This window comes from Myotis myotis, unplaced genomic scaffold (assembly GCF_014108235.1).
Source record: "Myotis myotis isolate mMyoMyo1 unplaced genomic scaffold, mMyoMyo1.p scaffold_m19_p_6, whole genome shotgun sequence".
NCBI classification, from domain to species: Eukaryota; Metazoa; Chordata; class Mammalia; order Chiroptera; family Vespertilionidae; genus Myotis; species Myotis myotis.
Genome location: NW_023416368.1, coordinates 93,051,586 through 93,339,943, shown reverse-complemented (window position 1 = coordinate 93,339,943; position 288,358 = coordinate 93,051,586). Strand labels below are relative to the sequence as shown.

The window sequence follows — 288,358 nt, the reverse complement described above, 5'->3', positions numbered from 1 at the left end:
AAATCACCAGTTGCAACAGTCTCCTAATGGGTTGCTCTCCATCCACTCTTGCCCCACTATAGTCCATTTGCCAGAAAGAACTTTCTTAATTCAGACCTCACCCACTAAAATCCCTTCAATGGCCATCCACAGCATGGCCCACCAGATAGCACACCATCTATCTCTACCTAACTCTCCCAGCTCATCTCCTACTCTTCTCTATCCTTTTATTGGCTTTAGCCACACTGGTCTTATTTTGGTGCCTGGGACACTCCAAAAGTTGTTTCTGCCTTAGTGCTCTCTCAGTCATTCCTTTGGACTGTGTTCCAGTTCTATGCTGCTGCATAACAGATTACCTCACAGTTTAGCAGTTTAAAACAACAACCATTTCATTATTTACCACAATTTTGTGGGTTAGGAATTTGGGCAGGGCTCAAATGAGCAATTCTTCTATTCCAGGTGGTGCCAGTGTTAGTCACATGCTGGTATTCAGCTGAGGGTCTAGGACAGTGGTTCTCAACCTTGGCTGCACATTAGAATCACCTGGGAATCTTTTTAAAATCCTGATTTCTGGGCTTCAGCCTCCGGAAATTCTGTTTCTTTGTTACTAATGTTGTGGTCTCACCCCATAACAAAGAAACAGAATTTCCAGAGGATGAGGCCCAGAAATCAGGATTTTAAAAAGATTCCCAGGTGATTCTAATCTGCAGCCAAGGTTGAGAACCACTGGTCTAGGATGACTTCACCCACGTGTCAGACCCTGGGTAGGGATCAGGAAGGTTCTAGAAAGGTCTGGAGGGTTTTGGAGGACTGGACCCCTCTCTGCCTCTCAGCATTCTTAGGATCTCTCCACTTAGAGTCAGGAGTCGGACCTATTAACTGGATTTCTGAGTGAGACCTAGGCAGCAATATATTGTGAAGCTGTCCAGGTGACTTCATTGCAGGCTAGGTTAAAATACATGATTTACAATATTTCTTCCATTCTGTAGGTGGTCTTTTCACTTTCTTGATAGTGCTCTTTGATGCATTAAAGTTTTAAATTTTGATGAAATCCAAATTCTCTACTTTTTTTCATTGCTTTTATTGTCATGTCTATGAATCTACTGCCAAATCCAAGGTCATGATGAGTTACCCATATGTTTTCTTCTTGGAATTTTATTGTTTTTGTTCTTACATTTAGGTCTTTGATCCATTTGGATTCAGTTTTTGTAAATGCAGATGGGTAGGCATTGGAATCTTATAAAGCTTTTGTAATGATTCTACTGATAGCCAAGGATGTGAATCAGTGCTCTGAATAGCTGAGGAAGAAGGGCCGCATAGGAGCTGCGGCCTTTTATGGTGCCTTAAATCATCTCTGCGAGCATGTTATGAGGCCACGTGTGTTAGAATCCCTTAGTGTGCTTGTTAAAAATGCAGTTTTCTAGGCCCCAATCCAGACCAGTGAAACAGAGTCACTGGAATTCGAGACCAGGAACTTGGATTTGAGAACACACTTCCATGTTTTAAAATGTGGCTCTTGCATGCACTACTTGAGAACTACTGCTCTAAATTCCCCACTATGAACCTCAATAATATTTGTGTGGAAGCTATAGAAAGTAGGAGGTTGAACCTAAAATGTTTTGATTCTCTAACATAATTTCCTTCAGAAAAGAACTATTATAAATTTTTACTTTGTAATTTGCACATTTGCCTAAAAATAGGGAGTATAGAGTGCAATTATGTAATATTTTAACAGTGTACAGATTGTCTACCTAAAACATTCATATACTCATTCCATAAAGGTACCAAAATAGTTTTATCCAAATGATTTTGTATCTTTAAGAAATTAAACTCCTTTCTTGTTTTTAGCAGAGTAATTTTTTTTCTTATAGGATTCCAAACCTCTCTAATGTCAATAAAAGACATTTAATCCTCTCTCCATTTTATTTTTCGGCATTTCCATGGCAGGCAGCTTATTCCCCTCTAGCTGGCGCTCCTAGGCTGTGCACTGGGCTGCAGTGACATTAGGAGTACCACCCATCATGAGCACACAATACAATAAGATGATAAGTTATAGAATTATACACCTGAAACCTGGAACTTTATTGATCCGTGTAACCCAATAAATTAATAAACATTTATTTAAAAGATGCAAAAACAAACAAACAAAATATAAAAGGGGCAACACAAAGGAGTTCTTTAAAGTTTTAGAATGGCTCTGTATCCTGTCTAGTTATGGTGGTTACAAGAATATGTGTGTGGGAAAATATTCATAGAACTGTGTGCCAAAAATAGTGAATTTTACTGCATGTAAAAATTTCATAAATGATTCAAAGGAATACCGTGGTCGGCAAACTGCGGCTCGTGAGCCACATGCGGCTCTTTGGCCCCTTGAGTGTGGCTCTTCCACAAAATACCACGTGCGGGTGTGCACGTACAGTGCGATTGAAACTTCGTGGTCCATGTGCAGAAGTCGGTATTTCAGAAGAAGAAGAAAAGGGCACCACCCATCAGAAAAAAATACTTGCAGCTTTATCAGTTGCATTTGTTTATTATTCTGAAGATATTTTTATCCTCTGAAGTGACTACAAATTGGAAAGCATCTAGACTTTTTGATTGTTTTAAAGAAAACCACTTACGTAAGTGTAACCCTTGTGCGAGATCTAGAACAAAGCATGCTGGAGCAGAGAGGCAAGAGAGCAGAGGAAGGGTGAGCTGGTATGGACTCAGGGGCAGGGTGTGGCTTGGGTAGGAGCACTGGATCAGTTGTCCACCAAGGTAGATGCACAGTATAAGGCACAATGTCCCAGATGCATGGCAAGCTTAGGCTACATTTTACTAAGGATCAAAACTTGTATGTCCAGACCAGGGAGTGGTGTATGACAGCTAGCGGTTCCAGACATGTGCCTCCAGCTAGAGCAGCAATTTTCAACTGGTGTGCAGCAAGAACTTTCCCTTAGACAGTCAAATGAAAAAATGACAACAGCCAACACAGTAATAGCTTTCCGGTGTGAACGAATCAAAATTATACCTATTTTTTTTTTGTCAGATTGGCAAAAGATATATTTTTTGGTGTGCCACAGAATTTTAATGATTTGTTAATCTGTGCCATGAGACAAAAAAAGGTTGAAAATCGCTGAGCTAGAGGAATATATGTACATTTGTCACGTTAACCCCTCAAGGGCAGGGAAAGCAGGAAATAGGCAGTGAGCTTTGACACTCAGGGGAGCTGACAGAGGCATTGGGAGCAAAGCCAAGCAGGCCAGGTTCAGCGCAGGACACGGGCCTTGGGGGCAAGTGGGTGAAAAGCATGGGAACTGGGAATTGAGGCCGAAGCCCAGGCAAATGAGCCAAGCAGATGCCATGTTTCAGGAACCCAGTGGCCACAGCATCTACTGTCATACTAGCTTGCCTGGGACTCCTAATCAGAAACCTGGCCAATGCACCACACGAATGGCTGGATATACCGCTTACAAGTAGCAATTCATGCTTTGGAAAGGGATTACTTTGAAAAGAGAAGAACATCAACAAATCAAGGTTTTGCAGTATTTCAAAATGCCATATTGAATTGTACCTGAATTAATTATGGTTTCAGGAGGGGGAGCTTTTTAGAGTCTAAGAGAGCACCTTGGTCTCATTTGATGCTTGTACTGTTTCTACATCTCTCTCCCTGCCGCCTCCCCTTCCCCCCAACCCTCCGTCCGCCCACACACACACACTTCGGACACTGGATACTCACAGGGAAAGTTCTCTTCTCATGGACATTTTCAGTACCTGTTTACTAGAATACTCTGTCTTCTTCCAGAATTATGTTTCCTTCCTCCTCAGGCCTATTCTTGAGCCCATCATTTGCAGATTTACCCAAGTGATGAGTAATGTCATTCTCTTCCTCATTTCCCTGGACTGTCTTCTCTAGCTCCTGCTACTGGGTCTCCTGATAGTTTCCACTCCTAGGTCTGAACCTAACGTAGAAATTATATCCGTAACTTTATTCCTGGCACCCAACCCACTCTGCGGAGCAAGCCCAGGGTGCCAGCCCAGGCTCCATGCACAGGGCTCCTTCCTCCCAGTGTTGACCTAACTCACACTGTTGGGATTCTGTCGTGGTTCATTTTCTATAGTTTTCCCAATTTCTCTACCTACTGCCTGAAGCTCCCTGAAGAAGCTGGGTTTTGCTATGAAGCAACGGAACTTGGCAACAGTCCTGATTGCCTGTCTAGTTCTTGCTAGTTACATCCTCAGAGGCAGGAGAGCTAAGAAGAGCCCTAGCCACTAGCTGGTCATCTGGTGCTTCTTGGCTAATCTTACAGAGTGCCACTCTGCTCCGCCTGTGTCTCTCTCCATTACTGCCATGAAACTCTTCTGGCCGCATCCCACCCTCCCGATACTATTGCTTTGCTTAGTAGTAACATGAGCTTGCCATGTTTTTTAGCCCTTCCTACCTCCTTTCAGAATGGTTTTATTTTTTTTGCTGCTGTTTCTAATTAAGTTAATTATCTTAACTTATTTTGCACAGCTTGGACTGTGTAAAACGCCCAGCTGTCCAGTTTTTCTGCTGTGTTGCTTGTGCTCATAGTGGTCCCCATAGCTTGTAAGGAAAAGCAGTCCATACCAGAGGCATCACACTGTGGTGAGTAATGTTGGCCAGGAGGATGTCTAGCTCAGAAAGAGGCTAGCATCCAACTGCAGAATGGCCACCTGCTCAAGCAAGTCGTCTCCTAGAAGGTGACCCTCTGGCCTGGTGTTTGTCTTGACGGTCGCCTTGGCAGAATAGCTGCGAATGACTGTGAAGTTTATGCACCGCACAGCTCCAGGGGGGAGCATTCCTATAGACTCCAACAGCCGTGTCTCTCCTGTGGTTGTGGAGCATATGACCTGCAACTGAACTTGGGGATTCTGAGCCTCAGTCACCAGGTGATGCCTGTCCCCAACTGGCCTTACTCTGCTCAGAAGCACTGACACCTCCTGGGTGGCAGGATAATACTGGAATTGCTGTTTCAGGAGCGGGCTTAGGGACCCAGACTTCCTTTCTGCCCCCCACCCCGCCCACTCCCTTGTGCTGGTTTGGCCCCAGGATACTACTCCCTCCTCTACTGAAGGCCTCTGAAACACAGGAAAGATTTCACTCATTCCCAGGAGATAAAGTGTAATTGGCGTTTTAAAAACCAAAGGCCAAGGAAACTAAGGCGAAAATAAACAAATGGGACTATCTATATATATAAAAGCCTAAGCGACCATTACGACCAGACGGCCAGGCAACCAGTCGGTAGCTATGATGCACACTGACCACCAGGGGGCAGACACTCAATGCAGGAGCTGCCCCCTGGTGGTCAGTGCGCTCCCACAGCCAACCTCCTATGGCCAGCCAACCTCCCATGGTCCCTCCCCCGGCCGGCTGGCCCCGATTGGCCCCGATCACCGGCCAAGCTGAGGGACCTCACTTGTGCACGAATTCGTGCACCAGGCCTCTAGTATCAAAATAAAAAGCTTCTGCACAGAGAAAGAAACCATTAACAAAATGAAAAGGGAGCCCACTCTATAAGAGATCATATTTGCCAATGATACATCTGATAAACAGTTAATCTCTAAAATATATAAGGAACTCATACAACTTAACAAAAGGAAGACAAACAATTCAATTAAAAAATGGGCAGCTCTAGCTGGTTTGGTTCAGTGGGTAGAGCATCTGCCTGTGGACTGAAGGGTCCTGGGTTTGATTCCCATCAAGGGCACATGCCCAGGTTGTGAACTCGATCCCCAGTAGGGGGTGTGCGCAGGAGACAGCCAATCAATGATTCTCTCTCATCATTGATGTTTCTATCTCTTTCTCCTTCTCCCTTTCTCTCTGGAATCAATTAAAAAATATTTTTAAAAAATGGGCCAAGGACTTACATAGACACTTTTCCAAAGGAGACATACAGAAGGCCAAGAGACATATGAAAAAATGTTCAGTCACTGATCATCAGAGAGATGCAAATTAAAACGATGATGAGGTATCACCTCACACCTGTCAGAATGGCTACCATCAACAAATCAACAAATGACAAGTGCTGATGAAGATGTGGAGAAAAGGGAACCCTAGTACACTGCTGGTGGGAATGCAGACTGGTGCAGCCACTGTGGAAAACAGTGTGGAGCTTCCTCAAAAAATTAAATATGGATCTGCCATTTGACCCAGCGATCCCACTTCTAGGAATATATCCTAAGAAACCCGAAATACCAATCAGAAAGAATGTATGCACCCCCTATGTTCACAGCAGCGCAATTTACAATAGCTATAATCAGGAAACAGCCCAAGTGCCCATCAGTAGATGAATGGATAAAAAAGCTGTGGTACATTTATACTATGGAATATTATGCAGCAGTAAAAAAGAAGGATCTTTTACCCTTTGAGACAGCATGGAGGGACCTGGAGAGTATTATGCTTAATGAAATAAGCCAGTCAGAGAAAAACATATTTCACATGATCTCATTTATATGTGGAATCTAATGAACCAAATAAACTGATGGACAAAATAGATCCAGAGACATAGAAGCATGGAACAGACTGTGGAATCTCAGAGGGAAGGGGAGGGGGAGATGGTGGATGGGTGGGAAGATATCAACCAAAGAACTTGTATGCATATATGTGTAACCTATGGACACAGACAATAGTGTGGTGAAGGCCTGGGATGGAGCGTGGGGGTGGGTTAGAAGAGGTCAATGGGGGGAAAAGGAGACATATGTAATACTTTCAACAATAGAGAATTATTAAAAAACAAAAAACACACACCACCCAATAAAGATGAAAATCTATCTATCTATCTATCATCTATCTATCTATCTATCTATCTATCTATCTATCTATCTATCTATCATCTATCTATCTAAAAGCCAAAGTGACCATTATAACCGGTCGACTGACAACTGGTCATATGATGATTCACTGACCACCAGGGGGCAGATGCTCAATGCAGGAGCTGCCCCCTGGTGGTCAGTGCACTCCCACAGCCAACCTCCCTCAGTCCCTCCCGCCGGCTGGCCAGTCCTGATCGGCCCCAGTCGCTGGCCAGGCCCAGAGACCCCACCCATGCATGAATTTGTGCACCGGGTCTCTAGTAAATAAATAAAACACCAAAGGCCAGCCTGCCCCATCTGCATACTTCTCCTTTTGGACCCTTCATCACAAAAGGCCAGTACAGCACCCCATTCCAACACAGGCACTGTCATCCCTTTCATTTCTAGAATAGGAACCGAACAAAAAATGAATCCTTCGCAGGTGTTCTGTCTGCTCCTATCAAAGACTGGTATTCTGAGCCTCACAATAATGACTGTGATTAAGAAGAAAAAAACAAAAAACAGGCTTCCATCTTGACACTGATGACTCCTGGAACTCGAGCGGGAAGTGAGGATGGCAGTGGCAGCATTTTCAGAGCTTTTCTGGGAAGAGATCCTCCTCTCTCGAGAGTGAGTGAAGGCAGTCTGGCTGGTTCGCTCAGCTCTCAGCATGCACCCCATTCATAAACCCTCCTGCTCCTCCATCCCCCTGCAGCAAGGCTGGTGGTTGGTGAACTCTTCTTTACTTGCTGACGTTTATTGAAAACCATAAATTGTTGGTGATGAAGTTTTCCTAAAGAGAGGAAGTAAAGAATACAAAGAAGGAGTAGTGAAAAACAGGGGCTACTACCACATGGCACCCGACAGGAATAGATTTCTGGCAGTTCTATCAGGAAAACTTGCTTAAGTGCAGCGTTTGCAGAATCTGAACAGAAAAGACCACACACAAGCGATTGTGAAGATACACTTTTTTTTTCCAGTCAATCTCCCAACCCTAGTTCCAGGAAAAGGTTTATCTGATTTCTTTTACTATATATCAGAATTGTCTTTTTAAGAGTTTCACATTAAGTGAATCATACAATATGTACTTTTTTGGTGTCTGGCTTCTAAAGAACATAATTATATAACTCAACATAATTATAGTCATGTGTTGCTTAAAGACAGGGGTATGTTCTAAGAAATGTGTTGTTAGGCAATTTTACACAAACCAAGATGGTATAGCCTGCTGCACACCTAAGCTAGATGGTACAGCCTATTGATCCTGGACTCCTAGCCTGTACATCATGTTACTGTACCGAATACTGCAGGCAATTATAGTACAATGGTAAGTATTCGTGTATATAAACATACCTAAACACAGAAAAGATACAGTAAAAATATGGTATAAAAAATAAAAAATGGAACACCTATGTAGGGCACTTATCACGAATGGAGCTTATAGGACTGGCCGTCAGTGAGTGCGTGGTGAGTGTGAAGGCCCAGGACACTACTGTGCACTGCTGTACCAGTAAACGTTATAACACTGTACACTTGGGCTACACTGAATTTATTTACTTAGTTAGTTTTAGTTAATCCTCACCTGAGGATATTTTTCATTGATTTTTTTTTTTTTTTTAGAGAGAGAGTGGAAAGGAAAGGGAGAGCAGAGAGAAACATCGATGTGAAAGAGACACATCAATTGGTGGCCTCCTGCATGCACCCTGCAATCTGTGTCCTTGACCAGAATCGAACCCAGGACCCTTTTGTCTGCAGGCCGATGCTCTATCCACTGAGCCAAACTGGCTAGGGCTAAATTTAATTAAAAAATTTTCTTTCTTCAATAATAAATTAACTTTAGCTGACTGTAACTTTTTAACTTTATAACCCTTTTAACTGAAAAAATTTTTGACACTAGCTTAATACACAAACACATGATACAAATGTACAAAAATATTTTCTTTCTTTATGTCCTATTCTATAATCATTTTTTATTAATTTTTTTTTTTGCTTTTAAACTTTTTTCTTAAAATCTAAGACACAAGCACGCTCATTAGCCCAGGCCTAGCAGCGTCAGGATCATCACCATCACTGTCTTCCACCTGCACACCTGGCCCCACGGAGGGTGATCAGGGGCAGTAACACTCCTGGAGCTGCCCTGCCCTGTGATGGCAGCGCCTCCTCCTGGGGCTCCTCCTGGAGGACCTGCCTGAGGAGTGGCCGGAGGGGGTGTCACTCTTCAGAAATATGCCCGTGGTGGTTTGCTTGGTTCCGTTCTCTTTTTTTAAACCACAGATTTGCTTGTAAGTAGCTAATGCACCATTAACAGTCCTCAACTTTTCAGTGTTGGGGTCCATGTTTTCAAAATGTTAAAGGAGCTTGTTGAGTTCTGCCCCAGATTCTGCTAAACATTTTTAAAGATATATATTATTTATTGATTTCAGAGAGGAGGGAAGTCTACCTCTCGGGAGATAGAAACATCAATGATGAGAGAGAACCAGTGATTGGCTACCTCTTGCACGGCCCCTACTGGGAATCGAGTCTGCAATCCAAGTATGTGCCCTGACCAGGAATTGAACCGTGACCTCCTGGTTCATAGGTCAATGCTCAGGCACTGAGCCACCCCGGCCAGACTCTGCTAACCACTTTACTATGAACTTTCTTGAGGGTTCTCCTTGTCCTCCTGCAGTTTCCTTTTCTCTTGCCTCTTCTTCAGCTATGCCTTCCTGCTCCAGTTCCAACAACTCCTCATTAGCCAGCTCCTCAATGTCACCCTCATCCACACCCAGGTTACGGTTGTTTGCTGTCCCAACCACACCTTGTTGACTTGTGCAACCTTTGTGCCACAACCTTAGAACGGCTGTGATGTCAGTGGGCGATAGGGACTTTTTGGCTCCATTTTAATCTGATGGGACCATCACTGTCATGTGTGGTCCGTCGCTGACTGACACATCGTTGTGCAGTGCATGACTGTCTGTTGTGATTAACCCGTGTTGTTTTGTGTATCAACAGTTTATTCCTTTTTATTGCCCAACAGTATTTCATCATAAGAATATATGACATTTTGTTCAGCCATTCATCAGTTGATGCAAAATTGGATGGTTTCCAGTTTTTTGGCTACTGCAAATAAAGCTACTATAAATATTTGTGTACAAGTCTATATGTAGACACATAGTGTGTTACAAAAAATGGATGCACACACTTTAAAAGCAGTGTTCATTAAAATACATTTCATTTTTAAAATTGAGCTGTCAGCTGTTCAAGTGTGTATACATTTTTTGGGGGGGGAACACCCTGTATGTTTTCATTTCTCTTGGTTAAACGCCCAAGAGTAGAATTGAGTTGTCTGAAAAGTGTGTGCTTACCTTTAAAAGAAACTGCCAAACTTTTCCCAAAGTAGTTGAGCCACTTTATTTACATTAGTGATATGTAATAATCCCAGTTGTATTATCAGTCTTTTCAATGTTAGCCATACTAATTGGTGTGTAATGGTAGCTCATTGTGGTTTACTGACTTTGGATAATTTTTCATGTGCTTATACATCTTTTATTAAGTGTCTGCTAAAATCTTTTGCCCATTAAAAGTAAGTTGTTTTATTATTGAGCAGTAAGAATTCTTTTAATAATCTGGACACCTAATTTTTAAAATTTATGAATATTTTCTCCCAGTCTGTGGCTTATCTTTTCCATTTCTTAATAGTTTCCATCAAAGAACAGCCATTTTTAATTTGATAAAATATAATTTAATCTTTTTTTTTTTCTTGTAGTATATATTACTTGTGCCTCATCTAAGAAACCTTTGCCAATCATAGGGTCAGTTTTTCTTTCGAGAAGATTTGTAATTTTAGCTTGTATATTTAGATCTCTGTTCCAGTTCAGGTTTTGTGTGTATGGTATAAAGTATGGGTGAAGGTTATGTTTAATCCATTTGATATGGTATGGGTTGAAGTCTACCAAATTGTTATTATTTGTTTAATCTATTTTTGATTCCTCTGTTTCTCCTTTCCTGTCTGCTTTTGAGTAAATAAAATTTTGTTTAGTATTCAATTTTAATTCATTTATTAGGCTTTTAACCTACACTTTTTAATTTTTTTTAGTGGTCACTCTAAAAGTTACATTATGCATCATTTACTTATCTTAGAGTTAATATTGTACTATTTCACATAAAATATAAATATCTTACAAAAAATTAGTTCCATTTGCTGCAGTTGTTCTAGTTATTATGTCTACTTAATAAGTGACCCCAAAATTTAGTAACAGACATTTATTATGCTTGTGGATTCTTTGGGTCAGTAAATAGGGTTCCTGGACCCAATTCCAACATGGGGTCAACACACAATCTTGGACATCAGCAGGTGTCTCAGAATTGAACTCAGTTCTGACACTATATACCCTGAGATTGCATCAGATTCCACAGGTTAAGGATTCAGTTCTGCAAGACTATTCTCCCCCCGCCCCCCCCCCCCCCACCACTACCACCATATTTCAGATGTTAGCCACAAGCCTAGGCTCTTACCCATGCTTCTGACCAACAAGTTCTAGATTGGAGGTTCCAAAAACTCCTCCCAACTCAGAATGGCAATCACAAGTCCAGGTTGTTACCTGTACTTCTAACCATCTGGCTGTAAATCAGAGGTTCTCTCAACCCTCTCCTTGGTTTTGATTAATTTGTTAAAATAGCTCACAAAACTCAGAAGAAAATTACTTACTAGATCACCAGTTTATTATAAAAGGATATAACTCAAAAACAGCTGGATAGAAGAAATACATAGGGCAAGGTTTGTGGGAAGGGGCACAAGGCTTCTAGGCCCTCCCTGGGGATGCCTCTCTCCTAGGACCTTCACCAACCTGTAAGCTCTCCAAATCCTGCCCTTTTGGATTCTTATGGGGGCTTTATTATATAGTCATGACTGATTAAATCATTGGCCACTGGGCAATTGATTCACCCTCCAGCCCCTCTTCCCTCTAATTACATGGTTGGTTCTCCTGGCAACCAGCACCCCCATCCTTAGATGCTTAGTAAAAGTTACCTCATTTAACAAAACAAAAGACACCCTTTTCCACTCTCAAGACTTAGGACATTCCAAGAGCTGGGGAAGCTGTGAGTCAGGAATTGTGGATGAAGACCAAATAGGCAGGAAAAATATATTTTGGTCATGTGACTTATCCTATATAATAAAGAGGTAATATGCAAATTAACCCTCATGCCCTCACAAGATGGCTGCCTATGACCAGGCCGGCAGTGGGGTTAGTGAGGGATGACCAAACAACTGTACAAGCAGGCTGCATGGGGTGACAAGGCTGGCGGGGGGGCCATGAGGGGTGACCAGGCCTGTGGGGGGGGGAGTTAGGGGTGACCAGGCCAGCAGGGGAGGCAGTTGGGGGCAATTAGGCTGGCAGGGGGGGCAGTGAGGGGTGACTAGTTTGGCGGGAGGGCAGTTGGGGGCAAGCTGGCTGGCAGAGGCAGGCAGTTGGGGGCGACCAGGCCAGCGGGGAGGGGGGGGGCGAGCAGTTAGGTGTGACTAGGCAGGCTGGCAGGTGAATGATTAGGAGCCAACAGTCCAGGATTGTGAGAGGGATGTACGACTGCTAGGGATCGGGCCTAAACAGGCAGTCAGACATCCCCCGAGGGGTCCTGGATTGGAGAGGGTGCAGGCTGGGCTGAGGGGACCCCTCTCCCCGCCATGCACAAATTTTGTGCACCAGGCCTCTAGTATCTCTTATAAGTCACAATATTGCAGTTAGGAATTTGGAGAAGGAAGAGTGAGGATAAATTGTCTCTGTTTTTTAACATCCAGGAACTCAGCCAGAAGACTTGAATGCTGGGGCTGGAATTATCCAAGGGCTCTTTAATTTGTATATATGGCAGTTGACTCTGGCTGTTGGTTGGTACCCTAGCTGGATCTGTCAGCTGGAACACCCACACATGGCCTCTCCATGTGGCTTGAGCGGCAGCATTAGGGCTGCATTGAGCGGCAGCATTAGGGCTGCATCAGAAGGATAATTATTTTGAGAGAAACATAGAGTCAGGTGAAAACTAAACTACCCTCTCTGACCTCACTTTGGAAGGCACGCAGGCTATATTTTGCCACATTCTGTCTGTCAAGGCAGCTGCAGCATAGACCAGGCCATATTCAAGGGGAGGGACTTAGACTCTGCTCTCTTATGGAAGGAGTGTCAAGGACCAGCTCAAGGACCAAAGTATTGTTATGGCTTTTTTTGAAAAATGTAATCTACCACAGTCTGTCCTCTAGCTACAACAATACATCTGTCTCACACGCCAAATATACTAACTTCTCCATGACTTCCTAAAGTCATCGTTTTATGGCATCAGGCTCAGTCTCCACGTCTAGGATCTCGTCACCCAAATCAGGTCCAGCTGTGGATGAGGTGCCGTGGGTGTGCACCTATCATATCTTGAGCTGAAGCCCTGTAAATTAAAGGCACAGTTTTCTGCTCCCCCCACACCAAACAAATACTGGTGGGACGGACACATGCTAAGTAGTACAGACATTGTCATTCAAAAGGGGGGAGAACGTGGGAGGCACACAAAAATCACTGGTCCGTGGTAATTCTGAAATCCTACCAGACACATTTCCATTTCCTTGATCAGATTCCTGCCCTTCTGTCTGCGAATGAATTTCCATTTTTCTGCTCTTTAAGTCATCCTTTCCTTTAATAAGAAATACCTAGTGCTTGCAGCTGTAGTTTTTCAGCTGTTTCTTGTAGTGGTTTGAGGTCTATGGGCTTCTTTTCATTTTTATGTCTCTTTTAATTCAAGCCGGTAGTGTTTTCACTACAATTCTTGTTACAACTTTGAGATCTTTCTATGGATTTATTATAGATCACCCTAGGGGCACTGTGCATGAATTCATGTACCTTGAAAGGAACTGTGGGCCATGAGGCTGCAGTGGGCACAGGGGCGCATCTCGGCCCATCCTCACCCCCATCCAGCCCCTCCTGCTGCTTCCCCTGGTCCCATGTCTGCTGGCAGCCCTGCTCCCACCACCACCGCTCCCACATGCTGATGGTGCAGAGCGATTGGGGCCGGTGCCATCAGCAGGTGCAAGTGGCAGCTGCTGCCCTGATTGCCCCACAGGAGCAGGGGGAGGTGGAGAAGCCCTCAGGTGCAATTGGGGCTGGCAGCCACACTCACACCTGCTGACAGCGCTGAGCGATCAGGGCCAGCATCGGGTGCTGGCAGTGGGTGCCAGTGGTGGCTCCAGGGCCAGCAGCGGGTGTAAGCGCTGGTGGGACCACAGTGCATGGGAACAAAGAATTTTCAGAGGCTCCCCCGATGACAGCAACTGGTGCTCCACCTTGGTCTGGCGCCACTGCTCACCTGCTCCACTATCCCACTGTGGCTGATGCCTGCCATGTTCTGCGTGCACTTCCTGGTGGTCAGCACACGTCATAGCAACTGGTTGTTTGGTTGTTCGGTTGTTCCGCCGTCCGGTCTATTTGTATATTAGGGTTATGTATATAGACTAGGGGCCCAATGAATGAATTCATGCACCTTGAGGGGAACTGTGGGCCGTGAGGCTGAGGTGGGCACAGGGGTGGGTCTTGGCCCATCCTCTGTGCCCCTGCCTGGCCCCTCCTGCCGCAGCCCCTAGTTCCCTCTCTGCCGGCAGCCCCGCTCCCACTGCCTCCTCTCCCACTTGCTGATAGCACCGGTCCCACTCCCACTCAATGATGGCAAGGAGTGATTGGGGCTGGAGCCAGCAGTGGGTGCGAGCAGCAGCTGCTGGCCCCGATTGCCCCTCAGGAGCAGGGGGAGGTAGAGAAGCCTTCGGGGTGATCGGGGCCGGCAGCCACCGCTCACACCTGCTGATGACGCTGAGTGATCGGGACCAGCGCTGGCTGCCGGCAGTGGGTGCAGTGCCAGCTGGGACCATGGTGCGTGGGAGCAAAGAATTTTCAGTAATCACCAAAGGCTCACCATGATGGCAGTGATCGGTGCCCCGCCTTGGTCTGGCACTCCCGCTCACCTGTTCCACCAGCCCTCTGCGGCCGGCACCTGCCATGTTCCACGCGCGCCCCCTGGTGGTCAGCGCACATCATAGTGACTGGTTTTCAGTTGTTCGGTTGTTACACTGTTCAGTCTATTTGCATATTAGGGTTATATATATATAGAATTATTATACAAAAGTCATACACTGAAATTTCATCGAAATAAATTATTCTCTTTTTGTAGATTCCTGTAAGACTGCCAAGGGCCAAAACCCTTAAAATTCTTAGACACATTATTGTTACAGGAAAATATTTGTAGCACGTTCTTAAGAGAGCCTTTGGTCTGACGAATTCTTAGAAGTACCCACTTAGATCTTTCTGAGGTCTTAACAGATTGGGAATATAAACCAGATTTTTTAACCCAGTAAGTCCTGGATCCTTCATATTTTCTATATATTTCACTTGAAAATAGAATAATTCATTTTTTAGCTCATCTCTGTCCTCTCTCATTTTACTATAGGAAGCTAGAAGAATGTAGGCAGCACTTACAACACTGGACCTGGACTGCTTAGATGCATCAGAGATTATTAGATCGCTTTACATTTTACACATTATCACAGGCAACAGAGTTTCAGGTTTTTCTACTAATGTATAACAAAGCTCTTTTCTTCAATTTCCAATATTTCCTCTATGTGTCTTTAAGTCCTTAACAACAAATTCCTGAAGAGTCATCAGACTTCTGTTAATAGTTTCTGAGGCCCTTTACACTTTCATTAACACTCTTCTCAAGATCCTCCCAGCCTCTACCCACTGTGTGGTCCCAAAGCCATTCCCACATGCCTTTGTTTAATTAGATTGTTTTGTTATTACAAAGCACCCTATTCTCTGTTCCAGTAAATTTGGTTGCATAACAAATTAACCAAAAATTTAGTGACATAAGTAAACATTTATTATGCTCATGAATTTTGTGGATCTAGAACTTGGACAGGAGACAATGGGGATAGCTTGTTTTTGCTTCCTAATGTTGGGAACTCAGCCAGAGGACTTGAAAGGTGGGGCCTGGAAACTTCCGAAAGATCTTTCATTCCTATGCCTGGCAGTTGATGCTGGTTCTTGGCCAGGACATTGGCTGATGCTATCGGCTGGAACACTTGCACCTGGGCTGTCCAAGTGGCCTGGGCTTCTTCGCAGCGTGCTTTCAAGGGTTTCAAGAGGGAGGCTCTCTAGAGACAGAGAACCAGGTGAGAGGCACACTGCCCTTTATGCCTTAGCTTTGGGAGTTGCAGTACATCTGTATCAGTGATATGCTCACAGGATTTTAATATATAGAAGTGACTGAGGGATGACATTGAGAAGTCAATGTCATTGAAAGAAGAATTTATTCCTTACAGTTTTCAAGAGAAGGGAGCATGCCATGCTATTCAAGACCAGGTGGGGAAGCACCAGGTTTGGTTAGGAGGCAGAAGCGGGGCAAGGGAAAAGCATGGCTGAGAGTTCTTACTGTGTTTTCTGTAGAAAAGGCCGGGAAGGCCAGGGAAAACAGTTTAGGATTGAAGAGTGTGAGTGTCAGTGGGCTCTGGACTGTAGGCATGGCTTTTAGTTGTCTACTAGTAGTATCTGACTCTAGGTGATTCAGAGCAGGGAAAAATTTGGCTGTGTGTGTAAGAATTAGATAAAGGAGGTGTTTGAGAATATGGACTCGGGCATGGTTGGTTCGCATATAAAGGCATGTTTCCACCCAATTTTTTATTATCTTGGGAATTGGCGAGACCTACGAAGAGCAGTCTGTCTTCAGCCAGCACAGCACCCTAAGATGTCAAAACATAAAATAAAAATATAATATTTTTAACCACATTCTAATGATTAAGGAAGTCATAAAGTCCAGCTCATATTCAAGGAGAGGGTAGACACCAACTTTTAAAAGAAATTATCTAGGGTCTGGAAGGGCATGTGGAACTAATATTTTTGTGGACATTAAAAAATATATATAAATTACCACAAGTGTCCTTTTTACTATTGTTGCCAAGTATTTTATTTCTGGATAGGTTATAAAACTGTGCTATTCTATTTGCTTTAAACAGTCAGTTGCTTTAAACAGTCAGTTGCCTTTTAAACAAACAGAGAGAAGAAAAAGAAGATAACACTTTATATTTATTCTTTTATTTACCTTTTCCAATATTTTTCATCTCTTCCTGTAAATCCATAATCTGTAGACCCGGAATCAGTTCCCTGCAACCTGAAGAGCTTTATTTGACATTTATGGTAGAGAGTGTTTATTTAAAAAGTTATTTTAGCTTTTGTTTATCTAATGATTTTTTATGACAGTCTCATTTTTGAAGAATATTCTCATTGGATGTAGAATTCTGGACGAAGAGATTATTTCTCTTTACCGCTTTAAAGATGTCAGACCCTTAGCTTATGGCCTCCCTTATTTCTCATAAAAGCCAGCCATATTTTGGATCATTGTTTCTCTGGATGTAACGTCTTTTCTCTCTCTCTCTGACTGTTTCTTAGGTTTTTCTCTTTGGCATTTTCAAGAGTTTGGTTATGATGTTCTAAGGTGGTTTTTTCTTTGTATTTCTTCTTCTAGGGGTTTACTGAGCTTTGATTTATAAATTGATGCTTTTCATTATTTTGAACAAATTTTGATAATTATTTCTTTAATTTTTTCTTTTTCTTTTCCTCCTTTCTTTCTCTACCTCTATTCACTAATACCTTAGATGACTTTATATTTCCCCAAAGGTCATTAAGGCTCTATTAATTTTTTCCCTAAATGTCTTTTCTGTTTTTTGGTTTGGACAATTTGTATTCATCTGTCACTGATCATTCCTCCTGTCGTTATGCACATCCAGTAAACTTTTCATTTCAGTTATCACAGAACATGAGAATTTTTTTTTGTGATTGATTTCTTTTTTTTGTTATTAGTTAAGGTATTACAAATGTGTCCTCATCCCCCCCATTAACCCCCACCCTCCCCCCCCCCCCCGCCCCGCACACTCATGCTCCCATCCCCCTGTTGTCCATGTCCATTGGTTTGGCTTATATACATGTATACAAGTCCTTCGGTTGATCTCTTCCCCTTACCCCCGCCCTCCCCTACTTTCCTTCTGGGGATTGATAGCCTGATCACTATTTCTCAGTCTTTGGATCTGTCCCTTTTCATCAGTCTATGTTGTTCTCTATAATCCACAAATGAGTGAGATCATGTGGTATTTATCTTTCTCTGACTGGCTTATTTCACTTAGCATAATGCTCTCCAGTTCCATCCATGCTGTTGCAAAAGGCAAGAGTTCCTTTTTTTTTTTTTTTTTTTTACTGCAGCATAGTATTCCATTGTGTAGATGTACCACAGTTTTCTAATCCATTCATCTACTGATGGGCACTTAGGCTGTTTCCAAATCTTAGCTATGGTGAATTGTGCTGCTATGAACATAGGGGTGCATATATCCTTTCTGATTGGCGTTTCTGGTTTCTTGGGATATATTCCTAGTAGTGGGATCACTGGGTCAAATGGGAGTTCCATTTTTAGTTTTTTGAGGTAGCTCCATACTGTTCTCCACAGTGGCTGCACCAGTCTGCATTCCCACCAGCAGTGCAGAAGGGTTCCTTTTTCTCCACATCCTCTCCAACACTTGTTGTTTGTTGATTTGTTGATGATAGCCATCCTGACAGGTGTGAGATGATAACACATTGTCGTTTTGATTTGCATCTCTCGTATAATTAGTGACTTTGAGCATGTTTTCATATGTCTTTCGGCCTTCTGTATGTCCTCTTTTGAAAAGTGTCTATCTAGGTCCGTTGCCCATTTCTTTATTGGATTGTTTATCTTCCTTTTGTTAAGTTTCATGAGATCCCTGTAAATGTTGGAAATTAAACCCTTATCGGTGGTATCATTGGCAAATATGTTCTCCCATGTAGTGGGTCTTCTTGTTGTTTTGTTGATGGTTTCCTTTGCTGTGCAAAAGCTTTTTATTTTGATGTAGTCCCATTTGTTTATTTTCTCTTTAGTTTCCATTGCCCTAGGAGCATTATCAGAGAAGAAATTCCTTCGGCATATGTTTGCAATTTCACTGCCTGTGGATTCCTCTAGTATTTTTATGGTTTCCCATCTTACGTTTAAGTCTTTTATCCATTTTGAGTTTATTTTTGTGTATGGTGTGAATTGGTGGTCTAGTTTCATCTTTTTGCATGTATCTGCCCAATTTTCCCAACACCATTTATTGAAGAGACTGCATTGACTCCATTGTATGCTCTTGCCTCCTTTGTCGGATATTAATTGGGCATAGTGGTTTGGGTCGATTTCTGGGGTCTCTATTCTATTCCATTGATCTATATGTCTGTTCTTGTGCCAGTACCAAGCTGTTTTAAGAACAGTGGCTTTGTAATACAGTTTGATATCTGGTATTGAGATCCCACCTACTTTGTTCTTCTTTCTCAGGATTGCTGCAGCTATTCGGGGTCTTTTTTTTTATTCCAGATGAATTTTTGGAACGTTCGTTCTAGATTTGTGAAATATGCCGTTGGTAATTTAATGGGGATTGCATTGAATCTATAGATTGCTTTGGGTAGTATGGACATTTTGATGATGTTGATTCTACCAATCCATGAACACGGTATGTTCTTCCATCTGTTTATGTCTTCCTCTATCTCTTTTTTCAGTGTCCTGTAGTTTTTGGCATATAAGTCTTTTACCTCCTTAGTTAAGTTTATTCCTAGGCATTTTAATTTTTTTGGTGCAGTGGTAAATGGGATTGCTTTTGTAGTTTCACTTTCTGTAAGTTCACTATTGGTGTAAAGAAATGCCATGGATTTCTTAGCATTAATTTTGTATCCTGCTACGTTGCCGAATTCATTTATTAAGTCTAATAATTTTTTGATGGAGTCTTTAGGGTTCTCTATGTACAGTATCATGTCATCTGCAAATAAGGACAGTTTTACTACTTCTTTTCCAATCTGGATGCCCTTTATATCTTCTTCTTGTCTGATTGCATCGGCTAGTACTTCCAGTACTATGTTGAACAGGAGTGGTGAGAGGGGGCATCCCTGTCTTGTTCCTGTTTTTAGGGGGAATGGTTTTAGTTTTTGACCATTGATTATGATGTTGGCTGTGGGTTTGTCATATATGGCTTTTATTATATTGAGGTATGATCCCTCAATTCCTATCTTGCTGAGAGTTTTTATCAAGAAAGGGTGTTGGATTTTGTCAAATGCTTTTTTCCGCATCAATTGATATGACTATGTGGTTTTTTTCTCTCAATTTGTTTATGTGATGTATCACATTTATTGATTTGCGGATATTGTACCATCCTTGCATCCCTGGGATAAATCCTACTTGGTCATGGTGTATTACCTTTTTGATGTACTGCTGGATCCAATTTGCTAGGATTTTGTTGAGGATTTTGGCATCTATGTTCATGAGGGATATTGGCCTATAATTCTCTTTCATTGTATTGTCTTTATCTGGTTTTGGTATTAGGGTGATGCTGGCTTCATAGAATGAGCTGGGAAGTGTTCCTTCCTCTTGGATATTTTGACATAGTCTGAGGAGGATAGGTTTTAGGTCTTCCTTGAATGTTTGGTAAAACTCCCCTGTGAAGCCATCTGGCCCCGGGCTTTTGTTTGCTGGAAGCTTTTTGATTACTGCTTCGATTTCCTCCATAGTTATTGGCCTATTGAGATTTTTAGATTCTTCCTGATTAAGTTTTGGAAGGTTGCATTTTTCTAGGAATATGTCCATTTCCTCCAGGTTGTCTAGTGTGTTGGAGTAGAGTTGTTCATAGTATTTTCTAACAATCCTTTGTATTTCTGTGGGGTCTGTTGTTATTTCTCCTCTTTCATTCCTGATTTTGTTTATTTGGGTCCTCTCTCTTTGTTTCTTGGTGAGTCTGGCTAGAGGTGTATCAATCTTGTTTATCCTTTCAAAGAACCAGCTCTTGGTTTTGTTGATCTTTTGTATTGTTTTTTTGGTCTCTATGTCGTTTATCTCCGCTCTGATCTTTGTTATTTCCTTCCTTCTGCTTACAGTGGGCTTTTTTTTTGTTGCTTTCTTTCTAACTCTTTGAGTTGTAGAGTTAGGTCATTAATTCTCATTGTTTCTTATTTCTTGCAGTAGGCTTATAGAGCTATGAACTTCCCTCTCAAGACTGCTTTTGCTGTGTCCCATAGGTTTTGGATTGTTGTGTTTTCATTGTCGTTTGTTGCCATGATGTTTTTTATTTCTTCTTTGATCTCACTGGTAACCCAGTCGTTGTTTAATAGCATGCTATTTAGTCTCCATGGAACATGCGAATTTTTAATAATTCTAGAATTTTTATTTTATTTCCACTTATAATGTTCATTTCTCAGTTTAGATTCCTCATCTGTTTCCTTGTTATGTCTGTTTTTTCTTTTAGATCCTTGAACATCTTTATAATGGGAGTATAATAATTTAAAGTTCTTTTCTGCCCATTCCAACATCTGGGTCATCTTGGAGTCTTTCTATTTTTTAAAAATTATTATCATAAGGCACACTTTCTCATTTCTTTGTATATCCAGTAATTTTTTATTATATGCTGGACAGTGTGAATGATATGACATAGATCCTAGATTATGTTATCCACCACTAAAATTGATGAGTTTTGTTTTCGATCCTGTCAGGTTGTTTTCATTCTTTGTTGAGATTATTTTGACTTTAGCTTTAGAGCATTGCCCTTACTCTAGATAGGAGTCAGCAAACTTTGGCTTGTGCACTAAATCCAACCTATGGCTTATTTTTGTGGAGCTTATAAACCAGTAATAGTTTTTTACATTTTAAAAGGAAATATTAAAAGAAAAAAATATAAGAGCAAAAAGAAGAATAGACCAAGATTGCATGTAGCTCACAAGTCTAAAATATTTGCTATTTGGCTTTCCATAGAAAATATTTGTCAACCACACCTCTAGGGCGTGGGGCATTTTTAAAGGTTTGGCCTTCAGGGTCTCAACTAAATAAGTGCCCAAGATTCTCAATGAGGTCTCTCTCTTATGTAACAGGCTGAAACTTCAGCTTCCTTCAGAGGCACAGACTCTGCTATCCCTTCAGCTCTCCACCCCACAGCGATTGTTGTTTGCTAAGCCTAATGGAATCTCACTTGGTACGTGCACAGTATGGCCAACTGCTCACAGGGGAGCCTCGTGCAAACTTCTGTGCTTCCCACCCCATCCCAGTGGACTCTGTCCTGAAAAATCTAGCTACTTTCATAGCCCTAAACTCAAATCTCTGTCTCCTCAGCTCAGTGAGGTTGCCATGTTCTCCTAAAGCTCCATCCTCGCACCCTGGTCAGGAACGTTCCCCTCAACTGAAAGCCAGGGCCACTGAGGGCTTCACTGATGTGCTTCCTTTCTTAAGAACCACAGTCCTTCTCTGTCTATTGCACAATATTTAAGAACGGTTGCTTCATACATTTTGTCTAGGTTTATTTTATAGTTGTGTGTTTTAGGGAGGCAATTCCAGTGTCTATCCTTTTGTCTAATGTGGAAGTCTTTGGTTGATATGTCCTTTAAGTCTATAGTACTTGAAAGGCTTCCCCTTTATCTTTTGAAAAAATATGTATTTTTATTGATTTCAGAGAGGAAGGGTGAGGGAGAGAGAAATAGAAACATCAATGATGAGAGAGAACCATTTACCAGCTGCCTCCTGCACGCCCCCTATGGGGGATGGAGCCCACAACCCGGGGGCGTGCCCTTGACCCCAATCGAACCTGGGACCCTTCAGTCCACAGGTCGATGCTCTATCCACTGAGTCAAACTGGCCAGGGCCCCTTTTATCTTTTTATCCATCCCCGCCCTCTGAGATTTATCTGTTGAAGGAACTGTATTATTTGCTTGATTTTTTTTCATGGCTTGAATTTGCTGTTTTCTTTTCTATTGTGTCATTTAATTTGGTTTCTGATTTCCTGTAAATTGGTAGTGGAGTTTAGAGGCTTGATGAGATTTTAGAGGCTTGATGAGATTTTAGAGGCTTGATGAGATTTGGTTTTGAAACTTTTGGCAATACTTCTTCACAGTAGCTGTGTGTTACTCTATCAGGAGGCACACAAGATCCAGTGATCTCTCTTTTTTATATATTACTAGTGCCCTGGTGCACGGATTGGTGCACATTGAAAGGAAATTAATTAGAAGGTGGCCGGTGGGGCGGACCTGGGCAAGATGGCCCTTGGAAACTGGTATCCTTAGGTTAAACAATATTCAGAGACTAGTTGCAATATTTTAAAAGGATTTTTAGACTTTAGTTTATCCTTTAGAAAAAAGGTTTATTCACTATAAAACTCAAAATGTTAACTATGTATTTTTTAAACTTTTGATTAGAATTTTACCATTCAATATAATTGAGCATTGATTGGGCACCTGCTGTGTACTAGGTCCTTCATGGCAGGGACATTGGCTATCCTAGGAAAACACAAATAGGGAATAACCAATAATTGAAGTTTAATGAATAAATTCTTTCAAAACATGAGGGCTATGGAAGAAAAGCAAGAAGATGAGAAAATGTTATGGCATTTCTTGCTGGCACGGACCGTGTCTACTTATTTCTGTGTGCTCAGCACCAAGCTCAGTGCCTGGTGCCCGGCAGGCACTCCCGTGATTGATTAAATAAAACGGAATTGACAGGAAGCTCTGGATGCTGACGAGGCTGGGAACCACTGCACCACAGACTCCCTTTCTCTGGTGACAGAGTTTTAAGCTCCTTTGGGAGGCAGTGAATCAAAATGTTGTATATTTGAGCCTATTTTTTAGAGAGATAACCCATAATTTTAATCAAACTCTGAGATGATTCTATAACCACCCTCCTCCCCAATTAAGAAACATTATCTTTACTAAAATATACTCCTGAAAATAGGTTTTTACCAAGAAAAAAATATTTTATTCACTCAAACACTCCCTCAGACCTAGATTTTAGGAAGAAAAGCTTTCTCCCTTCCCAAGTGCTTCAGAGATTATTGGTGAAGAAAGAACCCCAGGTGGAGGTTATGTGCTAATAACATTCACCAGCCGGAAGCATCACCTATTCCTGGGTGTTCTGAGCGGCTCAGCAGTGTGCGTGAACTGTCATCGTGGGCTAGACATCTGCAGAAAGGTTCTCTCTGAGGTCACACACGCTGGGAACAGTCCCTGCAGTGACCCAGCCACTGCAGGGGATGCATGAGCCTGTGGGAAAGATCAGGCTGGGTACCTGCCAGGCCTGGCTTGAGAAAATTGCGCATATCACAGCATTGCTGCCCACAGGCTCCCGGGTGGGCTGTCTCAGGGTGGTTCCATTTGCACTAGCTGCTCTGGGCGTGGTACCCTACCGGTCATGCTGCTGCAAATCATTAATCTGCGCACACACACGCACGCACACACACACGCGCGCACACACATGTCCAGGATCAACGGGGCCTTTTTATAACAAGCAACAAAAAATCTCCCAAAACCCAGAAATTGAAACTCATAACTTAAGTTTTGAGGAAAGCTATATGCAAATGCATCTTACAAATAAAGAAAAGAAATACTGACATATGTTTTTGTTTGTTTGTTTTTTAAATTAAGATCAGTTTTTACCCCAAAAGCACTGTCGAGAAACCTTGAGAGAACCAGCAGGCCATCTTGCGTTCAGTGGGCTGCTAGCTCTGCAGGCTGGTACCAAAGAGGATGTGGAAATGTCCACTAGATGGCGCCCCAGCCCAGGCAAATTGTCCCCAGCCTTGGCAAGGAGGCAGATTTTGGCATTAATGCCAATATCCTGCAGGCAAATTAACACAAGGCCTATTGATTCCTCACCTAGATATTTCAGTTTCTACTACAAGAATTCCCTTTTCTCTGCCACTTTATATTCAGCTTAAGAAAAAGCAGGAAAAAAAAAGCCAACCACTGATGTTTCCTCATTTATTTGACTGTGTTTCTAAAAAGATGTTTGTAAACTCATCTTACACACTTAGGGAAATGAATCTCAAATTATTGGCAATGATTCCTACCATTTATCTGTGTAGTAGGAAGAGCCATGAGTGTGGAGCTGAAAAAGGCATTTTGGGGACTTGGCTCTTCCTGTGGCGTGGGGCCTCAGTTTCCTCACTGAGGGTCACAGTAATACTTACCTGACTAGTTACAGAACAACGGTGACAAGAAAGAACTCTTCTTTATTCGTTGGTGATGCAGGCTAAAACATTTACTGCTGAAACCAGATGTAGAATTTATTTATTTATAGGGAGACAGAAGGGGAGTGGAAGAAAGAAGAGCTAAAGTTTGAAAATGAGTGAGCGTCCATATTAGTGTGCCTACTCTTTTGTATGTTTAAAATATTCTGTATAATAAAACCCTAATATGCAAATCGACCGAACAGCAGAAGGACCGGTCACTATCACACGCACTGACCACCAGGGGCAGACACTCAATGCAGAAGCTGCCTCTTGGTGGTCAGCGCGCTTCCACAGGGGGAGCGCCGCTCAGCCAGAAGCTGGGCTCACGGCTGGCAATCGCAGCCACCACTACAGCTGCAGGTGGGTGGTAAGGAGCGAGAGCCCTGGACTGCAAGAGGGGTGTCTGACTGCTGGCTTACATCCCCTGAGGGGTCCTGTACTGTGGAGGGCACAGGCTGGGCTGAGGGACCCTCCCCCCAGTGCACGAATTTTGTGCACTGGGCCTCTAGTTCCGTAATAAATGACTAGAACCAATTCTTTCAGTACAAGGTTGGTGTAAGGATGGAGGGAGGTATTATAAAGTGCTAAGCAATTGTAAGTTATTGTTTATCTCTTCCGGACTTCAATTGTCTGTATAGTGAGGGATTTGGACTAGCAGAGCTGTAAGATCCTTCCACCATCTAATTTTTATGATGGTCTAATGCCAGCTTATCTTGTAAGTGGCATTACAAGAACAGGCTCTCCTCAGTCATGTCTCTGCTCTCCTGGGGATGCCTTCCTTGGCCTTCCTATCTAAACCCCTCACCCTGTGACCTCACCCTCAGTCTTAGATTTATTTTCTTCATATTATTTGTTACTCCCAGTGTTATGGATTGACTGTGTTTCTTACCGCCCCCCCCCCCCCCCAATTCATATGTTGAAGCCCTAACCTCCAATCTGACTCTATTTGGAGATAGGGTTTTTCAGGAGGTAATTGAGGTTAAATGAGATGATAAGAGTGGGGCCCTGCCCTGGCTGGTGTGACTCAGCTGAGTGTCTTACCATGCACCATCACTGAAAGGTTGCCAGTTCAATTCCTGTAGGGGGTGTGCAAGAGGCAACCAATCAATGTTTTGTTCTCACATCGATGTTTCTTTCTCTCTCTCCCTTCCTTTCTCTTATAAAATAAAATAATAATAATAATAAAAGAGTGGGGCTCTAGTTCAATAGGACTGTTGTCCTTATAAGAAGGGGAAGAGACACCAGGAATGCACAGGCACAGAGCAAAAGCCATGAGAGAACACAGCAAAAGGTGGCCATCTGCAAGCCCAGGAGAGAGGCCTCAGCAGAAACCAACCCTGCCACCACCTCCATCTTGGACGCCCAGCCTCCCCAGAGCTGTGTTTCTGCTGCTTAATCCACTTAATCTGTGGTTTGTTACGACAGCCCGAGAAGACCAGTATAACCAGAAGTCATCTTTCTTGTTTATTTCTGTGTTTCTAATCTGACTCCCCAGCCAGAATGCAAACATTGTGGGACAGTGCCTGGCACAAGGCAGAGCACCAGTGAGCAAGCTGAATGCACCTAGATGGACTGAAAAGATTTGAGGCACTCATTCTACACTTATTTATTTTGTAGGGGAAGGTCCTGTGTCAATTAGACTTGCTTCCCCTTGAATTGTGAATTTTATAAACATGAAGGCACATGAGATGCTGAAGGGGTGGTATCACTAAAAACGTTGTGGTCCTGCCCTGTCAGCCACTCTTCACCATGAGCACCTCGGGCCCCTTAAAAAATTCAGCCGGGGTTTAGGAACCAGAATGTTCTGCATCTGGGCATGATGCCAGGTTGTCGAAACACACTCTAGCCATGATCAAACCCCTGTCCTGTTTGTTTGGACCTACTATATAATTTCACTGGAATTTATATCATCAGAAGAATAAAAAATCAGGCTTAAAACCAGGACGATCGTGTTCCCACTCTCCTGCCAGGGTGTTCGAGGATAGATTTCTCCTGTACAGCCGAAGGATCTTCTCTGAAGACAAGACTGTTAATCACAAGCATTTGCCACTGTCACAATTTAAAATAATGAAACATTTTATTTATTTGCATCTTCAACATCTTGTTTTTAAATAAACTTTATTTTGAATTCATTTTTGATTTACAGAAAAATTGCACAGATAGTAGAGAGATACACCCTTCACCCAGCTTCTCTTAACGTGACCATCTTACATTGTGATGGAACATTTGTCAAAACTGAGAAACTGGCATTGGTGTGTTAGTGTTGACCAAACCCCAGACTTTGTTTGGATTTCAGCAGCTTTTCCATTTCTGTCCCTTTTCTGTTCCAGGATCCAGTGAAGTCGCACACTGCACTGAGTTATTACATCTTCTTAGCCTCTTCCAGGCTGTGAGAGCATCTCAGTTTCTCCTTGTTGTTAATTATCTGGACATTCTTGAGGAGAACTGGTCAGTTATTTCTTAGAGTGCCCCCCAATATGGCTTTGCCCGATAACTTCCTCATGATTAGAGTGGGGACCTGGGGATTTAGAAAGGTGCTTATTGGCATGGAGCACTGGTCTCATCACAGGATGGCCTCAGGGCATCTTGAGTGATGCTAACCTGACCACCTGGTTAAGGTCACGTTTGCTGGGTCTCCCTATTCTAAAGTTACTGTTTCCCCCTTCCTTGTCTATTCTTTGGAAGCAACTCACTAATCCCACTCCAACCTCCTGGAGGGGGTTGGTGTCTATCCTATATAATAAAAGGGTAATATGCAAATAGACCGAACGGCAGAATTACCGGAATGCCTTTGACCCCTTGCTCTGCCTGGCCTTTCCCCCCAGGGGCCCCCCATCCCAATCGGAGGCAGGGCTTGCCAGCAAACCACCCAGGGCCCTCCTGCCCCAGCCGGCCATCCCCAAATGGCCCCCATTGGGGCAGGCTGGCTGGATCCCACCAGTGCACAAATTTATGCACCGGGCCTCTAGCCCTGCATAATAAAGAGGTAATATGCAAATTGCTCTCATACCATCACACAAGATGGCCACCCCTATGTGGTCACAAAATGGCCACCATAAGATGGCCAGCAGGGGAGGGCAGTTGGGGGCAACCAAGCCTTTAGGAGAGGACAGTTGGGGGTGACAAGGCTGGCAGGGGAGGGCAATGGGCGGGGGACCAGGCCTGCAGGGGAGGGAAGTTGGGAGCAACCAGGCTGGCAGGGGAGGGCAGTTGGGGGTGACCCAGCCTGCAGGGGAGTGGTTAGAGAGTGATCAGGCTGGCAGGCAGAAGTGGTTAGGGCAGTGGTTCTCAACCTTCCTAGTGCCACGACCCTTTAATACAGTTCATGTTGTGGTGACTCCCAACCATAAAATTATTTTCGTTGCTACTTCATAACTGTAATTTTGCTACTGTTATGAATCGTAATGTAAATATCTGATATGCAGGATGTATTTAGGCGACCCCTGTGAAAGGGTTGTTTGACCCCCAAAGGCGTCGCGATCCACAGGTTGAGAACTGCTGGGTTAGGGGCAATCAGGCAGGCAGGCAGGTAACATTCCTCTCACAATCCACAGGGATCGAGCCTAAACTGGCAGTCGGACATCCCCCAACAGGTCCCAGATTAGAGAGGGTGCAGGCTAGGCTGAGGGACACCCCCCATGCATGAATTTTGTGCACCAGGCCTCTAGTATATAATAATTGGAGTTCCTCTGTAAGCAAGATATATCCCTTCTTCTCATTTATTTATTTATTTAATTATTTATTTCCATCATTATTGACACTTGTAAAAACTAATGATTTTATGCCATTGGCACAATTCAGTCTACATGTAGACAGATGCTGAATGCTAAGTTGTTAAAAAGTGAACATTAATTGAGGTGCTTCTTAAGGTGAGAGCAAGACCTGTCCAACTTTTCCCACTAGGCACCAGCTCCATGCTCTGCTCAGTGCCTCTGGGGGGCTTAGCTCCCTGTGCTGCGTTTCCTGACCTGGCAGGTCTGGCACCTGGTGACTGCAGCACCACCCTGCCCTCATTTGGGTCCCCAATTTTCATTCCCTTCCACTTTATTTATTTATTTAAAAATTTATCTTTATTGCTGAGAGTATTATTTATTATTGTTCTTATTTTTAATCTCCCTCTCCAACTCCTTTTAATAAACTGTTTTTCAAATTCTTAAGGAAAGTATATTTAGAAAGTTACAGGGGTAGTAGGAGGGCCCTTGGCACTTAGGAGAAACAGGGAGAGAGATGGACCTTGAGCGAGCGTGAAAGAGGGAGGACAGGTTTGGGCATGCTCTGGACAGAGAGCCCCTTTTGGGGAGAAGGGGGTGGGGAAAGGCATGGGTGTGCTTCAGAGAGCGAACCACCTAAATCAACTTTTAAAAGAATTAATTTTAGATTAACAAAAAAGTTGCAAACATATTGGACAGTTCCCATGTACTCCTTGGCCACTTTCAGGTTCCCCCATTATTTACATTTTACATTATCATGGCACATTTGTCAGAACTAAGACAAGCGACATGGGAGCACTTCCCCACTGACCTGAGTCCCAGGGGCTAGGCCTGCCCACTTGCTGACCCTCCCCTCAGGCATCCCAGTCTAATCTAAAGCCCAGTTCTATTTGCCCAAAGCTGGAGCCAGACCTGGATACCCCATCAAATCCCATGTTCAGACAGAAGTTGCTCCCAAGACATATATCTCAAAAGATTAACTAACATGCACCAAATACACTTTAGGTTTTGGGGAGTACTTCCTGGTCTTTAATATTTCTTTCTTCTTATTTATTTATTATAATTTTTAAAATTAATCTTTATTGTTGAGAGTATAGATGTCCCTCTTTTGTCCCCACCACCTGGTTCCTGCCTCGCCCCAGGCCTTTGCCATCCTATTGTCTGTGTCCATAGGTAACGCATATCTACACTAATAAAAGAGAAACATGGTAATTGGCGTACGACCGCTACCCTTCCCATTGGCTAATCACGGCGATATGCAAATTAACTGCCAACTAAGATGGCAGTTAACCACCAACAAAGATGGCGGCTAATTTGCATACTGCAGGCAGGATGGTACAGCACCATCAGAGAGTGGGTTGGGGGTGTGAGTGTCGGCGGTCGCCCGGGACCGATCCCGCCGGCAGACCTGGACGTGGGCTGGCGGGGCGGCTGCGGCGTCCGCCCGCACTCACGCCCCCAATCCGGACCCGATTCCACCGGCAGACCCGCATAGGCCTGGCTGAGGGACCTCCCCGAGTGCACAAATTTTTGTGCACCGGGCCTCTAGTATTCATATAAGATCTTTATTTAAACTTTTCCTGCCCTCCACCCCTTCCCGCTGAGAATCATCAGTCTGTTCTCTTTCTGTTCATTAGATTTCTTTTTTGTTTATTTTGATTTTTAGATTCAATTGTTGATAGATGTGTATTTATTGCCTTTTTATTGTGTGTGTGTATATATATACATGGCCCGGTGCATGAAATTCGTGCATGGGGCGGGTCCCCGATCCCGGGAATTGGGCCTAAACCAGCAGTCGGACATCCCTCTCACAATCTTGGACTGCTGGCTCCTAATTGCTCATCTGTCTACCTGCCTGGTGGCCCCTAACTGCCCACCCCCGGCTGGCCAGATCGCCCCTCACTGCCCCCCCTCCAGCCTGGTCTCCCCCAACTGTCTCCCCCCCCCCCCCCCGCTGGCCTGGTCGCCCCATGCAGTCTGCTGTTTAGTCATTTGGTCATCCCTCCCTAACCCCCCTGCTGGCCTGGTCATAGGCAGCCATCTTGTGAGGGCTTGAGGGCTAATTTGCATATCACCTCTATTATATAAGATTTTGTTTTTCAGATTTAAAAAAAAATTCTTTATTGTTTAAAGTATTACATATGTCTCCTTTTTCCCCCATTGACCTCTCCCTGGCCATTCTGACCTCCCAGCACATGCCCTTGCCCCCCTACTGTCTGTGTCCATTGGTTATGCTTATATGCATGCATACATGTCCTTTGGTTACTCTCTTAACCCCCTTGCCCTCCACCGTCCCTCTGAGATTGAGTGATCTGTTCAATGCTTCTATGTCTCTGGATCCATTTTTGTTCATCAGTTTCTGTTGTTCATTATAGTCCACAAAGGAGTGAGAGCATGTGGTATTTATCTTTCTCTGACTGGCTTATTTTGCTTAGCATAATGCTCTCCAGGTCCATCCAGGCTGTTGCAAATGGTAAAAGTTCCTTCTTTTTTACAGTAGCGTAATATTCCATTGTGTAGATGTACCACAGTTTTTTAATCCACCTGTCTGCTGATGGGCACTTAGACTGTTTCCAAATCTTAGCTATGGTGAATTGTGCTACTATGAACATAGGGGTGCATATATCCTTTCTGATTGGTGTTTCTGATTCCTTGGGCTATATTCCTAGAAGTGGGATTACTGGGTCAAATGGGAGTTCCATTTTTAATTTTTTGAGGAAATGCAATACTGTTTTCCACAGTGGCCACACCAGTCTTCATTCCCACCAGCAGTGCACGAGGATTCCTTTTACTCCCCATCCTCAGCCAGCACTTGTCATTTGTCAATTTGTTGATGATAGCTATTTTGACAGGTGTGACATGGTACCTCATTGTCATTGTGATTTGCATCTCTTAGTTAAGTTTATTCCTAGGTATCTTAATTTTTTGGTGCAATGGTAAATGGGATTGTTTTTGTTTTTTGGTTTTTTTTTTTGTTTCTCTTTCTGTAAGTTCATTATTGGTGTATAAAAAAAGCCATAGATTTCTGGGTGTTAATTTTGTATCCTGCTACCTTGCCAAAATTTTTATTAAGGCTAGTAGTTTTTTGGTGGAGTCTTCAGGGTTTTCTATATACAATATAATGTCATCTGGGAATAATGACAGTTTTACTTCTTCTTTTCCAATTTGGTGCCTTTTGTTTCTTCATCTTGTCTGATTGCTATGGCTAGCACTTTGAGTACTATGTCAAACAGGAGTGGTGAAAGTGGGCATCCCTGTCTTGTTCCTGTTCTTAGGGGAAATGGTTTTAGTTTTTTCCCATTGAGTATGATGTTGGTTGTAGGTTTGTCATATAAAGTTTTTATTATGTTGAGGTATGATCCCTCCATTTCCACTTTCTGGGAGTTTTTATCAGGAATGGGTGTTGAATTTTGTCAAATGCTTTTTCTGCATCAATTGATATAATTATGTGATTTTTGTCTCTCAATTTGTTTATGTGATGTGTAACATTTATTGATTTGTGGATATTGTACCATCCTTGCATCCCTAGAATAAATCCTTCTTGGACATGATGTAAGAACTTTCTAATGTAATGCTGGATCTGATTTGCTAGAATTTTGTTGAGTATTTTAGCATATATGTTCATCAGGGATATTGGCCTATAATTCTCTTTCTTTGTGGTGTCTTTATCTGGTTTTGGGATTAGGGTAATGCTGGCTTCATAGAAAGAGCTTGGAAGTGTTCCTTCCTCTTGAATTTTTTATTGTTTATATTTATTATCTTTATCTTTTTCTTCTTCTTTCTCTTCTTAAAGAATGCTTTTCAACATTTCATGTAATACTGGTTTGGTAGTGATTAGCTTCTTTAGCTTTTTCTTGCCTTTGAAACTCCTTATCTGACCTTCAATTATAAATGATAGCTTTGCTGGGTAGAGTAATCTTGGTTGTAGGTCCTTGCTATTTGTCACTTTGAATATTTCTTGCCACTCCCTCTGTCCTGCATAATTTCTGTTGAGAAATCAGCTGACAGTCATATGGGCACTCCCTTGTAGGTAACTAACTGTTTTTCTCTTGCTGCTTTTAAGATTCTCTCTTTTTTGTTAGCCCTTGGCATTTTAATTATAATGTGTCTTGGGGAGAAAACCAAGATGGCGGCATAGGTAAACACCGGAGTTAGCTGCCTCGAACAACCACTTCAAAAATACAACTAAAAGATGGAACGGACATCACCCAGAACCACAGGAAGACTGGCTGAGGGGAAATTCTTCAACTAGAAGGAAAGAGAACAGCATACGAGACTCAGAGGAGGTGCAGTGCGGAAAATACAAAAGTACGGAGGTAGCGGGCTGGTATCTGAGGGTGCGGTTGTAGTTTTCAATCGGGAGGGAGTCACAGATTCTGAGCTCCAGTTCTGGGCGAGTCTCTAGGGACCCAGACCCAAACGGTAGAAGCGGGACTGTCTGGCATTGGTCGGAACGCGAGGGCAGCTTTCTCTCCGAGGTTTGCAGAGGTTGCTGGGACTCTGAGAGGCAGAGACTCTGGGGACGGGACTGAGAGCAGCCATAACTGCTCCCTCCACCCGCTCTGTTGATCCCGTGCCACCTGCCCTGCCCAAGCCCTGCGCAGAGCCATTTGCCAGATAGCCTCAGGCAAAGGCTAGATTAGCACCTCCCTAGAGGACAGAAGTTTTCCCACTGAAGACACAGCTGATTCTCACAGCCAGTTGGCCTGGAGGTCAAATCCCCCCAGTATTAACTACAACAATCAAGGCTTAACTACAACAAGACTGCGCACAAAGACCACTAGGGGGTGCACCAAAAAAGCATAAAAAATGCGGAGACAAAGAAACAGGACAAAACTGTCAATGGAGGATATTGAGTTCAGAACCACACTTTTAAGGTCTCTCAAGAACTGTCTAGAAGCCGCCGATAAAGTTATTGAGATCTACAAGAAATCTAATGAGACCCTCCATGTTATGATAAAGAACTAACTAGAAATTAAACATACACGGACTGAAATAACGAATACAGACTCCCAACAGCAGACCAGAGGAGCGCAAGAATCAAGGCAAAGATTTGAAATGTGAAGAAGCAAAAAACACCCAACCAGAAAAGCAAAATGAAAAAAGAATCTGAAAATACGAAGATAGTGTAAGGAGCCTCTGGGACAGCTTCAAGCGTACCAACATCAGAATTATAGGGGTGCCAGAAGATGAGAGAGACCAAGATATTGAAAACCTATTTGAAGAAATAATGACAGAAAACTTCCCCTACCTGGTGAAAGAAATAGACTTACAGGTCCAAGAAGCGCAGAGAACCCCAAACAAAAGGTATCCAAAGTGGACCACGCCAAGACACATCATAATTAAAATGCCAAGAGCAAAAGACAAAGAGAGAATCTTAAAAGCAGCAAGAGAAAGAAACTCAGTTACCTACAGGGGAATACCCATACGACTGTCAGCTGATTTCTCAACAGAAACTTTGCAGGCCAGAAGGGAGTGGCAAGAAATATTCAAAGTGATGAATGCCAAGAACCTACAACCAAGATTACTTTATTCAGCAAAGCTATCATTAAGAATTGGAGGTCAGATAAAGAGCTTCACAGGTAAGGAAAAGCTAAAGGAGTTCATCACCACCAAACCAGTATTATATGAAATGCTGAAAGGTATCCTTTAAGAAGAGGAAGAAGAAGAAAAAGGTAAAGATACAAATTATGAACAACAAATATGCATCTATCAACAAGTGAATCTAAGAATCAAGTGAATAAATAATCTGATGAACAGAATGAACTGGTGATTATAATAGAATCAGGGACATTGAAAGGGAATGGACTGACTATTCTTGGGGGGAAAGGGGTGTGGGAGATGCGGGAAGAGACTGGACAAAAATTGTGCACCTATGGATGAGGACAGTGGGGGGGTAAGGGCAGAGGGTGGGGTGGGAACTGGGTGGAGGAGAGCTATGGGGGGAAAAAAAGAGGAACAAATGTAATAATCTGAACAATAAAGATTTAATAAAATAAAAAAAAAATAATGTGTCTTGGTATGGTACTCTTTGGGTTCCTCTTGTTTGGGTTTCTCTGTGTTTCCTGCACTTGTAAGTCTATTTCTTTCACCAGGTAGGGGAAGCTTTCTGTCATCATTTCTTCAAATAGGTTTTCAATATCTTGCTCTCTCTCTTCTGGCCCCCCATAATGCAAATGTTGGTACACTTGAAGTTGTCCCAGAGGCTCCTTACACTATCTTCATATTTTTGGATTCTTTTTCTTTTTGCTCTTCTGATTGGTGTTTTTTGCTTCCTCATATTTCAAATCATTGATTTGATTCTCTGAATCCTCTACTGTTGAATCCCTGTATATTAATTATTCTTTATTTCGATCCATGTATGCTTAATTTCTGACTGGTCCTTTTCCTTTTTTTTTTTTTTTTTTTTTTGCATTCTTACTTAGATCTGTGAAAGTGTCACTTTCATTGAAGGTCTCATGAAGATTCTTGAGTAACCTTATAACCATTATTTTGAACTCTATATCCAGTAGTTTGTTTTCTTTCATTTGTAACATGTTTCTTTGTCTCCACATTTTGGCTGCTTCCCTGTGTTTGTTACTATGTATTGGGTAGAGCTGCTATGTCTCCTTGAATTGGTAGAGTCGTCTTGTGTAGTAGGTGTCCTATAGTGCCCAGTGGCTTAGCCTCCCCAGTCACTTGAGCTGGGCACTCTAGGTGCATCCCTTTGTGGGCTGTGTGCACAGTCTTGTTGTAGTTGAGACTTGATGGCTGTTGGTGTCACTGGGAGGAATTGACCTCCAGGCCAATTGGCTGGGAGGACCAGCTGTGGCTACAGTGGGAGAGCTGCTGTGCAGGAGCCACCCCTGTGGGGCAGGACTTGCTTCACTGGGGCTTTGGTGCTCACTGAATCTGCCCCTTGAATGTGTTGCTTATGGATGTGTAGAGTTGTAATCTGATATGTTCTGATGCTGACCACTGGGTGCACTGGCTCTTGGGTTTCTAGGGAGGTGCAAAGTCAGCCACTGCCTGGGGCACCTGACAAGAGCTACAATGAGATCTGCAGATTCCTCCTATTTATATTGGTTTAGAAGTGTCCAGGCGAGGCCCAGCTGTGAAGCAAGGCGGGCTGGTGCTGATGCCGGGTCTTGGGCCTTTTATTGATAGGGTCTCAGGGAATCACCAGGGTGGAGTAAACAGAAGTGGCTTCCAGTCAGCCCTGCAACTGGAGAGGTCCCAGCATAGGACCAATGACCCCTGTAAGCACTTCCATCTGGGAGAAAGCTGCCCCTGAGTTCCTGCTCAATGCCAGACAGTCCAGCTACTTCTTGTATGTGCCTGGGCCCCCCAGAGCTTTGCCCTGATGCTGGAGCTCAGAGGAAGTGGAACCTTGTAAATTCAGTTCATGTGCTGGCCCTTTAAGAGGAACAGCTGGGTCTCCAGCAGCCTCTGTGTTACTGAGACCCAATCCCTACTGGTTTTTACTGCCTGTAGTTACGGGGACTTCTTTTCCCAACATTGGGTGCCTGGGCTGGGGATCTGGTGTGGGGCTGGGACCCCTTGTTCCTCAGGGGGGCCTCCACAGAGATGAACTCCTGATTAAAAAAGTGGCACAAGCGAGTGCTGGACCAGCCCATTCAGCACCTCCGCACCCACTACTAGTCTCAGTGTGCTTTCTTCTTTAATTCTCTAGTCGTAGGACTTCCATTCAGCCAACTTTCAGGTGGTTCTGGATGATGATTGTTCTGTATTTTAGTTGTAATTTTGATGTGGTTTTGGGAGGCAGTGAGTACAGGCTATGCCACCATCTTGGTTCTCCAATATTGCTCTCTTTATTTTTATTTTTTAAAATATATTTTGTTTGATTTAAGAGAGAAAGGGAGAGGGAGAGAGAGATAGAAACATCAATGATGAGAGAATCATTGATTGGCTGCCTCCTACACGCCCTATACTGGGGATCTAGCCTGCAACCCCGGCATGTGACCTAACTGGGAATCAAACCGTGACCTCCTGGTTCATAGGTTGATGCTCAACCACTGAGCAACACTGGCTGGGCTCTTTTTGTTATGTACAGGACGATGCTCCAACCAAGACACACCAGCCAGGCTCGTCTTTAATATTTCAATGAACCAATACATGCATGTAACTTACTGTTGTCCTTTTTGGTTTCATAACCTATAGTCATGCAGTTATTAGCTTTCATCTTTCAGAATATAGTGACTAAAGATATTTTCTTTCCCACATCCACTTCTATAAACATTTATTAATTACCACAGCTGCTCTGCCATCCAGTCAGGATTTGGGGGACTAAAAAGGCCTAGACCGGCATGCAAGGAAGTTGAAACAGAATGAGGGAGAGAAAAGGCCCATAATCATACCTATGATGAAGGCAGAACACAAGAGGGAAGTTTCAAAGGCATACAAACTAATTGTGTCACTGTTCTGTAAGGTCCTGCAGGGGCTTCCAAATACCTTCAAGATTAACAGTGCTCTTGGAATCCAAGTCCTCCAAGATGTGTTGCTATTTTCCCTCTTATCTTCTGAATGCCAGCCATGGAGCACTTCTTTCAGATCCTGGAAGGTGACGCGCTTATCTCTGGACACTTGCCCCTGCGGTTACGGTGCCTGGACACCATCACTCCTTCCCTGACAACTGCTGCGCATGTTCAGAAATGCGCTCAGAACTGGGCTAGGTTAGAACCTCTTGTCACGCCTCCCAAAGCATCCTGATGGCTCCTTTCCTAACAAACATTACATTTCATGGTGACCACTGTATACTGCCTTCCCGGCAGGAACTCCATACCGTATTCTCTGCCAGGTCTCCCGTGCCCAGAACAGAGCCTGGGCCATCCTGCATTCAAGAAATATTGTGGAATGAATAAATGAATGAATAGAATGAGAGATAAGTGGATAAGAAGTATAAAGAAAGTGTTTTTAGGGTTTTAGAGGGGAGAATGGTGATTTAGTTGGTGAGATCAGGACACTTTCCTGTGGGAGCTGCTATCCGCGCCACCTGGCAGCATGGAAAGGCTGAGGGGCCCTTCCATGACATTTCTGATAACAATCAGCAAAAAGGAGAGTGTGGAAGCAGGAGAGAGGGGCAAGTTAGGGCAACAGAGAGTAATCTAACTTGGCAAAAGTCTGGGAAGGATGCGAGGCAGAAAAGGAAAAGAGCACATTATACCAGGGCGGCTCTTTTGTAGGTAGGTGAGCTCAATTGCCATTTAATAAATATTTTTCTTCCTTTTTTGTCTCTAGATGTGGCCGGCATGGTTGTCTCCTCAGTCATTGTCCACAGGACTCAGAGAACCAGTAGGAAAAGTGGCACAGACTCAAGGCCCGGCTTTCTCTCCAACGGTGAGAAAAGGAGCGGGTACTTCCTGGGGCCTAGCCCTGTGCTCCTCTAGTCGCCCGGATAGAGCCTCATGGGGTACCCATGTTGGGTTAAAATGGAACAAGGCACTTCATGAAATACTGAGCCTCTCACCACTGCAAACATTTAACCCAAGGCCTGATGACAATCTTCCCCCAAGTACAGTGATAGGATCAGAGTTTAGACTAGACAATGATTTACTTTACATTAAAGTCTCCTTCTCATGTAAGATCAGAAGAAGAAAACTAGTGGGGTCACTTCTGGAAGGAGCTTGCCTGCAGGTTTGGGGCTTGGAAGGACGTCGGCAAGAGAGAAGGAGGGGGCTTCATCTTGTTGGGAGAAGTGAGAGTTGTAACTGTGGTGTGAGTGAGTTCACCGAGGGAAGGAGTGTGAAAAGACAGGGAAGAGAGCTGAAGGCAGAAACAGGAGGTGCTCCTGGGACGGCGGCAGGTGGGGGATGTGCAGAAACTCACAAAGGAGATGCTATTCCGTGCGCTCAGGTCCACCAAGGACAGGGTGGTGGGTGGTGCTCAGAGGATCATTTCCTCACCTTTGAGAAAGCAGTTTCAAGAGACTCGCGGGGAGAGACCAATGGAGAAGGTGAGGGAGAGTAAGGGAAGGGGGATGGCGAAGGTGACTGTCATTTTCAGAAGTTGGGTGGTTAAGAGCTGGGAGCAGAAGCCTGTGGAAGAACTGGGTGAAGGAAAAGGGCTTTGGTTTCATTTTAGTAGAGAGTAACCATGGTCCTTTTTAAACACGAGGAAGGAGGTACAATCAGGCGAGAAGAAGCCAACGAGGGTGGGCAGAGAGGTGATAGACTGTGGCTGGTGAGAAGCGCTGGGTGAGAGGTTGGCTTTGGCAAAGAGGACAGTGCCATCCTTCGCAGAGTCCACAACATTAGAGAAGAGGAAGGTGAGGATTCAGAGAGATGGGCCGGCCAAGGCAAGATAACAAGATCCAGTGAGCTCAGTGAAATTGGAGATGAAGTTATTCCTAAGAGTGGAAAACAGAGAATGGCCAGGAGTCTTCAGACAAGAGATATGGAGGCATTTGATAGCAGAAAATGAATTAAAGAATTACCACGCATCCATGGGGACGCATGCAGACAACGGGTTTGTGGCCTTTCTTCACTGTGCTCTGCAGCAGAAAAGGAGGAGATGAAGTCAAACCACGTTGGGTTCCCTGGGTAGGAGTCATCAAAAAGGAAGAGGTGAGTGAAGTCACAAGGTGAGCCATGAGATTAGAAGCCAGGAGGAGGAAGACAGCACATTCAGGTGAGGAAGCAGGAAGGAATGTGTTTGTGATGGGCCACCTGTAGCAGGTGGATCTGAGGCTTCAGTAGTGACTTGGGGCTCTGTTCTCGATCCCAAGCTTCCACATGGCACAGGAGCCAGACACTCAGACTCTGTCGATGGTGGGGACAGCATGGTCATGGAGGTGAGGTTTGGGGAGGATGAGAAGTAAGATGGCTGATGCCTGGGTGAACCAAGAGGATGGTCCACATTTTGCGGATCTCAGAACGATTTGGGGGAATCCAAGGTGGTCTGGAATTCCCAATAAGGCTGAAGCCAGAAAATATAGTCTTTTGAGATTCCTATTGTGGGGGTCATCTCCGAGTTTCAAACTTGCAAACACAGAACCGCCTGGCAGTTGTGATGCCACATGAAAGCCAAAGCCATACCTCCCCCTTGGTCCCTCTGGCCAGCTGGGCACCTCAGATGAGAGCTGCGCCCAGGGCTGCACCATCTGCTGTTGGCTCACCTGCTGCTACACCCTAGCAGCCAGATCTAATGGCCCAGATGGCAACCACTGCAGCTGGTGTGGCTGTGGGCTCTGCTGTCGGCCCCACACTAGTTCATGCCATTGCTGGGGCTTCCGTGAGGAAGTAATGCTGAGTCCTCCAGGCCTGACCTCACCCAGGAGCCTCAGGGAACTCAGCCAGCTAACCACCACCAGCAGCAACAACAGGCTAGTGTGGTCACCACGAGATGAAACAGTGCTCGGCATGTGCCCAGAACCAGGGAGACCTCAGTGAAGTGCTGAAACAGTGCGATTCTACAAATAGATTAGTCTAATCAAGAAGTTAAGATTGAAAACATGAGAAATCATCTCTCATGATCAACTTCATTTAGTATAAAAATATAATTCATAGGAAAAGTATAAAACTACTTTATACTTTATACTCTATCATTATTACTAGTAGTTTCCTTGCATCAGAATTGCAATGGACCCGGCCAGTGTTGCTCAATGATTGAGCATCGATTCATGAACCAAGAGGTCACTGTCTTGATTCCTGGTTGGTGCACATGCCCAGGTTGTGGGCTCGATCTCCAGCAGAGGGAGTGCAGGAGGCAGCTGTAGATGTTTCTCTCATCAATGTTTTTTATCTCTCCTTTTCTCTCTCTCTAAAAACTAATAAAACATTTTTAAAATTGATTTCAGAGAGGGAAGGGAGAGAGAGAGAGAGAGAGAGAGAGAGAGAGAGAGAGAGAGAGAAACAGCCTACCTAATAAAAGAGTAATATGCAAATAACCATCACTCTGTGACAAAGATGGCGGCACCCATAGTGGCGGGGGATGGAGGGGACGCTGGTGGCATTGCCCTGGCAATACGAGCCCAGCATTCTGCACCCCAGCCGTGTGGAGGGAGGGGTCAAGGACCCAGCATCCCATGCTCTGGCCATGTGGAGGGAGGGGCCAGGAACCCAGCATCCCATGCTCTAGTGGTGTGGAGGGAGGGGCCTCTGGCCAGAGACCAGGGCGTGGGACGGTGGCATCATTGCAGGCCAGGCTGAGGGACCGCGCCCCCTCCCATGCACAAATTTTGTGCACCAGGCCTTTAGTCAATGATAAGAGAGAATCATTGATCGGCTGCTTCCTGCACACCCCACACTGGGAATCGAGCCTGCACCCCAGACATGTGCCCTGACCGGGAATCAAGCCATGACCTCCTAATTCATAGGTTGATACTCAACCACTGAGCCATGCTAGCTGGGCAAAACGTTAAAAAAAAGTATTGCAATGGAAGAAGGTGTTTTTACTGTATAGAAGTTTACTGAGATGGTATTGAGTTTGGGGCTGGACAAATGTTTGTGAGGTCTCCTTAAATTAGCTTTTGTGATGTTACTTTCTATGAATCAATGAGAATAAAGTGATTTTCTTTAGAAAAAAATCCTACTGTGACTATTTTTACTGCCATGCTGGTGTGGATGGAGGAACATAGAAAACAGTAACTACCTCATAGAACTGCATAAGAGTCAGATTTGATAATACAGGTGAGCCATTCACATGGTGCCTTCTGGGCACTTGGTTCCTTCACCCAGGCACTCAGCTTCATGCTAAGTTTTGTAGAGAAACAAAAGAAATGACACATGGGTGCCTTTTACAAGGAGCTTGTGTTCTAGTTGGGAGAGAGAGCAAAGGTGTGCCACACAGGCCTACCCCACATGGCAGTGGTGCCCAACTGCCTGCCTGTGTACTCGGCCCCTCTCTGATTGACACATGCCAACCCTGGTACAACTTAGGCACAGTTGTGGATACAAGAATTCAGTGGAGGGAGTTGGATTGGCTTCAGTAATTCAAACGGCTTCAGGAAGGTCCCATTTGAGGTGGGTCTTGAAATAGGGAGGTGGGACTTCGAAGGCTCACAGCTGGAGAATTAGGATAGGTCAAGACACAGTTTGTTTTAATGCATCTGGAATGTATGTAATACTAATAATGAAAATACTATGAATAGTGATGATGACAGACACATAATGAGAGTTTCCAAGGTGTTAGAGAATGTGCTAAGTGCTCAACGTGAATCATCTCACCTCACAGCAATCCTAGGAGATAAATCATTAGAGTCCTTTTGGCTGCAAGTCACAGAAACCTCAACTCAGTTCAGAGATAAGGATTCTCTTGGCTCATGTAGCTGGATATCTGGACGTAGGGTGGGCTGCGGGCAGGGTTTTGTCATAGTCTGGCTCCATCTCCCACTTCTCAGTGTACTTCCTCGTACTGCCCTCCCCACGCATCGGCTTCAGTTCCCCTCAGACAGGAAAGCAGCGCATCCTCTACCTTCCTGGGGAGAGGGATGCGGCATCCCATGGCTTTCTACCAAGAGGCAAGGAGCTTCTTTTCTAGAAGCCACAGCAACTTTTTCCTTGAGTCTTGCTGGCATTAGTCATGACTGTTCTTAAACCAGCTGTCAGCAGTGGTGATGGAACTAGTATTAGCCCAGAGCGTGGTCCCCTGGCTTGATCCCCGATGGCCCAGCACTGCCCGTCTGGGATGGGCCCAAGACTGGCATTTCTAGCAAGTTCCCAGGTGATGCTGCTGCTGATCCTGCAACTGCTGTTGACACATGCTGGTCACACTCATCTGCTGGCACGGCACAGAGGTCAAGCTAACTGCCTTCCATGGCCATCATCACCTCTGCTGTGCACACGAGGAGACTGGGGCTGAGAGGGTGCAAGCATCAAAGGTCGCATTGCCTGTGTTCCAACCTGAGCAGCCTGATGGGAAAGCCTGTGAGCTTCACCGCTAAGCGGAGGCCCTTCTAACCGCAGCCGGCCTCAGCAGTAGGTGTGAGAGGGACTAGACAGGCTGCAATTATACTCTGGAGGGTTCTCAAAGCCAGACAAAGGAGCTTAAAGCTGAAACCATGGGCAATAGGGAGCCATCACAGGTTCCTGAGGGGAAGTGTTTTATAAAGATTGGTCCAGAGGTAAAACTTTTATTTATTTTTTGATACGCAATGCAATTAATAGTTATGTCAAAAGTCTATTTTGTCCCTGAATTACAACGAAAGTTGACTTTATTCTCTTTTTTTATTTTGTTTAAAGTCAGATTGAGATCTGACTATAAAGTAAAAAGTTTCCCCTCTGTGTGAGTTTTCACAACTGTAAGCAACAGAATTCAGCTCTAGCTGCTTTAAGCAGAAAGGGAACTCACTAGAAAGCATTCAGGCAGCTCTCAGAATTACAGGGGGGTCTAGAGAACCAGAGTTTGAGGCTAAGCAGCCAGGAACCGTGCCCAAAACCGTGCTGTGGAAACTGGAATCTCTGTAGTTGAACTAAGCACCAGACACCACTGTGCTCAGTGCTAGGGCAGGAACACAGACTTACTGACATGGCCTCCCCTCCCCTCTTCTGTGCCAGGAACATGGTCTGGTTGCTCCTGCCCTGCTGCCCATGGCACCAATGGGAGTGAGAGTCCCTCTGCCCTGGTGCCCACCTCACTTCCTTCAGACCCCACGTCCAGAGCATGAGCTTTCAGTAGCAGAGTGTGAATCCCCCCCGCTCAGCCCAGTGGCAAGGGAGGCAGGAACAGAGAGAGCAGGACATCTTAAGCTTCCACTGTGGAAATCTGACTCTGTCTCCTATTCAGACTTATAAGAAGGTGTTATGGGCTGAATTGCAACCCCCCAGCCTCCAAAGCCCTAACTCCCGGTGCTTTAGAATGTGTATACATTTGAAGATGGGGCCTTTAATGAGGTGAGTAAGTTAAAATGAGGCCATTAGGTGGACCTGATTCAATCTAACTGGTGTTCTTATAAGGAAGAGGGAAGCTGGACACAAAGAGAGATACAAGGCATGCACGCACAGAGGACAGACCATGTGAGGCACAGTGAGCACACAGCCATATGCACATTGCCACTATGGCATGTGTGTGTGTGTGCGTGCGTGTGTGTGTGTGTGTGTGTGTGTGTGTGACACTTTGATCTTGGACTTCCAGCCTCCAGAATTGTGAGGCAATAAGTGTCTGTTGCTTTAGCCCCGAGCCTGTGCTATTGCTTATGGCAGTTGAGCTGACTCATACAGAGAAGTGCCCGACCAGGGAAAGGGTTGGGATATTGGAGAGTTGAAATGGGTCACAATTGCACCCCATGCTCTCCCACCTCAACGCGTCTGAGGCTGAAGGAGGATCTTCAGGAAGAAAGACTGGGAGGATGAGGAAGGACATTGTTTTAAATAGGAGGACGTTTGAGGGCCCCTGCAGACGACCCCCCAATGCACCTTTAATCTGCGTGGAGAAGCCTGGGAGTCCTGCGCCTGTGTATTTTTGGGAACCTCCAAATCTGGAAGGACCCAATCAGATTTGGCAAGCACACGTGCCCCTGGCAACCGAAATTCACAAGCTCCACGGTGCACACCCGCGGGCCTGGGCTCCTTCCCAGGACATGAGGCCACCGGCGCCTGGGCTGCCTTGCCAGCCGTACAGCTCCCTGGGAGAGCCGGCAGAACCTGTGCTTTGACTCAGGGGACCTGCTTTCTGAGCTGAGGTTTGTGGCCTGTGGCTTTTGTGCTTCCCTCATTTGCCCAGCTGTCATCCTCACCTCGCCTTCTTCTTTTATTTCCTTTTTACAAGTAGGTACCACCTCTTGCTTATATTCAGCCGCAAATGAAGAGCTGGGGGACCAAGGAGAGGAGCACAGAGTGTCAATGCAACACCCCCCGCCCCTCCCTATGAGGGGCCAGAGATTCAATGGGAGCTGCGTGTGGTCCAGCATCGTGAGTGGGGAAGTCAACAGAATAGAATCTAGTTTCCTCTGCTCGGCCTTTGGACTCTACCTGGTGACACCAGAAGAGCCTGTAGCTGCTGAAGTCCTTTCTAAACTGCAACCTAGCTACACGGGGGCAACTGGAATATTCCACCAGCTAGTGGAACCAAGGGAAGAAGAGAGATGGTGGTGGGAGGTGGGTCAGAGCGGGCTGGGGGGTGTCACCCAGAAATAAAACTTTGTATGCTGCCCCCATGCTTATATCTATCTGGCCTCCTAAGGTCTGACTTCCAGGACCTTCAGAGCAACTGCCCTGGAGTCCTGCATCACAAATCGTCGTGCTTTGTCCCAACAGGTAGGCTGGGGCTAATTGTCTTATCTCTGCCTCACACAGGCTGTGTGGCCTTGAGTGGAGCATCTGATCTCTCTGGGCTGTTTTCCTCTCTGTGAAATGGGGTTGATAGCACTGACCTGTCCCAGAGCGTGAGCACAGGAGGCGTCGCTAATAAAACTTGTCATAAAAGTCTTTGTTCTTCCAAGGCTCCTGGGCCTAGAAAAGAGAGGATCTGGAGGCTGTGACCACAGCCCGGGGAGGCAGGGGCTGCTCCGAGCGTGGGGGCCGGCTCTGAGCAGCACAGCAGAGAATGGGGTCTGATGGCAGCAGCAGGCTGTGCAAGGCCTCACAGAGGACCGGCAGGAGGGCAAGGCAGCTTGGCCTCTGATGTCCGGGCCTTGCCATTGACCCACTCAGGACATCTGCAACAACTCACAGAAGTGACAGCAGCTTCTTCCAGTTTCTGCCTGTCAAGTCCAAGAGTCTTTCCAGCAGCGCTCAGATGGAAGTTGCATGCAAATCACGAAAGAAAGCCTGAGCTTGGCTGGGAGTTTGTCTTTGTGCAGAGAACAATGGTCAGAGAAAGAGTGCTGTGTCCTGCGGTGTTCAGACTGCATGGACACAGTTCCCTGCGGAGGGCCAGCCTGCCCAGAGCTGCGTGTGTGTGTGCATACGTGTGAATGTATTGTGTATATGTGTACACATGTCTGTGTACATGCCTATGTGTGGGTGTATTGGATAAGTGTGTCTGTGTACATGTGTATGTGCAGAAGTATGTATCTTTGTGTGTGTACATGGATCTGTGCATGTACATGTGCATATACACATGTATCTTTACAGTGTGTGTGCATGCATGGATGTGAGCACACATGTGTCATGTGTATGTGTGCATATATATGTGTATATAGAGGTGTGTATTATGTGTGCATGTGTATTGTGTATCTGTGTATGTTATGTACACTGGTGTTGCAAGTGTGCATGTGTGCAAATACATGCATACACATGTGTGCATATAGGTTAGTATGCATGTATGTGCATGTATATATGAATATGTATTTGTGACATGTACATGGCAGCAATTTTCAGCTGGTATGCCACAAAAAAATTTAAAACATGCAATACCTGCCCTGGCCAGTGTGCTCAGTGATTAGAGCATTGGCCTGTGCACTAAAGGGCCATGGGTTATATTCTGGGTCAAGGGCATGCATCTGAGTTGCAGGTTCCATCCCTGGGCCTGAACCTGGATGCATACAGGAGGCAACCAATCGATGTGTCTCTCTCACATTGATTTTTCTCTCTCTCTCTCGCCTTCTTCCTCCTTCCCTTCTACTCTCTCTATAAAATCAACGGAAAAAATATCCTCAGGTGATGATTAACAGCAAAAACAAAAAGACAGCAGCCGACACAACCAAAATTATACCTATTTTTTCAGATCAGCAAAAAACATAATATATTTTTTGGTGAGCAGCAGAGTTTTAGTAATTAGTTTATGTGTGCCGTGAGACAAAAAGGTTGAAAATCGCTGGTATAAGGGGCTGGCTGGAGGGCATGTGCATGACCACAAACCTTACCTCAGGCCTTCACAGCGTTGTGTTGGAGTCAAAGAAGCAAGCACACTCAGGCCCAGCAAACACCACCCACACTGAGGGGGCTGTGGGTGGCAAGGCTTGGATGTGAATAGGGGCTGCCATAGCGGGTCAGAGCGCTGTGGTTGCTGGAAAGTTACTGGCCAGCCTTTCCGTTTTCATAAGCCAAAAGTTGTACACGCCAGTCAGTGTTTTATGTTTAAAATCTGAGAAATGCTGTGAATGTGCCAGAACCATTTTAGTTTGTATTTTGTGTTTTTGACAATTAGAAAGGTCTCTTGAGTTTCATCTTATCAAGATGTTGTTTTAAAAATATATTTTTCAGAGCGGCTCTCTGAATCTCCTCTTACGTTGCCTTCCTTGTGATATTTCCTCATATTAATAATTATGAAGCCCAGAACTGAGAGCTGGCACCCTCGGGGACTCAGTCTCTGCGCCAGAAAGTTGTATGGGAACCCAGCAGCTTCCTAGAGCTGTTCGGCCATTGGGAGGTTACTGGGCCATTCTAAGTCTCAATGTTCTCACCTCTGAAATGGGTATGCTAATAGTAACAGCCTCATAGGATTGCTGTAAGGATTAAATGAGACATTGCCAAGCTTCCTGATCTGTGTGCCAATGTGCAGTTTGCTGGGAGGTGCCAGCCACCAGCCTTAGGTCACAAGCAGTACCTGGGGGGCTGGCAACATAATGGTGAGCATCACGCACGGTTCCAGGAACACCTGTAAAAGGGTGGAATTCTGAATCGCTATTTCAGACATAAAACGACATGGTTAAGAAAGCAAGCTGGAGTTTTTCATGAAACATTTGAAAGTTCTTTACAAATCAACATTGAATACCTACCCTTTTCCTTTTCCTTCTATTTTTATCTTAATTACAGAATGTAAACTGAGTGTAACGGATGGTTTCAGATGGCACGCTGGAGGGGTGCAGCTCACCCAGCCCCCTCCCCACCTCCGTGGGCCATGTCTAAAGTACTGTTTTCCTTGAGCACCACGTGCAGCTGCTGGGAAGCCCTGAGCTTCCTGACAGAGCGAGCCGTCCGTGTTGGTGATGTCGTTAATGTATTGTTGTCGTCATCGTTGTTCAGATACCGGAGCTAGCTGCCATAACTTGTGAGTTGGAAGCATGCTTCTGTTATAAACTGCCTAATGACTCTAAAGGATCCTGTTTATCCTTCATATGTCTGCTTAAAATGCAGGAATAGTACCTGCTCCTCCAGCCCAACGGGCAATGCTATGAGCCTCAGAGGAGAAACTGGACATCAATGATGGCAGAGAAATAACAACTATTTTGCTGGGTCAATGGTTTCTCTTTCTCCAACTCAGTGGTGTCCAACCACACGTGACTATTTAAATTTAAATGAATTAAAATGAAATATACTTGAAAATCCCAGTTTTTCTCAGTCTTCCTGGCCACATTTCCAGTGCTCATAGCCACATGTGGCTGATAGCCATCATATTGGACACTCAGCTTAACTACTCATATAAAACGTTCACCCTTTCTCTTCTGCTTCCTGCCGCACTGGTGGATCAGGTAGGGAAGATTTAAGTTTTTTCTACTGTCTTAATCCATAAGAGGTATAAAACAGTTAAAATGATGAGCTCTGTTTCGCTTGGTAAAGGAAGATGCCACTGCTAGTACGATATGGGCCTGGATGGATTTGGCTGGACCTCCCTGAAGCCTCTTCCCTGACTTTTGCATTTTCAGGTGCCTGGGCGCTGTAAGCAATAACGAAGGAAAAGAAAGCTAACAGGTGCAACGACGGTTACATCCATGTGGCTTAGTGGGAGCATCATGTTCTTAACATCCTGGCTGCCATCTTGATCTTTATCGTCACCAAAGGTAAGCATCAGACTTTCTGCTGAAGTCACTTCCATGGACCTTTTGCTTCTTTCATACTAAGGAAACCAAAGTGGTGGCAGTCCCTAACTGTGACCATAGCCATCCATTAGCCTCCACCCATAATTGGGTATCTGCTTCCCCAGCTGTAAATGGAAATAGTTTTACTGAGGATTCTGAACACAGTGTGGCTAGCTGTGGATTCCAGGGCCCTGCTGGAGTCATTGCTGTTGCATGCTGATGCACAAGAACATCTTGATGAAAAAATAGAGGGATAGTATTGAGAAGTGTCTCAACTGTGGTTAAACTATGTCCACGCCACTTCCCCATTTCATCTAGGACATGAAACTGTGGGCCAGCTTTTATTTGCATGGTTGCTGTGAGGGGAATCTTCTCCCTGAACCATTCTGGAACAAAATTGTATTTCTCTTGGCTCTTGGTTATTATTAAGTCTAATCGTCTAGGGCAGTTTGAGAAAACATTGGCTTTCTCCAATACCTTTGGGGAAAAGTCAAAATAGGTTAATATACTCCGGAAACTTCAATGACCACATTTTCTTTTTATTGATAGACGTTGCAAGCGAAAAACTGATATAGTGCAGTTAACCACATAACTAAAATTTCTTTTATTGCCCTTTAAAAATCATGGTGCTGGCAATATTTGTGATAGACTAAATTTTTACACATAAGGCTTTTTAAAGGCTTATAAATGTTTAGAAAATAAAACTGGTTTGGCCCAGATGGTGAGGTTCACTGGTTGAATATCAACCCATGAACCAGGAGGTCACAGTTTGATTCCCGGTCAGGGCATGTGCCCGGGTTGTGGGCTCAATCCCTAGTTGGGGGCATGCAGGAGGCAGCTGATCAATGTTTCTCTCCCATCATTTTTGTTTCTATCCCTCTCTCCCTCTTCCTCTGAAATCAATAAAAACATATTTTTTCTTACTTATTTGGATGTCTTTATTTGATTATCTGTTTACTTGCTATAGTTCTTTTGTTTAAAGAATTGCATATGTCTCCTTTTCCCCCAAATGACCGCCTCGCCCTGCCACTCCTGCCCCCTAGGACAAGACCCCATCACCCCAGTGTTCATGTCCATTGGTTAGGCTAATATGCATGCATACAAGTCCTTTGGTTGATCTCTTACCCTCCCTTTCCCCTGTCTTCTCTCTGAGGTTGGACGGTCAGTTCAGTGTTTCTTAGTCTCTGGATCTATTTTTGATAATCAGTTTATGTTGTTCATTATATTCCACAAAGGAGTGAGATCATGTGATATTTGTCTTTCTCTGATTGGCTTATTTTGCTTAGCATAATGCTCTTCAGGTCCATCCAAGCTGTTGCAAATGGTAAGAGTTCCTTCTTGTTTATTATAGCAGCGTAGTATTCCATTGTGTAGATGTACCACAGTTTTTTAAATTCATCTGCTGATGGGCACTTAGGCTGTTTCCAAATCTCAGCTAATTGTGCTGCTATGAACATCGGGGTGCATATGTCCTTTCTGATTGGTGTTTCTGGTTTCTTGGGGTATGTTCCCAGAAGTGGGATTACAGGGTTGAATGGGAGCTCCATTTTTAATTTTTTGAGGAATCTCCATACTGTTCTCCACAGTGGCTGTACCAGTTTGCATTCCCACTAGCAGTGCAGGAGGATTTCTTTTTCTCCACATCCTCAGCCAGCACTTGTCATTTGTCGATTTATTGATTCTGACAGGTGTGAGATGGTACCTCATTGTTGTTTTGATTTGCATCTCTCAGATGATTAGTGACTTTGAGCATGTTTTCATCTGTCTTTCAGCCTTCTGTATGTTGTCTTTCAAAAAGTGTTTATGTAGATGCTTTGCCCATTTTTTTGATTTGATTGTTTATCTTCCTTTTGTTACATTGTATGAGTTCCCTGTAAATTTTGGAGATTAAACCCTTATCTGAGAAAGTCTTGGCAAATATGTTCTCCCATGCAGTGGGCTTTCTTGTTGTTTTGTTGATGGTTTCTTTTGCTGTGAAGAAGCTTTTTATTTTGATGTAGTCCCATATGTTTATTTTCTCCTTAGTCTCCATTGCCCTAGGAACTGTACCAGTAAAGATATTGCTATGACATATGTCTGCTATTTTGCTGCCTATGGAGTCTTCTAAGATTTTTATGTTTTCCCATCTTACATCTAAGTCCTTTAATCATTTTGAGTTTATTTTTGTGTATGGTGTAAGTTGGTGGTCTAGTTTCATTTTTTTGCATGTATCTGACCAATTTTCCCAGCACCACTGATTGAAGAGTCTGTGTTGACTCCATTGTATGCTCTTGCCTCCTTTGTCAAATATTAATTGAGCATTTTGGATGCCTTTTATTTCTTCTTCTTCTCTGATTGCTATGGCTAGCACTTCTAGTACTATGTCGAACAGGAGTGGTGAGAGTGAGCATCCTTGTTTTGTTCCTGCTCTTAGGGGAAATGGCTTTAGTTTTTGCCCATTGAGTATGATGTTGGCTGTAGGTTTGTCATATAAGGCTTTTATTATGTTGAGGTATGATTCCTCTATTCCACTTTGCTGAAAGTTTTTGTCAGAAAGGGTGTTGGATTTTGTCAAATGCTTTTCCAGCATGGATTGGTATGATTATGTGATTTTTGTCTCTCAATTTGTTTATGTGATGTATCACATTTATTGATTTGCGGATATTGTACCATCCTTGCATCCCCGGAATAAATCCCACTTGGTCATGGTGTATGATCTTTCTAATGTAATGCTGGATCTGATTTACTAGCATTTTGTTGAGGATTTTAGCATCTATGTTCATCAGGGATATTGTAGGTCTCTTTCTTGTGGTGTCTTTATCTGGTTTTGGAATTAGGGTAATGCTAGATTCATAGAAAGAGCTTGAAAGTGTGCCATCCTCTTGAATTTTTTTGGAATAGTCTGAGGAGGATAGGTTTTAGTTCCTCTTTGAATGTTTGGTAGAACTCCCCTGTAAATCTGTCCAGACCAGGGCTTTTGTTTGCTGGAAGATTTTTGATTACCGCTTCAATTTCATTGGCAGTAATCAGTCTGTTCAGATTTTTTTTCTTCTGATTGAGTTTTGGAAGCTTGTATTTTTCTATAAATATGTGCATTTCATCTAGGTTGTCCAATTTATGGAGTAGAGTTGTTGGTAGTATTTTTTTTTTTTACAATCCTTTGTATTTCTGTGGTGTCTGTTGTTACTTCACCTCTTTCATTTCTGATTTTGTTTATTTGAGTCCTTTCTCTTTGTTTCTTGGTAAGCCTGGCTAGTCAATTTTGTTTATCCTTTCAAAGAACCAGCTTTTGGTTTTATTGATCTTTTGTATTGTATTTTTTGGTCTCTATGTCATTTATTTCTCCTCTGATCTTTATTATTTCTTACCTTCTGCTTACTATGGGCTTTTCTTACTGCTCTCTTTCTAATTCTTTAAGTTGTAGGGTTCGATAATTTATTACCATTTTTTCTTGTTTTTTTTTTTTTTTTTTTAGTTAGGACTGTAATGCTATGAACTTCCCTCTCAGGATTGCTTTCACTGTGTCTCATAGATTTTGAATTGTTCGTTTTCATTGTCCTTTGTTACCAGGATTCTTTTTATTTCTATTTTGATCTCTTTGGTTACCCAATCATTGTTTAATAGCATGCTATTTAGCCTCCAAGTGTTTCATTTGTTTTTATTGTAGTTGATTTCTAATTTTATGCCATCATGCTCTGAGAAGATGCTTGATATGATTTCTATTTTCTTGAATTTGAAGAGACTTTGCCTGTGTCCCAATATGTGGTCTATCTTTGAAAATGTCTTGTGTGCACTTGAGAAGGATGTATATTCTGTAGCTTTGGGGTAAAATGTTCTGAAGATGTCAAATAATTCCATCTGATCTAGTGAGGATTGATGTTTCTTTGCTGATTTTTTTATTTAGAGGATTTATCCAGTGACATCAATGGAGTATTGAAGTCCCCTACTATGACTTTATTGCTGTTGATCTCTCCCTTGATATCTTCCAGAAGTTTCTTTATATATTCGGGTGCTCCTGTATTGGGTGCATATATGCTTACCAGAGTTATATCCTCTTGTTTAATTGCTCCCTTTAGTATTATGAAGTGGCCTTCCTTATCTCTTGTTATGGCCTTCACTTTGAGGTCTATTTTGCCAGATATAAGTATTGCTACCCCATCTTTTTTTTTCTTCATTTGCCTGAAGTTTTTTTCCCATCCCTTCACTATCAGTCTGTATAGATCCTTTGTTCTGAGGTGGGTCTCTTGTAGACGGCAGATATAGCAGTCATACAGCTACCCTATGTCTTTTGATTGGAGCATTTAATCCATTCAAGTTTAAGATTATTATTGATAGGTACTTGTTAGTCACCATTTTTATTCTTTATACCTGTGTTCCTTCTTCCTTTCTTATTTCTTCTTTTTACAGCAGTCCCTTTAACATTTCTTGCATTGGTGGCTTGGTAGTAATAAAATCCCTTAGCCTTTTTTTTTTTTTTTTTGTCTATGAAGCTCTTTATTTCACCTTCAATTTTGAATAATAGCCTTGCTGGTTATAGTATTCTTGGATTCAGCCCATTGCTTTCCATCACTTTGTATATTTCATCCCATTTCTTTCTGGCCTGATGTGTTTCTGTTGAGAGATCAGTTGATAGTCTAATGGGAGATCCCTTGTAGGTAACCTTCTGTCTCTCTCTGGCAACCTTTAAGATTCTTACTTTGCCATTGGTGTTTGCCAATTTAATTATGATGGAAGTTTTTTGTCATTATTTCCTCAAACAGGTTTTCTATTCCTCGCTCAGTTTCCTCTCCTTCTGCCCCCACTATTATATGGATGTTGTTTCGTTTTGTGTTGTGCCAAAGCTCCCTTAGGCTCTCCTGCTTTTTATGTTTTGTTTCTTTCCCCCCAGTTGCTGCTCTGCTTGGGTGTTTTTTACTACCTTGTTTTCTAACTCACTGATGCATTCCGCAGCTTCTACTAGTCTACTGTTGATGCTTTCTGTTGTGTTCTTTATTGCAACTATGTCATTCTTCATTTCCTCCTGGTTCTTCTTCATTTCCTCTTGATTTTTACATGTGTTGTTGAACTTGTCTTCCATCCTTTTCAGAGTCCTTATGACCATTACTCTGAATTCTTTCTCTGACAAATTGCTTGTCTCTATTTTATTTACTTCCTTTTCTGGTGATTCCTCCTTTTCTTTCATATGGGGGCTGTTTTTTTGTCTCCCCATTTTTGTTCCTCTCAGGGTGTTTGGTTATGTGGCTCACTCTCTACCATGTTGACCAAAAGGCACAAAATACAACTCAACAGGACACAACACAGGGGGAACAAAACACAAGTGTATTCAAGACACCAATAATGCCAATAAAGGTGACCACCAGAGAAGAGAGAATTAGGGGAGATAAAAGAGCGCAAAAATGATATTGAGAAAAGGAAAAAGGGTAAGAGAGAAAAGAACCAGAAGAAAAAAGAAGGGGGAAAAAAGAAGGTGGAGTTTTCTCCCCATACATGTATGGGGAGAAAACAAACAAATAACCCAAGCAATGCAAACAACAAACACCCAGAAAAAAAGAAGGGAACTGAATCTGAAGAGACAGAGCTTATTTCCAGAAAGTAAGATAAAGGAATTGAATGAATGGGAGAATGGCCACGGTTCAGTATAGAAGTGGTAAAAAGAGAATGACTGGATAAGAAGAAAAGTAAAAAACAAAATAATCAAAAAAATTTCCCTTTCTTTAATCTTTCTATCTATATATTCATCTATTTTAGAAAAGGAGAAGAGAGTAGAGAGCAAATAGGCTTGAATTTGGTGAGTGAAACTAATTAAGCAATTAAGGGAAGAAGAGAGCAAGCAAGGAGAGGAAAAACAAAACCAAAAAGAAAGAAAAGAAAAAAAATTGGCTAGTGAAGAAAGAGAAAAGAGAAGGGTGCATGGACTTGGAGCAGGGAAGAGGAAATTATATATATGATTAAGCCAACAGAGACTACTATAATAGTAATGTGTCAATAAAGCAGATAAAGAAGATCTATTTTTAACAAGGAATAAAAAGAAAGGAGAGAGAAAAATTAAAGTAGGAACAGGAGAAGAAAAACAGTATGAAAAAGGAATCAGTGAGGAAGAAAAGGTTGGTAAAAAGGAAAAAATGAGATAAAGTAAAATAATGATAAAAATAAAAATAGAATGTAGAACACTAATCCAAAAAATAAAAGGTTAAAAAATAATAATAAATAAATAATTACAAAATTAAAATAAAGTGAAAAAAATTTTTTTGTTTTCCCTTTCTTCCTTAAGTAAACGATAAAAAAGTGAAGTAGTGAAGTGTTGTTCATTTCAGCTAAGTTTTAATGCCCCATGGGGACTGGTTTAAGACCCCTCTCCACTGTCTTTCCTGGCACTTCTCAGTTTCCTGTTAGGTAATCAGCACCATCTGATCCACTGCTCTTCTGTGTCTGCTCCATAGCCTTGGTTTCAGGCACGCAGGACCTATCTTCCCACATTGTTTGTCTATTTGCTTTCAGTCGTATTTACACAAGCATCTATTTCTGACACAGGCTCTAGGTGGGGGTGTTGCTGTATTAGTTTCTGGGACCAAATGGCCCCTCAACCCAATCCCCGAAGGCTCCCTGAGGGTATTCAGAAACCTTGTTTCCATGCAGAGTTCCAGGCTGGGTGCGGCTGCACTGCTAGGAGGAGCTGGCTTTTCAGGAGAAAAATGGCTGTTTAGGGTTGGAGGGACCAGACTGTCCCAGAGCTGGATTCCTGGTTGCCTCTCCCTGCTTTGCTCCCCAGTCTCCACAAAATCACCTCCACCTGCATGCACTGCAGCCTTGGTGAGTGTTTGTAATTGAGAGATACTATGTAATGGGTTTAGCGAGTAAAAGTGAGGAAAATATAAAGACAGAGCAACCGCGCAGCTGCACGTTTCTCTCCCCATGGCTCTGCGCGGCCAGTGCAGAACTTCAGGCTGCCTTTCTGGGCGCAGCCTCCCATGCCTGTGGACTTAGATCTAGATTCCCTGGCTCCCAGCAGCCCTGTGGACCCCCTTTCACAGTCAAGTGTTCGTGTGTCCCAATGGGACGTGGACTTGGTGCAGCGCAATTTCCTTCTGACCCTCTAGTCTCAGTGGTTGCATGTCTCTCTCTCTCCAGCCCAGATCCCTGATCTTACCATTCTCCAGGCGTCCTTTCTGGCCATAGATTGTGTCACCAGCTGTGTCTAACTCGCCAGTTCCAGGTGGATGTTATTTGATTTAGGTGTTTCTTCTATCTGCTCCATGAGAAGGCTCAGGACATGTCTGCCTATTTGGCTGCCATTTTGTCTCCCCTCTGGGCAAACATTTTAGGAGCCAGCAGCCAAGGAGACTGGAGTCTCGGTGTTCGTGGGTTTGTGCCGGGAGCCAGTCCATGCTTGCTGTTTCAAGGGACCTGGCATATATGGCATACTGTTCTTAATATGTTTGCTCACCTTCTTGGCACTATGTGTTTTAACCAAGGTCTCTGAGAAAGGTTGTTTCCCCAGGTAGGGATTTTCCCCTGAAGTTAGGGAGGGAATAAAACCTCTTAACTAAGTGCCAGGTGGGTAATTAATCACTTTAACTACGAACAATCATGCTTAAGCTACATAATCTTTACTCCCTGGAATGGAGATAAGAAACGCCCTAACCTTTGAAATAGAGATTGATAGGATTGGAATCAACTGGTATAAATACAGATGTAAGAAGACAGAACCAAGAGAGACAGAACCTAAGCACAGAACCTACACAGAACGTTCTCTAGAGACAGAAGAACTTCGCTGGAGAACATGGCAAAAGTTCCTGGACAGAAACTGGCCTCAGAACCTAGAGACAGAACCTAGCGAGAGAACATGGCAAAAGATCCTGGACTGAACCTGACTACAGAAATTGGCAAGAGAACCTGACTAGAACCTGGTAACTGAACCTGGCTGGAGAACCTGGACAGAACCTGGCTGGAGAACCTGGAGAACCTAGCAAGAGAACATGGACACAGAACCTGGTTGGAGATCCTAACCAAAACTTCGCTGGAGATCCTGACCAGAACTTGGCTAGAGATCCTGGCTAGGCTGCTGATCAACTGAATGCTGTCTCTGTGTCATTCCTTCTTCGCCTACTCCGTCTACACCTTTGGGGACCTCTGGACCCGCTGGGGCAGGACCCCAGCAGTTTTGCAGCAGAGGCAGCAGGTCCCTGGCCGGTGTGGCTGTAGGTTCTCAGGTGGTGTCTGAGGGCTCCCCTGGTGGAGGTGAGGCTGGGCTCCCTGTCACAGCAGCTCTCCCCTTCAAAATGGCACAGCCTCTGTGGCAGAGCCGGCTGCCCCAGGAGAGATTGCAGCAGTAGCAGAGGCTGCCCAGCTAGGGGAGCCTGGTCTGCCAGCCCCCAAAAGGCCTGCGGAATATAACTGTCCCTCATTCATACACACACATGCCCCATGCATTCATGCACTCCCCTTTCACTCCCTCAGTCACTCACACTCTCTCCCTCACTGCTGTCCTGTCAGCTGCCATCTTGGATTCTATCAAAAACATATTTTAAAAAAAATGGCTTGGTTATATTTTTTAAACACCAAATGTACCTTTAGTAAATAATAGGTACAAAATGATCAGCTGTTGTCTCACCTTCCTGTCTGATATTTACTAGGAAAGCACAAATATTTTAACACAAATCCTGGCAAGCATTATTTCATAATACAATGTTTCTGACTTATTATTGGTCTACAGAATTACTGATCTAAAAAATTTCAAAATTTAAAAGCCTAGTTCTGCTAGTTGCTTAGCTTTCATATACTCAACTTCTTTGTGACCCAGAATTCATTTGTTAAATGGGAATAAGCCTTCTTTCTACTATTTACAGAGATGTTATAAAGTCAAATATGGGATAACCGGTGAGCAAGTGCTCTGGAGACATTGGAACGTACAACATGAATATAGCTTAAGTTTGTTCTCAATTTCACTCACTCTGCTTGGTTACTTAAGAAATAGAAATCCAAGAAGTGGTTCTTTCTGCTGCTTGAACAGGGCCATGCACTTTCTCTGGAAAAACTGGGAGAGGGTGAGAGGGGAAGTAGTTGAGGTGGTGCATTCTTACAGATGAAGAGTTCATATTGGCTCTCCACTTCATGGAGCCGCTGCCCCCAAATACCACTGCTCAGGGAATTCCTATGGGGAAAGCAGAGGAATATGGCAGGCATGTGAACTCCACCCTCTAGGGCTTCTGAGGACCAGTTCTCCAAGGCAGCAACAGATGTCTTGGCAAGAAGGAATTGGCAACATGAGTGTGAAGGTCTTTCTTTTGCTTTTGCTCCCTCCCTCCCTCCCTCTCCTTCCCTCCATTCCCCCACCTCTTCTTCTCTTCCCTCCCCTCCCCTCCCTTTCCTTCTCTTCTTTCCTCTCCTTTCTCCTTTTCCTTCTCCTTCTCCTTCTCCTTCTCCTTCTCCTTTTCCTTCTCCTTCTCCTTCTCCTCCTCCTCCTCCTCCTCCTCCTCCTCCTCCTCCTCCTCCTCCTCCTCCTCCTCCTCCTCCTCCTCCTTCTTCTTCTTCTTCTTCTTCTCTTCTTCTTCTTCTTCTTCTTCTTCTTCTTCTTCTTCTTCTTCTCTCTCTCTCTCTCTCTCTCTCTCTCTCTCTCTCTCTCTCTCTCTCCCCCCCCTTTCCCTCCCCCTCATCCTTGCATCCCTGCTAGGGATGTTCCATTTCTCATATAGCACTCCAAAGGAGCATTTGAGTGTCCAAGAGGAACTCATCAGGGCCAGTAGAGATATCCTGGGTCAAACACACTTTATCTAACATACTCTGGGCACAGTTAAGAGAATTTTGCTCTGCAGTTTGGATCACACCAATGAAACTGGGAAAGTTGAGCTGTTTTCCTCTGGCCCTCAATTTTGACAGGGCAATTGCTGGGGGGACACCAAATGTGCCAAACCCCTTACTCTCTACACCTACTTTGTTTCTTTGCTGCAAACTTCCTATATTAGTTTGCTTGGATTGGGTAACAAAGTGCCATAACTGAATGGCTTAAGCAATAGAAATGTATTGTCTCACAATTCTGGAGGCTGGACGTCAGAGTTCAAGGTGTCATCAGGGTTGGTTCCTTCTGAGGCCTGCGAGAGGTGATCTGTCCCTTGCCTCTCCCAACTTCTGATAGTTTGGTGGGAATCCTTGGCATTACTCGACTTGTAGAAGCATCACCCTCATTTCTGCCTTTACCTTCTCATGACCCTCTCCCTGTGTGTGTCCAGATTTCTTTTCAGTTCTCATAAGGACGCCAGTCACATTGGATTAAGGGTTACCTTAATGAATTATTAATTACATCTTAATTAATTACATCCATAAAGATCATGTTTCCAAATAAGGCCACATGTTGAAGCACTAAGTTAAGGCTTCAATATACATATTTGGAGGAGAGACATGAACATTCAGTCCAATAACAGCCAGGGTAGTTGATCACTATTGCTGAAAGTAATGGGCACCTTAGAGAAGACAATGAAAGGCTAAGGGCAATTATCCACCAGCTAAAGGCTCAGTATAGAATCCAGCAGCTTCCCTGGCCACATGCAAAGAAACACTCATATTCTGTAGGTCACAGACAGAAAAAGCGTGGGGCTAGATTGTAAAAGTACCACAGCTCCAGAGGTTAAGGGTTTTGATCAGGAAAAATGGGACCCTGCAAGATTGAATGGTGAGATCTACCCTTGGACGTGTCCCATTCCCAGAGTTCCTTGAACATCTTGGGCCTGAAGAAGTGGCCACTCCTCCTTGTTAAACGCTGGAACTTTCCATTTGCTTGAAGACCATGCAGAAGCCTCAACATTTCAAAGCTGCACACACCCCTCTCAGGACCTAACTCCGCCTCCAGTCCTGGCCATCAGGCCAGTAACTAAGGCCAGGTCTCAGTGGTAACCCAGCCATGGCAGTGCTGGGCCTGCTGAGAGACGAAGAGGACTATGCGCCAAAGGAGCTGCAGGATCTGGGCCCTGTGCACTAGCAGGAGCCAGGAGGGTTTGTAAGAGGATGCATCCTGAGGGCACTGCACAAGGCGGGCAGAACATAAAGCTCGGTAAAGGAGAGATTGTAAATATGGGGACACACTGCAGTATTTAATACCCTGGCAAGGACCCTGGGACTCATCCTGGGAGACATTGCTAACACACTTAGGATGATTTGGGGAAGCTTATATAAGATAGTAGAAGAAGGGATCAAGAACTTCAGTGAAGAGAGCATGCCATGTAAGGCTGGAAAACTCACCAGCCAACCATGTTTCCTGGGAGAAGCTGAAGGGCATTCTGTTCACAGAAGTAATAAGAAATGAACCAGAGAGAAATTGATAAATTGAGGGGGACTGTTCTCTGACCGTCAGGACAGATTCTGTTAGGTGACTGGGCTTTCACAGCAATGGAGATGGTAGGGTGGCTAAATGGTAGAGCCAAGTAGAGACACTTAACCATCAGGAATAAGATAAAGGCGGTGATATCAGAGTGACAGCCTGGGGACCTAACCCAGGGAGAGTGACAGTGACAGTGAGGAGAACATGGCATTGTTACATAAATGTGCCAACGATGGCCCCTGCATATTGTCACTAAGCTGCTTACTTCCTCAGAGCAGGCTGAGACCATTAGCTCAAAAACATGCCAGAGTCAAATTCAAAAGTTTACATTTAATGAATCCAATTTCTTTAAATATAGTCCAAGTAGATTTTTTTTTTTTTTTTACCACTTAGAGCCTGCTTACTTGGCATACCCTTGCCTGACCTCAGCTAGCCATACACAAGACAACCCTTGGGGTTATAAAATATGCCAAGCCTCCCCTCTGGTGGTTGCCTCTTGCTTCTGAAAGGTCTCCTGATGTGAGGTACTTCCTACAATTTTGTCAAAGCCCTGCCCAAAGCAAGCTCATTGTGTGCTACTGCCCCCTCATGGTCAGATTTTTGTCCTGGACCATCAGAACTTATTACAGGCATTTGGAGGGACAAGACAGATAAGCACTTCTTCCATCTTCTGGTCATAAGGAACCAACCAACCCCATGCGGCCAGAGGTAGAAGCAGAGGGAGAGGCACTGCTACAGAACGGTGGTGGGTTCAATGGAGGTTTGGACCATTGACACCTGTAGCTTTCTGATGCCCTCGGGACTTGCATATGCCCAACCCCAGGTGCCCACTTCCATCTCATAATATACTGCTATTACATTGGGAAAAGGGAGTAAGAAGGGATATGTTTGGCTCCCACGTAATCCACCAGGGAATCTCTTGGTACTCTCCTACCCAATTCTGATGCCCAAATGGAAAAATCCAGCCACCACAGCCTGAGCAAAGTATGGTACCCAGGGACTCACTCCTCATGGATGACACGGATGATGTTCCAAGCCACCACGACCAGCAGAAGTGCTATTTGAGAGTGAGGTGAATCTGGAACGGGTTGTAGAGGAAGAAGTTAAGTGTCAGTTGTGACCTGGAGTCCAGCTGCAGCAGCAGGGCTATAGTTTGTCACATTGAATCTCTAGGAGCACTCCAAGATGGGGGTAAACTTACTCTCTGAAGAAGGTGATTGAGTAGCACAAAGGGTACATGGGAGTGGCTTTGGTGTGCTGCTTGGTCCTCCTTCAGGCCCTGGTACACCCTCGCTGCTGGGTGTGCTGGCTGGTGCAGGGCATAACTGCATCCTTCCGAGGGAGCTGACCTCCATAGAAGGAAGCCTCCTTCTAACTCCAAGGTTATACCACCTTCCCATGTCAGCACATATCCCATGACCGGTTAGTTCTGGAGTACAAAGACACAGGTCCTTGCCTTGACGGGCTATCTCTGAAGGACCATCCCAGTTTCAGAGCTCCCTGTGGCCCATCAAAATTAACTTTTCCCTTAGCCCAATCCCATGTCTCTCACACTCCCTCATTTACTGTTGACAAGAGCATTCCTCAGTCAACTTCCTGCATCCCAGCCTCCATCTCAGAGTTGGTTTCCCAGGGAAGCCAAGAGTGCTATTTTTTTCTCTTATTCTTTTATCCTACTATTTTTCCTCTTTCTTCCCCATTTCCCTTATGCATAGGGTGATCATATATCCCAGTTTGCTGGGGACAGTTCTATTTTACTCCTGTTAATCTGGTGGCTCATCTGGTCAGTATCCTCTTTAATTCTCAAAAGGATCCTGATTTAGACTATTTATAATGTGATCATAATTCATCAAGCTCATCTCTTCTTCATCACACATACATTCTTTACACATTATATTTTACTAGGTGCTGGGAATATAGAACTGAGTAAGAGATTCCAGTCCTCTGAGCCCAACTTCCAAATTCCTATTGAAATTGCCAAAATAATATTATAATAAAAAGACATATTATTGCTGGGAACTAGAGAAAGGTGCCATTCTCATACATTAAACTTCAGGAATTTTTCCAAGACTGAATTGAGGGGAGGACCTGCCTAGACAGGTGTTTCCTTTGCATTCATTTCATGCATTTTCTTTAGTTGAAAAACTACTTAGGGACCAATGGCAGTCACCCCACGAGCCCTAACTCAAAGTAGCCAGGACTGGAGATAATGTGGGGAGCTCTCAGTTCTACCTGTGTCAGAGCCATGCACTGGGCACATGAGAGTCTCAGGGTGAGGGGACTGCTCCCACACTCATATTAGTCCTCTGTTTGAGGATGTCTCCCAAACATGGGGTGGGCACTGCAGAGGCTGCCCTAATGAGGGAAGAGGAGCCCCTAAATAAAAGGTCACTGCTTCAGTTAACACTGGGTTGTCATAATAAACATGAAAATAGAACTCCCAGAAGAGCGTGAGGCTCATTAGTACAGCTGCCTTCCTATTCTCCATAGACCACTGCAGAATCTAGGAGAGTAAAATGTACAATAGTTCTGTGTCTCTCTCCTTTCTTTACTGAGTCCTGGAGGAGTTGAATGAAATCCATACAAGACTCGATCTCAACTCCCATTACCTGAAAACATAATAAAAATAGCTAAAATATATCCTTATCACATTTTGTAGATAAAGAAACAGAAACACAAAAATGTTAAGTAGCTCGTCTAAGATATGGAAAAATAACACTTTAAAACAACTATCATCACAGTGAGAGTAGAGGATTCACTGGGAGCTAACCCTTAATGTCAACATTCTGTGAAAGGATTCTAACAGTTCCTGGGGATTATTACAAACAAAGAACTGTGATATTGTTGCAAAAAATAACAACATCCACATATCATTTCCCCAACTGACAACTGTATCTAAATGAAGAGCTGGAGACTATATCGGATATTGTTAAAGCACATTTTCTGAGAAAAATGATTTTAAGTCCCTGCCAAAGTTTTATATCAAACTTTCCATAACGGAAGAATGTTTTGAGCTAATCATTTTAAAAGCTTTTCTCTTGGGCCCGGCTGGTGTGACTCGGTGGTTGAGCATTGACTCATAAACCAGGAGGTAAGCGTTTGATTCCCAGTCAGGGCACATGCCTGGGTTTTAGGCTTGATTCCCAGTAAGAGGCGTGCAGGAGGCAGCAAATCAATGATTCTCTCTCATCATTGATGTTTCTCTCTCTCTGAAATCAATAAAAAAAATTTTTAAAATTAAAAACAAAGAAAATACAAACTTTTTTCTTGAAAGAGAAAGACAGAATTAACAAGAGAAAACTGTAGTTCAATTTCTATTTTCCCCACTTGAGTATAAATTTCACAAGGGCATGGACTTGGCATTGCTCTGGTGTCACCAGCAAAGTTAGTGTTCAATAAATTTGTAATAAATGAATAAATGATTGACCCAGTTGGTTTATTATACAAATGCAAGGATGGGCCAACATTAGTAAATGTATTAACATAATTAATCACAATGATAGAAAGAGGAAAAAGTTCTATACTTATTGAAAGAATTACTAAAAATGTATTTAATACAATTTAGCATTTATTTGTGATCAAAATTCTTAGTATCCTAAGGGAATCATATATTTAATAGTATCTGACACAACAGTTAATTTAATAAAGGTATATTACAAAAATAATATTCAGGTGTAAGACAAGGTTTATCTCTAACACTTCTTTTTGCCATTGTGTTAGAGGTCTTTGCCAATGCAATAAAATAAGTAAAATAAATTAGGTGTATTTATTGGAAATAAAGAGACAAAACTACAATTAATTAGGTAATATAATTGTCTATTTGGAAAGTCTAACTGAATCATTAAAGGAGGGGAAATGGGAGACATCTGTAATGCTGTCAACAATAAATTAATTTTTAAGAAACAATAACTCATAAAGAGTAAGTGAGATGATTGCATAATAAACAACTTCCCTATATGTCAATAATAATTAGTCAGAAAGTATAATAGAAACTATATTCAAAAACTACTCATAAATAATTTGAACAAAATTTTTGCTATACCTTCATGAAGAATACTGTAAAGTTTTAGAACATAAAAGAAAATGAATAAATTGAGGAACATATGGTTTTCCTAGTTTGTGAATATATCATAAATTTCCAGTTACTATTTTAAAATATCAATATTTATTTAAGATATACATATGTATATATTTCACATTTTGGGGAAATTATGGATTATTTAATAAATGCTATTGGTACAACTAACAATTTGGTGACAGAAGTTTGATTTCCACCTCATAACATAAACCAAAATAAATTCCAGATGGCATATAGTTGGTATATAAACAGCAAATATGTTTTGAATAAAAGAATACATTAATTAAATATGTAAATGTATTTATAACTCACCTTAGATTTGTTAGTCTTCTAAAATGTTGGTATTTGCTGTTGAAACTTGAACCAAGACCACAAGAAACAAATCTATTTACTGATGGAAAAAAATTTAATAGAAAAAATAATATGAAAATATAGGTCAATATTTGAATTATTTTGGAATGAGGAAAGACCATCTGAGAATGACATAAAAAGAGGATATTATATAGAAAAAGATAGGTGGATGTAACCACATACAATTAAATACAATTTTGGGGGTGGGTGGGCTTGATTGATTGCCAATCCAACTGCCATTCTCTGACCCCATTTCTGAGGCCTATCACATAGATGATGGATAAGTGGGTACTTGCTCTCTCAGTTACCCATTTGATGATACATAGTCTATATGACTTCGTTATAACAAAGGAGACCTAAGGATTATTTCTGGAAAAGCTTTTACCTTGGTCTACAAAGGGATAGAATCTTCTAGTACCTCTTGTGTCATGCTTTGAATGTGTGGCTGATGTCTGCTATTTTATCAATCATCTTATCACCAGAAGATATTAAACATGGGACTGAAAACTCAACATGCAAAAGATTAGGTGGGGTGAAAAGGAAAAGAACCAGGGTAGTTTATGGCATTAGTGAGGGCTATACCTACCCTGGGGCTTTTTGTTATGTCAAGCAATAAATTAAATATCATTATTGCTAAGCCAGCCATTGTTACTCAGTTATTTTGTTACTTGCACATGAAAATATTCTAAATGAAATACATCTATATCTGCCACTAAAAAATTACCACAAATAAAATTAAAAGCAAAGATTGGGGAAATATTTCATATATATATTATATTAAAATGCAACATCTTTAATACAATAAGAACTTGCATCGCCCCAAAGATATACAGTGGCCCAAAAAATGAATAAAAAATAAATTCCCCTTAGTAGAAATTTATGAAATATAAATAAATACAAATAAAAACACCAAAAGACATTCCAATACATCAAATTGGCAAATTTTTAAAATAAGAAAATAATTCAAAGGTTAAGAAAGGTTGAGGTGGGGAAGAAGAGATTGTAAATTTAGTCTTTTAAGAAGACAATTTTCCAATTTATAGCAAGGCTAAAAAACATGCATAGCTTTGCTTTCGCATTTTTATTTCTAGGACTTTATCTCAAGGAAAGAATCACAGTACCTGGAAAGCTACCACTACAAAGATGTTCATCGCAGTGTTGTTTATAATGGTGAAGAATTCGAAGCAACAAATGCTCCACAATAGCAGAGTGGCTAGGCAAGTTATAGCACATCTTTTCTGGATGATGAAATACTATACCAATATTAAACGTTACCGGAGGAAAATATACAATGGTATGGGGAAGATGTTATATTAAGTGAGTCAAAACCAGCTTATGAACATAGGCACAAAAGAAAGGTTGAAGAAAACCCACCGAAATATTGTTTTTAAATGTTCATGAGGTTAGGGCTGGATATGAATCTCTTCTGTTGTTTTGTTTTTATATATTTTTGCAATAAATATGCCTTTGCATAAAAGTTTCCGTTTAAAAGGGGCTTCAAAGAGGCTTTAGTCCTATGGAATACAACATTTTGAAATCTCTCTCTTTCCCGGTTCCCCAGCCCTTTTCTGCCTCCTCTGCCTCGGATCCTCCGCCTCTTTGCTTCCCTGTCCCCAGCTTCGCGCAACGCGGGCTCCGGAGAGCGCAGCTCCCGCCTGGCGCTGCGAGACCGCGCCCCGCAGCTCCAGGAGGCCGCACCTCTGCGGAGGCGCCGGGCGGGAGGGGCCCCTCGCGGTCCCGTAAGCCTCCAGCCCACGGGTGTCCGCCGCCTACCGTGCCCGGACTCCCCGAGGTCTCCTTCAGTTCCCTGGAGACTCCCCAGCTCAGAGCGCCGGCCGCCCGCCCGCCCGCAGCGGCCCCGCAGCGACCTGCACGCGCGCGCCGGGTGCGACCTGCCAGCTGCGGCCGGAGGAGGCCTCGCGGAGCCCCGAGCTCTGACTCCTCGGAAGTCGCCTCCGCTCGCGGGTAAAGCCGCACCCGGTTGCTTTCCGTGCCCTCTCCCGCTGTCCACTGCGGTCACCAAACAAGTTCAAAGCAACTTCCTAGACCTAATTCCATGTTTGAAAAAAAAGAAGACTGAGCGCCCACTGCAGGAACCAGCCCCGTGCCGGCCCAGGAGCTGCGAAGACAGGAAAGTCGGAAGCCTGCCTCCAGGAGCTCCCAGAGGGGCGGGCGGGCCGGGCGGGAGAAACCATCCCGGTGGGACTCAGGACCTAGTGAGACAGCCAGCCCGCATCGTGCTCACTTCACAGACGCGAATGGGGACGGGAAACGAGCGTTTCTTGAACACCCACCACGCGTCAAATGCTTTCCCTTAGCTGTTTTCTTATCTGGAAGGCAAGGGCAGCTCCGGGGGGCTAAACCCCACCCCCATTTTACCAATAAGGAAACTGAGGCTCAGAGGAATAACACCCCCATTTTACCGGTTAGCAAACGGAAGCTCAGAGGAGTCCGATCAAGTTCCCCAGACCTCGCCAGTAAATGCGAGGCTCAGTCTGGGTCCGAGGACCCCAGAGCTGGGAGAGTTTCTCCCTGGTCACGCTCGGAGCGGAAAACATTGGAGCGCGGGAACTCGCCCAGGGTCAGAGCTGCGGCAAGTGCGGGAGCTGTTTCAGGCCTGGTCAGCGCCCCCTATGGGACGTGGCCAGCATCGCCCAAAACACGGTTCAAAGAGCTACGGGTCCCTGGGACAGTCACCGCGCGGAGACCCGCGAGTTCCATTTCTGGTCCCCTTGGGGAACCAAAGCGAGTGCAGGTTATGCCGCCCCTTCGAGGGCGGGGCGAAGCTGCCCGGGCCCGCGAGCTGGCTGTTTTCCCAGCGGGTTCTGAGGTTTCCCTCGGCGCTCTGTCCTGTGCGGCAGGCACGCGACCCCCCCGCCCCCCGCCCCGCCTCCAAATGCGTCCCTCGGGCCGTGGCTGGGGAGAGCCCACGGTTAGAAGTCCAGTCTACACAGTTAAAGACCCCGGAAAGGATGCCTTTTACTCCCGTGCCTTACCCCATGTTCTCTCTTGCCATCTGAGGTGTGTGGTGTGGGCGGAGGTGACAGTCGTGTGTGTGTGTGTGTGTGTGTGTGTGTGTGTGTGAGTGTGTGTGTGAGTGTTGCGCTGGAGGAGGAGCTGCCTAGTGCCAAGTGGAATGAAATTCTAGCTGGTGCCATACTTATAGCTGCACCCCCAACACACACACTCTCTCACACACATTCTCTCTCTCTCTCTCTCTCTCTCTCTCTCTCTCTCTCTCTCTCTCTCTCACACACACACACACACACACACACACACACACACACACACACAGCCCAGGAGGGGGGAGTTGGGAAGACAAGTGCGTTGTGGAGAAGGGAGTCGGTTCTGGAAGCCGAGGGAATGTTTCTGGGGACTTGGAGGAAGAGCGACCTTTGGAGGGTTTGTCACCCGCCCTCTAAGAGATGGATGGCCTCTTAGGGAGGAGAGCAATTCCCGTCCCCCCCCCCCCCCCCATCCTGCGCACAGAGCCCCGTGTGAGCACCAGCCCACGTGAGCGCGTGTGCGTGTGTGTACGTGAGTGTACGTGTGAAATGTGGCGGCGAGTGTGCGCTCTGCAAAAATATGAATAATCAACACATCGCTCACACCTCCGCCGAGAGCCAGGAGGGAGCGGAGGTCCCGCGGGCTTTCCCCTGCCGGCGGGCGGAGGCGGGCGCCAGCAGGGAACGGGGACATTTCAGAGGAGCCTTCCGCTCTCTCTCCCCCGCTGAGCGGAGAGGCTCTCGGAGAGGACGGGGTGGGGGTGCGGGTGGGGGCGGGGAGGCACAGTGAACTTTTTCTGGTTAAAGGTCTTACATCGCACGCCATTGCGATGTATTGGAACTGGAGCTCCGGAGCGAGTCTTTGTATCCCCTTCGCCAGCTGAGATGCCACCCTCATTTTGTACAGCTGTGGAGCGGGGGCAAAGAGCCCCCCTAAAGTGCTGCTGTCAAGTTTAAGGGCGAGAAAGTGTGTGGCAGTGCTGGGTGACCCTCCTGCCCGCGTTCGTTTGCACTTCTTCTTGCCTTGAGACCTGCTCGATTGGGTCTCCTAATGCGGCTCCATCGGCCTTTGGGCGCAGCCTTGCGCGGTGCGGTGACGGGAGCCTCCCTCTTTGTGCACAGGTACCTGGAGGCCGCCGGAACCGCCGGTTTACACCAAAGCGGCCAAACCCGGGGCTGGGCCGCACCCCACCCCTCCACCCAGGAAATCAGGCCCCCAGGTTTAGGGGAGGCCAGGCCAGGCACCTTTCTACTGATCACCTGCCCCCTAAGAGACATGCCTACCCACAGCCTACCGGCCGCCATTCCCGCCGCCCACTCCCAGGTGGGGCCCAACTCCCACGTTCCGGCTCCAAAACGCCCAAATGCGGCTGTTCCTGGGAAAATGTGTCTTGACCTTTCGCGTCAGTGCCTCAGCGAGGGCTCCCTCGCGAGTTCTGCACCCAGAACAAGGGAATGAGGAGGAAGGGTATTTTTCAGGGGGAATACTGAGGCGAGAGAAGAAAAAGAAGAGAGATGAGCAAGAGACTTCCTGGAGGTACCCAGGCTTAGGGTAGATGCAACTCTGTCGTCTTCAGTCCATTCGGGTAAACTCGATGCAGCCACCCCGGGCCTGGGTGCAACACCATGTTTCTACCTACTGTCCTTCCAGACCTCAGGTTTCTCCAGCTGTTCCCTCTGGAATCCCCTTCACTAGGTAAACACAGAAACCAACCAAACGAACAAAAAAGAAAAAAAAAAAAGCGAATCTAACTGCTTACTAAGTTGTCCTAAAAGGAGACAAACTCTTCAGTGTGGGTGGGGAGTCTCCCGGATGTGTTTGCCATGCACTTAGGGGTGGAATACTTCTCCCCTCCTCTCGGACACTCAGAGGTGGAGTGCACAGTCCAGTTTCGTAAGAAAAATGCCCGAAGTTGACATTTGGAGCGGGTGTTAGTGGGGCTGGCTATTTAAGAAATTATTTCACGAGAAACTGTGAACATAAATATTCGGCAGGATTCTGAGATGGCGACCAAATTTATGTATTTCTACTCGGACGAATAAACAGCAAAGGTTCCAACTAAAACAAACAAATTGGAAAATTCACGTCTGAAGAGGGACTCGCGGAGACCTGCCACGTATTTAATTTACAAAACCCAGACTGCTGTCCCCGAGGGTCGAATTCCCTGGGCACTCGCCAGGCTAGGTCCTTGGGATGCAGAGACCCTGGCGCCGCAGTGTGTGTGTCTGGGGGTGGGGGTGAAGGTCAGACTGTCAAGGGCGGGGGGGGGGGGGGAGGAGGGGTTCTCACACCTGATTTCACCCCAGGGCCCTGCTGGACGGGAAAGAGGCCCCGAGAGCAATCTTCTAAGAAAGATTTCGGAAACTCTGACCTAGAGGAGAGGCGAGGCGCCCAGAAGACTAGACCTAACGAGATTGGGGAACGGGGCCCTAAAACCAGCCGGGAGGGACGTGGACACGGAGGTGCAGATGGGAAACATACAGGGGAGACCCGGTTCACTGGCAGAGTGAACAAAGGAGGGGTCGGGGGAAAGGACGAGTGCCGCCAACCCACCCGGTTTTGTGCAAATAGCTTGGCGTGAAGAATTTTAATAATGTTCCTCTTGGATTTTTCTCGACCCCTGCAAACGGGGGAGCGAAGCGAGGGCCGGGCAGGGGTGGCGCGCGGCTCGGCACCCCCGAGGAGCGGGGCGCCGGGCTTCCTGGGAGCGCAGCTGCGCCCGCCCGTCCCCCGCGAGGCTCAGGACGGGTTTTGTGCGGCGCGTTCGGGAAGGTTTGTTCAGGGGTAGCCTGAGGCGATAGAGATGGGAGCGGCCCTCGGGGCCTGCCGCCGCCGCTCCCTCCATCACCAACCGACGCCTCTTCCTCGCGGGTGGCCTACTCTCTGCCCACCCCTCCCCAAACCCTACACAAACCTAATTAAACCCAACTGGGCCGGCAGAATTGCTCCCGGCTCCCTGAAGGCCGCAGCGCCGCCGTGCTGGGCCCCAGGCTGCCCCCCTCCCCACACCCCGGGTTCCCCCTTCGCCCTCCTCCCCGTGCCAGCCGGGAACTGGGTCTCCACCAAGAGCGAACTTGGGCGCCGCGGCTCGAAGCCGACGGGGCTCCCAGCAGAGCGGCCGCTGCTCGCTCCTAGCGCCCTGCGCGGCCGCCTCCAGCACAGCGGGCGAGGGGGCGGGGCTGCTCCCCCCTACCCAGGTCCATATTTCGGGGCCTTGGTTTTCCAAAACGACCTCCCCGCGCGGCCCTTTGGCCCCTGAACTTGTCTTTGAGACGTGCGGTGGGGGCGTCCTCCGAGTGCGGCCGTCTAGTGTGGGGAGGGCAGCAGGGAGCCCTGAGAAAGGACCAATTCATTCACTCCCTGGGGGGCATATTCGGGTGGCAGCTGTTGTGGGCGAGAAGAGCCGGCGTGCTCAGCCCTGGCTGTGCCCTTTAACCCCAGCCAACCCGGGCCTGAAGGGCAGACGGTTCGGACCAGACCCGGACCCACTGCTGCCCCGCGGCCCCTAGGGTTGCGCTCGGTTCCTGTCTTGGCCAAGAGAGGAAAAAAAATTGCGGGGCTCTTCAGCACATTTTGAGGGGCCCACGGGCTGTTCCACACTTTCCGCCGAGGAATCCGAGGCATTACCTCTACTGAGCGCCGTCCACGGACGAGGATGGGGTGGGTGGTTACTTGAGCTGCACGGAGGTTTATAAAGAGAGCGATTCAGGGTAAAAGACTCGGTGCTGAGTTTTTGTAGGGACCGACAATATCCATAAAACCTGCATATAACAGAGAATTGCCGAATTGAAAAAGGGTAGTTAGTTTCATCCCTACAAATTTCGCTCCCGTCCTCCTCTCTTTGCTCAACTGCCATCTCACTCGGCTTGTGCAGCAGTTGTGATACCTATTCTGGTGCCCAGTCGCCCTTTATTGCTCCCCTGCCCTTGTTACCTAACCAGGAGGACCAAGCCAGGGCCCTAGGGTGGGGGTGTCACGGTCAGCACTATCTAAAGGCGGGGGGTTCACATTCTCGCCCCCTTAAATAAAATCACCCCAGTCGTTCGTCCTAGAGTTTGTACAGATGGGGTCCGCGCACCCTTTCCAACCCCTTCAGTTTTCAAGTAAATCTCCGCAGGAGAAACTTGCGCTTCCTGAGCGCAATCCCCGGCGAAGCCTGGGGACGCCGGCTGCTCTGGGCTGGAGTGCCGTCGCGGACCGGTCCCTTCTCAGGAGAGCGGCATTTCCCAAAGTGCGAGCTTCTCGTCCGCCCAGGCAAACGAGTTGTGTCCTCTAGCGGCAAACTCTTGCAGTTCATTTGTGAGCGCTCACCTACACCTAAGGGATCTGGTCCGAAGTCAATTCACGCTCAAGTTGCAGTCCCGAGTGGGGGAAGAGCCCTGGACGCAGCCCCGGCTTCGCAGAGCCCTCTGCGTAGAGAGGCCGGGAGGCTGGGCGCAGCCGCTCTCACGGAGGAACAGCTGATTTGTCTCCTCCACGGCAGATGGTCTTTGAGCACAGATTTGCATTCATTGTCTTCAAATCTGTTTTCGCGCTAGTGTTCTAGATCTCAGCAGCAGATCTATGCACAGATCAGAATACAAAAGCGGAAGCAAGAAAATAGCACCCGGCCAGGAGGATTTTTAATAGGCACCGCGAGCTGCCCGGTGCAGCTAAAAAGCCGTCTAAGGTTTCAGCTGTTGGCGGAGCTGCCGCCGCCTCCCGGCCACCAGCCCACGGCCAGCACCTCGGCCACCGCGCGCCGTGGGCAAAGTTTCCGCGACTCCTCTGCTGCCTCCTGGCAGCCCCTCTGCGGCCTCCCTGGGCTTCGGGCACTGGGTGGGGAGGCGGAGGGGGCGTCGGGAGGACGCCAGGCAGCTCTTGCACTAAGCCTGCAACGATCTGTCGGCAACCTCTCGCCCGCACGGGGGTATTTTCCTTAGCTCCATGACCATTTTCCCCGACACTATTTATTTGAAGAGCACTTGAGCCTTGTTCGTACTCCTCCACTCCACCCCCCACCCCCAACACACACTTTCATTCACACACCCTTCTTGTAAACCGCACACAAAATCTGAGTGTCACCGTGTAACTCCAGGAGACTTGGGAGAGCCGTTCAGGGAACTGGGTTGCTCTGGGGAACGTGTGCACAAAACCTAAGTACATGTGGTCACACTCTCCGCTTCCTCGCACACACGCCCACAGATCCTAGCTCCGGGAATGCGTATGCCTTCCGGCAGGACACAAAAACCTGCATCTGGAGGCAGCACCCCGGAGGCTCCCGCTCCCGCACCCAGACCGAGTGGGCGCGTCGCAGGCCACCTCGCCACGGCGCACGCACACCAAGGACGCAGTGTCCACAGCTTCCGTCCCCTTTCACCTCCGAGCGTGGCGCGCGCCGCCGGAGGACGTCGCCCGGCCTGCCCAACGCTGGCCAATCCCGAGCGTCCATGCAAATGAGGCTCCTTATCGGGCCGCGGCTCCGCCTCCCGCGGCCCGGGCCGTAGTAACCCATTCATGGGGCCCGTGCGCGGCGGCAGCCCGGCTCCGAGGTGCTCGCAGCCACCGCCTCCTCTCCGCTCCGGGTCTTCCCCTTCTTTTTACAACTGATCCTGTTGGGAATTTTTTTTTTTTCCTAAATTGCAGCGGTGGTGGGGAGCCGGGAGGGTGGGGGACCAGGAGGAAAGGGAGAGATTAGGCAGTCATCAATCTCCTCCTGTTTCTCCCAGAACAGGTGATGCTTCTAAATTGTGATCACTTTCTGCAGGCAGCGCTGCCGCTGGAAGGATGCGAGCGACCTAGGACCGAGGACCCGAGGCGGCAGATCTGAACTTGCGGAGGATAAAACCCAAACTTTAACTGCACCAATCCGCACCTCACGCGTGAAGCAAACGACGGGTTATCTTTTTTTTTTTTTTTTTCAAGAGAGACTCAAACTTCAGTACTTGGTCCCTTTTTTTGGATTGCTTTGGAGGAAACGGTTTGGTGGCGACGTTGGGAACAGTAAGGACAGCGTGGTAACTCTTATTTTTAAAGAGACAGATCATACTTTTTAAATGTTTGGGATTCAAGATACTTTAGGAAGAGGGCCAGCTCTGAAAGAGAAATCACTGAGCGCCGAGATGGATTCGGTCAGGTCCTGGGTCCGGAATGTCGGCGTGGTGGACGCCAATGTCGCGGCGCAGAGGTAACTAGACGGTCGCACAATTATGCTCTCAAAGTCTCTAGCTCGTTTGCTCTCCCACCGTCTCTGTATTTCTCCGTCCCCCTCCTCCCGCTCGCTCGCTCTGTCTCGTTCTCTCTCCCCCGCGTCTGTCGCCCTGGCCCCGCGCGCTGGGGCTCGCCCTCGGGCATGCAGGTCGCTGCAGCCTGGGGAACACTTACCCCGCAGCTAATGCTGGAGTTTCTCCCCACTCCTTCCCCACAGACCGCTCTTTGGAAGGAAAAATAACAAAGTAGCATCTTCCGCCTCGCAGCTCACTCCCTGGCCCTGCGAAGAGGGGCTGGACCGGAGTGGAGCTCGAGGGGCCGGAGCCGGCGGTGACGGCCGCGGGAGAGCCGGCTTCCCCGCGATGCCGGTTCCGCAAAGCCGCCGGCGAGCGCCTCTTCTGCCGCTTCTTGCCCGCGATTCCTGGAGGCCGGGAGCCTAGCGGGCAGATGGCGGCGGCGGCGGCGCGAGGAGCCGGACAGACCGGATCAGTTTCCTGGGAAGGCGAAGCGGCTCGGAGCTCCGGGAGGGGGCTGGCTGGAGGGTCCGGGCGCAGAGCTAGAACGGTGGGCCAGAGGTATCGAGGCGGAGTGAGGGGAAAGAAGAAATCAGAGAGAAAAAGACGAAGGAGTAGCAGTAGAAGAAACTGCCGAAGAAGAGAGGCGAGGAGAGGAGCTGGCCGCAAACGCTGGGCATCGCCAACCTCTAGTTTTGCTGGTCCCAGGAGTTGAGGGTTTCTGAGCGTCCGCGTGCTGAGATGGTAAACGCCTGGTCCCGAGTGCCACCTCTGGTTCCCCTCCTCGTCGTCACTGCTGAACTGGCATCTGTGGTCCCCACGTCCTTGTCTGCAAGAGAAAGACACCTTACCCCACGGAGCCCACGAACTTCTTCCCACGACTCCAGCCGCCCTGCCCACTCTCCTGGTCGCCCTCTCTACGTCCCGACGCGTTGCCTAGAAATCCCTCTTTCTTAGCAGGCCACGTCTCCAGGTGTCCCGGGTGGAGCGAACCAGCTGCCGCCCTTGGAGGAGAGGAAGCAACACCCGCACCCCCTCCCTGGCGTCCAAGCCCGCGGCCCCGGCAGCCGCTCTCCGCCGCCGTCTGGGCTCGGGGGCTGCAGGCCGGGGCAGCAGGCAGGTCCACAGAGCCGTCCGCGGCGGGTGACCTTAGCTCCTTAAAGACGCCACCCTCCTCCATCCTTTCCTCGGATCAAATACTGGCTGCAATGGGAACCGGCAGCTGGAGCGGGGCATTCCAGCGAAATGGTGCCCCCTTCAAAAGAGGGGAAAGTGCTCGCGCCCGGGGCAGGAGGCCCACAGAGCCAGCGCCGCGGGGCAGTGGCAGCCATCTGCGCGCGCGGCCCGCCTCCTGACAAATGTTATCTGGCGGCCAGTAGGTTCTGGGCCGGGACAGGTCGGCAGGGAGGTGTGTGCACACACTCGGTACCCTCCAGGGAGCCTCTCGGGTCCTCCAGAAAGGGGTTCGCGGTCAGCGCGTTTGGCCTGCGCCGCCCGCAGACGCGGCTGGAACAAGACTTCCTTGGGCCGCCAGCGAGGACTTTGCCGGCCTCGTCCTAACATTGTGGCTTCTCCAAGCTTAGCAGTTTGGGAGGCGGGTCCCCGGTATCAGGTCGATCCTTAGGGCTGGCTTCGGGGATCCCGCCCTGCCCTGGTGCTGGGCAGCTTTTCGGAAGAGCGAGGGAAACAGGAGGCGAGGCCTCTCCCTGTAGGACGCAGGCTTGGGCTCTGGGCTACCTGCGGGCCAGAGTGTTCTCACGCAGCCTTTCCGAGAGCGCTGTGTGTGTGTGTGTGTGTGTGTGTGTGTGTGAGAGAGTGAGTGTGTGAGTGAGTGTGTGTGAGTGTGTGTGTGAGTGTGTGCGTGTGTGTGTGTGAGAGTGAGTGTGTGAGAGAGTGTGTGTAGGTGTGTGTGTGTGTGTGTGCGCGCGCGGGCGCGTGTGTGTGGGGTTATGTGCAGTAGTCCTCGGACAGGTAACTCAAGAAAAGATCAAGGAAAAGGGTCACGTCTTCAAATAAGGAGGCACTTATTCCCCAAACCCTGGGCCCAGCTCCGACTTTTGACCCATTCAGCGGCCACCGCCACCGGATAAGATAGGTGAGGGCCGCCCGACAGGACAAGAGCGGGGCCCGCCTGGGGGCCCGCCCGGCCTCGGCCTGCCGCTGGGCTCCTCTGGGCTCCACTTGGGCCGGACAGTGAGCCGCCGGCCGGCTCAGCGCGCAGAGCTGCAGAGGCAGCGCCGGCCCTGCCGCTGGCCCCGGCCCCGGCGACTCCTCTAGAGTCTAGTCTCCTCCTCTTAAGCCGGTTGGAAGGAAGGTCTGAGGGTCCAGAGCTCTTGACCTGGGACAGGCCCCTGGGCCGCGGGGGGTGGCGTGGCGCGTGGGTAACTGGTGTCCTTCTCTCCTCCCGCGCCCGCCGCCCCGTGTTCCTCCCGCAGCGGAGTCGCCCTGTCCCGCGCGCACTTCGAGAAGCAGCCGCCCTCCAACCTGCGCAAGTCCAACTTCTTCCACTTCGTGCTGGCGCTCTACGACAGGCAGGGGCAGCCGGTGGAGATCGAGCGCACGGCCTTCGTGGACTTCGTGGAGAACGACAAGGTACGCGCAGGCCCCTTCCCCTCCGGCGGGTCGCCGCCTCCTTGCAAAGCACGAGGATTCCATCTGTCACATCACCAGGGATGACAAATCAGGCTCCTCACTCGCAGCCTCTCCATCCGTCGGTTTCCCCACGCCCCCCGCCCCGCCTGTGCGCCGCCTGCTGCGGGCTGGCGGCTCCGGGTCCTGAGCAGAACCTGGTGCTGCACAGACCGCAGCGAGCGCCCTCCCGCGAGAGGGTCGTTTACAGGCACCCGGGCCCTGCTGCCCGCTGCGGGTGTGTTAGTTCTGTTCCACCTGCTGCTCCGGCGGAGCGGGCGGGTACCAGCGGGACCCAGAGCGCCGGCCCTCCTCGCGGACACGGCTCCCACTCTCGCTCCCCGCGCACCGCTCCCCGCCCAGGCCTTTGATCTCAGAGGAAGGAGGCGAGACGAAAGGAAAGTCTCTTTCCCTCTGAGCCGCCGTCTCTGTGAGCTTCGAGCAGGCGAGCAGGCGCCCAGAGGTCCCTCTTGCCCCTGGGCCCATCCCTGCAGCTCGTGGCGGAGGCGCTGGTCCTGTGGGGCAGGGACAAGGTATCGCCTGCATATGACAGGCCCCTTCACCTTTCTGCTAAGAGAACTTGCAACTTCCTCCGGACGGACACCTGGGCGGGTTGGGTGGGGACTGGTAAAGGCAGCGTTGGTGCGGTGCCCCTTTTTTGGGCCTCAGAGGGGTCACACTCCTGAGGATATTTTTAAGGGAGAGAGACAGAGGCTTGGAGAGGGTCAAGTGCCGGGACCTTGGCAAGTTTTGGCGGTGGTCCTTCAGCAGAAGCTCCTGTCCTTTGACCCTGGGCTGAGGCGGAGTGGTGTGGTGGAAGGGGTGAAAGGCAGGGGGAGGCGGTGTAAGGAAGTGCTCTCTCCTCTTTCCTTCATCTGGGGGCTCCAAAGCCAGGGATTCCAACACCGCCTGTCTTTTTAGGAACAAGGCAACGAGAAGACCAACAATGGCACCCACTACAAGTTACAGCTCCTCTACAGCAACGGTGAGCGCCCCCGCCCTCTGTGTCCAGGTGCCACACAGGCCCCTTTCAAGGAAAGCAGTTGACCTTTGTCCAGGTAGCTTGCAGGCAGTCTGAGGTCCAGGGAGAACAGGTTTGGGGAGGCTCTGTCAGGGCCCTGGGGGGCGGGGAGGGTGGGGGTGGGGGTGGCCTTTGCCCCCAGGACCTTGCAGCCTGCGGCAGCCCTGGGCAGCTTCCTGGGCCTGGCCCTATAGCAGGGCCACTTGGGGGGTTTGCAGGAGAAGCTTCCAGGGCCCTTACCTTGTGCCCATTGCCTCCCCACAGGTGTCCGCACGGAGCAGGACCTGTACGTCAGGCTCATTGACTCGGTCACTAAGCAGGTGAGCCCGTGGCCCACTGGGCTCCTCCTCTGCAGGGCCCCCTCTGACCTCCCCCCACCTTTACCCGCCCTGCCTCCACCCTCCATGAATTTCTGGGTCAGACTTCACATGCCCTAGAACATCAACTCACACCTTGTTCACTATGAAAAAAAATTTCCCCCTCTCTCCTCAATTGTTCTGTTTCTTTCTGGGTGGGGAAGTGAGAAAAATGGTGAAGGGAGAAAGCAATTATTGGGAGATTTGGTTCCCCAAACATTGCCTTTTGCAAGAAATATGTTCTCGCGGGGGCAAACTTGTCTATATTTCGCTTGAGTTAGTCAGGCCACAGCTTGGGGTCTGTGCTTCCAGTGGGCACACCTAATGAAGTGGTGGGCAGAGAGAGAGGAAGATGGATTCTGTGCTTGCTCTAAAGTCCTCTTTTCCTTGTTTCCTCACTCCCCTCACATTTCCCTTGTTGCCCTTGCTTCCTTCGCAGCCCATAGCATACGAGGGACAAAATAAGAATCCGGAAATGTGCCGAGTTCTTCTGACACACGAAGTCATGTGCAGGTAAGAGCTGCTTTCCCCGCGGGCTTTGCTCGCACGCTGGGCAGGGGAGCAGCCTCTGCGCTCAGGAACGCCCCCACAAGGATTTGCAGGAGGGATGGTGCCCAGGGAGGGAGGCTGAGGCACTAGAACGTCTCCTTTACTAAAGGCCAGATGCTTAGAGCATCTCGGAAAGGACACCCAGAACTGCGCAGGATTCCGTCCCCAGGCATCTGGGGAGTTTTCTCCGCCCTGGACAGTTTCTGTTGTCCAGCAGTCGCGGCAGCTCAGGGAGGCATGGGCAGCCCCAGCCAAGTTTGGAATGGGGACTTCCGTACACCAGGCTCATTCCCACTGGTCTGGCAAGCTCCGGGTAGATTTCCAAGTAGGGGTCACGTGTGGCATTCAAGATCAAAGCACTGGAGACTCAGTCTGGGCAAGGACCACCAGAGAGTCCAGTGGCCCATTTCCGGGGCACCCCACCTGAGGCACATGTATATGATGCCAAAGTGTTTCCTTCCTCCAGGAATGTTGCTTCTCCGACGATTTCTCATGTCAGAGGAGTTTCTTAGGTGAGGAGGAACCATGGGGAGAAAGATCAGAGTTCACCACCAGTGCTGGGAGGGGTGGGAGAGGACCCCATCCCGCAGAGCTGGGTTTGGAGCAGCAGCTGGCTTCTCCTGGCTGAGTTGTGAGAGGAAGTTCTCACGGCCAAGTTGTGTGCTGGAATTTCTGCACCTTTCCCCACCTTCTTGCAGAGACGGATCCAGTCCATTTGAGTCTTTCTTCTGCGTGACTAGAAGAAAATAAAACAATTAGAAGAAATTCATCCACACACTTATTCTTTTAACAAATGTTTATTGAGTTCCTAGTTTTTTCAGGTGTTGGGGATCCCTCAGTAAAGGAGAGTTTTCTATAAAAAGGAAACTCTTGGAAGAGGTGGTGATTTTGCTATAAAAATGTAAATCTTTGTTACACACTCGTTTTTCTTCCTCCAAAATTTCTGATCGGAGAGAAAGCCTCAATTCTTCCTCGCTTCGCGATTGCTTCTGTAAATGTCTTCCAACTCCAGACATGCCAGTCTGGGGTAATTGGAGGCCGTGGCTGATGTAGCCTGGGACTGTTTTATGGTCAGCTTCTGGCAGTGCTGTCTCCCTCACAACCCAGTCAGGAAGAAACATAACAATTTGACATGTTTGTTTTGGTTTTGACCAAGTATTAGAAAAACAAACTTTGCCAAATGCAAAGTTGAGCTCTGCCAGAGGTGAGGGGTCCTGGCTTCCTTGCCTGAGTAGCTGGGTGAGGCACTGGGTGTTGGAATAAGCAGATATCCACTTCACCATCCCAGGGCCCCTTCATAGATCCATTTAGAAAGAAAAATACAATTGCAAGATGAGCTTGCATGTGATAACTAGACTAAATAGTCAGAACACTGATTCAGGTGGCTAATTGACGGATGCTTTTTAATTTCTCTCTATACTTTTAAATGTCTTTGTTTGGAGAGATTATCTTCTTAAAAGAAAAGAAAGCCCCAAATTGGCCCATTGTCTGATGAATTATACCTCTCATTTTAAAGAATACTTGCACGCCCCATCCAGTGGTATTTAAAGCTGACATTTTTATTTTTAAGCCCAATCAAATCCTCCTCATTTTATGCTGTTTAAGTAGCAGCATCAATTTTTAAAGCCTCTAGTTTAGTCTGCATTAGTAACACAATATAAAAATTTAATGTACTGTAACTTCTCTGTATTTGAGACCTGGGAAGAGATGCTCTGCTATTTTCTTTCCAAACTAGAATTTAAAACAAATATTAATTAATGGGTAAATAAATGATCCATTGGATGGGTACTGTGTGTGTGTGTGTGTGTGTGTGTGTGTGTAGATGAACGGGGTAGTGACAAATGTTGGATGCAATGTGTCAGTCTGAGCTGACTGATTCTGCAGTTAGGGAGAAAAAGTCTCTTCTCCCACATTTTAAGAGCCCGTTATAGCAGTCAGTGGCTGAGGGATGAATCAGATGCCCCGTTCGCAATGGTTAGGGCACCCGGTTTCATTTGTGGGGTGAGTGTTTTGGGGTTTACCTGGGAATTTCCCTGCATGGTTTCATGTTCTGTGATCTTTAGTCAAAAAAGCTCATAAACTAGCGTTTAGCTTTGAGGAAGGAAACAATATTGATATCGTTAAGAATAACTTTTTCTCCCTTCTCCAATTGCTTCTGCTCCCTTCTTCCCTGCTTTAGTTCATTTTGACAATTATTAGCAAAGAGAAATCTAGTTGTTATGTCGCTGCCAGCCACCCCTGCCCTCAAATGCTCAGAGGGTTAAAAGATATTATAATTTGAACAGAAGTCGTCTCGAGGCCTACAGCTGGCTAATAACAGAGTTGTATTGAGTGCGAGCAAACCCCACAGCTGTGACTTTTCGCCACAAGGCGCAGGCTAGACAGGGCCCTAATCAGATGGGCCAGCCGGGCAGTGGGGCCAGTGTCTTTATCGGCCAGATGGTGTGAATTTAGACACTTTTGTTATGCAATCGCAGGGAGGAGTTGGGGAGAAGAAAACAAAACAAAAGCCACCATGCTGTGCGCTTATTTGAGTTTGAAATTAGAGACAGATTTTTGAAAGTTGAGGGTTGAATTTTAAAAACGATTTTGGAGGGGAAAGGGCATATCCACTTGTCTTGAGCAGGAGTTTGCTGACTGGACACCCTGTGTCCATGGCTGGGCCTTTCTCCTCCAGCCCCCCCCCCTCCCTTTTCTTTCTCTCTTCCTGAAAAATCCAGGGAAGATTCAGGATTGGGATAACATTTCTCATTTCCCCAACTTTTTTTTCTTCTCTCTTTCCCTCTCAAGATTCCATGAAAAGATAGGGAGGATGAAAGAGGCCTGTTAACGAATTGCGAGTATTTCAGGTAAAAGGTTCTCCAAATAAGCACCAGAATAAAACAAACCAAACCAAGCCAATAGAGAAAGAGCTTTCATTTTTATTCATGAGGATAAATGGGCACTTCGGAGCCTCTCCGTGGTAGTTAGGACCACAGTCTTAACCTAGGGCCAAGTTTGGTTTCCTCTTCTCTTTGTTCAATTTCCCCTCCTTCTCTTCCTTTTTTCTTTTTTTTTAAAGTCTTGTTCACTGAACAAGAACTTCAGACTTACAGACTTGCTTGCTGAGAAATAACCCTAAAAGCCTTTTTAGCTAAAGAAACTGAACTTGAAGTTTGTTATCTGCACAATTCAGGGACCCAGTTCCTTCTCTCAACTAACTATCCACACACCTGGGCCCAGAACGACGGTTTGGGGAATGTGGTTCATGAATGTCTTCCACCCTCCACTCCCCTTTGCTCATCTTAACATTCTGGTGTGACGACTGAATGTCATTTAAGCAGCCAAACGAAGAATAACTAGGACATCTTTTTTTTTTTATTTTTTTTATTTTTTATTGCTTAAAGTATTACAAAGGGTATTACATATGTGTCCATTTTATCCCCCCGCCCTAGACAGTCCCCAACTAGGACATCTTGATGAGAATTTTTCTTTAAAAAAGGAAAGAAAAAGAAAATTAGCTTTGGCTAACCCAGAGAAATTTTAAGAAGGGCCCTAATGGGGCAAATACAGTCCACTCCTATTATTTTTATACCTTTATTTTTATAGTGCAACAGCCAAGTAACTGCCTTCTACATCTTTTCTGTGCTATTAGCATTAGAGATTATACTTAAATATGTGACTGTTGGAAAAGAGAAGATTGGGTCCTGAAATCCCTGCATTTTCTTTAAATATCATTTCCTTCCCTGAGCCGAATCCCCACATTGTATTACACTGGCACCAGGCTTACATTTTTATCTGTTTTCTTTTCCTCCGAGAAACTCCCCATGGAAAGCAGCTGAATTCAGCTGAGCAATTTTGCAAACTTACTCAGCCTCCTCGAAATCATTCCTTCTCAAACTAAACAGATTGGCACATTCTGGCAGTGTGCGCTCTTGGAATTAGATTGTACACGGCATCAGACACGCATTTGGGTTAGGTTGACATGCCGGTGATGTCAAAGGGGAGTCTAGGTAGAAGGCTTTAGGTAACCAGCATGGATGGGGCTTTTGAAATTGTGTTGCTAAGAAAAAAGGTTTGCCTGAACTACAAAGGTATCCCATGACAGAAGCCACTGAAAAAGGAGAGGTGGGAGACAGAAATGGGTGGGGGCAGGAGTTGGGAAGAAAGACACAAGCTCTGGGAGTGGGAGAGCAGCTGGTCAGCATTTTTATTGGTGTTAATCTTGGGATGGACTGAAATTTTAAAAGTTGAGACCTAACATAATTTCAAAGGCAAAATATTGTTTCAGAAAGTCCCAGGGGCAAGCTCTGTATTTAAGAAAGTTGAGACACTTTTTCTTTTACTTCTTACTAATTTGATTAAATTTCTTAAAACCTCATTGTACCCATTTGGTGAAAGTTTTTTTTGAAACATCTTTCAAGTATATTCTACTTTTTGAGAATGGTAAAATTATTCACTAAATAATCCACATGCCCCTGCATGAGAGAGATGGATTTAAAAAGCTGTAAAGTAGTTCTTTGTTTGTTTGTTTGTAATTCTGTGGAGTATCCGAGATGGTGAAAGCACTGCAGAGAACCAGAAACTAAATTTATCCCTGGGCTGTGCTAGGCCTTTGAGTTCCTGCTGCCACATGGCTTCCCTCTTTTCCTTAGCCTGTCATCACTTTCGAAGGGTGCTCAGGGAATCCCATAGCCTCCTGGACTTATACTAGAAGAAACTCTGGAGATAATCCAGCCCAACATTTTAATTTTATATATAGGGAGGCAAAACCCAGAGGGGTTAAAGAGATTAGACTAAATTCACGCAGCTGGTTTGGGACGGAGTTGGGTTAGGCACCAGAGCTCTGATTCCCACGTTAACATTTTTTCTATTGGGCCACGCCAACCTTAAGCTACAGAGGAACTATCAGGGGAAGGACCGCACTTACATGTAATTTTATTATTGCTAAGGCTTATTAGGCATAGTCTCCAACCAGTGCGGATGATAATGCTTTTCATATACACCCTGTCAGGGTGATAGTCAGTGCTGGCCATGTGCTTGAGTGAGCTGAGAGGTATTCAGAAGTTTGTGGTCCTGACAAGCAGCACTAGGACAACTCAAGGAGGTGGTGTCCCATTGCTTCTCCACCACCAAGCTGCCTTTGCCCTTTTTACATTCCTCTAGCTCTCCCATACAGGGCCCTTTGATTGGAGTGTTTTGCTTCTGCAAAGTCAAAGGACCTTCTGAGTACTTCCTACCTATTGCACTTGTTCTAAGACCTCTTCTTTGTCTCGTGCATTCTCCAGCATCATCCAGCAGGTGCAAGTTTTGGGAGGGAGTGTTTTCAAGATGGGAACTGTACATCCAGTCCCATTTCGGTTCCATGACTTGGTGGAAAGGATTGGAGCTATAACTTCACAGCTCCCTGCCTCATTTTCTTCCTATTTTAAAATACATGCCATAGTTCTGCTCTTCCTCCTTCATATTTAGAACATAACGGAAATGGATGAAGGCATAAATGTTTATAAAGTACACTGAGTTTTCTGGAGAAAGATGTTATGTAAATAAGGTTGGTAAAAATCCAGGCAGCTATTTTATACATTTTCCTTTCCCTTCTTTCTCTAAATATTTGTTAAGACACAAAGATCTAAAATATATAGTCATTAAAATCATTCAACACTGAGCTGGAAATAACCTTATAGATTTTTAAGTCCAGCTGTCCATGGTTCAGATTACAAATACGATTCTTGGGAAAATTGCGATTTGCTAAGAATTACCTAGTTTATAAGTCACAGAGTGAGAATTTAAATGAGTATCTCTGGGCTTCAAGTTCACTATTGTTTTTAAACATGGCCATAAATTCTGCTCTCAAGCAGCGGATAGTGAAGAGGCTACCCAGGACATACTAATTTTTGTGAACATTCCTACATTGTATGCTTATTGTTTTTTCTTGATTTTAACAAATTTCTTTTACTTTTTTGGTTCCTTCCCGATCTACAGTCGATGCTGTGAAAAGAAAAGTTGTGGAAACCGAAATGAGACTCCTTCAGACCCTGTCATCATCGACAGGTAGGGGGAAAAAGTGATTTAAAAAAAATCATTTCCTTTATGAATCTCAACTCTGAGCACTGATCACTTGGGCTTTGTCGTAAGGTTGGTTTTATGTTACCTTCAAGGCATGATGCTAGTTCAACATGCATTTTCTTGTACTGGTTGGCCTTTCTTGGAAGAAGTCAGAACCTTCCCTTTTGAACTTAGGTCTCTAAATCCACGACGGGATTCTTTTCCAGGTGCATTTGCCTCAGCCTACTAGGGAGGGCGTGGGTGGTAGGAGATGCCATCTCTCCTACCTGGCAGGGCAGGACCTCAGTCAGTTTGCTGAAAGAGGCAGTGTATCCCAAGTTAAGTGGCAACCCCTGTATGGTTCTCAGTGATTGCTGTTGGGCTTGATGACTTCCAGTTTAGATTACGGCTTAGGGGATTATGACAAGCTCTCTATTGCATTGAGGGAGATTCCTTTCTACGACAGAGGATTGCATTCTGGGTCCTGTGTTATATTCCGAGTGGATAAAATTCTTTGGGACAAGATGCTAATTCATTGAAATGTGACTTAGGCATCCTCAGCTGTCTGTTTTTGTGATTGGAAACAGAACTTATAAACCAATGAAGAAATACCAAATTAACTTCCAGCAATCATGTAATTTTTAAGAAATCCCATATTCCCACCCCTAATTTTTTCTCTTTCATTTAAAAAACGGAATAATTCCCTGTTGCTTCTTTCTTTGGGTTTTCATGTTTCTAGCCAGGTCCTGAAATGGATTGGAGAGACCACAGTCTCCAAAGTTGTTATTCCAATATTCCAGTGAATCCTCAGCTGGGAGAATGAAACCTCTGGCATTCTTCCCAGAAACCCAGCTCGGTTTCTTCGTGGAAAGTATAGCATAGACTTAGGAACAAGGGGGCTCGAATTCTGATTCTGTCCTAGCTTCTGACCTTGGACAAAGCACTCAGCACTTCTGTTCTTTAATGGTACAGTGGGAGAAGAGTTGGAGGGCACTGCCTACTTGCCCATGTTTGCACAGCTGGTTGGAGCAGAGCTGGCACTAAAGAAACAGTTGTCCTTACCTCCTCTCACTGCCACAAGCACCTTCTCCCAGCCCTCTCTGTCCTAACTGATGTGAGTTGGGTGTGCTGATTGCATGGGATGTCCATTCCCAGCTTCCTAGGATAGCCTTGGGATCATCTGGGGGAGTTTGAAGGATATAAGAGCAGCCTAGACACAGATCCAGTCCTTCCAGCGTGTACCCTTAGCTTTTTAATCTTCATGTAGTCATTTTCATGAACGTTTGCTGTTCTTTTAGGAAGGCACTCTAACCTCATCATTGTTACATGTTTTCTTGCAATCCTTAAATCAGTTTTAGAAATATTGGCAAACCTGTAAATGCTCACCTGCATCTTGCAACTCGGAAGCACACATCCTAACGACTCTGAGCTTAGCAGCAGCTCTTCCTGCAAGAAACTACATAGAGTTATACCCACAGATAAAGCTGAATGTGCTGTGTTTTCTGCCTATGCAATACACATGTTACAGATACAAAAAAATGTAGTCCTTTTGCATCTATGGGAGAAAATATTTTCATATTTTGTGCCTTTGTTGTTGGTGCTAGAATGCCGTAAATTCTTCTGAGGAGGTGGAAACTGTATCTTGGCTGCTATATTATGGAGCTTTATGTGACTGTGGCACTTATTTTTACTGTCCTATGCATAATAAAACAAGCCAGTGAAGTCTCTGCATCACTTGAAATATGTGTTACTTCCAAAATATTCCACGTCTACACATAACATACCAAAGGGTACTGTAAATTGATCAGTATCAGGTTTTTAGAGAAAGCATTTTATTATAAACAGATGTATTTATTTGTTTTGCTCATTGTAGGTTTTTTGTTGGAAGAGGTTTTTCCTTCACCAGAGTCTTGTTTTATTGCTGTTGAATGTCTTTTCGGTGTGCCTTAGCCTTCTTCCCTTCATTTGTGGAAGCATAAGTGGATGCAGCCAGGTTTCCATTTGTTGAAGGTGGGATGGGTGTCATCAGAGGTTTGGTTGAGTTGTGCAGCTGGTCCCTGGGTTCAACGCCTGCTGACTTGGAGATGTCGAGATCACCCATGAACACCAAACGGGTGCAAAGTAGTCTATTTTGGATTTTCTCTGGGTAAATATAGGACTCTCTTCTTTGCCCTTGTTCCTACAATGCCAACTAATTATCTCCTCCCCCTCCTGGCTCAGTCTGGCCAGATGCAGTTAATTTACACTGTCTCTCCCTGAGTTTTCTCACACAACAGGCACGCTCCACTCTGGCCCCAGGGAACTTTGTTTATTCCCCAGAATTGTGCCTGTTTGGGGGAGGGGATGAGGAGGCTCAAGAGTGGTTCCCCAACTTTTCATCACCCAAGACCTCTTTATTTTTTCCCTTGGTGAATCCAGGGTTTTGCAAAATTTTGCTTGCCAACCTTGCAGTTAGCAAGTGCTAATTTACTTGTAAATCCATTTTTATTAATTAAAGACATGTACCAGAATGGGAAAGAAGAATTTCATCCCAGAAATGCCCTTGATCTCATCAATGACGGACCAGAGTTTTTGATCCTGGTGAGACATGATATGTCATGTTACCCACTGACATGATAGACTTCCAGCTCAGCCAGAAAACAACTTGACCTTTCACTTAGCCCATGTGACCACATCCTGAGCAGATAATCAGTTTCTAACAGGATGCTTGAAATATAAAAAAAATAGCTTTTGCTACCTTGTGGCCCCTTAATTGAATATTATTGGATTTTACAATAGGATGCCCCCATAGAGACTTAGTTCTCCCTTTCCGAAGACTTAGCCCCAGACTGGGAATTCTTTTTCTGCACTAAATTACTCCCTGACTGATCTCTCTAGAAACATAAATTTAATTTTTACTTTCAGTTGTCTGTTCAGCATGCTTTTGTGAATTCTTGGGCAGCCACACCCCTCTCCCAAAAGCCGGGCCAGCAGCACTTGCTATGAATCATAGCTTCAAGCAAAGTCTTTCTTCTACATAAATGTGTATGTGCATAAAGAGGGGGGGGCGCTTATTAACTTTTAGTGTAAAATTCCAAAAGTCCCTATCTGGGGAAAACCCAACAAAACAGAATAGAACAAAGCAAAAACAATGAAAACAGAATCCTTACTGTGGTCATCCACCTAAATCTTACCCATAAAGACCTGTGTGTGGTAAATTTAAAAAAAGGCTCACACTGATTTACATTTTGTGGTTTCAGAGGGAAGCTCTAATTCAACCTTGTTTTTCATGGGTTGTACTAGCTCAAACCCTCTTCTCTCTCTGGAAGCTTCTGCATATCTACAGACTCTCTGGGGCTCAGGATAACCTGGTGGTCCCTGGGAAGAGGACTGTAGGGACAGTCTCATTGATGTGAGGCAGGAAAAAGTCCTTATGGCTTCTATACTTGCAGCCCCATTAAAAGTCAGTTGGGCAGGCAGGGCAGTATTTCTTTTTGAATCTTTGAAGGCTAGCCCTGCCCATGTGGTAGGATATTTTCTATTAAAAGGGTAGTTCCAACCTATTTCTCACATGCTACATATCCCAGTCTTTTGCCTTGGGACATGGGTCTCCAATATTTCTAAGCTTTGTTCCCAAGGGGGGCCATTTTAAGTACTGATGTGTTTTTGTTCATTTTCTTTTTCAAGAAGCCAAATAAACAACAGAATAACTCTCATTCAAAAAGTTTACTCAGAAATGTTTGGTGTTTAGTTGCCCATGAGGGGTTTTCCTGATATTATCTTCCTCTTTTTAAAAAAATTAATTGTGGTAAAATACACACAATGTAAAATTGGCCATCTTAACCAAGTGTTCAGTTTAGAGCTATTAAGTATATTCACATTGTGGTGCAACCACCACCATCCATCAATTTATCTCTGCTCTTTCCATCTTGCAAAACTGAAACTGTCACCATTAAACCACAACTCCTCATTCCCCCTTCTTCCCAGCCCCTGGCAACCACCATTCTACTTTCGGTCTCTGTGAATTTGACTCCTCTAAATACCTCATGTAGACGGAGCCATGTAGTATTTGTCCTCTTATGACATGCTTATTTCACTTAGCATCATATCCTCCAAGGTTCCTCCATGGGTCAGAATTTGGCCATTGTGAATAATGCTACTATGAGCATGGGTAGACAAATATCTCTCTGCTTTCAATTTTTTTTTTGTATATGCCCAGAAGTGGAACTGTTGGATCCTATGGTGGTCCGAGGAACTGCCACTGCCACACCTTTCCATTGTGGCTACGCCATTTTGTATTCTCACCAACAGTGCAGGTTCTAATTCCTCTACAGCTCCACATTACTTGCTATTCTCTTGTTTTTAGATTGTTGTTGTGTTTTTATAGTTGCCGCCCTAATTGGTATGACTCTTCTTTTAGATGATGTTTTCTCCTGCCGTCATGTTGGTAGGCATCTTCACCTGATGCTTTCCCCTCTGGTCCAGGCTTCCTGTGTACATTCCCCTACCATCTAGCTCATCATCTTCCTGCCTTCCTCTGCCTCACCAACTACCTTGTCCTACGTGCTTGAATCCTCTCCCCTTTGGGTCATTCCTTTCTCCAGTGCGTCACTTAACCCCAGGAAGAGTTATTTGTGGGATGGGAAATTCTGGAAGATAACTGTGAGGAGTAAATCCCTGGCTGACTATCCATGCATTAATCCTGAACACTGGAGTTTTTCTTTTTGTTAATTTATCAAACGAAATCTACAGTAATCTATTCTTGATTTGTGGCATAGATTCTGCTTGTAAACCCCATCTCTTTCAGCATTGAAGCAGTATTTGGATAGTACCGAGCTGTTGGTGAGGTTTATGTCCATAAAGCCCAGCAGATCCCTGCCATCCTAGGCCACTAAGGCTGGTTTTCATTCCTATTCATTCTCTTTCCCCGAAATAGACAAGTCAGATATATTAGTAATGACATTTCCTGAACAAAGAATTCTATCTCTGAGAAGGATGGATAAGACCAGTCAGTACTCAACATTTACCTAACATTTTAATTGGCACTTATTGTATGCTGGGCATTGTGATAAGAAATTTGTATTAGATAATCTTAATTGATCTTCAATGGTTGCGAAAATTCTCAATTTTGCAGAGGAAAAAAGTAAGTCTCAAGGAGTTAGGTAATTTGGCCAAAGTCACATAGCCAGTTTCAGTGGTGAAATTGGAGTGTAGCCAACATGTGGAAGTTGCGGAGAAGAAGAAAAAGCTCTCCAGAATGCAGAGTTGTTGAAGAAGGGAAAGATGTGGTGAGCATGGTCTGGAAGAACTCCTGATAGGAACATGAGAGAGAGGTCTGTTCTCTGGGTAGTGGTGGGTGCCATTTGTCCCCAGAGTGTCATTTACTCTGAGACTGTACAAACCACATTCAACTGTGTGACAGTTGAAATACCAGTTCCCAGTGTGACAGAGAGACGTCACGGTGTAATAGAAATGGCCCTGGACTAGGATCAGGACACCTGCCCTGGCCCCAGATCATTCACTAACTTGTTCCTAATGCGGCAGAGGTCCCAAGCTGGCTCATGGGCCCTCCGATTCCCTGTCTACAAATGAAGTGCTTTGGATTAATGGGTGATCTTAACATTACCTTCCAGCTCTGAATTCTCTGGTTCTAGCTGAGGGCCCAGGTTTGGGTGTCAGGCATGCTAATTCATCATCCTTGCTCATCAATAATTTACAGGATCTATTAATATGTGCCTCCTCTGCCCAGACTCCCCATCTCCAGTGGAGGGGAGCCCAGTGCTGTGAAGAGTCTACAAAAGCCTGGCCCCGGGCAATTTTTTTTTCAGTGAAAATTCCATTCCCATAGGGAAGGTTTAGATTTTCTCACTGAAAACACAGATTATCTATCCAAAGTGAATGCATCATTCTTTCATATTCTTCTTCCTTTGTTTTCTGGTAAAACCTTTGCTGGTTTCTTAGTCATTTCAAGGAGACACAGGTATAGGAGAAATGACTCTTCTACTTGCTGGTGAAGAAAAAAGTGTCCCTTTGGGTTGAAGTACTTCACTGGGTGACAGCTTGAGCCGAGTGGTCAAAACAAGCTGGAACTCCTTTGAGAAAAGGACTCTCCTTTTTCTGATTAAAGAGGTGGTGCTGAGAAGTTATGATGTTCACTTCTGTGGTTGGGTTAGTTTTTAAGAATTACAGTTTCTCTACTTGACTGACCCATCTTCCTAAATGCACAGAGCTTTTGGATTTGAAATAAACCAACTCAGTCATCTATACATTGGTTCACACCATCATTCATTGATGTACTAATTTTTTTCTGTTGTTCAGTTATTAAGCAAATATTTCTGAACTATTCCCAGACAACCAGGGAATACAACAGGCATGGTTCCTATTCCTATGGAGTTGACAACTTAGAAAATCATACAAAGAAATATGTTTTTACAAACTGGGAGAAGTGTTCTGAAGACTAGGTAAGTGGATCAGACAGGTTCCAGCTCTCTAGTTCTCTGTGAATCCAAATAGAATCAAAATATTCATTCCATCAAATAGACCTTGAATATTCCATCTTCTCTCTCTCTGTACACATCATTTCTACCTAGAATACCCACCCCAAACTCTCTGCCAGTATATCTCATACTCCTTTTTAAAGACCTAGTTCTGATTTTACCTTCTCAAAGATATCCATTTTTTAAAAACATTAGTGTGTGTGTGTGTGTGTGTTTTTAATCTTCACCCAAGGATATTTTTTTAAAATTGATTTTTAGAGAGAGAGGAAGGGAGCAAGAGAGAGAAACATCAATGTGAGAGAGAAACATTGATCGGTTGGCCCTCATACACATCCTGATCAGGGATCGAACCCACAACCTTTCGGTGTATGGGATGATGCTCCAACGAACTGAGTCATCTGGCCAGGGCAAGATATCAATTTTTGTAGCCAAAGTCTTTTCACTTGATATTTGTCACATGTGCTTGCTCTGATTAGGATATATGGGTATTAGTTTTGTTTGTTTGTTTGTTTTTACCCATTTGGATTTGCGTCACATTCCCAACTATATTGTAATTCTTGAATGTTTGATACCACAGGTCATTTAAGTGGACTCTAATATTTATTAGCTATGTGATAATGTTGAGTTGTTATAGCAATACTTTAACGTATGTAAGGTACCCACATAGTGCATGATGGAATAGGTGCTTTCAAAAAATCATAGCAATTAACAGCAATTATTATTCTGTATCTCCCCCAGTGTCTGTTCAGTGGCTTGGGTATTACAGGCACTCAGAAAATATAAGTTGGTAGGTTAATCTCAGACGACCAAGCATCAAAGAGTTTGGATAACTGAGTCCTTTGCCAGTTCATATAGGACCTTTTCTGTAACTACTTGCTTTGTTTTTTGTTGTCATTGTTGTTAATCCTCACCCAAGGGTATTTTTCCCCCAATGATTTTTAGATGATTTTTAGAAAGAGTGGAATGGAGGGGGAGAGACAGAGAGAGAGAAACATTGGTTGTTTCATGCATGAGCCCTGACCAGGGATGGAGCCTACAACCAAGTTATGTGCCCTTGACTGGAATAGAACTTGCTACCCTTCAGCCCGAGGGCTGATGCTCTAACCACTGAGAAACTAGCTAGGGCTATAACTACTTGTTTTTGACAACTGCTTGGCATCATACTCCCCAGTGGCAGGTAGGTATAAAATAATGCCAAGAACAGATATTTAGGGTTGGAAGGCAGAATGAATCTATTTAGTCACTCAATATTAATTTTTTATATGTTTTCTTTTTAAAATTGATTTCAGAGAGAGAAAGGAGGAGAGAGAGATAGAAACATCAATGTAAAAAGTGTCATAAAAGAGGTAAAGAGTAAAATTCTGGAAGATCTGAAGTGGGCAGATACTTTTAATCTAAGAAGAGGTGTACTACACCTCATCAGTAGGGTGATGGCTGTAACTTGGACATACACAGTGAGGTCAAAGGGCATTCGGAGCAGGAAAGTGTGTAGAAAAATGCATGTGGAAAGAAAAGGATTTTCTAAATCTGCTTGTAGTTTTAGAAATGCATGGATATGTGTGAAGGGGAAATAGAAGTTGGAAAGATTATCTGGGTTCTGATTTTGGGAGACTTTACATGCCCCTACAAAAGCATTTTGACCTTGTTTTGTTTGTGATGGGGAGACATCAAAGGGTTTTAAGTAGTGAAATTTCATGATCAGGTCAATATTTTGGAGAGAGAACTTTGAGGATGAATTGGAAAATGGAGAACGGAAGTAGGGGAACTTATTAGGAAGATGTTACAATAGTTCATGAATGCTTTTCTTTTTCTATTTCTGGCACTTTTAGGAATTTATCAGTTTATCTGCCAAAATTTGGACATTATTTCCATCACCCTATACTACTAGGTACTGGGAAGATGGGCACAGACTTCAAATATTGTGACTTCCTATAAAAATATCCCAGGTTTTGAACTAGTTTCTTTTAACTTCTTTTGAACATGTCCTTTCTTACCACCATCAGTGGTTGGGATGTTTTCCCGGCCAATACCAGTTGCTGGAGGTGAAAGGCCCATTTTCTCACTTCTCCATAGCCCACTTCCTTCCCCTAATACACTCACCACTCGAAAGCTTTTGCTGATGTTGCCACTTGTCCCCATGAGTATGCGTCCTTTGTTCACTGGGAAGCTCAGATCCTTTGCAAAGAACTGCTGTTGTACCATCTGGCAATCTGTGAATTTTTTAGTAGCCTGGATGTTTGTGAGAAAGGAGAAACGCAGAGGGCAGAATCCAAGTAGTTCTTGGGTTTACAAGTAGTTCTTTTTTTAAAAAAGAGAAAAGACCAAAACTGGTTCACTTTTTCTAGCATTCTCTCATTCAGAATGCTTGTGTAGATTCCTCTGGATTAATTCCCAGTGAAAATCAGAGGGCCAACTGGATGTATGGGGTTACTTAGAACAGATGATGGTATGCTACAACTTCCAGCTTCTTCCTGGTAAAATTTCGTGATGTGATTAAATAGCAGATTTGCCAGGAAGTGGACAAGTCAAGAGGAGAATAAGAACAGTGCTCTGAAATTGTGCTATGCTGGAAATAAGAAGTAGATATTTGTTTCTGGGAAAGGTAACTCTTTCCAGAATTATGTGGCTGGCTTTCTGGGAAACAGAAGACACAGAGCTTGGGAAAGATTGATAAGATTATGTGTTCATCCAGAGAGAACCTTCTAGAAACAGTTATTTTCTTTCTATTTCTATTTGAGCAAATGGGGATGGATAAGTTCTTCTAGGCTTATTTTTGACTTGGCCAAGAGGCTAAAAGACAAGTGTTTGGGAACTAGGACACATATCCCAAGTTACCCAGAGATGACTTATAGATTTAGGGTTCTACCCACTAAAACTTGACTAGATTATTTCTTGATTGTAAGAATAGTTTTTTGTTGCTTTGTTCTTCATGTTTATCTAGAATTGCAATCTGAAGGGGCATTTGATTAGAGAGGAAAGTGGCTGGGTGGCAAAGAGGCTCAAACCAAGTCAGGCAGACCAGACCCAAATCTACAAGGAGTCAGCATTTCATCAGTCTGGGCCAGGTAATCAATTAAATGAATGTCCTCCACGAAGTTTGGTTCTAAACTCAGTCTCCAGTGAAGGCAAACTTTCCCAGATCCCTCAAGACCACCAGGAAGCCAGACCTGGGAAGAAAGGCTGCAAATGCTCCCATATAACAGGAGCTTTTGAGAAGGAAATAAGGGAGAAATTCATAATCCCACTGATATGATGGCAGGAATGGAAGAATTTGCAGGGATGGAACCACTGGGTTCAGGCCAGCTCTTTGAGGTTAACACCTCCGTATTTTATGGCCCATAGGATGCCGGGACTTTTAAAAAAGAGAACTCAAAAAAGGGTGGTATGTTCAGGACCACTGTACCTCTGAATGCCATTACCCACATGTAATCCCTCCAGTGAAGCACTGAGGTGGGTCGCTATGGAGACAAAGGAATATCTTTTTTGTTTGTTTGTGGTCCAGCTCTGCACAATTGCATGGGACATTTTCCTGATTAATTTAAAGCTATGCACAGGACTCACTTTAGTTATCTAGTGGGGCTGTCATCCCACATTTCAGGTGAGAACACGAAATTGAAGAGGGGTCGTGTCAAAGACCCAAATGTGATTAGAAACAAGATCTCTAGTTCCCAGGACAAAACTGAGATGGTCTCTGCAGGTAAGGAGCAGGATAAAAGGTAGCATTCACATTGAATATGTTGTGGCTGAATTGCAAATCTTCTCCCCCCTCTTTTTTATTGATTTTTAGAGAGAGAGAGACAGGGAAGGAGAGAGAGAAACATAGTTTTGTTGTTCCACTTATTTATGCATTCATTGATGAATCCTTATTTTTTTTGTTTGTTTTGTTAATCCTTACCTGAGGATAGTTTTCAATTGATTTTTAGACAGAGTGGAAGGGAGGTGGAGAGACAGAGAGAGAAACATCGATGTGAGACACATTGATGGTTTGCCTCCCACATGAGTCCCGACCAGGGCCGGGATCGAACCCAGGACCCTTCACTCTGTGGGCCGACACTCTATCTACTGAGCTAAACTGGCTAGAGCCATTGGTTGATTCTTACATGTGCCCTGACAGGGATTGAACCCATAACCTTGGTGTATGGGGACAAAGCTCAAACCCACTGAGCTGCCTGGCCAGGGTTGAACTGCAAACTTCTGACTGGACTGCTGCCTGTGCCGTGGGCCATGCTGATAGCCTTTTACTTCACATTAAGCTGCGATTTTGTACTTGGCCAGTTTCTCCTGTGGAAAGGCTTTGTCTTACTTCAGAAGTAAGGTTGTACATTGAACACAGATTTATGACATGTGGGTTGAGTCCTTGAAGTGGCTGTTCTTCCTGTAGTGTGATAATGACTGTAGTAAAATCTGGCTTCAGATCTGGGTTTGACTACTCTTGGCCCACGCACGCATTCACCCAGTCATTCATTCTTATGGATCTGGAGTTGCCGATGGAGCAAGTAAAATTATAGGATGCCCAATTAAGTTTAAATATCACATAATCACGAATAATTCTTTTTAGTACAAGTGTGTTCCAGTTAAATATGAATTCCTGATAAATAACAAATACATTTTCAGGATAAGCCTTTCCCATACAATATTTGGGATATACTTACACTTGAAAAAATTATTTGTTGTCAGTTTGACGGGGCCATTCTGTATTTTTTCTGAAAGCCCTATCTGAATCCTGGTTTCTTATCTGAAGAATAGGGAAGCAAGGGCTGCCTCACAGCCTGGGCGGAGAGAGGTGATGTGTGAAAGAGCCTGAGCCACTGGCCCCAGAGCTAATTAGCAAGCCCTCCTTTCTTCCCTTTTAGTGTTGTTGTTGTTTTTCCTTTCCTACTTCATATGGTAGGAACCATTTTCTGGTCTATGTGGAAGTTGATTCACACTTAGGAGATTCATTTGGACCGCTGTTAGGTGAGCAGAAATAACGGCATTTTTTTGTCCCCTCGTCTTTGCCAGTTTTTCTGCCCAGAACCCCTTCCTCAGGTTTCTGTCTCTTCTCTCTCTCTCTCTTTTTGTCACCTCTCAGTGCCTTGGTCTCATGCTCTGTCTAGACCCTATTTTATGGACTTGTCGCCTCCCCTATTGCTTGTGCGTAGTGTCCACTGTCTGTCTCCTGCTCACTTTCATTCTGACTTCCCTGAAAGCCTTTGTTCAGCGTTCCCGAAGTCTCTCTCTTCAGCGCCTCCAACATGTGGGATTGTTTAGGCCCAAGTGATAAATTGCGCGAAGTTAGAGGTAAAGGGGAAGCTCCCCTCTCCCAGCTTGGTCTTGGCTGACGTTTGAACAAGAGCCAGACTTTGCTTCAATTTAACGCTAACAGTCCACTTGATGCTTGCCCAAATAAATGTAGAGTGGCTAATGCGTTTTATCATCCAGATGTTGAATCACGAGATGAAGGATAACCACACTGAGACATATATCCAGGTAATTTAGTGAACTTGAGAAAAAGAAATTTAGCTTTGAAAGTTTGGTTTCATGTCCAGTCAACCTACTTAGAAAAACAAAAACAAAGAGGTGGCAGATACCTGCCGCCCCACACTTGTCCCCATCTCCCTCTCTTTCTTTTGTTCACCTTTCTTTTTACTTCCTGCCTATGGTTTTAGGGTCCCTTGCCTTGCATGTCTAGTGGGACATCTACCTTTGATTCCCTCACAGGCAGTAAGAAACGTTTCCATGAGCAGCTTGGACCCTATGCCTTTCTCCTCACTCCTCCCTTTCTTCTTTTCCTTCCCTGATGAAGAATGAAGTGCTGGCTTCACTGTAGGTGTTCTGTTTATAACTCTGGGCTGGCAGTTTCCACTTCGAGTGGAGTCCATTGAGCTTGTAAATTGTGTTGGATCAGTAAGCTCATAACAAGACCTCCAAACCCAAACACTGCAAGTCTGCTGGGATTTTATTGTTCCTAAAGCTCCTTCCTTGGGGAGGGGGTAGAGTCATTAGGTGTGCACTATGTTTAATATTTTGGTCATGACAGGAAGCAATATTTTTCTATTTTTATAGTGGCTTCTGAGTTTTTAATGCGATTGTCTAATTCCCATCACTGAGCCTGGAAGCAAACTAACCAGACAGTGAGGGACGCGTGTGTGGTTTTGGTTGGGACTTATCTTGTTTAGCATTTTCCTCTATCCTGTGCCTGACCTTTGCCACCCGACGGCCGGCTCCTGTTAGGTAGATACGTTCCTTCTCTAAGGAGTAGGTGGGGCTGTGGGATTCTCTTCAAGAAGCCCTCCCCTGTCTTTTAAAACATTTCCATCTTTAGGTGAGAGAAGTTTTCAAAATTGGCGTCACCCTAAAAACCCCTGCTTCCCTTTCCTTAGCCCCCGGTCAGACAGGTGGCTTTGAGTATGATATTCGTTCTGAAGATTTCCAGTCTAATCCAGCACAATGGAAGCCTCGAGTCAAGGCATAAGATCTCCTTGCTGCATGTGGGGTGGGGGGGGGCGGGGGGAGAGAGGCTCTGGCTTAGAAACTTCTGCAACAGGCCCAGGTTCTGCACTAAACCTAAGTATCTGGAGCCAAAGCAGAAAGAGCAGTTCAGTGAGCTTACATGATTTCTATCAGTTGGGCCAACCTGTGATGCTGGTGAGAATTTCCGAGGGCATGGCTCAGCTGCTCCCACCCATATCTGTAAAGGGCCATTACTAGTAGGTTTCCTGATAGGTCCTGAGGCCAATGGTTCAGTGACTTCTGGATGCTAGCCTGCCCTGCCAACAGAATTTGTATGTCCCTGGGACCGGAATGCTGGGATGTGAATCCCAGGACAAGGAGGAATGAGCAGGATTCCAGTTGTTCTGAGACCTATTTCGTTGTTAGGACATCTTGGTCTCTTCAGCATGTTTTCCCCTAGTAGGGAACTTAACACGAGGCTTCAGCGACAGGCTTCTCTGAGAGGCACAGCCTACCCTTTTTTGAGTTTTACAGAGCATAGTGGGAACCAGCTGGGCAAAGTGTGTCAGAAAAAGCTGCCGTGCCTGACCTGACCTGCGACACTGTGGAACTGACTCTCAGCTGCTAGTCAGATGTGATGACCTTGAGAAAGACTTCTTGAAGCTCCCTGGTGTCTGAAGCCCAAGCTTGTTGCGTGTTAGAGAGTTCCAGGCAAGGCCAGGAGCCCTTGGCCCACAGAAAGCCCAACCAAGGGAGTGAATGAAAGGCTCTCCTTTCCAAACTGAAAATCATGTGCCCCTATCCTCTGAAATGTTACATGTGCAAAGGGAAGGGATGCCTAAAACCTTGCCAGCGTTTTGGAATTCTTACCCCCCTTTTATTATTTTACCGTGAATCTCTTGGCAGTCCAGGGAAACCTATGGATCAATAATATCATTGGGGCTTGCCTATATTAAAGTGAAAGGAAATGCTAAATCTCTGTTAGTGGTAAGCGAAAATAAAGATCTAATGTTCACTCATCCATGTTCACAGTCCTCTTCAATCTCCAAAGACACTGGAAGTGCCACCAGTGACACCTCGTGCCCTTTCTCTTCTCTTATCCTGTCACCACCCCTTTGTTCTCTCTCACCCCACTCTGGCTGTCTTGTTCTTTCCTCCTTTGCTCTTTCTTCTTTTCTCTCATTTGAGGTCGTCTCTTTCTGTGTCTCTCCTTCCCCTCGATGCCTGTCTTCCCCTCCCTGAGTTATTGAGGACTTGTGTGGAGCCGCCTGCCAGCGTGTTTGCGGGTAACTTTGTCTTAGCCGTTCTGTTGCTCTCAAAGGCTCATTTGTTTGCTCCTGTGAAGGAAAAAAAAAAAACAACTTTTCCAACCTATGAGTTCCGTTGTCTCCCCAGGGATCCTTGTTTGAATCTTTGCTGTAAGATTTTTTTTTCCCCGTATGAAGTACCAAAGAAATAATTGCCTTATCGTTAACAAACAGAACCTGGCTCTTATCACCCCATACCCCAGAGCCTTGGTGCAAAAGTTGGGCCGTGCCAAGTGCATGCATTAACCTGATACGCGAAACCCCTTTTCAGAGCTGGTCCTTGGAGGACGCTCATTGAGGGCGTTTTTGTGGAGAGGTGGCATGGTGAAAGCACTTCTTACAGCTCTGGGTGCCAAGAGAGATTGGCTGGCGTTTACACCCCTGTTACAACAAAAAAGGTGTATTTTTCTGGGAGAAACATTTTCAGATTGTTCTAATTGTCACTGGCAACGAGCAATACTTGGAACTTGAGTCTTGCAGTGGCCGCATTGGAGTTTTAAAGCATCCCTTGGCACAGAGACTCTTGGTTCTGTGGGTGAGCTGTGCCCTGTGAAAGCAAACCGATCATAGAAAGCTGCAGGCCTGGCTGCCCACTCACTCTGTGAAAGGCTGTGACATAACCAGAGCCTGGTGCGCTGTCAGAGTGGATTCCAAGTTTGTTTTTGGAGCCATGGAGGCTCCCCTGAGAGCACATTTGCATCTCGTGAGTCTTTTAGCTTCGACCTGCTCAGGCTGTATTTTATGAAAAGCAGGATCTTCCTTTGGAACCCGGGTAGATTGTGGTGTCTTCTCCTCTCTTAAACCGATGGTGTCAAGTGCAGAAAAGCTGAGTGTGAGGCCAGCCTCTTTCTATTCCAGTCTAGTGTTGGAGCAACACAACTGCTGGTGGCTTCTGGATCTTTTCACAAGGCAGCTGCAGGAGGGACTTGGGGAAATGCTTGCTGTGGGGTCAACTTGGATTGCCTTCCTTTTACACAAGTTTCCCCATCGTGTCTTCTTTGTTAAAATGAAATCAGTAAATAAGAGAAACTCACAGCAAAACACAAAAAAGATATATGATGGTGCATCGTCATCAGATACTGACAGAGAGTCTCAAAAAGATCCTTGGGGAAGCTTTTGTTTGGGGTGGGAGAAATCTTTCTCTTACGCGTTTCCCAGCATTCCTGCAGGACATCTGGTTCTCTCATTTTCTCTCTGACTTCTGTGCTTTCTTTTCTTTTCTTTCCTTTTTTAAAAATAACTCAACTACTGTCATTATTTTTATTATTTTTAACCATTTAACGAAATGTGCTGAATGGCGATCCCACATGACATCTTGTCTAAAACTCATTTGGCCTTCAGAAGTGATGGCCTTAACCAATTTTTACTGGCAAGTGTCTTGACTTTATTACTCAGGAGACAGTTTATTTTTGTTCCTTAAAGAGAGAGTGATCGAGAGAGTGAGCGTTTCTAAAGATCAAAGAAAAGGAAAGAACGGGGAGGTTATACCCACCGATCTCTAGGCTGGAGCAAAAATTTTCTCTTTCCCATCCTGTTTTATTATGATTCTCAGTGTCCTTATGAAAGCATAAACAAACAAGGTGAAATCTCATCCGTACCTCCCGTAGCCACATTTCCCCCTGGCAGCATTTGGGAGCTCCTCTGCATTTGGAAATTGGGTTGCTGAGCTGAAAGCATTATCTAATGGAACCATCATATTATTATTTTTTTTGCCCAGTATAAATAGAAGCAAAATTGATTTAATACAAAGAAAAAATAAAAGGAACCAGACTGGGTTGATCAGCCTTCCGCTCTCACTTTAGTAAACATAGGTCCGAGTTAGAAGATTTAACTTTGCTGCTGTCTCCTCCTGCTGCTAGTCTATATCACCAAAACCAAATATAAGTAGGCAAATGGTGTGCAATCTGAAGATACTGGGGAAAGAGCACAGTAAATGAATTGTTCTTCTACTCAGGGCCAGGGAGGAGTGAGAAATACCAGAGGAATAGGGCAGGACTGTGCTGCCTCACCCTCCCTGCACATTTAGGTTTCTGGCATCATAAATCTCAAAGAGCTGCACCCTATTGGGAGCAAAGGACATTTCAGCTTTACCGTCCTACCTGGAAATGGAATAGCCCCCTTCTGGTTACTTGTGGTACTATGTTGGGAAGAATTTTAAGGCCTTAACACAGAGCATTTCTTCTGGTGGGGGGCCCAGTGAGGCTTTCCTTGGCAGAGGGTGTTGTGGCTTTGGGAAGGGACTATATCAAGTTAGAACTTAGAAAATGCTTCCTAGTGTCATCTGGCATCCACCTTCAGCTGCTGTTCTCAGGGTCTCTTCTCTCTTGAAAGACTTGCATGAAGGGGCTGTTGGTCCAGGGTTTGCCACATGTCAGGAAATCTAATGATGGCTGGCCAAGAGCTTGAGCAAGGCACCAGGGGTTTCTGCAGTATTTCATTGATATAAGGGGCTAAGGAGAAGATCACCCTTATAGATGCTGTTTAAAGTTTGGATAGCTAGAGGATCAGTAAATACCATTTGCAATAAGAATAACTACCTTATAGCAATGGGAGCTTCTGCTGTATTCTGTGTCAGCCCACCCCAATGCCATAACGCTCACACAGCCTCAACTTATTGAAGGCAAGTAACATCATTGAGTCACTTAATCAACCAGGCACTTGGTCAACTCACAAATGTGTAATGAACACCTAGAGCATTTAGCACTGGGGTACTGTTAGGAAGACTAGGAGTATTTCGGGTTCAAGGGGGAAGGGCACAGACTTATGGCTGGGGGCGGGGGTGAGCATTGATGCTATCTAAGCTTATCTCTGTATCTAAGAACTCTTGGAACACACTGCGTGTGTCTGGGGCTCAAACTAAGCCATCCGTTCTAGAAGTCATGTTGATATTGGTGCTAGATTGTTTTTTCTTCTTCGGTCACTATTATCTTTTTGGTCCACCCATCACAAAACAGAGGTTGTAGCACTATGACCTTTTCCTGGTGGGATGGACTGCGGAAGAAGTCACATGGCCAAGTTTGTATCGGGGGTCCACATTTGTTTCCTCCACTCTTTTAATCAGAATGCTCATTTAATTCTATTCCAGCACCTGTTCAGCAATTAACACCCTACGATTTGCATCTTACCCTGACATTTGCTATCTTTCCAATTAGTTTTTATATCAGTATAATTAGGTAGGGTTATTACAGTGCATCAAGCAGGGTCATGGTTATTCCCAAGCCTTTAAGCGCTTTCCCAGATTTGTTTGGGGAAGCCACTAAGGGCAAATGGTTGATTAGGATCACTGTTTTTCTTCCTCATTCAGATCAGGAGAAAACTGTTTCCCCATGTGGCTCATGAAAGATCAGGGAAATATGTCAGTCTCTAAGAATTAGTATTATGTAGTTCATGACTTTTGGGCAAATTTACAGAGGATTATAAATAAGGTTCATAAGGTGGGTGTCCTGCGGGCGTTTTCTGCTCAGGGGCAAGGCAGGATCTTCAGTCACTTGCTTTGGGTTCTCAGTGGCAGGGACAAAGGGAAAATGTTAAGAGAAACTGAAATCTTCGAAGTCAACTTTTCAGCATGTGTGAGAGCGAGGAGAAGGGGAAGTGTTTTTTAACGGACAAGGGGGTAAAGAAAAGGAATTTTAAAAATTCAGCCAGTTATCTTTTCTTAAGCTTAAGCTTGGTTTTGTAATTTCCCCCACATTGGGAGGATTTGATGAAAGAAAAACAAAAAAAATCTCTACAAAAAAAAAAAAAAAAGAAAAAAGAAAGAAAGAAAAAAAGAGGTTAATTCAGAAAGCAGAGGCATTGCTGGATCCATTAGTGTATCATCTACCGCTTATGTCCTGTGCCTAGATAGATGAGCCATAATATGGGTGGGTGGGGGGGATTACTGCCGGTCATTAAATGGAAGGTCCAGAATAGGAATCAATTTTTGATAAGTTAAGATTGAAAGTATATGCCACTCAATAATATATTACATTATTATACTATATATTATTATATTATAATGTGTACATAGCATTGCTTCATATTGCCTAGGTCAAATTCATAGAGTATTCTCATAAATTTACATGTATAGGTCATACATTAAATTTTAGGTCAGATTCCGTTATGCCCAGTACTAAAGTCCTGGAATATAGAAAGTTGATAATAGTTGGAAACGAAGGAGGACTTTAAAATCTCCTGGAAGAGTTTAGATTCTTGTGGGTTCAGAATTGTTTGTAATGGTATCTGACTTCCCTGCTGAATTGGTAGGATGACAGAGCAATATCCGGACAGTGCATCTGATACAGTTGTTGGAGAAACAATACCATGATTGATGGGGGATGTAATAATGCCAGATTCCTCTGGGAGAGAATTTTACACTGTCTGATTTCATACCGACAAGGTTTTCTTTTACCTGTGATACAAAATTGCATGGAGACATCTTGTTGTGGCTTACCTTGATTTTTTAATATTGAGGAGAAATGTGATTTTAGGGAGAGTGTATAAAAAAAAAACCAGGGAATTGGAATAGTTATAACCGGAGCATGTCTGTTTACAATTTGGGGGTGTTTGGAATTAAAAATGCCAAGTACTGAACTGGGATTTCTGAATGTTTTTGCCTTAAGAAGAAAAGGAGAGCAAGTAGGATGGGGATGGTGGGAAGACAGATGATTAGAGTTGGGGAAAGAGTTATATGACGTCGCAGATGCTGCTTCTACATCACCTTGATATTTTTTCCTCAAAATCTTGACATATAGTAGATGCTCAGCTAACATTACTTAAAGGGATGACAGAACCTACTGCTAAATCAGCAGGAACCAAATGGTGCAAGCTGGGCGGGAAAAGAAGAAACAAGTGTGGGAAAGTACAATCTGGTCTCTGGAAGGAAAATGAGGAGAAATACAGCTGTTTGACCATTAGCTGTGATTGGAATGATAAAAACTAATGGGGAAATCATTGTCATCAGCTAATCCACATCTCCTTTTTAACCGGGACTGTATGTTTCAGGGCACAGTGTCTGCTCAGATGGCCTTTGGGCCTTTGCTTAAATGTCACCTCCGTGGAGCACCTCCTGCCCAATCCCAAAGTTCCTAAGCCCCTTCCCTACTTGATTTTTCTCCTCACACTTTTCACCAATTAATGTGCTATATATTTTACTCATTTATTTGTTGATTGTCCCTATTGCTCTTCCTGACGGACATTTTTGTCTTTCTGTTTAGTGGTTTATCCCCAACATCTAGAAACATGCCTAAAACATCGTGGGTGTCAATGCATTTTGTTTGCTGAATGACCGCCAGAAGACCCGCCTCATGGAAGGCCGTTTAATGTTTCTCAGGAAGGTCAGGAGCGCCGGGGACACTCGGAGTGTGTCCTCTGCACACTGAGCAAGGAGGCAGGACATTCCCCTCTAGCAGCAGCTAGTTGAAATCTGGCAAACACCACAATTAGTGAAATGTCTCAAAGCCAGAACATATATATATAAGTTCAGAATAAAAACCAGACTATGTGCATGAGTGGAAGAGTTAAGAACTCTATCTGCCCATCTCCACTCACACTTCATCTTTGTCTTAATAGATTTACCTTGGAATGCAAACATACATAGAAATGAAAGGGCCTGCTTAAAACAGGAGACCCCCACTCTAGGAAGAAAGCAAGAGGGAGGATGTGAGTGAGAGGGACAGGCTTAGTATGCATCAGGAATCACATGATTTTCAGTTTGAGGTCAAGGAAAATTTCTGTTTGAAGCTGGTTATTTTTTATTGCATTCCTCTAAACCACTATTTTTATATAAATGAAAGTACACTTATCCTAATGTTCCCTATACTAGTAAGTATGATATGAACTTTACACACACGTACTTATCTATACAAACAGAGGCAGCCACCCATAGAAAGTCCTTCCAACACCGCTGACCTGTGGTTCCCTTTCTCCTCCCCCCACCCTTCCCCTGCACACACACCTTTTGACTTCAAGGACAAAAATAAAATCTCGTTCTTTAGCCAAGATCCGTGACACCAGAACTCTAGGAAAACGGTATGCTTGCAAAGAAGTGGGAGAAGTAGAAAAATAAACAGGGCATGATTTTTTCATTTCTGTTTTGAGAGGAGCAGATGGATTGGCCTTCCGTGAGGTGCTGAGGTTTCTGTCCCAGCTTCAGTTTCCGGAGCTTTGGTTCTCTCAAGGCTGCTGTTGGTAAGCCACCTGGGGAGGTGGAGAAAGGTCCATGGCTCTGGAGGGGAAGCTCTGAGAGGCGGCGCTGGCCCAGGCATCAGTTTTTTATTGATATCATGCCTTTTTGTGCAAAGTGTCCCAGAAATTGGATAACAGGTTGATTAAAAAAAAAAAAAGTCCAAATAAATGTTATTCTCCCCTAAGGAAGCTGATGGGATGGTGACTCACGCCCAGGAGGATGCCACAGCGTAGCAGGGAAAATGGGGACTCTATTGTATCCAAGTGCATTTTGGGTTCTCGGATAGCGTCCTTTCCAGCCACGGTGCCATCCGTTTACTTCGGTGTCAGGTGATGGAGGCCCCTTTGGAAGCAGATGGCTGTGTGTGTTGACGGGGCTCTGCCTTTGGCACGGAGAGTGTTACAGCATCGGGCTCAGGGAAGGTCTGGCCATTCTTGTTGATTGACTGGCAAGAGTAGGGTGGGGAGGAAGAGACGGGACCTGAAGGCATGTCTTTATGGGGATAGCATTTAGAGCCATTCAAAATGGAATTTCAAACGAGAAAAACAGGGGCTTTTCCCCATACAGAAAACATAGAGGAAAAGGTTTTTCCTGTTCCTCCTCCTTCCTTCCCTGTTTTTCTTTTTTTCCTTTCCTTTCACCGGAACAAGTTGGTTGTTTCATAAACACAACCTAAAAATCAGAAACCAGAGGTTTGTGCGAGTGGGAGCCAGATTAGCAAAATAATCAATATAAACAATATTACTGACTCCATGCAATTTCCTTGGGAACCACCCCCAGTTACCCGGGTGCAATTTCAATTGCTTTGGTCAATGCACTTTGCCTTTTTCCCTGGGTCAGCTGCCGAGTACTCGCTTGCAGCCTGCAGCCTGAAAGCCTGCAGCAGTGGGGAGAGGCTTAGGCGCGTTTGCTCCAGTCTGAAGGTGAAGGCTACCTTGGAGACCCACGTACACATATATATTTTATATAAACATGCACATATATGCACCCATGTGTACACACATAAATACATACACATAAAATCAAGTGAATGTGCTTATGCCATGTAGGTAATCCTGTGTTGTGGACTTGCTTCATGTGGGCAGGTACCAGTCTACGCACCAGTGACTCCTGTGTCCACACCTTCCGGCGGCCACTCACCGGGGCCCCCGGGCCTGCTGCCTGGCAGGCCTCAGGGAACACTCGGCAGCGTGCTGCCTGCCCTCCAACCCGGGGAAAGCTCTCCAAGATGTCATAAATAAATAAATAACATTTGCCGTTGTTTGTAAATCAGTTAATTGGGAAGTTGCAAGGTCAGGCACAATATTTAGCGTTTTCCGAGGCAGCCCGAAGCGGCGGCGGCGGGAGCAGCAGCTGTCAGGATGGTGCCCCGCTCAGCTGCCGCCGCGGCTGCGGGGACGGGACGGGTGACCGCTTGATTAGTCGCTACTGGGTTTTGTTCAAGGGAGAGCTCTGCATGGTTGCATTTTAACACCTTCCCCGCTAAGCAGGAGGCCAGCGCAGGGTGCTAAATTCCTGTCTGTGGCTGTCTGTGAAATAAATCTGTGTGCGGGGCCGTTCCAAGCTGTCAGCAGTGGTTCGCCCTGATGGGCCCTGAAAGGAGTTTCCTCTCGTCTGTGGAGCAGCGAGCAGCCGCTAGGGAGCTGTCTTTAGCTCAGATTTCAGAGTTAGCTCATTAGGCCAATCACAGCAGACACTCTCTTAAACATATTCACAAAGTTATATTATGAGAAGGAAAAAACCCACGCGGCCAGATAATGCTCAGATTGGGTTTCCCAGCTTCTCCTGTCGCGGCCGGGCAGGGGGAAGGAGGGCTCCCTGACCTCGGGGTCCTTCCAGGTCCCCCCCCCCCCCCCCGACTTTCCTTTCTGATGTGTGGCCCATCTCGGTGACGAGTTTATTTATAAAAGCAGCTTCTTCCCTTCCTGGCCAGGCGGTATCTCTCCCTCCATTCTCTCCGGTCCTTCTTAGCAGAGTCCCCGCCAGCAGCGCCTGCAGCCGAGGCGGCCAGTGAAACGATTGCTCCGCGTTCTGGCTGCTGTTGCTCCTTCTTTCATTGCATGTTTTTCCTCTTGGCGCTGGGATGTCGGCATCTCCTCAGATATTTCTGTGAGACCCATGAAATGAAGCCAGTAACTAAATGTCTGAGTCGGGTGTTTCCCTGCAAAACAGTTTTGGCCCCTACCCTCTACTTAACTTGTTCAGCTCTTCTACTTTAAGCCTTCCAGAATTTCTATACCTCTCTGCCCCCGCATGTTGTTGGCACACAATCGCTGGGCTCTGCTAGATACCACATGGATGCCATTTGCAAGGAATCTCGGAAACCTTTAATTTGGGGTCGGTGTTTCTTAGAGAGCCACAGCGGGTGGATGTGAAACCTAGTCGACACCCAGCTGCCAGGGTTTGGCGGTGTTTGATTTCAGGAAATGATGGCTACCTCGTGGATGGTTCTTTCTTTGTTAAATGCTTAAAAATAATTCTTTTTTGGATGATGGATAGTAGGATTATGCTGGCTTACGATTCTTGCAGTTATTTATCATTATGATTCTCGCCCTGATCCGCGTCTGGGGACGCTAGTTTTACGGTTACATGTCGATGTGCCGTAGAATTCCCTGGTGCACGCTTGTATAGAACACGCCAACTATGTTCATGCTTGGCTGTAGCACAAAGGTGCGCCTCTACTTTCTGAAAAAATTTTTTTAAAAATTGAGCAAAGTATGTCCAGCCATTGTTAAGCAACTCAACGAAAGGGAAAGAAGGAACAAAACTTTTTTCTTCTTTTATGACAAAATTTAAACTCCTGCTCCATGTGCTGTTTTTTTTGTTGTTGTTGTTGCTCCCCCAACCCCTTTTACTCATGGATAACTTAAAAATGGCTCCAGTTGAAATTTTCCATGTGTCCAGAAAAGCTCCTGGGACTTCTGAGGATATGTAGGCAGGAAACACTTCAGAATATATAAGCAATCAAAAATTTGTTTTCAGTTTGTGAGTTAGCTGGATAAAGTATCACAAATGCTTTGGCTTTACAACCTTGCCCACAGTTTTATACACACATAGTGTGCTGTTTTTATTTCAGTTGTAGGTGCTTTTTTAAAATTGGTGGATAAGCAAGGACAAGAGTAGTTTGTTTATTCTGGGATGGACAGTTAACTATTAAGTATTTCTATCCAGAGTGACTTTTCCCCCCTTTTCTGTTTGGTTACTAAGGGAACAAATGCTGGGAATAGGAAAAGCAAAGATGATGATAAAATGCTGCTCATTTAATATTGGCATTAGAATTCCAGGCAAAGGAAAAAAAATGTGAAGCCATAATTCTTATCCTAACTGTACTTATTGCACTTTTCAACAGAGGTTTCCCCTATTAATTACAGTCATCTCAGGGAGTATTTTGGTGGTTAACTGAGTAGGTTGATTGGCTGAATATCTCAGACCCACTCCAGCCTGCCTCTCTGTGGTAGCAGCAGGCTGACGTTTGCTCGTGAACAGTAGCTGAAGCATCACTTTAATGGGCATGGAACATGACCTCAGCAGTCCTTCTCAACCGGGCTTCTCCGGGTGACAAAGGCAGACCGTGTTTTGCAGTATGATTGATCAAATGCTGACTAGGAAGGGTGCGAAGAGAACCGCAGTGAAAGAGGGAGAGCATGTGTGAATGTAGACATTAGGCACGTTGGTATTTTTCCATGAACTTCCCGAGGACCGGGCATTAGAAAGACTCCCCTGCCCTTTGTCCTGGACTGTAAATACTGCTTCATATATATAGACCCCACCCATGTGTCACTGAAGTCCATCTTGTATGCAATTGGTGAAAACTTAATATTGACCTCAGAGATCTCCCAGGCCCTGCTGGTCATGATGATTGCATCGAAATTGGGGACACAGTCTCCCAAGTGGATTCAAATATTAGCCTCTGTGAACAGCCCAAATGTAGGACATTTAAAACTATTTCACTTGGAAACTATGCAGTGATATCTTCTTTTTTTTTTTTTCTTTCAGGGAAAAACGCTAAAATATCTAGTGAAATCATTTTTTTTTAGGGAAACCTATGCATCATGCTTTAAAAGTTATACCAGGTTAGGCTTAGGTGTGGAGTTGGGAACTGCTGTCTCTGTGGTGTGTGTGTGTGTGTGTGTGTGTGTGTGTGTGTGTGTGTGTGTGATGTTAAGAAAGTTGCAAGTGTATGAGAAAGTGATGGTCTTCTAGAGAGTTGACATCTGAGTCTGATCCAGGGACCCAGTACAGTATCACTCTTACAGCCCATCCTCCGCTCCTCAGGCTGGAGGCAGATGTGAGCCTGGGACCACCAAGCAGGGAGGTATGGGAGTCTTAGTGTCCTTTACACTTCTCCATATGCAGCTGTTTCCTACCTATTTCTTTATACTGTATATCTGTTTCTTTTTTTTGTTTGTTTTCACAAATATCCCCTGGATTAGAGGATTTTTCCAAACTCAACTTAAGAAGAACAAATAATAAATGACAATATTAGTAGGAAAACAGTCCAAAGGGAACTGATACCAAAGTGGTTCACATTTTGTGAATGGAGAATGTCAGAGGCCACAGGGAGTATTCAGCACTCGGTCAAGGTCATGGAGTGAGATAGTGTGGAAGGCAGGACCCAAAGCCTGGTGTCCTGACAGCTCACCCGAAGGCCAAGCTCTCTCCCTGCTGACCCAGTCGTTTAAAACATGGTGATGTGAAATGACCAGACCACAAAAGCAACCTTCATAGAAGCCTGTCTCCGAAGAGCAAGGATAAACTACTTAAATTATACTTCATTTCTCATGAGAATGTTTCTTAAGGCTTCTATTTATTAACTCAATCAAGTTCTTTGCTACTCTGGCTTCCTGAAAGGCTGCTCCTTCAGTAACAGAAAAACGTATTTATCCCTTCTGGTGAGGAAGACTATGCTTTCATCTCAGGCCACATAAAGGTGATAACATTACGATGGCCAGAGGCGGGCTTTCTGATGGCAATCACGTCAGATTGTGGACTGGAAAGTATGTGCTGAGCGCTACTGCTATGTTCATATAGCCGAGTCCCACGACCTCTAAAGGGAAAAAGTAATTACTCTGATTCTTAAGAGACAGAACTCAGAGGTTAAAATAGGAGGGACGAGGCCTGGGCAGGATGCCATGTCCCACTAAAGCCAACATCAGCCTCACTAATGGGTTTCTGATTTTTGCTTCGAAAGAACCCCTGCTGGGCACTGGCAATGAGAGGGTGTCACGAAAAGGTAACTAAGTGGACAGCATGGCTTTCTCACTAGGAAGAATAAGGGAGGTTGTTTATTTAAAAACAGTCTCACAGGAGAAAATGTAACGGAAGGCAACCTCCATCCATAATGATGTTCATTACATTGTTTATTAGCGAGAATAGCAAAGACCTGAGCAGCCCAAACTATTTCTTGTCGAGGGGCATGCCTACGAAAATGATGGCACAGAGATTTGGTGCTCTAGTACAAAGCCATTGAAAAGAACCACGGAGGCTGCCTAGCAATATAGGAAAACGCTTAGTGAAGAAATAGAATGTGTGCTGTGGATACACTGACCACCGCTCTGTACACGTGCATGCAGGAAGCGGAGAAAATAGCACGGTCAGTGGTCCAGGGGATGTGACTATGGCTCTGAAGCTGTCCTTTATTTTCTGCTTTGCTTCTCCTTCCTAATGTAACTACAACTGGCATTCCTAGGAAGGATCACCTGGCTTTTTTAAAAAATACATATTTTTATTGATTTCAGAAAGGAAGGGAGAGGGAGAGAGAGATAGAAACATCAGTGATGAGAGAATCATTGATCAGCTGCCTCCTGCACACCCCCTACTAGGGATCGAGCCCACAACCTGGGCATATGCCCTAGACTGGAATCGAACCTGGGATCCTTCAGTCCACAGGCCAATGTTCTATCCACTGAGCAAAACCAGCTAGGGCTCACCCGGCTTTTTGATGACCTAAGTTTTTATTCTCACTCTGGATTCATGTATGTTTATGGATGCTTATTTAGCCGTTTGTAAAAATGCATCTCTATCCTGCAGGAAGGGAATATTTTTCTTGTGCTGAGGAGGAACCAGATGCCAATGGAGACATGTTACATGGAGGCCCTGGCCATCTTCAAAGGCAAATTAAATGGTGGCCACTTTGGGAAAGACTCATGTTTTGACATCACTGCTCATCCAGTGGTCCTGTTCTTAGTGTTATTTTATACTCTTTCCATTAAAACACACATACACACACACACACACACACACACACACACACACTATACCTTATCTCATAGTAGAGTTTGTGTCTGTGGACATTAATATAGAAAACACCTCTTAGAAGGAAACAGCACTTTTCATGACCTGATAGAAAACACAATGAATAAAGAAAAAGAAATCCTGTACCTGAACTTGATTTTTGCCATTAAACTTGTGTTTCTCGGTAGGTAGTTCTTCCTCTCTGTGCCTCAGTTATCTTCTTCATGTCTCTTGTCTACCTCAAAGGAATACCGATAGCCTCATGGGACTGTTTTGCAAAATCCCATCATTTTAGAGAAATGAAGAAATTAGAGATAAATCTATTGTACTTTCTATGAATAGGCTCTATGTTATGGGGTGATATGGGGTCAGTATGAACTGTGATACCCATCTCTCAGCCCTGGTTATGAAGTTACCACTTGGGATGTTGAAGGGTTTAGGAGCCTTTTAGGGGGCTATGCTGCTTAAAAAAATTATGTGTTTACTTTTAATGGAATAGTTTTTATAGGCAGCATTACATAAGGGACCACTTCAATTTTAGTCCCATTTAAATTATTGAATTAATTTGCACTTAGGTTACAATTTGGAAGTCTAGTAGCAATAAAAATCATGAAAAATTGTAATTTATTAATTTTTCTTCCAATAATTTTACCAAATGTATGCTGATTTAGAGGCTCTGGGGTTAAAATTGTATTCCAGGAAAAGCAAATGTGTAAAGGATTTATAAATATCAAAATCAATAGAAAAAACAAATTCTATCTTGGTTTTGATTAGTTTTAATCCCTTTCCCCGCAACGTTGTCACTATTGTTCTAAGTCCTTTTTGGACATGGGGGAAGTCTAGTTCAACAATGAGATAATACCTAGAATCTAACATCTTCTGCACGGTGGAAGGAAAACGCCTCTCCTAATGAGATGGAAAACAAAGACGAGGGAGTTCCAGACACAAAGAGCTTTGGTACAAACTGCCCCCTGGTCTCCTGAGAGCCCAGACTCTTTCTGGCAAGAGACAGCACTTTGGTTAATCCCTAATTGTTCTCTTGGTGCTTTGCCAGAAGATGGAAGGGTTCAGATTAGAGGATTTGAGAATTTGGTGGTGGAAGGGTTAATACTGTTGGCTCTCTTAGCATGTGGCTGGAAGCAAATCTGACATTCACCTGCTCCTCTGGTCATGTCTGGGAGAGAGGCAGGGGAGTTGCTTGCCCACCTGTACTGATGGCCCAGAGCTCTAAGGCCTGCTTCGTTATCGGCCTGCAGGCTCCTGACAGTGAGAGTTTCCCTGAACACCTCCTGGAGTTGCTTCTTAGAGTGCTTCAGGGCTAACCTGGGCTTGCTGTGACCAGGGTGAGGTCCCCTGTACCACTCGCGGTCACCATAGAAACAACTGCTGCAGGCTCCATCCTCCTGAGGCTGGATCTGATTCCAGAAGTTCAAGTGCAGGAGATTGATCTACCTGCTGCTTTAACCACATACAAGTAATTGCAAACAACATTCATCTCCCTCTTTAGGGGAAAGGATTGGGAGTAGGGGGAAAAGCAAGCTATTAGAGAAATTCTAGAAATTCTCACTCACAGAGAATAATTAACAGCAGTGATTGAATGGGGGTGGGAAAGGCAGTGGGCCATTCAGCGTCTTTCTAGAAGGGCCTGGAAGTTTCTGGCCACTTTCAACAGGTCAGCCCACAGGCTCAGTGCCTGTGGATAAGCTATACCACTTATGTGTCCATCACACTCGACACTCAAACTCTGCCAGCTCTACTTTTATTTAAAGTTTTTAGTGATTCCAAGAGTAGAGGCAAACTCAGAATTGTCTCGGAGTACAGGACATGGCCATACTCCTTCCCCTCAAACAATTAGGGATTTTCTTTGTTCTCTGGGCTCCTTGTCTGCAAGATGAGGCTGGGAACAGGGAGGACACCCTCCCCAGATGAGAGCTGTCCCTGGGCATGGCTTCTCCCAGCCACCTGCTCTCCTGACCAAGGCTGGCTGTCCCCTCGGCTTCAAGATTGAATCCATAACCACAAGCAGCCACACTCTGACTTTAGAAGACACACCGTGCCGAGGGGGAGCGGCGCCGCCGGGAAGAATCGGGCCCATTATTACCCTCATTATTTATTTCTCACCCAGCACTCCAAAGTCTGCAAGGGAAGAAGCATAATTCCCTTTGCATTTCAGTGCTGCAATATTTACTCCACGCCAGAGCCTCTGCCTGTTAATGCTCTCTCTGAGGAGTGCCACTTGCTTTGAGGCCAGTGCCGTGGGGAAACAGACGCAGAGGGAGACGGAGGCAGAGGAGTGCTCAGACCTGGCCTTCGCCAGAGAACTTGGCTGTCATAATTTACACACCTTGCCTAATGCACAGCACATGTCTCAGCTACAAAAGGCGTTGGGTAGACTGGTGCTGTCTGCCTCGCAGTGGGCCTGCTGAGAGCGTGTCAGCAATACTCTTAACGATGACAAAGTAGTTCATCAATAATTTTTTCCTAACACCCTTATCTGAGAACCAAACAACAAAATAATATCCATCTCCCATCAAGCCCACCCTTCTACATGGTGGTACAGCCCCACCCGTCCCAGCAGAAGTCTTCGTGTGACCCCAGGCAAGGAGGCCACGGGTTCAGAAGTGGGTTCATGGCGCTGGCTAGGATCCTGAATGCAGCTTTCAGGCAAAGGGTCCCGAATTCCTGTTTTCCATGTTCTGAACCCTTCACTTGCCACATCCATGCTAAACAGGGGTACCCAGGTTCTAATGGCTATTAGGCTTCAGAAAGGGACACTCTCTTATTTCTCATAGTCATCTCAGTAAGGTCAGTTGCTTTCAGTCACTCTGTCCACTTTCCCATGGAGGGTGCCCCCATGTGAACAGCAGCCTCAGGATATGCAGGCTGTTTGGAGGAAGATTGGAAATGACAGATGCTGTCAGATAAAACAGCCCACTCTCTGGACGAGCCACTACTAATATTAGGTGAATATCCTTCAAGTTACCTGGTTAGGCTTCTTTCCATCAACCTCTTCTGCTTCTTCGTTCTCTTCCTTCCGCCTCCTTTTTCTCTCAGTATATGTAAGTTTTTTGAAAAGTGGGAGCCAATTTCAGAAGATGCTGACCCCTATTTTCCTTCCAGTCTTGGATGAATGGCTTGGCAGGATTCGGCTCTATGAGGGCCCAATAAGCCAATGCCAGGCGTGGTTCCCAGCACTTCGTATGCACTTGGTGCTCACCAAGTTACTTTTATTTCAACTTTTTTGGTACCCCCAACACCATATGGTTGCTTTGCATGCTGGAACTCATATGCTAAAGAAAGCGTTAAATCTGAAATTTATGTTAGCAGACAGGGCCCTGCCTGAGGTAGGTCTGACTTTTACTTCAACCTCCCTGCTCTTATTCAAATTCACTGCTCACTTTCCACAGCGTGACCACAGGCGGCCTCTCCGTAATACAAGGATTTTTCTTTATTTATTGGATTAGCTCCTCAACTGGCACTTTTACGGGGGCGTTGCACCTGTTGATTGTTGTTGGCTAAAGAACAAACGCCTGGCTAATGTCCACAGGGAAGAACAATTTGCACATTTATTTTATCCTTTTGTTGATATTTCAGTTCCAAAGGCTCAAGGTTAGTTTGCTTAACTAATGCGTTCTCCCTTGATCCCAGGTGTTTCCATATGACAGTGTTGTCTGGGCTTGACTCCCTGGTGTGACATTCAAGACTGCTAGAATGTACACATCCTCATGAAATACTAACAATTCCATTTATTAGGGGTTACGGAACCAAGGTACAGCCAATTGATTAAAGGAACAAATGAATAGTGCATTTATTTATGTGTCAACAGAGGCTAGTTACGGAATGTGACTGTCTGATTTTTCTCATGTGATACGGCCTCTGCACGGGTGGGCACTGAGACCGCAGGGCCGGGTCTCTCCACCTTCCTCAAGGCTTGGCACCAGATGCAAAATATGTTTGTGCTTCATAAATGTTGCCTGATGATGTCGGCAATCGTGGCGTAGCTAGCATTTGCATTGCATTGTCAGTGGGGCAAGCCAAAAATGTGACTCCCGATGGCAAGCCATACAAGACCCTCCTTGTTTCTTTCTCTTGACAACATAACGCCAACAGAAGGCTGGGCCTGTCCCAAACTCCAGTGGCAGCACAATTTGGGAGTAAGGGCTCAAAAGGCCAGGCTTGCACTTGACTGTAACTTAGGAGGTTCCAGGACTCCGGAACCAGACCAGGAGAACAGTATGGTGGTTTCTGCAATTTTCCTGGTCTGTTTATGAATTTCTGGCTGCTTGGGAAGCCAGATGGGTTTGTCCACAGTGCACAGATCCATTATTTTTGAATTGCTGGTGCTGTCAGTTCTGGGGTGAAGTGAACTGGGGGGCAGGGTCTGTTTCGTGGACTCTGCTTTAATGTGTTGGTCCAAAGGGAGAAGGGTTTGAGTCACAGAGCTGGGACTGGAGAAATTTGGTGGGAGGCGGGAAGTGAAGAAAAAGGTGAGGAAATTGAGAATTGCTGAAGAACGGGATGGTAGAAAAAGGAGACAAAGATGAACTGGATGGGAAGACTGAAAATTTCCAATAAAGAGAATAGAGAGGAGGAACTCATGGAAGAGAAAATGTGAGCCCATGGGGGAATTTCAGAAATGAGAGGCAAAGAAAAAACAGGAAAGATGAGATCTGGAGTGAGAAGAACATGAAAGAAAGCAGAAGATATGTAGGTAAATGAAAGGTGAAATTAAAAACCCAGATGTACAGAGAGCAAGATTGAAGAAGGAAGAAAAGGAAAGGGATGGAAAATGACTACAGAAAAAATTGAAAGTCCTCTTTGAGGAACATAACTAGGGCATTAGTCAGGTGAGACTTCCTCTGAGGTGTGCTACATTTGCTAGCTGACTCGGGAAAGAGAGGGCTGAGAAATACAAATACAGGGTGGGGCAAAAGTAGGTTTATAGTTGTGAGTATGCGAAAGAGTTTATTCTTTTATTATTATTTATTAATGTATTATTTTTCATACAAACAACTGTAAGCCTACTTTCCCCCACCCTATATATCTTTACCTGATGTTTTAAAAATTATTTATTTGTTTATGTATTTTATCCTTTGAATCTTCAAATTAGGATATGGAAGATTAGAGAGAGGAAGAGAGAAAGAGAAACAGAGAGGGGGGGGGAGAGAAACATCAATGGGTTGCTTCCTGTATACTACTTGACTGAGGGTCAAACCCGCAACTTTTTGGTGTACAGGATGACGCTCCAACCAATGAGCCACCGGCCAGGGCTCTATCTGATGTTTTAAAAGTATTATCTACTTAAATTTTTATTGGCACCCAAACCCACGGACTGCAGACCAAACTATTGGGAAGATGTTTTGGGGAGAAGAAAAGAAATGAAAATGATTGTTGCAATAGATTGTCTTTCATTTTCCATTTCAGAGACAATTTAATAACAATTTGGCTTTGATGCTTTTATTTATTTTGCTTCCTCTTCTCAAGGGCCTATTGGATCCATGTCTGTTTTTGTTTGCCTGTTAGTATCATTTGTTTAGGACCCTGAGGGAACCTAATCTTTTACTTGAGTAACATCAACCTCATTTTCTTTAGGAGACGGAGCCTCTTTTCTTTCTTCTCCAGCTCTTCTACAAGGAGTTGGCTGCATGTCAATCTTTCGTTTTCTTGAAAAGTGTTTCTTGCCATACCGGTTACTCAGTGGTGCTGATAAGTGGGCCCGCTATGCGTTATTCAAAGAGATGGTGCTGACTGGTGTATTTCCTGTGTTGTGAAATCAGAACTCATCTGCTCTCTTGTAATGAGATATCCATCTTTTGTGTAATGCCAGGTACTGCGCTTAATTGCCCTCTTGTAATGTGTTATCCCTGAGATGATAATTTGAGTTATTTCTTTGTTAACCTTTACACAGCCAATAACAAATTAAACATCATTATCTGAGTTTAAAATAGGCTGTAAATCTCTAAACCCTGGTAATACTCAGACACTTACAACCAGGGAGTCATAAAATGACATTAAATGACACTCTGAAACACAACCCAGAAAGTACTACAAATAAATGGGAAGAAAGCAGAACATTACCAAAAGGAGTTTACGTGGGATGGTCTTTCAGAATTCTCATGCTGAGAGTATTCAAGTTATGGCAATTTTGCTCTAACATAACCACTTAAAATGCACTTTTAAATCTTTCCTCATGTTGCCCGTGACTCCTTCGAGACAGACTGGGCATTCCTTCTTTGTGTATTGCTTGAAATATCGCGAGGAAGTTCAAGTTTTGCTTCTGCTGAGAAGCCAGCCTTACTCATTTCCTTTTGTGCTGATGTCCTGTCTATCTGCTTTCACACTTATTGCCTGAACTTCCTATTTGGTCATGAATCCCGCCCCCCCCCCCCCACACACACACTTAATTCTCTTTCCTTTGCAAGTAGGATTATGTCTTGCCCTATTTTGCAGAGTAGAGAACCAAATGGAAGTTTCTAGGTTCTCTCCAGTCTTTCCAGTGATGGTGATAGAGGATGATTGGTGATGGGTGGGGTGGGGAAGATATAGTATACATATATGCAAAGGGAATTACTTTTGGAACCAACATTACTGTTCTTTCTCTCTGGTTTGTTTGAAAACTAGCTCTATGAAACCATAGTATATTCAAATTGAATCTTATGTTATCAGCTGAGGGCAAGAGAGAGAAACTTCTTTCTCCAAGACGGTATAAAAACTGTAGTTAGTGGTAGAACAGGACTAGAACTCAGGCTTCTGAGATCCAGTTTGAATGTTCTTTCTACTATATTCCATGTCACATGAACATGGTTAGAAATGGTCTGTTAGATTAAAAAAACATAATATTTTTAATTGCATAAACAATGGTGATAATCAGAGAATTAGCTCTGGGACCTACCGGCCATAGCAGGTTTACACAGATGGATGCAAAGAATACATAGGATGTATTTTAGCAGAGATTGGCAGGATGGAGCGGCTTGCACATCACCACCTGAAAGTCCACTGCAGCTGTGCTGCCTCCAGGGTTTCATGGTGACGCTCTCCACTGTCCGTAGTGTGTTCCTTACCCCTGGGCCACAAAATCTTTGCTGAAAGGGTGATTTTGGAAAACACTTTAAATTTTACAACAATTATTGATCAGTTTACACCTTCCAGTTCTTCTCAAAGAAGTTTTATTCTGAAATTCAGTATTTTCCTAAGAGCAGTGGATTTAGTCAGCATTTTCATAGTTATTGGCACATAGTAACCAGAGTGCTCCACAATGCTTAAAATCTCTCCTTTAGCTGTGGTTACATTCCCAATGTCTCTCATTCCTAGTGAGTTGGGCGCATTCATGTCTTTTCTCTCTCTCACTTTCTTCCCTTCTCTTTCTCTTATTGTCCTTGGCAGGATTTTTTTCTAATTTACACTTAAATTATTTATTTAAAATTGTCAATTCTACTTAATTATGGTCTGCTTTCATCTCTGTTAATTCCATCTTCCTCCTTTGTGTGGGTTTATTTTATTTTACTTTCAAGTTTCCTTGATTGCATTTTTAGTTTATTTATTTTTTAGTTTTTCTTTCTGTCTATTTTTCTTTTTAATCAAAGAAAGCATTTGAGGCCATGCATTTTCCTCTGTGTACAGTTTTGGCCCTGAGTTTTATAATGTTTTTTTTTTTCTTTCTAATTGTCATTTATTTATAAGTACTCAAATTGCAGTTTTGATTTCAAAGTGAGTAAGGTATTTTTGTTCAAATTAAGAGATTACCTGGAATTATTTTAGTTTGGTTAGAAAATATCATTTGGACCATTTATACTTTTTGGAATCCTTAGAAAAACAGTTTTATTAATGTTATTCACATCTTCTCCAATCTTGCTTATTTTTCAGTCTATTTTATCTGCCAAAGAAAAAGTGGGTTATGTTAAATCTCTGTCTATAATGATCTTTCTGTGAATTTATCCTTGGAATTCAAACACTTAAAATTGATATATATTCTAATATAGTGTTTACATTCATGATTAATATGTATTATTATAAATAAAAATGTTCGTTCTTTTTATTATTATAAACTCATTGTTTTTATTCAGTTTAGTGCTTTTGGCCAACTTTACTTTGCCTACTATTAGTTTTGTGATTCTGCTTACTTTTTTAATTCTTTAGCCTCATAATCATTTGAACATCCTTTTATTTCTAATCTTTGATTTGAGTGCTCTTTTTTTATTTAAAACAATTTATTGAGGTAGAGTTGACATACCATAAAATTATTCTATTTTCAGTGTATGAGTTATGATTTTTAATAAATTAATGGCATTATCAAACATATGAGTGTTCCTTTAAACAGCATAGAATTGGATATATTTTTAATTCAGCATGAATATCTCATTCAACCCCCCTTTTAATAGAAAGTTCAATTTATTTAAATTTATTGTTATAGCTGATACTTTTGTTTCTACAACTGTCATATTGTTCCATTTTTATTTCTTTGCTGTTCCCTTTATCTTCTCCTTTTGTATATTGACCTTGTTTTATTTGTTTTTAATCTCAAATATTTTTAATGTATCTATTTTAACTAATAATTTTATTATTTGATGAGTTTTAAAAAATATTTCTCAGCCTATACTCTTATTATTGACAGCCATGAAAGAAATGCATCTTTCTCTCTATTTAATACAAATAATTTAGCACAAATTTGCCTTTACCTAATCACTTTTCTCCTTACACCATTTCTTAAACATTTTTAAATGATAAATTTGGCTTTTATAATGAAATTAATGCAATTATATAACATTTTAAGTATATATTTTCCCTTTGAATAACTACTTTTAGCATGCATATTTAAGTTTTGTAGCCATATTTGGCTTGCCTCTATTTTAATTAGATTTAGTTTCCCTATTAGCTCCTTTATATCATAACATCTGTACTTTTCAATATATTTTTATTGATTTCAGAGAGGAAGGGAGAGGGAGAGAGAGAAACATCAATGATGAGAGAGAATCATTGATTGGCTGCCTCCTGCACGCCCCATATTAGGGATTGAGCCCACAACTTGGGCATGAGTGTTTGACATGACTGGAATCGAACCTGAGACCCTTCAGTCCACAGGCTGATGCTCTATCCACTGAGCCAAACTGGCTAGGGCTGTACTTTTGAACTTTTAATTTTGTTTTGTTTTTTAGGAGCTGGATTACATTTCAATAATCTTGTCAGAAAGAATGCTATATTTTCTGACACTTTGCCTATCTAAGAGTCTTCCTGAGTTCTTCACTTATAAAATATCTGTTATGAAACTCTTGGGTCATACCCTTTTCCACTTAAAACTACTTAGATATTGCCTTGTGTATTCTAGCATTTAATGTTGAAATGGAAAAGTCTGATAATACCTTGATTTTCATTGATTATTCCTGGAACATAATATGCTTTTAAAATCTGCATATATTTCTTCATCTCAGAAAAATATTCTTCTATTGCATTTTTTATGTTTTTTCCCCATTGCAGTTCTTAGTCCTTTGTCTCTATTTCCAAGGAGAGTACCTCAAGCTTGTGGTCCACACAGGGGCTTCAACTTTCTCCTTGGATCCTGTGTAGAGAATTGACTGAAAGTTGGTTTTGAGACTAAGGCAGCTGGTGGCTCTTATAGACTCAGACATGGGTGATGGCAGAGATACATTTTAGAAGTAATTTTCCATGCTGCTGTGAGCTATCTCCTCCTCCTCCTCCTCCTCCTCCTCCTCCTCCTCCTCCTCCTCCTCCTCCTCCTCCTCCTCCTCCTCCCCCCTCCTTCTCCTCCTACCCCTCCTTCTACTCTTCCTCTTCCTTATCCTCCTCTTCTTCCTTCTCCTCCTTCTCCTCCTTCTCCTCTTCCTTCTCCTCCTTCTGTTTCTCTGGAGCTTGTAGTAGAAAAGGTAGCAGAGACAGCATAGGGAACTGTTAGCTGGAGGACATTTTAAAGCAGAAGTGTGTTCACATATTGTCAATGGGTGTATGTGACAAATTTATAGGAAAGAACAGCCCTAATAGTTGCACATTTGCCAAGTGCTTTAAAATTTATACAGTTGCCTGGCCGGTGTTGTTCAGTGGTTGAGTGTTGACCATGCATTAAGAGGTCACTGGTTTGATTCCTAGTCAAAGCACACGGGGTGTGGGCTCAATCCCCAGTAGCAGGCCTGCAGGAGGCAGCTGATTGATGTGATGTTTCTCACTCACATCGATGTTTCTTTCTCTCTCTCTCCCTCTCCCTTCCTCTCTCTCTAAAAAATTAACAGTTAAAAAAATTATATAGTAATGCCTTAAGTGAGCTTCTTGTCCCAGAGTGGTTGACAGTGCAGATGGGGATAATAAAACTAAGGTGCTGGCTGGTTCAATGACTTGCTGGAAGTCGTTAGTTAGTGACAGAACCGTGACCTCACCTTTTGTTTTTCAGTGCAGTAGATTTTCTACTTAGTGTGTTTAAAGCTTTAGTGATCTGCAGGCTGTGGAATTATCACTGGAGTCAGGTGAGAGGTGGCCAGTCAGCTTTTCACCCAGGTCCTGGCCCCCATGCCCTACACATTGAGCAGAGCATCATTCCCTTGACCTATTAATTCTTGTAATTTATAAATGTGAAATTTTTATTTAAAGAAATTCTGTTGCTAAACAGTAACGTTTAAGAACCATTTCAGGATACCAGGTTGCCTCTGGTTTGGGGGCTTGGTGGGCTTGTGGCAATAATACAAAAGACGCTCAAACCCTCTTCACCTCTTCATCTAGATTCTGACCAAGCGCACCACCAAATGGAGGTGGCCTGGCAGCCAGGAACTGGCTGTACAAGTCATGGCTCAGCTCCCCTGAGCTGGTGGTTTGGAGAAGCCTTGGGCTGCATCTCCCATCAGCCTACCTACTGTCCCTCTCCTTTCTTATCCTACTGTTTCTCCTCACCTGCCCTTATTTTCCTCTTTTTTTATTACATATATCGCTTTCGTTTTCTATTTATTTAGTCTGTCCTTTCTTTATATTTTCCTCCCATGATTTCAGTCCATGTTTTCTGGCATCCTCCCCCCTGACTCCGTACACGTTTCCTTTCCTGACTTCTCCTCATGGTATTCTTTCCCTGTCCTTCTCTTTTCCCATCATTTTCTTTCACTTTCTGTTTTCTCTCCTTGTCCTCTTGCTATTTTCCAACATTTTATATGAAAACGTCCAAATATACATACCATGTAGAAAGAATTTTACATAGTGGGGTGTGGGGGCCGTTCCATCATTAACATTTTGCAAAACTTGCTTTATCGCACATCTATTTATCTCTCCATTTATCCAGAAATCTGTATTTTTTTTTTATGATCTTGAAGTAAGTTTTAGGTCCCAGTCATCAGTATACCTCCTCCTAAGTACTTCAGTATTCATGTCATTAACTAGAATTCACTATTTACAGTGCCCATTTGTCTTTTAAGGTACAGTTTACATGCAATAAACTGCACAAACTTTATGTGTACCATTGGGTAAGTTTTGACAGGTGAATACACCAGGGTAACCCAAACCCCTATCAGGATAGAGAAAGTCAGAAAGTTCCTTCATGGCCCTCTCAATCAATCCCGGTCAGTCCTTGAAAGCTGCTGTTCTGATAACTTACCACTCTTGATTTGTTTTGACTGTCCTAGAAGTTCATAAATGGAGCCAAATAAAGTGTACTACTTTCTGGAAGGCGTCTTTCACTGATAGTTTTTAAGATTTGTCCAAACTATTAGTAGTTGTTCCTTTTTTACTGTCAAGTAGCATTCCATTGGGTGAACATACAGGCATACCTCAAAAATATTTCGGGTTTGGTTTCAGACCAGGGCATTAAAGCAAATATCGCAATAAAGAAAGTCATGTAAATGTTTGGTTTCCCACTGTCTTTAAAACTCATCTTTATACTATACTGTAGTCTATTAAATGTGCCATAGTATTATGTCTAAAAAAACAATGTATATACCCGAAGTAAGAGTACTTTGCTACTAAAAAATGCTAATCATCATCTGAGCCTTCATCAAGTCTTAATCTTTTTGCTGATGGAGGGTCTTACCTTCAACTTGTAAAAAAAGCAATATTTACAAATTGCAATAAAGCAAAGCACAATAAAATGAGGTATGCCTGTGTCACATTTGTTTAGTTATTCTCCTGCTGATAGTCAGTGTTTGCCACATACGTGATGCCACTCTGAGTCTGCCCTTTTGTTTGTGCTGTCCTCCAGTTCCTGCCTCCCCACCTTTGTTTGGTCCCAGAGTATATTCAGGATGCCTGAGCAAAAGGAGAAAATACTTCTTATTTCACAGGGGTGTGGTGGGAAGGTCTGAGAGAAGGTATAAAAGTCTCCCAGGTCAGCCCCCAGCACACAGTAGGCACTCAATAAGTGGGAGCTATGATTACACAGAGGAGGTGCAAAGGCTTCTTGTTGGAGGATTTTTTGTGATTGGATTTCTGCATCATTTTCTAGCTGTGTGGCTTTTGCCAAGTTATGTCACATTTATCTGCCTTCATTTATTCCTCTGCGATCTTTTCCTTCTCTCATGAGTTACATAAGGATAAAATTATCAACCTTCCCAGTATTACAGAAAGGGAATAATGAAGAAAAATTATGGCAAAAGAGTTTGCAAAAGAAATCACATTTACTCCTTTTCCTTTTCACACTATTCGAGTTTTGCAAAAAATTGCTTTGAGATCCTTGGATGAGAAAACCTAATTCAAAAGCCAAGAGCTACAGTTTGAGGGGTGTCCTTTTCCCAGACCCATTAGCTGCCATTCAGCTAGGACTTAGCAGTTTCCACTGGAGCATAGAGAAGTTTATTTTACCATTTTAATTTGGTGCTGCTTTATTTACCCTGTTTGTGCTAACCCAAATTTGGCACCCACTCTGTACTCCAAGTGCTAATTTAAGTGACATATTTCCGTTCTGCCTGGGAAGAATACACAGAAGAGCTGAAAGACGTGTGTTTATAATTATAAGGTACTGAGTTGGCTCAAACAACATCTCTGAGCATATGGGAACTATGTGGGCTAGTTAGCAAAAGTTTATGCTGAAGCCTGATGCTGTTTGGCTGAGTTTTGTAAACTCAGAGTTGTTAAGCTGTGTCTAATAAAACATGGGTTGAGTCAATTTAATATTTCCAGGCTAGTCTGTTGTTGTGGAAGGGACAGGTCCTTTCCCTTTTCTTGGCCTAAAAATGCCGAGGATTTGAATTCAATTATGGAGATGGCAGAGTTTGTGAGGATAAGAAGGGCAGGCCATTTTTTTTTTTTATAGCACCGTCTTCAAGACCCTGGACATGAGTCCTTGGCCCCAAACTAACCAAATCTGGTTATTTTTCATTTCAGATTAGCATTGTGGAGGGTTCTTGGATTACTCTCTACATTGTGCCTTTTAAGCTTTCTGTTAAAACTATTATATATGATTTTATAAAGTTTCTACTTGTAAACCGTTATATTATTATATAATATCACAATGCATATGCAAGCAGGGTATTTTAAACGTGGAGGAAAGACGATGTTGTAGAAATGGTCTATTGATTATGTGGATGTGTGTGTGTGTGTGTGTGTGTGTGTGTGTGTGTACACCCAGAGCACTGTGTCATATGCCTGCACGCATATAGGCCACTTATTTATACCACATGATTGGCTGTAGATATCTGTGGTTTCAGTAAGATGTTATTGTACACCTACTGTACGCAGATAAATGTAGCTCTTGCTTCCTGACCTCGAGCTTCCTTTTGTATCTGCATCCTCCGGGGCTGGGAAGAGGGGATGACAGAAGGGAGCCATCAGGGACTAAATTCCCATGCTAATCCTAAAGCGGTTTAGGCTCTAGAAGTTGACCCCTAGGCCAAGTGAACTGGCGGAGAGGGAAACCATTAACCCTCAGTGGCAGGATTCCCGGTGTGTCTGCGGCTGGTGTTGTGGCTCTGTCATTTACTTACTGCTAAGGACAGGAACAGGGTGACTCACCCGCCCTGCTATCCAGAAAGCCCAGTCAACTGAACTTTAGAAGGGGCCTCTCGCACCCTGTTCCCCTTTATTGACATGGAATACAGTGTCTTTCTATTATAGGAATGCTGGAGAGAGACTGCTGGTAAATGTAGGGAGAGCTCTCTGCAGACCTCTGGATAGCCACATACCCAGGTCATCTGTATCCCCTGGTGCCTCAGGTATATGAGGCAGAACAGGATAATGTCAGTACTTTTTGAAACCTCCTGGTTAGGTGGATATTAGTTTAGGATCAGAGTTTCACATGCTAAATAATGTGCTTTGTAAATCGCGTATTTTTTCATCTTCTAGAGTGGATCAGATGAGGTCTTGCTCTTTTGCAATGTGCTACAGCTACAACCTGGGTCTTTGAAACCCAGGTTTGAATGTGCTGCAAGCCAACACTTTGCCCCGGATGTCACATGGGAGACAGTGAAACCTGCTCTACATTGGCCCCCTGTGGGAGTGTCAACATCTCCAGCAGAGGGGAGCCCTCCCTACTGCGCTGCCCCTGTACCGGAGTCCCATTCAGTTGTTCCTTTTCTGTCTTTAAAGCGTCTTCACATACAGTATTTGCTTTATGCCTGATAACAACCCTCTGGGTCACTGCCATGATCTCCACTTTATAGAAAACTGAAGATCGAAGAGGCCAAGGGATTTGTGTGAGGTCATATCTTTTGCCAGCAGGTGACAGAGCCTGGGTTGTCTGACTCTAAATCCAGTGTTGGTGCCTCTGTACTGCAACCATCCCTCACAGTTGGGTCTCACAATTAATTTAATGTAATTGGGTCATTTGATGCTGCTAGTTTAGCTTTCATGCATTAGTCTTACTTTGCAGAACAAACATGGTTTCTTGGAAAGTGCTATGGATTTGGTGAGTTGATATTTTTGCTCTTTCACTCTTTAGTTATATAATTTGGGGAAAATCAGTTTTGAGCCTCAGTTTCCCCATGTACAACATGAGCATAGCAGTAGGTATCTTGTAAAGTATGGGGGATGGTATTTGAGAAAGCATTTTATAAAACATAAACTATCATGGAAAATGTAAAAAGTATTATTATAACTCTCTCTTCAACTAGATTGTATATTCCTTTTCAGGATATTACATTACTTTTCTATTTCTGTAACTTAGCTTAGTGCCAGGTGCATAGAAGTTATTCAGTAAAAATAGCCTGATTGGTCGATTAAAAGCTGAGATCATGCCTTCTCATTCCTTTGTTTCTTTTTCCCAGTGTGTAGTATGTCTCTATTCCAATGGTGACTCCCCAGAGATAATTTGGGGGAAATTGAAAAATGTTTCTTAATACATGTCAACATTCATATGTGTGTACATGGACTTGTAAAATTTATTAAAATATGTGCATGTGTGATCATGTAGGCTATTTCTGCACATGTGTGGTGGGCTCACCATTAGTGACGGGTCATTAATGGCTGATGAATAGGGAATAATAGAGTCTTTGCAAGATCAAAGCTTGTCTGCTTGTCTCTGGTTTGATGTCCAGGACCCTTAGAGCTGGCTGTGGTCAGGGCCCCAGGGTGGGAGTGTGTGCCTCAACACACTCCTTATTTTCCCACCTATGCACACTCCCCAACCTTTTATCCAATGGCTGGCCAAATGAATCTACAGACAGGAAGTGCCAGGCAATCCTGAGCTGGTAGTAGATTTCTTGCAAAATCCTTGGACACCACAAAGCTGTCCTGGGAATGTACCTGTGTTATGAAAGAATTCAATGAATTATAAGATTTCCTACAAAATGAAAAGAAAAACCTAGCAAACTGGCAAATGTCCTCAAGAGATTTAAAAAAAAATGATTTGTTTGTGTATTACTGTAACTTACACTTGAGTGGTTGATGATGTGTCTGTAGATGCCCAGTTACTACCTGGAGCCCAAATTAATGTTTGGAACCCGGAGGAGGGCCTTCTAGGGAACCGAGTAGAAGCTTTCTGGAGGGTCATTTAACGGGTGTAGGTTCTTGTGAAGTTGGCTTAGCGAAGTGTAGTATTATATAAAAGCACTGAACTTAGAGGTCAGGAGACCTGGGTGTTGGTTTGTCTGTATTACTCTGGACAGAAATTAGCCTTTGTGTGCCTCAGTTTGCTCAGCTCAAGAACGGAGGCAGTACTCCTAATACACAATGGTTAAATGACGCAGGCGGCATACTCTGCATAAAAATTCTTAGAACACTCTCAAGTTCAGAGCAAATAAAAGGTGGCATGATTGTTGGTGTTTAAAATCTTGAATGACCTAGAGAACCAGCTGCAGTAGGGTGATGAAGAGGACTCTAGCCCTAGCCGGTTTGGCTCAGTGGATAGAGCATTGGCCTGTGGACCAAAGGGTGCTGGGCTCAGTTCTGGTCAAGGGCGCGTACCTTGGTTGCAGGTTCCTCCTCAGCCTGGGCCCTGGTCGGGGCTTGTGCAGGAGGTAACCAATCGATGTGTTTCGCTCACATCAATGTTTCTCTCTGTCTTTCCCTCTCTCTTCCACTCTCCCTAAAAATAGTGGAAAAATATCCTCTGGTGAGGATTAACAAAAAAAGAGAAGGACTCTGGAAACCACTAGGGATCAACTCTCAGCTCTACTCCTTGCTAGCTGTATGACCTTAGTCAAGCTGCTGAACCTCTCTGTCCCTCAGGTTCTTCATCTATAAAACGAGGAAAATAATAGCGTTTGAATATGCAGTTAAGGTTGCAATCAATGTTTTAATATAAAAACACATATACGTACAGGTATACCTCAGGGATATTGCGGGTTTGGTTTCAGACCACTGCAATAAAATATCGCTATAAATTGAGTTGTAATTTTTTTGCTGGTGGAGGGTCTTGCCTTCAATTTGTAGAAAACACAACATCTGTGAAGCTCAATAAAGTGAAGTGCAATAAAACAAGGTATGCCTGTACATATCATGTACATATACATATCATATTATTTGTATCATATATAATTTAGATTGTTATTTAATGAATATGAGCCTTTAGTAAATCAGATTCCTACATCATTGTTCTGTCTGTCCTTGCCCCCCCCCTTTAGTTTTATTCTCCTCTTCTGCTTTAATGAGAAAGATGAAAATTATAAGGGGTTTAAAAAAATTTGAGAGTAAAGTCTAGAGCAGTGATGGCGAACCTATTGCACACGTGTCGGAGGTGACACGTGAACTCCTTTTTTTGTTTGATTTTTCTTTGTTAAATGGCATTTAAATATATAAAATAAATATAAAAAATAGGAGTCTTTGTTTTACTATGGTTGCAAATAACAAAAAATTTCTATATGTGACACGGCACCAGAGTTAAGTTAGGGTTTTTTAAAATGCTGACATGCCAAGCTCAAAAGGTTCGTCATCACTGGTCTAGAGCAATGGTTTTGAGTCATGATTTAAGAATCTCACGGGTCCAAAAGGTGCGTTACAGAGCTGCTGGGGTGAGGGCAGGACTGGCCTGCCCATTTTGGCTTTGGCAGAGCCTTTATCCACATCGGGCTTCTCTATATGATTTTATTGAACTAAAGAGTTTATCTGCTTTAAAAAGTTGGAAACCCACTGGCTTATAGTCAACACAGATTCACCTTCCATCTCAGGAATATTCTCCATCCACATCTATTACAGTTCACAAAAAAGTGTTGGTGATATGACGAACCACAAAGTAATGTGCCTTCCAAAACCCAAAAATGTTGATTTAAAAAAAAATTGTTTTCCATTGATGTGCCACATTAAGAAAGTGGACTATTAATCCAATTTAAAAGGATTAAAAATTGAAAGTTGAAATAAAAATTAAATCTCAGAAAAGGGAACTCTAGTGCCCTGTTGGTGGGATTGGACAGTATAGAGTTTCCTCAGGAAGTTAACAATATAGCTGCCCCACAACCCAGCAATTCCATTTTGGGGCATTTATTGGAGGAAAACAAGAACAATAATTAAAAAAGATAAATGCACCCTATGTTTATTGCAGCCTTATTTTTAATAGCCAAGATATGGAAGCAACCGAAGTGCTTATCAATGGATGAATGGTTAAAGATGTATATATAATGGAATATAACTCAGCCATGAAAATGAATGAAATCTTACCAATAGTGACAGCGTAGATGGACCTAGAGGGTATTATGTTCAGTGAAATACACCAGACAGGGAAAGACAATATTGTGTGATTTACCTTATAAGTAGAAGCTAAAAAAACCAAATGAATAAACAAAACAAAACAAAACAGAAACAGACCCATAGGTGTAGAAAATAAGCTGACGGTTGGCAAAGGGGAAGGAGTGTTGGGAGATGGAAATAACTAACTAACTAACTAACAAACAAACAAATAAATAAATAAAATGTATTCTTACTAATAAATGAAAATTAATTTAAAAAAACTAATTCTCACTTAACCAGAAAACAACCCCCTTAACTGAGATTGCTACCCAGTTGAGCATCAATCAAGGTGTATATAATGAGAAACTGCTAAGTTTGGTGCCGTGGGGGACCTGACAAAAATGGAGGCACTGTCCATATCTTTGGGGAATTTATAATCTAGTTAGGGTGATGATTTGGGGGCACTTGCCAGCAATTCACAAGTGATATGATTCATTCTGAACTGTGCTCCTGTAAGTCTTATAGTTCAGAGGCCAGAGACGTCAGAGTCATGGGCATGCACAGTAGCAGAAGTCTTCATGAAGGAGCGGGGCGTTGAAATACAGGCAGAATGTAAATAGGTGGAGGGCACTGCAGGTGCAGGCTGCAGCACAGGCAAAGGCTAAGGAGGGAGGCCCAGCCTGGTATATACTAGTATAAGCATCTGAGAGGGTGCTTGCTAGATTCAGAGACAACCGGCACACCGAATCATAAGCTTCATGAGGGCAAGATGCATGGTTTTTGGCACTCCTGCTTATGTTCCTCAACAAATATGTGTTGCATAAATGAATGGGTATCTCAGGTACATATAATGTCACCATGAAGCTTAGGAAACTTTTCCAACACCTCACCTCATTTTTTAAATAGCAAGATCCCCATTACTTCCTGTCTTCCTTAACTTCCCCTCTCCTGGCTGGACCAAGAATAGCCGTTCAGTGGATGTCAGGGACTTGACAATGACAGTAGTGTATACCTTTACAGAGGAGGGAACTGAAACCCAGAGAGGTTAAGTGACTTACCCAAGGTCACACAGCTAGTTAGTGGCAGCACTAGAGCATTTTTTTCTGTTCAGAAGTCTGGCTTCTCAAGCCAGGGCCTGGCTTTCTCATTAGGGCCAAGTGGACTCAGGAAACCTCCCCAGTCTCCTGGACCGTTTATCCTGCCTTGCTCTCTGGAGACCCACCAGCTGGGTTTACTGATGGAGTAGGCTGAAATTTTATGTGTAGATCATGTGTGAAGAAATCTGCTGTGGCACCATATATTTTATATGTAGCCACTGGGTATTTCAGAGAAGACGGCAGCTGAATTCCCAGCCAATTTAAAGGGCACGTCTTATGCGGTGTTGGCAGAGAAGGTGCGGACTGGCCCTGTGAGCCCTGGAGAACTCGCTGGGGCTTGAATTGTACTGGTTAATTCCCACCTAGGTAACTTCCTCCTGATTGCATGCTCTGCACAGCTCTGCTTTATCACTTTCCAAATATAACACAGGTTTCCCTCTTACGAGTACGATATACTGTCCCTGAGATCTGGAGGCAGAAGAAATACCTTCTACTTCCTTCGCTTATTGTGTGTGATTTTGGCAGAAGTTGTGTTTTTTGAGAAGTTTCTCAGTCTCAGGGAGTGGGTGGATAAAAATCTTTGAGACCACCCAGGACAGGTATCTGTAGGTCTGGACTTTGCGGATCTCTTTCTGTAGCAATCTCATGGCTTCTTCCTGAAGAAAGAACCCTGGGCTGTTCCCAACATGCAGACGGTAAGGAATGCTGGCCAGGTTTCATCGCCTGGAAACGGGGGTTTCTGAGGTGTGAGCCGGCCTGATGGAGCTCATGGAGTCTTCCCAGATTCCGTGCCTTGTCTGCTTGTAAATGTCAGCAAACCTGGATGTGGGGGCCTATTTACATGCGCTTTTAATTTTATGGTTAATGCGACTGTGCGTGAATCTGACACTCAAATAAAGTCAGCCAAGATTGTTCCAGCGAAACAGCCGTTTTTCACTGCTCTGTGAAATGCTCCAGTTCTTATCGTTTTCCTAAATTGAGACCCCGCCCCTCCTCGATTTCACATTCCAGAAATAACTGTTTTAGATTCCAGTTTGCATCCAAGTGCATACCTAAACCCACAAAGGCACACACCTTGGGTGTACTCTTCACTCTCCTTGACCCTGGCACCCCTCCCCCATGCACTGTTGGAGCAGAGAGCCCAGCATATGGCCGCATGGCAGATGTTGAGGGAGTGCACCCACCATTAAAGAAATGCTTAGGTTGCTTTTTTTTAAGCAATCATTGATCAGTTTCCTTGGTGCTATCTTTTAAACAACACCCCACCGATGCGGAAGGATAAAGTTCACAAAGCAAAGTTTTTTATTTTTAAATTGACATTGATACTGGGGGCAGGGGAACCTTTGTTACATCTCCAGCACGCGGGCCTCAGCTGATCCATATGCACCAGTGGGCACACCCAGTGAGCTTTCATAATTCATCAGCTGAGAGGCCCCTGATGCGTTGGTGCCACACGCCAGAGCCGAGTGTGGAGCTCAGCAGGGTGGGGCTGGGGGTGAGCGCTGGAGACTGCAACTCCGGAGTCCCCCGTTTCCCCATCCCGGCTTCTTGGGCCGTGTGTGAACTCAAAGCCAACCCCACACTGGCTGCTGGGGGGCGGCCAGGGGAGAAGGTGGGAGCGTGCAAGACATCTTCCCATTGGAGGCAGCACTGGGCTTGGATCAGGAGACTTGTGTTCAAGTTTTCTTTTCAATTATAAAATGAAATAACACAACAAAACAGAAGTCTGGAAAACAGAAGGAAAAATATCCCTGCAACTCTCAGCATGTAACCTAATAATTTTCAGTTTTGTGCATTCCCTTCCATCTTTTTCTTACGGGCATATTTTTATGCAGTTGGGGCACGCTCAGTTTTGTATTCTGTTATTTTAGTTTCCACCCCGAGTGATAAGCACTCCTACACTCTTACATATTCTCCATCTTTTTATTACGGAGTAAATACTATTCCTTTGAGTGAATGCATGGGACACAACCCTTTCAATGTTGATCTTGCTATATAGAAGTTCTAATTTTTTTACTTCTAACAAGTGTCATGTACTTATTCCTGCATAGGAAGAAAACGAGGGTGTACATCCCATTCTTGTCCTGCCACGTATTAGCTAGGATCCGTGGTCAGCAACCGCAGCTCGCAAGCCACATGCGGCTCTTTGGCCCCTTGAGTGAGGCTCTTCCACAAAATACCACGTGCGGGCGCGCACGTACAGTGCGATTGAAACTTCGTGGCCCATGCGCAGAAGTCGGTATTTTGTGGAAGAGCCACGCTCAATGGGCCAAAGAGCCGCATGTGGCTTGTGAGCCGCGGTTTGCCGAGCCGCAGTTTGCCGACCACTGAGCTAGGTGATTGCAGAGAGCTGTTGAACTGCTTTGATTTTCAGGTTTTCACCCATTTTTCACTCATTTTTTTTCAGGAATAGAGATTATGTAAATATAAACCTTATAAATAGACAGATATAAATGTAACACATTAATAATATATAAAGATAAAATTACACATTTGCATACCATTTTATATACATTATAATAACATGATATAAACACAAAGAATTTGGTGCATGGGCCACCCTCTCATGTTTCTGTTCAATTTCATGACCGATTCCATGTTCTGAAAACCAGAATAATTTAAACCAACCTTAGCTTAATAAAAAAAGAATAGCACACGTCTTCCCCTATGTCGGTGGAGGGGGCGTAGGAAAGGTGCCGGGGAAACCTGACAGCGTGAGTGTGTTTCCCCTCCCAAAGGTCAGGGGCCACGGCACAGCCTCTTAATGCTCTTGCAGGGCAGTGTAAACACAGATCAATGAGGTCCCCCACGATCCCCCAGCCTCCTTGCAGATGGTAGTTTCAGGCTCCTCCCGGTGGAGCTTGGTCCTGCAGCTCCTCCCCTGGGCCTGCTCAGCGTGTCCCCTTTCACTTCCCAGGCACACTTTTTGGTGGAGGGTCAGATGCACTGAGGAAGGGGCAAGGAGGAGGGCAAAGCACCTCAGAGCTGGGGTGGAAGCTCCCTGCCCACGGAGTCCAGCTGCAGGGCTTAGGCGGGCCCAGCCTGAGCTGTGGAACTGGGAGAAAGGACAGTGCAGTGTGCGTGTTCTGGGCAGTTTTCTCACCACTTACCACTTAGCCAATGCCTGAAGGACTCACTCACGGTGTTGCTAGGAGAGTTCAGGAAGCTAGAGTATGAAGAACTTCAACTGTTTTTGAAGCATAAAGAAGAAAGAACTTCGGCCTGGGTGTCTGGGAGTGGGAGCTAAAAATGCCCATCCAAATCCAACTCTAATTGGGTCAGCTTCCTATATAATATGAGGAGCAAGAGCTACTGAGACCTCCCTCTGGGGCAAGTGCAGCCAAGTACTATTTTTTTAAATCTTAGTCCATGAGCCCTATTAGGCTACCTGACAGAGTTCTGGCCCATAGGAAATTTTCTTCTTTTTATTAACCAATTGTGATATTCCTGCTCTGCATTTAATTTTGAAAAATTAAATCTAGATCCTGCCATTTAAGGAAAGGAGTACCAGGTAAATCCATATTTCATATCCTGTTTATTGAATGAATAGCTGCACAGATTTTTAAACTCAGAAGAGGCAGATCTGAGCACATCTGTTTGTGCTCCCCCCCCCCCCCACTTTCGTTGCCCCATAAATTTTATTTTGGAACCCAGACTGGTCCTTTTGCTATGCAGTGATGGACATGGATGACAGAGCATCAGCTCAGCATTCAGGACACAGTGGGGTATGTATGTGTGTGGTGGCGGGGTGAGCTCCCACTGGCTAGGAGGTAGAAATAGGGGACACAAAGGCACATGCAGAGGGACTGGTGCAAGACAGCAACACAAGGAGGCCTCGCACAGCTGAGTACCAGACGGTGTGCGGTAGCGAGGGGTGAAGAAGGCTTTGGGGGCAAAGTAGGGAGAGGGCAGGGCTCCATGTGGGCTGAGCCTGGAGGTGGAACTAGCAAGAAACTTTCAGGAGGAAGATGAGCCATTCCTGGGGCTGCGACATTGAAGTTCTCCACTCGTGGACTTTCTACCACGCAGCTGGTCAGATCTTCCCACGTGTAAATCGCAGTGAACAAGGGCGTCCTGGGGTCACCCCTCACCGCAGTGCTGTGGTTGCAGTTTTCTTGTGGCCCCCAAATGCACCCCTCCCCCCACATCTTTCCTCCAAGGCATTTGGCATCTTTTTTTTTGGTATGTGTGGTGGCCTCCCAGTGTCATTAAGCAAGTCAAAGGTCATCAGTCTAGAAATTGACACACTTGACCCATTTCCTTTCTGTGCTGGACCTTGAGTCTGGACCCAGCTCCCCCAGGGACCATGTGGAGGGCTTGAAGCCGAGTCTTCAGTCCTTTCTTCCCATGAGGTGTATAATTCGATATTTATTGCCTCTCTCCCCACCAGGGTCTATGGTGCCACTGGGATCCATTTGGTAAAGAATGCTGATCCCCTTTATGAATTTTTGATGGTGGAGGAGGAGCGTTTGAGGCCACTGCGGGACCTTGTGAAATGGAAATGCTTTTTCTTTTTGATCTCTCTCTCTCTTAATTTAAAGACACACATACCATTGTGGCGATGCCTGGACGCCTCTGAATGTAAGTGTGAAGTATCTTTGCAAGGAAGCAGCATCACAGCTCTTTAAAGCAGCGGCCCCAAACAGCCCCTTCCCTATCTATCGCGCGGTGCTTGTCAGAGCAGGGCAAACTTTATTCAGGAAAAGAGATGTGCAGGCCCCAAACCAAAATTAAAAGTCAAACAAAGCAACAAACGAGACTCGCTCTGGAGTGCGAGAGAAGTGGTGCCCCACCCCCGCTGTTCCTTTTCTGGTGGTCTGAGGGGGTAGGACTCCAGGGACCAGCAGAGTCAGGATCTGTATTTCATTGCTGAGAATTTGACAGCTACAGTGCAAAGCAATACAGTCCTGCTTTTTATTAGCCAGTGTGAGTCCAGCACATAACAAAGTGTTTTTTCCCCCTTTTCATTTTTCAGAGGTAGAAGTTTTTGCCAAACGATGAGATGATTTAACCACAATTTCCTTCCTGAATTTTTTTTTTTCCAGAGGGGGGAGGGGATGGCTGGGTGGGTGTTATTGTTTAATAAGATTTAAACAGGGTCTCTATTTTGTGGCTGGAACAGCCTTCCCTGCCCTTTATCTGTACTGGGATTTCAGCTGGGTTTTTATTTTGGTGACATATGGCCCATCGTATAATAAAAAGAGACGAACCATTCAGATTTAATTTGAGCAGCTAAGGACGTCAGAAGGGCTGTGAGGGAGGCCTATACCTGAGCTTTCATTTGTTCGGAAAAAAAACAAACTGCGTGGAGAAGTTGAGAAGGTGACTTTTGGAATTAGTTTGGTTTGGAGGCATTAAGTCCCAGATCAAGAGAGAAGGTCAATGTGAAAGTTTGGGATATATGCCAGCTCTGCTCGCTCTTTTATTGGAGAATTGCCTGTGGGGCCTTTCAAAGTATCTGCCCTTCAGGGGTTCTGCGTCCCACCTGCTTCCCCCTTGAACAGGGAAATGGGCTTTTAAGAATGTTATGCAGCACGCCACAGCCGTCTCCTGATCCAAATGCTGTGCGGCACGACACAATGCGACTCAAGGGCCGGGGGCAGGGCTCGGGCCTGCAGCTGGCACGCGGAGCCTGTCCGGTGCGGGGCGGCGACTTGGACCAGCACACTCTTTCCTCCGAGGACACGGCCCGCCTGGCCTCCGCATACCCCTGGCAGCTGTCCCAAGTCATTCACTCTTGCTTTCCCCAAACACTGCCATGGAGGAAATGCTTTTTGCATCTGTGGGACGCACAACAAGTTGCTGGTAATGGTTGGTGGGCCGTGGGTGTGAGAGTGAGCAGAGAGACTTGTGCAAGAACACAGGAAACTCACCATCGCGTTCCATGCGGATCTTTCTGTGTGGGCATGTGTGCTCCCCATACAGACAGGTACTGGTCTTCTGAGAGCCCTCCATGTCACGGGAAGATCAAAGGTGCTGCAAGGTGGGGGCAGCCTGTTTGCCAGTCGGGAGCCACTGCAGGTTGTAGAGTGAAATCCCCTGCCGTCAGAGCCATACTTACCCTCAGTGTCTAGCTTGCATCTTTGGCTTCATGTTTTAAAAGCTTTTATTTCTACTTAATTGTGTCCACTGTGCACCGAATCGCCCCTCCGTGTTGCTCCTAGTGAACTGTGATGACAGCATTTGATGCCACTTCTGGTGCAGGAGGAAGGGGCCTTGATTGTGTTCCCCTGGGCAAAGCACACACCGCAGGGGGAGTTAAAGTTCACAGGTGTCCTCTGGTTCTGAACCTGCGGGGCACCTTTCCCTTGCCCCCTCTCGCCTCGGGAGGGCTGCGGCCCTCATTTCTTTAGCCAAAGATCCAGCGGAGCTCGAACCACTGCTGCGATGCCCTCACCACAGTCAGGGAATGACCAGGATGCCCGTCCAGGCCACTCTCCACGGCAGCTGCCAATAGAGTTCTTGATTTATTTGCAGCAACTTGGAGACCCGCGCTAACAGCCATCTTGATGGGAAACAGCACTGTAATTGCCTGGGGAGAAAGGCAGGCATTTAGCAGTCATAAAAGAAAACCTGCCCACCACCACACCAAATGCCCTGCTCTCCTTCATGTGGCCAGTCGCCCGCCCCCCCTCCCCCCAGGCAGGTTTGGGGCTTCCTTGACCTTTTAATCCTCTCATTCTGAATCTGGAGTTCGAGCGATCCTATTTTGCTCCTCCTGGGGGAGACTGAGCGCGTGGGGAGGAGGTTGCCGTATTCAATGCATGTTTTCTGGGGCTTCCAGCGCGATGAGAGTCCATGACAGGAGCTCCTGATGGACTCTGGGGCTGCCCAGCAGCCTGTGACCACTGGCAATCAGCTGCGGTTCATGGTGCTCGCTTTCTACCTCTTCAAAGTGAAACAGGGTAGGGCAAAACAGAACAAAACAAAACAGCAAAGCCCCAACCCAACCAAAAACCTAGCTAGAAGTGAAGATAACACAATAATAATGATTTTTAATTTTGTTCCTTCTGTGGGCATCACACAGGTAGCATTCTCCCCACGGCTACTCCATTATCGTTAGTCTTGGTCCATAGTCCTCAAGTCACCTTATATTTCTGTGGCCCAAATATGTGTCTTTGACATGTGTCATGGGAGAAACTGTCAGCCAATAGCATTTGTACTTCTGCACTTTGGGTCTAGAAGTAAAAGCTGTCGCAGAAGGATGCACCCTGTTCATGCCAGAGGTGAGGGATGACAGGCGCCGCCTGGGCCGGGACAAAGGCACATGTTGCTTGGTTGAGTGAGTTGCTGTCCCCGTGCCCCAAACTCCTTTCTGTTTCTTCCTCCTCCCCTTGTCCTCTACATCCCTCTTGTGTCCTAGTCTGAACATGGCTGGGGCAAGAGAGGGAGCTGCAGGCTTGGAACTGGCAAATCAATCATCACTCATGATGCACCGAGTGAGTGCCCCTCTGCAAGCAGTGCGGCGCTAGGCCACGCACACTCCCAGGCCCTGCCCCCTGCGCTTGGGGGAGAAAGCTCGTGTTCAATTGAGGAATTAGCCAGGCTGCGATGTCTGCTGCTCCGCCCAGGATTACCTAAGGTGCCCAGCGGAAGTGCCGGGCCATGCGATGGGTATGGAAATGATGGCCCTGGGCCCGGTCTCTCCTTCGTGCACCTCGGAGTCCCTCTCCCGCTCAGGGAGGTACCTGAGGGTCAGAGATCCGTGCCAGGGAGTAAGGGCAGGCTCTGGGTTTGGAAATGCCTCTTTGCTCTATTCCCTGAGCAGATCTCAGTCAGATAACAGCTCAGACCTGGGAACATGAGATTTTAATGTGAAATGAATAAGTGCCCTGAGACTGAAGCTTGTCACGGCCGCGCATCTGGAATCACTTACAGCTGGGTAAATTCACGGGGAGCCGCAACTCAGGCGAACATGGGGTTTAAAAGGAGGCGCACAGTGCGTTCCTTTTAATGCCCAAACAATCTGATGTTGACAAGCCTTTCACATTAACCCCAAAGTGGCAAAGTTTAAACCCTTTATTATCCGATTCAGTTTGGCAAATCATTTAGAGGCTTAAGAGCCCATATTTACAGGGAAAAGGCCAATCTTTTCTTTCTTTCTTTCTTTCTTTTTTCAAAGCAAGTGCCACTAATGTATGCACATTTATGTTTGCTTGGGGGGTTTAAAAGATCTTCCGCATTAAACAAGACCCGGGCTAGAGAAAGTCAGTTGATCTTGCGGGGTCAGGAAGCCCCGAATCTCTTTTTAGAACACAAAAGGCATGATGATTCCAACCCCTGGAAACTACATCAGATTAACAAATAAGCAGAGAAGAAATACAGGAAATCATTTCTAAATATTATTAGCCTTCAGTTGAAATATATTGTTTCTTGGCAGCTAACTCTAACTCTGTGTCATTTTCCTAAGGTTTTAGCCCAGAACGTTATGAGTGATGTGAAAGATGGCGAATGGTAGTTTATGTTCTATAAGGGACTACAAAATAGTATGGAAGTTAGAAAGCTTAACAGTCAACAAGCACTGCATAATAACTATCTATCGGACCTGTTGCCAAATTGGCAAAATTTTAGGGAATCTCCATTATAACATGGGGAAGAACATGGAAAAAAGCTGCACGTGGTTTTTGAGAGCTACAGTCAGTAACAATTTAATCTTTTAAACCACATCCTTTAAAAGCAGCGAAGACATTTTAATTCGTCTTTAATAAAAGCATGAGGCAACAGAGGTGAATTTTAAATTTTCATCTGAGGAGACTTTTAATGTACTTGAACTTATTCTACTTTATTTTAAAGAAGACCAAAAGCTCAGAACATGGGAACTCTGACTCACTCTGTGGAAGGAATCTCTCTGGAAATTTCTGGCATGGGTCTGAATCCGAACATTGCAGCATGATTTCGACCACAGATGTTCATCCTTTAGATGTAATTTTTAACTTTCCTTTGGCAACTGTGCAAGTGCAGATCTGAAATCAGCGCCACCAGCTCTGCTGAGGCAGAGCCTCAGGTTCTGTGATGATTTTCTGCCTATTAGGCCTCCTCAGTAATTGTGTGCACAAGGCCAATTTTTACAACTCAGAATACATTGGAGCTACTGTAGAAAGGAAAACTCTTCTTTAAAAAACAACAGTGTTGCTTGAAAATAGAAAAAGAAAACTATTCATTTAACATAATCCTGCAGTTTGGGGTTAGGCAAGAAAAAGATGAAAGCATCTTAGAATCTTGTTTTTACAAAAATGTATAACAAACAAAGATATATATGTTGTTTATATAAAGTTATATAACGCAATTTAAAAATTAAATTAAAAGCAGACTGTGTATTTCAAATATTTTATTTAATGAAGCCAGTGTATATGACCAACATATTAATAAACTGCAAAGCATATTACTTAACTTGTGAACACTTGGATGTCTATTTAACCTTGTCACATTATTTAACCAGTAAAAATTTGCATTCAGATTTATCATAAAGGGGTAGGAGAGGTGTCTGATATTGCTTTCAGTGTTTGCCTACATTACATTATGTTTCCCCGAGACCTTGCCGATTCTGTTGCAACTATACTTCATCGAGAATGAAACCTCCAAGGCCCTTTCAGTTTTGCATGATGTAAACTGCTGTAAAATTTGAAACATGTATCGTTTCTTTCATTTCCCCCTGTAGTCCCTGCTCACAGAGCTGAGCGGAGACGTGATTTTCAGCTCAGCGCGGTAGTTCTTGTGCGAACAGCAGCCTCTGAGACCAGGATGTAAAGTTTCATTGCATTTTTTCTAACTTGGGCACCTGGTTTTAAGGAATAATACTTAGAGTTGAGTCTGGAACTGCTATAACTTCATAGTCTCTCTGATTCATCTTTTTGCTTTGTCTTTCTGGTGGAAAACAACAAAAACAAAAAGGTGGCCCTTATTTGGGAAACTGATGTCAGTGAGTAACAAGAGGGGCGGAGCAGCTGGTGGTACGATTGTTCTGGATGAACTGTCAGGGATCTTGTGGGAATACTGGTGGCTTGACCCCGATGGCCCTCCAAGTGCTGAGTGTTGGAAAATGGGAAGTCTCCGTGGGCCTCAAAATGCACAAGATGTCAGAAAAATGCAGTTCTTGGAAAACTGTGTGCTTTGGTTGTGGTGGGAGAGGAGGGACGGTAAAGAGAGCAGGGCTCATAATATTTTGCAGTTCAGTCCTCTTTACTTTACTGTTCCTATATTTGTGTGTTGGAAGGAGAATATTTTTAAAATATTAATAAAAACATGTTCTGCCTAAGAGACACGATCGCAAGGGATTGGAATTGGATTAAATAATGTATAAATACTCCTCTAGTCTTAATAGTTCTTGATTCCTCTAATCAAGGTTTCCATTGAATAAGTCTCCTTGACATCTACTAGGATCCTATGATGACTTTGAACAATAAAGAATGCTTTGCTTATATATATATATATATATATATATATATATATATATAAAATAAAAACATGTATTGAAAAATAGTTGAATAACAACATTCTAACGCAGTTGTTTGAAGAGTCCACACAACATTAACAGTTCAAACTAAGACTTTACTCAGCTTCTCGCTCTAGCCACTAACTAATGCCCAAGCCAGAGATTTTGCCAAACAGCTAGGAGGGTGGGGGTGCTTGCTTTGGTGATGAGGCCACTTCTCCAGCTGTGCTCTCTGCTTGTAGTGAAGGGAGAGGATGACCCGGCCTCTGATCAGGCCTCCTACTTACTCTTGTTTTCCGGGACAGGCAGGTCTGCAGAAGGAAGTCACTGGTTGCTCAGATCAGGAGTGGGGTGAGAGGTAGTCAGTGGGAGGCGCTGGCAGGAGCACTGGGCAAGGAGTGGGGGAAACTGGGTCCTGTCCACTCCAGCTGGGACCTGTGCTGCTCCCTGGGCGCCCGGGAGCTCATCTGTAACATCGGAGTTTGACACCGTGATCTCACCTGCCTCTTTCACCTCTGAAGTCCTTACCTTTAGGAAGAATTTAAAATCTCAAATAGTCCCCGTTCAGAACTCTAATAGGCAGGTTGTGGCACTCAGACCATGTTCTTTGGACAGGAGCCCTGCATGTGGAACTCCACCGAGCTCACCACCCAGACAGATTGGAGGATGGAAATGTAGTGATTTGACAATTGTTGTTGTTGTTTTTTTTAATCTGCTTGAATGGAAATATAGCTCACTTTTTAAAAAGCTAAGCTTATTTCATCAATGATTTTACACACCTTTGGCAATGCCACCTCCTCCTAAATGAATTTTCAAAGGGAAGTCACGATATTGCTTAATAGAAACAGTGGCCGCAGTGGTGTCAGACGTCAAGTGTGGTAGGAACAACGTTCTGCCGTAAGTATGGTCTAGATCAGAACAACGTTCTGCCGTAAGTATGGTCTAGATCAGAACAGCGTTGAAGCACTCAGGTCTTACAGGTAATATGCTGTTTGGGAGAAGAAATGGGGCAGGGGGAAGAAAGGCTGGAATCAGAATTTTAAAAATCCCTAAAATACATATATTAACGTTTACTTTTTTTTTTTTTAGTCTGTTTAGGTTCATATTTACCTGGGAGACCAGTTGGCAACAAAGGACAGCCTGGGTCTCACAGGTAAATAATAAATGCGTTGCAGACACCTAATTGTGTTCCATTCCCTGGAAACAGCCTCGTGGGTGAACGGTGTGCTTTGGAAACTCTACAAAACAGGGAGCATCAAGACCTGCCTTGAGTTAGAGCCCAGTGCAGGAGGGGAAACCAGAAGCTCCCACCTTGGAGTTGGGGGGAGTGGGTAGCAGATTTAGAAATGTAAGGTGAGCTCAAACATGATATGCAAAAGGTGACCTAAAAAACACCACCAATATTGCATCTTTTTTGCAGACTGTATCTGTTCATTTTGATGGCAAATGTCATCTCCCAGTCGTTGTTTAAAACTCACGCACCCTGTGGAGTCAGTGATTTTGCACATCCCTCCCTCCCTCCCCGGCCAGGCATGCTTTTGGTGTGGCTGCCCAGGTGCTGGCCCTTGGTCCCAGCTCCACCTCCTCCTTGCATGACCTTGAGCGAATCACTTTTCCTTCCTGGCCTCCTTTTTGTCCCTCAAATGTTGAGGGCCGAGAGGGGGTGCGGGGTGGGAGGTGGGGGTGGTTTCCACAGTTACTTAAATCCTGTCCTTCTATGCAATAACCCGTGAATTCTGTGTCAGGGTTAAAATGCCATTAGAAATAATCCTGAGCAGTTTTGTTCCACTCAGGACAGGGGTGGCCACTGGACCCTCCCAAACTGCCCTCCCTCCCCCCAATACCACAAACCATCCCAAAGGAATGCACTGCTTTTGGGGGGAAGTCAGGGGGAGCTCTTCTGACCTTAGACTGAAGGGACTGAACCTCTTTCAATTCCTGGTCTTGGATGGACCAAGCTTGTATTTTTCAGCTCCTCCTCAGGCCCTGTAAAGGAAAGGCCCCCTGAGGTCTGTGACTGTCTGTCTGTCTGTCTGTCTGTGCAGCCAAGGCCTTAACATGCTGGGAGGGTACAGCCTCACTGGTCAGCGTCCCTGCCCTTGTCAGCTGCAGCCATCTCTGCCACCCTCTTGCAGAGCACTAACCTTTTGATTTAACATTATTTGCCACAGCAGGACTATCACCAAAAAGGGAACAATACACCCTCGCCATCTGGCCCAGGACGCCCCAGGCGCCGGGCTGCTGCTCAGCCCAGGGCCCTCAGAGGGGCTGCTGTAAGTGGGGGTTGCATTCCCACCAGCCTTGCTACATGGGTGCCTGTTGTTTTCTGCTGCTGCTGTTGTTGTGTGTGTGTGTTTGCAAATCAGCCTTTAAAAATCCAGGTATAAGCTACAGCCAGTGACTCAGAAAAATCATAAATAATACAGCAGATTTTGCTCGAGGAAAGAAAAAAAAAGCCCAAAAGGTGTATCTTTCATTATATTTAGCCAATAACTAGCGGGAGACAAAGTTTTTTTTTTAATTGTTTTTTTTCTCTCCCCATGACCCTTAAGCAAGTGTGACAGGCATTAACCTATCAATATTAGTGAGTGATTTAAAATACCAACCAACATTTGCCTGCAATAATTTCTGTTGTAAACGACTCCTTCTGGGCCCTCCTACCAATAATTCAGTGCTCATAAATCAGAGCCCAGAGCGTGTCGCTTCTCTCTTGCCCCAGGCCGTTCTTGGTCTTTTCTAGGGGGTCTGGAATCCATTCACATTGTATTTCCTCTTTCTCCTGCTGCCATCTTTGTAGGGGACATAAAAGGGGAACCTAGGTCTGCAAAATGAGGCAGAGCCCCCCCCCCCCCCCCTCGTTCTGGTGACGGCTGCATGGGCTTCCTTTTTCGTCACTCTGGACACATTGCTAGGGAGTTGATCTGACTTCCGGTGGAGGAAACTCCCTCTGGATCCTTCCGCATTAGCTGGCAGAAGTGGAAGGTGGAGATGTTACTTCAGGTGAGCACCAGGAAAGGTGAAGTTTCGAGTCTGAGGAGAGATTGGGGAGCGACAGTGGTGGTCAGCGAGCCTGGAGTGAGGGGAGCAATTGGCAATGGAAAGTTCTGGATGAACAATAATACAAGTACCAACCTGGCCTGCACCAGCAGGCTTTCTTTCTGCAGCCTGCAGCCTTCTGACCCACATTCCCGCCCACAGAGGATGCTTGGGTCTACACATGTAACCAAATAAAATACCCATTTCAAGAAAGGTAATTTCTTTATAGTTAAAAGATTTATTAGGGAGCCTGAAGAGTGGGGAGAGGGTGTCAGGGAGGGATCGAGACCCATCTGGTTTGTTGTAGGGTTTTTTTTTATTAGAAGAGAGGGAAAAAAATCACTCCATGGGTTCATATGTCTAAGGAGAGCTCAATTAAAGTTATTTGCTGGAGCTTAAAATATGCCCGCACCTGCTTCAGCGCCAGGCTCTGAGACCAACACAGTCCCAGAAGGCAGAGCAGAAGAAGGCTCCTGTTGGGGCGAATGGAAAAGCAGGGTACATGTTGCACTTATGCTTTGGTACCACTTCAGGATGGGAAAGGCAGCCACCAAGCTGGAGGCAGCTTCTGGGTTTAACCTGGAGATCAGCCTGGGGCCTGGTCTGCCCATGGGTCCAAAGGGCTCTTCCTTTTTGAAAGCAGACCAGAAAGAATGGGCCCAGAAGACGGAGTGATGGGGATGGGATGGCGTCTTAACCAAGTCACTCACCTCTGTGTGGCCACTTCCTTCTTGACAGAGGGAAGAGAATAAAATCTTCTTCAGAGGTCCATTGTGAGGGTAATAAATAATGATGACTTACGTTCATTGAGCATTTGCTATATATTAGGCACCATTCTAAGCCTGTTTTACACATCACCCCATTGAATTTTCACCGCAACTCTAAGAAATAGGGAGCGTTGTCATCCACGTTTTATAGATGAGGAAACTGGTTCCAGGAGCGATCACATTCCTTGCCTATGGTTACTTAGCAACCCAGATCCATCTGACTCCCAAACCTGAGCTTTTAACTGCTCCGGCTCAAATGAGACTCATGGGTGAGAAAGAGCTTCCAAATAGTATGGCAGTAACATAAATTTACTATGTCCTGAGATGGGCTCTGGTTAAGCAAACATGTTCTCATTTAAAATTTCCTTTGCATTTTTAATCTCAGTTTAGAAAGTGTCTTCCCAGGAGAAGTGCCCCAAACACGTGGATGCTGTATTTCCCGCCTTTAGAAGCATGGGGTGACCGCCAGAGGCAAGTCTCAATTGGCCTCCATTTTCTGAAACAGGTCCTGCTTTCCATCTTACACCACTTGATTAATTCATTCTTTGCCCTAGTTCCTAGGCTTCCCCCCAGAGCCAGTTCTGGACACTAGGCAAGCGATTCACATACGGGACGAGAGGAGCCTGCCAGTTTTCAGTGATGAATTTTGTTGTTAATCAGACTCAAACCTGAATCTTCTTAGACAATTCCTTATTCTTCAAGGTCTGACTTTGGGTTGTCTTCAGAGAAGGAGTCTCTGATCCAGGGGAATTCAGAGACCAATGACCATTATCTCCACTGGAAGAAGAATTTTTTGATCATGTGATTCACTGAGATTCTTAAGTAGTTCTCAAGTGTCCCATCTTTCACTAAAAAGTCTACCAATGAAAGGGAAAGTACCACCTGCAGCCTATATATATATTATATTATATAATTATATATAATATATAACTTATATATTATATAAAGTTTTTATCCTTTTTCTCTAGGTTGCATACTGTAAGTCCGTACTATATGCATGTGCATACTGTGAGTACATATTGTGGGTGCCAGGCACTGTGATCAGTATTTTACCTCGCTGCCTCATTTAATCTTCACAATAATTGTTCTCTGTGGCAGGTTCTAATATTACCCATCTATATATATATAAAACCCCAATATGCAAATAGACCGAACGGTGGAACAACCAAACAACCGGTCTCTATGACGTGTGCTGACCAGCAGGGGGAACTTGTGGAACATGGCAGGCATCAGCAGCAGGTGGCAGAGCATGGAACATGGCGGGCATCAGCCACTGTGGGATGGTGGAGCAGGTGAACAGGGGCGCCAGACCAAGGCGGGGCAATAGTCGCTGTCATCTGGGCAAGCCTCTGGTGGTTACTGAAAATTCTTTGCTCCTGTGTGCTGCAGTCCCACCCAGTGCTCGCACCTGCTGCTGACATCAGCCCTGCACGCACCCGCTGCTGGTGCCCAGAGCCAGTCCCAATTGCTTGGCACCATCAGTGGGTGTGAGTGGCAGCTGCGGGCCCTGATAGCTCCTCAGGGCTTCTCCACCTCCCCCTGCTCCTGAGAGGTGATTGGGGCAGCAGCCACTGATCACACCTGCTGCCAGTGATGGCCCCTTTTGCACCCACTGCTGGTTCCAGAGCTGCTGCTTGCACCCACTGCTGGCGCCGGCCCCAATTGCTCCACACTGTCAGTGGGTGGGAGTGGTGGCAGCGGGAGTGGTGCTGCTGGCAGACAGGGACTGGGGGCCACAGTGGGAGGGGCTGGGTAGAGGTGTGGAGGATGGGTTGAGACCCGCCCCTGTGCCCACCTCAGCCTCTTGGCCCACAACTCCTTTCAAGGTGCATGAATTCATGCACTGGGCTCCTAGTATTTTACATAAAAGTGTATACATACTTAAGAGAGATAAAGAAATTTGGCTAAGTTAGTAAATGAGGGAGCAGGACTTGAACCTAGGCAGTCTGACTTTAGGGCTGCAGTGTGAACTCTTTGCTGCCCATCACAGAAAGTAGAAAAGGATCTTAGCAATTAAATGTACCTACACACCCCAACACCTATACATATACACCCCATATCTCTACTCCAGAAAGAGTTCTATTTTTGTTTTTACTTTCAAGATATGGCAACAGATTCCCAAGCTCTGGCCTCTAGCTTCTGTCCTTATCAATGATTTAATAAACATTTATTATATTTTTCTTTCTAGCTTCCACCCAGTGTCAGCTCCCACGCAGCAATATGCACAATTACTTGTGTGCACAATTAATTGGAGGTTTGACTTACCAAATATATAGACTCATCTGCATTTTCTTGCATCATCGCTGAAGATGAATTTATTGATTAGCTTCTTCCTCACCTATTGTAGCTATATCCACTGCAGCTTGTCAATTATTACTCTCCCATCCATGGTTGATATTGACTCAAGAAATTATATACATATAAGGATAGTGTCCAACCAGGCCATCTACTGACAGACCACAGAAAAAGATCTCTAGCCAACCTTGTGCCAGGAAGGGCACCAAGGCCCATCAAAGCTTTGCTGTCTTGTCCTGGAGCACTTCTTGTCTTGTACACTCTGGCATGTGGACTAGCTGGATTTCCCTTGGTTTACTGACTTTCTCATCACCCAAATGATAAGAAGGTTGGAACAACAGGAAGAAGTGTAATAGGCTCAGTTTTCTCTCAGGAATGCAGAGAGGAAATGGGCCAGGACAGCTTCTCATCACGAAGTTGAGTAAGAACTCATATTTGTTCATAAAAAGATGGTTGAGAAACCTCCACTTCATACTAATTATTATGGAATCTAGCCCCCTGTAGTTTACTCTCAGATGGCAGTTACCATCTTGAAACTACTGTTCCCTTTCTTTCTGCCTAGATTAATGTTTTGTTGTCTGGTAAACATGCTGGTGAAGGCAGCGTCCAGGAAGTGATCTCCTTTGGGTCCCAGAGTCTCCTAGGGACAGGCTTAGGCTGGAGTGGGATGAGTGTGGAGGGACAATAGTGCCATATGCCACATGGCTGCACCTTCCTTTTTCCATCTGCTTGGGGCCAAGGCAGTTTTGAGTGACTGCCATCAAATACACCTGTTCTACCAATCAAAATCCCTAGAACTGATGCAGCTACCCTGCCCCCTCCATTGGGAAGATGTTGCTGTCTCTAAGGCCTCAGGCTTTGAGCAAAAACCATTTTTCCCTTTGAAAAGGAGCCAGCCTGACCTGGAGCAAGGTGGAATGGCTACCCACGTCTGCATTGCTGGTTCCCCATCCTTATTTTTCCTTTGACTTCTCCCGTCTTGCACTGTTTTGACCTTTTCCCCAAATGAACAGTTAGGGAGGTGACTCGCCTGCTCCACATTCGGTCCTTCTTGAATGAGTTATACCATGTCCATAGAGTGCGCTGGCCAACTACCCTATAACTGAGGGCTGGGAATACTTGGCAATGTCCTGTCAGGAGAAATCGCGATCATGCTGCCCTTGGTCAGGCACACACCTCTGGGCTTCTCTCTGCTTCATTTGATCTAATGTTTGCTATTCTAGTAAATGTCCTCCCACCCTCCACCCTGGGGGGACTGAGACACCTGACAGAAGAGGCAACTTTAGGGTCTCTCCATGAACTTGTGGGTGGGATGGAGAAAGAGGTGGGTTCTCTTCAGCAGGGGACTCTAATGTCCTCTGGTGGCCCTCATAGCAGCTGTCTGTCCTTGTGGTTTTTAGTTGGAATGGTAAGAATCAAACTAGCAAGTCAGTTAGACTTGGTACCATCGCGGGTGTCTGTCAACTCCTGCTAAAAGTTGACAAATAGGATTTCTCCCTAGGTGCACGCTCAGGTTCATGGCATTTACTTTTCACTTCATATATTATTTTTGGCAACTGAGGAAAATAAATAGAACTCTCAATCTCCAAAGGCGTTAGCCTTTTCAGGCTCACTGGAGCTAGTCTTAGCCTTGACCTTGCTGGTGAACGAGATGAGATCAAAAGCACATAGGATCTGCATATAAGCAAAGCAATATAAGACAAGATCTGTCAGTGAACATTTTTAATGTTGCTTACCAAAATATGTTACACTAAATCTTTATAGACTGAATTAGTACTCTGAGTTCCAACAAAGTATACTAAAGTAAACATCGCTCTTATGGGAAATAAAATTCCATGTGGTTAGGGGCAGGGCTGTGATTAATTCAGTGGCAATGAAAAGACCATGAAAATATAGTAAAGGTATTGACTCTGTCTGAGAAACAATTTAATAGCTGCCATACATGTATTTGTGATTTAATACCAAATGATGGGTGGTGGGAGAGGAACTGGTGTTTCTCATCTTTAATTATAAATTAATGTAGGTATCATCACCCCATCAATTATTGATACTGACCTCACTACAGAAAATAGTGTGATAAAATGCAGCATTGCAGAGATGAGGACCAAGATTCTATGAGCGTGTGTGTGTGTGTGTGTGTGTGTGTGTGTGTGTGTGTGTATAACTCAGTTTACCTTCACAACTGTTATCTACTGAACTGGACATTTCTCAGAGCTCTTTTGGATTGCAGTCTTGCCCAAAGTGCATGCTTTCATGATGTGCATTTTAATGTTAAATGATTTTTAATGTTCTACATATGGTTTCATGGTTTTAAGTCTCTTCTCTGGGAATGAACAGGGTTGTGGTATTATGATGAATAGTGGATTGTGTCCAGGACACCCACTTACTTCCCTACATATCAAACATGTGGCGCTCCCATTAAACATGGGCCTGTCTCTAGAGATTACAGTTGTCCTATCTAATCCAGTCCTGTTTTGTTCCCTCGACCCGGATTGAGAAGGATACATTGTTCTCATACATTCTTTTTTTAATTAAATGCAGGAGATATGTCACGTCCATGAAATATTCCAGGTCTGTTTTCACATCTGTGGATATTTTCTCCTCCTCTACTTCCATTTGGCTTCTTGGACAGAAAACCAACTTTAAATGTATACTTGGATTAATTGATTGGTGGTGTGCACTTTGCCAGGACAGTTTAGATATGATCTTAATTTTTTGCTCCTAATTGTAACAAAATGTTCTATGTCACCGCTCTTTGCAGACACCCAGCAAAGCCCTCATCATCTGTGTCAATGATTGGTTTGAATACTCTATTCTCATTCAAGTTGGTTCATGCAAGCTCACATCTACCTCTGCTGGTTCTGGGGTTTACAAGAGAAATTTTAGGTGTGGATATATGCTTCTGTGTGTTTTAATTGCTAGGGGTCATTTGCTAATTGATCCTACTGATACAAAGTACTGTCAGAAACCTTCAATATAGAACATAATGCTTCATCATCAGCAAGGAAACCTGATAGCTCATAAAATCTCCATTCAATTATAATTTTAAAATACTGGAGTAAACTCCTAGCAATTCACAAGAGGCTAAACTAGAGCCCCATTAGAAGGGTACTACAAGTAAACATTATTAATTATAAAAAATTGCCTAAATTAGATTTTTTTCACACCTGCTTCTTGCTTAATTAGCTAGCAATCCACATATTCCATTCAGTTGAACTCTTACTATTTATTCAAGCATACTTGACATTAACATACTGTTTGATGTTTGATATCCTCAGTTTTAATTTAACCACATGACAACAAATGGTGTTTATGAAATACCAGTGAGCTGGAAAAATACCCTGTGTTGGAGTTGCACATGGGACTGAATAGAGAATTTTTCTTTACGAGGAGCTTGAAGGCAATAAGAAAACAAGTCCTGTTTTAAAATGTTTCTTTGTTTTCATCCCTATTCTCTATCATACTCCTTAAGAGAGCATTGGGAGATCCTGAAAGACAGCACCGAGGTCATGCTGCAAAATATCCCTGAGAACATTAATGATGGAAAAAGTATTGTTCATGTCTTGGCCTTTGTGAAGGATGTTAGAGAGCTATACTCATATTAAATAACCACACCCTGGCCACTTCTTGGGTTTAGAAAAGAGAGCAGGGACATGAAGACCTTATGGGTAAGTGGGGGGGGGGGGTGGCTTGTTAAGGAGGAGAAAAATGAGGACAGGGAGGCCAGAGGCTAGAAGGCTTGACCTTCCCAGTGAGTCATTTTCTATAAAACTTGGCTAAACCAAGGCCATTAGGTGATTCCTTTCAGGGTAGCCCTGCAACTCAGACCCGCCCCAGTATTGTTCTTGTGCCCGAGAGTCCAAAGGCATGACCTTACAAGGTATAGAAACAACTGGAATGGGCTAGAAAAGTTCAAAATCAACCTGCCAACAAAGACCTCAGACTTGTTATTCTGAATCTCCCATGTCTAACTCGATTTATCCCTTAAGCTCCCTCCCCTCCCCCACTTCTCCAGAAGAGCCATGTGAGGGAGTCCTGGTTGCGATTTCTGTCAGCCACTTTGTAATACAAGTGCTTGCAATCGAGTGATGAAAGTCAACTCAGAAAATTCCCTGAGCCAAGAGACAAAGGAGAAAATTGTCTCCATAATGTATTGATTCTGACTAATGACATCACTTGTTGTAGGAGATTCGGATTGATAGCCAGCCACTGGCTTGTCTCCAGTAAGACACCATTTTACATCTGACTCTGATCAAACTGTCTGTAAATCATTTTGAACTTGGGTCCTGTAGATTTTGTGTTCACACCACGGAACTATGGCTTGGGTTTGACATCATTATTCTTCGTTGGGCTGTCTTTGTTTAAGAGCCACTTAAAATTTTTGGCTGCTGGTGAATAGAGAAGCTTGTTAGCTGAGGAAAACATGTTGATGTCACACACTCACAGGATTTTTTTGGGGGGCAGGGAGGGTCAGGCTATGTGGATCCAAGAAAGTGTGTGGCGTTACGGTGATAGATGGATGGCTTTGGGTTCAGAGGCTATATTCAGATATGTCTGGATAACAGAAGCTGATCCGAAGGGTTTGCCGTCTCTCGGGACCCAGCATATTTACATCGGGGCCAATACTTCTTGCTTCTGGAGGGGCCTGTTATCCTGGGACTAACTTGTTATTGAGACAGTCCTCTCACAACTGAGATCCAGGGGAAACCAGGTGCATCAGAGAGTAGCCACCACCAACACCCTGTGCTCATATTGCTTATAATCCTCAGGAAAGTGGGTCTTGGAATAAAAATTTAGACCACCCTCTCGTTTCTTTGTTTTAGCCTTTATGCTTCGGAATACATTAAATCACAGTAGGTGCTTGAATGGAGAAGGAAGCAAGTAGGATTTATATTTGGCATCTGGATTTATGTTTAGATTGCATATCCTGCCCCCTTCATTATTTGTGTTTAAATTTGGCTGCTCCAGTAAATTTGTATCTCTTATGCTGAGGTCAGTTGGGCATAAGATGGAGGGACATTTTAGAATTGTGGGAAGTATGGTTTGACATATAAGTTTTTGAAGGACAGTTGGGAGGGGCTGTAATCTATAGAAAGGTAATAAAAATAAACTTTTAACTTGATAAGAATAATGGTGAATGCATTTTCCATCAGAGGGAGAACATATACCTCTGTTTAGTTTACCTCTCATTTTTCAACTGTATGTTTCCCTGGAGTATGGACCTTACCAGAAGACTTGTCACTCTTTACTGTTTGGTTCAGAGCAGTTGAGGAAAGCCAGCATAATGAGGAAGAGTTCCCATGTTGTTGATTTCTCAAAATGTCCGATAAATAGCAAATTATAAAATGTATTTAAATCACTCCAGGGAAATTGCATTCCTGTCTTTTAAGGTTAAATTTTCAACTTTCTCTTATGGAAAATGTCAAACACACACAGAAGTGGAGAGAATAATATGATGAATCTTCATGTACCATATCACCTATGATCATTTCACATATACTCTTTCTTTTTGAATATTAATTGTAACTCTTAGCTATTTTTCTTTTTCATATGTACAACACAATTTAGTAGAATTATAGACACCTCTTTCCTACCATGAGCCATGCATATAATGAAACGAGTCTCTGGGTTGTGTTTTTATATTGATCAACATAGGTATTTTTGACTACACATATAATGTTTTAAAAACATATGTGGATATATACATAGATATTTATACTTATGTATAGGTGTGTTTAGCAGTGACATTATCCTTACTCATAGTTTTAAGAATCTAAAACTGGGGAATTGAATAAGGTGGGGAAGATACTTTTAAATAATTACATATTATATTCTGGCTTTCTGAAGAATCTACCAGTGATTCTTAACAGATAGAAAGAATTTTGACCAACCCAACATCTCCTGCTCTTAGGAGACCTTTTGATGATGCTTTAAAAAAATGACAATGTCAAGTGAAGGCTCTTGAATATGCAAAATATTTTCAGGGGACCAATTTGTTTTTTTATTGATTTATCTAATGTGAGAATCACCTATAGGCACCCCCAAAAGTTTAGAATAAATTGAATCTTTCCAGGGGGTTCATCTTGACTGCTGATATAACAAATGATTCCCCCACAATATTAATCCCCATTCATTTATTACACTGGTGAGTTCTATGAATAATCATTCTGGCCATTTATTTGTTTATTTGTGCATGAAGTTTGTTTTCAGAGGTGGTGGTTTGCTTTGCCTTGTATTGTTAGAACAACTGGCAGTACTGCCCATTTCGCAAGCTAGCTTTTGGGACCCTTTGCCGAGCCGTGTGATGAGAGCCACAGCTGGCCCTGAGGTGCGGAATTAGTTCTTCCAGTTGGATTGTACTTCCTTTAAAACAGAATGTCCGTCTAATGACAGACTTTCCTTCACTCAGGACCTCAAATGAGGCCATGATATTGAGAGCTCAATCCTACATTCCTGAGCCAGGGCTGAATCTGGCTGTCATGGTGTGGAGACCCCAGGGCTAGAAGAATGAAGTGAGGGTGGATGGTCATAGGCCCTGAGTCACCAGTGAAGTAAGTTCTCCCCACTCCTCCCACCTTACATGCTTGAAGATCATTGCTTCAGGGTAATAGATGGATTCAAGGGTAGCCCTACTAGAAACTGGGAGAGACAAGTGTGCTGGGATTTGGAGCATTGTGTTTACTTTGTCTTGGACTTGCCCTTGGATGCAGCCCTGAACAGTTGATTTCTTGTCTGCATAATGGGGCATTATTACCTAATTATTGTTCTTGCTCTTGAAGTGGACTGACCACACACACACACACACACACACACAATTTTTAAAGCTCTGAGAATTACTTTCTGGTCTTTGAAATTATACAGGTGTGAATTATACTACTTCAGAGACCCTTGGCTGGAATCCAGTCAAAATGATAACCCAATTCCACTTTACTGGAAAAATGACTTTACTCTTTTTTTTTTTTTATTTTTTTTATTTTTATTTTTTTTTTTAAAATATATTTTATTGATTTTTTACAGAGAGGAAGGGAGAGGGATAGAGAGTTAGAAACATCGATCAGCCGGCTCCTGCACACTCCCTACTGGGGATGTGCCTGCAACCAAGGTACATGCCCTTGACCGGAATCGAACCTGGGACCCTTGAGTCTGCAGGCTGATGCTCTATCCACTGAGCCAAACCGGTCAGGGCAATGACTTTACTCTTAAAAGGTAAATAAAGTAGCCCTAGCCCAGTGATGGCGAACCTATGACACACGAACTCATTTTTTTGGTTGATTTTTCTTTGTTAAATGGCATTTAAATATCCTATCTAATAATAGACAAACATGGTAATTGACCGTATCTTCACTATGCCTCCCATTGGCCAATCAGTGTGATATGCAAACTAACCACCAACAAAGATGGCGGCTAATTTGCATACTGCAGGCAGGGCAAGACAGCACCATCCCGCCTGCCCTGCCACCATCTGGGCCTGCTATCTGTGACCTGGGGCAGCGGGTGTCCGTGTTCAACCCGACCCAGGGTAGCGCCCCAACCCCTGGATCGGCCCTGCCGTGTGCGTGACCCAGGGAGGCGGGGCAGGCACCATGGGATCGGGCCTACCATCTGCCACCCGGGGAGTGGGCCTAAGCCAGCAGGTGACTATCTCCCTGGGGTCCCAGACTGTGAGAGGGCACAAGTGGGGCTGAGGGACACCCCCCCTCCCCCGCCAGTGCACAAATTTTTGTGCACCGGGCCTCTAGTATACAATAAATATCAAAAATATAAGTCTTTGTTTTACTATGGTTGCAAATATCAAAAAATTTCTATATGTGACACGGCATCAGAGTTAAGTTAGGTTTTTTCAAAATGCTGACATGCCGAGCTCAAAAGGTTCACCATCCCTGCCCTAGCCGGTTTGGCTCAGTGGATAGAGCGTCAGCCTGCGGACTGAAGGGTCCTGGGTTTGATTCCGGTCAAGGGCACATGCCAGGGTTGCTGGCTCAATCCCCAGTGGGAGGCATGCAGGAGGCAGCCAATCAATGATTCTCATCATTGATGTTTCCATCTTTCCCTCTCCTTCTCCCTTGCTCTCTGAAATCAATAAAAAAATAAAATTTAAAAAAGATAAATAAAGTAGATCAACAAAAAGAAATTATTTTGAGGCACATCTGCGCCATAAAACTGCATAAGAAGGCGCCTTCCCTCTGCTCTCCCGAGAAGTAGTATTGTTGCTATGCAAGCTGGGGAATAAGAACTTTTCCTTTCGTGGGATGGGAGCTTCCTCTTGAATTCAAAATGTCCTCACTGCAGCTTATGGGAAGGAAGCAGCATAGGAGAACGTTGTATCAGGAGGCTAAAAGCTAGATGGACAAAGAAACCTTGGTGTGGCAGGATTTCAGGGAGGCTGCTCTACAATCTAGTGTCTACAGCAGAGACAGTTGGGAGGAGAGAGGTAGGGAGTGTAGGAGTCCATTAAGCATTTGTGACAACTGATGATTTTCTTTTCTCTTGCCTTGACATTTGCTTCTGAGGCATCCCCATTCCTGATCTTTAATACTCCCATTTTTGGATGCCATGTTTTCAGTGGGACTATAGAGATGTAATTCTAGGTAATGAAACCCAGAAGGAAAGGAAAGGGGAGAGAACTCGAGGGCAGAGCTGTGGGGACCTGGGACAGAGATATTTGCAATGACGGTGAAATGGCTCTAGTGTAAAGGACCAAGCTGGCAGCTGAGCTATGGATTTAGGAAGAACAAATGAAAAACAAAACCTCCCTGAACAACAAAGTAGAATCATTCCCACTGTGGGCAGAAAAATATTGGTTACCTTTTTATATCACAATTTATTTGCTTATTATGAGAGCATATTTTAAACATGAGTTGTTCCCTCTGGAAGCCTGAAAATCAACGCTAGGTTGCTCCTGCCTTTGCAGAACAATCGTAGTAAATTTAAGACATCTCTGAGCTCAAGAAATACTGAGTGGTCATTCCTACACCGCTCCATAGAGCTGTGTCGCAGCTTATCCTCCCCAACCTCTTTCTCCTTGTCCTTTTACTGAGCCTAACTTGATGAGGCCCCCAAGGACACAGTCCATACAGCAGTTTAGCGTGGGCTAGGCCTGATTGTGCCACTAAGAACAGGATAAACAAAGCTTCCAGACTCAATTTTATTTTATTTTTCCTCTTGAGAAAGAGATGGAAAGAGGCTACTTCAGATTCTACTGAAGTCATAATAAAACTAGACCTACTGGGTCACCATATGTGGTGGAAAGTTCTCTTGGGTCTTAGTGTACACACTTAGAGAGTGAAACAAAGAAAGGGAAAGAGGCAGGCCTATTGGCAACTGTTGTTAGGTAGTATAAACAATGGCCAGTCACTGGCATGGAGCAGGGGCTCAGATTCCAATAGCACTCGATGGGGAGCCTTCCTTAAAAAATTAGAAGAAGCTGGGCTGGAGCTGGTCCATGCTGGGAATGGCAGAAGAAGCAAAAACAAGAGTAAATGAATGGAAATTAAGCAGCAGGAAATGGGGATTTGGCACAAAGTTGGAATTTGAAACTGCAGAGAGGTGTCAGTGATAAGGTTGTATAGAGTTTCTGGCCAAAAAAAAGAGAGAGAAGGAATGCAGATGTGTTCATTGAATAAAGTGCAGATGGAGAAGGGGGCAGGAAGAAAAAAAATGCTGGGGAAATCGTAATGAGTGGAGGGGCATTTATGTTGAGCAAAGCTTTAAAAATTATTCTCCCGGCATGTCTGGATGAAATTACAGGTTGGTTCAGATTGTTCCAATCGACGGGAGAGATTAAGGCAGCGTTTATTTACTTTTACCTTTTCCTGTTCTGGGCCGACTGGACTGTTTCTGTCGGGAGGCACTCATGGTGCTGAGCAGGCTGAACTCAGGTGGGAGTCTCTTTTTGGGGTCCACTTAGGAACTGCATCTATCACCTCTTCTTTAGTTCGAAATGACTGGACCATCTCTGGAGAGCTCGAATCAGTGTGCAGGTTAGTTGTCTGTCTGGGAAGCTCCTGGGAGACATGCAGCCAGGTGGTCTGACCCTCTGTACCAATCGCTCTCTCTGTGGGCTGAGGAGGGAAGCCTGACCCCTTCGGTCTGCTCCTTTTCCCAGCCCCATCTGGCAGACCTGGGTTGAACTCTTTGGCTAAAGGCAGTCCATGAGTTACAGGGCAATCCTTGAGTTGAAGCACTGTCTTATTTGGCTTAACTGTCAGGAAGCCTGAAGCTGGTCTCTGTGCTTGTAGCCCGGTCCTCCCTATTTCTTGTCCAGCCTTAGGTGCAGTTAAAGAACGCGAGAGACCCAGCCACATGCTAGTGTGTGTGGGAGGCATGGGGAAGGGCAGCCTGTGGGGAGTGGAAAGACCCTCTAACTCTGAACTGGAAGGGGGACACAGGACAAGTCACGTTGCCATTCTTAGATATCAGTTTCTCATTTCCCCAACAAGACTAGCAATATCAACCCTATGTGTTTTAGAGCCTTTATTGGTGAGATGCTTGTGGGAAAATTCATATAGAGCGTTTTGCAGCATGTCCTGTACTATTTTATGCAAAGTATCATCACCTTCATCATCTGTGGGCAGGAAGGTGTGCTCTTAGAGGTGAAATGGCAGTTTTAGTAAAGAGGTGAGGCATCACGAGGCAGGAAAAACACAAAATCCCACCGCCATCTTTCTTTCAAAGATGCTGGTGCTTCTCGATGTGCTCTCTGTCCCAGGCTTAAGAGAAGATGTTGTAATAAACGTGGTCCTTGCCAAATATTTCCGATCTATCAATGTGGATATCGGCAGATGCCAGGCTGGACTTCCTGCTTCCCTCCCCTTGATGAGCAGCGTTTCCTTGGGGATAAACACAAATGTCACGCATTCTATATCAATGCTGTTAACACAATAGTCTGGGTTACATTTACTTCTGATTGTGTGTCATCTTGGGAAAGAATGCTGTTTAAATGTTGGCATTTAAAAAGGAAAATTGGGTGAGAATTGGAGGGAGGATGACTTCCCTGACTCAGCAGTGCCACCTCCCGCCTTCCCCAGGGCTCCACCCCGTCTTTCCACTTTCTCTGATGTTCCTGGGTCAGAAATAATGGCCCTCCCTTCCCCATCCATCTGCAGGCCTACCTGCACACCCATCAGATACCATGGTTTTTGGAGGGGGAAAAGGTACATTAATACCTCAGTTTTTTACCTATACTCACCAAACATAGAAGGTAGCACTTAACTGTAGCCAAAATGAGAATATTTATTTATATAAATATATTTCTATTGACTTCAGAGAGGAAGGGAGAGAGAGATAGGAACATCAATGATTAAAGAGAATCACTGATCAGCTGCATCCTGCATGCCTCCTACTGGGGATCAAGCCCACAACCCAGGCTTGTGCCCTGACCGGGAATGGGAATAGAACAGTGACCTCCTGGTTCAGAGATAGATGCTCAACCCCTGAGCCACACCGGGTGGGCCAAAATGAGAACTTTGAAAGGGCTACAACCTCAGTAGGGATAGTTGGGTGAAGGTGCCCTGGGTTGTGGATGGAAGTTCTGAGAGAATAAGCAGTTGACTCTCCCAAGCATCTCCCTTTTCCTTCCTTTATTGCTGCTCCTTTAAAAAACATCAGTAGACTGTGTAAAAATATAAACAATGTGTTAAAATAATATCTAAAAATACATTAATAAAAATGTGTTTTTTATGTGTTCCTGGGTACTTGAATGTATATATTTTACATGTTGGCAAAATATTTATTAAATCTCTAAGATGCTTACAGTCTCATCAAGTACATATTAACCCTGCCCACACAATGTCTCTGGATCTTCTCCTTCCTCTCTATTCCCATGGCCTCCACCCTAATTTAGGCCCTTATCTCTCAGCATGGCAAATACCATGGCCTTACAGCCAGTTTCCTGTCTCTAGGCCCTTCTTCTGCCCTAGAATTAATTTGAGGCATTTGCCCTCTGCCAGGGACCTGGCAGCAGCTCCTAGTGCCTGCGAGGGAGGCCCACCTGAGTTCCTGGCCTCGGCGCCAGGCTGAGAGGCTGACAGGCCTGGTTCTCTAGGGGGCAGTGACGGCCCAGTCTCTCCCCTCTGCTGCAGCCCAGCTTTTCTTCAGGATGTGCATTGGCCCCCCTTCTGCAAGCCTCCTCGGGACCTCCCAGTGCCGGGCACCTCGCTTCCAGCTGTTTCACAGGCTGGCACACTGTGCCACATCCTCAGAGCAGAGACCCCAGGTCCCAGAGCCAGCAGCTGTCACCATGGTGAACAAATTAGGCACAGCTCCTACCCTCGCGGAGGCAGCAATGCATTCGGGGGAGACAGACGTGGTATAATTAAAAGTGCAATGAGTATTAGTATCACCCAGAACTGCAGGGTGCCATGGCAGCAAATAGTCAGGGGGCCCAGCTGGCCCAGGGAGCAGGAAAGGCTTCCTGGGTGGGTGGGTGGGGGACTTAGACAGGGACCTGAGGGACCAGCAGGTGTTCCCTAGGGGGAGGGCCTGTGCGGGGCTGGAGGTGGGTGTGTGAGAAGGCGCATTTGAGTGGGGCCTTGAAAATGTGGGTAAAACCTAGATGAGTGGAGAAGACAGGGCGGTGGAAACAATATGATATGCATTTCCCCCCATTGACTCCGCTGGCAAAGACCGTCAATTTTTCCTTTCGTTAGTGCCTCAGTATGAGCATCCGTGAGAACCAAGACAGGTTGGTCGCCCTGGCCTCTTGGGGACCTGCCTCCCTGCGCCTGCACTATCCCCACACGTGGCGGAGGCCGCACAGGATCCCTGCTCAGGTGGGGCCGCAGAGCAGCGCAAGCCTGGCCACAGCCCCAGACCCTGATGGCTGCTGTGACAGGTCACCTCCCTCCGCAGGCCACCTCGTGGACAGGCCTCCTGACCCCTGGATGCCAAAATGGAGGCTCCAGGAAAGCAGCGTGGGTTCCGCATAGACCCCCTCACTCTTCCTCCGCCTGAACTATTTTGAGAGACTCCTGCCATCTTTCTCTCTCCCACACATACCCTTATTATGACGAGAATATAGCTAGTTCGAGCTGACATATGTTCTTATAATTATGCTGCTAGCATGATAGATTATTTATTCTCCTTTTTTTTTTTTTTTTTTTGGTCCCAGTTCTGTGTACCAAGACTAAGGAGGCTGTTTAAATAAAGAGATACTAACACACCTTGACAGCAGCTTAGATATATTTTTTGAAAAAGGAAATGCCCAACCTTTAAGAGGTCTCAAATCTGCAGCCCAGCTGTTGACTACGAAGCCTAATGTGCTATTGGGAGGCTCACTCTCCCACTGGGAAGCCTCAGAGGCTCTGGGCGCTAAGCTGCCTGTCCCTGACTGTGGAGAGAAGGAGTCTTGTGCCTCCAGCCTGGGCGGCTGTCACCTGCCCGGGATCATATTCCCTGAAGGGGTGCTCAGTCAGTGGGCTTGGGCCCAACGAGTGCTGGGGCAGGAAGCGGCCTCTGCAGTCCTGGGGGCCAGTCTTCCCCTATTTCCCATGAAGAGTCTGAAGGCCAAAGCATATGCCTGGTTGGTGGTGGTGCAGAGACTCAGTCAAGGGCAGCTCCTGATCACGTGCTGTGACTTTGAATTCAGCGCCTGTTTCCCTACATGGCATGGGGCTGGAATTGGGTTCTGCCAGCCAATCGGGAAGGCAAACAGAATGAGCCACTCCAGTCGGCGTCCTATGACTTGTTTAGGAAAGAGAAGATTTCATCTCTTCTCTCCTGACTAAATTTTAGTTTTCTGAGTAAATCCAGTAAGTGCCTGTATATTACCTTAAGGAAAACCATGTGTTCATTCACTCCTTTAGTCATTCATTCAACTAACCTTTAGTGTATGTCTATTATGTATATGTATTAAGGATATAACAACCCAGCAGGGTTCCTGCCCTCCAGAGCTTTCCAATGTGGTGGATGGACAGCTAAGTAAACAAGTTATTATGGTCCGGTTATTACTGTGAAGAAAAACCACAGAGGTGCGTGCCCTGCAGTGACGTGCACAAGGGCCTATGAAGGCACAGAGCAGGGGACCCTACCCCAGGCTGTGTTAGGATGGGCGTCTCAGGGAAGGCTGCTTTTCTCTGGTCCTCAGGTTCTTGATCTGCAACTTGACCAGGTGGTCTCTGTGAAATTGTTTGCTTCCCTGTCCTAAACCTGAGTAAGGTGTGAGGCTGTCCTATGGAAAATGCAAGAGAAGCACAAGACAGATTCCAGCCTTCCAGGGGCTTAAAGCCTAATTGGGGAAAGAACTTCATACTTTAGGACAAGTAGGGAAAAATCCAAAGCGTTCTGTCGGTCAGAGCTATGTTACATGATGTATACATACGAAAACTCAGAAAGGAGTAAAATGCGTCAGGAGAAAGAGCTGTATGACAGAAATGGACATTTATTTGGGTTTTAAATAAAATGTAGTATTTGCAGAGATAAAGGGCAGGTTGAGGAGAATGCCCGAGGCATGGGAGTTGGGAAGAGATTAGCAAAACCTGCAGTAAGAAGTGAACATGGCAGATTGGGGATGAGCCAAAAGGCTGAAATGATTTGTAATCATTCTCAATGTTACAATTGCCCTGCTGGTTTGTAAATTCCCACATACACAGGGCAAGCACATGTCCCAGGTAGCCCTGGACAGTCCTGGTTTACGTACCTATTTTCCTGGTGTAATTATTAACAGAGCTCCCTTTGAACACTCCTTTTTTTTAAAAAAAAATTTTCATCTGAGGATATCTTTTTATTGTCTTTTAGAGAGAGAGGAAGGAAGAGAGAGTGAGTCATTGATGTGAGAGAGGAACATCAATCGGTTGCTTCCTGTACATGCCCGGACCTGGGATCAAACCCTCAACTTTTTGGTGCACGGGACCACACTCCGACCAACTGAGCCACCCGGCCAGGCTTGAACACTCTTTAAAGTGTTCATATTAATGATTGAACAAATGTACCATTTCTGATAAACCATGACTGTTAATTTTGACCTGGCCTTTTTGTTGTAGGTTGGATGCTGGGTGCCACTGCTTCTCCTTTCTGTGCCTTTGGTTACCCATGAAACATGTGGTGCTTTGATTTTTCCCTAGGAACTTATGGAGCCAAAAGAACTCTTCCACTTCATTCCCCCCTTGGTAGAGCATAGCAATTCACATAGAAGCTGCAGAAAAGTAAAAACTCACTCATCTCTGCTCTACAAAATATGTGTGTCTTCTCTCCTCCCAAGTGAATTTCCAGGTTTCAGAAATCTGTCTTTGTCTAAAAGGGTTGGGGAACAGAATTGGATGACTTGGAAAGTGTTTAAAAATTCTTTGGACAGAGGCATCACAGAAATACCAGGTGGCCATTGGGAAGTGAGGGGGTGGATTTCATCCAGTGGTGGCGCCATTTATCATGTCCCATTGATGGGCCAACTAGGATTCTGGAGCAGAGAATAAAGGACTGTATGATGTGGGGCTTGATCTCGATTGCACAGCTGGTAATCCTAGCCTGGATTGGCCTGGGTTCCAGCCCCCGTCACCACTGCTCAGGCTCTCTCCCAGCCATTAGGGAAGATTCTAGTTACTGGCACTGTGAATCCAACACCTTTTTATGAGTACTAAATTTGCAAAAATAATAAATGAAAATGAGGTTGTGTGTCATTTCAGCATGTGTTCTATATAATGAAATAAGACGGTGATATCAAATTACTGGCTAATTTAATTGTCTGGAAAAATTAATTTCTAAAAATGCCAAATAATTTCCAAATCAGATAGATTAGAGGAACAGCATCTATTTTTGGGTTTCATTTGGAGAGAAAGACATACAGCAAAGCAGAAAAACTACTTTGTCCTGAGCTGGCTATCAGCTCAGAGTGGGGTTGAGGGTTAGGGAGAATAAAACTCTTTTACTTTCATTTCCTGTCTGAATTGTACTTATTTTTAATTCTGGTTCCTTCTTATTAATTTGTGTTAAAATTGTAGAGGTTATTTGTTAACTGACCTGGGAATTACGCATTTCTGGTACAATTTGGAACACCAAGGCATTAAAAGATTGCCTGAAGGTGGCCCAAACTTTAAGATTGTGATTCTGTGCTAAGGGGGATGATGAACAATTATGGTGACATTTTTGACCCTGGGTCAATGATTTAACAGACCTTAACCCATTCCTCCCTGAAGGAGACCAGATCCAGATCCTTTCATTATTTATTTGTAAATCTTACTCCTGCACGTAAACACTCAGATGCAGCAATGGATAAAGTGTTGCTGATGGTACTTCTGTCCCTCTTTGACCAAACTAGATGACAAGTTCAGTGCAGTGGCCAAAGGTGGCTTGGCTATCTGCATCAGCAGCCAGGAACCTTCTGGAAAATGGGAGCATTTAGATACTGAGGACTAGTGTGTTGCAGATGCATCCTTTATGCAAAGACTCTTCATGTGCCCTCTGGTCTGTTATTATAATTTTAAAATGAGACCAATTTTGTTGTACATTTCTGTTATTTGTGCCAATCTGATATGGGGTGGGAAGCCATCTTGTCTTAGAAAACTATAGAATTTGAGAGGCCATTGTATGAGCTTAAAGGAAGAGGAGTATTTGCAAAAGTAATGGAAGCTAACATTCCATTATTTATCAGGTAGTGATAAAAAGGAAAAACAGCTAGCCCAGTGAGGTGGTTCATTTCAGATGCTCTGATTAAGGACACTGCCCTTAATCACATCACCTGAAATATGGTCTTCAGACACTCTTCATTAATACATTTCTAGACTGACAAACTATGCCATTGTCTTGCTCAAATAAGATCCCAGAGCTGGTTGGCCTCTTGCTTATTAGTACAGTTTTTATTTCAAAGGGTGATGAGGTTAATATTTCTACAAATAATGATTTAACCCTCATTTAAAACATCTCACCAAAAATGTCATTCTGTGTGGTACTGATGAATGGTCCTAGGCCAGCTCTAGGAAAAACTGTGAAGTAAGCCAAGTTTATTTTCAACTTCCCCAACTGCCTCCAAATGCGGTTTACCCCTTTCATCCCTTTTAGGATCATTTCATTTTCCTCTTTTCCCCCATTCACAAGCCCTCCCTCCACCTCCATTTCTTATGCCCTTGATTTTTTTTCTTTCCTGCTAGCGAAGGAATGATCCAGAAACCTTACTCTTACTAAGGTATTAGTGACTTCTTATATAACCCTTCTTAAAGTACTTGTATTTGTAAAGAACATGAAGAGGGCCACCTTTAAACCCACGGAAGGGATCTCCAATGGCCTAATTATAAGTGTTGTGGTTCTATGCCTAAGGTGGATTTCAGGGAGTAGCTCTTATGAGCTTTTTATTTTTATGTAGCCCACCTAGTGGTTCCAAACTGCATGAACACTGCTATTAAACATAATAAAGTATAAGAAATCATCAGATTCCCATCATGATTAGGGGGGTAACTTTTAATAACTGCTAGTTGAGAAATGGAGGAGGCAGCGTGATCTAGTAGTTTTAAGACATGCTGGAGCCAGATGTCCCACCTTGAATCACAGCTCCACTTCTTTCTAGCTGTTCACCATAGGCAAGTTACCTGGTGATTTCTCTGTACCTCAGCTTTCTCCTCTATAAAATAGGAACAGTAATGGGAATGTACTAGGTGGTTGTAAAGAATTAATAAATGTGTCAATAGTGTTTCGAAAGTGCTTGGCATGTGGTAAGCACTCAATAAATGGTAGTGATGATGATGATGATGATGATGATGATGATGATGATGGAGATGACAACTGAAAACCTTTGAAAAAGATACATTTGTGCAAGACCTATTATTTACTTAGCCATGATTTTTGGTGTGCGTTTAGATCACTAGCACTAACCCCGGCTGTCCAGGGGCCTGTAGCTGTAGCTAGAGTTTGGATTAAATGCACACCCTGGCTGGCCTCCCTTTGCAGAGGTAAGGAAAGGCAGAGGCAGTCAGCGCCGATGCAGGATTAGACTTGGGGGTCCCAGAGTTCCGAGACCCGGGAGTTCTATGAGATATGTTCATCTTTCAGTTAAGGCTCCATTTATTTCCCTTGTGTTCAGGGCTCAAGGAGGGAACTACTATTTCCTTTACTTTATGAGCCATAGTTCTGTTCTGTGATTTTGGGAAGGGCCTCAGGCCCCTCAACAGTGTATCACTCTACAATTATCTCGAGTAAAGGCACACAGCAAAGAGCATTTCCTTTTTAATGTAGTTATAAATGTCGTGTCAGTTTGAGATTTAGGAATGTGATCAGGAGCTCTGTTTCCTAGTCAAACAGGGTATAATTAGAGTGGGACTCTGGGCCCATTCCTCACAAGACACTGTAACTGGGGAAAGTGAAGTAACGAGTTGGTTAGCTTCCTCTGGATCAGAGGGGCATCAGGAAAAGAAGTGCCTTCTCACAAATCATCCTCTAAGCTACTCTCCATGGTTGCTTGTTCAAAGTCATAGAATTGTTTTTTTTCATCTGCTCTCCAGAGAAATAACAGGTTAGAGTTTTCATTCATCCACAGAACCCCTGAGTTGGAGTGAGTGTGTGTGGCAGGAGAGACACGACATGTTGTCAATTTTGGTTTCTTCAAGACAGTCCAAGGAGAAATCAAATTCCTTAGAAAACAAGTTCCCTTAGGATTAATCTCTAATCAGATTCTACCACCAAAGTAGAGGGAGCCTGTAGAATGACTCTATGAATGAATGAATGCATGTATGCTTGGCCAAGTAAGCTCTTTGGAAGAACTTTCTTGTATTATTCATGCTCTTAAGAAACATTCATTATACATTTATCTCTGCTCTATGGGTAGAATTGAGTCCCTGCACTCCAGAGTGTCCCCATTCAGCTAGAGAAACAGATGAGGAAATAAAAAATGACAGATGAGCATATAAGTGTTTCTCAGAGGTCTGTACCAAATTTACAGGAAGAATACCTCCCTACTTTTGCCTAAGACAAAAGTAGAATCATGGTTTATTTCCCAGAATGGGTGATGCCCACACTGGGTGAAGAATTAAGAGAGGTTACCAAGGCAGGGAAGGAGGGAGCAGCTTCCAGGCAGAAGGAACAACAGCATGTGCCAAAGAGAAGGAGGGTGCTGCATTACAAAACTCCCACTAAGTGCCAGTTACCAAGAGACTCTTAGACCATGAAACGGAGTATGGTTTGAATTCAGTGGTGATGTTTGGAGTGGTTGGGCAAGAATGAAAAGTTTTTAAGGAGGGGTGTGGCCTGAGTGAATTTGCCTTTAACTGGAGCAAGTACAGTGTGGAATGAGGATTGGGCGAGAGCCTGGAGGCAGGACAACCAACTAGGGGACCACTAGCAAATTGAGGCAAGAAATGATGGAGGCTTGAGTGAAGGCAGAGTTGTGGGTATAGAGAGTAGGGGACTAGTTCAAAAGCTATTTGGAGGCAGAATCAGCAGAATTTGATGGCAGGTAAAAATGAGGCAGGGGGAGAAGTATGGTCTGCCTTCTAGGTTTCTCCCTCGGTTGACAGATTGGATGTGGAGGGTGATAATATTCACACTTGGGAGCAGTTGCTGGTTCAGGTAATGGAGGTGGGGGAGTGAAAACGGTGCCCTCTCTGTAAAATCTAGAAGAATAAATATTTCCCATTAGTGGCACCCCACCACCATCCCATATGACTTTTGGGAAAATTGGGAAGTCTTTGGTACTTTTCCATTTTCTTTTCAGTCATTTCTCTCTCAGTAGGCATATTTATATCCTCCTATATAATAAAGAGGCAATATACAAATTAACCATCACACCCTCACAAGATGGCTACCTATGACCAGGCCGGTAGGGGAATTAGTGAGGGACGACCAAATGACTGAAGAAGCAGGCTGCGTGGGGCTACCAGGCTGGCAGGGGGGTTAGTGAGGAACAACTGAACAAGCAGGCTGCGTGGGGCAACCAGGCAGGCAGGCAGGTGAGCAATTAGGAGCCAGTGGTCCAGGATTGTGAGAGGCATATTCTACTGGCGGTTTAGGCCCAATCTCCGGGATCGGGCCTAAACTGGCAGTAGGACATCTCCCGAGGGGTCCCAGATTGGAGAGGGTGCAGGCTGGGCTGAGGGGACCCCCCCCCCCCTGCAGGAGTTCCATGCACCGGGCCTCTAGTATGATATAAGATGCCACTCCATCTTATAGATGCTGTGCCTCAGAGATATAGTCGTTGAATAAGGTCTAGGTCCTGTTCCCAAGTGGTTTATATGCTGGTCGCTTTCATATACACTCTCCTTGGCCTGCCCCACCTTGTGCTCATACTCCTTGTGTCCTACTTTCAGAGGGAATTGTTCTTAGTTAGCTTTTGCCGACAAAAGTTTACAAGATTTGGTGGTTCTATGTGGGTGCACTGTAATAGGAGAGTCCGGAAGTTGAAAACTCCTTGTCAGAAATGAGTCATTTGAATAGTGTCATTTCCCTGCCATGCCAGACAATGGATGGGATGCTTTCAGTGTGTGAGGACTTCCTGCTGCCCTGGCAGGCGAACCACTAAGATGGCAGGCTGCTCTGCCTTCATCGGGAACCATCTTTCCAGTTCCAACCCCTTGCTTATTCTGTGGCCACACTTCATTATTAATAATGAAAGACTCGCCCATCTCTGGAGTAAAAGAAAGACCGTTTTAGGAGGTTTAGGAGTCCTGAATCCTTATACAACCCCAGGAATATAAATTCCCTTTCCCCCGATCAATCTAATTACCCTCCAGCAGCATTAAAAATTTAACACAGCTGGACTCAGAACCACCTTTCCTCTAACTCTCTCTATTTCCCCCCATAATCCCAGTTATAGACCCATTATTCAGGAGCCCTCCACAGACTGCCTTATCAGAAACAAACTCCATAGACTTTCACTATATCCCTGAAGCCAAACACAGCTTAAACTTAAAGATATATGAAATAAGGAAAGAAAGAAATAGCAATTCTTTATAAATGATGCCACTCCTCCCACATCTTGATTTTGGAATAAGAGACACTGAGTGTTGGGTGAACCCAGGCCAGACTCTTTTTGCTTTTCTAACCAAGTGATACAGAAAGCTTCATTTGGGCCAGGAGCTTGAATAAAGTAAAAATAAAAGAATGGCATCTTTGCCTGGGCTTCCTTGGCCCAGTTGCCCTGGAAGTCAGCAACTCACAGAATTAGGCAGGGGAAGATATATTAGAAATTCCCTGGTCTGAACCACCACATAAATATTAAATAGGGGAGATACAGCCTAAAAGAAAGTCATGAAATAAGATATAAGTATTGGGTTGAGCTTTGCGGTCACAGCAAAAGAATATTGACAAATTGGCCTGTGACAAAGAGAGCAATTAGAGTCATGTAGGCCATGAAACCAGGGGACAGGACCCATAGTTGAGATCTTAGTGCCTGGAGAAGCTTGGGACAGAGGAGTCTGGGGTGCGAGGTAAGGGGCACAAAAACAATCTTCTCACACTTGAAGGGTTATCACAGAGTCAGACAAGCAGCAAAGACTTTCACCTTAAAATCTAGTCCATTGTGTTTTTTTTGCATTTGATACACTTGAAGCTGAAAGAGTTAAATGACTTCCTCAAGAGTAGTCTGAGTACCTGCACCCAGTCCTGTCAAACAGTGGCCTTGTTCAGAATACCACTAAGGCCGTGGCCCCTTGGCTGGATGTGCCATTGAAATTAATAACTGAGCCACCATTTATATTTTTGAAGGCCAGCCATGTACAAAGTTCTGTGCTAGATGCTAAGGGGGATTTAAACTGCAAACAAAAACTTCTAGTCTTATCAGGGGAGATGATGGACACCCATGAGAAATGAACTAACTACAGCAGGCAATATACCAGAGGGCTAAAGAGAAATGGGGTGGTAGATATTCTTATGAGCTGAGAGATAAGAAAGATTACTTCAGATGAATGCTAGGTTACAAATTTGTTCATAAACTTTAGGTTACAAGATTCTTTCTAGCTCTCTGTCATCTATGTCTTTCTTCACATTAGCTCGTGGCTCCTTGGAGAGCTGGAACCCTGCCTTATGCTTTTCTCTTATCCCCACAGAGTCCCCAAAAGAGCCAAGAAAATAGCAAGTGCCTAGCATAACTTAAATCTAAAATGTTAAGGAGATGAATTTTTTAAACTCATCTTTCAGATTGACATTTTCCAAAGAGGAATAAGAGCCTGTTTGGGGTGTGGCTGGAGCCACGAGTGTGGGGCACACTGGGGCCCTCTTCTCCTTTAGGTCCTTTTGCCCTGGCTAAGAGCTGATAAGTACGTTTGTGAGTCCTTGAGATATCAGGACCGTCATGGGGTTTCTCTGGGATCTTATTCTGCTCTATTTCCACAAAAAGAATGGGAGGGAGGAAAAGAATGTTCCAGATCCAGATAGGCCTCTTTCATGGTGTTTCGGTTGGAATTATACTAGGAATAAGGGAATTTTCCTGCAGTTGACCAGTTTCCCACCTAAACCCAGTGGTACCTATTTTACAAGGTAAAGACTTGTCACCTAACCGATGAGCTGGGAGTTGGAACCGAGACAGGTGCCATCTACTTTTTTGAAGGCCAACCACGTTTAAGAAAGAGTTGGTGCTAGTGAGGTGGCAGTGAGGAAGAATAGAGACTAGGAGCCAGGAAACCTCAGTCTTAAATGAGTTGTTTCCACCAGATGGCCTCTGATGTCTATTCTAATTTAACGATCTGTTCCATAGAAAAAACAAACATTTGGCTATGAGTCCAATTCAGCCCCTACATCTTTGAGGCAGTGCACTCAGGCTTGAGCAGAAAAGAATGCTGAGCAGTTCCTCCCGAAGATGAACGCTAGGTTTCAGACTAGTTTCATGGAGAAGAATCCTGTGCTCAAGGAAATTACCCCTTCCTGAGGTAGAATGTGTACAACGCACTACATATACATCTACAAAACATCCAACCCATTCCATGCAAAAGTCTGCAAAGCAACCTGTGAGCAGTAGAGGAGCATATACAGCAGTCATTAAGTTCTTTGACATCAAAGGGGAGGCACCCCTGGCCTGGGAATAGCTGGGTGGGCAGGGACTAAGGGGTGTTCCAGTTTTCACAGTCACTCTGGCCTTGTAGTCCCAACCTCTTCGCTTAATTATCAAGGAAATGAGATATGTGTAGAATCTCCAATTTGGGCTTAGGTCAAGTCAGAAAAGACTTTCAGTTTCCATTTCAAGAGTGATTTTGCCATATATGTATCTCCAAAGCCGCCTGAGGAGGGGGCTAGGGGTTAGCCTCTGCCCTGGTGACCTCAGACAGCAGTTAATCTCCATGGAGCCTCTCTTAAAGGGGGACAAGCCCCATAGGGATGTTGTGTCACTTTACTAATGACTGTAAAAGGCTTTGAAAACCCCCAAGTACTGGAGGAATGCTGCTTCTAGCAACGGGAAGAGGAAAACAGTGTATTTCCAGGACCCTGCCTCCTAAAGACTTTCTCTTCACTCAGTGGAGGAATTTGCATCTTCTCTCAATCCTGAACCAAACTTAGGTGGACCACTTTTTAGACTATTTCAGGATCCAAGAACTTCCAGGTAACAAAGGACTGGCCCTGGAAGGGGGAGAAGAATTCAGAAGAGGACTTGGGGGAGCATTGAGGATCCAAAAAGGATAGCTAAGGGAGGAGATAGTTTTCAGATCCTTTCTCATGTCAGAGCTGCTGCCCAGATCCAAGGGTTTTTGAAAGGGAGCTGTTGCAATTAGTTAATATATTAGTACATTTTTTAATCCAACAGACATTTAGGGAGTCTAATACATCATACATCTTATATATTATTTATTATCTATAATAATAAACGCATAATATACTAATTAGACCAGATGTCCTTCCGACATCCTTCCAGACGACCTTCTGGACAAAGCCAGGGCTATGAGGGAAGCCCTGGTCCCTGGTGCCAGAGGGAAGCTGGTGCCGGCAGCTGGAAGCTGGGGGAAGGAAGGCCTACTCTTGCACGAATTTTGTGCATTGGCCCTCTAGTATATGATACATATGTTATATAGAAAAAAAATATTTTTTCATGTCAAGTACTAGGACACAGTAAATCCCTCAAAAGAATCCTTCAGCATTTTCCAAGACTGAAGCATATGCACATTAAGCAACATTAAATGCAAGCCATTCATAGAGTCACTTGCATGGTGTATATACACCCAAGTGAGTGCCCAGAGTGCAAAGTAGTGAAGCCACAGACCTAAACTGTTCCCATACCTGGTGGACATCCCGTGGACCCATGCATAAGACTTTTTAGTATCTGTTTTCCAAAATGAAAATGTTTTTTATTACCAGTTTTCAAATTGTTAATGTCTCCCCAAAAATTCTACAAATGAAACAAACATAACTGCACAACTGAAAAAGGTTAAAGCAGTCCAACACTTAACAACATACTAGGGTTTATGCCTAGTTCTTCTGTTTCCAGCTTTCTGGAAACACCTTTTCCTGTGGTCTTCATTTACTTCACCTACTGAAGACAGAGAATGGACCAACATTATGCCTCAGGTTACTGAATTGCATATTCTTAAAAAAAAAATACCTGATTTAGCTCACCATCTAACTAGCCCCCTTCCTCTAAGACACACACCAAATTCAACTGGGAAAAGATTATATTGGGATACAGGTTGCTAGAGGTGGCTTTTAAATGTCTAGTTTTCAAATGGGCAGTATTCTTGAGAACCATTCTGTATTCCCTAATAAGATTCGTTGTTCTTCCTACACGGGTTTTCAATGCATCTTGGGCTCACCTCTGCCTTGGGGCACAACACATTATCTTACAATGTTCTCTCTGCTGTTCATCTCCTCCACTGCACCATGAGTTCCTTGAGGGCAGCAACATGCCTTTCTATTCCCATCTGCCAGCTCAGTGCTTAACAAATAATAGATATTCAATAAACATTTTTTTTGAACAAACAAGTGATCCGTAATTTAGCAACAGCATGGACTGAAAAGGACTAACACTTCAGCCATCTTCGGAATGGAAATTGTTCATTTTGGACAACCCCACTACATCTTAACAAAGTTATTGGAGTGTTATACATATTGGTTTGGTGACAGCAGGACTTTTGTAAAAAAGGGGAGGAAGAGGACAGGGCCAGTGGGCAGCGTGGATGTGGCTCTGGCCCCTCTGACAGCAGCCAGTGGTCTAAGACTGCAGTTGGATCCTTCTGATCTGGGTGTCTTTAATGCTTCTCCATAGCACAAGGCACAGACCAGAGGTCAGATGATGGAGGAGTCATGGTTTCCTTCCTGAGACTCCTTTGCTTTTTCTGTAGTACTGTTGTCCCATTTCCTCAAAAAATGTCAGATGGGAAATGTGAGCAGAAAGAAGAAGGAACAGCACTGATTTTGGGGATGCAAGTGTTCGTACAGCTTAGTAACAGTGGAAGCATGGGGCTGGGTGGCTCAGGACAGGAGGGGAGTGGCCTCACCATGCCATTGTTGCCACTCCACTCTTCACACCCATGGGATCTGGTGTCACACCCTATTGACTAACTAATGAATTAATGCTTAGAAATATTTTAGAGATAGGGTGCCCTATAAATATAAAGTATCTTTATAATTGTTGTTAAATCTTGCCAGAGTAAAATATTTCCTTTAGGATGAAGTTGTTTGGCACATGGGAAAAATAATCCCTGCTGTTAGCCATACAAATAGCTAGCAAACATTTACTAGTCTACCATGTGTGGGAGAAGGGGAGGCCAATAGTGGTTGGGTCTCTCTCTCTCTCTCTCTCTCTCTTTATATATATATATATGTGTGTATATATATATATATATATATATATATATATATATATATATATATATATATACTAGAGGCCCAGTGCACAAAAATTTGTGCACCTGGGGGGAAGGGGGGGTCCCTCAGCCTGGCCTGTGCCCTCTCGCAGTCTGGGACCCCTCGGGAAATAACGCCCTGCTGGCTTAGGCCTGCTCCCGGGTGGCAGAGGGCAGGCCCAATCCCTAGATGCAGCCCCTGGTCGGGCTCTGAGCAGGGCCGATTGGGGAGTTGGGGCACCACCCCCTGTCATGCACAGAGCAGGGTGGATTGGGAGGTTGCGATGCCACCCTCAGTCACGCTCAGGGTAGGGCCGATTGGGGGGTTGGGGCACCGACCCCTGTCACACTCAAGGCAGAGTCGATGGGGAGGTTGCAGCGCCACCCCCTGTCACACACAGAGCAGGGCCCATCAGGGGGTTGAGGAGCTCCCCCCTGTCACTCACAGAGTAGGGCCGATAGGGGAGTTGGGGCACCGCCCGCTGTCACACACAGAGCAGGGCGGATCAGGGGGTTGGGGTGCCACCCTCTATCACCCACAGAGCAGGGCCGATCAGGGGGTTGGGGCGCCGCCACTGTCACACTCAGGGCAGGGCCAATGGGGAGGTTATGGCTCTACCCCATCACACACAAAGCAGGGCCCGTGGGGGGAGGGGGGGTTGGGGCGCCGCACCCTGTCACACACAGAGCCGCAGGGTGATCAGGGGGTTGGGGAGCTCCCCCGTATCAGGCACAGAGCAAGGCTGATCAGGAGGTTGGGGCACCTTCCCCTGTCACGAACAGAGCAGGGCAGATAGGGAGGTTGTGGCCCCGCCCCCTGTCACACACAGAGCTGCAGGGAGATCAGGGGGTTTGGGCGCTGCCCCCTGTCACGCTGATCCCGGTGCCGGGAGGCCTCTCGGCTCTGCTGATCCTGGTGCTGGGAGGCATATTACCCTTTTACTATATAGGATAGAGGCCTGGTGCATGGGTGGGGCTGGCTGGTTTGCCCTGAAGGGTGTCCTGGATCAGGGTGAGGGTCCCACTGGGGTGCCTGGCCAGCCTGGGTGAGGGGATGATGGCTGTTTGCAGCTGGTCACACACCCTTCAGGGTGGGGGTCCCCACTGGGGTGCCTGGCCAGTCTGGGTGAGGGGCTGAGGGCTGAAGCTCCCAACTGCTCCTTTTTTTCTTTTTTTCTTTATTCTGGGCCAGCTTTAGCTCTGGCTCCAGCTCTGAGGTCTCTGCTGCTAAAAGCAGGTATCTGGTTTGTTTCGGTTCTATAATTGAAACAATGTATAACTCCAGCTCTGAGATCCCAGCTGGCTGAAAGCAGGTTTCTGGGGTTTTGTTTAGCTTCTATATTTATTACAATGTTTCAAACTGCAGGCTCCGAGGCCAGCAAGGCAGGCGGGGAACGTTGGTTTCCTCCGTCACTGAAGTGAGCAAACCTCATATTAGTTTCAAGCTGCCTGGCTGCCGGCCGCCATCTTGACTGGCAGTTAATTTGCATATTGCCCTGATTAGCCAATGGGAAGGGTAGCGGTTGTACACTAATTACCATGTTTCTCTTTTATTAGATAGGATGTGTGTGTGTGTGTGTGTGTGTGTGTGTGTGTATGTGTGTATAGAGAGAAAGAGAGAGAAAGAGAATATATATATATATATATATATATATATATATATATATATATATATATTCCACATACCTTCCCTCAAGAGGCACATGGAAAATGTAATGAATGAAATCATTCTTACACTCACCTGGTTTAAATCATTACTTGCCTGAGCAAGGGAGCGGACACATATTTTAGGGTCTTGAGGAAGCAAGTAGAAGTTAAGGGTTTCATTTAAGATGAGTCACTAAATGATGACTTCTCCACGTCTTGGTTTCCTTTTCTTTTTTTTTTTTGTAAAATGAAAGAATGGAGGGAAATGACCACAGAAGTTGCTTTCCATCTCTGGTAATTAATGAGTCTCTGTGGCTAATAATACTTAACACCTCTCTCTGGGATGCTGCAGGGAATCATTAGACTAAGAGAGAAATGTTCAGAGACCCTTGAAAGAAAGTTCCAAGGAAACAAGGGTGCAGCTTGGGGATGAAATCTGCTCAGAGTCCCAGCCTTGACTTTACCACTTGCTAACTGCCTGGACTTAGGCAGGTCACGTAGCCTTCCAGTCCTTGGTTTCTGTGTCAGTAAAATGTGTGGCTAGTAAGTCCCAACTCAGAAGGTTGCTGTGAGGCTCAAAAGAGATACATGAAAAACTACTTTGTAAAATAGTCTCCCGACAAAAGTCATTGCTTACCCTCGGTGGCATGTAGGTGCTGCCCCGAGGGTTCCCCCAGCATCTCCTTCTGTTTCAGCCATCTACTCTTTCATGATAGTATTTCCAATGAAAGAATATTTTTGTGAATCACCCTATTGGCTACCTATGTGTCTTAGAATTATGAAATATACATGTACTAGAGGCCTGGTGCACGGATTCATGCACCAGTGGGGGGTCTCTGCCTGGCCTGCAGAGATCAGGCTGAAACTGGCTCTCCAACATCCCCTGAGGGGTCCCAGATTGCAAGAGGGTGCAGGCCGGACCGAGGGACCCCACCAGTGCACAATCAGAGCCAGGGAGGGACTGCTGGAGGGCTCCAGGGTGTGTCCAGCCCTCTCGCCCAGTCCCCATCGGCCGGACCCCAGCAGCAAGCTAACCTACCAGTTAGAACGTCTGCCCCCCTGGTGGTCAATGCACACCGTAGCAACTGGTTGAACAGTCGAACAAACGGTCAGACACAGCATATTAGGCTTTTATTATATAGGATTTTTAATGGGAAGGGGCTTAGATGTCATCTAGCCCAACCTGCTAAGTGACACTGTCATTCTCTTTGTGGCATCCTTGATAATGGGTTAGTTATGATGGGAAAATCATGCCAAACAAGGGGGCCAGTTTTGATTTTGAGCAGAGTTACATTTTAGCAAGGTTTTCTCACATTGAGCTAGATCTGCTTCTTGGTAAGTCCTACCCACTGGCCCTATTTTTCATCCTTTGAAACCCTAAACAATTTCAGGTTTTGTATTAGTTCTATCTCAAAATCCTCTCTTGTCTAGATTAATAATCTTCTCTCTGCTTCATAGATAAAAAAAGAACAAAGTTAAGTGACTTGTTCCTGGCTACATAGTGGGACCCTTCAGAGTTTGTTGAGAACTGGCTGCATGAGGGTCTCCTGATGGCTGTATATGTTTTTGGAGCCACATAGAAATGGTCTTTCAACTTACGCAGGGAAGCCCCTGGTTCCTTTTACCAATAAACCACAACCCACTGCTTTGTTTAGGATTTCTTTGTTTAGCTAAATATTTTCATTACATTAATTGTGAACGGTTTTTCTGGCTGACCAAGACTAACTCATTCACACACACACACACACACACACACTGGGAACCAACATACAGCCAAAGTGATGGGTCAGGAAATTCTTGGGGAAAGCTGTCCTATGTCAATGTGTTTACATCAAACTTGAAACAGAATTGGGAAAATAGACAACACAGACATAGAAGAAATATCTCTGAGTTTTAAAGTAATGCTCTCAACCTGAATGAATCCAGTGATGCAAAAACAAAAACAAAAACAAACACACACACACACACACACACACACACACACAAACACACAAAAAAAAAAATAAACAAACAAAAACAATGGGGGGTGGATCACAGAACAGAAAAGTTAGGAGCATTTGAACTTCGTTTTGTTGGAATATAGATTATCATCCTCAGTCACTCATTTTTTTTATTTTTAAATATTTGTCTTAAGAGTAAGTTCAACACAACAGAAAAACGCACAGTAGTTATGTTTTGTGTGGGACTGCAGGAAAAGGTGAGAATAAAGGCCAGGGCACTGGCCCAGACCTGAGCTCCCAGGGAAGGATTGCCAGGTCTCCGAGAAACTCCGCGGTGGGGAGGGAAGCACCAACCTGTGACTTCTTGAGATGAATGGTCAGCTTTTCCCTTCGAAGTTTAATGCAGCCTAAAGGGAGACCTGGAGGTCATTTAGGACGCAGGGCCTCCTCAGAAGACCAGCCACAAGGAAAACAAGGCCCAGGCCATTGCAGTAGCTCCTGTAACACCACTGAGCACACGAGGCAGGGCCAACGCTGGAGCTCTGGCCTCTGAGTCTTAGCCCAGTGCTCTCCCCACTGCGCCACTGAACAGAGCAGATGACTTAATCCACACTGTCCAGGAGATGGACACTTGTTTTTAAGTGTCCCCTCCTTCCTTCTGAAAGCACAGAGGGTTATGCCTTTCATTCAGCCACAAAGAAAATCTTGTCAACTCCTTCAGTTATCATAGCTCAATGTGACAATTGCTTCAGATATTTAGATTGCTTCTTATATTTAGATTTAGTATCTTAAAGGGTAAGGTAATTGTCTGCTATATTTGCTGGAAACGGAGGAAGAATTTTAACAGCTGTACAGCTAGCACAAGCAAGCAAGAACTAGGCTCTTTTTTTTTCAAAGTAAGGGAGGAAAAATAACATTAACACAAAGGAACACTCTTACTAAGAGTAGGTGGAGAAAGGCATCTGAAAAATAATACCTCAAGATGCATTGAAACATTTTAGGGAATTAGGGAATTCTGATCTCCTGGAAAAAAAGAAAATTAATATTAAAGACAAGCTGTGAGTTTCCATCTGGCCTTGCCGCTTTCGACTAACGCTTCCATGACGGAATTCATCTGTCCATCAACTGTCAAAAATTCTCCTGTCAGTAAGTCCCATGATACCCCAGCCAGCCCACCCCGCTCAGAATATTCCATGCCACAAACTATTCCGAATTCTTATTTCTTTTTTTCAGATCTCTTTACTATAAGACATAAAAGTTGTTGCTTCCCCTCTTTTTTCTCTTCCTTCCCCCAATTTCTGTCACCCACACCCTCTAGTATGAGGGGATGAGGAAAGTGGGGTGGAAAATTTGGGGAGCCCTCAATCATTTGGAGATTGTCTTCCCACCAAGATCCTTCTGAGCTTTTGCACTAGAGTCTGACAACAGACAGCCCACATCTGTTTTAAAACACTGAGTGGTTGTGAAGTGTGAACTCCCCACTGTTTAATGTAACTACATGACTATTTAATGTACACAGTGGTAGAGCCTCTCAGAATGCCAAACTGTTGTGACATGCCTGAAGGACATATATAAACACAATATACTGTGGTTTATTGTGACAAAGAACATCTATGCCACAAATAGGAAGATCTGTTTGTTTACCAGTGTCATCAAATGAGAAAGGAAAAATGTTTGTGAGATCCTTTCCCCAACTCATCGCCCAGGTCAACAGTGAAATTGACATGGGCTAATGAATCAATAAACCCAGAATGGGCATAACATGCCCTATTTTAATAATTTCAAAACCACTTATCTTTTAAATTAATCTGAATATATAATGTAGAGGGAATGGGGGAGGGAGAGAGGACAGGAGTTGGGAATGCTGAAGATTTTGACCTCTTCCTAGAGACTTTCACTTTTTTGAGTGTTAAGGGAAATTGGGTAACATTTTGGTGCCGCTTTTGGTAGATTTGGGGGCTATAATTTTCTGTATAGTGTCATAGATTAAAAAAAAAAATCTACAGCTGCTGCTAGTGTTAATAAACAAAATAAGAGGGAAGGGAAGACATTATGGCTTTGCAAATATATTTCATTTTTAATATGTTTCTCCCAAAGGTGAATTCTTGTGCCTTCTGACATGTCATTAATCAATTGATCAGAATCTGTTATTTTACATCTCATTGCTACAATTCTAATTAACCTTTGCTGGTTAAATATTCACCCAAAATCAACTCCAATTGTAACCCCCTTCCCCTAATCCAAGCATTTCAATAAAAGCTTTTCTTTTTATCAGTCTTTAATTAGTAATTAAGTGGAAAAGATCTATACTGTGTGGTATCTACTGATCTTTAGGGGATTTTGAAAACCTAGAATAAAATCTTTAGGCATAAAAAACATACGGCGTTTACACTCTTCGTAGGTCTCCAGAGTGCAGACCCCGCTAGTTTTGCATGTACATTTAGGAAAGTATTATTCTTTTTTTAATTCAAAGTTGCTATTTATCAGAAAATAACTATTTCCATAGAAAGCAAAATAAAACATCCCCAAACAACAACAACAAAAATCTTTTTATAAATGATACCAAGAAAGAGAAGGGTGATTTATTTTGAAAATCAATTTTAAACTATTATTGTTGCTGGTATTTAAGTTACGCTGTTTCGGGGAAAGACCGAGATTCAGCTTCATCCATTACTTGTAGATTGAAAACACCAATACTAAGGTCCTGGAATTGGGAAGCCTTACTGCTGCCTCTGACTATTACGTTTCGGAGTTCCCATGATTTGTATATTACTGTATCCTGCGGTTCGCATAATTTTCCCGGACAATTTAGCAATCAGCGAGGGAATAAATCTGAGAAGGCCTTTAAAACAAAAAGTGAACACTTTCCTGTTTGCCTTTGAACCGCAGCCTAAGTCCGGGAGGCAGATGTACTGTCCCAGGCACTGAGGACTTCCTTACAATGAGAATTTTAAAAGGATGATATAAGGGTGAGCAGCTGAGGGAGGAGCCGAGGACGGAGAAATTCAACAGGCAGCAGCGAGGGGTGAAACTACTTTTGTAGAGCAGGTAAATAGGAAGTTTTGGTCTATGGTCTTTCAGAAGCCGATTGTGCCTTAAAGACATGGTAAAAGCAGTTTTCTGTTTGGACACAATTTCCTATCACAGCCTTCTCCGCGCATCCGCTGCCTTTTGTCACAATGAACGTTACCATCCAGAGCAGCACCTCACATTAGCTCCTAACGCGCACGAGTTTCTGGTTACAGGGCTGCAGACGCCGTCTAATGTTACTGCCCTCCCGCCGCCCAGCACACTTGAACGGGCTTTTATTTTAATTTCCTTCCTCCCGCGGCTTGCAACTTTGGAGCTGAACACAACCCTGGCCACACAAACAGGGTTCTTGCCTCTTTAAGGAATATTTAAATTGCATTTCCTACTGTCAGTTAAGTCTCATCAATCATGTTTTTAATTAAAAAGAAGGACATCTACATCCCACTTTCGACTCAAAGTGCATAATGAAATTGTAGATTGGGGCAGCGCTGGAGAGTTTGAGCACTGCTCAATGCGTTCTGCGGAGATGCGGGGGAGGTCGGGAACACTGGTGCCCGTGCAAGAGGCAAACAAATAACACTCCTGATAGGGCCGGGTGACATGTGTCAGCCCTTGTCATCGAGAAACAAGAAAGGCAATGTGCCCAGACAAAGGGTAGGGTGGAATCTCGACACACTGGCAGAACCTGACCCACGCGCGAGGGCTTTGTGCAGCAGATGCCTCTCTCATTGTTCTGTGCCTCCCTCCCCAGTACCTCTGACAACAGCCACTGCCGCTGGCATTCCACCCTGACATCTGTTCAGCTTTATTGATGCGGCCCTGGAGGAATTCCCAGTGTAAACAGGGAATTCTCTAAGGAAACCCCATGTTGTAAAGGGATGAGCTGCATAATGCAAAGATTTAACCACTATTTAAAGGTGTGACACTTGATTGAAAGTGACTTGATTTTTACCCCCCTTTCCAACCCTACCTCCCTCTCCACCCTTAACTGTATTTGGCACACACTGGCTGCAGCAACACCCCGCTTCCCCCCTCCTCATCGCTTTGTTTTCCTGATGCAGAACTGTTAGAAAGAATGAGGGATGCGGGGCCTGGGTCCCGTCATCCGAAAAAACCACTTTAAAAAAATTCTGGGTTACAGTCAATTGAGCCTACTTGTCGCCTTGGGATCCTGCCCGCTGCCCACCCACACTCCTGGCGAGAAACAGCTTGCAAGTCGCTTGGTCCTGTGGCTGAAACCAATGGGGTGGGCTTTGTGCTCCTTGCTAGGAGCAACTGTGGCAATTTACAGTCCCTGGGCAGAGCCCAGTCGGACCAGTTCTGGCAGAGCTTGAACTTGGGGGATTTACCTTCGGAATTTCATGTTTTTGGCAGTAGAGTGGTAGGATGTTAATACGGATTTTTTAAAAAGCAGACCTGTTAAGAAATGCAACACATTCATCTTTGCCCCAGCAAATGCACACGTGCTCTCAGGCCAGCTCTGAAACGCTGCAGCCTCACTCCACTGCTTGGCGGATATTCAAGCACAGGGAGTGTTGTGAGAGCGCCAGCCACTCACATTTTGTTGCCGAGGTGAACTAGGCAGGGATCCGGCCGCAGGGCCCTGTGCATCGTGACTGCATCTAGTTAGCAGTGAACTTTACTTGTTATAATACGCAGAGTGTGTTTTGTGAAGCTGTGGGCTGGGTGTGGATTTGTGTGGATCTAAACCCTCACTCCCTTTCCAATCCACTAGTGAAAAGATACAATTTGAAAATTGCAATGACTCTGTCCTGACCGAGTTAGAAAAAAGGAGGTCCTGTGTTGTCGTAATAAGGGCAAAAGGAAATAGCAAAATTACCAGTCTGAAGCCCCAAGTCATAAAAGAAATCCATCTTTATAAGGGCCTCAAGGGCCGCTGAGCTGTATCTTCAGAGAACAGACATAAAAAAGTTGGTGTGTGTGTGTGTGTGTGTGTGTGTGTGTGTGTGTGTAAATTAACCATAAGGACCAGCCCAGTTCTTCACCTGGATTTTAAGATCCGCTTCCAGCGGACCCTTTTCCTTCCTCTGACGAGGTGTCTTCCTTCCGCAGAGTTTTCAGTCAAAGGTGCTGACTTGCCCTTCTGGCGTGCTGTTGTTCCCACTGCAATAGATTGAATTTTTACTTAAAACCTCTAGAGATTTTTTATTTCTAAAAATAATTTGTATATTTTCTTCTGACTGAAACAATGCCTGATACTTTCAGAAAATTTAGAAACGTAGACAAGCAAAAGAGAATAAAATAAAAGATACCCATCAATCCCCCAGTCAGGAAGAACCATTAATCCTTTTGGTTCGCCCTCTTCCAGTCATGTCTTTCTGTCTCTCTCTCTCTGCTGTTCAAAAGAGCGATTATCTTATGTTTAGTCTTTTGTAGTCTGTTGTTTTTTTTTAAACTTAAAAAATGATGATCTTTCAGAATCATTAAATATTCTACAGCATATTTTAAATAAGTGTGTAATATTCCTTTGTATATCATAGTTAATTATTCACTTCAGGACAGACACGGTTCTATTATTATATTTATTATAAATAATGCCACAAAGAACATCTTTTGTTGGTAAAGGTTTAGGTGCATGATTTTTTGTTTTGGACAAATATTTAAAATAGAATTGCTTGATCAAAAGCCATGTGCATTTTTAATATACATTTTTCTCTTTATTGTTTTTTTAAAATATGTTTTTATTGATTTTCAGAGAGAAAGGAAGGGAGAGGGAGAGAGAGATAGAAACATCAATGATGAGAGAGAATCATGGATCAGCTGCCTTCTACACACCCCTCATTGGGGATCAAGCCTGCAACATGGGCATGTGCCCTGACCAAGAATAGAACTGGTGACCTCTTGATTCATGGATCAACACTCAACCCCTGAGCCACACCAGCGGCCCATTTTTAACATTTTTGATCTATAGTGCTATGCAACCTGAAAGCTCATACCAATTATACTCCGCCAATAGTGGATCAGAGCACCCCAAATAGAAGTCCACATAATGTAGAACTGTGTGTGGTGAGGCTACCGTCTCTTTTCCATAGATTCATGGCAGCATTTTTGCTTCACATGACCATCCCCAAATCCCTTCTCGTCTGTCCTTCTCTGCCTGCAATGGGTGAAAACTAATGAGTACAAACAGCTAAGTGGTGATGGAAGCCTCCGAGTCTGCCAACAGCCAGCTTCCCTTCCTGTCCACTTGAAAGTGAAAAATAAGTTAACTCTGACATTTTAACCAGCCACAGATTTACAGTGAACTGGAAATAGGACTCAGGCCTGTTCTGAAAAGGACACATGAACACTCCAGCATGTCTGCCGAGACCTGTTGGAAGGCTGAGAAGACGAGCTGACTCACAGCTTGCAAGTGAATGCTCTTTCATTAGAGTGGACTATTGATGGGCTGCCCCTTTAAGCACGGTTTTCCTTCACTGAGTCTGAATATACCTTTTGGGATTCAAAATAATTTTGCAACAGTGGATACAGAACTTCTCTATGTGTTATTGGTCTGGGAACAGCAACAGATTTAAAAAAATATTACCAGGTCAAATAACAGCTGTTATTATTAAGTTCAGCTTTTATTATCAATTTGCCAGTAGAATCCGGCAGTAAAAAAAAAAAAAAGGCCTGCATCTGAGCTTTTTACTAATCAGTACTCTCATTTTGCTAATATTCTAACGACTGTCAATTTACTCCAGTGCTGCCATTTGCAGAATTTTCTAATTAGCAGCAAACCTGTTCCACCTTCTCCTGTAATTACGGGGGACTCAGTTCAGATCAGCTGCGGCCAGACAGCATATGATGCCGTTGCCAAAATCTGTGCAATGTTGTTTTTAACCTTTGCATGTGCTGGCACAGTTTTAACATCTCTGTTTGTAGGCAGGAGGCTCCCACAGTAGTGGCATGTGTCAAAATATCAAAATTATTTTTAATAAACATACAACGAGGATGAAAACACAAATATGGGCATATTTGGTTTTCAGATCAATTTAACATTTGTCCCAGATTTAGTAGTGTTTCCTCTGATCTACCCCCACCCGCCACCCCTTTTATTTTTTTTAAATCAAGAGTCTTTTGAAAAGGAACAATTGAGAATTGTTGAATTGAACCAATCTCTTCCTGTTTTTTGTTTTGTTTGTTTTTTTGCCAGTAAAACAACAGTTATTTAAAAAGTCTAAATTCCTGAATGGAGGGACCTCAGTGATTATGTAGGATAACCCTCTCATTTTTAGAAATGCGGAAATTAAGCCCAAAATGGAGAAGGGACTTACCCAAGGTCACACACTGCTAATTATGTGCAGAGTGGGGACTAGAACCCAGGTCTTCTGCCTCCAATCCCAGGTTCCTTTAACTACCGCATTCATGTCCCTCCTTCTTTTGATGGCTTCCAACTGTGGCAGGAGACAGAATAGGAAAGCCTCACCCGGATCCCTTGTTTCACAAAATGCCTTGCTAGCAAACATCAAAACCAATCACACCCTCTGAAAGCTGCCTAAACAGCTGACATTGCAGTCATAACAATAGTGTGGCAATAACTATTATTGCTACATGAAAAAAATATATTTAATAATAAGCTCATTGATTTTTAACAACATCTCTGTGTTGCCTAATTGATGGGAAGTTGTATGTTTGTGTAGCCGATGGGGGTTATGAATTAAATATGGCCGTCTTTCCTTGAGGGATGCATGTCAATGCAAGAAAGACGGAAGATCTACATTTCCCCCAAGCAAAATAGTCCCCTTGTAACAGAAGCAGTGAAGACTGAAATGCGAACAAAAATAAAAACCATCCATCACTGTTTATTAAGTGCTGCTACTTGAAGGTAAAAGGGATATTGAACTGTTTTTAAATTGGAAGGAATGTAGCTGGACAAAATATTGATGGTAATATTAGCTGGGTGAAAAATTTTATTCTTTTGTCCAACATTCATCAAAGGAGCAATTTGGAGTGAATTATTCTCTCTATGCTCATAAACCGATTTTTCTTCCCTTTTTATTTTTTAAGCACACATGTTTATTAAGGAACATGGTGTAGGAGAGATGATACCTTCTGGTTCAAGTTCTTCCAAACCTTGCTGTATGAGTCAAAAGTTCCACAATTGCTTTAGACCAGGCCATGCACTGATCTCCAAGGTGCTTGTATAAAATTTAATATGGGCTTAAAAATTGAGGCAGACTGAGTCTGTTCCCACAATTTAAAAGAAAAGGGGTGGGTCAGATTTGATTTCATTTTTAGCTGTGGTTTTCAAGTGGAAGTTCTGAAGCATTTATTTATTTTTCCAAATTTATAGTGTGCCCCTTTAGTCCAATGTTCACTGGCCGCTGTTCAATGAAAACATCCAAGTTTCTATGGCAAAATGGGCTGAGGCAAGGAAACGAAAATTGAAAATGTCGGCTGACAATGAAAATTTCAATAAAAATTTAGTTTGAAGTTTCATTCGCTCCAACTCTACTCAACTTCAAGTCATTTTGGTTTTCATGAGGTCATGTAAGTGCTCACATGACCAGGAAGTTATGCTCTCAGAACTAAAGGGATGGGTAGGTTCAAGACTCCATCTGAGCCCCAGTGATTTTTGAAATGCCTACTGTGTGTCCAGAGCTGGTCCAGAGGATCGGCATCCCCGACTTCTTAACTTAAATTTTTGGAATCCAGATTCATCCAACCTCAAATGTACATTTGGCCAAAATTACATTCTCCTTTTTTTTCCTGAAAAATCTCATCATCCCAACCAAAGTGAAATTCACTGAACAACAGAAAGAGGTTTGTTTGCAAGTACATTTATAAACCTAAAAATTTCTTGGACGAGGCTGCTGGATTTTATTGGATGTCGCTTGACTTACACAGCTATCCTACTTCTCAACTAAATGAGAAAACTTTTAAGGAAGTTGGCCAGAGTTAATCAATCAGTTAATCAATCAACAAGATTTTAATGAGTCCCTGCTAGGCACTGAATGATGGTAGCATTTATGTAGCCCTTTATGGTTCCCTGTACACTTTCAAATATATTGTCTTACTTGCCTCTAATAGGCAGATACTATTATTGAGGCTCAGAGCAGTTCAGTGATTTCCCTAAAGTCACACAGCTATGAAGTAATGGGCTTTAGTCCAAGTATTTGAGAACTGTATTTTTCTACACTACTTGAGACAATGTGAGTCAATGTAAGATTAAGAACCAAATAAGTAGTTCAGTCAAGAAGTGTATTTGGTCTTGGATGAATCTTGGAGGGAGACAGATATGAATAAACCAAAAGGCCATGTGTGCCTGTTTCAGCATGGCATCTCACCCAAACATTTCAGTAGCCAAAAGTCATTGAAAGTGGTTCCAGCTTTTTAAGGCATTGTTCAAAGAACAGTAAAGTAATTTAAAGGCATTCAAGTCATAAGATTTTGTCTCATTGTGTTGTTCTCCATTCTTCCCCCATCCTCATCTACCATGAAGTCTTCAGCCCTACTCCTCATCCATTCTTCTAAATTCTCTCTTTCTCTCCTCTCCCCCATCTCGGCCATCCACACTCCCCATCCTCTCTTTTAAGACTTTGCCCTTTTTTGACACAATTCTACCATTATTACTCTTCTTCCCACTAGTTGTTAGGATCTGGAAAAGGCCTGGGAGCTTAGTGGTGGGGACGAGGGGTGGAGAAAGGAGCTGTTAAGGCTCTCTCAGAGCTGGTGTTACCTTTCTCACAAGTGTGTGTAGATCTGCTGAGGAGGGGCAACATGGTGGACCAAATAATCAAGATTTACAAAGGAGATGCCGTGCATGTCCTCTGAAAGGTGGGTAGAACTTATAGTCTCAAAAGTCGGGGGGAAAGTGCCTGATAGAAGGGAATGAAGAAACAACATGAGTAAATATTAAGATAGAGTAGTTCTCTGCCTTTAAAATAGAATAAGCACACAATGAATTGCTTCATTGAAGTCTGCTGCTCTCAATAAGCATTGTGGTAAGTGCTTTCAGTCACCATGGACCCTGATAAAATGCTTCAGAGAAAAAAAGAAATCACAGTGTTCGCTTCTCCCATAATGTGAGTTGGACTAGCGCTGTAGATATGTCAGCTCTGGAGCCAGAATCTGGAGCCCGGCTCTCATCCCTTCTTCACCATCTGACAGCTGTGCGATCTTGTGCAAGTGCCTTAACCTCTATGCCCCAGGTTCCCCATCTGTTTAAAATGGGGTTATTAATGTTACAAATCTCACAAGATGGTTGTGAACATTCAAATGAATTAATACAAGCAAATCAGTCACTGGCCAACAATCAGGAAGCATTAGGTTGTTGTATTACTTTCAATTGAATTCTCTCTGCACAGTTTTTTTTTTAAATTGATAATAATGCCAATAACTGTCATGTATTGAGCCTTGGAGTACTGAGTGTTGATATGGAGGCATCTTGCTAAGTGCTCTGTGTGGTGGGGTCATCCCGTATTTCCATGTAGCAGGTTCATCTTGGAAAGTAGAGAATAGTTCTGGTCTGTTTGTAGTCTGACCTGTTTCAAGTGGTCACTTCCTGGTGGAAGAGAGTCCAGACCAGTTCTCTAGTGAATTTCCACCCTCCACCGCCATCGTGGAATGTGTCTGGTAGGAGAAAATGGAAGGCCTGTGTGGGTTCTCCTCTCTTACACAGGTAAGACTGAAACTTATAAAGATCAGCTTCCTAAAAGGTTCTTCTCTTCCTATAGCATGTGGAATTTCAGTGTATCCATTTGAGATGCCAAACGGCCCCAAGAAAACAAGGTCAATATTTCAGGAATTCATGTTGTCTGTGCTTTTAAAACTTTCCTGACTGAATTCACCCTAAAGGAAAACATTTACCCCAACCAGCTTCTAACCTATTTCATTTTCATTTTAATTAGGGGAACCCCATTTCTGATGGTCTTAAAGTTTGGCTGTAGTTGTTTGGAGGACAGGGAATGAGCCTTGTTCCTTTGGGCAAGATTCGTTATATTTCTATTTTCATTGAATGGAATAGATACATTCTGGGCTTTTCCTGGGGCAATGCAAGCCAGGTTTTATTCCTGACAAGGTTTTCTTATCAGAGTTATATAACCCTTCTGGAAAAATAGGGGATTTCTCAGAGAAGAAAAAACACACACACACACTTTAACTATAGCTGGGTCACAATAGTAACAATATCCCATAAAATCACTCTCTTTAGGAGTTAATTTCCACTGAGTACTTTTCTGTCTGATACATGTTGTAAGGCCTCAACAACACGAATCACAGTGATATTTCATCTCCCTCTCTTCCTCCCTCTTCTAACACTCAGAAGGAAGGTCCCCAGGAAGTTTAATGTGTACCAAGAACTAGCCAACCTACCCAGGACCCTCCACCCTGGCAGAAAAAGTGCCCACTATTTGGTATTGTTGGGTTCTTTTGTGACTTCAAGTTTCTATAATAACAGAAGTTCTCTCTAGAGAGAAACCAATGGGAGATTTATATTTATGTATACATATTATGTATGTATAATATAGAACAATGTTTATGTATATATCACATATGTAATTTATTTATTTTAAGGCATCTAAAGGACTTGGCTTATGCAACTGTGGGGTGGGAATTGGCAAGTCCACACCCCTTAGGGCAGGCTGGCAACCTGGAAACTCGGGCAGGAGTTGATGCTGCAATCTTGAGGCATATTTCTTCTCTGGGAAACATAAGATGTTGCTCTGAAAGGCCTTCAATTAACTGATGAGCCCTCACCCACCTTATCCAGGGTAATTTCCTTTACTTAAAGTCAGCTGACTGTAGATGTTAAGGACATTTACAAAAGATCTTCACAGCAGCATCCAGATAGTGTTTAGTTGAATAACCAGGTACTACAGCCCAGCCAAGTTGACACTCAAAACTAACCATCATCACAGTCCGGAGACTCTTTTCTGTTTTCTGAATCCTGGACCCAAATAGATCACCTGGACTTCCTTCTTGATCCCAAGTGATAATCTGATCTGTTGGAGATGCTCTTCTCATCCCTTTCGTGTAGCCTGGTGAACTTAGACTGCCTCAAAGGTGATGAATAGAACTTTCTAGTGTGCTTCCCAAGTCTTGCTACGAAATAATAAACTATTGCCTGGGTTGAATTGCGATCCAATCTCTTAGGAAATAGTCTGGAAGCGTGGGAAGGACTCGTGTCTCTGTGAGCCGGCCATCAGTCTTTATGCCTCAGCTTTCACAGGTGGAACATGTGGGAAGGATCAGTGAATGCCTTGCAGAGTGGACCCCTGCAGATTTTCTGACTAAGGGGGAACTTGTATTATGGCAAGCTCTGAATCAGAAAAGGTAATGCCTAGAGACAGATATATTTCCCCTTTGTCAAAGTCAAGGTATAAAGACTGACATTTCACCTCTCCGGGCTATTTCCTGGGAGACTTGCTCACCATCCAATTCAAGCGATAGTGTATTATTTCTTAGCAAGACTTGGGAAGAACATTAGAAAGACAGGAAAGGTGGGAGTGGGAGGAGAGTCTTCAAAGGCCTGACATGATGTTTCCTAAGTTAGTATTGACAGTGGCTGAGCCAGCCTGTCTTTGATTTAGTCCCAGATAATTCACAGAAACCCTTGACTGGGCCACCATATGGAGAGGACGAAGAGGTCCTCCTCACATATTGCATTGTGGCTTCTCAGCATCTGGGGCCATGGAGCCCTCACCTGGTGGTCCTGCCTCACAGTAAAAGAACTGACAACTCCCTTCACCCATCTGAGCTGATTGCATGTTTGAGTCAAGACCTCTTAGAACACCTATTGGGTTGTAGTTGTTGAGGAATAGTTTGCAATCATGTAAATGAGGAAATTCAGGGAACCCTTATAATTATAATCAACACACACAGCAAAGGAGCATAGGGCCTACAAAGAATTGGCTGGTACCTGCACCAACATTTAAATCCTAGCTTGTGGATTTCAAAACCAAAGTATAGGGATCATCACACTCGATTTTAAATGCTTTCCCTGCATGGGTTATAAGGGCTTTGGAAAGAAAAGCTTTCTTTCTATTATGGAAATGAAAACCTGCATGCTTTCTCTCTTTCCCCAGATCAGCTATGAAGGGATTTGGGGCCCCACAGCCCATCATGACTCAGAGGCAGCTGCTCTGACCCGAGGCTTGCACAGACCTCCAAAGGAGACTGTCCAGAGGCTTGGCCGCCCAGTGATTAGGCCCTAAAGAGCTATTCTGTGTTTCTGGCAGTACACACACACACACACACACACACACACACACACACACACACACACACACATTTCAAAAGGCAGCTGATGAAGTGTATTCATAACGACTGGCTCAAGTGATGTAATGGTGGGTGGAGGGGGGAGGGAGTGGACTTGAGAATAGAAAATTGAAGATCCACAGACCCCTCTGCTAGCTCCAGTGTTCTCTCAGCACCACCCTGCACGGTCACATGATGCGCTAAAAAGTGCCCGAGGTCCGTGGTGGAGCCCAGGCCCTGACAATCCCTCGGTTTCCATGCTCACAAGTCACTCTGATGATCTTCATCAGCCCACTTTGTTTCTGAAATGGTTTTCTGAAAAGCCCATTTTTTTTCTTTTTTAAAGTATGTTTTTATTGCCTTTTTAGATAAAGAGGAAGGGAGAGGGAGAAGGGAGAGAGAGAAACATCAATGAGAGAGAAACATTGATAAGCTGCCTCCTGCACAACCTCTACTGGGAATTGATCCCCAAACCCAAGCATATGCCCTGATCAGGAATCGAACCAGTGACCCCCTGGTGCATGAGTGGCTGCTCAACCACTGAGCAACACCAGCTGGGCAAAAGCTCATTCTTTTCTAGGAAAGAGAGCCTGAGAGAAATCCTGAAATTTACAGGGTTGTTAAGGGACAAAATCTTTCATAACTTCTCAAAATTGAGAGTATTACAAGGAGAAAACATATGTCAAAATTTCCAAAAAAGGAAACTATTCTCAGGGGCTGAGGTGAAAATACTTCAAGGTACAGGGCCCCACTGGGTCTTGTAATCAGAACAATAGGAAAATGACCAGCGCATGGGGCTGCTGGAGAGCTGTGGGAACAGGCCCGGTTTCTGAAACCACTGTTAAGATTGCACCCTCAAGGCCAAAGCAGGTGTTTCCGGAGCACCCCAGAAACAGGTCTGGGAAAGCCTCAGCCCTAAGCTGGAGAGCAAGTTGCTTATTTTCTGTGCGTCTGCTGCGTTTCTGAGCACCTGTGGGCACAGGTGTAGCTACTAAGGGCACCTTAGATGTCACGTTGCTGTTCGGATAGTCAGCATGGATGTTACAGCCAGGGGATAGCTGGATCTATAATGTCTTGCGCCAAAACTATATATTGCAAGAGTCAGAATTCAGGCTCAGACATCTGATTATGGAACCGCAAAACTTCGGGCTTAGTCATGCTCATGAAAGCCATTTGGCCCTGTTTTCTCTGCGAACAAAGCTATCTGTGTTGGTTCATTTAATCTAGCATATATCTGGCAATTATTGATATTAAATTGATTTAGTGTTTCGAAAGATGTTTCAGACACCAAACACAGAACTCCTAGTTTATTTTAAAGCTGAATATAGGATGTGAATTCCTTCCCCGTGTAATCAGCTCTTGGTTTAACCCCTAAAGTGTGAGCATTGATCCCTTCTTAACTTGGCGACTTAATTACTCTCCATCGTGCCCTCCTTCTGTGTAATTTATTCTCTGGAAATAAACTGGTGGAGGATCACCTGCGTGAGATCATTTTTACTGAGTAGACATTTTGCTAAATGTGTCATGGTTATTTACCAGAAGGCTGACTCTATGGTAGAGACATTAACAGTATCTGCTATTTCACAAGAAAGTTCTAAAAGGTGTTTTGGGTTGTTTCCCAAAGCACCTAAGTAATTCTCCCAGCATCTCTCAGAGGTATTAGTCAATTTTACAAGGAAGGTATGTGAGGAATGTGTCTGAAGGGTGACAGTAGGCAAGTGAAACACAGAGAGGTGAAAATATTGTCAGTAATATAGACAGTAATTGAACAGGATTGCCTTACTGTGAGGCTTTATCCTCTAGGCCACAGTGCCTCCTACATTACATTATCGGTATTAACATAAGCATGGGAGATTAATTATATAGATCACAGGAAAAGTAGATGACATTTACCTTCACTTTTTACTGAGTCATCTCATTAGGAGAAGAGTATACATTCAGCCCAGGTTAAAATAGTTCAGAACAAAATTAGTTCACAGACTGCTTTATCACTTTTTAAAATATTGTAACATAAAAGTTAATGTGATTTTCTTTGTTCATAAAATAAATAAAAGGTGTTTCCCTGGCCAGTGTGGTTTAGTGGTGGAACGTCAGCCGACTACCAAAGGGTTGCAGTTTGATTCCGTTCAAGGGCATGTACATGGGTTGCAGGTTTGTTTCCTGGCCCTGGTCAGGGTGCATGTGGGAGGCAACTGATCCATGTGTCTCTCTCACATCCATGTCTCTCTCTCTCTCTCTCTTTCTCTCTCTCTTCCTCTCTCTCTCTCTCTTTCTCTCTCTCTCTCCCCCCCCCTTCCCTCGCTTCCACTCTCTCTGAAAAACAATGAAAAAAATATCCTCAGCTAAGGATTAACAACAACAACAACAAAGTGGTTTTATTATAATCTTGGCCAGCCTCAAGATAGAATATATACCTAACAAAATAATAAAGACTAGAACAAACTGTGCAAGACCATGAACTGACTTAGTTCAGTTGACTCATGTGAAACTTGAACTAAAAATGCACCCCTAACCCCTACTCCAGACCTTGGATAACAGCAGGAGATGGGAACTCATTTTGATTAGCTTAGAAGCTGTATTATCAAATGAAAACTTACAATCATGTTACTGGGATTGTTGCAATTTCCTTTTATTTATTTTTTTAAAATAAAGAACTTTAGACATGGAATAGATGCCTGGCTGCGTTTTGGACATAGTGTTGTTGGAATCACCTTGGCAAACTGAGGGATGGTGACTTTTCAGGTTCTGTCAATTCTACCAGGAGAAATGGCTAAATTATAGCTTTATTCCAGATGAATGAGCAGCCAATAGGCTCTGACTCATGCCTGAGACAAGATGACTTCCTTAGGATCTTTGTAGATATCAAATATTCCCAGGCTTTTTTCTCAGGAACGGTTTTCTTTATTTGAGTCATCCGATTACATGGTCTCAAGTGAACAGTGCATATAGACACATAATCTACTGCATGATAGTGTTGGGCCAGAGGCACTTGTGTGCCGTTTCTGGGTGTAGACTTTGACAGGGAGAGATTGGCATCGGAACGCTGGTGTCTGAGTCCGCAGAGAATGCCGGTCTGGCCAGGGCTGCCTAGGGCTGCCTAGGCCCGCCTTTCTCCCAGCGTGGCTGCGTGGCCTGCTGGGCGTCTTCCCCAGGGAGCTGTGGCCATTGCTTTCCCAGGCTCCTGGACCCAGTCCTGCTGCTCATTTAAGTCCTGGCATCTTCCTGAGAAAGCAGAACAGGCTCTGTGACCTCTGAGTGAAGGGCGGAGATGTTCTATACTTCCAGGTCAGCTGCCGAATCCCCCAGGGAAGTAATCTTTTTCTCTAAGGCTGTGTTCCATTAGTCACTGCTTGGGGAGAAACCATGCACCCAACTTTCAACTCCAGGGCAGCGAAGGCTCACTTGGGTAAAACCAAGTCGAGGCAGATTATTCTATATTGAAAGGGTTTATTACCCAGACCTTTTTTCCCCTCATGATGTATAATTTCAGTCTTTTGTTTTTGATTTTGTTTTTGTTAATCCTCACCCAAGGATATTTTTCCATTGATATTTAGAGAATGGAAGGGAGGGGGAGAGATACACAGAGAGCAACATCAATGTGAGAGAGACACATTGATTGGTTGCCTCCCTGCCCCAACCTCAGGGATGAAACCAGCAACCCAGGTACGTGCCCTTGACTGGAATTGAACCCAGGACACTTCAGTCTGCAAGCAGACACTCTATCCACTGAGCAAACTGACTAGGGCAAAACTTTAGTCATTTATTTAATTCTCTGCTGCATTCCAACAAAAACTTTCGATAGTTTATTTGGCTTATCAGCACTTCTTTCAAAGGCATTTGGAGGGTGAGACAGCCAAGGTCACTAAAGATCTCAGCTGAGTTTTGGGGATTAAAGGCAACTAATATTGTTTTGTGTTACTTTGTGGAGTGTGTGTGTGTGTGTGTGTGTGTGTGTGTGAGTTTTGACACAATAATGATATCTTCTCTGGCAAAGGGAATGAACAGTTGAACTATTTTAAAGTTTAGGATCCTTGTAGCTATCAAATATTCCCACAATCTTTTTCTCAAGAAAGGTTTTCTTTATTTGAATCATTCTGAGTTTATGGTCTCAAGCGAACCTTGCTGTGTAGACACATATTCTGTGCCAGGCTTTCAGGCTAGATCTCATTTAATGAAGAGCAGGAATAAGTATCTAAAATCAGCTTTCATCTTTAGAAATGGCCTGAAGAAAACAAATCGCATCGGTTTGGATGTTATTCGGAAAGCTGGAGCTGGGCTGGGCTCAGTCAGACTTCTGAAACCTAAAAATGAAGCCAGAGTTTTGTTTTAGGCAAACTGGGGCTGACTTATGGATGTCACATGAATCTGCCCCATTCACATCTAGCCTTTCTTTGAACCCAGGGTGAGAAATCCCAGTAATTCAAACGGGGTGGAGCATTTTCTGCCTAGCCTTCAGTTTTGAAATCAAGTGGCTCAGTCCTGACGGGTGTGGCTCACTTGGCTAGGCGTTGTCTGGTGCACTGAAAGGTTGTCAGTAGGGGGTGTATGGGAGGCAGCCGATCAATGTTTCCCTATCAGATCTATGGTTCTTTCTCTCACTCTTTCTCCTTTTCTCTTTCTCTCTTTAAAAAAATCAATAAAATATATTTTAAAAAGAAATGCAGAGGCTCAGTTTCATCTCGTTTTAGTAAACCAGAATATTTCCGAGCATCAGTGCGGTATGGTATGCAAGAGAAAGATTAGACATAGAGGACAGAGCAGGAGAAGTGCCCAGGGACTGTGTGTGTTCCCAGCGGAGGGTGCTTGGGGCTAGATGGGTCCTGGTTCCATCACTACATGTTTTTTTGTTGGTGCCTCAGTTTTTCAAAGAGAAAATGAAAGAAGAGATTCTTGTTATCTACTCATAGGAGAAGTGACAGCTGACGAGATAGTGGTCTCTGTGAGATGACCAGCGTGAATACAAAATGCGGTGGTATTAGATAATGAAGAAAAGGGGAAAATCTCTTCATGGCATTTGAAAGAAAGGTTCCATTTTTGGTACTAAGGTTTGGAAATCTCCAAAAAGCTAGTGATTCCTATAGAGTTAATAGGGACTTTAGAATCAATAAAGTTTGAATTTTAAAAAATTGGAAATAATGACTGATTCGTGAAACCTCATGGAGATTACAGGAGTTGGGTTGAGATTACATTAATGTAATCATGGCATGCTAAACCGACAGACAACACCCTGGAATATTAGCCATATCTAAATGCTTTTTGTATCAAATTCTTGACCTGATTTTTGTCCCAGTTTCTTTTTTATATCAACTAGATTTAGTTCTTCCTTTAAGAAAAAAGTTTAAAAATTCCAATGAAAGGCGGCTGTCTCTACTATGAGTAACATAAGAAAATCTGTTTTGCCAAGGCAGCGAAACAATATTGAAATACCTGGTTTTAAATTTTATGTGGGTTTGGCAAATGCAGTCTGAAAGTGGCTAATATGATACCCGACCTGGTGTTAATAGCCAATGATAATTCCATATGTACCACCTGCTACCTGTCAGGTTACACGTTCTTTCTTTTTTCCTTTTCTGGCATGAAGGTTACATTAGCTGTGAATATGGGTCTTCGTGGCTAGAGAGGAGGCAGCATGAACTTCTCTATATGAAATAGAGCCTTGATGTAATTATCATTTTGGTTTCTTTTCTTCCGTCACCCCTTCTTCCCAACTCACTGCCCCCCATCAACGTCTATGAAGCTCTTAAAAAGCACAACATCCCATCCTGAATTTGGGAACTGGGGAGAGAAAAGAAAGGAGAGAAAGGGAAGGAGAGAGAATGAACGAAAGCCTAAACTAGAATGTTTGTGGAGGAAAATCCTCCCGCCAAGAATATAAAATGAGAGAAATTTCCTGGAATGCACAGATGAGGGGGAAATGCGTTAGCCGAAGGAAGATGTGTGTTTGTTAACCAATTGCTTTATACCTCAGTGTCTAAGTGCCACAGTCATATCTCTTTCTTCCTAAGAACATGTCAGGAATTTCTCAAAAGCTAGCTCCACCTGGATCACAATTGCTTCCTCTCTATTCTCTCCCACTGGTACACATTTTGAAATTGGGCAAAGCTGAAGAAAATATTTTTTAAAGCCCCCAAACTTAAACCAAACCACTCATCTGTCAATACATGGGACTTGACTGGGTGAGTTGTCTGGCTCTTCCATCTCAAAGCTCTGCTCCAGTAGTGGGGGCTTGGCCCAGCACTTTATGGGAGATGGGGAGACCCTCCGTTCACACATTCCCTGGCTGGAGAGAAATCAGGTTTCCTATTATAACCACTCAAAATGGATTATGGAGAGTCTAAAAGATGAGCAAAGAACATCAGAATGATTTTTTCTTGAAAAGTGAAGACATTATCACATAGTTTTCAAAAGAAACTAATTTTTGCCTCTTACTAGTATCATTATTCCAGCTGCTATTATGTTCCTTCTGAGTAATAATGAAAGGCACAGAAAGCTCCTTTTCTTTCAGGCTTTAAAAAAATCTTCCTGAACCATTTAATCTCCTTGGATGGGGACTAAAGGCAAAGGCTATGGTTTGACTCAGAAAAATTGCCCAAATGTCTGATGTTTCCGAAACTCTCCAAGTAATACCATTGCTCAGAAAGATTGTTGCAGCTTTTTTCAGGTGCTTTCAAAGTAGTTCCTCACCACGGTCAGTCATTGCGGTGGCCCCGTGAGGGGGCGGCCTCAGGTTCTCCTCCTAGACAGGAGAAGAAAAAGGAATCTAGGCTGAGTCTCCAGAGATTCCCCTCAGTCTGGCTCCCCGGCATCTGCTCCGGGCGGTGGGCACAGGCCTCTGAGGTGCTAGTGATCTTTTTAATTTTCTTTTCAACTCCAAAGCTAGTGTATGTCCTAGCTTTGTCCATATATTTATGGTTAATAGTGAGAAGTAATGGTGAGAAACCTGGGAAAATTGTTTCCCATCCTTCAGATGAAGTTTCTATTGTGTATAGAGTCACTGTAAAAACGAAGTGATAAAAAGCCAGGCACATTCAGGCGGCTTTCTTCTTTTGGCCCAAGAATCTTTTGGCCACTAATAGTGATTTTGCCGAGTGGAAGGACCAAGGAGCTCAGTATTTTCTCTAAAGTTATTTCTCCTCTCTTTGAAATTTAAGCACTTCCTTTGCCAGAGCATGCATTTCCACTTTCTAGATTCATTCTCAATTTGCATGACTATATATTAAGCTTACCTTGGCCTTCCAGATTCCCACCATATTTAGAATTTTCCAGAAAGTCATCTACCTACCTTGAGCTCTCCTCTTCCTGGTTTATTTTTCAGGTCAAAATTCAGCTTCATGCTTGGTTGTAAAATTATATAGGTTCACGTTTTCAAGCACACAGATGCTTACGTTTCTTTGAGACTGTACTCTTCAGCTTTAAAGAAGGACCCTTCATTGTAATCATTACCGAAAGGATACAGTACTAATGGAACTTAATTGTTTCCACTGGATGCATCTCGGGTGTTTTTGGCAGCCAAAATGAAAATGATTCCAAATACCATCAAAGGGGCTTATAAGCACCCAGCATGCACAGAGTGTTTTGATATACAGTGGAGTGTTAATATCATTATCTCTCCTAATACAACATACGGTTCCTTTAATCCTCTCCCGCCTCTGTGATCTTAGAAGATCCCATGGATAGAAGGCAGAGAATAAAATACTATATACAAGGAGACAAAGGGAGAATTAGTCCCCATCCTCTGAGTGCATTTTTTTAAATTGTTTGAATCTTGGCTTCAAACGTGTACCTTTATCAATACTGACTTCTGTATCTTCCACGCTAGTTTGAGTTTGTATGCGACATCAAACATACCTTTTCACACATGTTCTTTCCAGATTTTTTTTAACACTTACTTAGCAGTTTATAGAAGGAAGTGAATGATCTCCTCAAGCTGCTTACAAATTAAAAAAAAATCTGTGCTTATTAATTATGCAGGATTAGTCTAATTATAATTCAGCAAATTAATTAGCGACAGAAGGTGTTCTGAAACATTGGAGTACATTTGCATGTTAAATGGAGAGGCTAGTCTGTAATATATGTAAATTTATGCATGGCTTCATAGTTTAATTTAAAAATTTGCAGCTGCATATGGTATGGGAGCAGGTGAAAAGTCAGTTTTAGTTTAATGATGCTAACAAACATTGGATGGTGTCCTGTCTTAGCAAGAGAATGCACTCATATCTGCTAATCTACGACTTTGTCATAAGAATATAATATTACATAGATGCTCAAACTCAAGGTCATTAGTGAATAGACCCATAGGTGCAATAGGTATAAAGCTGAAAACTGCAGAGAGAAAGCTATGACAGAAGCCCAAACTATGAACTTCATTCTCCACTTTATCCAATATTGCTTATTGAATCAGTCAGACTTAGCTTCGGGAAAGTAGCATTTCAGCCTGTGGGTACCTTTTTGTCTGACTGGTATCTATTCTGGCAGGTGCAGAAGAGTTGTCCAACCTTGATTCCCTTTCCAAATATTCACATTTGCACTTCATTTCAATTTCCTGGAGCCGTGGGAAAGTTATTACCAAGTTATGAATTAATGGTAGGGTAGAGAGTTTTACACATTGGCCTCAACCATCTGGCAAAACAGTAAAACCAGCGGACCAGGCAGCAGCAAAGGGCTCTTGGTGTAATTGGTGTTCACTGCTCAGCCTAGCATAGATGAGCTTGGAGGGAGGGCTGAGGACGAAGGGGGAAGGGAAGGCGGCAGAAGGGGCACTAAGGAAATAGGACGGTAAGGACCCATTAAGCTGATGGCTGGCTAATAACTTCATTTCTCTCCTTCACCGAGTAGTCCTGGCATTAGAAAGGGAAATAGATTTGTATTCTAATTCTGAAGCCTCACTGAAAGATGTTTCCTGAACTCAGTCTGTATGTTCAGTTTCACCCAGTCTTTCCCCCTTTTCTTGATGAGAAGAAAGAGGAAGGGATACAGCAAAAAGGAGGATACAGTTTTTTAAAAAAAGAAAACCGAGGAAGATGGAGCTGTGCACATGGCAATGAGCCCTCCAAAGACATTTTGTGAGGACAATTGAAATTACAAACATGCTCTTAGTGTGTTTCAGTCCACGTGAGGCCCAAAGAGTTCAATTATTATTTTCATTAATGGTGTCAGATTTCCATTCGAGTGCAAAAACAAGGACTTTTCCTTGGAGGCTTTTCCCCTGTGAGTCTCATAGTGCCAAGTAATGGAATTCAGGAGAGGGAAGATGTGTCTGAATGTAGAAGAAAAAATATTCTAACCTATAACCTCTGGTTCTCAGAAACTGCAGTGTGTTGCTGGTCAAAAATAAGTGGAGAATCAAAGTGGCCTCCTTGTTTTGGCACCTCGGCAACTGTTTACAGTCAGTTGCTTGCCACTGGAGCTATGGGAGACATTCCCTCCAGAAGAAATCATGAAATGGCTTTGAAATGAAGTCTATCGATATGGAGTCAGATTACACAGTGGGGGAAGTCGCTCCCTCCTGGTGCCTAAATGAATATAGCAGATCTTACTCCTGAGGCTGTGTGTTTGGTAACGAAGGCACTATTGCCAAACTGAAATGCCACTTCCAAGAGCTTGTAATTGGCGTGAATGCCAAATAGAAAATGGCCTGTTGCCAGGTAGGAACCAGAGTCAGTGTATGTAGCTCTGAACTATTTTGCCTGCCCATTGTTTACTGAAAACAGTGACGAGGATTTGGGCCCTTCATCTTTGGTTGTTTTTGTTCTCTTCCTGCAATCTGTTGTGTAGAATAATTACAGATTCTTTTTTAAAAAATCTCTCCCTAAAAATTAAGGGAAGATCTACAAGTGGAATATATGTTAATAGTGAAAAATAAGGAATGTAGAGGAAGAACAAAATCTGAATTTGTGACAAGTCCCTCTGGTAACTTGGTATGGAAAACAGGCCATTTTAAAATGGGAGGGGGGGCAGGGACAAAGGGGCAATTCAGGGGGCGGGGGCACGGGGCACAAGTATGCCTGGTGAAAGGTGAAGGAGCTAACTTACTTTGCATGCATAACTATTCCTCACTACTCTTAAGAGTTCATCTTACAAAGGAAGGAAGTAAAGGTCCCCAATAAATTATAAGTAAGCAAATAATAACAATAATAATAATTACAGAAGACCCAGCATCGTGTGAAATGGCTTGCTAAGGACACCCCAAAGTCTGAAATTATCTGCTATGAAAGGAATTAACTCGATGGTTTGTTTATTTATTTATTTATTTATTTATTTATTTATTTATTTTTAAATATATTTTATTGATTTTTCACAGAGAGGAAAGGAGAGGGATAGAGAGTTAGAAACATCGATGAGAGAGAAACATCGATCAGCTGCCTCCTGCACACTTCCCACTGGGGATGTGCCCGCAACCAAGGTACATGCCCTTGGCCGGAATCGAACCTGGGACCTTTCAGTCCGCAGGCGGACGCTCTATCCACTGAGCCAAACCGGTCAGGGCTCGATGGTCTATTTAAACATCTCCACTGTAGGAGAATCCCCTCTGTCCCTCAGATAATTCTTTCTAAAGTTAGCTTTGTTGACTTGATTCTCAAAAAATGTTTTCCAAGGTTTAATTCAACTTATGTTACACATATGACTTCAGGCTTTTTTCCTTATAGTCTTCATGGACAAATGGGCTTGAGTCTTCCTCACACACTCTAGCAGTCTTCTACATTCTTTTTGCAGAGGGCTGCAGCTGTGTGATCTGTGCCATCTTTGGACCATGTGGATTCTTGAGACATCTTGTTTTCCAAATATCTAATAGACTTGCTTATCTTCCTCTGCACACTCTAAAATAGCCACAGAATTTCTAGAGAATGAAGTCCCTGACAGGAATGAAAGGCTTTTTTTATTTGTTTGCTTGTTTTGTTTTGCAACATGAAGAATGACTCCACTCTCATATCCAGGGAGTAAGATGAAGGATGTGCTGTGATCCCCCAAGTAGATCAATGAGGCACTAGTCTCCTAAAACAAAGAGCTGCTTGGCAATGTGTCCCACCTCTCCTTCAAAAGAAGCTTTGCCAAGCTCCTGCCAGAGCAATATATTTCTAAGAGTCGGGCAAACCAGAGTTCCACTCTTAGCTCTTCCACTTACTAACTATCTGACCTTGGGAAAGTAATCTGACCTTTCTGAGCCTTGTTCATCTCCTCTGTAAAATGGGGACGTTAATTCTCCTACTCTCAGAGTTGGGAGGATTAAGTGAAAGCATGCATGGCAAATAATATGTGGTGAATAAATACGGGATATATATATGCCTAAGTGACCATTACGACCAACTGGTTGACTGAATGACCTGTTGACCAAACGACGGTTGGTAGCTATGACATGCACTGACCACCAGGGGGAAGATGCTCAACACAGAAGCTGCCCCCTGGTGGTCAGTGTGCTCCCTCAGCCAACCTCCCGTGGCCAACCAACCTCCCACAGTCCCTTCCCCTGACTGGCCGGCTCTAATTGGCCCTGATCAGGACTGGGCAAGACAGCCCCGATTGGCCCCAATCACCGGCCAGGCCAAGGGACCCCACCCATGTACAAATTTGTGCACCGGGACTCTAGTTATTACTATAATCATCATCATAACAATTCCTTAGGTAAGTGCAGTTAGAGAGGTTGAGTATAGTTGGAAGTAAGAAAATTTATTACTTAAAGATTCCTGTAAACTTAAATTTTTTGGATCTGAAATGGCCTTTTATTGAAAAGTCTAGGTCAGCCGTGGGCAAACTACGGCCCGCGGGCCAGATCTGGCCCGTTTGAAATGAATAAAACTAAAAAAAAAAAAAAGACCGTACCTTTTTTTTTTTTTTTTTAAATATATTTTATTGATTTTTTACAGAGAGGAAGGGAGAGAGATAGAGAGTTAGAAACATCGATGAGAGAGAAACATCGATCAGCTGCCTCCTGCACATCCCCTACTGGGGATGTGCCCGCAACCCAGGTACATGCCCTTGACCGGAATCGAACCTGGGACCTTTCAGTCCGCAGGCCGACGCTCTATCCACTGAGCCAAACCGGTTTTGGCAAGACCGTACCCTTTTATGTAATGATGTTTACTTTGAATTTATATTAGTTCACACAAACACTCCATCCATGCTTTTGTTCCGGCCCTCCGGTCCAGTTTAAGAACCCATTGTGGCTCTCGAGTCAAAAAGTTTGCCCACCCCTGGTCTAGGTGAATAAGCTTTAGTGGTAATATGAGCCTTCCATAGGAATGTATGGAGACTAAAGAGTCTATACCTACTCTGTTTATGTATTTACTAGTGGCCAGGTGCATGGATTCGTGCACATCGAAGGGAAATTAATTAGAAGAAAGATTCGTGTGGTAATTACGTTACTGCAAAAAATTACATGTCAAAATAGTAAGTATAATATAGTATCATAAAATTAAAACACACATGCAGTTGGCACCAGTGAGAGCTTTATATGAAGCAAGTCAACATTTATTTTTAAATTGCCAGTGCGCAGCATATGTACTGGCCAGTCGGTCAGAGGGTCAGAGACATGCAGTCGGTCACTTAGCCTTTTGTACATATAGATATTTACTTCTTAAGGGATTGTATAATAAATGGATTACATAGAAAATCAGCTTATAAAAATGAGTATTTGACTTAAGCCTAAAGTAGCCACTCATTTAAAAATTTTAAGCCATCTCCCCCTTTCCATGGATCTTCTTGGACCTTTGCACCAGTGCCATCTTACCAAGCAAATCTCAAGTACCGTGCATTCTCAGATGCCCTATTGTCAAGTGTATAGGATACAGCAAAAACCCATGGAGAGTCTGACATCCCAGAGTCTACTTAAATTTGTGGACTTAAATGAGACTCCCATAAGGTCCTTAGAGCTTCTTACCTGGGCTGACACCTAAACCATCAACAGATTTCTCAAAAGCAAGTGGTGTTCAGGCCAAGGCTGCCCGTCACCTTACGTGGATTGCCGGGTTTGGATTCTGTTGGAGGTTTGGGGGGAGGAAAATGAGTTCTCTGTTGCTGGAAGGTTCAAAGAGGATATCACAGCGAAGACCTAGATTAAAGCTGGATCATTATCATTGTGCTTTACACTAGTGTCAAGTGGAAAACAATCACCTAGGACAGTGGTTGGCAAACTGCGGCTCTCGAGCCACACGCGGCTCTTTGGCCCCTTGAGTGTGGCTCTTCCTAAGCCTTAGGAGTACCCTAATTAAGTTAATAACAATGGACCTACCTATATAGTTTAAGTTTAAAAAATTTGGCTTTCAAAAGAAATTTCAATCATTGTACTGTTGATATTTGGCTCTGTTGACTAATGAGTTTGCCGACCACTGATCTTAGGAGTTTTCCTACCACATAGCTCAGCGTGAGCAAGTGGCCCTCTGGGTATGTCCCTCCAGCTCAGGCTCTCACTCTGACTACTTCTCAAACGATGTTAGTTTGAGAGGGTCCTGGGAGAAGAGAGGCAACTGTCCATTCCTTTCACATACAATTTTATGGTCCAGCCTATCCCTATATTTGGTAGTGCTCAGAAATGATACGAGAGTGTTTTAAAGGAAAGGGGTTACCTTATTTTCAGAAACACTCCCAAACAGTGGAAGCCAATTGTATTTTAATTTATAGGACTCTGGAAAAGGAGGTTTAGTAGTTAATCCAGATAAATTGTGTTTTCCTCAAAAATCAATGGACATAGACCTTTAAGCACCTACAGTGTTTGAGGCTAATTCTGAAATGGCTCAGACTTTAGTGATCCAGTCTACTTATGTGGCCATGGTGGCAGAGAGAGAACCAGATACTACAGCAAACCCGTGCTTGGCCCTTGGAGATTGTGGAGGGTATTCTCATCCCTGTGGTGCATAGATGTAGCCATACCATCACAGAAGTTGTTTCCAGAGTAGGAAGAATTAGATCTTTTTAAAGGAAATAAATTTCAAAATGAAAGGTGTTTTACAAATTATTTTTCATAGAGTAAGGCTCTGCATAATGGTAGCTGTTACTAGTGCCAAGTTCACATTTTTTTGATATACATCTCCTCTAATCTTTTTGTTTAAAGAAGCTTTTGTGCCTTCCATAGTGCTCTCCTAAAGATGTTATGCATTATAATTTCTTAGAAGGCACTAGAGTTTGGATTTCAAATTGGAGGTAAATTGAATGGCCTCTTCCACACATCTGGAGAAATATTATACTGGGTTCTGTACTAGTCAGATCATTGGTTATTATCCTAGATTATGGCATTAATATTAAGTGGTTATCCTTCCTGTGGTTTAGAGATCCCTCCCTGTCCTACCACCAGACCTTAAGTCCACATCCTATTTGTGCGTCTAGTTTACATATCAGTTTCTATCTGGGATGTGCTCAGCACTTGTCTAGAGCCACCTAGAAGCTTTCATACTATTCTTAGACAGTGCTAAGTGCTCCAATATTCCAGAGAATGGGGAAGAAAAGAGATTTATTGGGTACTAGGTAAGCCCCTGGGATTGTACTCAGACCCTTATTCAGAGGTCTCCAGACTCATCTCAGAATCTGAAGAAGCATATTTTGAATAGTTTGGTTGTGTGTTCCATGAGGGCAAGGATTTTGTCCATCTTGTTTGCCATCATGCCTGAAAATTGGTGGCAAATATTGCATACTTAATAACTATCAAGCCAATAAATAAATGAACTCACCAGGGGTTTTCAATAGTAGCATTTACTTCCATGCCACTATCTTTGACCTTATGTTTTCCTTTTGGTGTGCTATCATCCTCTCAATTTTTGAGAAAACCGAATCCTTTATAGTTTTGTTGTTATTGTTGCTGTCTTTGCTTTTTTAGACCATATTTTCTGAAGTTTATTTTTAATTCTCACCTGACAATATGTTCATTGATTTTAGAGAGAGGAAGGGAGAGAGAGAGAGAGAGAGAGAGAGAGAGAGAGAGAGAGATTGATCAGTTGCCTCCCATACACACTCCACCGGGAATCAAACCCGAAACCTTTCGGTGTACAGGATGACTTCATCAAACTGAACCACACCGGCCAGGGCTCTGAAGTTTTGTTTAAACAGCCATATTGATATATTATTTACATACTATACACTTCACCCATTCCAAGTGTACAGTTCAATGGCTTCTAGTATATTCACAGAGCCTTGCAACCAACACCACAACCTAATTGGTGCAGGAAACGTAGGACGCCAGATGGAACTTGTTGCCAGAAAGGCCAAGGTTTAAATTCTTGTTTCGTCACTTACCAGCTGTGTGGTCTTGGGCAAATTTATAAATTCTTGGCGCCTTTGTTTTCCTAGCTGTGAGATGATTTGCCACTCATAAAGTTGTGAAAAATAAATGAGGCAATGAATATCAAGAACATAGCTGGGAGCATGGCACAGAATAGGCATTTGGCTAGCCTTCTTCCCCTGTCCTCTGTGACCCTGTACCCTTCAGCTGATGGACCACAAAGGATGGTGAGCAGGGACAGAGATGGCTGTGGCCTATGATATTCCTGAGCCACCTTCTCCTGCCTTGGAAGCGTAGAGAAAGGATGCTAAGGGAAGGTGCATCTCGCTCAACAACCTGCCCATCAACCTCATGATACCACCAGCTCCCGCCAAGGCATCAGCCAAGATGCTCCATTTTCTACCAATCAGCCGTTCCTGCCTCTTTCGTTCACTCTCAGAGCAGTGGGCTTGATATATCGCTCAGAAAAGCCCTGTTCCCACCTCCAGCTGGGCTTCAATAAGTGATGATCTTTTTGCCTTCAGTGGTTTCTGCCCCCAAGGTAGCCATTTCTGGTGGGTTTTCAACTCTCTGTGTTTTTCTTAGCAAGCATAGAATAGTAACGCTGGAAGGAACCCTGGGGATAATCCGGTTAAACCCTCTTAACACTTGAAGAAACCAAGGCCCAGAGAAGCGAGGTAACTCAGTTACAAAGTTAGTTGGTAGCAGATCGAGACTAGCTCACTGCCAGCATTTAACAAATATTTATAGAGTGAAGGAATGCCCTTTGGTTGACCTAGGAGCTTGATTGAAATCTGAGGGTTTGAGTTCACTTTTGGGGGGAGGAGGGAATTTTTTTTTTTTTAATTATTTTTCAATTAAAGTTTACTTGAGTTCATAATTGTAAATGTATCTTTATTGTTGAAAGTATTACAGATGTTCTCCACCCCCCACCCTCCCATTGACTCCCCTCCACCCTGCTGCCACCCCTTCCCCAGGCCTTCACTGCACTATTGTCTGTGTTCATGGGTTATGCATATATGCATATAAGTTCTTTGGTTAATCTTTTCTCAGCCCCCCCTTCCTTCTGAGATTCATCATTCTGTTGCATGCTTCCATGTCTGACCCCACCTCTCTGTTCCTCTTTATCTATAAAAGGAGGATAAACCTGTAGTTGTTAGTGCATCCCCTTAAGGAAGGACATTAGAGGCCCTGAGAAGCGGTGATCATATTTATATAGTCAACATTTTTTGGAGAAAGTGAAAATAACTTCCATCCCGATGAGAATCTACACATTTGGTCTGAATCTTGAAATTCATTTTGGTTTCCCATTTCTAAGTAAAGAGAGCTGACATTTTGCAGGCAGCTCTGCCTGCAGAGGGATCTGGACCCAGGGGATTTGTTCCCTGAACGTTACCCTGTGGTTAATGGCTGGTTTGGTCAGGAAAGGGTTCTGTACCAAGCCCCTGAGCATGATGGGTGGCGGGGTACAAGGAGGCAGGTGGAAGACATCAGTAAAAAGAAGAGAAAAAATTGGAGATGTCAGTAAGCCCCAGACTTCCTTTAAATTAATTTCTAGGTCCACATGTAAACTATCCAGGCCATAATTTCTGGTGCTGGCCACTTAGAAATAGAAATAACTAAGCCTCTTTTACAAAGTACTATACAATATAAGAGGATTCTTCCTCTGCCCCCCCTCCCCCCTCCCCCACCACTCTCTTAGCCTTTGTGAACAGAATGTTATATCTTTAGTGTGCAGGGGGCTGTGTAGGTTGAAACCAGCAAAATGAGCCAAAGCTGGGTGTTTTCCATCCTAAGGACTGTTAAGGGTCCTAATTTAAAAATGAATAAAGCCTTTCAGCAGGCCCCTCGTTTCCCTAAACCAATTTGATTTTATGTAAACATTTATCTCCTTTGCACTTTTCCACCCACCACACCATGGCTATAATAACGCCTTCATGAACATTAATGTGTTCACCAGATACGTTTCGGAGGAAGGGCGGGGTAGGTAAGGGGAAGTATAACACACACAGAAAGCATTATAAGGAGCCCAATTGTGGGAAAACTTTCCCCAAATCAAGGAGTTAGTGAGAGAAAGCACTTGATTAGATTCTAGTGGGTTTTTTGTTTTTTGGGGGTGGGGGGTGGGGGGGTGGGGGGGATGGGGTGGAGGTGACATAGGAGGTGAGAAGTGAATCACTGATGGGGACTTGGAGGGCGATGTGGTGCGGGGGTGGGGACTATTGTCTGGAGAGAGACTTCCCAGGGAAAAGGCAAGTTCTGAGTCTGCGGAGAGCGTCTCAGCGCCGGCGGTGCCCGCAGAGGACTGCGGCGGACGCACGAATGGAAGACTGTTTCCCCGTCAAAAGCAGAATGTTTGACTCCGAGCCCATCTTTTCTCAAATAAACGTGGCTCTCGTTGTAAAGTGCTCCGAGGGCTGCGGGCAGACACTGGGCGCACTTTGACTTTGGGAACGCGGGCAGGCTGCGAGTTTGGAGGCCGCTGCTCGAAGCCTTGGGAGCCTTTCCTGGGCCTTCTCATCCGCAGGCCCCTGGGTGGGCACCTCCCGCCCAGAAAAGATTTTAAAAAAAGATGGTTATACTTCTCAAAGTAAAAAAAAAAAAAAAAAAAAAAAAAAAAAAAAAAAAAAAAAGGATTACAGGGAGATGTGAAAAGCAGATGTTATAAAATAATGAAAAACTATTTAACTGTTATGTCTAAATTCACACCCAACCTTATTTATTAGATAGGGGGCAGGAACACTTGACCACTTATTTTTAGCAAGTCTAGAGAAAAAGAGATTCACAGAAAAAAAATGAATAAAACGCTCAGAAAAGTGCAATTCCCCTCCTCTCCTCCTTTATCATTTACTGTTTCTCTTTCCATCAGGTTTCCTTTTTTTGAAGTGTGAAATACCGTCCATTGGAGCTCTCTCTAGCTCTTCTGTGTGATTTGTAAAGAATTAACAGTAAACACGAGGTCAGCATGCCAGCAGCTCACCGACCTTGCTTTAAGATAGAATTTTTGGGAGCACGGTTGATTTCTTCTTATTTTTGCTGGTAAATTCTGGGGGAAATGTATATCTTTTCCTTTAAAGTTCTAATTCAAGGCATGGATGTGAGAGTTCTGAAGGGACTTTGGGACTGCGGTAAAATTTCGTTGTCATAGTAACAGAAAGGGAAATAGGCCTAGCTCACCTGGGACTTTAGCACTGCAAAAGCTGGATTTTTTTTTTTTTTTAAGGAAAAAGACTGCAAGTAAAATAAATGAAAAACTTATTGTATTTTGAAACAAATTTCCAAACATTAAATACATAAATCGCTGAAAAGGCCGCTTCTGCCATTTTTCTTGGTGGATGTACTTATCTGATTAAAGATGCCCCATCTTTAAATTAGTTCATTTAGGAGATTATTGGCTTAAAAAATATGTCTTACGAATGATGACCTCGGACCATTATTCTGTGCCTTTATTTTTTCTGGATAATCTATAAGAAGGAGTAAAAGGACATTCGCTCTTGTTATTAATCATAAACCCCCCAGCGTGTACGCTGCACAGACTGACTCTGTCTTTGAGTGGTAACATAACATTTTCTGATGTGTATGCACATTGGCTGAAAATATCAGGCCCCCTCTGTGTGTGAGGGTGTGGGGGGAGGGGTGGTGAGCAGGAGGGTGTGTGTGGCCAGCAGAAGGCCACATTCGGGAGGAGGCCTGGGACTCTGGGCTAAGTCCTGCCATGTTCAGCCTCGGAGGGAGACGTTTCAGCTCCGCAGGAGCCACTGCCCCTTTGAAAGCCTTTATTTTTATTTTTTTCTCCTGAGAGAACGCCCTAGCAACTTGGGGCGTGGGCACAAGCCAGACCCCGCTTGTGAACCACTGTGCAATCCTCCACAGTGATGGAGCTGACTTGCCACGGAAAACATCCAAATTCGCAAATTGGGGAGGGTCAGCCATGTTCCTTCCCTGGCAGGGCTGCTGAAATTCCCCAGGCCTGAAATACAATCACCTTCAAATCAAATCTAATAGAATGCATGGATATTCTCTCTTCAAACATGTTTACTTAAAAATGTAACGCATTGCTTTCTTTTCACAGATTCTTTTTAAAGTTTTTCCTCAAGTGCAATCAGAATTGTTTGAAAACAGCAGGAAACCCGAGGGACATGAGAAGGTTCCAGGTAAGAGGCCTGCAGATTTTTTCTGGGAAATAAGTCATCCTGTCTCCTCTCCTTCGTCTTCCTTTCCTTTCCTTTTTTTTTTTTTTTTCTTAGAACACATGATTCACAGGTTGCCAACAATGAAAAAGATCACTGTAAGCGAGATCCCTCATCAATAGGTAGCAGTGAGGGTTTCTTCATATTACAGTGCTCAGGCCTTCTGCCTCCAGTGCCCACGGCCCAGGGGACGGGCACCAACCCGTGCTGGAGATTTGATTTTAAGCCCTCAGGCTGCCCTTCGCACACACAGCTGCCCACAGCAGGAACCATGTTCTTGATATCCAGCCGCCCTGGGATTTCTCAAAGCGGCGTCTCTGTGCTTTCTGCAAGCAACAGCCTCTTTCTTCCCCTTTCCACCGGTTAACCATTCAGTGGTCTCACTCGGAGTCTTTGGAAAGCAGCAGCCCGAACAGCCGTGGCCACTTTAAGATCGCGGCATGACAACAAGACCCACGGGACAGTGACCCAGCTGCCTGGCAGTTAAATCTGCCACCGGTTTCATCACCCTTGCCACTGATGTACCGAGGATGCAAGCTAATAAAAACACAGAGCCAGGCAAAGTGTGTCAGGTCGGAGATGAGAGGGAGAGCAGCCCCTCTCTGCCCCCCTTCCTTAATCTTTGAAGGACCCTTATTTAATCCACCAAATGGCTTTCCTGCCACTCACGCCCAATCGAAATACACAGGGCTCCCTTCCCCACAGGAACATTAACAACATGTTAAGTGATAGTATTCGAGCTGGAGACTTTAAAAAATAATCCTGGCGGCGACGAGCGAGATGGGGATGATTAGCTTCATGTTTCAGGTGAAGAAAATGAGGTTCTGGGGGTTTAAGGAACTTGCCTCTAACCACAGGGAGGAGGTGGTGGAGCCAGGAGTCCACCCAGCATAGCTTTGTGAGGTGTACAGCGCCCAAGTGTGTGGCTTTGCGATGCTTTTCTGAAGTTCTTAGTAATTTTGAACAAGGGCTGCACCTATTTATTTGACACTAGACCCCACAAATTATGGTGTAGGAACCGAGTCATGAAAGAGTTCATGGAAGAGAGGGGGATGCACACACAGGCCAGAGAGAACTACTTCGAAAAAAATTCTTTTTCCTACCACATCATGATTATCGATCTTACTGGGACCTGGGCATTTTTTTGTTAGTTATTTAACACTATTACCAGCCTCTCAAAAAATTAAACCCCTCCCTCCCCTCTATGCAGTATGATATGAAGACAAATAGAAATACATTTGTCTGGGGGATCAAGTAGGAACATTGTGCATGAGTAAGTCAGTGGTACACACTATTATGGAAATGTATATAATGGAAACATATCATTTCAGTCCAAAATGATGTGTGAAATTCAAAAGAATTCTCAAGTGCCTCGATGACCAAAGCTTAGCTTTCACTTTCTGGAGGAAACGGAGGCAGGGACAGTAGCTGGCAATGTGGATTCTTACACCTGTATAAAGTTAAAGAGCTCTTAATAGAATGCCTTGTCATTTTATTTGTCCCAAATCATAGAATTGTACCCACTAAGCATGCTAATCATTTCCCCTACTTCTTTAGTTATTTACTAAGTGAGATTTTCAATGTGCTTGTGTTTTTAACAGGGTTACAATAAATATTGCTTGTCTCAAAATGAGGAATTTTTATCCTATGTGAAAACATTTGACTTTTGCAAAGACAATGGAAGAGATCTTTTTAAAAAAGTTTGTAGATTCTATGATTGTCTTATTTCTGGAGTAGAATTAAAGGCAATTGGAAGGTGTGGGGTTTTTTTTTTTTGGTAGTTTTTATTGAGATAAAATTCACATAACATATCAATCACCATTTTAACTATTTTAAAGTGTGTGATTCAGGGGCTCTTAGTACATTCACAATGTTGTGCAACTATCACCACTATGTATTTGAGACCATTCCCATCATTCCAAAAAGAAAACTCATACCTCCCAATTCCCTTCTCCCCACCCACTGGCAACCTCTAACCTACTTTCTGTTTCTATGGATTAGTCTGTTGTGGACTTTTCATATAAATGGAGTCGTACAATATGTGGATTTCTGTGTCTGGTTTCTTTCGAGGTTCATTCTTGTTCAGACTTCATTCTTTTTTATAGCTGAGTAATATTCTATTATAAGAATAAACCACATTTTGTTTAACATTGCATCGGTTGATGGGCACTTGGGTTGTTTCTACATTTTGGCTTTTATAAATAATGTTACTATAACCATTTGTGTGCAAGTTTCTTTTGTGAACAAATGTTTTCAGTTCTCTTGAGTAAATATGTAATTGTAGAATTTCTGGTGACTCTATCTTTAACTTTTTGAAGAACTGCCAAACTGGTTTCCACATGGCTCTACCATTTTACATCTCCATCAGGAATGTTTGAAGGTTCCACTTTCTCCATAACTTTACCAACACTTGTTATTTTCTGTTTCTTTGCTTTTAATTCTAGTCATCCTCTGAGTGTGAAGTGGTATCTCATTATAGTTTTGATTTTCTTTTTCTAATGACTAATGATTTTGACCATTTTTTTCCATGTCCTTATTGATCATTTGTGAATCTTCTTTGGAGAAATGTTCATTCAAATGCTTTGCCCATTTGTAAATTGGGTTATTCGTCTTTTTATTCTTAAGTTGTTAGGGTTCTTTGTATATTAGGGTTACTAGGTCCTTATCGGATAAGTAAGTGATTTGTAAATATTTTTTTTCTCATTTCATCATTGTCTTTTCACTTTCTGCAAAGTGTCCTTTCATGCAGAAAAGAATTGGCAAATTTTATGCTGTAGTCAGATTCTATTAAGCATATAACCTTCAATGAAAGCTCTTTTACGTGGTGAAGGCTATTAAGGAGACAGACTTGACTATGTGCTGTAATGGTCAAGTGAGAAATTTGGATCAAGTTCAAAATATGAAGCAAAACCAGAGGTGGTATGTAATCATGGTGGTGAGTAGAATGATCTAAAGGGATGGTGATTTAAGAATTCCTGGAATAGATATCTCATTCAGAAAGAAAAGGTAATAATTTTAAACCATGTAGATGATTATTTCAATCCTCCACTTTCGTTATATGAGCAAACATACTCTTAATGTGAACTATACGTTTATGGAGATTTGATCTGAACAGAATAGAACTTATTTTCCAGCCTGAACCAAACTTCTCTTTAATTCAGTTCAAGTCCTAAGTATCATGGGCATATATAAAATATTTATTGAAGCACAGTGGACTTTAACCCTTTTGTGACTCAGACCCCTATGAGAAATTGGTAAAAGCTATAGTTTCTATCCTCACAAAAAGCTACACTTTAACAAAGTTTTGCTTAAAATGCCAGGGGTTCCCAGACTTCTTGAAACATCTCTTAGGGTTCCACAGAGCGCTGACTTAAAGAGATGAAACTCGCCGAAACCGGTTTGGCTCAGTGGATAGAGCGTCGGCCTGCGGACTGAGGGGTCCCAGGTTCGATTCCGGTCGGGGGCATGTACTTGGGCTGCGGGCACATCCCCAGTGGGGGATGTGCAGGAGGCAGCTGATCGATGTTTCTCTCCCATCGATGTTTCTAACTCTCTGTAGATGTTTCTAACTCTCTGTCTCTCTCCCTTCCTCTCCGTAAAAAAATCAATAAAATATATTTAAAAAAAAAAAAAAGAGATGAAACTCATCTAACACCCAATGGTCATCCTCCATGCAATTTAACCATTAACATGGGGGCCTGACACTGAAGACTGTTCCTGAAGATCTTCCCACTCTCTTGACTTTCAATGCCATTGGATCCCAAATGACTCTGAATATATTCCTCAGCCGTCACCCTTTTCTGGAGCTGCAGATATACAGCTCTGCCTCCCTCCTGGGCATCTTCACTTGGATGACGGATGAGTACATGTTCACAGCTTACTCCCTGACCAGTGCCTTCCTCGTTTTAAAGTGTCACTTCTTCCTCCTAAGTATCTGTTAAACCCATCTCTCCCGAAAAACTGTAAAAGGCCTTTCTACTCCTTCCTTGTCTAATCGACCCTCAGCACGGCTGCTAAAATTGTCTTTTCAAACATGTCACTCTGCTTACTGTATGTTATAAATACCTACTGTCCATAGACAAAAGCTTAGATTTACAAAGGCATGGCAAATAAGCATCTTTATACCAGGCATGCACCTTGCCTGATGTTTCCATGTGCCCACTACCCAACAGGCACACCTCATTGATTTCCACTACATGGAATATTACTTGGAACCTTTCCACATGCTCTCGCCTCTGCCTGAGAGCCCTTCACCCCTATTCAGGTTTCGATTTCTACTCATGCTTCAAAACTACACCTTTGTGAGGCCTTTTCTGACTCTTCCTGTCAGTAGATGTTGATTCCTTCTCCTGGGCCAACATACCATTCTCCACAAGCTACCCCAACACAATTGATCACATTGCCTTGCAGTCACTGTTTGTCTAATAGACTGTGTGCTGCTTGAGGGCAATTAGTATGTTTTATTTATTTTTGTATTTCTCCCCAGTGCCTAGCACAATGCCAGCCATTTTGTAGGGCTCAATAAATTGTTATTGAATGAATTTTTAAGAGAGAAATTTTAAAAAATGGAAGGAAGGAAAGCAGGAAGGGAAAAAAGAAAAGATTTCCAGGGCCCCCAAAGTACCTTAATCCATGAACCATGCATGCAGAAAATCACTTCTTCCCTCCCTGAAATGGAACAATTCAGTAAAGCACCCAGATTAACAGCTCAGTGAAGGAAAGGACAAGAAATGTATGTCTAGTTTAAGCTGACAGGCCTGTTAAGACATAATGAACCCCATTCTTTATTTCTCTGCATCGTGGGTGGAGAGCAGGCAGTTGGAAAATCCAGAAGAAAATCAAGCCAAGAATAGGAGGAATCAGGCATGTTGTCATTTCCCACATTCACATTCTAAGACACAGTAGAAGTTGACAACAATCAGGGCTATTGTTGCCAAGTCACTCTCATAGATAGACTGGCTGGGTTGGCTCCAAGTCCCAGTGAAAACATAGATGCACTTATTCATGTGTTCATTCACCCAACCACTATTATTAAGGAAATTCTGTGTGCCAGGCACTATCCTAGGTGCTGGCGATACATGAGCAAGACAGATAAAATTCTTCTCCCTGGAGAGACTTACATCTAGTGGGCAGATAAGGAAAATAAGATAAGCGATTTACATAGCTTAGCTCTGCTTCTCTGGGGTCTTCAAGTGACCAGCCTGGAAGCACAGGGGCCTATCATGGTGCCATTTGTCTGTGTTGCCTTTTGGAACTCAGTGGTGTGGCAATGTAAGGGTGATGTGGGGACTAAATAACAGCAGCACTATGATAATAGCCTGTGTGGATGCTCTTTTGGATAGTTTTCCACAGCACTCATGTCAGTAGGTCATTTCCTTGAGATTGGGAAACTTAGAAGCCAGGGTGCCAATTTATCCCCTCCTGCCTCAAAAGGATTCTATTTTATACAGACATGATCACTGTCCAGGGCTGGTGTGTTTTCCATCATATGAGCAGCACCAACTTGTACATTAGTCATTCTGGAGTGGGTAGCAGATGCCTTGACACATTTCCAACCCTGGAATCATTTTTTAAAAATATATGTTTTCATTGAGTTTTAGAGAGAGAGAAAGGGAGAGGCATAAAGTGATAGAAACATTGATGAGAGAGAAACATCATCGATCAGCTGCCTCCTGCACGCCCCATACTGGGAATCGAGCCCGCAACCGGGCATGTGCCCTGACCAGGAATTGAACCAGTGACCTCTTGGTTCATGGGTCAATGTTCAACCATTGAGCCACACAGGCGTGGCACCCTAGAATCATTGTAAAGGAACTCCTTCACTCAAACTTACAGCTTTCTTATAATTCAGATAAGGGTTCTTACCGCCATTTGCTGAACTTTGCTGAGTGACTCTTGGGTATCTCAAATTTACCTCCTAAATTGCTCCCTTTTTTAGATTGGGCCCATCAAAATGATCATTTTAATACAGTTAAACTAGGGAGCGCACTGAGATAAATATACAGGTCTTAGCATCCTTTGCCTCAAGAGGTATGAAGGGGCCCATGCATTCCTAGTGAATGCAGTCATTTCAGGGGCCAGATCGGGAGCGCCATCGGTGCCGAGTCAATTCCTGTTTGTTTGGATGGGTTTGCACACAACTCCACGATGGGCCTCCTGGAAGGGCATCTTGAGGGGGACTGGAAAGGTGTGAGGAAAAGGATTGGTGACTTGTTACACCCAGCAGGTTTGTCAGAACTCCGAGGAAGAGAGAAGAACGCACAGTGGTGGGGAGAAGGGAATGGAAGACACGAAGATCTCCTCCATCAAAGACTGACATCTTTGGGGCAGTCAGATAGTGTGAGAGGCCTCGAGCCTGTTAGTGCAATCTGCTGGATGCAACAACTACACAGAACAATGGGGAAATTAATTAGATGACAGAGGCACCTCCTATACACAGCCAGCCGCTGGCCATTAGTCTGTTTGACTAAACGATGCAAGAGCAAAGGGCAGGGCTACTCATGTCTTGGAATAGGGCCAAGATCCATCCAACAAACCCTTATGATTTTTTTAAACCCCCAGCTCTTATATAAAACTTTTTAATGGCACCACCATCTATTTTCCTTAAATAAAAAATGTTGAATATTTCTCTCACACCCGTTGAAGAGGGAAACAAGAGTTTAAATTAAGTCCAAATGGTAAAAATTTAATATAGCTCCAGCTGCCTGCAGGTTTCTTCAGTTCAAATCTCTCAGTTCAAGAGCTACCCCAGCTGCTCTGTGATCTCATCCACCATTTGAAGCTGCTGTGCTACTGAGCAGGGTTCAAAGCACATAATGAAAAGCACTTGTCCCTGGCCTCTCCGATCAACAGGTGAGTCCATTATCTGTTGGTAAAACAAACCAGATAGTCCCATTTAAGAAATAATAATTACCTATTTTGAGTCCGAAAAAAAAAAAAACCCTCTGAGGGTCTGCGGATCTTTTATTTAGTCTAATGCTTCAAGCTTTTCTGTTTGATGGTAAACTGTCTGCCACCCTCCCTCTGGCTTTTGGTGTCACAAATAGGGACAAGAATCAGGGTGATAAGAATTTTGACGAACTCATATAGGAAATGTGTTTACAGTTATTTGTGGGAGAAAAGGAAAACAAGTGGATGCAGGTAGTTGCCTATGTAATTTTGTAGAGAGGATATGTGAGATTTCAATGAGGTTAGGAAACTCCAATTGGGGCACTAAAACCTGAGCACATCCAAGAACAATCAGATGCAGCCCTGGCTGGTTGGCTCAGTGGATAGAGCATCAGCCAGTGGACTAAAGGGTCCTGGGTTCGATTCCAGTCAAGGGTCCTGGGTTCGATACCTTGGTTGCAATCTTGATCCTGGTCCTGGTCTGAGTGCGTGCAGGAGGCAACCAATGATGTGTCTCTCTCACATTGTTGTTTCTCTCTCTGTCTCTCTCTCTCCCTTCCATTCTCTCTTTAAAAAAAATCAATGGAAGAATGTCCTTGGGTGAGGATTAACACACACACAAAAAAGAACAATTGGATGCAGAACTTCCTGGAAAGCAAAGCTTTTTTAGTTTTGCAACAAGAAGCATAGATTCTTAAGCAGCTTATGGGACACACTAGTACATGGTCCTGATTTTTGATGGATGACAGGTGATTCATGGGACCCCTAGGGGCAGAGTTTGGGTGGAAGAGAATGGTCCAGCCAAATCAAGATGGCATCAAATATGTTATAACTCCCCTGGGGCTCTCAAAATGTTTGCTATTACAATACTGCCCTTGACCAGAGCTATCCTACTTGGCATACATTTTAGATGGGAAAAACAATGAGGTCAATGGAGCAGCATGAGGCCAGCTGGAAGTAGCAAATGCCTATGACCTTTGAGATGATGGGAAATTTAGTTGTAAACAGGTTAATGATCTTTGAGCTCCCTGATGACAGGAAAGTCTGGTTTTAAAAAAATTGCCATTTGATTTCTGTACATATTCAACTAATTTTTTAAAGACAGTTTCTAAAAGATATCCCACTCCTAAGCCAAATTTGCCAAAATATGCCAATGGAAATGCTGTTGGCATACTACTCTACTTATGCTAATTAGAATTAGTTTTTAAGTTCCCAAATAACCATTTCAGTAACCTCAAGCTGTATAGCAAAAGTTTTTCAATTCTTTAAGGCCTATCTCAAATCTTATTTCCTTGCTGGAAATGTTTGTTAGTGCCTTCAGCTCAGGTTAATTTTTCTCACCTTTAGACGCCTAGAGTATATAATGGCCACACAATTGAGTCCTCAATGTATTACTGTAGAGTAATTATGTATTACTGTAGAGTAATATTTTCTGATTAAGTGTAGTGTTTGTTATGCTTCATCAACTACATGGCAGCTCCTTGAGGTCATGACAGTGTTTTCTGGAAGCCTCCTTGGCATGTAGCACAGGGCCTGGGAGTGTCAAACAAAACCTCTGACTGATTAAAACACAGCACTGCCTGGCTACTTGGGAAAGGATCTTCTCAGGAGTTATGTCATTCATGCCACAGTCCCCCTCCTTCGGTGTGAGCAAGCCCAGAATGCCCTGCATCTGTCTCAGCAGCAGTCAACCTTGTGTTCTCTCCTTTGGTACTTGATAGTTAAGTGAACAGACAATTTAGCCTTAGGAGTTATGAAACAACAGTGATGTGCTAAGAATTCTGGGAATTCCTTTTAAAAAAGATGACAAAATCCATACTTGTGGTGTCGGTGTTTAGAGGCAATTCTGGAGACTCTGGCGTCCAGTAACAAAGGAGAATCTGGGCTGTAAATCTGGTTGGAAACTATGATGTGTGCCAAGAATAAGGTGGTAAGGAGAAACACAGTTTGCAGTAGCCAAGTTGTTTGTTGTTAGCCTGGACTGAATTAGTGTAGGCTTACACAGATTGCTTCATCAGAGTCCCCTTGTCGATGTGAGAATTAGCCAGTGCATAAAGACATGAACGGAGTATTTCTTCTCACGATATGGACTCCAAAGTTGGTTGCCCCCCACAACCAGAAGTCTATCTTGATTTTCTCTGTCCTTTTAATGGTCTCTATGTCTCTTTCCTCCTTCTACAGGTGGAAAATAAAATCCTACATAATAGTTATGCTTTGGGAAAGCTGAAATAACATATATAGCAACTGAACAGTTATAAGGGAAATGCACATCATGAATTTAATTCCATTTCCAGATGTAAAATGTCATAAAGAATTTTTTTCCATACTTGGCTAAGTAACAGGAATTTTCAAGACCATTTTATTTAGCTCGGTGAGCATGTGTTTGCAAGTAGGCATCAGTCTCCACGGTGAGTGTGTTATAAATGCTATGCATTGTAGCTGTACCGAGATTCAACGACCAAAGGCCACATTCTGCTAGGAGGTGCATGACCCTCATTGAAATGGAGGGGAAATGTGTCTAATTGTAGAATTTGGTGTGATTTTCAAAGCAAGCACTCTGGTCCACACAGGGAGGTTTCTAACCAAGGTAATTATTCTCCAGCAACTATAGATGCTGGGATTCTCGTCTGTTTAAAAAAAACAAAACAACAACAACAAAAAAACAGACCATTTAGTCATTCCACCCCACCTTCATTGTGATTTGTCTATTTCTGTTACCCTCCTGTGTGAGACTTAGGCTCTTTGTAGGAACAACTGAGTATGAGCTGAGAAAAGCTGGCTGGGAGGAGGATCCAAGCTGGTCATCCCTTTGACTTTTGTCCTTTACCGAATTAGAGAGCTTTGAGAAAGATCGATATTAAAAAACCAAAAGTGTGATGTTCCAAAAAGCCAAAGATCACGCTTTGGGCTAATTTTATATAAAATATTAACCCAAAAGGTGGGAATAAGTCATTTTGGTAAAAGTACCTGTGCCACATGCTGATATTAAAGAAACAGTTCCTCTACTGGAAAATTAGTTGTACGGGCAGATTAGCCGATGTGCCCACCTAAAGGATAACTCCCACTGAGGCCCTTTACAGGCAGGAAAGAGCTCTTTACCACTCAGCTTCTGCCTTGTATAAATTATTAGAGTGAGGGATATGGGAGTACTTCGAGGTAATGAGAAGAAAAAATATAATTTAAGAAAGCCAATCAGTTTTCTTGAGTACTTGTAGCAAATTGCTAACACAATCAATCATAGATTTTGTTCTTCAGACTTCCTGCTGTTTTTCAAAGGGAGATACAAACTTTTCATGTTCCTGTTTCTGTATAACCAGCTAAAACTGCCATTTAATTTCATGATTCAAAATAGAACCTACACTGTCACTCTCAAGCTAGTCTGTGTATTGCACTGGCCTCACCAAAAATTAGAGAACTCATTAAGCAAAATAAGGAATTGCAAAAAGTGAAAAACTGCTTTCACTTAAAGAAAAGGCAAGCAATCCAATTGATCCCTACTTCTCTTTCTTGGAGCCTTGGCTTAAAGTTACCACATCAGAAATAATATTTTGCATGAATATAATTGATTGTTGCTTTTGTGTTGAATTGCAACGTCTCAGTTGAAGAGAGCTATAAAATACAGTGGCATCATTTTCAGCTCTTCAGGCTTTGCTATTGGAGCTTTGAGCTGAAATACAGACACACCAACTACGAGAAACAAATGAAAGCTGTCACCAGTGTCAGTAGCAAAAACCGGGGGTCCATCCACACAAATTATGGACATCTGTATTCCTAATTGGCATCATTTCAGGCTGTGCCAGCAGAATGGTGGTGCCAAGAGAGCCTGACAGCTTTAGAAAATACTAGGTATCAGGTTTAGGTGATAGGAGACACTGATGAGGCATAGAAGTTCTTTTGTTTGGAATACTCTCCATATGTTTGTTATAAGACTGGTGATTATTAGTTTCAGGTACCTCCACATGGCACCCCTTGTCAATACTAAATTTGCTGGCTACTTCTTAAAACAGACCAGCTTATGATCCTAGGAGAACAAGTGGTATTGATGGTTATATGATCAGGAGATCGTTGGCAAAGATGCCTACAAATAGTTAACAAGGTAATGGTAAGAAATGTTGACCTTGATTTGTTTAGCTAAGATGTAAAGATTTTTGAAGGTCAAAGGTGTCCTTGTGTAGTGTTTTGGAGTCTAACTGTGTCTGACCCTCTAACATTAAGCTGCTGTGGCCTGCAGTTTTCAAGAGTGAAGCAAACCAGGGGAAAAGAGAGAAGGGGGAGAGAACAGGAAATGGAGTGAGGTGTTTCAGGAAGTTGTCAGGGGTTGACTGATTGATTCCAGATGGAAAAGGTCAGCCTTCGTGACCCAGGAAATACTCACTAGGGAAAGAAGTTGGCTTGTGGAAGGGGAAGGCCTGGGAGTGAGCCGAGGCTGGAATGCACTTTCCACTTCCTTTAGTCTTCAAACATTCAGAAACTTTAACTTCTCCAAAGAGAATAATATCAGTGTTGTCATCATTAATCAGAAAACAGTGAAGGAAGTTAAATTTGGAGCTTTGAATATACCAAATGTATCTTCACCTCCATAATGTCCTTCATTCTTCCAGAAGTAGAGTGCATGAATGTAAAAGTCCACGTTTGTGTGTATCTCCACATACAAGAACAACAACCAAACTTGTCTGGTTTCACATGGTGGAGTTTGTGAATTAAATCCTTTCCACTTTGCAAATTTGGTTTAATTGGCAAGCTCTTCTAGATACTTGAGAGTCTAAGATATTTGGAATATTAAAAACGGGAACTTTTCTCATATCTATATATATACATGCACATACATTTGGACATAATTTAAAATCTTGTAATAAATTTTGCAGACACTGAAATAATTCAGGTTAATTCCCTTGCTGTCATGAGAGGCCAGCGCTAGCCAGCAAGAGATTAAAATTTATTTCCATTGTTAATAGAAAATAATGAAGTGCATCTGAACCATCAGGGTATGTCATTTGGGAAATGTTCACTTTGGAACTGACTCTCACTCCACCCGAATGGACAATGATGAAATCAGCTGGCTTGAGAAAACCCCATATTTTGTGGCAGGAATGCATGAGGAGCACTAAAGCACAGTATGACAAGAAGCTTGTGGAATGAATTAAAGTTGTCTCAAAGAGAATGCTCTTTATATCCATGTAGGCCCCAGGCAGGCGGGTTCCCCTCACTGTGCTGAGTACAGCTCATTGACAATTAAAGCCTGAAGCACCCTCTCATTTTTTTCCCCAAGAGATGACAGCTATGTCTTTGAAAATTCATTCACACACACAATTTACCAAAGAGGCCTGATTCCTCTTTTTTCTCCACTTCTATTATTTTCAGGGGTAAATGCTTTCAACTTCATGTTCCTCTTAACCCCATGGCCAGGAGACAGCCTCCCTCTTCCTTTGACTCTGATGCCATCCCGTGCTCTGCTGAGATGGCCCTGACAAGGGCTTATGACTCGCACATTTACCCAGAGTGATGGATGTCTCCCTCTTATGGTGGCCGCTACATGATAGGAACTTTCTGGAAGGACTTCCTCCAGACTTTTAACAGGTTAACATGAACACAATTGAAAACAGACCCAGAGCTAGACAGGCTGTATCCCTCAATTGTGAGCAATTATATTGATAATAATTTTCTGAATGGCAACTGGAGAAATATTATGCTGTGTTTTATACTAGTCAGATCATTGGTTAAAATCCTAGAATCTGGCATGACAATACCATAGACGTAGCAGGAGTTCAATGAATACCTTTGGGTTGAATAATTGAAGCCCACTCATGTCCAACTATGATTTCCTGTGTGCTACAGTCAGGCCTATGGCACCAGGCTATGTGAGATATTCTGTGGACTCATGGTTTTAGGGGTTTTCCCAAGCCTCCATTATATTAAAGTATACATTAAAAGATTTAAAGGATACCATCTAAAACTTTGCAAGGTAAAAAAAAAAAAATCAGAAGAGTGTTGCCTCAGGAAGTAGGATTGACTAAGATAACTTTGTAGGGTAATGGAAATATTCTAAATCGTGATATGGTGAGGCTTACCTGAATGTATCAATTTGTCAAAATTGTGCAGCTAAGATTTGTGCATTTCAATGCCTGTAAATTTCACCTAAAAATGGAAATTCATTATACTATTCTGTTTATTTTGTTTACTTGAAATTATTCATAGTAAAAAATTTTGCCAAAACCGGTTTGGCTCAGTGGATAGAGCGTCGGCTTGCGGACTGAAAGGTCCCAGGTTTGATTCCGGTCAAGGGCATGTACCTGGGTTGTGGGCACATCCCCAGTAGGAGATGTGCAGGAGGCAGCTGATTGATGTTTCTCTCTCATCGATGTTTCTGACTCTCTATCTCTCTCCCTTCCTCTCTGTAAAAAATCAATAAAATATATTTAAAAAAAAATTTAAGTGACATTTAATGAATCTTATTTCATATGAGGAGCTAAGGTAGGGTCAAGGTTTTTTCCCCCTTCACTTAATAAGTTAGGAAGGGGTGGCAGAAAAAATTAAAGAAGAATATAAAAAAATTTAAGTTGGGAGTAGACAGGAAGAGTCATTTTCAAGTACAGCTCGTCATTATGTACCTATTCATTGCCCTTCCTTGAAAAGTCTATATGTATGCATGTATGCCCTGGCCGGGTGGCTCAGTTGGGAGCATTGTCCTGTATACCAAAAGGGTTGCAGGTTCAATTCCCACTCAAGGCACATACCTGGGTTGAGGTTTGATCCCTGGTCAGGGTGTGTATGGGAGGCAACTAATCAATGTTACTCTCATCTCTCCCTCTCCCTCTCCCTCTCCCTCTCCCTCTCCCTCTCCCTCTCCCTCTCTCTGTAAAGAGCAATAAAAACGTATCCTCAGGTGAGGGTTAAAAAAGTGAATACACATGCATGAATATGTATATAATAAGTTGTTTTCTTAAAAAAATTTCCATGCATAACTGACAAGTAGACTCATATCTAGGATAGTTCATCTTCCTGGATCAAGCATGTTGGTGGTAGGTACGTTCGAGTCCGCTCTATTCTGCTACACTTTCCCTTCTACTCTGGCCTTGTCTAATCTCTGCCTCTTTGAACTTCTTGGACACTCCTGATCTGCAGCTCACACATAGAATTCAATGGAATCTCATTCCTTGTGCTACTTGCTTTATGTTAGCCATGTATCTCCAGCTTGAACATAAGGTCTTTGAGAGCGGGGTCATGACTGGTAACTTTTGGTCTCTAGCCCCTGTGTTCCCCTTTCTAGAGCCTCCCCCAGACCATACCAGTGGTTCTCAACCTTCCTAATGCCGTGACCCTTTAACACAGTTCCTCATGTTGTGGTGACCCCCCAACCATAAAATTATTTTCATTGCTACTTCACAACTATAATTTTGCTACTGTTCTGAATCGTAATGTAAATATCTGATATGCAGGATGTATTTTCATTGTTTGCAACCCACAGGTTGGGAACCACTGGTAGACTATGGGAGAAGCTCAGTGAGTAATGTTGTCTGTCCTATTAACTAATCAAACAAGGCAGAGGTGAGGCTATTAGGAGGGGAACTCATTGAGGCCCCACACTGAAAGCTTTACATGTATTTATCCTTATTTTGTCTCATTCAGCCCTTGAGAGATAGGCATTGTTTATGTTTTACAGATAAGAAAAATGGATATTCGTAAAGGGTGGTGATTTGTCCAAGGTTATAAGTTAGGAAGCGACAGGCGTGGGATTTGAGTTCAGTTTCATCTGACTGCAAATCCATGCTCTTTCACTCTTCCATACCCAACTCTTCCCTTTCCTCTGGTTAGATACTGAATGCTCTACATTCTCAACACTGAATTCCAGCAACCTGACCTTCTTGCCTAAAGCCTGAGCATCTCTGCCACTGCTCTCTAGTGGGCAGGGACACCACAAACAAGTCATCAGTAGCATCTCCATGCCAGCCTTACGCTAGCACATGTCAGAGGTGCAAGGACCCATTCCTGTTCTGGGAGAAATGACCTCCCAGCTGGTGCTCAGTTCTTAGCCTCCTGATCACACACAGTCAGTGCCTTGTTGCAACAGTCAGCTGGGAATGAGTGTCCAGGTCCTTTGCTAGAGAACTACATTTCTAGAAGCAGCAGGCACAAGCCCAATTTCCCCATTTCATCATCTGGGCATAGTCTGAACACAAATTTGTGATAGCACATGGGCGAAGGGCAGTCTCTTTTTCCATGAAGCTCTTCCCATAATTATAAGAGGAGGTGAAATGTCAAGAGCATGGCCCTGTCCCCAAATTTTGTTCCATTTCTTGTCAGCTATATGGAAATCTGGCAAACAGAATTCTGGTACATTTACTACTTTATATGAAACTAAGTCCACCCTCCTTTTTTTTTTTTTACTTTAAATATGCAGGTTGTGTTATCAACAACAGTGAATGTGGATGGACATGTGTTGGCTGTTTCTGACAACATGTTTGTTCATAACAACTCGAAGCATGGGCGGAGAGCGAGAAGACTGGACCCTTCGGAAGGTAGGGCTGTCTGCGGGCAGGGCGAGAATGGCAGACAAATTTAAGTTCTCCACAATTTCCTTGTTTGAATTTCAAATTTATGCTTCTGAGTAGGAGTGGAGAAAGTACACAAAGACCATGTGGGTTTTAAAGTGAAGTTGTAAACACTGACTCCCGCATACTCCGTTATAACCCCCCACATCTCCCCGCGATATTTAAAGACCCCATGCCTCAGTCTGTTCCATTCAGTTGTGTTTTTCTTTTTGCTAGGCAGGTATTTCAGGCAAATGTAGGCCTATGACATCTTAGTTAAACAGGAACATTATAGTGCCAGACATGTATGAATAAGTGTCAGATGTGCCCTTAAACAGATTGTGGGCAAAACAAAACAATGTGCAGAATGAAACTGACACTAATTGATTTTTGTTTGCTTGGACTAGAAGAAATCATGGTCTGCTCTGGGTAGATTTCCAAGTGCATTAAAGTAATTAGAAATACAGGTAACTGTTAAACTTCAACTTGTCTGAAAAATTTAAGTATATTGAGGAAGATAACTGACAAACCTAAGTAAAGCCCATCTGAGTTCTTCTCTTTCCTTGCCCACTCCCCACTCCCTGGAGTAGGAGGTTATGTACTACATGAATAGTGAAATTAGGGACTATTTTAGTGTGATGCTTGGCTGTATACTGCTCACCAGCCCCCCACCCCCAACTCAGCCTTTAAAATGTGTCTTGTATCATTTAAAATAGGAATTAATGAACTGAAAGAAAATGATTGAATCACTAAAGAATTTGGAGTGGTGTTAATTCTCCCACAGTGGGCACTGAAGGGGAGACGAAAACCCCAGGGTTCAGAACTAGGAACCCATCCAGTTTCTTTTGACTGATTGGATGTGATTGACTGGCTGTTCAAAGGGGGCTCATGTTTTTGGAATCCTGCCAAAGTTCTCTCCCACCTTTGACCCTGTCAGCTTTGGAAATGGAGTGATGGATTGACTTTAGTTATGGCCTGAAAACCATATTGGGTTCCTGTTGGGATGTAAAGTCCAGAGGCCTCAAACATATGGAAGAAGGGGGGAAATCCTTCCTACAAAGTTAGGAAAGTGATTAGAAATTGTCTCTTGATAGAGCAGAAAATGCCTTCACCTATGACAGATTTTACTTTCTCCTTCTCTCTCTGGCACATTAGCAGGCCTTGTAAATCTTGACATCTTAGTGCAGAGGAGGTGGAGAGAGAAAAGGGATTTACACGTTTCCAGTGTGGTCAACTTATAAAAATATGGGGGGGAAGAACAAGTTCTAAAAACACCCTTTGCACAATTAGCTAAGTGTTCCATGTTTTCATACGTAGTGGTCAAATCATTAGGCTTTAATGACCTGGTGAAAACCAACAACCAATTAAGGAATGATGGCAAGTCAGCAGAGCTCAACTTGAACTTCTTGGAATGATCAACAGCCTTTAAGAGCAGTCAGTTCCCCAAACTCCAAACTTCAGCCACCAAAGGGCAGACCTGACTTTTCTTTTCTATCTTTTTAGCTACCCCCTGCATCAAAGCCATTAGCCCAAGTGAAGGCTGGACCACAGGAGGAGCCATGGTCATCATCATTGGGGACAACTTCTTTGATGGCCTCCAAGTGGTGTTTGGGACTATGCTTGTATGGAGCGAGGTAGGCAGGGGCAACTTGCTTTCCTGATTTTCTTTGGCCCAAAGATTGTTTTGCTCTGGGTTTGAAACTAGTAATTCCTGTAGTATCAGCAGCATGAATGCACACTATTAGGTACCAAAGATTAGCCACATGTAAACCACAATTTATTGCAGGCGTGGATAACTTAAAAATATAAATATTCATTGCAGTATTATTTAAAATTTTGAAAAAATAAGAATAGTCATATTGGGTAAATAAATGATGGAATATTATTTAAAAAATGTGGGTTTTTGTTTTTTTTTTTGCCCTAGCCAGTTTGGCTCAGTGGATAGAGAGAGTTGGCCTATGGACTGAAGGGTACTGGATCTGATTCTGGTCAAGGGCACATGCCTGGGTTGCGGGCTCAATCCACAGTAGGAGGCGTGCAAGAGGCAGCCAATCAATGATCCTCTCTCATCATTGATGTTTCTATCTCTCTCTCCCTCTCCCTTCCTCTCTAAAATCAATAAAAATGTATTTTAAAAAATTGTGTTTTGAAAAAATTCTAATGACCAGGAGAAGGGTGCATGTTTATGCTGTGATGCTAAGTGGAATAAAAAGTCAGGACAACATTGTCTGAGGATGTAAAGGTCTAATTACGTAACATCCATCCATAGAAAAGTACTGGAAATACACCACCAAAGATTAACAACAGTTGTCTCAGGTTATGCAATGTTAATATTTTTCCTTATATTTTTCTGTAATTTCTAAATTTTCTAAAGTGGATATGTTCTACTTTCATAATGGGAAAACCAACAAGACATGTTACAGGAAGATAACTACTGATGTTAAGTTGGATGTGGAAGTTGCCAAATCATTATGTGAGGTCATAGTAGCATAGGAATTAGGGGGAGAGTATGATTACAGGGATGGGGGTGGGGTGGGCACAAGAGGTGGGAGAGATTTGAGCTGGGCTAGTAGGAAGGAGAGGATCTAGACAGGGTAGGTTGAGAGAAAATTCCAGGGTGTGAGAGAAAAATGTGAGAGACAGGGACAAGGTATTCAGAGTGTTTGGGGTGCTGTGACTATACCAGTTTGCCCTGGTGGGAGTAGTCGTGGGAGATTCTCATGTTCTCAGTATCCTTGGTGATAACTTCTATAATAGGTGTTTCATTTTCATGCCTGTTCATTCCTCAGCTAATCACTCCTCATGCCATCAGAGTTCAGACTCCTCCTCGACACATCCCTGGAGTGGTGGAAGTGACTTTATCTTATAAATCCAAGCAGTTCTGCAAAGGAGCTCCAGGAAGGTTCATTTACACAGGTGAGTGAGAAAATGATTCCAAAGAGGACTGGCCCCTGGTTCACCTTTGGTCTAATTCCAAGTCTCTCTACTTTTTCATCATTCTAAATTTATTAGGTCTTTCTGCTTGTGTGGGAAGACTGGACTGGGTAAAAGGCATTGAATGGGAAAGTATAGACTTGATTCTAAATTTGTATTCTGCTTAAGCAGTTTCTGCACAGTCTGGGAGATGGTCACGGCAGCTCATCTCAGGGGTACCTCCTTATACATTTAACTCTGCTGGAACCTTGCTAGGATAGACCTTTATTCAAGCAACCAGACAAAAAAAATAGACAAAGTTGCTGGATATAACTAATTTTCTTTTTAAAAAAATTTTGTTTTGTTGCTTAAAATATTACAAAGAGTAGTACAAATGTCTCCTTTTTTCCCCTTTGACCTTCCCCCAGCCTCCCCTACGCCCCAGTGTCTTGTGTCCGTTGGTTATGCTTATATGCATGCATACAAGTCCTTTGGTTGATCTCTTACCCCACCCCCAACCCTCCCTGGCCTCCCTGCTATAGTCTGACAATCTGTTCGATGCTGCTAACTAATTTTCTTGAAAAGAATTCAAGGGAGTTGCCCATTGATGCTGCAGTGATTCAAATTGTTTTAAATTGTATGAAAGTATAAGTTACCTATTATATATCTCAATATTTGTTGAATAATCTACCTTGTATCTACAACCTTTTCTAGGTGTAAGGTACAGGGACATACAATACATGGTCCTTACTATACTGGGAGTTTAGAACTTTTGGAGGAGGCAATGGTACATTACCCAGAACTGCTAGAGAATTAGAATATTCAAAATGCATCGTATTTTCAATGAATGGAATATGAGTTCCAGGAAAAGAGGGTTTAGTGTGGACTAGAGTTAGTGGTATGATATATTAAGGGAGAAATGGACATTTGTAAGGATGGGAGGGTTTAGATAGGCAAAGAGAAGGAAAAATGTTTCAGCTATAGGAAACTCATGTGCAAAGGCCCAGAGGGTGAGGTGAGCAGGTGGCAATATATTTGGGTAGACTTTAGACCAGAACTTAGTTTAAATGACCTACGCACAGGAAGAAGGGAAACCACAAAACAGCTTAAAAACCCTGTATAGTACCAAGAGAGTAATCAAATTCATAGGGACAGAAAGTTGAATGATGGTTTTTAGAGGATGAGGGTAGGGAGAATGGGAGTTGTTGTTTAATGGGTACAGAATTTCAGTTTTGCAAGATGAAAAGAGTTCTAAAGATTGGCTGCACAACAAAATGTGAATGTATTTAACACTATTAAATTATATACTTAGAAATGGTTTAAGATAATAAATTTTGTTATATTTTCCCATATAAAAAATTCTACCATAATTTTGGGAAAAAAAGCTTTGATTGGGAGTTCAGACTTGATTTGGTAAGATATAAGACGACATTGAGGATTCCCATGCAAGGGAAAGTAATTCAAAAGTGCTATCTTAGGATAAATGAGTGTGGTTGATATAAAGACTGATTTAGTTGGGGGGGAGGGATGGCAGCCAAGGAGACCTGGAGAAACTGAAACCAGGATATTATACTTTGAAAGAGAAAATAGGGGTATAGAGAAAGAAATATATAAACCAAGAAAATACATCAGATATATTATGACTTTCTAATAATATCATTTTATAGTTTATTCTCTCATTTGGACTCAGCCTCTATTCTGGTCTGAGTATCAATGTCTGCTTAGATGTCAATGAGGAGTAGATGGAAGAGGGCTGGAGGAGATGGCCACAGAAGGGGTTGTAAATACAAGATGGAAGAAGTCTAGATGGGGCCTCAGGAGCACCAATATGTAGGGCTCAGGATGATAAGGAGGAGTCTGTGAAGGAGAATAAGCAGAAGTAGTCGATGAGGTAGGAGAATACCAGGATCATGTGCGGTCCCTCAATTCTGGTGAGAAATGGGTGTCACTCCAGGATGCTTTCCACATATTGAGCTCTGGCACCTCTATTTTCCCTGGCATGGATGACAGGTCAGGCCTGAGAGGAGATGAGTAAGACTAATACCATTCATGGTGCAAACAATCCTCAACTCTCTTCTGAAGTAACAAACAATCTCCATATTCAGTGGGTCTATGGATGTCTGGAGCCAAGTGGTATGTGTACATGTGTGTATGTGTGTGCATGTGTGCATGTGCATGCATGTGTGTGTGTGTGTATGTATACATGTGTTAACTTCCTCTGAAAGCAGGGGTTCTCATCCTTGCCTCACCTCAAATCACTGATGCCGAGGCTGGACCCTGGACCAAATAGATTCAAATCTCTGAAGGTAGGACCCAGGTATCAGTGTAATCCATATACTTGTTGAACAAACATCAGCTCCAAATTATGCTCAAGACACAAAATAAATCATATAAGTATGTTTCTAACAGCTCAGTTCTAGAAGGGGAGGGCAGGTAGGTACTTGTAGATTATGATAATTGGGTTGAGTCCCATAAGAGATGTAAAAGCAAAATGGGTTGTTGGAGCACTGAGCAGGGAGTAGTTGACTTTGGGGAAACATTGAAGGCTGTTCAGAGGAGCTGACAATACAGTGATATTTCAAAAGCAAAGTAGGAACTTACCAGGCAGAAGAGTTTGTGGAAACAGAGTGCCTGGTAAAAGAGGAGTCCACATAACTGTGAAAATAATAGATGTTATGCTACATGTAAATTCAAAGAATCCTAGAGATGACGAGACATTGAAGATCATCTGGTGAAACTCCCTCTTTTGCAGATGAGAAAAGTGAGGTTCAGGGAGAAGTGACTTGCCCACAATCGTCCATTACGTTACAGGTGGAGTCAGAACACGGACCCAGGTGTCTGTCCATCCCGCCTGGGGGGTCTTTTACGTAGCGTATAGTGTTGACAAAGAGCTCACTTTTCCTAATGAGCCATTAATGACTATTTATGAAATAAATAGCACTTGAGCACATGCACTAGGTTCAGCACTGTGCTCTGTGCTGGGGATACTGCAGATGAGTCAGACCAGTAGGGTTCTTGCTTCCTCAGCATCACGATGTGGTGATGTAAAGGTGGACTGCTCATGCTCTGGAGTCACACCGCATGCACGCACAGCTTGGCTTGCCTCTACATAGTTCACAAATCTTGGGTAAGTGACATAAACTCTTAGTTTCTCATGTATCAAATGGGCTACTTACCTATCAGAGCTGTGGTGAGGATAAATAATAGAAACAGTGGTGTGCTGGTAAAAGTTTAACAACTAGGTCTCCAGGTTCAAGGTGAGGGTGGGGGAAATTGGTTTGTAGCATTTGCTGGTTTCCATGGTGCAAATACTCTCCCCATGGCTCATTTCAAGCTACCAATATGACATCAACCAGCTCACAAAATTCCTGAAAATTTAACAACCTGCCCTCAAAAGCCAGCTCTAGAACACCTCTGCATGGAAGGCATTCGGGATAGAGAGCAGCTAGATCTTATTATTCAAAAGGTGTTTATTATTCATATTATTCTTGTTATTTCTATTAGTTTTATCATAATGGAGACTGATGAATGAGAAGTTACAGATGCTATGAGGATTAAAAGTTGTATAGCATGCTGTGGATATATACCAGGGAAGTTGAACCTTCTTGAACTGAGATGATAGGGAAGGCTAAGAACAGTCCAAACACAGAAACAGTACATGCAAAGGTCCTGGGGTAGAGAAGAACATGAGATATATTTGATGGCCACTATGAATAGGGCAGAAAGAATGAGTTAAAGAGAGGTTGGGTTCAAGCTGGAAGGGAGGGTTTGGGGTGCTTGTTTGGTCCTACCCCTAATGAACACTAAGGATGTTTTCAATCTGTATGAAAACACGGAGAGACATTAGAGTATTTTAAAGCTGTGAATCTGTGATTAGATTTGCCTTTTTAAAGATTATTCTGGCTACAGTGTAGAGAATGGCTAGGAAGTCAGGGAGGATTCAGGGAGGTCAGTTGGAGGCCAGTGTGGTGGCCCCGGCCAGAAATGATGGCAGCTTGGACGAGCTTGCTGGTAGTGGGGACAAGCTGAAGCGGGTGAAATTTAGGAGGTAGCATTGACGGGACTTGATGATTGATTGGATAGGGTAAAGGTTGGGAAAGGGAGGGGAGGGGAAGACTCTCAGGTTTCAGATTTGAAAAATTGGGTGGGTACAGTTTAGAAAGTGATTTTTAAAAAGGTATAAAGTGCTAAAGGGAGTTCAGGGGAAGGACAAAATCCTTCCAGCTGGCAGAGTGGTGGGGAGATTTAATATTGTAAAGATGCCAATTAATGAATAAATTTAACACAATGCCAATCAAAGTACCCACAAAATGTTTGGGGAAACTTTACAAAAGTTCATTGAGGTGCTAAAATAGAACCTCTCATTTTGAAAAATGAGAGGGCTTTGCCCTACCAGACATTAAAACCAATTTTAAGTTTCAGTAATTAAAAGAATACGGGACTTTGCAAAAACATATAGAAATGTCACACAACAGAAGAGGATAGTTAAAAATAAATAGGTTGCAGCCCTGGCCCGGTGGGTCAGTTGGTTGGAACATTGTCCTGTACACTAAAAGGTGGTGAGTTCGATTCCCTATCAGGGTACGTACTAGGTTTTGGGTTCAGGGCATGAGCAGGAGGCAACCAATCAATGTTTCTTTCTCATATTGATGTTTCTTCTCTCTTTCTCTCTCCTTCCCTCCCTCCCTTTCTTTCTCTCTAAAAATCAATAAAAGCATCCTCCTGTGAGGATTTAGATAGATAGATAGATAGATAAATAGTTTGTGTACATATGAATGGTGTAAATACGTAAGTACCTGTTGTATAGGTGGGGAGCCATCTCAGGTCCACATGGAAAAGATGGAATGTTCAACAATTGGTGTTGGGCCAACTGGTCAAGCATTGAAAAACAGATCCCTAATTTCATTATCATGACCGAAACATATGTGAATTAAATAATTTTAACACAAAATGTAGACATTTCAAACAATTGTTATAAACTTGAACCCTGCCAATCTTGTACAGAAACCATCAAGCACAAATATGTGATTACAAAAAGAAATTTTTAAATCAAAAGAAAAGGAACATATTTGTTACATATGGCATATGGTCTTACATATAAAAAGATTCAATCATTTGTTCAGCAAAAGTTTATTTTATGTCTACTATTTTTCAACCACTATGCTGTGTATGCATTGTGGATAAAGGGGTGAATGTTAGCTATCTTACAAATTAAGGAAAAAAAGAAAAATACCTTAAATTAAAAGCTAGCAAAGAATATCAGGAGTTATGTCAGGAAGGAATACAATTAAGCAACAACGTATTTTTAAAATATCCCAACCACATTAATAATCAAATAAATGCAAATTAAGCAACTACATGATAACAGTTTTCCCCTAGCAAGTTGGCAAATATTTTTTTAACAAATAAAAATACCCAGGTTGGCAAAATTAAGAGTGGAAAGTTTCTAACACTGCTGCAGGGAGGTAGATGACTCCAGGAGAGTACCCCCTTGGCATGAACCTTAAAAATGTATGTGCCCTTTGACCCCACGTTCTACTTTCAGGAACATATACTAAGGAAACAAATGAGTCTTCCTGAAGGCTGTTTATTGAAGCCCAGATTATAGTAGTGAAAAATTGAAAGCATACTTAGTGTTCATTAGGGGACTTATTAAATAAATAATAGACCATCATTTCACTCAAACACTTTTGGACATTAAAAGTAAAGCTGTGGATGAATGTTTAGTTACATGAAAGATGTCTATGATATAGGTGTGTGTGTGTGTGTGTGTGTTTAAAAAAATCTTAAAAACTGTATACACAGTATGGTCCAATTCTTATATATACGAAGAAATAGTTGTGTAAAAAATCCAAGAAAAGTATGGAAGCCTGTATACCAAGATGTTAACAGTAATGGGCTTTGGGTATTAGCATTATTTAATTTTTTTTCCATTTTGCTTACTTACACAGTTGAGCCTTGAATAAGGTGGGAGTTAGGGACATAGACCCCTAACACAGTTGAAAATCTGCATAAAACTTCTGACTCCCCAAAACTTTAGTCACCTCTCAGTACCTGTGGTTCCAGGACCCCCATGGACACCAAAATTCCAGGATGCTCAAGCCTCTTATAGAAAACTAGAGGCCCAGTGCACGAATTCATGCACGGGTGGGGTCTCTCAGCCTGGCCGGCAATCAGGGCCGATGGGGGGTGCTGGCCTGTTGGAGGGAGGGACTGCAAGAGGTTGGCTGGCCGTGCCCCCCCTCCCCCGCAGCAGGGCCGATTGGGGGGTTGGCCGGCTGTGGGGAGGGACCGTGGGAGGTTGGCCCCAGCAGCAAACTAACCAATGGCCAATTCCACAAAGAATCAGGCTCCCTTCCCTCCTGTCTGGGTCCAGGGTGCAGGTGAACCAGATTCGGGGCTGTCAGGGCCCCAGCAGCAAGGTCCGGGTCAATATGCATCATAGCTACCAGCTGGTCATCTGGTCATTCCAGTTGTTCAGTCATAATGATTGCTTAGGCATATATATATATATATATATATATATATATATATATATATATATGAATGATGTAGAACAATGTATACAGCTGACCCTCTGCATCCACCGATTCCCAGCCATGGATCAAAAATTCTGTTTTCCAGGCATGGTTGTTTGAATCTGCAGATGCAAAACCCAGTAGTATGGAGGGCTGACTATATTTATTGGAAAAAAAAAAAAGAAAGAAAGCTGTGTGTAAATGGACCTGTGCAGTTCAAACCCATGTTGAATAATTTTATTATTTTCTAATAAAATTAATTTTAATTAAAAATTGAATGAAGAGCCCTGGCCAGTGTTTCTCAGTTGTTAGAGTGCCGTTCTGTTCACTGAAGGGTCTCAGGGATCAATTCTTGGTCAAGGGCATGTACCTGTCTTGCAAGTTCGACTCCTGGCCCTGATCAGGGCATGGGTGGGAGGCAATCAATTGATGTTTCTCTCTAAAATTGATATCTCTCTCTCTCTCTCTCTCTCTCTCTCTCTCTCTCTCTCTCTCTCAAATCAATGGACAAATATCCTCAGGTGAGGATTAAGTAAAAAAAAATTAAATGAAGAAAATATGATGTGAAAATTAATGTCACACATGTTTAAATACTGACACAGCACTTGATTCTCTAGGTACAAAGAACATGTTTCTAGCCAGGGAAGCAGTGGGGCTTCTTCCAGAAGACTGCTTTGGGAAGGAAGGACCTGAGGGGCAGTTAGGGGTGAGGAGTGTGGGGAGACAATAACATGCTCTCTCACAATCAGGGAAGAAAACAGAAATACACTGTTCCGGATGGCTCGAGGGGCTGCCACTGTCTCTAAAAACTTCCACCTTGAGGTTGTTGGGCCAAATGAGACACAGGATGGTGGAGACAAGTGGCTAATGTTGTCCATCAAGGGATTCAGACTCCACAGGAAATGGATTGGTGGCCTCTTGTCTTGCCTGCCCAATGATGTGGAAAACTAATTTACAACCTGTTGGGAATCTTAGTCCAGAGACGGGATAGGCAGTGACTTCCCAGCTGACTGAAGATGGGGCTGCTCTACTCAGAGCTGAGGCCTACCTCAGCAAACCTGGAGAGCCATGGCCTCTTCCCTGGGAGGTGACAGACAGAGGCCTCTCAGGGCTCCAGGCAGCCTGGCCCCCTGAGACCCCACATTCTGAGCCTCTTGGGAGATCAACTCCCCCAGGCTCACATCCAGTGCTTAGCTACAGAATAGTGCATTGGAGACAACCATGGGTCTAGGCAAATTCTCAGCTTTGGTGGGGAAGTGGGAAATAGAATCTGGATTCTAGAGGAAAAGAAAATCTTGAAGCCTGGAGCACTGCAGCGGGAACAGAGTGAGCAGGCGGAGGTGTGTGTGTGGTGGTCTAAGCGGAGACATTGGACTCAGCCAGAGACCTGCTTTTAGATGTCAGCCAGGTCATTGATGGCTTGTTTTTTGTCAAGTGCCCTCACCTCTCTGAGCCTCTTTTTCTTCTTCTGCAAAGCTCTGATACTAATCAAACTATTACCCAGAGGTGTTTCCTTAATTTGGTTGAGCTTGAGAATCATGCTTGGCCCTATTCCAGATATACCGAATCATACTCTTCTGGGAGGCTCCAGAATCTGTATTTTAAACAAAGAAATGAGTTCGGGAAACCTGAATTCTGCTCACCAGGCTGGTGTAGAGATGTTCTGGCATGTAGAGTACTCTGCAACATGGGGCAGTTCTGATGAGACTGAGTCATTGTACTGTGAACACAATAGAATTTAGTCTTAGGTGGAACTTCCTAGGAGACTCAAAAAGTAGGAGGTGGGTAAAGAGCCTCTGAAGTACCTCCTCTTCTTCAGCCCCAACCTTACCACAGACATCCTAAGTCCATGGTCCAAACATTGGTGGTTCCTGTATCTAAGGACATACCACCATAATAAACCCAAGCCAATTAGATGTAACTTCCAGGTATAATTAGCCAAAATGCAGTAATCAGCTCCCTATGGTTGTTGCTGCCAAGAACAGCATAAACAACATCAGGGCTCTGAAAAACAACATATTTTCTTCAGACACGTGACTGCAGGTCTGTTTTCCTCCAAGCATGATGTGCTAAGTGAAGCTTGCTGCTGCAGAATTGGAGATCCACGGGAGAACATGGCTCAACAGGAAAGGGCCAGTTGCCTCTGACTGGGGCTTAGGGGCAGGAGGTTCTCTCCTCCCCTCACAGATTCTTCCACAGAGAATGGGCAGTGCAGAAAATAAGCCTGATAGGGACACCTGATGGGGCCACAGTTACTGGCTGGGCTGGGACTTCTCGGCTGTCTTGAGACTGTAGAGCATGGCCTTTGGAGATGGAGTTGCTTTGGTCTGTAATGGTGAAATATGCACCGTCCACAGAAACCTGCGCAAAGTTGTACTGCATGAGCGGATGGCAGGTCACTGAGGATGTGTGTGCCAATGGGCACAGTTGTTCCTGTGGTTCTTTGCAGAATCTGGGCTAAACATTTGACTGCTGGTTAAGAAGTCTCCCATAAGTCCTGTCATTAGATAGAACTAGGAAGGCCAAAAATGGTGACAGTAACTCAGTAATCTCATCTGTCATCTTTTGAGCATGTAGGGCCAGGCCTTATCTTATGAGCCCTTGTAATCACCACCTTTCCCCCATCATGCTGGTTCTATTGGTATCTTAACTTTATAGATGAGACTCCTACTGCCTAAGGTCACCAAGCTAGGTCCAGTTCTAGCTGTCTTTTTCCAAAATTGCATTCTTAACCATTAACCTTTGCTGCTTCCAATACCATGCATACAGTAGAAGAAATTATGCCAAGGCCATGTGTTTGGCTTCATGTGGTAGTTTTACTTGCAAATGCCAATGGCCTTGGCTGCCTGGCCGCTGCTCTGAAGAAGTGCACAGGAGACGGGCCTGGCGAAGGAGCTGAGGGGCTCAGGGATGCTTCACGCTGCCCTGGTGCTCAGATCGCAGAATGAGAGCCTATAAAGGGCTCTACATTCCTTAGAAGTTGTCCTTTCCATGGATAACTGAAGTTGCAGAAGCCAAAAGAGTACAGATTTCACTTTGCTATTAAACTTGAGAGAACTTAGCATTGGGGCAGACAACAGTGAGTGACACCATTCAGAGGCCTGTATTTGAGTCCCAACTTTCTGGCAAATCACTTAAATATTCTTTGCCTAAATGTTCTAACCTAAAACAAGAAGATATTTATTTTATGAGGAGATGAAATTATATAGAAATGCATATGTGTGTATATATAAATAGAAGCAGAATTCACCACTATGAGTCATTGGCAGAGGAACACAGTTTCAGGCAAGTTCTAGGTGGCTTCCTCCCTCACTGCTGTTTGATCACGGCGGAGGGGGGGGCGAGGGGGCCTTTTGCATGTCTTTTCTGTAAAAGGTGAATTCTTTTCGTTTTGTTTTTGTTTGTTTGTGTTAGTCAACACCCAAGAATATTTTTCCATTGATTTTTAGACAGAGTGGAAGAGAGAGGGAAAGACAGAAATACCAATGTGAGAGAAACATGTTGATTGGTTGCCTCCTGTACATGCCCTGACCAGAGGCTGGTTTTGGGAGGAGACTGCAACCAAGGTACCTGCCCTTGACCAGAATGGAGCCTGGGATTCTTTGGTTGGTAGGCGGACACTCTATCCACTGAGCCAAATGAACTAGGGCTGAATTTTATTTGAAAGCCCTGCCACACTGTGCCCTTAATATCTGGATCTTAGGTTAGAAATCAGATTTTTGTTTGTTTTGTTTTTTAATTTATTTTTAAATCATAGTTGACGCACAATATTATATTCATTTCAGGTGTACAACCTAGTGGTTAGACGTTTCTATATCTTTTGAAGTGATCCATCAAATAAGTCTAGTACTCATCTGACAACATAGACAATTATTACACTACTAGAGGCCTGGTGCATGAAAATTCATGCACTGGAAGGGGGGTCCCTCAGCCCAGACTGCCCCCTCTCATAGTCCGGGAGCCCTCAGGGGCGGGAGGCGACCCAGCAAACAGGGGAAGGCGACGCTCCCATCACACCTCTGCTGCTGCCACTGCCAACAGCATAAGCCTCGGCCAGCCCTGGTTACCTGCACCTCGGGCCGGCCCTGGGTGGCTGGGAGGCTGAGGTGACTGGGGGACTCCAGAGGCAGGCACGTAGAGCGGCAGGCCTAGGGGCGGGCCTGGCCTTACCGCACACCTGCCACCCTGGCGGGGCTCAGGGGACTGGGTGCTGCCGTCTTGTGTCTGTGGGCACCACCATCTTTAAGGGCAGGGCAGTCAATTAGCATATTCCCTCTTTATTTGATAGGATTATTGACTATATCTCCTATGTGGTACTTAGAAATCAGGGTTTTGAAGGAGACATAAAAGACCAGTTTGGATGTGAGGTGGGTGAAGGGGAAGTGAGTTTTCAAGGGAGGATGAAGCAGCAGAGGAGACCCACCAGCCCAGCTGGCCAGGTGCACACAGAGGGCCTGCTTTCCAAGGCGAGTGGTTGAACTTAGAAGTTGGCAAACACCCTGGCTAATCCAGATAGCCCGAGAAACCAAAGAATTCAATAACCCCTCCCACAGAAGACTTCTCATCTTTTACTTTAGCACAAACAAATACATTTGATTACCTCCCCCCTTTTCATTATTGGGAGAAAGTGTTATTCAAAGAGAAAATGTCCAAGAACAGGCAACAGTTGGGAGGAGAAATGAGAGGCCTAGATTTTTCCCAAATCCCTGAACAGCCTCATCTCCAAGGCTCGGCGTGAGGTGTGGGGTCCCCCTTTCATAAAGCTGCACAAAACAGATGTGCAAGCTGATGGAAAATGTTAATGGCTCATCCACCTCACATTACTTCTTTTTCTTATACCATTATCCTGGAAAAAAGTCCATTTAAGATATGAATCTGATTTTTAGTTAAAAATGCCCAATTCAGACATCAAAATCTGGCCTGAGTACAATTGTTCCCTGTTCACACTGGAAACAGGTTGAGTCAATGGCCCTCCTGATAGCCTGTAGTTTTACTGGAGCCAGCTCTTGTGAAATCCAGATCTGCCAGTCAGCTGAGTCTGAGGAATGATGTCTCCGTTGGTGGCCCCAGAATAGGGGCTGCTGTTTCACTAGAGACATCTCAGCCCCTTAATGGCCTGGTGTTCTCAGTTATAATATTCTAAATACACATTACAGAGCGCACGAGCATATTCATAACTGCTCTGTTGTGGCATTTAGATTTACCCTTGAAATTTATCTTTAATTTTTACAGTTGTCTCCTTAACCATGTATATTACTCCCTTCTTCAAACAACCTGTCTTGCTGCTGCAGTTTTTCTAGAAACCAAAGCATAATTAAATATTAAATTAATATTTCATTTAAAATTAAATATCAAAGGCTTCTGTCTAATCTTTCACTTGTGCACTGCTGTTCTCACCTCGTGTTCTCTGTCCTGTACCCACAAAGCAGGCCCCACCTCTTAATCATTTGTTCCTATATTACCTTTGTCCTTTTCTTTCTTTAATTGATGACACTGAACTTTTGCTACCTGGAAACAAATGGATGTAGGGAGAGATTTTATTGTATCAAAGGCTATAGACAACTTCATTCAACAGCTTAATGACTCAACCCCACCCATCTCCACTTCACAAAGAAGAATTTCACTGAATCAAGCAAATAATGGTCTTGGAATCACATGATGCAACAACTTACAAGGGGTTTTAGAGGCCATTTAGCCCAAAATTTTGTCTTTGCAAAGAAATAAAGTAAAGTCTCCCTGGCCTGGTCATAGGTCAGGATCTGGAACTAAGACAGAGCCCAGGCCATGCTGCCTTTATCTCCACCACACAATCAAATGCTATAAAAAAAAAAAAAAGTATGACTTGGGAAAATTAAAATGTTAATTGAATGTAGCCTTTAAAAATTTATTGATTTCAGAGAGGAAGGGAGAGGGAGAGAGAGAGAGATAGAAACATCAATGATGAGAGAGAATCATTGATCAGCTGCCTCCTGTACGTATCTTACTGGGCATGTGCCCTGACTGGAAGTCGAACCATGAATCAAACAATGCTCAACTTCTGAGACATACCAGCCAGGTGAATGTAGCATTTGAATGTTGGACACATGAAGAGTGGGGCAGAAGGTAGATGACCGGAGGAGGAATTTGAAGGAAGTGGGGGGAGAGGGGAACCAAATTCATAGCACAAAGAAGGCAGATGTCAGGGAATCAATTTGTAGGATCAAAGCCCCTTGAAGACAAGGACACTGAGAGGGAAAAGCAAAAGTCCTAAAGTGGCAGGAGGGCAGGAGCTAACCTGTGCATATCTAAGTTCCTCCCAAGGCAGGTTGTTTTTTTACGCCTTCCAGTCCTGACCACAGACTGACCATCTTTGACCACATGGAAAGGTATTCCTTGATGCAGGTTTTCTCCTCTGCTTGCATGTCAAAGTCTATCTTCTGATTTGGTGCTTATCTGGCAGTCACAGATTTTAGTTGTTTTAAGTAGCCCCCCCCTTTGTTTTCTTAATTCTTAGAGAAGGCTGTGAATTAGGGTAGGACTGGAGAGATCCCATAGTTCTGTGGGCTACAGTCCTCAGGAGACAGTGGGCACTGTGCACTTCTGATAAGGGTGAGGATCCTTTGCTGCAGATGAATGCACATATGCACATATACACATCTGGGCTCAATCTTTCTAGACTTTTATGGGTCTCTTGATGGCCAGCCACAAACTCCACGATGACCCTAGGCTCCAGCTGGAGGCTGACTAGTGAGGACAACTGAATCCTAGGTCCACATCCCAGATTGGCAGCCAAGTGAGCACTCAGATCTTCCCTTACCCCATCAGCTTAGTTGTCTCCTCTCAAATTTCTGAAAAGGAACTCCATCAGGGCTTGATGTTGCCATCTTGATGATCAGTAGTCCTATTGCTCAAGGGTATAAGTACCTCCTGCCTGCAGTGTAAATGCTGTCTTTGTCAGGGTTGACCAGGACTCTAACAATGAATCCCCTTCCCATGTTTCCCAGTGTCCCCTATATTTTTGGGAAACAGAAGTGAAGGCAAAAGCTGGAATAAGCATTATCTGGTATCTGTGCCTCCTCTTAAGAAAACAAAAAAATATCATATAGAATTTATACATCTCACCAACCCTTTGGAAAAATTAATATTGAGCGCCAGCCAGCTTTTACTATTATTTTTAAATGAGTGGTTCCCAGTAGATATTTTTAGTTAAGTACTATTTACTTATAAAAGAAACTCTTCACACATTGCTCATAGTCTACATCTATTTGTTGGGTCCAAGATATGTAAGTAACCTTATATCTGATACCCACAATCAAATGAGAAATGACACATAAGATCCAGGCTCTCAGGAGAAATATTATGAAATCTCAAGGTATTGATGAAAGTTTTTCCAAGGCTGATCCAAATGGGATTTAGATTCTGTGGCAGTTGAAATGTGTATTATTAAACTCCTTAAGCAAACCCAAATGACTCCCAGTGGAGGATTAAGACATTCTATGTATAGCAAAGACGAAATTCTCATGTCTGAGTTTTCTCTATTGAATTCCCCCTTGATTACCTCCTGTAATATTTAACTTCATTCCATGCCATAATTATTTAATAAAAGGTAAATATAAATTATATTTCAGTGGGGATGTGACCTTTTACCTTAATGTTATGTTACTGAAGAAAGACATAGATAAATAGAGCCTATAGATTGAAGTGTATTTTTAATTTACTCTGTTTTTGCCTTGCCAGCATTTCTCTGTGTCCCTGTCAGCTAGGAGGTTGGCAGGGCCTCACAGCCCCCGCACTCCATGTGGTGTGAGAGGTTGTAAATTCACACTGATGATGGCAGTTAATGATCTGGTTGGCCCTCAGAGACCATCTTGGTGCTGGTCTTGGGCACCTCAGTAGCTAATAGAGGTTTACTTGCCTCACACCAGGCCTGAAAAGAGAGAACACCAGGAGGTGAGGTGGGGAGAAGCAGAATCAAGATGAGGCTGAATCCATAGGGTACAAAAACAACTGGCCAGTTGGGAAGTCAGTTTAAGTAAAACTTACAGTCCAACCTTGAGTTGAACACTTGAAACATTAACTCACTTTTCCCTTATGGTTTGGTGTTGACTAAACAGTTTTGACTTCTGATTTTTACTTCCAACGTTCACTTGATTAAATGGCATTGAGTGTGTGTGTGTGTGTGTGTGTGTGTGTGTGTGTACACATGTGTGGCTATTCTCTGTCCATATAGATGACAGTGTGTTTTATTGCAGTTTTTTTATTTTGGATACACACATAATCCATACCACAGCAGGTGCCTATAAAGTCTGGCAGAGTCCACCAAAGCAAAGCAAAGCAAAGCAAAGCAAACAAAATAAAAACACTCAACATAAGAAATAGATGGGTATGCCTAATCTACATATTCGGTTTAAAACATGAATTGCTGACCCAGTGTGGCCAAGATAGTCTTCTATTTCTGATTTAGGGGGGAATGAGGAGGGTTGGGCAAGATAAACCAGACATCACCCCGTGCTCTCTCTAATAGGAGAGAACAGTGGGTACAAATGTAGGATACATTCTATGAAAGGGAAACCATCATCTCCATCCACCTCTGCTTACTGATGAGAGCCCAGCTTTAGAGAAACCCTCTGCCGGCAGCAGAAAGGACTGAGGAATAAGAGGAGTGGAGCCCTTGTGGCCACTAGAGCTCCAGTGAGAGGGGTGAGACCCAGCCTGGGAGAGTAGCCATGCAAATGGGAAGGAAGGGACAAGGGCAGTAATGGAGAGAGTGAGTGGCTTAGAGGGGATTGGGGGAGGGGGGTTAGATTTTCTACTGTGTGGCTAGTGCCTCACTTTATAGTGAGCACATTGTGAGGACACCCATATCCATGACTTGCGTTTTCTCCATGTAGGAAAATCAGCACCCTAGGTAACGAAATGGTGCATATTTGACAAGAGACCAGGCAATGATTGATTTAGAGCATTTTGTCACCAAGTCTGTTCACCCTGAAGCATGGGGCAGCTGCTTGCGTTTACTGATTGATACCAAATGGGGCCTCCTCCCACAGTGGCAGGGAAGTCAGGCAGCCCAGGCTCCCTCTCCAGGTCTGCAGGGCTTTATAGAAGCTGGGGAGGAAGCATGGAGGGGTGTAGGAGTGGGTGATAGGAAACAGAGGGTGGCATGGCCACTTTTCAACACTTTCTCTGCTCTTCACAAGCTCTGGTCCAGTAGCTAAGTATGGAGGGGTAGCCTTTGGCCCAGGGGCTGCTGGCACAACAGCCTGGCTGGGGCTTGGAACAACATCTCTAGCTGTACACAGGAAAAGTTAGGAGCACAGGCCTTGGACTAGAGAACCCGGGTACAGATTCCACCCCCACTGCCTGGAACTGCATTTAAAATGAAGATAAAACCCACATCATGAGGTTGTCATGAGGGTAAATGAGCTAATGTGTGTAAAAGGCTTGGTATAGTGCAGGTACCATGGTAAGTCTTCAGGAAATTCTAACTGTGTAAATAACGGTTTTCACGATTGAATATTACTGCCACTAAAAATAGTTATTAAAGAAAAAGGCTGCAGAAAAGAGCCCAGAGGACAACCAAGATGGCGGCATAGGTAAACACCTGAACTTGCTGCTGCGCACAACCACATTAAAACTACAACTAAAAGACAAAATGAATATCATCCAGAACCACAGGAAGGCTGGCTGAGTGGAAATTCTACAACTAGAAGGAAAGAGAAAAGCACATTGAGTCTGGTAGGAGGTGCAAAGGTGTGGAAGTGTGGAGGTACGGAGGCACACCCAAAAGGGGCTAGCAGCTGGGTACGCTGTTGTCTTTATCAATCGAGAGGGAGATACAGGCTCCCGACTGCTCTGAACTCCAGTTTTGGGTGAGAATTTGGGGACCCAGACTCATACAGAGAGAAACTGTACTGTCTGGCATCAGACCAGAACGTGAGGGCGGCTTTCTCACAGAGGTGCTTGCAGCATTCATTGTTCCTGCACGTGGCCACAGGACACAGACCCCAGGACCTCTCCAAGGCAGAGCAGACTGGCAGCCATTGTGATTTGCTCCACCCTGGTGATTCCCTGAGACCCCGCCCCACCCAATTTACAACCCCACCCAAGCTGTGTGCAGAGGCTTTTGCATACGAATGGCCTGGCCTTTCTCCACCTAAAAAAAAAACTGTCAAACTGTAGCTGGGTCAGAGAACCCCGGAGCTTCCAAAAGAAGGCTTAAGGCTCATCAGCAGCCTGCATTACTTCACAGCTGTGCCTCATCTGGGCACCTCCAAACCCCACACAAAGAGGAGGAATCTTCAGATCTCTCTGTAGCTCCTTCTGGGTGGCCTCAGGCAGTGGCTGACTTTGCACCTCCTTGGAGATCCAAGAGCCAGTCTACCCAGTGGTCAGAGTGAGACCATCCAGATTACAACTCCTCAGATCCATAAGAGACACACTCAGGGTCAGATTCAGTGAGCACCAAAGCCCCACTGAAGCAAGTTCTGCCCCATAAGGGTGTCTCCAGCACAGAAGTTCTCCCATTGTAGACACAACTGGTCCTCACAGCCAATTGACCTGGAGATCAATTCTTCCTAGTGACACCAATAACAATCAAGGCTTAACTACAACAAGACTGTGCACACAACCCACAAAGGGGTGCACCAAGAGTGTCCACCTCAGGTAATTAGGGAGGCTGAGCCACTGGGATACCTAGCACACAAAGCCACTCTATCAACACAGGGAAGCAGCCAAAATGCGGAGACAAAGAAACAGGTCACAAATGAGAGAAATGGAGGAAAGAAAACTACTGGATATAGAGTTCAAAACCACGGCTATAAGGTTACTCAAGAATCCTCTAGAAACCTCCAAGAAATATAGTGAGACCCTCAAGGATATGAAAAGGATCAATTAGAAATTAAGCATACACAGACTGAAATAAAGAATAATATACAGAGATCCAACAGCAGACAAGAGGATCCCAAGAATCAAGTCAAAGATTTGAAATATGAAGAAGCAAAAAACACGCAACTAGAAAAGCAAGAGGAAAAAAGAATCCAAAAATATGAAGATAGTGCAAGGAGCCTCTGGGACAACTTCAAGCATACCCACATCCGAATTATGGGGGTGCCAGAAGAAGAGAGTGAGCAAGATATTGAAAACCTATTTGAAGAAATAATGACAGAAAACTTCCCCTACCTGGTGAAAGAAATAGACTTACAAGTCCAGGAAGTGCAGAGAACCCCAAACAAAAGGAATCCAAAGAGGAACACACCAAGACATCATAATTAAAATGCCAAGGGCAAAAGACAAAGAGAGAATCTTAAAAGCAGCAAGAGAAAAAAACAGTTAGTTACCTACAAGGGGGTACCCATAAGACTGTCAGCTGATTTCTCAACAGAAACTATGCAGGCCAGAGGGAGTGGCAAGAAATATTCAAAGTGATGAATGCCAAGAACCTACAACCAAGATTACTCTACCCAGCAAAGCTATCATTTAGAATTGAAGGTCAGATAAAGAGCTTCACAGACAAGAAAAAGCTAAAGGAGTTCATCACTGCCAAACCAGTATTATATGAAATGCTGAAAGGTATCCTTTAAGAAGAGGAAGAAGAAGAAAAAGGTAAAGAAAAATTATGGACAACAAAGTGACAACAAATACATATCTATCAACAGGTGAATCTAAAAATCAAGTGAATAAAAAATCTGACGAACAGAATAAACTGGTGAATAGAATAGAATCAGGGGCATAGAAAGGGAGTGGACTGACAATTCTCGTGGGGAAGAGGGTGTGGGGGGTGGGGGAAGAGACTGGACAAAAATCGTACACCTATGGAGGAGGTCAGTGGGGGGCGGGTAAAGGGGGTGTGGGGGTGGGGGGTGGGAACGGGGTGGAGAGGAGCTGGGGGCGGGGGAGAGGAACAACTGTAATAATCTGAACCATAAAGATTTATTTTTTTAGAAAGAAAAAGACTGCAGAAATTGCTGTTATTATAATGCTAAGTGGTGAAAACAAGTTTACAGAATGATTCTGATTATACACCCGGGTCTTCTTGCATGTGTTTCTGAATAAGATGGTAATGTGAATGCAAATGTGTAACCTGCCCCCCTCTCCTCCCGAATATAGAGAAGGATATTTTCAACAAAACATAACAATGAGGGAGGTAGTATTCAGGTTTGAGGCTAGGCTGTGTGATCAGCATGCCAGCCGCCGTGCGGGTGTGCGCCCACGGGGCTGTGTTGGCGGATGTGTGAAAACTGGACTTGTCCTTCGCCTCCAGGAAAAGGAGAGCAGGGCCTGGAAGTGACGGAGGAAGGCCTGACCAAACCTCCCAGGTCTCCGCTGTCCCCACCTCAGGCCAGGGACGCGAGCAGAGACTGGGAGAGTAGACTTAACAAGCTGTACCCAGAGAAGTTATCCTTTATGCGTGTGGAAAACAGAAAGACACTCTATTTCAAGGGCTCAGAGATTTCAATTCTTATTTTCACTGATACAACCTGACTGTGGGAGAATTGAATCAACGAAGAATGCAAGAATGGAAAGGTTATGGTATCACAAAAGTACTGGGCAGCAGACAGTGCAGTTAAATACAGAGTATTTAAATTATTGTTAATATGACTATGCAGCTTAATGTAATTATGAAAATTAATGTCTAAAAGATACTGATCATCCAAAGTTTAATAATAGTAATATTAGCTGACAATAAAAACATAACTAACAATAAAAACATAAAAGTAAAGAGAATGAGGTCAGGAAATTAAAGGTAAGTTATATATATATGAAGTCTCAACAGACTCAAGTAATTAGAAAAGATAAAATATTTTTTAAGAACTCTAAAGGTATTGCTTTAAATTAAAATAGGATGTGTATCTTCCTAATCACTAGAGGAAAATATATACATGAAAAACTATTAGAAAGACAGGGATATGTGGAAGGATAAATTTATAGTAGCAATTATGTATAAAATATGTTAAATAATGTGATCAAAAGATATATTAAATAATATATTTGAAGCATTAGCCACAGAACACAGACAAACTAATATATATTAATTCATAAAACACTTAATAAATTCCAAAACACAGATATTCTCTAAGCCACCTTTTAAAAATCCAATCCAATTAACTAGAATAAATAATTAACAATTTAATACCTAACCACCTAGAAATTTTAGGGTATTCTCTTGGAAACAAAAGGAAGATAAAATTAGAAATATGGCTATTAAGAAAGTTACAACAAAGAGGTGGGGGAGAATCAGAAATAGAGGATTTGAATTTTACACAAATTACTATTGTAGAATCAATGTTAGAGCATTTAAAATATTGATGACATGCATGATTTTCCTAAAAAATACAATGATAATGAGATATCAAGAATGATTCCAAGGTTTTCCATTGGCAAGCTGATGGACAATTTACTGAAAATCCCTTGGGCTTGGGGTATCTTGAGTGGGTGGAGTCTAGGGGACATCCAAGTAGAAACTTCCAGCCCATAGTTGGAATAGATAGGCTGAACCTTGGGCAAGTGAACTGCACTGGACATAAAGATTTGTGATAGTCAGCATATGGCTTGACAAAGAAATCATGGGGGCACTGATGAAGCTTGAGCAGGAGTTGTGTAGCTGTGGTGAAGAGCATCCCATCTGCAAGACACTGAGGAAGAGCAGTCCTGTAAGCAGGCTGAGAGCATCGCTAAAGGACATAGAGTGACTGGGCAGTGTGTATTCTGGAAAGCACATGGGTTGAAGTATTTCCAGTGTTAAATGCTAACAAGATAAGAATGGAAAAGTGCCTCTTGGTTTGGCTAAAATGTTATTCGGTGACTTTGACAGAGCAATTTCACTGGGGTTCTTTGAAACTTTTGGTCAAGAAGTAATATCCATGCTATAAAAGTTTTATGGAGCATAGGATAAAATATAGAAAGCTTTTCAATTTACTGTTCAAAGCTGGTATAAAATAAAAATCAATCAGAGGCTGGATAGCACCATGAGCACAATCCCAGTTATTGATATAGACACAAATTCCCAGCAACAATAATAATAACTGACATTTGTTGACAATATGTGTTAGGCACTATTCTCGCTAATTTAATTGATTTAATCTTCACACCAATAGTCTTAAGAAAATATTAACAAATTGAATCCAGAAATATACTAAGTAAATTATATACCATACTCATGAATAAACATTTTAATTGTGGAACTATTGGGAGAAGATTAATATGATTGTAATTTTCTGAAATTCTAATAAGTTCTGATAAAAGCATGCTAATATCTGTCTCGAATAGCCAACACCACATTTGGTGGTGAAACATTAGTGTCATTTAAAGGACAGCAAGCAAAATATCCACCCCATCCTCGTTTTTAGACACTATTTGGGAAGTTTTAGCCAACACAAGAATGGGATTAAAATAATTAAATGGATCAATATGTTCATCAACAGGAGATAAAATGGTCATAACATACAGATGCTATTAATGTACAAGCTTAAGAATGAACAAAAAAAATGACATCTGTCAGTGATTTGTATTCAAAATAACAGGTAGCTACAATTAATTAAGATCTTTTACGTGCCAAGAACTGTGCTGGAGCATCATATAAATTGTTTCATTTAATTTTGATGGCAAACTCATAAGATGAATTATAAACAGAAGCTTGCCAAAATTAATGGTCAAGATCTAAAGCTGATTCTCTTTTTAAAAAAAAATATATATTTTTTTGATTTCAGAGAAGAAGGGAGAGGGAGAGAGACATAGAAACATCAAAGATGAGAGAGAATCATTGAGTGGCTGCCTCCTGCACACTGGGGATTGATCCTGCAACACGGGCATGTGCCCTGACCGGGAATCAAACCATGACCTCCTGGTTCACAGGTAGATGCTCAACCACTGAGCCATGTCTGTTGGGCGTAAAGCTGATTCTATTAATGACTATGCTATATATTGCCACACTACTCTCATACATACTGTCTGCACAGACATATAAAAACCTAAAGTGTTTTTAGGTTCTAGGAAAACTCTTAGCAAGTGTGAAGAGAGGGTAATCATAGTCATAATAAAAAACAACAAAAAATGAAATACATAGCAAAAAATAAAAGTGAGCAACCAAAAACTTATTACCTATATGATAAGCAATGCACATTTTATTGTTGGACCTAAAGAAGAACTCTTATATGTATGAATATGTAAACACAAGCACACATAGAGTGTGTGTGTGTGTGTGTGTGTGTGTGTGTGTGTGTGTGTGTGTGTACTAACCAGACTTGGAGTTGGGCTGGTCTGTGATCTTTCTACATATAATACCTATGAACACATTGGGATATGTTATTGTAACATGGTGACAGTCAGAGTGTTACAAATATTAACTTAAAAGTGTTTTTACAAGTAAAAAAAAAAAAAAAAAGACTAATCCCCAATAGAAAAGAGAGCAGAAACTATTAATAAGTAGTTCATAAGAGAAGAAATTAAAATCACCAAGTACAGAAAAAAAATTCAACTTCACTGGTGAATAAACAAATGTAAGTTAACATGACGACATGCATTGCTGAAGGGAGTATAAATTTGTACATTCTTCTGAGGAGTGATTAACAGTATGTGTGAAAGGCCTTAATATAATGATAAATTTTGGTCAAGTAATTCTAATTCTTGAAATTTTCCAATTGAAATAATTAAAGCTATGTGCAAAGAATAATTATTGCTCTGATTTTTACAATAGTGAGAAATTAGGATCATGTTAAATGCTAACATTAGGAAACTATTTAAATAAATTATAGACTATAGAGTAAAAATACACAGGGATATTAAATAATGTTATAAAATATTATTTAATAATCTGGGAGAAAGTTTGCTATATTGTTAAATGGATAAAAGTAGGTTATGTACCAGTGTGAATAGTATGTCTCTGAATAATTTGAAGTATGTGTGTGTTAAATGTGGAAGGATATAAGCAAAAATGTTAACCCACATCATTTCTAAACTGATGAGGTTATGAGTAATTTTATTTTTACTTCGATACTCAAAATTTTTTATATTTTTAAATAAGAGGTGTAGTTTTGCTAGAGTAATGACAACGAATATTCATAAAATGTATGCAGAAAGGAAGGTTAAAAAGGAACTGTGTTTACTGCTGCCTAACAGGAGAGCAGGTGATTATTGCTTTATTTTTTGTATCTTTTTTCTTTACTTTTATCATGCATTAATTTCAAAACCACAAAATTTAAACCACAAACTTAAAACTTAAAGGAAGAGAGGAAGAAGGTTAAAGGAATCTACTTGAAAAACTCTAGCATAGTAGACATGCTGAAATGTGCCATTCATTCACTCATTCATTCACTCACTTCACTGTTGTTGACACTAAGTGCCTGCCGTGTGCCAAGCACTATCTTCAACAGCGGGAACACAGCGGTAAAGCAAAGCACGTGTGGAATTTGTAGTATATGGTGGAGCTGACATTAAGCAAATGTTCATGTGATGAAATATAATTGGAAATATAATCGGAAAGTGTATTGTGCATAAGAACAGGGTTTAATGAGCATAAACCCATGGGAAGTTCATATATATATATATATGAAGAAATGATATTTGGAGAAGAACTAATAGGAGATAAAGGTATACTTGGCAAAGAGAAGATGGGAGGAAGGAGGAAGCATGTAAAGGTCGTTTGTTGTCTTCAGAAACTGGGGAAGAGTTTATTGTGTAATATTTCTGATTATGTAAGACTGAGCAGAGGATTACAAGTGTGTACACTTAAGGCAGAAGTTATAAAATAATTTTAATAATTCTGAAATTTTGCAATCTCATTCTAATGGGAAAAAGAGCATTAAATTACCATTAGCTCCAAAGATATGTGTGACTTAACCAATGTCAATAGCAAAAATCTTTAACTGATTGTATCATTATGTATCAATTCTTAGACAGGTAATATCAGAACCTTTCTATTACCTACAGAAGATTTAATTAGAAGTTTGTTTTGTGGAGAGGATTCATACTCAAAAAAAGAGGGCTTTTATTTTTCAGCATTAAATGAACCCACCATAGACTACGGCTTCCAGAGGCTGCAGAAAGTCATCCCAAGGCATCCTGGAGATCCTGAGAGATTAGCCAAGGTAAAACACTTTGGAAATTAACATGTGAAAACCGTCTTGTAGGATTTCAGCAAATTTAGATAAATACAGAACCTTAAATCCCTCTAAAATTAAGTTAGGTCTTGAAATTTGGCTAAGCTTTAGATACAAGATGCACATAAAATATTTACTAACTATGAAATATAAGATGATTAATCTCTGAGGAAATATGAAATCTGAAACTTGGGCCTATAAAACAGATACACTATGAGTATTCAGCTTATAAAACACTGCCAACTTGATGAAAATAAATAATTGTATAGTTGCTTAAAACTGTAATTTCTCACTCCTTTGTATTTAAATATAATTTTATTTACACATAATTAGAGGGACACATTAGTCCTCAATCAAGTATTCATTGAGGACTTATAGGTATTTAATGAAGTGAAAAACCCCTCCATCTACAATTTATATGAAACACATCACTTTTAAATGAATTTGCTTACGAAAATTATATCATAAATCTATCCCACTATTTTAGCTTTCTTTTTAAAAATACATCAATCTATTAGGTATTCAATTAATTGGGAATTAATACATTTTAACATTTATGTTTGCATTTTACACACACACATTATAATATGCTATGCTCTGTTTTCTCTACTGTGAGTAAAATTTAAGTACCACAGTTGCTTCTACATCATACTTTTATTTTCAGTTGGAAAAATCCCCAGCCCCACTATTAAATTAGGTGATATCTGGAAAGTAGGTTAATAGCAATTTAAAAGGCTGTTAAAAACAGGAGGTGGAAAAGACAAAATGAGAGGAAAGGGATTACTGAATACCAATTCTCTCTGGTTAAAATGAACAGGGGGAAATATTATTGGAAGAATTCATCTTTATTAGAATAAAATTTTGCAGAAGGCATTGCCAAGATAATTTCAGTACTATGGACAACTCCTTGGCAAGCAGCTAAACACAGGCCAATCAATCATTTTAAGAATACTTGATTAATTAGAGAGAGTACCAGGTTTTTTCATGAAATGGCCTGGAAAGTAGTTCTTAATAAAACTTTCATTACATTATTAATTTTAACCAACTCTACCCCCAATTTGGTTGTTCTCTGTTTTGGTTGCACCACATTTTCTGGATCCATTTTATCTAGAGGAATTCCATGTAGACACATATTTATAGAGGGATTTATATGTATGATATTCTACCTCTCAAACCAAACATAGGACCTCTTGGCTAGTTATTTACATTTTAGGGGGATGTCTGGATGTTTTATTTTTATACGTAATTTTCCTTTCTGTTGGCCATTTGGGGTTCTTCCTTTGCGTATACCCCACTCTTTCTTTTCTTTTCTAGGAAATGCTGTTGAAAAGAGCTGCGGATCTCGTGGAGGCCCTCTACGGCACACCACACAATAACCAGGTTAGGAGCTCACATCCTATACTCTATACCGCGTTTGACTCCTGATGAAATGCTCACCTCAACCTGCCATTTTGCAGGACATGATTTTACCCCCTTGTCCCCGTAGGACATCATTTTGAAGCGAGCCGCAGATATTGCTGAAGCCCTCTACAGTGTCCCCAGGAATCCCAGCCAGATCCCAGCTCTCTCCAGCTCTCCAGCTCACAGTGGCATGATGGGCATCAATTCTTATGGCAGCCAACTTGGGGTCAGCATCTCAGAGTCAACACAGGGAAATAATCAAGGTACTATCCTTCTCAGAGTCAAAATCCAAACAATTTATACATTTAAAAGGTTAGTCTGCTTGAGTGCAAGGAGCTAAAGTTTGGTTTAAATACCATCAAAAGAGTGTGTCCCCAGATAAGCAATGCAATCACATACTATTGGGTTATCTCAAGATTATAAGTGGTGTATTATTAGATTTTTAGTTTTTTTGGTGACAAGTAGAATGCCTTTACTTAAGGACCAGACTTACTATTATGGTTTTAGAAAAGCTTAGGCTTACTGAATCCAATTTACAGGTATTATCTGAATAAAATTTATACTTCTACCATTGTGATCATCAGACTGAATAATGGAAAGAAGCTGACTTATTGACATTATTGTTTGTTATACACAACTCTCTCTTCCTAGTAACCAAGGGTGAATGGCTTGGTTTTATTTGGCAACTTCTTTTTGTGTATTACCTCAGATACAAAAAATAGCAACCAGTTTATACAGTTAATTGTGCTTTTACATGTAAAGTATATCATGTAAATAATTTTGTCATTGAAGTTGAAATGTGCTAAATTTGTCATAAATCATTTTTAGATGTAAATAATCTTAATAATGTCTCTAACCTTGAGGTAATTTTATTTCTAATTTTGTTCACCCATTGGATGGAAACTCCTCATTCCTACGTCCAGGGTGATTTCTTGCAGAAGGGTGGGTGGGGTATAATATTACTTTTTTTTTTCTTCAAATTTTGGTTATTTCCTAAATAGTTCTAGAGAGTTTCCTCACAGTGGGTGACTCCAGGATAGGTTAGGTGATGTCTCTGTGTGAGGGTTTTAGAAGTATGAGGAGGACTCACTGTCCCTTCCCTTATCCCTCTTAGAGGCTGGATTTACCCAAACTCCCCTGCTGATGTTTCCAAGTCTTTGGTCAAAGAACAGCACATTTAAATGAGCTTATCAACACTTTTTGAATGAAAATGTTTCCCACTCCCACCCAGGGCATGGCAACAAATTTGAACGTTCCCAAAGCTGTGACATGTAGAATACTAGTGGCCCTTGAGGTGTTATCAGAATGCCTTTTCCCCACCACTCCCAGAACAGATGCTATGGCGTGTTTAATTTGGGAAATACTAGGTTAGCAAAGTTAAATTAGTTTAGGTATTCTCTCGGTCCCTCATATGCCAATCTTCAAAGAATGGCTACAGTCTGCAACATCTGCCACACTTTGTTTGACCACACAATGCTTTTCTCAGTGATACTTATTAATATCTCATAGGGCTCTAGTGTTATATGAAATATGATTTGGGAGATGTCAGTATACATTGCCATTAGTCATTCCTTGGTGAGGTTGACTGCAAATGTAAAAGCAGATGAAGGAGGGACCATGAGGGACATGGTCTTGGGTAGGATGGGGAAGGGAAAGGAAGTATTAAAGGATGAAGGTAAGATGCGCACTTTCCACCCCGTCCAGGATCAGGTTGGTGGTGCTTTGTAGTCTGGGCTGATGTGGATCTGTGCTGCCATGTTTGCTCTGCACTATGTGTGCACATTGGTTCGTTTACCCAGGCTTTTCTTGGTTGTGCAGGTTACATCCGCAACACAAGCAGCATCTCTCCTCGGGGCTACTCTTCCAGCTCTACCCCTCAGCAGTCTAATTACAGCACCTCCAGTAACAGTATGAATGGCTACAGCAACGTCCCCATGGCCAACCTGGGCGTTCCAGGGTCACCAGGATTTCTAAACGGCTCCCCCACAGGCTCCCCTTATGGAAGTAAGTTCCCTCTCCACTGTCTGCCTCTCCCTGTCTCTGTCCCTGGGTTTTACTGTTCAGACTTTTGAGGGAGAGTTGCCCTCCTCCCTACATCTCACTGCCCCATGAAGGAAGAGCCCAATTCCTTTCCTTCCTGCCTTTTGTTCTTTTCCCTTCACTAGACTTAGGCTCCTTTGGTTACTCCAAGTCTTGGGGCAGGGCAGCGGCGGTGGGGCAGATGGGAGGAGAAGAAAGAGGGGAAATGTTTCCTTTTTTTAAACAGAGAAAGAGCATATGTAGCTTGTGTAGATAGAGGAGAGGAATTCAGATTCCGTGAAGAGTAATGTATACTCTTCACCAGGGGTTTTCAGATATGATGTTTTATTTAATCCTCCTAAGAACTTTCTGAGGTCAATATCATTATCCCATTGTTCCAGGTGAGGAGGTTTAGGTGCACAGCAAATCACTGACTTACCTGAGACCACACAGCTGGAATAGGGCAGGGTAATCATTTCAACATAGAAGTTATGACTTCACATTATTCTCTGCATCCCACCAGGCTCCCTTTTTACTGTGTTACATGGCTCTCTCCTCCATCCAGAGCAGCGATTTTCAACCCCTTTCATCTCATGGCAGACATAATCTAATTACTAAAACTCTGCGGCACATCAAAAAATATATATTTTTTGCTGATCTGACAAAAGTATAATTTTGATTCACTCATTCATTCATAACAGATGGCTATTGTTATGTTGGCTGTTGTCATTTTTTTATTTGACAATCTAAGGGAAAAGAGGTCAGTGCCCCTGACTAAATGGTCAGGTATTGCATGTTTTTAAAATTCTTGTGGCACACTGTGTAAAAGTTGCTGTTCTAGAGAGATGAATTTGACAACTTGTGAGAGTGATACATGGAGATAAAACCTTTTAAAAAATTTAAGTATGGTTGGTGTACAATATTACATTGATTTCAGGCGTACAATATTTATGTACCTTCCAGTGTGATTACCACACTAAGTCTAGTCATCTGTCATTGTGCAAACTTATCATGGCCCAGCAATTCCACTTTTGGGTATTTAGCCAGAAAAACAAAACCACTAATTTAAAAAAATATATGCACCCTTGTGTTCATTGCAGCATTATTTACAATAACCAAGATATGGAAGCAACCAGGGCCCATCAATAGATGAATGGAGAGACAGAACCTCCTAATCTTGACCTATGTGCTAGCAGCAAGCTAGATGTTCCAGGAAGTCATGAAAACTCACTCATATTGCTTTCAGGGCTAAACTGGGAACTTACACAAGCTAAGAGAACATGTGTTTTTCAAACCTACTTAGGGGATACTTCAGGCCAGGAGAGAAGCCACCATGGAGAGTATGAGTGATTGAGTGGGGTGTTCTTGAAATGTTACATCCTGTGGCAGGCTTTGCAGCAGATCCTCATTCCCAGACTGGTTCCCTCATGCCAGGAACAAGGGCGAGTCAAGGTCGACATACAGCCCCTTCCACCACAGCTCAGGAGGTGACATGCCAAGGATCTGGAGGCTGCCGCTCAGCCTTTGGGTCTATGGTTCCCTATTGAATTCTTTCTGGGATATGTGTTTGATTCATCACACTCAGCACCCTACTGAATATGATAAGGACACAGCAACCAGGGAGCAGAGACAGGAGAGGTTGGTTCTTCTAGTACCACTAAAATCTGATGACATGAGTTCTGTGTTGTATGATCCAGATCAATTAGACCAGAACGATCTAGAAAAACAAACTTTTGCTTGATTTATTTAGTTCTTCGCTTTTTTTTTTTTTTTTTTTACCTTATCCTGTTTCAAAAATTGGGGAATTGTAGTGGCCAGATGGGTACTATGAAAGCTGAAGATAGAAAATGTAAGAAACTGAGATAAAAGAAAAAATATGGATAGGAAAATTAGATGAAGCCAAGGACAGGTATGAATGCCATTCAGTCATTCAAGGGAGCCATTATTTTGGTTCAGAGACTTACAAGATGGTAAAGCAAAGAGAGGAGCTATTTGCTATAAGCATTAGTGTCCACCGTATATTTTTAGTAGCTCAGGAGAAACTTGAATTTTCTGTTGCCAAGACCTTGTAGAGGTTTCTTCCTGCATCCTTGTGGAGAGGGGACCTGTGTGCAGAATGGATCACATCGTCAACAGCCCCTACAAGTGGTAGAGGGCAAGAGAGCCATTATGTAAATAATGTCCCCTATCAGTGGTGACAACAATAAGAGGAATTCATAATTGCATTCCAATTTAACAGCCTATCAAGCTTGTCACATGTACAGTACAGTCAGATCCTCACAATACCCTTATGATGTGGATATAATAATGGTAATAATTATAATTATCATAATTTCTCCTCTAAGATATTAATAATTATTAAGTCACTTACTCAAGGATTGCTAATAAATAGCAAAAGTGAGACTAGTCATCAGATTCAGAATACCAAATTTTTAAATTATTCAATAATGTAAGAAATATTTCACATATTTATAATACATTATTAGACTGAAACATATGAAATGAATATCACATGTTCAAGCATACATTTATGAATAAAATGTGTGTATTTGGTTGAACCATATGAAATGGTCATTTTTGTAGATCAAAAATGGTCAAGCCCTGATTGGTGTGGCTCAGTAGGTTGGAGCATTGTCCTGTGCACCAAAGGGTGGCGGGTTCAATTCTTGGTCAGGGCATATGCCCAAGTTGCAAGTTGGATCCCCAGTCTAGATGCATATGGGAGGCAACCCATCGATGTTTCTCTCTCACATTGATGTTTCTTTCTCTTTCTTCCTTTCTCTCTAAAATCAATAAAAACATATATAATAATATAGTGTGCAGTGTAGGAGAAAGTTGGGAGGGAGAGGATAGATAGATGATAGATAGATAGGTAGATAGATATACAGATAAACATAGATAATGGATAGATAAATGAAAATGCCTGATATTTCTTTTCCATAATTCATTTGATAAGGAGGAACCCTTCCTATACCAGCAACTGACACCTTACTGTCACTACCCTTTCTTGATCACTCAATCGCATGCCACAGGAAAAATAATAAACTCAAAGTCTTCAAAGTAAACAAGACAGTGCCCTGGTTGGCATGGGTCAATGGTTAGAGCGTCAACCCATACACGAAAGGGTTATGGTTTGATTCCTGGTTGAGAGCACATACCTGGATTGCAGGTTCACTCCCTGTGGGGGGCAACCAGTTGATGTGTTTCTCTCACGTCGATGTTTCTCTCTCTCTCTCTCTCTCTCTCTCTCTCTCTCTCTCTCTCTCTCTCTCTCTCCCTCCCTCCCTCCCTCCCTCCCTCCTTCCCTCCCTTACACTCTCTCTAAATAGCAATGGAGAAAATATCCTCAGGTGAGGATTAACAACAACAACAAGTAAGGAAGACAGCATACACAGAATAGAAAGAGGAAGATGCCCTGCCCAACAGGAGTGGGAAACATAGCCAAGAGCCTCCTCCTAGCTCCTACTGGGTGTGTGTGGTCCTTGCACCTTCATTTTCTGAGGGAGGGTCTGAAGGAGTTTCAGACTGAGAATGGGAAACGAAACAGTGCACTCATTAATTCATTACAATAAAATCCTCTACTGCTAAATTACAAAATACCCTGTGGAGTTCATCACAATAATATCTGACCTGTCTTTCTAATTTTTAACCACTAAGTCTTAACATCTCTGGCAAATACAAAAAAAAAGGGAAAGGATTAAAGGATTTTTATCAGTTCAGGTGCATGTGTCTGAAAACAGCATTCTATAAGTTTTCATTTTATTTTTTAAACTAAAAGAAAAAAAATAGTCTGATGTGGCCAGGCCAGTCCATGGAACAAGCACTTGTTAGAGACATTAAAAAGAAATAAAGCCAAGTCTTTTGGTCAAGTTGACTTACATTATGGCCAATGCAGAGTATCAAAAACCTGCATCTTTACTGCTTTTTCTCTCACACAACTTCAAAAATGACCAAACAGATGTTTTTTCAATTTCACATACAAACTTCACTTCCTGGCGGTAGCAGTGTGTGCCAAGTTCCAGCTCAGTGCAAGTTTTTATGTCTGAATTCTCAACCCCTGACAATAGGGGGTTATAATGAAATGCTGACAGACACCTGAGTGCCAGCAAATGCAATGGCTCGATGCAAAGGGGGATGTGTGCCCACTGAGGTCCAGCTGGGACCGTGTAAGCCAATCAATCCTTAGAAGAAGAAAAGTGGTTTTTCCTTAACTCCCCATGTTCACAGAGATTTCTGGGCCAGGAGTGCTGGCCTTTACTTTGGCCTTTATCCATAGAGAGAGATGTCCAGAGAAATTCTCAATGGTACATGTGATCAACTTTCCCAAATCGGTGCACTCTGGTATCCCCAAAGATGGCCTACTCAAACTGCAACACCCAGGGGCCACTTCTTCCAAAGCAGAATAGCCACCAAGCAAATCCAAAATTTTGGAACAAAATCCATAAGACAAAAATCCAACCTGTCCTCAGAGACTCCTACTTTACTCACATAGTCTTAGACCAGTGGTCGGCAAACTCATTAGTCAACAGAGCCAAATCAACAGTACTTCTTCAAAATAGACTCGCCCAGGCCAAAAACCGACTTCTGCGTACGGGCCACGAAGTTTCAATCGCACTGTATGCGCGCCTGCACGTGGTATTTTGTGGAAGAGCCACACTCAAGGGGCCAAAGAGCCGCATGTGGCTTGCGAGCCACAATTTGCCAACCACAGTCTCAGACTATGCCCTGAGCCTCAATACTTTTATATTTTCAAAAATAAATATCAAGATATTTGCTATTGTAGATTATTAAATGATTTTTATAGAAAAATTGTAGCCCATGAAAATAGTTTTAAAAAGAAAACCTACTCTCACCATAAATAAAACAACATTGTTGCCCTCGCCAGTGTGACTTGGTTGGGCATCGTCATGTGCACTGAAAGGTTGCCTGTTCATTTCCCTGTCAGAGCACATGCCTGAATTGTGGGTTCGATTCCCAGTAGGGGGTGTACAAGGAGACAGCTGATCGATGTTTAGCTTTCACATTAATGTTTCTCTCCCTCTCCCTTTGTCTCTCTCTAAAACTCAATTTAAAAAAAAATTTAAAACCTTGTTAACATTTTGATATATTTCTTTTGTCTTTTTCTTCAAGAAAGAAAAAATGTCCAATTACAATAGTAGCATGCTCATTATAGATAATTAGAAAAGCATGTATATGTAAAAAGGGGACAAATGACACCCTTTATTTCTCTGCAGAGATAACCACTGTTAACTTTTAAAGTACAGCCATGGATAGACACATTTTGAAAATTGCAGTGCCTGTTCTGATGCACAACTAATGATTTTCTGCCATAAGACCAGTGAAAGAGGAGAAGGAAAGTGGCAAAATTAGCCAAGTCACAGATATAGGCTCCGTAAAACCTGTCGATGCAGGCCTGTGTCCTACACATTAGCAATGATGTTTGCTTTGCAAAGTTAGCCACAATCAACAAGCTTTCCCCAGGAATTTGAAAATTTATTAGTCTCTGCTTTTCTGTGACAGAAGGTAAACAGAAAACCCATTTTACAGGAAGGAAAGCCTTAAATCTAAGAGAAACATTGACATCCAAGACAGCTATTGCTAAAAATTACTTTTTTTTTTAACCAAAGAAATAGAGATTTTCCATTTGTTTATTTTAATAGCTTTTACTGGTTTCTCTTACATCAAAAGTAATACCTGTTCATTATAGAAAATTTTGAAAATATGTACAACTAAAAGGAATATTTAAGAATATTCTTAATCCCATCAGTCAGAGATATGTATATCATTAAAAGTTTGGATGTAGCCCTGCCCAGGTGGCTCAGTTGGTTAGAGCGTCATCCTGTACACCAAAAGGTTTTGGGTTTGATTCCCAGTCAGGGCACATACCTAAGTTTCCTCCTGTTTGACCCCCAGTCGGGGTGTGTATAAGAGGCAACCAATCAATGTTCCTATCTCGTGTAGATGTTTCTCTCTCTCTCTCCCTCTCCCTCTCTTCCTCTCTCAATATAAACATATCTTTTGATGAGGTTAAAAAAAGTTTGGACATAAATCACATCCTGACTTTTGCTCCATATGTTTTTTAAAAAGTGGATTTGACATATATGTTATTATTTAGTCTGCTTTATTAGGCATATCTTTCCATGTCATTCAATATTCTTGTCCAACACTAGTTTCCATAGTGGTCCATTTCATGGACCTTATTGATGATCACTTCAGTTATGTCCCACTTTTTCACAAGTATAAAAATGCCCTTGGATCTAGTTTTTGCACACTTATGATTATTCCCTTGCAGTTAACTTCTAGAAATTAAATTACTGGGCTAAAAAATATGCACATTTAAAAACACAAATACCTTGGTACTTATTGCCAAAGTCCCTCCAGAGAGGTCACTGCCCCTTAGGAAAGGACCTAACTCCCTGCCCTGTTAATTTCTTCTTAATCTTTACCAATTTGATAACTGGAAAACAGCTCAGTACTGTTTTAATTTGCATTTGATTACGAATCAGTGTGAACATTTATAAGTCTATGAAGGTCTTTTGGTCATTTTCATTTTTCGCTCTGTGACTTCCCTTTTGGTGTCCTTTGCCCATTTTTCTTTTGGGATGTTTTTCATTTTCTAATTAATTTACAAAAGCTTATTAGCTATTGAGGATTTAAACACATCTGATAATTATCACAAATATTTCTGCTAATTTGTCGTTTGCCTTTTCTGTGTGTGTTACAGAAGTTTTTTGTCCTGTAGCAAATCTATCTCCTGCCATTTTATGTGGACTTGAGGGTTGAAAGGATTATGTAAATTATATAACCTTGATAATTTTTCCACTACCACCTTTATAATTTTGTTTTTGCAAATAACTCTTTAATGCACTAAGATTTACTTTAGAGTTTAACATGAGGAAGCACTCTAAATTTAGTCTCCAAATGGTAGTGTATGGTTCCCAGGCATTTATTTCCACACTAATTTGAAATGTCACCTTTATTAAATTTTAATTCATATATATACTCAGGTCTGTTTCTGGACTCTATTTTCTCCAAGGAGTTGTCTAACTATATTTATGCTAGTATAACACTTATTTCATTGATGTAGATTTATTATAACTCATAATATGTTAAGATAAATGCCTCCTTAAAAAAAAAAAAAGATAAATGCCTCCTTACTACTTCAAAAATTTTTAAACAAAACTTTCTGGTTCTTGTAGTGTTGTTTCTTTAAACAGATAAACATAGAAATTATGTTTGTTGACCCTTACAAATTAAAATTCCTTTTAAGATTTTTATTATATTTGCATTAAATTTAAAACTAATTTGGATATTTAAAAAATATTTTGAGTGGGCATGGTATAGTTCTCTGCTTATTCAACTCTCAACAATTCTTTTATGCCATTTAATACAACTTCAGGTGACTCCCCTTCCACTGAGAGGCAGTCACATTTGATCTAACCAACCCATTTTAGGTTGGATCTGTTATGAGAAAAGAAATGTTTGTAAAAGTGAGTCATATGTTAAATGGAAATGGAATTGCATTATAATGCAATTATAATTATAATTATAATTATAGAGTGTGTGTGTGTGTGTGTGTGTGTGTGTGTGTGTGTGTGTGTCTAATTCACATTATAACTGCCCCCCTCTGCTGTGGGGTATGAGGGGAGGTTCTCCATTGCAGACATAGAGATCAAGGCGCCATTTTGGAGCCTGCATGGATCACACAGTATGGCAGCTTTTTTCCGGCCTCTAATTCTGTGCCTCACAGAAAGGAGAGAGGTACCCTCTCTTCCTTGCTCCTACACAGATTTTATTGTTGCTAAAAACAAGATGAGAAGAGGAGATTTTGCTTGGAACTATGACTAGGACTCACTCCCAGTGCTTAATCCTATACCCTATCCTCCGACACCAGGGTAGCCCCATCTCTTCTTCATTTGCATCTTTAAGTATTACATGAGATTCTTCTGGGACTTTGTCTTCTTTTCCAGCTTTTTAAAAAAATCATATTACTGAGGAAAGACAGAAGTATACCCAGATGCTTCCTTCTGCATAGCTCTTTAAATCAGGACTACCTAAGGATAAACAGTTTTTAGATAAGTCATTTTTAGTGAAAACTTGGTATGCAGTGTGGCTATAAAAAACATATTGGAGATATGCTGTATGACTGCATTATACTCCATGCAAATGTGTGAACGTAGACTAAAGTAAATCTTTATAATGAGAGAGGGGAAAGTGATATGGAGTCTTACATAGGACCTCAGAACATTTGACTTTCAAGTCACTTTATACTTGTTCTTTGAACCGTAAGTCACACTCATGTCCTTACTTTCAAAATTTAATTGTGGAGAGGCTGGGCCACTGAAGATCTGAAGCAGAAGTTAGTTAGCACTGACAGCTTTTATTGTAGGCTTTGCTATGGGGTTTTCTAGTAATTCTTTTACCAAGTTATGTGATTTTGACAGTTCAGAATTCTGGAGAGGATGCTAAAAGGAGTCCATGAAGCTTGGCCTTCTATTATAAGATGCTATATCGAACAATTTGACCCATGTGAATTTCAGTTTACCCCTTTCTTGAGCAAGTTACACATAGAAGATAAAATTAGGACTACCTAGGGATAAGCAGCTTTAGATAAATCATTAATCTGGCCAGTGTGGCTTCGTTGGTTGGAGCGTTGTCCCATACACTGAAAGGTCATGGGTTCAATTACTGGTCAGGGCAAATACCCAGGTTGGGTGTGTACAGGACCGATATTTCTCTCTCACATCAATGTTTTTCTCTTTCCTCCCTTCCTCTCTATCTAAAATCAATAAAAAGATATTCTTGGGTGAGGATATTTAAAAAATTATCTTCTTGTGTGATGTAACTTGGAGTATCTGACGTTAAGAGGTGGGGCATTTTATTGTGTAAATTGCCTTTATTTTATTTTTTGAAGTTACAACACTTAGCTTTTGGCTTCCTTTAAGTAATTTTAACATTAATATTGGTGTTTTTCCTTCACATTACATCAGAGGAGGCTGACTCACAGCTTTATTTCCCAGGAGCTCTGCAAGTAGAGGGAGAGGGAAGTAATCTCCTAAATGTTAATAAACTTTTACATTTAATGAGGAAGTGGCCCATAGAGATGTCACTCTTCGAGAAGATGTTACCCCATACCTCAAAACTCGGGAGCCCTGAGAATTGCCAGAAAGCAGATAGCTCCCAGACAGGACTTATTTTAGGGAGAAAAAGAGGTTTCCGTTCTCGAGTAGAATTGGTGATTTTTCGGATTTTGGTCTCAGTCTTCTCTTGTTGAGCTTCTACTCATGAATTAAGACCTATCATAACATCACATCCTGCTGATTCTTTCCTGACTCTCCCAGGCAGAGGGGTACTCTACCCGCTAGGTCTGCTTAGCTGTGTATGTTCCTCCAATTAAATTATCACCCTCTTGGTTGTTCTCCTTGTCTATTGCTCAGGGCAGGGACATTGTCACATTCAACATTTTTAAATCCCTGGAATCTGGAATGATACCTGGAATGAATTAGTCATTTCTCAATAACTGTGTAGGGTTATATGCACTGAAGAAAACTTCTCCATATGTCTCTCTCTCTAAAAGAAGATTGTGCATTTGCTTTCCAGTCATGTCATCAAGCCCCACTGTTGGATCTTCCAGCACGTCTTCCATCCTCCCATTTTCCTCTTCAGTTTTTCCTGCTGTCAAACAGAAGAGTGCCTTTGCCCCTGTCATCAGGCCCCAAGGCTCCCCTTCGCCCGCCTGCTCCAGTGGCAATGGAAATGGATTCAGAGGTAAGCCAAGGCCCCACGCTGGGAGTAAGTATGGTTCATGTGCCACAGGCCAGCAGAGTAAGAGCAAACTGCACGGCCTTCTGCTGTATCTCTAGCCAATTTACTTACAAAGAGATGCTTTGTTGTTTTCATGGTGGTACATGAATGGCTTTACACCTGGGCTAGTACTCCATTCAAGAGCAAGATGGGGGGAAAACAGAAGTTGAACAACTTTGCATGATCACAGAATTAACTGGTAGAGCCAAACATACCCTCCAGGGGTGCCTGGACTCCCCCACCTTGACTTTTCACTATTTCCTAGTAGGGGTCTGATCACCAGGTTGGATGCTACATGGTGATGACCACTTACCTACTCGTCTAACCATCTGCAGTGCATACACATTCCCTTGGCACAAATGCACAGACTCCCTCAGGAGCACCAGCCAGGTCTGAGAGTTCTGGCTATGTGCTAGTCAAATTGATAGCAGGTGCCTGATTGGGGTGGTGTAGAGAAGGAAGAAAAAAAGATACTGTGTCTAAGAACAAAAACTGATCACCCATCAAACCCATTTTGAGCAATGTCTTAAAATCTAATATGACATGACGTAACACAAATGTGATGAGTACATGAGAATCTAATCATCTCAGTGTGAATGGGAGGCAGCTGACAAATTGGAAACTGCTGAATGTTGTGGATCCTGACGACCCACATTATTTTTAGGCTGTTCCCCATGTCTTGACATGAAAACACGCATGACCAGCAGTGTTGAATGAAACCAAAGCAGGCAGAGGTTTGGTTAACCCTTCGTGGATCAAGGCCTCTGCAGTCAGTAGAGCCTTGGATGACCTGTGCTATCCCTGGGACGGCATCTGCCTAGGGCAGTGGTTCTCAACCTTCTGGCCCTTTAAATACAATTCCTCATGTTGTGACCCAACCATAAAATTATTTTTGTTGCTACTTCATAACTCTAATGTTGCTACTGTTATGAATCGTAATGTAAATATCTGATATGCAGGATGGTCTTAGGTGACCCCTGTGAAAGGGTCGTTCGACCGCCAAAGGGGTCGCGACCCACAGGTTGAGAACCACTGGCCTAGGGGCTTTATGATAGTGAATGGCTTCCTGATCTTTTGGGGACACCTGCAAGGTTTCATCGGGGGCTGTGTTTGAGCAGGGCTCTGGAAGGTGTGTTAGGTTTCTCTCCCTTCCTACCATCAGAGGCGATGGTGTCTATTCGAAGTGAAGTGACTTAACAGAGAAACTGTCAAATGTGAATTAAAAGCCCAGCACTTACAAGAGTCCTTGAAAATTCTTTTTCTTCTAATTAGAAAAAGCCGTTGCACCTACATGCCACCTAACATGTGAGTAGTTGGAAACATCTGTATATTTGAGGGAAATATATATATATATATATATATATATATATATATATATATATATATACTTTATTTTATTTTATTTTATTTTATTTTATTTTATTTTATTTTATTTTATTGATGTCTGTAGCCAAACTTATCCCTTAGGCCCAGCAGAGGGGATCAGGGCCCATGCACCACAGTGTTTCTGTGGAAGCCTTCTGGGCCAGTGCGTGCCATGGTGGGCAGGCACCGAATTTGATACGGATATATATATATATATATATATATATATATATATATATATCCAGATGTCTGATTCATAGAGAAACAGGCTCATCTTATAGCTAAGTGTCTCCACATGCCCATCTTTTATCAAAGTAGTGGTTTCCATCCCATTGCTAGGGGACGTGTTCAGAACCTTTTCCATGATGGCTTTGTCTTCAGACTGGGACATGACAACAATTGCTGAATATTTGCTGTATCTTCCCCTTCTCCATGGCCACTCTAGTGATGATGTCTCCCCTTTCCATGTTCTCTGATTTTAGTCATGTCCCTTAAACCAAGTGGGGGCCACACAGGTCTCATTGGGGAAGTGTAGTGTGAGAGGCTCAAGAAAAGCTAAGGAGGACTGCAGGTGTGGGAGGAAGATGGAGGGATGTGGTCCTTTCCTCCTTCCAGGCAACTCTTGCAAAAATTTTCAGTTTCACTTTGAGGGGGAAAGTATAACTTGATTTCCCCTTACCACCCTGCCCGCCCCCTCCTCTCTCACAAACCATAGAGTTGGGGAAGTAGAGCTGGTTGTCTCAGATATTCTGGATCTGTCCTGTCCAGGGAGGCCCACCTGTGTGGCCCACCCAACTCTTAGCTCGAAGTCAAGATGAATTTTTCACTGGCTCCCATGTCCTGGGATCCCCTCCCTGTCTATGGGTGTATATCCAAGGCTCCCTGTGGTGTTACCCAGTCAGGGCTGAGTTGGCTCAAAGAGTTGGAAAAATTTGTGTGGGTCTTAGGGAGGCTTTCCTGTTGGGACAACAGCCGCAAAATAGCCAGAAGACCCTCTCTAGGGTCTTCAGCTGTGTGAGCTGCTTCTCACCACAGGTTAGAATGCTTAGGCTGAGAGAGTGGCTGAGGTGCACATTCTTTTTGTAAAAATATTTTTATTGAATTTATTGGGGTTACTTTGGTCAATAAAATTATATAGGTTTCAAGTGTACAATTCTATAGTACATGGTCTGTATATGGTATTGTGTGAGCTGCACAATCTTGATCCTGTCTTTAGGAGTGACAATTTAGTTGGTTACATGTAGGCACAGGCTTTGGGCTCTGGTTTCATTTCTATAGAATTACAACGAGGTCTTTAGCCTCTTTTGGATTCTACAATTTCCTCCAAAATTTTCTGGTGATTTGAACCTTAGAAGAAGGAGGAGGGCAGGGAGGGAAGGAGAAGAGAAGCACTTAAATTAGGATTGTAGACATTAGTAAAAATTATGAAAATAGAAAGTAATGTGTGGAGAAATAAAAGAGAATGCTGAGGAGAACCTCAGGGGATATCAGCCATTGGAAGAACACTAGACTTTATCAGAGTTCTAGCTCAGCTCTCTTCCAGGCTATGTGATTCTGTACAAATCATCATCATCTGAGAGCCTCAGTTCTTAGGCTGTTAAATAGAAAAGCTCAAAGCTATCTACAAGGGTTGTTGTGAAGTGATCTGTGTAAAGATCAGGAATGGTAAGGGAAATTTCACACAGACCAGCAGAGAGAAGGCTGGGATTGACAAAGGATGCCTTTCAGAGGCCTTGACCCCCCACTCTTTCTCATGTCGGAGCCAGTGAAAAGCTCAAGGCTCAACATTACAATGTCCATTGATGCGGACAAGGTTAAAGCCAAGCTGACATTGAATGTACTACCCATAGTCATCAAAGGAAGGAATCCGGGATTGCAAGGACACTCATATCTTCAGAGACAGATGGTGGGAGAGTGAAAATAGGTCTAAGGTGGTTGGGCAATCACAGGCTGATGGAAAGGCTCTTCCCTAGCTTGTAAGATGAGATGCTCTTAATCATCTGCAGAGGACGTGTGCAACTAATGCCCTCTAATACTTGCTGACCTTCACTGAGCACCCACATGCAAGACACTGAACCAAACACTCCACATGAATTGTCTTGTTCAAGCTTCCCATGTGACCCAAAGGGGAAGGCCACACTGTTAGCACCATGTTCAGTTAAGTAGCTGCCCAAGCCACATAGCAAGTGACCGATGACTCTACCTAGACATTTTGACTCCAGAACTGGTGCTCAGACAGCCCACTGTCTCTCTGGGGATAAGAGTAGTGCAATTCCTCTCTCACCTTTCACCCATGCCTACTCCTCACCTGGACCAAAGAGGGATTATTGCTTTCCCATGAAATGCCAAAGGTCAAAAAATTGGACAACATGCCGTTAAGCCGTTTCCCTCCTCCCCCACGAAAATGCTTACTTTTTTCTCCAATTAACTTCTGCTTTCTGTCTATTGGCTATGGTTTCTACAAGCAAACAGTCAGGGTCACCATGCAGCAGAGATCTAGCCCACCAATGCCCAACATGAGACTAGGAAGAAGGAAAAATATGTAAAGTCTGCTGTTCTTCTGGCAAGCAGTGGAGCTGGTTCTTTGAGCGACTCTGCCCTTTCAGTAAGCTTTGTAGGTAACTCTCTGAGGACCTAGAAAAAGGAAGGGGCTGATGAGTTTTGAGTGCAATAGACAAGCTCAAGTTGAAAACTTGAGCCAGATTCCCTCTACCAGAGAGTTGTACATGTAGTGTCATTGTCCCACCCTCCACCTCATCTCTCAGGCATTTACAGTTGATGAGTACAGAGTGTCAAGATAATATTATGCACTAGGCACCTGATTCATTTTCCAGCTCCCTCCAGGAAAAAAAATAAAATAAGAAAACCTCCTACACTCTAGGATAATTACCAAGGTTGCTGTGTCTCCAAATCATCAGGGAGTGTCCAGAATTGAACTGCCTTTATTGAAAAGTTACATTGATTCGATATATAGTAATACAGGCAAAAATAATTAAGGTTTTGCTAGCTGTGTAAGACCTTAATCCAGATCTCACAAGCATTCAATAAAGGCTGTACGGGCAGGGAAATATACGGCTGACAATTTTGCCCAAGAAGACTAGCTGGTATGAGAGGAGGCGCAGAAGGAGAGGGAGGAAGAGAGGGAGGAGTGGAGACAGAGAAGGGGGAGTAGGAACAGAAAGGGGAAGAGGAGGAGATGGAGGAGAGAAGTGTATTGGGGAAAGCAAGAAGAATTTTGTCAATTTGCTTATAAGCTCAGTAAGCACCACTCAGCAAAATGCTTCTATGCTAATTGATAAGCCCTAGAAGAGATATAGGCAATATAGCTAAAGGATCAAATCCTAGATATAGTTTGAAGATTTAATGCAAGAAAACGATTCTGCCAGTTTCCAAGAATGTGAAAAATCTATGGGTTTATCACCTGAAAGCCAAGGCCAGAGGGGTGCATCTCTGTGTGACTTTTCTACACTGTGTTGATGCTGCTTTATTTCCCACCTCAAGGGAAAAGCTTGGACCTGATGCCACCCAGACAGGCTGTCCGCATCCTCTTGACTACATGGAGGAGACGTTGCACACTCTGCTTGGGCGGGGGATGAAGGGTGGAGGTTGGAGTGACTCCCAAATTAGGAACTAAATTAAGTCCTCTATTCCAGTGGATCAGCATTTATTAGTGACTGAGCATCACAGGGCAGCAGCGAGCACCAAAGGAAAATGAGCTCGTTGGGGGAAAAGCTAATCAAATTTCAGCTAGAATGGGTAGAAACCTAGGATGGATAGGAAGTCTGACTTGTTATAAATGATGCCTCATAAGTAACTCAATAGATTCAGCCCCTGGGGCATTCTCTCCTGTTCCAACTAAGTGGGTCTGGAACTATATAATCTAGAAATTATTTTAGTCTAATAATGAAAAATATGTCATACATATAGTACAATTTAGTTTACATGTTTATATCCACCATGTCACGTACACAACCCATTAATATAAAAGAAAACATAACTCTTGGCCTCCCAAGCAAAACTTCAACAAGCTTCGCTTGTACTTAGTGATCAGGAAGGTCTTAGGACCTCTGTAGGCTTTCTGCTAGACCAAACCTGATACCATCTCTCTGGATTGCATCAGACCTGTCAGTCCCATCGCCTGCCCCCTCTCTGGGTTATAGCCTTCAATGTAAAAACCTCAGAGACTCATTCCTGTGTCCTTCTTTCCTTGCAGCCATGACCGGACTTGTCGTGCCCCCAATGTAAAGAAGAGGAAGAGCTGCTTTCTTATAGCACAAAACTACTTACTCTGATGGACCAACAATGAAGAAAGCACTATTAGGTCTTTGGGGAGAGTTGTGCCCCCCAAATGAACGGATGGACAGATTTGGGTATACGAGGAGCTGCTTGTTACCTGGTCTCTCCTTCCTTGTGTAGCTCTGATGGTGGCTATACAAACTGACCCTCTTGGGGACAAGGACAAAAGATGTCATTGACGTAGTCAGTGCTAAAAGCAGAAATGCAATTCTTTGTTATGAACATTATAAGACCACCTTCCTATGTTTGTAAAATATTTAAAAAAAAATTGGCAAACAATTCAAGCTTAATATTTTGGATACTATTTGTTTTTCTTTGTAGGAAAAAAAAGTTGAAAGTTTCTATTTTCTATGAAGCCTTTCAGATACCAATTTAGTTTATGCAGAAAAAAACTGAACAAAACAGGGTACCAGCATGGAAGACTTTCTTAAAATGAAACCCGAATTGAATGACATGTTGTTGTATGTGTGTTTGCTTATAGTTTAATCTCTTTAAAAAAAGGGAAAAATTTAAAATGTTTTACAATTATTTAAATAAATAAACGTGTAACTTATTGTAAGTAGAGGTAGAAATTAAGACCTTTTTGGAAGAGAGGAAGTTCTCTTTCTGATGTAAAATGAAACTGATGCAAACATGTAGTAACAAGTTTAAAAGATGTGTGATTATTACTGCAGTTACTTACTAGACTCTTTCCCCCCAGCCTGCATCCCCTCTTTTTCCATCATTTTATTGACCCATGGGCAAGAACAGGTACCTGATGTAGATTCCTACAGAACAGCCCAACAGAAACAAAGATTCAAATCCATGCAAATACAAAATACTCAAGCCCATAAATTCATTCCCATCCCCATCTGCTTTCTAAATAGTCTACAAGTCCCTTTTAGTATTCACTCTGTGTGAAATTAAAAACAAAAACTAAAACAAAAAAACTTAAGTGTAAAAACTTATATTAGCTTTCAACATTGTCCCTTGAGCAGTGCAGAGAATTCCCAAGTTTTAGTGCATCCCAGCTTTTCACCGCAGGGAACGAAGTCTCACCTGAAAGAAGAGCCAAAGCCACGTGACATTTCCCCACCCAGCCGCCCTTGGGTCTTCACAGAGCCATGCACTCTGTCCTCTTGGGTTCCCTGGCTCAGCACTGAGGTAGAAGCCCCACAGAACTTCAGAAACAGGTGAATCTTTTCCTTGAACTCTTAGAATGTCAAGTTCTTTCTTCTCTCTTTAGATATCCCCTCTCACAGCATTAAACTCTCTTTAAAAAAAGTATGTATCCAACTTGACACAGTTTCCAGGCCAAGAATGGGATGGGGTATGAAGAGAAATGTTAAAAGCCCTAAATCCTTCTCCTGGTGTTAAAAAAAAAAAGGAAACCCAGATTTTTAGCAGGGTCAGAAATTGGGGACATCTGTGTCCCAAGCAGCCCAGTTACCCAGGGCTGCAGTGGGCTGTCCGTAGTTCTGGGAGTGGCTCTGAGGGGGGGAAAACATTGCAGGAGCCTCTGTGATCCTGGGGATGCATCCAGACTTACTTGGATTGCCAATAAGGATCTCATTTTTTTCCAGGTCAGGGTTTTCCTTGTTGACTCATTGGCACACAATATCGTCTATACACAGACTCCGGTTTGGGTTTCTAACATTAGAAATTGATGCAGCTCTCATGGAAAAACACCTTTAGTGCATCTGAGCCAATTTTAGATGATACATGCCCACAACTACTCAACCCCATCAGTCTTATTTGCCTGTAATCTATTCTGGAATTACCCAATATGACCCAAATATTATTTCTATGCACAGGAGAATCCAAGGTTTTGGAGACCTGACATGCTCATAACTTTTGCTGACAGTCCCTCACAGTCAGGCTTGAAGCGCCAAAATATAGGGAAACACACGAGAGAAAGTTCCCTAGTGAAAAATCGTACGGGAAGGGAAAGTGTGTAGAACACAAACATTACCATCCAGAAGGGAAGGCAGAACAAAGTCAAGCATGTCTAGACCTGGATTTGAGCCAATCCAACATAAGGAAATGTTTTTTTAAAGTAGCATTGCTTTTAGAATCTGTGAATTTTGCTCTTGCATGAAGATGAGTGCAGTACTGTCTTCAAAATGATTGTAGAATTTGTTGGTAGCTTTACACCGAAAAAAAATGTGTGTAACTAAATACCAGACACCTTGACCATTCAGCTAGAACCTTGGCAGCAACAGATTTATTTAATTGTATAAATGTGTGTAAGGATTATTTTTAGTGTACTAATAAATTTCAAACAAAGCTACTCTGTCCTGTTTAGTCATTGCTGTTGAATCATTCTGATCCCAGGTTATTTTTGTGCCACTTGGAAGACAAGTATTTCTATAGGTAACTACAAGTTCTATCCTATCTTTATAAGAGGAGCTGTGTAAGATTTTTTATTTAAAGGGACAATTTACTTCATTATTTATCTCACTTTTTTTTGTTATAACATCGTATTTTTCCCCAGTTTTTCTTTGCACATTTCAATATGCATGGTTTAAAAACCATTATCTTCTCTACCTTTTGTACAGTAAGGTCTCATTTTCAAACTGTATAGTTACCTTTTCCTCATTTTGCTTTGTCAGTTATATACGGTATAAAGTTGCTATGCACAGAGCTTTTTGTAAAGACAGCTTTTTTGTTTACTGTTTTTAATGGTCTTACTTATGAAAGAATATCTTGTTTGTAAAATGAATATGCCTACTTCAGTTTTAAACTTTAAATTATCCTAACAAAAAATAAAATTTTTGTACTGTAAAAATGTTTGGAACATTGCCTTGTTTTTTGAAGTGGGAAAAACTTAAGTTTGGGCTTTTTCCTTAACTTTGTAGATTTTCTCATAACTGCTAGTCCCTGAGCTCTGGTTGAGGAAATCTTACTGTAGCTTTTGCTTACATGGCAAGTGTTCTAAGGAACTCACATAGAGGAGAGAATATGTTTGACTTTAGATTATTTTCTGTATATATTTATCTATATATCCACCAGTCAAATTCCTTCATAAAAACTCAAATGATCCTAACTCCTATGTAGGGCTTTCATTATGCGGAATTATTGAGGTAGGTGGGTGGTCTACTTCAATTTGAAAGGGCTTGCTGAACAAATTTTGTAACTTATCCATCAAACAATGAGGAAAGAATTGGAAGTTGGCCACAAAAACTTGATGCTGATTCTTTTTTTTTTTTTTTTAAAAATGTTTTTATTGATTTCAGAGAGGAAGGAAGATGGAGAGAGATAGAAACATCGATGATTAGAGAATCATTGATTGGCTGTCTCCTACACACACACACCCTCCACCCCACTGGGGATCAAGCCTGCAACCCGGATATATGCCCTGACTGGAAATCAAACTGTGACCTCCTAGTTCATGGATCGATGCTTAACCACTGAGCAAAACTGGCCAGGCTTGATGCCTGTTCTTAAACCATAGGAAGAGAGGAAGACACTTGTTCCTGGAAGGAAATTGTCTATGGAAAAGGACTCGCACAAAAAGGTAGAAGGGCTGTAGGAGTTCAGCGGAGACGATAATTTCAGAAGGTTGGAGTGGTCAGAGAAGTTTCCAAGGGGAAGAGTGGGCTGCAGCAGGCTTTCAAAAATGGTAGTAATTTTGCAGTAGATGTTGGCAATGAGCACTACAGATGGGAAGGCCATGTGAACAAAGACATGTAAAGGGAAATTCACAAAGCACATTTAAGAGAATGTGATCCTAAATATGAATTTCAACCAGACTATTCACAAACATACTTATAATTGGATTATCTCATTTCTCTCTACAAAGATACAGATATCCACATAGATTGTTTTGCTTGTATAAGTGGGTGAGATGCCATTAGTAGGCACTAATCTGAGAAAGCCACTGTAGTTTTGTTTTTCTCTGTGGAGACTAACTCTGCCTAGATCAAGGGTGGGCAAACTTTTTGACTCGAGGGCCACAGTGGGTTCTTAAACTGGACCGGAGGGCCGGAACAAAAGCATGGATGGAGTGTTTGTGTGAACTAATATAAATTCAAAGTAAACATCATTACATAAAAGGGTACGGTCTTTTTTTTCAATAGTTTTATTCATTTCAAATGGGCTGGATCCGGCCCACAGGCTGTAGTTTGCCCACAGCTAGCCTAGATTGTGCTTCCCCTGGATCTTTGTATGACTCATGTCTTGTCATCCTTCAGGCCTCAGGTTAAGTATCATCTACTCAAGGAAACCTTGGCTGACCTCTGACCATGCAGAGTTCCCCTTATTCTCTTTAACTGAATACTTTTTGTATCCTTGTCATAATTTGTATTTATCTGTTATCTTTAGATTGAAATATCATAAGAACAGGGACCATTACTGTCTTAGTACTGTATGTGGAGCACTGAGTTCACTGCCTGAGGTTCCCAACAATGAGTTGAACAAGTGACTGAGCAGACTGAATTCTGATCCCTGAGAGCAGCTCTGCTTTGTTTTGTGGGAGACGTAGCTAATAATCTGTCACAGTTGATAGGAAACAGCATCACTTTGAGAATCCACTTCTTGGTGACTATTTTGTTAGCCAACTAGTCAAAAAAATTGAAGAAGTGTGTCTGTAATATAAAGTGGCTGATTGTTTAATAAACAGAAAACTCAAAATGAAAGGGAAGTAAGGAAGAAGAGACCTCTGGCTGGTGGCCTGTAGAGTAGGTTGCTTTGCCTCTTGGCCTTGGGGCTTATCTCATGTTGATTTTCATGATGCTCAGGTGTAACTTCAGAATCATAATTGGGGTCTTTTAGAGGAATGCATATTCTGCTCCTATTCCAGAGATGACACTTGCTGACCACACACTTGAATCTCAAAGAGCTTATGGTATGTTTACCAAACTGGAAGGAGTTCAGAGTGACTGTAGGGCAATGAATTTGAGAGTAATGAGATTTGGAACTTTAAAAATTAGGTGGGGACTGGATCCTCAAGGACCTTGCTCATAGTAGACTATGCTGTAGGTCAGTGATGGCGAACCTTTTGAGCTCGGTGTGTCAGCATTTTGAAAAACCCTAACTTAACTCTGGTGCCATGTCACATATAGAAATTTTTTGATATTTGCAACCATAGTAAAACAAAGACTTATATTTTTGATATTTATTTTATATATTTAAATGCCATTTAACAAAGAAAAATCAACCAAAAAAATGAGTTCGCGTGTCACCTCTGACACACGTGTCATAGGTTCGCCATCACTGCTGTAGATAATGGTTAACTGTTAAAGGAACTTAAGTCAAGGAGTAACACAATCAACTTTATGCTGTAGGAAAATCACAGTAGCTAAATTGTGGATAATGGATTGAAACAAGTGAATATTGGAGGCAAGGAGGCCAATTAGGCAAGGGATAAAATATAGCTGAAAAGCACCAGTGTGCTGTGTCTATGACTGTATCCATTCTGATTGTTCCTGTGCCATGTCAGTTGATAAATGTTTTTAAATTACTCTTGCAATTAGGAGACCATTGTAATTCTCCAGACAAAAGTGACTCATGCCTGAAGTAAAGATTGGCAATAGAGATGGAAAGTAGAGAAAGATTTGAGAGAAAGCTTTGCAGTTTGATATGACTTATTGATTAATTAGATGTGGAAATGAGGGAGGTGGGTGACTAGGATTACTCCTGGTTTGCAAGTTAGACTATTTGATTTTGTGATAACATTAAAGTAGGGAATAAAGACAGGACTATATTGTAGCAAATAAAAATATATGATGAATTAAATTTATTTTTAAAGCCTCACCCAAGTATATTTTTTCCATTGATATTTTAGAGAGAGTGGGAGGGAGGAGAAAGAGAGAGAGAGAGAGAGAGAGAGAGAGAGAGAGAGAGAACGAGAAAGAGACTAGTTGCCTTCTGCACCCACTCCGACTAGGGTAGGGATTGAACCTGTAACCCAGGTACATGCCCTTGACTGAGAATAGAACCCACAACCCTTCAGTGTGCAGGTCGATGCTCTAAGCACTTAGCAACACCAGCCAGGGCATGATGATTTTAAATTGAGGCAAAAATGCTACAGTTCTTCTCCTCCTTCCTCCTCCTCCTCCTCCTCCTCCTCCTCCTCCTCCTCCTCCTCCTCCTTCTCCTTCTCCTTCTCCTTCTCCTTCTCCTTCTCCTTCTCCTTCTCCTTCTCCTTCTCCTTCTCCTTCTCCTTCTCCTTCTCCTTCTCCTTCTCCTTCTCCTTCTCCTTCTCCTTCTCCTTCTCCTTCTCCTTCTCCTTCTCCTCCTCCTCCTCCTCCTCCTCCTCCTCCTCCTCCTCCTCCTCCTCCTCCTCCTCCTCCTCCTCCTTCTTCTTCTTCTTCTTCTTCTTCTTCTTCTTCTTCTTCTTCTTCTTCTTCTTCTTCTTCTTCTTCTTCTTCCTAGGTTAGCTGAAGTTTCCAGCAGTTTATTCAAGGATTCAGAGGATTATCCTCTTTGGTTCATGAATACCAAAAAAGATTGCTCTATTTTTATTTGAACGGCTGTTTGGTTGGGTATAAATTTTCTGAGGTTACACTTTCTTTCTTTGAGGACTTCATAGGAGGGTTTTAGGGTATTTGCTTTTTAGCTAGTTTCTAGTGTTGAATGTTGCTGTGGTAATAGCTGAAGTTATGCTTTCTCATGCCCCTCTTTTATTCCCCATATGCATACAAGGAAATCCTATAATTTGCTGTTTAAGTCAGGACACCTTTGAGAGTGAAAGGAGGCACACTAAATAATTATGCCTGGAAAACATGTAAACTGGCAGTTGGTCACGCTTGATATTTTTGTCTGCCTGCCTAAAAGAGTCTTTGTATTTGAAGACTAGGACCTTGTCTTGGTGTTGATTGTTCTCTGTAATGTTGTCCCTCTGGGATGCAGTGTTCCCTCTCAATGTATAAATTCAAGCCTTCTTTTATTTCTGGAAGCTTTTCTTTAATTATAACTTTAAAATACATCCTCTGTTTCTTCATTTTTGCTCTATTTGCTAGAGGCATCTGTTTAATCATATACAGGCTCTCTACTGCCCATCATTCATGTCTATCATGTTCTCTCTAACAATCTTCACCCTTAGTGCACTTGTATGCTTGCTTTCTCACTCTTGTCCTTCTCTATATTCCTTCTAATGGGGCCTTAATTTCACAGATGGCTTTGGCTTTTTCTTTCACTTTTCATAAGCTGTGCTAGTTTATGTCCCATTGCTTTCTATGGTGTTACTGAGCTATTCCATCTCTGCTATGAGTTATTGTTTTATAGAGAAATTACTTTGTTTATGATGATGATGATGATGATGATGATGATGATGATGATGAGCTTGATCAGAATTACTGTCAGCTCCATGAAAACTTTTTTACCTGGTGTGTATGCTTTACCTTTAATTTGTCTTGCTTTTTCCCCTCATGGTATATAGATATAAGCCATATTTTGATAACTTTTTGATACTCATCTTTTATTGAGGTGAGATTTTCCTGGATCGCCTACTTGCTAGATGTTTGAGAAGGGAAGTTTATGACCTTGTACCAAGCTAGTAGAAGTTCTTATTTCAGACATGTGTGTGCTTATATGTGTGCACACGCTTCCATGAGAGAGAGGGGCGGTGGTCTTTTAGCTTTTATTTCTTGGGCAATCTAAATTAGCATTTATGCAATTGCTCCCAATGCATACTACTCTTTCTCACCAACTGACTGGTTCTTACATCTATGGCTTCTTTGGGTAATTCCCTCTTCAGTCTTGCCTACTGTCCATGCCAAATGGGGTCCACAGATATGCCTATAACCAGACTATATGTTTGTTCCAATGGTTTAAAAAACAGACTGTTGGTTTTGACCCTTTTTATATCACCAGCCTTGTATGATATTAGCAGCTGAAACATCCTTTCTCAGTCTCCACACATTCCTGCTTGATTTTCCCTGCCATTGCCATCCTTTCCGCATAAACTGATTTGGGGTAACCAGTTTTCCTAGTTTCCTCAGAGATGAAATTCGTGCTTCTCTTTCTCATTTCCCCATTTTCCTTAGAGTGATTCTGAGTGGGAACTGATGAGAATGATCTTATGGCAGCATTTTAATCAGTGTCTTCATATTCCCTGCTTTGCACCGTGGCAAGCCAAGGAGAGGCTGCTGCACAGTGCTGTGCCGCCATCCTCCCTCTGACCTAGCAGACGGCCTTGGTAAGCAGCTCCTGCAGCCCAGCTCAGTGGCTACTTTCTTCACTTTCTCCATTGGCTCCTGCAAATACAAGTAATAAGATATCGGTAATTCCCAAAACTGTCAAAAGAGATTGTCCAACTGGAATTTGTTTCACTAAATAATACACACACAAAAATAAACCTGTGGTCTGACTCTTTGAAATATGTCATATCACTATGTCATAGCAATTGTGCTTTTGGTTATTCTTCTAAAACCGATCCCACTCTGAACAGTAAAATTCAATTTTCCGTAAATGTTATCTATAGAAGACAGTATGATAAAATGAAGATCACTAGGATTCAGAGATCTGAATTCAATTCAAATTCTATCACCTTTAGTTATGTAATCTTGAATAAATCACTGCATTAACTCTTAACCTTCTTAAATGCAAAATAACAATAACTATACATATATGTAGGTATATGCATATACATACTAGCATATATACATGTATAGCAGATATACACATATACATATATACAGTTTTATTTGTCCTTGTTTTTGTAGTGATTTATATAAGATTCCATAACTAGAGATGCACATAGTAATATATACACACGTGTACATTTATGTATATATGTATCATTATTATGATGAAATGAAAACATGTACATGTTAAAATTGTAAACTTGATGAGTGTTAAATTTTTGTTTTTGTCTGTTTACTTCACTGCTCTATTAGCACCTAGAATAGTGCTTGGCACAGTGCAGGCACTCAATAAAAAAATCAACAGTAGATTAATATGTAAAATGCCTACACATGATAGAGGCTCAGGAAATTCAACAGGAACAGCTCCAGCTTGGGCTTTCAGGTCCCACAGACTCAGGTTGCAGCCCAGCTCTCCTGCATGCCAGGGCAAGATGAACTGAGCACTGAGACTCGGAACTCACTGGTTCACCATCTTTGAAAGGGCAGCACCATTGGACTGAGTCCTGCCTTGCGATCAGTTAACATCTTCCTCTCAGACAGGTGTCAAAAAGGGAAGCAGTCAGAGCAAGGTTCATTCCAGTCTGTTTTGGGGATAAAAGAGTGAACAGCAAAGGAAACATTATCTGGCCTTGGACACCCTTTGAACCAACAGTAAAAATTCGGGTAGAAAAATAGGGCCCCGTGCCAGGAAATAGTTCTCTAGCACTCTTCGTCCTTGGGCGTGGTTCAGCCAAGAGAAGCCACAGTCCCAGTTCTTTGTAACAATAAAAAAGAGAAAAGGATGTGTCCCAATCACCAGTCTATGTTTTCTTCCTTTAAGAGTTAAGGAAATTTTTTTGCCATAGACCAGAACATCTGGCATGTCGTGAACATGAGTTCTGAGGACAAAGCAAGCATTGTTTTCAATTCCAGAATTTTGCAAGTCCAAGAGTTTAAATCCATGAAAAATGGCTTTTAAGAGAGGAATGAGACCAGGTTGACTCCTAATATTACATCCAAATATTTACCATTTTTGAGCAAGAAAAGAATAATTGCGTGGAACTTTACATCCCTCAAAGACTGTGACTATATAGATTTAAATATTAATAATGCATTACTGCTAACAACAATAATGATAATGGCTAGTAAAGTGAAAATGCTAAACTTTCATTCTATGCTCAGTGAAGTAGCAGAAAGAGTGTGAACACCGGCGACTAGCAGACGTGATTCAAATCCCACCTCCATCTTTTTACTGTACCTGTATAATTCTCAGAAAATTGTCTTTAGGAATGTGAAAGTGGCAGACCCAGTAAGTGTTCAACTCTCTACATTTTTGTTTCTCTCTCCTTAGCCGTGGAAAAATTAACATGTGTTTATCTGAAAAGCCACCCATCACTCTTCCCTTACAGCTCCTCCCTGGCAGCACTGAAAAGGGGATTATTAATTAATCGGTGTTTGTGAAACACTTAGAAGATGAAAGTGTTGGGTGTGGAGCAGTCCATTTACATCACAATACTTGAGCTGGCTGCTCCTTCAAGTGGATCCACTTACAATGTAAGGAGTCTCAGTAGAGGTGTTCCAGTCACTCAAGGATCAATGTGTGATTCTGGAAAAGGCGTGTGTCTGCCACGCCAGAGCAGTGCTGTGCAGCAGGCAGGCATTTCTGGAGATGCCATATTACAGCTAATCCTCGAATGAAAGAAGCTCAAAAGGCTTTTGTATTTTTTCTACAAATTATGCTATGGTCCCTTTAGTGATAACTTTAACCAACAAGAAGCTATCTGACCTATTTGGATTCACATTGTTTCCTGGTCCTTGCAGATCTTGGAATCCAGGAACGGAGAAAGAAATCAGTTCTATGTGGATAAAAGCAGTATTCTGCATGCTGGGGTTCCCTAAATCCCGGAGGAGAAGTGTGAGGTCCTGTGGGAGGAGCTGGGAGTTGTGCATCTATAGCACGGTCTCTCACATTTGCTTCTGGTCTGCTTCTGATCACATAGGAAGAGACAACTCCAAGTAGTGAGCACCCAATAGAGTACAGATATGTCATATTTTAAAGAAATACCTGAAACTTGTTATTATTAACCAATTTTACCCAATAAACTTAATTTAAAAAACAAAATAGAATAATTGTGATTAATTTTTCATGTTGTTTTTATAGCATTAAAAACAGAATTATACTTTAAAAAAAGATTGCACTGCCCCATGTTGTTTCAGCAAAACTGTATCACCCATCACAACAAAATGATGTTAATATTCAATTTGTTTATTTTGTGATTTTTTATTTTTTTTACTTCATGAATCATAAAAATTTAAAATTATAACAAGCATATATAAAAGTATTAGAGTTTATATTTTAGTTCTATGCAAACCTCTTAATACAATTATAGTATAAATAATTTAAGAAACATTGTTGACTTTTAAGGTTGTTTTTTTCCTAAATACATTACTCAAATTTGAGAAGCACCGGAGTATGGCAATGAGAAAGGGGAGGAAAATGACTGGTAATCTACAAATTGGGTCATCATTCCTTGAATAATTAAGACTTGGCTGAATGTTAATTCCTGTGTTCTGTAATTCAGCATCAATAAAAGAAATCTCCATGTACTATTCCAGAATTTCATTTTTGCCTCTGAATTATGTTCATATCCACAAATCCCAGCCAAGGACCTATTGAATAATTGTCCCCAAATGTAACATTTTCCTGGTGATGTTTTCCCTTCCTAGGTTCTAGGAAATATAGAAATGTGTTTCTAATTATTAGCAGAACCACCTGGTAACTGCACTGTATCATTGTAATAATATGACTCATTTAGTACACAGTTTGGTGGAACTCAGAGTCATCTTTGACGCCATCCAAGGAAAATCATTTACCAAAATGACCTCACATTCACAGGCTCACCTATAACAAGATGATCATATTTTGTAAACCAAAAATCAGAACCCGTGGCTTGGCAGGCATAAATATATCTGCAACTGGAGTTTTCCTGGAAAATCCAGGGCATACAAATTTCTATGGCATAAGCCACAGAAATCACCTGCTAAATGATGCTCTGGTGCCTTTACTTGGAGAACTTGGGGAACTAGAAGCAACTGGCTTTCGTCTCTAGAGTCGTTATGTATGTGTGGGCTGAGTCCCAAAAATCTATCACTTCCTTGAGTTCACTGAGTGTGTGAGAGGTGAGAACAGAAATCAAACCAGCTCTTCTGGGACACTTACCCTGGTTTTGCAGGGAAACCAACAAGAAATCTCTTCCTGTATAATAAGCCTTCTGGAAGTTGGCCCCTCTTTAGGTTCAGTGGGGTTGGCATATTGATGAGAGAGGGGTGTGCCCAGAAGCCTGGGGAAATGCTCAAGCTTCAGGCTAGGCTTTTCTTCTGTGCTGAATCATACTGTACTGGCCATAGGCCCCAAGTCTGTGAGCCTATGCTAATTTGCATGGCGTATAATAACCATTCTGGTTCCTATTCTCTTTTCTTCTTAGTTGTTTGACTGCTTTTTAAAAAATGTGTTTTTATTGATGTTTTAGAGAGAGAAGAAGGGAGAAGGAGAGGGAGATAGAAAGATCGATGAATGAGAAACATCACTCGACTGCTTCCTGCACACCCCTACTGGGGATTGAGCCTGAATTCGGGCATGTGCCCTGACCAGGAATTGAACTCTTGGTGCATGAGTTGACACTCAACTACTGAGCAACACTGGCTGGGTTGTTTTTTTGTTGTTTTACTTTTGCTTTTGTTGTTGTTAAGTAAGAACGTCAGGGAGTGGAAGAAGAGATAAAATGAAGAAGCAACAGGTTATATAAATCTGATTTTTTATTGAGGTATAATTAACAGATAACATTTATATAACCAGTTATATTAGTTTCAGGTGTACAGATTAATGATTTGATATTTGTATAAGTTGCAAAAATGATCATCACAATAGGCTAGTAACATCCATCACCATATATAGTTACAACATTTTTTAAAATATGTATATATATATATATTTTTATTGATTTCAGAGAAGAAGGGAGAGGGAGAGAGAGATAGAAACATCAATGATGAGAGAGAATCACCAACTGGCCGCCTCTCGCACGCCCCCACCAGGGATCAAGCCCATAACCTGGGCATGTTCCCTGACTGGGAATTGAACTGTGACCTCCTGGTTCATAGGTCAATGCTCAACCACTGAGCCATGCCTGCCTGCCGGGCCAACATTTTTTGTGTGATGATCGTTTAAGATGTATCCTCTTAGCAACTTTTGAATATGCAATGTACACTATACATTTTAGCTTAAAACAAGGAACAGCAGAAGAGTTTTCTAGCATGGTAATGTATATTGGCATGGAAGGAACTAAGTACCATGTTGAAGAAAAGTTTAGTTAAGTAAATTCTCAGAGGCCTTAGGCACAAGCAGGAGAAGTCAAAGATAAATAGTAAGCCACACCAAGGTTCTGTCTTGGAGGACTTACTTTGATGTGGGGAGTGGGAAAGGGCTGTTCCTCTGTGAGAACACATGAGATATGATTGATGGCATCCATTCCTGAGAAATGACAGCAGATCGTGGCACCTCACCTGAACATTCATCAGCGTGGCAGAGAGAAGGGGCCTGTGGCAGAGGCAGCAGCTGGAGGAAGGGGAAAGGAGCAAAGGAGATGCAAATGCTCCAGGTTCCTCACATCAGCAGTGGGCTCTTTCTGCCTGGCAGAGGACTGTGTTGGCAACAGAAAGCCAAGAGGGAATAAACCTGGGAAGGACACTCCCCCCAACATGCTCTAACTTAGTTTTCTAAAAACCAAGGACTTAGATGATTTTTAACAAAGAAAACTATATAAATACACCAGTGCCCCTTTGTAATGTTCTTTCTCAAGAAATGCCAGGTGCAGCTGCCTATTGATTCTCACATCCCAGCCAAGCTTCCTACATTCAGGACTCACAAGGCAAGGTTTGGGCATGTGAGCAGGATGCTGTTTGGGGTCTTTACAGAACATAGAGTAGGTGATGTCTAAAGATGGCAGCTGCTGCAGTGGAAGGTCTTCAGATCAGTAGCACTCTTTTCAAATCTCAGTTTGTCTACTGATGAATCTTGACCTCTCTGAGACTCCATTCTTTATTCTGCCAAATGGGCTAATTCCTACTTAGCTCATTGGATTGCAGAAAGAACCAAATGGGATGACTGCTGTGAATATACCTAGCACAGAGCAGAGCTAGGACTTATCAGTAGAAATTAGTGTTCTTGAACATGCATCAAGGATGTAATCATGCTGGACAGTGACTGTTTTCAATTCTAATATGTTGAAAAATAATAGATAATCAGTAGGCAATTATGGAAAAGCCTTGTGAAAGTCCGTTAGAGGATCTTAAAAATTAGACTAGAGATAGCCAGGGTCTATATCCCTCTAATGACCTTGGTGGCAAAAATGAGACCTAGAATGCTGAACACAAGGATGAAAGTGTTTAAGGCCTTGGGATGATGGAACTGTTCTAGAATTTGGTTGCAATGGTGGTGGCAGAACTTTAGTAAACAAATAGACTAAAACTATTGAGCTATATATCATGATGGTCAATTTTCTATTTCAACTTGGCTGGTCTGTAGTTCCCATTTATTTAATCAAAAACTAATCTAGGTGTTGTTGTGAAAGTATTTTGCAGATGTGGTTAACATCTACAAATCACCCACTTGAAATAAAGGGGATTGCACTTGATAATTTGGATGGCCTTTATGAAATCAGTTGAAAGGCCTTAAGAGCAAAAGCTGAGGTTTCCAGGAAAAGAAATTCTGCTTTGAGACTGTAGCATCAACTTCTGCCTGAATTTCCAGCCTGCTGGCTTGCCATATGAACTTCAAACTTGCCAGCTTCCATAACTAGGTGAGCTTATCAATCTATGTCTTTGTCTATGTCTATATCTATATCATCTATATCTATATCCATATCTATATCTATTTCTATATCTATATCTATATAGCTATAGCTATATCTATATCTATATTATATATATATATATTACATATATTAATTGAGCTATTAGCTGTTAAGTGTGTATACTTTTTTTGGAACACACACTGTGTATGTATGTGTGTGTGTGAGTGTGTATACATTTGTTCTGTTTCTCTGGATAACGCTGATGAATACTAAACTTAAAACAACGTGAAGTTATTATAAGTAAATTATGTGTCAATAAATTGTTTTTTCTTTAAACTACATACTATCTAATTTCAGTTTTATAAAATTCTAGGAATGACAAACTAACCTTTAGTGAGAGAAAGCAGATCAGTGGCTGCAGAGTCATGGGAAGACTACAGAGGAGCCTGAGGAAATTATTGGGGGTAATGGCTGTGTGCACTAGCTGACTGTGGCTTCATGTGTGTTTACAAAGGTGAAAATCTGTCAAAGAGCACACTGTAAATGGGTACAGTTTATTGTATGTCAGTTCGACCTTCATAAAGTGGCTTATCCTATGTAATAAAAGCCTAATAGGCTAAATGTCCGGTCATCCAGTCATCCGTTCAATCAATCAAAGCATAATACACTAATGATATGCTAAGGCCACTCAACCGCTCACCATGACGTACATTGACCACCAGGGGCAGACGCTCCAACCGGTAAGTTAGCTTGCTGCTGGGGTCTGGCCGATCAGGACTGAGTGAAACAGGCTGGACATACCCTGGAGCCCTCCCACATCCCTCCCCAACCCTGATCATGCACCAGTGGGGTCCCTCAGCCTGGCCTGCACCCTCTCTCAATCTAGGACCACCTGGGGGATGTCAGAGAGCCGGTTTCAGCCCGATCTCGCAGGCCAGGTCAAGGGACACCACTGGTGCACAAATTCATGCACCAGTCCTCTAGTCTAAAAATAAAAAGAGACAGAGAGAAGGAGAGAGACAAAAAGAGAGCCAAAAGGATAAATCCAAGAGAAAAATGTCTAAGGCTTAGAGTAGATGGGGCCTATGCTGCCTATTTTGTTTCCCCTTCATCCTGTTATCCTCCTTGGGTCTGAAAGCTGCACAGAGAACACAGGAGATGAAAGGAACAGTCCTCCCCACCCTCCAGGACTCTGGAAACACCCATTCCCCTTCTAATTCAAGTGGAGATGCCAGCAAAGGTCTGCACCTGGACACAGTGTGCCCATCCATGCCTGGAGATAAAACAGAAAAACTGTGAAAGTTCAGTCGGCTGTAATCAGAAAGAATGTTTATAAAGTATCCTGCTGCCTTGTTCTGTCCACTAGAGAATCAATCTTGGAGCCTATCTATGTCCAAAAGGGGTGAATACAGAGCACCCATCCCCTCACTATAGCACTAGCACAGTTGGTCAGAGAACACCGAGCTTCCAGAATTAACTGAGAGGTAAGACCACTGGGTCAAACATCAGAAAGATCTGCTTCCCTCTCACTGAGAGGAGGAAGCAACAAGCATTTGCCCAGCAAGGCGGGGTGGGCCAAGCTTCTGCTCAGATCGTGCCCTAAGTAAGCAGGTGGGCAGAGGCTGAGGAAAAGCCTGGTCTGTCCCAGGAAAAAGGAACAGCAGAATTCTGGAAAAGAAATCTGGTCAGAATCAGCATAGAGATCCCCCTTATTTGTACTTGCTAAGTATTTTGGTTGACAAGGAAATAAAACTTAGCAGGACAATACCAAAAGCCACCACGGATATTTACAGCCATTCATTGACTATGAGTGTGCTCAACTGTGTGGCTTTGGCCATTTTCAGCTCCACCTTTCTTGTCCACATGGTGTCTGGAATTTAAAACTAATCCAGATGTTTTTGTAGATACAGCACAACTATTTCAGGCAAGATTCTGGTGCCCAGAGTAAGTCAACAAGAGAGGCTGAGCAAGCTCCCTGGGACAGCCTGGCTCATGGTCAGGCATGCATTCCTCTATCTGAGAGAGCTGCCACTTGAGCAGCACTCCCGGAATTCACAACCTGGGGACTATTTGAGCTTTCAGTCTACTTGGGGGTGGTCTCACTTCCAGGTCACAGAGGAGGGTGAGAGCACAGGTGTGATCCCTTGTGCGTGCTGGCGTGTGTGTGTGTGTGTGTGTGTGTGTGTGTGTGTGTGTGTGTGTGAAAGGGACAGCCTAAAAGCAAGAAACAGAAAACCCCAGGGCAGAGAAGCCATAGAAACATGAATTTTACTGTCAAAGGTTGGGATTCATGTTCAAATTACTTTGTACATGAGCATTTTGACCATGGACAAATGACTTGGTTTTTCTGAGTACATTTTATCATCTGAAAAATGGGCCCATGAAGCTAGCTCATGGGATTGTTGAAAGGATTACCTGATATATGATAGCACATGGGAAGGTGCTTTATAAACTGGGAGGCACAGGTGATGAGATGCCCCCACGTTGCCCACCAGGCCTCCTACCCAAGGAAGAGTGAGATTTATGGACATGCAGTTCCAAGATGACTTGTGAGGTGAGAGAGTTGTGAGTTGTGACCACAGGACCCTGCAGGGCAAGCCCAGCTCTGTCTGAGGACGGGTACTACAGAGGAGGTGCTCTGAGCACTGTTGCTGGTTCTGAGACCCATGGGCCTCTTTTAATTCATAAAAAGCAACAGGATTCAGATATTTTTAATTTTTGCTTTAAGAAATCAGTGCAAGGTGCTTTCTCTACCTAATCTCTAACGCTCCCACCAAGCCTGTAATTGACTTTCGCTACCCACATGTTAGAAGTGCCTTAACTGAGGCTGAGAAAAGTAGGGAGCTTGCCAGCAGTCCCCCAGCCAGGCAGGGGCAGAGCCAGAATCCAGCCCTGCCTCTAATTCCCCTGATTTCCCATTTGAATTTTAAAATAATATAAGCAAGATGTTATATATTTTTGAACCAAAAAATCTTTTAAAATCAGATTATTGTTTTCCTGTATGAGATTCAAGCTGGGCCTTGGAAATGAAGAAAGAATTGGGAGAACTTGGAAAGGTTTGGGAAGGACATAGCCAAAGCGAACAAAAGCTTGGGAGGGAAACAAGAAAATGTTCCCTGACAGGGAAAAATGAAAGAATTTGTTCACTCGATGGTAAGTTCTGAAGAGGCCAGGAACTGTATCTTATAACTTCACTTAGTGGCTGGAGGCCACCCCCACCCCCGGCTCCCAGCTGGGAACGTAGTGTATTCTGGTTGATCTATTGATCATTTCACTCTGAAAAAGAAAAGGCCAAAGGAGTGGAATTCATTACAACCTCCAAAAATCATGTGTAACCGAGTCAGAGGGGAGTGGTGATGAAAAGAGGGTTTACGTTCCATGATGTCAGAACACGAAGGAAAGTTCTAGAATGCCTTTGAAAAAAAATTTCAGTTTTTTCCATCTGAAATGGGTGTGAGGCATTTGAACACACTACCAAGGATGCAAAGCCTCTTTCTTTGCTGATCTCAAAAAGAATGTTCAAGGGCCAAAGTTTTGAAAGAATAGATTGCACACCTGTAGTTCTGGGGGTGACCTCAATGTAACTCACAGTCTGAAAAGCCAGTGATGCCCCTGACTTTGCCCATATCAAAAGGCCAATTCCAACATGCTCTGCAGGTCAAAACAGCTTCTCCGCTCATGGAGGTCTCGCCAGCACCCAGAGGATTCCAGCGACGTGGCTCAGCCACAAGGAAGGACAGGAAGAGATGTTTCAATATCATTTGAGGCTTTTGTGGGAGAGCAAATGTCGAGCCCATAATAGATGCTTTCTGATCCTTCTCACACTGCACCTGGCTCTCCTAAGTATTGGTCCTATTACATTTTTAAAAATAGCTCTGAAGTAATTTGTGAGCTGAACTGGCTACAGAATAAAAAACCCACCTGAATAAATTCTACTTGTTCCTATCAGCCAGAGACCCAGACCTACAGCTGCAGTTTCCTCAGAGCTAATTTTCAGCATTAGGGTTCATCAGAACCGAAATTCCATTCTAATAAATGGTGAGGCAGCAGCCACTCTTTCAGCCACTCGTTCGGGCGATCGGGGAATTGGCAGATGAGTTAAAATGTTCCATTGGTGACAACACACAGCTGTTGAGGTGCAAAGATGTGAGACTCTAATCAGACCAGGTTGTATAAGTAGCACTGTCTCATTATCTCTGCTTGGGGGGTAGGGTTCACCGGGCAGCTGGGGCTGGACGGATGTCAACAGGAGAGCTAATGGGAAGTTGACACACAAAGATATCAACCTAGAAGAGAGGAAGTGGGTAACCTATGCCCCCTTTAACCTTGAAGAAGAATATGGAGTGGGCAGTCCCTTCACAATGATTCTTGCATGAGGCAGCATCAATAACCAATGTTACTCTTTTCTTGCATTTGTAAGAAATGACTTCCAGGGCTTTCCCTTGGCATATGTTGCAGTGTTCTCCCAGGAACGCCTTATTTTTCCCAACATTCTGAGGAAAGTTGTAATGTCAATTAAGCAATGCTCAGAGTGGGAAACTGTCTTGAGTGCCAAGCACAGAAGAGGTAGTCCGTAAGTGGTGGCTATTCACTCTACTAATACACAAGCAAGCAGGGTGCTTCTAAATTTGCTGATTTGCAAAATAGATGATGGTTATCTTAGAAATAATAAAAGTAACCAATGATCATTGGTCAAGCTATGTAATGATGATCAATTTACCAAATATTTTCACACCCATTATATAGTTAACCTGCACCCAGGACTTTGTATGGTAGGGATGCTTATTATTCACCCTTTAGTGATGAGCCTTCTTGGGGGCTCTATAGAATAAGCAAATAGTACCTCTGTTATTACCCAAGTGCAGAAACTGCAGGAGCCGGGCAAACGAAGAGGAAAATACTGGTTTTATTGCTGGTAAGAGTTCCTTGAAATTGAAGCTGAGATATACAATGAGCTTGTTAACATTCCCACCCCACTCCCCACAGGCACATACAACAGATATCAGCACAGACCCTGGGGCAGCCCCTCCAAGGACAAGCGTGAGTCTTCACTACAGATTCCTGTACCAAGAATCCAGGATGAGAGGAGAGAGAACGCACCTCTCATGCTTACAGACTTTCAATAGATAAGCGCCACCCCACCAAGGCCGCCATGTTGTGATCAGGTACCTTCCTCCTCTTTGCGAGGATGAGTGGCGGAGGAGGTGGGTGAGCCAGCGATATGACTCCTGGAAACATAAGGAGAGGAGGGGAAGTGATTGTTCCTAACACATCCCAGCGCTTTTGCTTTCCGAACACATTGGATCAGACATCAAGATTATGGTCATCCCAGAAGCAGCTATTTT

General features: G+C 43.3%; 1 protein-coding gene, 1 non-coding gene and 1 pseudogene across 2 annotated transcripts; 1 reads left to right on the top strand and 2 right to left on the bottom strand.

Annotated features, from left to right (window-relative positions):
* Positions 1-37,780: 37,780 nt before the first annotated feature.
* Positions 37,781-37,967, bottom strand: LOC118659439 (annotated as a pseudogene).
* Positions 37,968-72,412: 34,445 nt separating this feature from the next.
* EBF2 (EBF transcription factor 2) lies at positions 72,413-270,884 on the top strand. Its single transcript, XM_036315220.1, has 16 exons — positions 72,413-73,051; positions 75,524-75,680; positions 76,638-76,701; positions 77,002-77,057; positions 77,533-77,606; positions 83,604-83,672; positions 207,697-207,778; positions 223,101-223,218; positions 224,734-224,864; positions 226,020-226,146; positions 249,633-249,721; positions 251,048-251,113; positions 251,220-251,397; positions 252,953-253,138; positions 262,754-262,921; positions 268,536-270,884. The coding sequence occupies exons 1-16, from the start codon at positions 72,921-72,923 to the stop codon at positions 268,565-268,567; spliced, it is 1,728 nt and encodes a 575-aa protein (XP_036171113.1). The 5' UTR covers positions 72,413-72,920; the 3' UTR covers positions 268,568-270,884.
* On the bottom strand, positions 264,396-264,528 carry LOC118659471. Its single transcript, XR_004968585.1, has one exon. It is a non-coding gene; the product is annotated as a small nucleolar RNA SNORA5 (small nucleolar RNA).
* Positions 270,885-288,358: the final 17,474 nt, after the last annotated feature.

Coding starts and splice junctions, on each gene's coding strand:
- EBF2 (XM_036315220.1), top strand. CDS start 72,921: ATGTTTGGGATTCAAGATACTTTAGGAAGAGGGCCAGCTCTGAAAGAG. Junction 77,058..77,532: donor TTGACTCGGTCACTAAGCAG/GTGAGCCCGTGG, acceptor CTTCCTTCGCAG/CCCATAGCATACGAGGGACA. Junction 224,865..226,019: donor CTATGCTTGTATGGAGCGAG/GTAGGCAGGGGC, acceptor TTCATTCCTCAG/CTAATCACTCCTCATGCCAT.